This window comes from Hyalella azteca, unplaced genomic scaffold, assembly GCF_000764305.2.
Source record: "Hyalella azteca isolate HAZT.00-mixed unplaced genomic scaffold, Hazt_2.0.2 contig10758, whole genome shotgun sequence".
Classification (NCBI taxonomy): domain Eukaryota; kingdom Metazoa; phylum Arthropoda; class Malacostraca; order Amphipoda; family Hyalellidae; genus Hyalella; species Hyalella azteca.
This window is the reverse complement of record NW_025940781.1, coordinates 1-239,587: the sequence shown is the minus strand read 5'-3', so window position 1 is coordinate 239,587 and position 239,587 is coordinate 1. Positions and strand designations below refer to the sequence as shown.

General features: G+C 38.3%; 1 protein-coding gene and 1 long non-coding RNA gene across 11 annotated transcripts; both read left to right on the top strand.

Moving 5' to 3' along the window:
* The first annotated feature begins 2,481 nt into the window (after positions 1 to 2,481).
* Positions 2,482 to 171,840, top strand: LOC108677908 (zinc finger protein rotund). Of its 10 annotated transcripts, none has more exons than XM_018166215.2 (9): positions 2,482 to 2,812; positions 10,366 to 10,413; positions 48,351 to 48,581; positions 108,635 to 108,692; positions 110,806 to 110,889; positions 138,019 to 138,060; positions 141,250 to 141,294; positions 142,063 to 142,418; positions 169,797 to 171,840. In XM_018166215.2, the coding sequence occupies exons 1-9, from the start codon at positions 2,747 to 2,749 to the stop codon at positions 170,844 to 170,846; spliced, it is 1,980 nt and encodes a 659-aa protein (XP_018021704.2). In that variant the 5' UTR covers positions 2,482 to 2,746; the 3' UTR covers positions 170,847 to 171,840. The 10 variants fall into 10 exon arrangements, with proteins under 10 accessions (XP_018021704.2, XP_018021703.2, XP_018021708.2 ...); XM_018166214.2 differs by having other exon boundaries at positions 142,039 to 142,418; XM_018166219.2 differs by lacking the exon at positions 110,806 to 110,889 and having other exon boundaries at positions 142,039 to 142,418.
* A 54,521-nt stretch (positions 171,841 to 226,361) lies between these two features.
* On the top strand, positions 226,362 to 227,101 carry LOC108677907. The gene is made up of 2 exons (XR_001931288.1): positions 226,362 to 226,603; positions 226,964 to 227,101. It is a non-coding gene; the product is annotated as an uncharacterized LOC108677907 (long non-coding RNA).
* The last annotated feature ends 12,486 nt before the right edge of the window (positions 227,102 to 239,587 follow it).

Here is a 239,587-nt window from a genome sequence, read left to right as displayed (position 1 = left end):
CAGTGGGGCACTGCAGCGTGCAGTGGGGCACTGCAGCGTGCAGTGGGGCACTGCAGCGTGCAGTAGGACACTGCAGCGTGCAGTGGGGCACTGCATGCACTTTACCTACACCGTGCAGTGCGCTTGTGCACAGCTCCGAAGCGCAGAATGCAGATTATGTGCGATGACAAAAAAAACTGCGATGTGAAACAATATTGCGCGCATGCATGAGCTAGAACGTACACGCTTCGATGGCCTAAACATTTGCATAACAAAAAGTTATCATTTATAAAGTTCAGCGCATACTATTTTGTCTAATAATTGCAGGTTTCAGAATATAATGAAATCTTCAACTATTCTTCCATTATCCATCATTTTAGTCACGACGTGCATGTTCTGCTTTATTAAAATTTTGAAGACAGAGATTAAATTGTTTAAACGTTTTTCAGCGCTTAGCCGTTGCACATTCATTGGCTTTAATTCTAGTCTACTGCTAGACCTAGCAGCGTGCAGTACCCTACTTCTAGTTTACTAGCTAGAACATAGGTGTTCTCATTCTATACTCCGCCAGGGGGCGTTCTTTCATTAAAATCATAGGAGATCATTAAATCTCTAATTAAAATCTCCCCAACTTGGGCTGTCTACAAGTATATATGTTGCTTGACGCTCTCGCCTGCGTGAGTTCCCTCAACTATTCTCATAAATATCAAAAATTTAGAAGTAAACTAATGAGACATCTAAAGGCAAATGAAAATTTGTATCGATTGACAAGCATTAAATACGCATGATACCAAAGTTGATTTATATTTTATAGTATTTTTTCATGTTATGCGGGTGCGGAAGCCACTAGACGTTTTATTTTCATTGTGGTACAATAATTATTCTTGATGGAGATTGAAATAAATGAAAATTTTTGTAGAATGTTTTTCATTTGTCAGTTTTAGTACCACTTGCAACATGGACATGATTCTTTGAGTGTTGTTCTGAAATCTAGCGTATGTGTCCATGAGTGCAAGTTCGCATAGCTCATTATATCGTGACTATAATTTAGAATATTTAGCATCATTAAGTGGCCTTATATGGTTTCAGCTGTCACTTGAAAGCTTATTAAAAGATTGGGGTTTCTAGGACTTGTGATTTATGCAATATAAATGAATGTTAACCTTATTAGAGACCTATGCTAATTGCCTAAGAATCTTGACGCTTCAAGCTATTCAATTTCTTCATGTGTGCAAGCAAAAACGTGTAGCTAGTAAAATAATATGCATGGCAAGCTTAATAATTCTGGAAATTTTAAAATCATGAACACTACTGGCGGAAGCTTACAAATGGCAAATCACCCTTTATCGAAATCCGTTTCTTTGTAAATAACTCGTTGTTATATGTTAATAAAATTCAACATGGAAAACATCTTATGTACATAATAATGTACATGTAGGAGAAACTTTCACACCGCGGCGCGCGGCCGAGCAGCTTCCGACAGGATAAGGAGGGAGCGGCGAGCCCGGTCAAATATAAAACAGCTTGCAAGGGTGGAATAAAATTCCTTTTAAATTATTTGTTTCTTCGTAGGCCTAGACATTCGTTTTCTGTGCGGCCTGGCTTAAGGGGGAACTGTGGCGCTGGGATGAGTTTGTAGTGCACTGCATATTGGCATTACTGTCAATACGGTGCAGTGCATACTGCACTGCAGCTTTACCTATATATTACCGCGCGTACGGTGCAGTGCATACTGGCATTAAAATCAGTAAGGCGCAGTGCATATACTGGCATTACCATTTGTACGGTGCACTGCATATAGGCATTGCCGTGCGTACGGTGCACTGCATCTTGACATTACCGTGCGTACGGTGCACTGCATCTTGGCATTACCGTGCGTACGGTGCACTGCATCTTGGCATTGCCATGCGTACGGTGCACTGCATCTAGGCATTACCGTGCGTACAGTGCACTGTATCTTGGCATTACCGTGCGTACGGTGCACTACATCTTGGCATTACCGTGCGTACAGTGCACTGTATCTTGGCATTACCATGCGTACGGTGCACTGCATCTTGGCATTACCATGCGTACGGTGCACTGCATCTTGGCATTACCATGCGTACGGTGCACTGCATCTTGGCATTACCGTTCGTACAGTACACTGTGCATTGACGTTACAGGTTGACGTCAATATGTAGCAACAGCAGCAAAGGTGTGCGCATAATCATTACAGAGGTGTTCAATTTACAGGTGTTCGGATATCGTGTATTATACCGGCACTTCTCCATACCATCTGGAGAAGTATCGTTTTAAAAAACTTACTAGTTGTAATTTTTATCCATTAAGTTACTTTTGATGCGTGGACGGTTCTTCACCGCAGTGATTGCCCAAGTCTTCCATTGCGACAGATTATTGTCATATTGTTATGTTTTCTTTAATTTTCTAACTAATCAAACCTAAATAATGGAAATATATTTTGCATTTTCAACAGGTTCCTTTTACTTAATTTTCAATAAAAAATGACTAACATTATGTGAACCAAACCCGTGTGATTGAACTGCGTTGATAAGCACTCCTTTCATTAAATATGGAAAATGGATGATAAGAAGTGGAAAATATTTTGTGTTTTACTTTTTAGTTCGTGCGAATCAGTGCATCTTTTTTTTATTTTATTTTAATTTGAAGCCTCTCGATATAATGCTACCGGCCAATAATCTACGTTTCTATTAGGCACATAAAAATTTTCAATTAATAAATAGAGTTGAAACATCGCCGGGCACTCGGCATGCCGTCGCAAAACGCATGTCAAGTCCAGCCTCCGCCATACCGACGCCTGCTGGACCGCTCGCATGTAAGTATACATAAGTTATACCATTCAATGTCATCTAAATTTAAATGGAGTCGTATAATCGAACCGAGGGAAATGTCGTGTTACATGTTCGTAACGAATTTCTCATACATCCCATAATATGTTAGCCGTCATGTAAACATGCAAATATAATGTGAGGCATGTAAAATAATGTGAGATGTTGTGTAATGTTTAAAGCGTTGTTCTGAAATGATGTGAACACTAGCCTTGCCTTTATCATCGGTTAGAGACGTTTTATCGCCCTCACTACAAAAAAAAATATTTGCATTTATTTTGGCATTGTTGGCATATAGCAGCGTCTTAATACATTTGTGTACAGATTAGTAAATTAGGTAAGTAAATTAGGTAATTTCGTATGCATGAACAAAATCTACTAAATCTTATGAAGCGTGAATGCGAGTAGTTTAGGGGGTCGTTATCGGGCGCTGCCTTGTGGTGCTCTCCCAATATTATGTCAATTTAGCAAGAATATTAACTCAATATCAAAATAAAATGGTTTAAGGCTGCAATGCAATACATGGCGCCGAGCAGTTTTTTCAGTTGGCGCAGTTTTTTCATTATTGGCTACAAAATCGATTGCAGCGCCGGTAGGATTTTTTCTAGGGAGCGTCCAACATCCTACCCCTTGCGTCCTCCAGCGACTACTGGCTGTCCCGACAAGCTTCCGCGGTCCTTCTGTTCCGGACCAAAAAAAATATATATTTCTAAATTCAATAGCATATATCATATAATTTTTTAAAACATTCTTCGACAACGTAACAACAAGAATGCGTGGTCAGTCGTGTGGGCGCATGTTTAGATTGGACTTTGTTGTTGATATCATGAAGGTAGATAAGTCAAGATAAAATCTATTTAAGTTTAGAGCAACGTTATAATATTAAAGCAGATGACTCCCGCCCAAAGACGCTTCTTATAGCACCCAAGGAAGAGGGAGGGGGGGGCGGCAACCCAAGCAGACCTAAGAAGCCGCGCTAAAAAAATATTTCAGAATCGACGGCAGCCACCGCAGTTTGAAACTCTAGTTGACGCTCCGTTTCTAACTCAGCTTCATTGGTGAAGCATTGAAGCTACTAATAAAGCGTTTCCATGTATATCTTCTTGTGGTAAATCGCAATTTTCTGATATTTTCTCGAGTTTTGTTCGCAATTATCCGAGCACTGAATCCGGTTATGAAAATGTATCAGATCTACACTGAATTTAAATTTAGAAGTTTCCTCTATCTATTTATAACGCAGTCGCAGGTAACTAATAATTGCATGTTTATCAATCTGTTAATTTTGTGTGTAAGCTTTGTGATTTAATTTTTAGATTGTTTGAATGTTACCAATTTGACATCTTGTTAAACATACACGAGACATCACAGCCAGGCTAGCGGGTGTCTCTGAAATGTGGCCGCCGTAGCCCGTAGAGTTGCTCGCTAGTTGCTGAGCCGCTACGTAGAGTTGCTGAGCCGCTACTGAGCGGCTATTGTTCATGCGCGAGCAACAAGGAAAAGTCGATAAGAATAGAAATATTATAATATTTATTTGAAATTGTAAATTATTAATTTGAATAGGTATGTCTTATGAATTTTTTATTATTATTAGCACGATTTGGTGGATGTAGCATTATCTACTTCCTTGCTGCATGCTTCCTAAAAATAAGACGGATGCTAACGGCATTTCATTCTCAGCGGAATTTTTTTTACATCTTTATACCTCATGCTTCTGTTGGTTCGGGAAATGGAAAATAAATCTGCAGTCAAAATTTTGTAATTTCCTGCTAGATTTTTGACCATATGACGACTTAAACTCCTAATATATTTACGAGTATTACTTTTTAAAATTAATTTTATATGAACAGTAATTTGTTTCGCTTTCTCTACCGTGATGACAGAAAATTAGTTGTAATGTTCTACTAGTGCAAGATAAACTCTGAATTTTTGTATTAATTCAATCTTTTCATTCAGTCCCGTCATTGCAAGATTATTGATGAAAATTTGTTAAGCCGGTCCCCAAAACAGGGCAGGTCAGCCTTTTGGAAAGCATTCTTTTTTTTTAAAGCCTCCTAATTTTTCGATGTTAGCACAAAAGGATTTAAGTAACGCACACCATGCTTTATCGGAATTTATTCAGTGCGCTATATCCTGGAGATATGGCATCAATAAAAAGTAAAAAAAAGCTAAGGGACAAAAGTTTCAAATTATTAGGCATGCTTTATTTCGTGTCATAAATTTTATATTGCTTATGCTCGTTCCATATAGCTTATGCTCCTATCATACTTTGCCGTCAAACGTTTCGTTTCTTTGTTAAATTTCAAAATGTAAAATGACTCCAATTAACTTAATTTTAATCAATTTAATTAATCCTATCAAACGTATATGCAATATTTATCTCTATTTGCATCATATTCAAACAGATCAATATTTGGAATATATGTTCAGATTTTTACCGCTGTATATGAGAGCCTCAGAAGCAGCAACCAACGCCATCTGCCACCTACCCCGAGGCTGGTCTTCTTTTATTACTTTTAATTTATAAGCTCGTCATCTTAGGTTGGTTTTAATGGAGGCAACGATATGAGCGACGGGCGAGCGCGTAACAAATGATGAACCTCTGATTATTGCCTGATTGATCACATGGATAATCTCATGCATATTCACCTTGATCGTTGTAATGGTCACATCGATCCTACCACGTCACCGGGTCAGCAGTTATCAGGATACTCGTTCCTGCGAGGCCTTTCCCTTCCACAGTTTTATTGGACTTTTCGGATTAATATCTTTTTTACTCCATTTATATTGATCTAGTCTGGTATTTCTTCATTCTTTTTTTTTTACACCTTTTATATTGATCTAGTCTGATATTTTAAACCATATTCACATTATTACCTAACCATTATCAAACTTTTTAGTTACTTTTTCACAGCTATGTAAAAAGTATCTTCATATTTTTTCTTCGTTATCATCATTTGATAACTTGCATTGAACTCTGGTATTACAATTAAACAAGTGACTGTCGCTGCATCCTTCCTTGCGCGGTAAACAAGCGACTGTCGCTGCACAGTTTACTTCCGCTGTCGTTTTTCATGTTTTATCCGAGAAAATTTTGTACAATAGCCAATAACTCTCGCAGTACGTGTACCCACCCATATACGTACTGCACTGCTCACATGAGTCACGTGGACCCATATACTGCACAGCTCACATGAGTCACGTGGACCCATATACTCCAAAGCTCACATGAGTCACGTGGACCCATATACTGCACAGCTCACATGAGTCACGTGGACCCATATACTGCACAGCTCACATGAGTATGGTTATTATTATGGTAATTATGGCACGGGCTGGAAGAGTTTAGCTCACGAATTACCATATATTTTTTCACGCGCGTCGGACAGGAAGATTGTGTCTATCATCAACTTCTTTTTATGGGCAATGATGATTTTTAACTTCCTATTTTCTGCCTTTCCATTTTTCATCAAACAGAAAAAAGGCATATGTTATCGTTGAGAATGAGTTAGGTCTAAATACTATGCGTTTGAAAACTACCATATAAATTACTTTCCAGTGTTTCCAATGTTGACAGATTAATTCACAAACATGTACAATGAATTTATTATTTTATTTTCAATTATTAAAAAAAAATATTTATCAAAAATTTTTTAATATTTCATAAAAAAAATATTTATCAAAAATTTTTTAATAATTCATACAAATTTTTTTGTATTTTAAAAATTATTTCTTCTGTCAATTGATTCAAGCATTGTCTCCGCATTTACGCAAGTGTGCAAAATTTCAGATCGATTGGACAAGTAGAAGTGTGTTAAATATTGATTATAAAATTTTTAGCAGATAAACAACAAGAAGTTAAGTTAAAGAGAAGTGTTGTAAAAATGTATAGAAGCAGTATCATATTCATGCCACAGCTGGGATAGTAGTTTTATTGGGACATTCAAAATGGCACATAATGTGACCGTTGAATGTTATCATATGTAAACCTCACGGCGTTAAACCTGAGATTAAAATCAGTTGCGAGCGGAATGAACTATTCGTTAATGTCAATTAATAATTTAACCCAAGACGATGACTACTATTAATCATACCACAAGTATAATCATAATAGGTGTGCATTACCAAACGAGGAAAACATACAAATAATTCACCTATTTCACAATTATTTGCCTGGAAATAGGCGACGAAAAATGTCCATCGACCGCCACGCGTCCGCCCCTCCGGCGCCCCAGCTGGACATCGGCCAACGCAGCTAAAATACACGAACTGCTAATAAAAATTAAAATAAAACCCCCAAAAACAAACACAAAACTCGGCCCAGTTCTTGTTCCCGCGGCGTTCCTAAATCTTAGAAGACTTCGAGAGACTTAACGTAGGTGTCCTAGAATAAGTTTATTTTAAATAAGTGTGTGCAGTCGCTGGATAGTTCTTATATGTACCTCCAAGTATGTGTTTTTTGACAGTTTGGTTAAGCACTTACAAATACTCACATGATTGGAAAAGAGAATTTAATGTGTTTCTGAATGTGTATCATCATGAATGCCATTTTGGCGGTTAGATAATAATATTCTTTTGCTTCAATCGATTATTTTGACATGATATCACTCCGGAATAATGGCGTAGTGCGAAAATCAACGACTTGAAGTATATAATAAAGCGCAGCATATGGGAGCCGCATCGCTCTGACCTGCCGAGGCCAGGTTGGACTAATTCGTTCACTTGTCATTATGTTATTCCTACCGAGATTGTGATATCATTCAGTGATGGATGTTTCATGGCATTATGCTATTCCTACCAAAATTGTGACACTAATGTCTGGGTGAAGACAGTGATGTTCTCAGCCTAAATTATATAGCCTCACGCTTATGACTTTCACTGCACAATCTTGAATGCATCCGCTGCCTCCAGTCATTCGGATTTTATCTGTCAAATGACCTATACTTTAGAGGTGCTAAGTACCTCGTAGTACCTCTAAGTACCATGCTAAGTACCTCATTGGTTCACCGCGCTCTTACAAATTAGTCTTTTGTCAGCTGTGAACGGCACCGAAGACCGCCGATTCAACTTTTTTTTAAAGCATCATCTTCTTGGTTTTCCTGCAAAATGTGATGACTATCAGTAGCTCCAGGAAACTTTTGTGATGGAATAGACGCGAGGCTGGGTTTCGGAGCATAAATATTGTCGATAACAATCAATGACGATGTTATCGTGATCAATCGGTCATCGCTGGGCTGTCGGTAATGACAGCTTCGCCTTTGATGTGACCGCACCATCTTCATTTGTAAGCTTTAAACTTCGCACAAAATACAATTCAAATGATTGGTCTTACTCCTGTGTTTGAACACTCCATATGGCTATGGTTACTATTAAGAGTAGTGTTACGGTGTAACGCATTTCTTTAGAAATTATTTGCCCATTTAATAAATTTTGGTAAATTCAAACATCGAGTGATGGGCTCGCGAGACACCCGCTGTGTCTCTCACACATGCGCCACGAGACACCCGCTGTGTCTCTCACACATGCACCACGAGACACCCGCTGTGTCTCGCACACATGCACCACGAGACACCCGCTGTGTCTCGCACACATGCACCACGAGACACCCGCTGTCATGCACCACGAGACCGCGCTGTGTCTCGCAGCGTTCAGTGCAACCCTTCATTATTCGGTTGATAGATCGCGTTCAGTGGTAGGAAGAGGCTCAAAAAAGTCTATTTTCCGAAGCCAGCACAAAGATGACGCTAAATGCTGAGGCAATTAGACCTAAAAAGCTACTCAGGATGCCATGCATCCAAAACCGGAAGGAACAACGTAAGAAATTCAACAGGGGAGCCAAGTGAGCATTCGAAAGCGATGAGTGGCATGAACGAGTGCATGCTCGCTAATCATTCTCATCCCTTCAGAATATATAGAGAATATTTTTCCACTAATTATATATTATGAAAAATCATATACGCATCAAAAATTTCCTAAAAAATGTGCTAAATATGCTAAAGCTGTATTCATAACAACAGGTACGGTACTTAGTTGTAAATACGCGTAGAAAAATGATAGAAATGTATAGCGCACATTACATCATAAATTTTGCTTCGAAATTATCTTGGTGAGTTTACGTGCAATCCAAACGAAGGTGTAGCTATCTAGTACATTTCTAATTTGAGCTCGGACAATCATAATTATTTGGGAACGAATATTTGTCCAACTGTAATAGTATTAATAATCATTTGAAGCGTGACCCGACGTGATATTATAACTTTATGCCTCCTTCCGTACTATTTTTTTTATTTCTGAGTCGAGAAGATGAGAACTAACAATTTTTAAACACTCTGGATATGCCATATGTCAAATACTGATCAGGTCACGCAGCTGAAAATCAATATGTATAATTTCCGGCAAATGATAAAAAAATCTAATAACTTTCATCCTGAGGAAGAACATGTATCATTTGCCTCATTACAATTGAGTGACAGAGATACGGCACTGTATTGCACAACATGGCATGCGTTATACGACAACATGGCATGCGTACCACGGCGTAACTAATCGATAATTATCAATTTACTCTACAGAAATGCGCTCATGGTGATGCCTTAAAATGATGAACGCTGTTTAGGATGCGTCATGATGACCGGGCATCACAATCGAACGATCGCGTGATCTTTGACATGATCGAGTCGATCAACAATCGGAAATTTTCACTGAACAAACACAAAGGCGGTGGCAGGAGCTGGCGAGAATTAAAACCATACACGTGAAAAAATCTTCCGCAGGGAAGCGGGTAAAAAGCGTGGCAGGAAGGATATGTCTTGTAAAAACTCTGCGGCCGTCACTTTGATATGCAATTATGGCGTCAACAACGAGTGTTAGGAACGCTTTCCTTGAACACACTACATCCGCGCGGCAACTTTTCCATTTAAAATCGTAGACATTATATACGGCCTCCGTAACATCCAAAGTCGGCCGTCTGTGGTTTCACGTCAAGGGAAAACTATCAACGTAACCGAGGGTGGGATGAAACTGGATACAATGAAGGGACGCGTGTAATAGCTTTATATGCTTAGACGCGCCGGCCGGGCTAATGACTGCGTGAAGCTGCTCCCGCGCTCTGCAGTTAGATGGGCATGGAAAGATTATTTGTCAAGATCCTTGGCGCTGTTGCGACTTAATAGACGGAATACATTACTTCAATTCATATTAATTTGGCCCTTCACTATTTTTAAGGCATTTTTGCCATTGATTGAAGAAATACTGCGGTAATTAATGAACATTAATTAACTTTTGTCATTCAACTAAGTTTTGCGACGTATCGCATGGCGAGAAATGTCGGATATGGAAGAGATGACACTGATGAATATAGCTGAAACTTCCCTTTTCTTTTTATATTAAAACTTTCACAGTCAAGCAATGATTTTTTAGTAGTTACACTTGAGGGCTGACTGATTCGACGTATGTTAGTAGGCTTCACTTGATTAACTTTTAGGGAATATATGTATAAATATTATGTTCGATGAACGTATGTTAAAGATATTTTTTCTTGCAGGTATGTAGGATGAACGACAGACGTGGCACCTTCCTTGACCTGCTCCAGGTATGTTAATAAGAAAAGTGAGTTGAGCAATGGGCTAAAAACGGAATAGTATTGTACATGTGTAGGTTCACAATTTAAACAATTTCACATCAGTTGTATGATGAAGAACAAAATATTTGAATAAAATGCATTGAAAATATGACGAAATTTTTCAATTAATTTGGCTTCTTTTAATTTGTTTTCGAACAATCCTAAATAAGTCGTATACGTTATTGTTTGATGATTCTGTGCTGCTACCGAATTTATCGCAAATTAGCTCCGACACATGTTAATGCCAAAACAGTTAGTGGTTTTTCAGTTTTACCTCTGCCTCATTAATTACGACTGCCATTGTGTATCATAGACTGGAATTAAATAGCGAAATTTGACCAATTCCTCAAGCCAGCCGTCAAGCGAGACTACGAAATCGTTGCAATCAGTATTGCTATGTTGATCTCCAAACTCGCACCGTGTGCCTCCTCAACTTGTCTCATGTTTTACAAAGATCGTGAGCATCAAGTCCACAGGTAAACAAACTTTTTAACGTAATTTTTGTCTTCCTCGCTCAAGCCAGTACTTACATCATGAATCTGATACCGTCTAATTGTGCCTTCCACGGCACACGAATATGTCCTACCTTGTCCCGGCGCTGGAAAATACATCCACATGACCCCCAACACAAAACTCCCATACACTCACACAACACCCACACGCCCACACAACACCCACACAAAACCCATACAAAATCGACCCATACCATGCAACAACCGAGAAAGACACACAATGCTGATGTGGTTGGTCGCCATACAATGCCCTACTCAATCGGTGTAAACTTTACATTGTCATACAAAATATCACGGCAGCCGCTGTGAAATGCGTCGTTTTCGAGTATAGTTTATCTTTTAGATATGAAAGCTCGATTCTGACGTCTGCTTCTCTCGGTGTCCTCGCCCAATTCTTTCCTGGCTGATGGGCGATCATATTAAATTTTATGCTGTTCCTTGGCGTAGCATTCACGCGTTTTATTAGCCAATGATGTATCACTAGTTTTTCGTGCAAGGTTCGTTTAAATTGTGCTTACGGTGCCTCGGTAATTATGCTTTCAATTTGAGTCAACTTCGAAGCCGAACATGAGACCGGCATTCAGGAACAGACGACATATTAGAATTTCGAAACCTATAGCAAAATAATATAACAGAGAAATGGCGAAAATATAATAATTATTATTTTACTGTCAAGTCATTTCAGACCAGATGCTTGCGTTTCAATACATTGTTTATGTTACGACCACACGGCAAAACGGCAGTTCGCACGGCGCTCTGCATGAGAAGTACGAGAGGAATAATAATTGTTTGCTACCGAATTTCAAGTTATTGCTGGAAACAATAGATGAAAGCTAGAGAAGATCTATATTATCGTGTCACTGGTTTGGCTGTAGTACATATCACATGTATGCTGTACCTGTGTTTGATCACTTCATGAAATAACTCTTTGATCACTTTAAGACCATAAAGACTGTTTAGAAAGAAACTTTATTATTATTTTCTTTAATTGTGGTTCAAAAATGTGATCATTATCGTTGACTTTATTTCATAGTACTTTATTTATTCATTGAATCATTGTATAAAATTTATTTATTTATTCGATATATGTGACCTTGCTGACCGAGAAGCTCTCTCCAGACCGCTGCGAGTAATTATCCCAGTACACCTGCACGCTGCATATTATCTGATATTTCTTGTTCATTGAATGGACTGTTTGGAAATTACAGTTTTGTTCATTGATAGCTCATATGAATAAATCACTGAAATATCAGGCCAGTCATAATAAAACATGTGATCCAGATATGTATCATCCAGCAACTCTTCTTCCTGTTACGCTTCATTTACAAGATTTTTATAACGCTTGTTCATTTGATTTGTAAATGAAACTCGGCACGACAGCGCTTCCCAAACCCGTACCAGCACTTTTTAGACTTAAATAATGTGCATGACCCAAATTATTTTTCATTGGGACTGGATCAGGTCTTTTCATCGGTTTAGTTGTGCAATTTTTGTTAGAAAAATCAATAAATTTTCGTACTGATCGGCTGAAAACGGACAGAGTTTGAGGCCGACGTGCTAACTACGGTGCAACCCCATACAGCATTTATCCGCCTGTAAATTTTACTAAAAGTTCTCCTAATTAAGATAGATTCTGGGATCTCCTGACAGTCTCGTTATTACTCGCTTTAGAGGCAGCTTTTGGGAGTCATTTTAAGCTTTTTACTTGTGTTAAGGCGAGCACAACCTTTGGCTCTGCTCAGAGACGGACTACAGGCCGGGTCTGACTGATGCAATAATGTGCCTCGAGGGAGGCCAAGCCGTGTGATGGAGCGTGGGAAAGCCTGCATTATGCCTACACAAAAGGCTTAAACTCTTCAGGAATTTACACGCAGATCAAATTGAAACTTTCGACTGGGTTGATTATATCACCCAATGCTTCTAACTATGTGTATTAGAAATACGTCACAGCTCGTAAAATATGGTCTCAGTTAAATTGCTTCAGGTGATAAGAAAATCAATTTAATTTATGGAGCTAGTTTCATGTAATGATGTATTTCAATTTCCATGAAGCACGATGACAGCGTGTGATTGGCCCCGAGGAATTTTTTTTACGATCCCCAATGCTTACGAAGGCTAACTACGGAACATTAAATGCACTGTTTCATTTTCGTTTGCGAAGGATTTGAATGCACGATTTTTCGTTCAAATTTTTTGTAAAATCATGTATTCAAGTTTTTCACAGACGAACATACGTAACCGTTTAAGATATTTCCTTCTCTTGAGGGCCAGCGCCAAACTTAAGCTCAATAAGCTTACTAAATCAACTAGAGATAAATCGTACATGACAAGCTTGCTTCGGATACAAAAGGTATTGGAGAATTAAGTGTTCTACATGCACTTTCCGTATAAGTTTTAGCTTTGCAGCGTTGGTGGCAACGATTATAAAAGTTGAACCATTTTTGCACTGCTCTGAGCTCCATACTGGGCTACACTCTACAGGAGAATTGCAGATTGTGGTAGATTCCAATTTTTAATGATGCTGTATCCCGTATTTGAATAACGTATAGCAGTTCCTGGGTACATTTTTTAGCATTATTAAATAAACAGGTGCCGTATTTAAAGCCTAATTTATTGTAGTCTTCTCACCGTTGCCACATAAGATTCGGAGCCATGTTAAGAAATATATGGAAGTAATGGAACCAAAACTTGGATATTTGTTATGGTCCCGGTAATTAAAATGGTTTGCCTTCAAAGTCTGACCTGCAACACAGAAAACGTTTCTTCACTTATGGGGCAAACTATCGTCGTGGCCAGTTGTGATTGGTCGTTGTTGTTTACAAAAATTGCATTGGTGCTTAAACACGTTTAAACATCAACTACGTCAAACAAGCTTGTTAAGAATCAATAATATGTTTAATTATGTAACTCGTGTAAAGCTTTTTTTGGAAATTGTGCTGTTTGATGCCTAGTGGTCTTACTGCAAGTCATTACTGTTTCGCAGCGAATGTCGGTTAGTCTCGAATGTCAGACTGATTATTTCAGAAATAAATTATTTTATTTTTAAAATTCATGTGATAAATAACTATTGGAACTTATTCGTATCTCTAAATCATTGGAAGTTGTTCAATAGAATCAGTGATTTCGCTTAGCATGCCCGTTAATCTTTAAGATGGCGCCTTGCAAATTCTGGCCCGCTGAGCTGCCTCCAAAGCCTTGATCAATGCTAAGAAATTGCCAGTTTGTAGCGCATTGATAATGTCTATGGCTTGAAGTTTCAGTATGTGTGTAGAGAATTTAAAAGACATCAACTATGCTCTCTATTTTTGCTCATTTTAGTACCATTAATTGTATGGCCACACGAGACCAGCTTTCAGATCCCGAAGAGACAAGTCAAGAACATTACAAGCATAAGCGGTAGGCCAAACTCGGCCTATTCTTTGACAAAAATAAAGCTATATTATAATATACGGTTATATACCTTACTTTTTTGGTGGCTTTTAACACATTTAATACCTCACATGAAAGGTTCATTTTATTTTTAGTTTATCACTTGCATTACGTACTTTTTTGTTGTTAGATGTAACGTTTATACTGATATTTAAATCGTTGTTAAATTTATTGTATTTGCAATGATTATTTTTTATTCCTCGCTCGTCGTTCCAGTCGCTTCCTCCATTGACCACTCTTCCTCTCCTCCTTGTCCTCTTCTCTCTCTTTATCTTCCTTTCCTCTCTTCCTCCGTGTCTTTTTCTCTCTCTTCATCTTCCCTTCCTCTCCTCCTCCTTGTCTTTTTCTCTCTCCTCATCTTCCCTTCCTCTCTTCCTCCTTGTCTTTTTCTCTCTCCTCATCTTCCCTTCCTCTCCTCCTCCTTGTCTTTTTCTCTCTCCTCACCTTCCCTTCCTCTCCTCCTCCTTGTCTTTTTCTCTCTCCTCATCTTCCCTTCCTCTCTTCCTCCTTATCCTCCTCTCTCCTCATCTTCCCTTCCTCTCCTCCTCCTTGTAGACGGAACATAGGGTCCGTCCTTGTAACCCTTTTTTTCAAGCTTAAAATCTACATTCAATAAAATGTAATTCTTCCCAATCTTAATGAATAAAATTTAATTACGAATAATATTTTGTGGGTTTTAACTTATTGGGAATTTATCTCCGGTGTGAACTGAGAAGCCACAATATCGCGTATTTTTACGATCCACAGGCGCAGGTGCGTCAAAATTTATTTTTTTTTTGTATTTGCAATATATTTTCTGTACACGCTCGATAGGAGCTCATACATGTTAACTTTCGAAATACATGAAACACAAGCGGTTGAAGGGCAGGGTATTTGTTATATGCTTTATGGGGTTAAAAAATAAGGATTTCTGAGTTAGCAATTTTCAGGACAGTGATTTTCTGAGGAGCGTCTCCTTGTGAGGTGAATTTGACACCACACTTTCTTGGGCTCACAAAGCGCCGCTTGTGAGGGAGCTCAATGAAGTCGCACTAATGGTATCTCACAGATGGACTTCAATGATTCTTTGGTTCATGCCTCAATAATCTGACACTACTTTCACCGTAAAAAAATTAATCTTTGTCGATAAAAGACGCAGTCTTCATTTACAGTCTTTCAAGATTGATATTTTTTCGCTCGATGGCAGGGCAGTGATCGCGCAATTCATCGATTCTGTAAATCGGTTGAGATGAACATCGGAACTTGAAAAAAAATCTTCTCTTAAATGTTGTTGCGATCATTGTTCGGTGGATTAACCGAGTTGAGATCATTTGCGAAAATTTGTTCATCACATCAAACCTTAATTTTCCTGTCTGTCTGAAAAATGCGCGATGCATGTTCTCAAATTGTGTATTGCATCAAAGTCACAACATGAGATAAAAAATTTTCTGTTCCTAAGAATAGATTATTTTGCTTTATTAAGCTCCCTAGTTACGGGCAATAACGAGTATATTAATCTGACACTCCAATCATTTTGCCCAGCCAATTAAGCGACCATTGTGCTATCTATATAAGCACCAAAGAAATATTTGCTAAATGCGAATCATTTTCAGTTTCCTTGAATTCGTATATAGTGTTGCTCTGAATTACTGTAAATTTATTTATGAGTAAAATTATCCACTCAAAAGAAGCGGACGCCGACTCCCTTTAGCCGCTACCTGCCCAATTTGGAGGTCTGTCTTAAGTTAATAATTGGGTGCTTCTATTATGTTAAATAACCAACTTCCATGCCATGATTACACGATACAAAAAAATCTCGTGTGTCATGTAATGTAGGCCGTCAATTTTTTTACCTATGCTCGGTTCATTTAAAAACTTTATTAAAAAGTGCAGAGCCCCGCAGGCCGTATTCTTCACTGGCTTGTGGGTATAGGTTTTATGCCGGAAAAAAATCGCACACTTTTTCCCTCCTACTGAACATCCATTGAATATTCGTTGACTTACAAGGTGTTAGCAAATAATCAACTGAATATAAATTGAATATTGTAACACGTCCAACACTCACGCGTTGACTTGAGGACTTAAAACGAGCAGGCGGTGATAAGAACGGACTACAAAGCTCATGCCACACTTAGGCATTCCATTAGACGAGTTAATTCGCACCCGTCACACGAACGGACGATAGTGTCGCTTCAATTCAAAATTCTAATTGAAGTGTGCGCTTCTATAATTGCCAATAGCGGTGTACATATTCGCTAATCTTATAGAATTGGAAGTCATTTATTATGTAGCTATTTAAGATATTCTCTTTGTTAGACTTAATGATTGATGCACGTCAGAAACAATAAATTTTTTATAATTTTTGGTAGGTTCAAAATGAGGGGAGATGCGTGGAAGTAACTTGATAAATGATTATAAAAATCGATCAGCTAAAATGACAAACCTAATTGAAACATTGATTAAGACTTTTTACTTATTTTGATGCAACATAAGTCTTAAGTGAACATCAAAATTGACAAATTTTTAAAAGATACACGGTAAAAGTGTATTTTTGGCGGCCTGAAACAATAGATTGGCGGAAGAGTTGCAATGAACGTAAATAAATCATAACCGCTTATCATAACCGTGTTTAGTTCTTGGCCCAACTACAAAATAGAATCATGACATTTAGAATTAATAATAATAAGTAATAGAATTATGAAATTTTATTCATTTGATTTAAATACTGTCCTCATTTTCTATTTAGGGAGTTGTCGTTCTACGTAATATATCTTTTATTCTAACAGATTCATTACAGTTTAAGTACGTTTGACATATGTTTTTTTTTATGGGATAATGTAATGCATATCAAGCATTCATTTATCCTTGATCTGAAGAACAAAAATCTAACAATAGTTTGGAATCGCAAGGATCAGAATTAATTTTAATTCAATATATTAATATTGCACGCTTAGACACAAACTATATTTTAGTCGTACTATTGGACCGTAACTAAAATATATTTTTAATAGGGCGTTCTTCATTTCCAATGCAAAATATGTCTTATTTTAACAATAAAGGTGAAGGTTAATTAAACAGGCGCCTAGTGTGACACTCTGACTAACTGAGAAGCATTCGAATCAGCAATTATTCTGTAGCACTTTAGTAGTAATGAATAAAGGGTAACATTTCCAAAACTCGTTCATCGTACCAAATTCATCTTATATACATTACATTGAAATGATCCATGATATTTGCTCGAGTTCCTCTGTTTATTTCTTATGTTTACCAGTTTTTCCTGTGCTTTTCATATGCACCTTCCACATGGTTCCGTTTCTGTATTTTTCCTGTTATTTCCGTACATGGTTCCCTGTTTCAGTATTTTTTTCTCTGCCATTTCCGCATGTTCTTTTAGTATATACGAATGTTTCAATATTATTTCCGTATGCCTCACATCCGTATGTTTAAATCCGCCACTAATGTCTATAACAACTCAGCCCTTCCTCGAGCACCGGCTGCTTCCGCGCTCCGCCGTTCAGGATACCTGCGGAACCAAGAGTTTTTCTGCGACCACCGCCCTAACTCTAGACTTTTTTTACCCGGTAGGCATTTTGTGTGGCGTGCAACGGTAGTGGGAATGGTCTTTTTTTCTATCACTCCTGGGAATGGAAGTTTTTATATTACTCCTGGTTAGGGACTGATAATGGAATCGGCCGAGCGGTCACAATAGCACAAAAAAGGCCATTCAGACTAAAGAGCTTCGTCACTGCGCCAGCATGCCTGCGCCGGCTTACCTCAGCTACAGGGTTAATGTGCGCTCGCTCTCACTGCCTTCATATATACTTTTATCTAATGTATTCGCACAGTGATACTCCTTTGCAAAATAATTGAGTCGGAATATTCGCCGCAGCGAAGCGTATAATTTCGTGCATAATGCATTAACGCGTCATAGTTCCTAAGAATTAACACAATTATGGTTGAAATTCATATTAAGTCTGGAGCATTTTATTTGGATTAGTAAAGTAAGGAAATTTGCTTGGAATATTCAGCGCGTAAAGCGAACGATGAAGATTCAACAAATTTCAAATAATTATTTTACGAATACTCTTAATAAATTTCTGAGCTCGATTAAGATTTTTGAATTTAAATCTCATCAGTATACCAAAGTATCAGGCTGATACTTTCGTAGTGCGAATTTCAANGACCCTGCGCCAGCGCTTAAACTTTACGCCTTCGAGTAAAATTTTTATTGTCAGTTTTATCGATAATTCGAAAGAGCTTAAATTTCCGTTGATCTCTACTTCGAGGTTTGCATGTAAGATTTTATTTCTTGCCTCGCCTTTAACAAGAAGCCTTGCAGCTCTCAAAAATCAGCCCGTGCGTACCAACGGCGTCGCCAATAGTTTTCAGAATAATTTTTTTCGGATTTGTTTGATTCAGAAATAATGAATGAAATTTGTTAGAACACTTTTTAAGACCCTATCCTCAGTTAATATTTGTTATCGGTATTTCTTTTCATATCGGTTACTCTATCCGTAATTCATATTTAAACTCTTTACATTGACATGGGTTGGTAATAGTGCAGCCTGCAAATCGAACTCTTTGAAAGTTATTATGGAATTGACGCAACATCAAACAATTAAAGGTTTATGTCAATAAGAGTTATACGCCACAGGTGTTCTATATCCGAAACTTAACATTCAAAATTTGAATATCATGATTTACACTTTGCGAAAATGAGCTACGCTCTACGTACGTACATACCGCACAATATTTCGTATAACAATAAGAATGTTAATGACAAATTGAACATGGAACACAAAAGGTAGTAAAAAGGAATTTGGACACATCCAGTAATCTTCATCTGTTGCTCGTTTTAATAAACGTCTGCTTCACTTTGTTTATAGAAATTTTGATAGCATTCTCCTGTAATGAGAACAAGTTGTTCCTCAAGGCACGACCAAAATAGCCCGTTAGATTTATCATTAACAAAGACTACTCCTAAAAAATTCTGCCAGTTAGTTGAGCATCGAGAGACGAGTGCTCGTCGCTCCCTCCGAGCACCGAAAAATGTTTGATCGAGGGGCGATTATCAAAATTGACCCATCATCCAAACGCTCCGAGTTTATCGTCATCGTTTAGTGAAGAGAAAAAACCTGGGCTCGGAGCAGAGGCTTGCCGCAACACGGCAATGGATGGTGTTTTTGCGACGCATTTCTGCGGCACGCGTGCATTGCAGTAAATTGGACAACATTGCCCTCTAATTTACACAGCAGCTGTCATCCCATCTCTATTGTAAGTAAATTTATTCTAAGCAGCTCCTAATCCAGTGCTAAGTGCCCCGATACTCCTAATGCCAAAGACGTTCAACTCGATGGCCTTCAGATTCGAGAGCATCTGTACAAATTTTCTCAATATTTTTTCGAGATTAATATCGTCAGTTTTACGATTTCCCCGGCAGACGACTTCTTGACGTCCGCTCCTACATCCTTGTTTGGTTATTAGTTCTGCACAACATCTATTGATTGCTTGTCTATTGCAGTCGAGCAGCCGTGTGAACAGAGTTGAAAAACGACTGTTTTAATCCGGAGATGCAACATTTGCTATTCATTAATAATTCATTAAAACTTGAGGGGATTACATTGATTCAACTGCCATTTAGTTACTTTTTGCTGTCTCGCAACTATCATAAAGCATCTCATTTTATCACCCACGGCAATTAATGCCTGTATTAATTATCACAAACGATTTAATATGTCTATATCTCTTACAACCATTGACACACTCTGAATTAATTACCCATGGTCTGAGGTTGCCGGGCTCGTTTATTATTCATGACATGGTCCAGCTATGGCAGGGCGGCGTCATTGTTATTGTAAAAGTGAGAATATAGACCAGAGATCAGCGTCCACGCGATCTCTTCAATGCACCGCGTAAACAAACCAGAGAAAAAGTTCGAAGCTCCTTTGAATGTGGCCGGCGGTGAAGCAGTGACCGCTGGTCGCGCTCCTCTGCGATCAATGGCGTTTCAATGGTCCTGCTTTTTCTAGATTTGAACTTAAGGTCGACCAGCGCACGCTTCGCTCACACCTTCTGAATTATGTGCATTTTTGTATTTTTTAGGTTCTTTGAAGGGTCATTCATGCGATGACCAACACGAGTGTGCTGAGAGTTTTTGTTCCGAAGTGTGCCGTGCTCATGCGTACAAGATTTGGTGTCTCACCTACGCGTGGTCAACCGTCATGATCTTACGCCTGAGAAATACTTCTACCTGATTTGGCTGAATTTTACTGCGATTATTTCCAATGGAGATCTCGTCAAAAAGTAAACTGTTTAAACTAAACATATCCAATTCATTTTCAAAATCAACGCCCCCGGGTGGGCTCGAACCACCAACCTTTCGGTTAACAGCCGAACGCGCTAACCAATTGCGCATAGATAGAAGTGTTTTACCAGCTCGTCGGGCAACGCGAGTTGAACCTGGCTCAAGTCTTAAGATAGTAATCTTGTTGTAAGATGCAGTCCGATATCGTGAACAAATGAAACAATGTCTTTTTTTATAGAACACTGTACCATCAATTAATGAAGGCACATGTGTCCGCCACACGCCTGCATTATCGAGGCAGAATAATTTGCATGCGGCCGAAGCCTGATTTGAACGAGCGCCATGCATGCTACCCGCGCCTACCCTTTGTGTACCTAATTTGTGGGTATTTACATACGGCACAAAAGTACAGCTCCGTTTTGTACCCCTCATTAGAGCTCAGACTCAGTAACTTACGGTGAATGAAGTAGCAAAACAGGACGTGTTTAGTAGACGTTGCTTTGTAACAACAAAGTAACTCATTGGCATTTATTTGGTTTGAAGATTTCTGCGTATAACGATGAAGAAGAATGAGTGAATGAGTGATGTTTACGAAGAATGAGTGAAAAACGCTCATGTAAATTAAGATTTGTTCAGATTTTTGCCGAATAAAATTTCCTGAATATCTCCATAGAATTAATTTCTACCATGCATGCAAATTAGCGGATCTCACACAAAGCAGGACTGCATAGCTGAGCAGTATCGGAGTGAGTGATCAGATTTGCATGTGCGACAAGGGCGGTGTGTACGGAAGCGTGTGCATTGTTCTCTTTATTTACCTGCATTTGGCCCTATGGAAATTTGGGGAAAATTAACACCTCGGCGAGTGCTATCTTTTGGACGACGCGTGCCGAGTTCATGTGAATTGAAAACAAATTTGTGACTTTGACTTAATATTGACTATTTTGCTGCCTGGACTACGGGAAAGAAAAAGTTCATCTACTGTAATTTTTTATTTAAGTATCAGAATTGGTTAAGCAGGACAATTACTATATGTTAAACATATATATTACTATATATATTACATATATATTAATTTATATATGTTGTAAATAGTCAAAGGGTGTAACATTATGAGAATACAGATTTTTGAGTGCAAATAGTCTAAGAAAGAGAAGTAGTTTTGACGTACGGGAGATTGAGAACGAATTTAAATTTTTAGCTGTCCTAAACTTAGTATTGACTAAATTTTATTATTAATTATAATTTTTTTACTCTTAATAAATTAATAATTAAGTAATTATTAGTATTGACTAACTCTCAATATTGACGTCAAATTTATTGAAATTGACACCGATTCGAAACTTGCATGAGGATTGATGTACCAGTACTGCAATACCGGACTGCTTGGAAAAGCACGCGTTTGATCCCGCCATGTACTGATGATTACTCTTTATTTTTCTAGAGTGTGAATATTAACGATTTAGGCAAACTAGGCGTGAGCTGGCAATAACCGTTGAGGTTATCCTACCAAACTACCAGGTGCAGGCAGCTCTAGTGCTGTCCTACAGGAATGTTGGCGCTGCGATCAATCACGCGGCCGGAATGTTAATAATCAACATGAGATCCTGCAGATCACAGCCTCTGAAACAAAGCTGGGAACTCCTGGCCTTTGGGCGTGGACTCCATTAGAGTATCGGTGCTCTCTGGATCAACGTTAGGGAGGCACACCCGAATAAAGCCATGATGGATAGACACTTTCATTTGTTTGTTATAGATAGGGTGAAAATGAATGCCGTTGGAGTGAGGTTTTTAGTTCTATTATTTTTATTAGTTTATAGAGGAAAACTTCACTTGGGCTTCAGTATAAAATTGGCTTTGAGCTGCAAAATGGGATTCATTGTTATAAATTAACACGAGACTCAGCCGATTCATTTGCAGCCTACTTAGCACACAAAATAGAGCGTTTTTCACGTTTTGCATAGCGTAATTGGTTGTAAATTGTAAACATGACGGAAAAACCATGTCGAGCTGCAACTAAATATTCTTACTTAATTCGACCGAATCTGTATGAATGTGGTCGCTTAACGGTACATCATCCTTCACTGCAAACGTCGCTGGAGACTGGACCCGTCTACCCGTCCACGCGGGTCGTAACCTCAGTTCGTCGCTGGAGACGTCCCGTCTACCCGTCCACGGGTCGTAAGCTCAGTTCGTGGCTGGAGACTGGACCCGTCTACCCGTCCATGGGTCTTGAGCTTAGTACTTCGTTGGAGACTGGACCCGTCTACCCGTCCACAGGTCGTTCTGGCCTGGACAGTGACATGGGAAAAGCTCGCGTGGAATGGTCGGACGCACGGTTCCCGGTGCAGCGATTCCAAACAAACGTGGGAATTTGGCGGCTCCAGGTAAACAAGCCAAAGTTTGAGCCTCCGTTGGGATTTTTTATGAGCGTTATGGCCTGCTTTGAGCAAGAGAGAATTACTACAATACTTTCGGCTGACCGAACGCCTTTTTTTAGGTGATATCAACGACTCTTTTTCCTAAAGAATACTGAGTTATGCTGTCGGTTGCTCAGGTATCCAAGTGTAACTCGCTTCTGTTGTTCCTGCATGGCCATGTCTATAGTTCCGAATAAAGCTTTAAAGGGGCTTGGCGACGAACGTTCGTAAAAATTTTAAAGTTCCGTTTACGATTTTCAATTCAAATGTATTTTTTAAGATTAAAATTTAATTTTACGTTAATTTTACGTTGAATAAATTGAGATCAAGGTGTTTGGCGCTTATTGATTTTTAGAACGAGTGTTCTATTTTACTTCTGAATGGGTTCAGTTTAAAACCCATTGAATTACTGCACGCAAAAACTGTCAACGAAGAACAAATTAGAAACCTGGAGTTTTATCACGTATGTTATGAAACTTCTCTCTTCTGTATTGTTTTGCAATTCATGAATTTCAAATGATAGTCTTACAACTTCCAACTTTTCAAATAATTTCTATTGATTTTACACTTAGCATTCACTTCAACAGACACGTCATAAAAGTAAGTGCGAAGTCACTCGGCACAGTTATGCTTTGACTTGGAGGGATATAAAATGACTTCTTCTCAGCAAAGTTATTTTAGCTCAGCGGGTGCATACGGTATGCATACCGGTCTCATACGGTATGCATGTCTCATGACTTCCTCAGTGGTACCATGTAGCATGACTATTTCAGCGGTACCGTGTCTCATGACTACCTCAGCGGTACTCGAGTTTTTTAATATATCGAATTTTGTGGTCGTAAAACAGCCTGAATGCTGCGAGACAACGTGACCACATCTCGATCCCCACAAGTTGCATGCAGGGCTTCATTTCTACCTCGAACGCAAAGAAGATGACTTGGTCTAAAAATAAATTGAATATTTTAACTCTACCCTACATTGTTCGTTTTCTAAATAATATTTTTCTCTTCACTAGGCTAGGTAGCTAGTGTACATTCTGATGGTCCCTCTGACATGACTAATAACTGTTGTCTGAGCGCTTGTTCTTGAATGCACCTCATGCTAGACTTTTACTCATACCAAATATAATAGATTGCTCACGTCAGGATTTGAGATATTGCACGGTGAAAGCATCAGCAGCAAAGATTCATCAATTAAGCCTCTTCTTTAGAGAGGTTTTGTGCTCGTCCATGACCGTTTTGTGTCGCTCATGTGTCAAGTTCCTGGCGGGAGACTTCGACGATTTTTGCAATCCTTAAAAACTTCGGGGTTGTTGACCAGTGCGTTGGTTATCAGTTTTTTGCCTCTCAAGTAAATCGTTATTTTCTTTCTTTATTCAATGACAAATGAAGATTGAAGTGAAGTTTCTGTTCATTGTGGATGGTTTTTCAATGAGTAATTTATCCCATGCCTGGAAGAACAATGAATAGCTTCTAATCTTCTCTGATTATCTGCAAGATTAAAAATAAATCTTATCACTTTCACAATTTTAATGTTGAATTTTCATTCAATTTTTGCGTCACAAAAAAAAAATCTGAATAAAGCTTTCTACAAAACTGCAAAATTCTCTTACTAAAAAAATGAATAAATCCAAATTTTTAAGAACTTGTATTTCCTGATCTGTTTAGATCAGAATTTTTTTATCTTATTCTGATCTGCTCTCCAATATCCGATGCCGGACCCACATGAAGTAACGTCCTCGGCCCGACTTCCTTACTTCCTCACTCGTAACAAGTTTCTCCTTTTCGATGCTATTGTCCTGGTCCAGAGCCAATATACTTAATCCATCAGCGCAGCTTTAAAAAAAATACTAAGGCTTCTTTTGGGCAGTGTGTGCTGGGGCCGACAAAGCTGTACAATCCGAGCCTCTAAAACTCGCGGGCTTCTCACGTCTTGTGTTCTTTTTTAAGCTCAACGGACACCGGCGAGGTGATCAGACAGAGAATCAATCGCGCGCAATGTCCCTCTCCCTTGCCCGGTCTACGAGTACAGATGCTGCTGCTGCTGCCGCTGTTCTGCGACGGTACAGGAACAGGCTTTAAAAAAGGTGCCCGATTGAACTGGCCACGCTCATTGTCCCCGAGTTCACGGGACACCAGCACGACAGGTTGATTGTTCCTGAATGTCCCTGATTGTCCTATAGCATTCTGCGTTCAGAGCTCGGTTGAGGGTCAGATTGAATTGGATTAACCTCGCCAATCTGCATGCATATTTTCTTTAGCATCGATTCCGCAGGAAACTGGAATATGATGTAGCAAGTCCAGCAACTTTTACGGAATCCGAGGATAAAAATCCGGTATCTCAAGTGGACAGACAAAAAAGCCCGAAACATTTTTCTCACGAACTTTATTGTTGAAACTGGAACTTCCGCGAGCCCGTTGGTGGATCGAAAGAGATAAGCTACTGAAAGAATTGAGTATGGCAGTTGGATGAGTTCTTTTATGGATCTGCAACTGTAAAAATACCATCATATTGAACACATTTGTTCCTTACTCCTGCGTACCTAGAGCATCTATTCATCATCGGACTAGTTTTTAAAAAGAACTAGTGGAGATCGCTTACAGTTACACGAAATATTCGACAATGCTGTACAGCTGAATGGCTGAAATTTTCGTAAGTCAAATTGATCCAATATTGAGAAATTAATAATTAAAATGGTCTTGACCCGTTCAACTGCTTATTGTGATGATTCTTGTGCTTCTCTTCACTAATAAGAATGTATAAAAAAGTAATTGCTTAAATAAATTTCTCTCTATAATAAACATTCCTTGCGTTCAACATTACAGTAACAATGAAATTAGCTTCCGTTGAAGTAGCAACAGTCACATGACAATAAATATTAAACTTTTACATGCACATGACAATAGCACATGACAATAAATATCAAACTTTTTTACGATTGATGACATTTCAAGTTTAATGAAATATTTTTCAAAATTAAATTAAGAATGGTATTCTAAATAACTATTCAAGCTGTATTTCCAATTTCAATCACAAACGCAAATCGTATAATGCCTAGTCTTATGTTTAGCCTATACAATAAAATCTTTTAATTTGGAAGAAAATTAATTGCCGGGTTTTTCGTTTCTCTTATTTACAGACTTGACAAAACCAATTGATATTAACGAAAGAAAGTAATTAAAATTTTAAGTAATCATTGTGATGTCTGAAGATATAATATTGAAGAAATGACATAACATTTTCTGAATGCAGCATAAAAATCTGATTTAAATGAATGAAAGATCTGGAAACGTTTTATTGCTTCTCCCAGTTGAAAACGGAATATACTTTTGCGCTCTGAAAAAATAGTGCTTGATTTTTTTTTCTAAATTTTGAAGTATGAGAAGGTTTTCAATTGAATCCAATGAATCACCAATAATGACTCCAATGAATCTCTGTAGATGTATTATTTTATATCATCACGTATACAGGTACTTGCATCGATCCCTGTATTTATAAAATACCAGAAAATTCGTCCATATCGCCTTATACTCAGGCTCAAAAGATTCAAAGATGCGCCAATCCTTCTTTTTTTATTGTTTGTGAACTACAGTATTTTCGTCGATATAAAAATTAGATTTTAGATCATATTGCGTAATATTCATGGACTCATATACTGCTTTATTGCATGGTTGAAATTCATAATTACTATTTTTAGACATCATCGTTTCCGCTATTAATTTCGCATCATAAATCTGCTTGGCCTCTCAGCACGATTTGAAATTAAGATGAAGGCTTCGGTAAGGAAAAATTCTTTCTCCACAATTAGTAGTCCATGAATCTGGAGGCAGCGAGCAAGACGCTAAAATAGCCACGTAATGCAATACCTTTTCAAGGGAACCGAGTTAGGCTTTCTTGATTCTTTCATTGGCCGCAAATGTCCTTCTGTGTCGGCGGCATAAGGACGCTGAGATGCACAGCGTCGTCCTATGTGCCCACGGTTGGTCGGTCGGAAGGATGTGGTGTGTACAAGAGGCACTGGAAGGAAGGGTGAATCAAAACCAAGCCAAGAACAAAGACAAGCCTCAGTTGGTTCTGTATTGCGTTGCGTCATCCAATTCCACTCACCCCTCGGTTCCCTAGCTCTTGCCTTTAGCCTTTTGAGTTCCTTTTTTAGGCCTTTTATATTTTGGACTCGTTGAGAACGCCACCCTTTGGATTTGACGCTGTCGTTCTTATAATAAATAGAGGAGGAAGTGAAAGAAAGATTGGAGGAAATTGTCCCGTGGTACAGACAGCATAGAGTTGAAGTGTTGCTCAGGCGAGTAAGCGTCGTTACATTTAGCCTAGTTTGTGGTCCGCGCCGCAACAATACTGGAACTTGAGTGGAATTCCAGACTTCAGGTTAGACCTTTACTGATCATTGGAGTAGCGAAATCCACACGAGCTTATTTTTCTGCCACCTTTAAAGAGCATTCGGTTTGAGCGTTAATCCTGGAAACAACGCATTATCGAATATCGAATCTTCTTAATATGCTCCATATATTTTTAATTTAAACAATAAAAACTATATTAAGTAATGTAGTCAGTCATCTTACCTTAACGGAACTTGAGTTGCATTTTGAAATAAGTACACCCGTAGAATAAGTCTGAATAATGTTTTTCAATGCAGCATTAGCTTGCATATTTTTTACCCCCAGTCAAATTCTGAAGAGTCTTTGCAAATTTAGGCACGGCAAGTTTTTTATCATTTCTGTACAGCAACAGCAATATTTATTTAGCTTTTGGACCAAAATTACCAAGACTGAGTAAAGAATACGAGGTATAAAGGCAGGTTCGGACACCACGTTTTGATCTGCGCAGACTCAAGACAGAATGAATAGGTTGCAATTTTTAAAGCGTCCACACGGTGTAGAGATATATGTATATTTCACTCAGTTTTTGTGTGATATTGTCACGTAAGGGGTACTACTTTGGTTAATTTTGTCATTGTGTTTTGTTTCCGATATTTATGTAATAATATTATGCTATAATCTATGTCATGCAGTGCTGTTTATTATGAACCTAAAATACGGCACCACTGTCTGCTAGGATGTGGCGTCAAAAACCGCCCAGTGTGAAAGATTACATTGAATACCATAGCAAGCTAAAGTGTCGCGGCAAATCTACCGCCGCTGTTTTAGCGCGACACACGCTGGCGTCAGGCGTCAAGTTCTACGCCGCAGTAAAAACAGTCGTGTGTGAACAGCAGTGCACATTTCGTATGTCCGCTAAGGTTCGGCGGTAAATACTGTCGGACGCTGGCAGTATTTACTGCCCTGTGTGAAAGGGGCCTTAGGCACGGCAAGTTTCTTATCATTTCTGTGCAGCAACAGTGGTATTTATTTAGCTTATTGACCAAAATTACCAAGACTGAGTAAAGAATACGAGGTATAGCGGCAGGTTCAGACACCACGTTTTGATCTGCGCAGTCTCAAGACGGAGTGATTAGGTTGCAATTATTAAAGCGTCCACACGGTGTATATATATATGTATATTTCACTCCGTTTTTGTGTGATATTATCACGTAAGGGGTACTACTTTGGTTAATTTTGTCATTGTGTTTTGTTGAAAAGAAAGACTGGAACTTCTCATGCAGAAGTCCCCGGCGTTCAAGATGGTCGCAGAAGGGGCTTCAAAAAAGGCAGCTCTTTTTCTCATATTCAATTACTGCGGGAATTAGGTGATGAACCTAATGATTGGCGAAATTACTTTAGGATGGACTTTACATGTACACTTATCGATTGGAATTGGTGACACCGCATATCATCAAAGAAAGTACTTGTATGACAACCGCAATATCGCCACTTTAAGATTTCTGGCAACTGTTCGGAGTAACACAGACCTGGAATACACAACAATTATATCGACACAATTCTTAAGTGAAATCATTCCCAAAACATTTAAAGTTATCTTCAAGGTGCTGAAGAATGAATACTTGAAGGTAAGTCGGAAAACGGTGCTACCATCTTGTCCTCACAGTTCAAGGAAATTTATTCTCTCAAACTCAGTAATCGCTGCAACTGTGAAGACTTTCCGTCAAGCGTGACTCAAAACTACGCAGTTCTCTAGCTAGTGTATACGCAACGTTTTATCTGCGACGTGTTGTACTGTGCAGACAAAAAGCTGTGCAAAACGTAGCGTCAGGACCGGCCTTAAGTATAGCCAAGCCAAACGACAAATTACTCGAATTTCACAAATTGGAATATTAATGGAATTTTAATAACAATCATGCCACATCATACATAGAGTAAATAATGAGCTTTTAGCTGAGGCGTTAATAATTGAATAAATCACTGAACTTCCAATCTTCTGTCGTACCGAGGCATTTTTTAACAAGTTAGCCGCCACCATTATGTGAAAAAGTTCGAAAACCGAGTCTAAATTAACAATTAGCTCGCTGGTTATAATGGTATTCCTACCTTTCATGCACATAGTCTTGATGATGAAGGATTTAATCAATCATGGTCGTGAGATTTCCGCCGCACATCCAGTCCTCAAAAGCGGAAATTAATTTTGTTATTGTTTTCTGTGAGCTGAAAATGTGATGCTGAACAAAGTAACAAGTCACATGCAGAGCAGCCGCTGATGACACGTCGGAAACTCGTCCCATAATTTACTGCCTCCGTCACGACAGGTTTGGACTCGCGGTTACACTGCCGTCGCTACTCACATCGCATGATACCATAACAAAAAGCTGTCATATCCTAATTAGGCAATAAGCCTGCTTCCGCCGTTCTATTCTCTTGGTTCTATTAAGTTCATTTTAGTGAGGCGTGGATTTATGCTCACGGTGTTGATCATGACCGACTGACTGACGCTAAACACTAGGCGCTCAGTGGTGTCGTCAACACCTCATGCATCACTGTGCATAAAGAACGCCCATCATGACTTTAATTGAAAGATGTTGTTAGCTTAATTTTATTTTGACAAATTACAAGAGACGTTCAATGAGATAACTGGAAAACTTCACGAAATTATTTGCATTGTTATCTCACACAAACGCATACCTCAGAACTTCCTCTTATTTATCTGTCCAACGTCGGCATCTCTCAGACTCTCACTCGCCTGAACCTCGCACGATCTTGACGATGCTTATGAACCAATGCTAGTTGTGAATAAGTTAAAATGGTCCTAGCTCGTATCATGAAACTCTTTTTTAATTCTCTTCTAAAATGCACCTCCTCTGCCGTGTCGCGTGTAGAGCATAGGCCTCAGTCGACACTTGCATAACAATGCGTTTCACGCACCGACTTCGCCGCCAACAATCCACTTGAAACTCGCGTGCATCATTTGTGTCCCTAAAGTCAGCTCGCGTGCTTGCGCCTGTGTCATTGTGCCTGTGCATTGTTTCCGTGGAGATATGTGCATGCATGCGATCACGGCAAGCAGGGAGGCATTGTCACTTCATAGGATAGGTGTGCTGCGGTGCAGTGGCTCTTATATAGCCACTACGCATGGCCCACCTAATCAAGCTGCAGCCATTGTTGACGTGTAGACTGAAGCATACGCTGTGTCATCGTGCGCCTGCATTTGTGTACTTGGCCAATCAATATGGCTTCTGTGCGTCGAGATGATGTAAAGAATAGACTCTTTATTTGGAAAGGAAGCTGTAACAACGAGCACATGCCCGATCCTTATATGCAGTGTTGAGGAACTGCTGGTGTTTAGCATAGACTGGCTGAACATACCTCACATGCTTGTTTCTTATGCTAGCTGAACCAAGCAGTTATTAAAACTTGCTCGGTTTGCTTGAACTGTGATTGTCGTAGTTTTCCGAGCTTTACCATGCTGGATTTTGGCGAACTATTTGCTCTTGAATGTGCAATATAAAGGCAAATAGAATTGCATTAGCTAATCAGGGCTTGCAGATAAATTAAGAACGAGCAGCATGTCCTCTTTAAATGTTTGATAAATCAATTGATCAATAATAAAAAAATATTTTGACTAAGTTATAGATATTTCCTAATTTTTATATGCCAGCCGTTTAGAGAAATACGTTCCAAACTTTATCGAATAATACAAGAAATACAGTATAACAACAAGTATAACAACAAGTAACAACCGAGTTCAACAAGAAATACAGTATAAACGATTGGAAGAACTCGGAAAGATTGAAGACGAGTTTTCGTTTTAAATGGCCAGAAATGAATGCATTTAAATCCGTTAAATCTTTTGAAGGAAAACTGGTATACGATCCTCGCCTCATTTATGATCGATCAGGAACCTTAACTTAGATGAGGAGTTTCATTTTTTAAAAGGACTTGGAGGCAGTTTCGCTGATTTATTATATGTTCTAGAATGTGATCATGCAGGTTTGTGATTAGATTGACAATGCGACGATCCTGTTGATTTTTATGTTGAAGAATGCGATCCTACAGGTTCTGTGTCGGTTGCACAATACCTGCTACCATTTAAAGGAAGTTGTACATGCTTGACAGATCGAAGACAGGTTCTGCCTTGTCGTCCCTATATGTTCCTCGCCTTCCCTCACAAACCTTGCAACAAATGCACACAATTTGAGGTCCCTTGAACCCTTTATGAGCCGTAGTACTGTCCACCCAAAGCCTGTTGTTCGATAACGACCACGCATGTGTCCGGCAAGTCCCAAATACTAACCGGAGTACCGCTAGCTCACATCCAAACCTGTACCGGTTGCGGTTTAAATTTTAACAAGCCGCATTTTCCAGTTTATGTACCGTGCGCGATAGTCATGGTGGAACCGTGCATCCGTGCCCTAGAGATCTTCGTAACTCAGGCGTGCAAGCTTTCAATTGCAAAGCCGGCGGCCTCGATACCCAATGTGCATGGAAGCCAGTATGGCCATCCTCCTGGTCTGCTTTAGAGTTACCGTTTCACTTTAATAATTAAGGTTCATTCTAGTTAATCCAATACCGTTGTAGCCGACTTACCATCTTATGACGGCTACTAAACCGGTTATCAAGCACACATAACTCGATTATCCTGATTGATCTAGAGCCGTTTAAAGGTCCACTTGGAAGATAGATTTCCATCATTTATTTCTCTGCAATGTTGTCGTGCTGCCGAATGCTGTTGAGCAAAAAATTTTAAAGTCGTATGAGCTATTAAATTATTTCAGCAGAAGTAGTCCAGAATGAACGCTTATCACGAATTTGCTTGCTTGTCAATGGGGCTTGTTACATTGGTATGCGGCTATAGTAATTTAATTAGGGAAAGTTTATGCAGCAGTTTAAATATGTAATGTTGTACAACATAACAGTTCAGTAGTTGTCTGAAAAAGTTTATTGCAGCAGTTCTCTAATTGCGGCCCGACAGCCTTAAGAATGGATGGGATACTTTATAATATTTCTGTTTACGTTTTTTTGTCCGCTTCATGTAAGTGCTCTAATTTGCAGTCCAGAATAAAACATCAAGTAGGATTGCATTTACAACAATGATGTTAGATAATTGAGCTTTTTATTTATACCACGCGAGGAGAATCTTGCCTCTGAAATTTTACCGCCAAGCATTTCAATACTTTTTACTAAGTCAAGTTGAACCTATGCTAACGTCGATCGCTTCTTGTCAGTTTCAGGCCCTTGTGGGTGATAAATGTTTTGAGAAATTTCAATAATTGAGCCTTACATGGAGATTGCAGCTTAATTTTAGACAGTTTTTTTTTGTGGCAGTAGGCATCATAAACGCTTAAATTTTTGTACGAGTTTTTTTATGCCTGCCAAAATTAAACACTCAAGAAAAAAATACGTTACAAGGTCATTTAACTGGTCTTCGTACAGCGATGCTAATGTATGCATGCCAATACTTCAGCTGCTTGCTCTATGTATGCCTGAATTTGATACAATTGAACATTGCTTGCTAACATTCCGCTTGTAGAATACCTCTGCACATTATGCCGGCAAGCATTCAACTTCCTATTCTAAGCAATAATAAAGGCAGAGACCATCTAAAATATCAAACACATCCTACCGGTCTATCCTTGCAGAAAGAATCGTTCCTCTCTTTAGGCGTGGCTCGAGAACCTGCTTTATCTTGTTTTGTTCCTAGTAGGCCGTACTGAAATGCTCCATTCCCATTCCAGCATTCCTGTAGTGTGGAGCACGGCATCGCAAGACCATCAAAGCATGTCTATAGGCTTACAGGTTTAGCAACTGGAATGCTTAATGCAAATGAGTCGGGTTTTGATAGCTGGGCGAACTGCCGTGAAAGCATTCAAAAGGAAAGGGTCGGCAGTATTCATCGTTACGGCACAGAATCGAGTGGAAAAGCAACAGTGATCAACAAAGAGCTCAACAGCGCTCAACAAAGAGTAGCAACACAATGAGTAGGCCGTGGGTCGAGAAAATTTTTTTTTTGTAATGCCCACAACACCTTACCTCTTCATTGAAGCGACCTCCTGCCGCGGCGCCTCCGGGCTAATTCTAAACATCTCGGCTCTCTGAATAATTTGCCATCGCCTTAGGTTAAGAGCCTTTAATTTAGGTCATAAAACTCAACGTTAAAGTATTCTGGCTTCAATAAAATGTGCCACCATAAATTTACCAGGTTTCGGGAATAATGCTTACCTTGATATCCCGTTCCGCGGCACAGAGTTCACTGGCATCTCTGGTCCCATACTTATTTCAATTCCTTGCAAAAATTTGGTTATTTTAAGCCTAATTATTTTGCAAGCTCTATCTTATCCATATTCTGTCAATATTTCACCCAAACACATTTATCCTGACTATGCAGCAACACATTCTTATGCGCTAATCCGCTTTAATAAATCTCAAAACGCTCATTTTGATGCCTAAAACCAAATTTCAGTTGTTTTGCTTATCTTCCTTCACAAAGAACAGCTGCAATTTACGAATGAATTTCCCCACAGTTGCGTCATTCAAAGCCAAGTGATGGGATTCCCATTATACCACCGCGCTTGCAGCGGCCGTGGTTAGTCCTTCATTGTTGACTGCTCGCTGCACTCGCCTTCCTCGTCACCGCAATCACAAATTTGTCCTTAAATAACGCAAGTTTTCCACTAATTTAGTTGGAAGATTGCGTGTGCAAGATTGTAGAGTGCGGCAGCGCCCGCTTGATGACCTAAGATGAAGCCTCACGTTACGGACTGGCATTGTCCAGAGACCAAGCCATGGTGTGGAGTACCGTTGTGGGAGGAGAGCCTTCCATAAAACCGGCTAGAATGTCTTGAAATTATTTTAATTCATTACTTTTACATGTTATTAAAATTCTTCTCGTCCACAGTTGTTTCACTATTCATCTATTAATTTTTCAGTTTTTATTTAGCATGTTTTTCGATTTTACTAATATCATGATACCTTGCTCAAAATTGCAAACGATTTATTCGAGCACCTTTCCAGTCACCATTTTTGCTGACCAAAAGAGTTATCATGTCCTTATTGGATGGTGATTTGTTTTTCGAGCAAAATATTCTAAATAATGTTTCATTATGTTTCGAAAAGAAAACAATAATTTACACGTTTTATCCTCAATGTTCTCCAGCACGTCAGAACTCTCAGAACTACTTACGGCAAGTCGCTTATTTGCAATGCAGGCACGAATTAACGGGTGACACATTTGACGTGCGGAAAGAATTGGTTTGTGATTAATGAGAGCAGTAAGTGCATGCTAATAAGATACTGTGTGAATGGTATCATAGATAAGCTATTAGTGCCAATAGCTCGCTAAATTTTCATACTACTCTCCAATCGATAAAGATTTGCCAATATTTTAATGAACGTATAGCATGCAATGTCTTGGATAGAAATGCATATACTTCTATATCTGTGATGCGATCATTTCTAAAGCAACTAGCTATTGAATGATGGTTTGAAAGCTAAGGCCTCATATGCATGCTCGTTTGAGCAGTGTTGGCGTGCGATTAATGCTTTGTCATGGTCAGTTTATTGTTCAGTGGCAAGCTTCAGTATCTTGCGCGCAAAAACTTAATGATGTTCTTTGAAAGTGTGCATCAGTGTTTTGTGATATCAACAAGAGGCTTACTAAGGCCAATTTCAAGCTGGTTATCTCCATGAAAGGAGCTCCGGTGGCCTCCGCCATTCAATAAGAAATTTCTAAAGCAAATTTTGTCTTCATTTAAGCACAAGCGAAGCAAGTCTTTCTTGAATCTTGCGAACATTTTTTTGTTAATTGAAGTATTAATTAATTGAGTGCTTGTTCAGAAAGGGCGTTGAAGCATGTTTAGATGGAAAAAATTAGATCACTACTCACTGCAGTGAATGACAGAGAGCGCATTTTCTCGTCGACGATAACATGAAGTCACTGATGGACAGACAGACAGACGGATGGACATGGCGAGCACGCAATAGCGCCTTTTTTCATAAATGAGAAAATGCGCTAAAAATATCCCTTTTTATAAAATATTCCTGGCTCCAAATTTTAAAAATGTGCATAAGCACGAATCGCGCTCAACGTTTTGCACTTTTCATCATCGTTTCCTCAATATTATTTTGCTTGGAATATTTGCAAGTTATACTGCATTTAAATTGATATGTTCAATAAAAATGTCTTCCACTTCCACCTCTGCAGTAGCGGGATCGAGAGGCTGAATTTAATTAGCTCGTGTATTTAGACTTTCTTTTTTTATTTTGTTTAGAATATTTGCACGTTATACTGCATTTAAAGTGACAGTTTCTACAAAAATGTCTTCCTATTTCACCTCTGCAGTAGCGGGATCGAGAGGCTGAATTTAATTAGCTAGCGTATTTAGACTTTCTTCCAGCGGCACAGATTCATCAATTAGCCTTCAAGGGTCGCCCCAAGTAGTGGATCATGATCTACGGATCGATCATCACTAAATACTGCTGGTCGTGTTCTCCCTGCCACACATGCAGCTAATTGCTCAACTCTAGTAATTTACTCGTCATTTCTGCTGCAGAACCGCAGCTCGTGAGCAAGTATATCGCTCTAGTTTGTGCCCACTCTGTCGCATAGTCTCGGGATTTAGTTTACAAATTCTCTTCTATAGTAAAAGTAATGCAACACTGCAACACTTTGTTAGGATAATTCTGTTAGCATCAATAACGCCAGAAAGTATTTTTTTTGTTTTTTTTTCGGACTTATGACGTTTTAAATCATTTTAAGCTGACAGTCAAAATAATTGTTGTTGAATTAATCTCGCACTGAGTCAATAATTTGATCCAATATCTCTGTCGAAACTGACATCATTTTAAACGTTCTCTCATTGCAAGTGCAATGAAAGAAACGATTCCCTTAAAATACTAGGGGAATTAAAATGACGATCATATCATGCAGGAAGCATAAAGTAAGCTCATATGTACATTGTAAACGTACAACACATGAGTAATAATATCTAATTACTACGGCGATGCTACCATACAGGAAGTACAATGTACATCACATATGTAGAGCATTAACGAAGACAATAAATGTCCCGACGAATTTGAAGAACAGCTTTGATGTTAGCTTTTTATAAGGCTTCTTTTGCTTGGTTGTGTAGAAATTGCAAAATTTCTAATGCAATTGCAATTTCTCATAAAGAAATTGCAATTTCCAATGAATTCCAAACATATAACAAACTCTTAAAAGTCGGCTATATTGTGTCAATACAAAAAAATTGGCATGTACTGCTAGTCGACCATCATTTGACAGTCTGGTCTCACATGCAGCGTTGATCGTACAGTCAATATTAACGAAAATCTTGCGTCAGTTGCAAAGGCAGTAACGACGAGAGCCTCAATAAATTAGCTCAATAACTGAGCTGATTTGAGTACACGCGTTTAATTGCTGACAATTCTTTTAATCAAATGAGGTTTTGCTGCTGCAGATAATTGGATGTGCGTCATTTGGCTGTCGATCTAAAATTAAGCCGTCCCTTAGTCTAGAGGACCGGTTTGTTTAAATAAATTTCTTCATATCTCTTGTTGAGAAGTTTTCACTGTCCAAACCAGGTTTAGACGCTTTGATTATTATTGGCTTTTAAATATCGTTAATTTGCACGTTTAATTTATCTTCTTCTAATCATTCGGCAGCGAAAAATTAAGACTAGTTGTACCTGAGCGGGTGTGCTCTACCATTTGAGTCTGAAGCTCGGGCAATGCGAGCTCTCAATTAAATAGCCATGTGACTATTAAACAGCTGTGACTCATTAACTTTCTAAATTCAAATGAACTAATTTTTGAACTTGTTGAAGACGCGATATCACTTGAATCATTCAAACTGCATACCGAAGAAATGCATTCACAAAATCCTGGTACAAATACCCGATAATATATAGTTTTTATGTCCCATAGAGTATGATTCAGTTCAGCACCTATAATTCAATTCAATTATTTGTGATCAAATTTATAACACTTTCTGGGATGATTTTTAGATGGCAGAATTATTTTTGCTTCTAATTGGGACGCCTTTATCTGTTCAATTGCCTTGCTATAACTTTTGGTCCTGTGATTGCAATAATTTCGCCTTGCAATAATTTTTGGTCCTGTGATTGCAATAATTTCGCCTTGCAAAAAAATTTTGCTTGTAATTGGGACACATTTATCTGTTCAATCGCCTTGCAATAAAAAAAAATTCAACAGTCATCCTCGCTGTTAGGCGAATTCCTGAAAGCAGGTTATTCTCTCAATGAGTAACATACAGTTGGTCGTAGCGTTGCGCAGGGGCATGTTGTATATTTGTTAATAATCATATGGGTACTTCAACATACAAATTAATCTTGTGATCAAAGCCACGCTGCCTAACTTGCTCTAAAGTGTCGCAATGAGAGATGTGCCTCGTATCTGTATTGTTATCAGAGTGGTTATGATAAATTCAAAGAAGGGATATTAAACAGACGAGAATCGGCCGTTCGTCTACCGATTATCATACCATGAAATAAATAAAGCACCTTTGCTTATACATTTTCTTGCAATGTGCTTTCTATAATTTCAAACTTACATTCCGCTTTATTTGTTGTCATAATTTTCCTTGAAAGGAGATCATATAAGGCGGCTGTCGTAGGCATAGTTTAGAACTCATTCAGTAGAACGCCGCTAGAACTAATCCACCAGACCTGCATGTTTTTTGCTGAATTAGCTGCAGGTAAACCATATATCAGCAAATGGATATATTTTAGAAGAAATGGATATTCAATTAGTCAAAGCTTATTTCAAGGGAATGATGCCATAATTTTGTAGCTGAGTAGGCGTTACATCTATTAAATTGTCTCAGAATTTGCATGAGCGTGGGTTACCGCGTTCAAGATAATAGCCTTCGTGTTGCGGCCTTGAGGTACACGAAAATATATATCTTGCATGAGAGGTAATTCATACCTTGTCTTAATTTTTTTATTGACATCATTTAAGCATCACCTTAAACGTATACTATCGCTTTTGAGAGAATAAATCACGTTTGTCAAATTGATAAAGTTTAGATAGGATCGTGGCTTGTGAGAAATGCAAGTCAGCTTCGTTAATTTGTAGCGTGGATGTAGTGGAGTACATCGCGGCGCGAGCTCTGTAACGTTTATGTGGTCTGGAGCTTAATGTCAGCATCATTAGATGTGCATTCAAAGGGCAAGCAAGAGCTTCAGCTCTTATGAAAAGAAACATTTGGGTACTTAGATAAAGATATGACTAGTTTAAGTCCCATTGCCTTTGTAAAAGTCGAGTGCCAGGGTTAGAGTACTAGCCACGAGACTTGGTACACTCGAGGAACGATAATTTAAGCCGTGTTCGGCAAAGCTGATCCTGTGCAGTAAGCCCTAATGGAACTTGTCATGTTGTTCCTTTGCTGAAATGCGCTGCTGGCTCTTTTTGTATTTAGGAGCCTTTAAATGTTCTAAGTTCTTTGATGAAGTACTAGCTCGCTGTCTCAATTACGACTAACAAAGCGTGCTCGATTGGTCATGTCGGAGCAGCAATGCAACTCGCAACGCAATTTGTGGTCTCCGCGTTCTCATTCGCATGCTTTCCTTTGTTTCGCGATCGTATGCCAAATTACTAAAACGCTTTCGAAGCGGAAACTTTCTAGGAGTCCGTTCCATCCATAGACGCATGGGTACGTTGTCCTTCTTGGCATCTGAAAATAACTCTGGCCTCAAGACCTCCTTGCTAATTACAGCATGCAGCAGCATATGCATGGATGAAATATTTTTTAATGACATATATTCTTCTCATTTTTCGGGTTGAGACGATTCATCAGCTGGAGAAAAACGACTACGATTTCCCAGCGTCAGCGGGCAACAATGGTTGTGAAATATACAGACCCACGGCGACGGCTTATCGCCCATACCATCGCAGGGTCAGAGGCACTGGGCTCTTTAATGAACCCATTGCATTTTGAATTAATTTCACGCTTTGTAGGTATCTGCACCACCATGTTGGGACGCGCGCATATACTACCGCAGGGTCACGCTAATCAACAGGGAAATCCATTGAATTTTGTCGATGCTATCACATAATCAATAATAATGATCGTGGACACTATAGACACAGGTTCACCACGCTGCATGGATGAGAATTTCAAAGACAAGTATTTGAGCGCTCTAAACTTTGGATCTTCTTAGATGAATCATTTCCGTCATTGCCTTCAGTCCATCATAATATAAAATTGATTAAATTAGCATAATTTCTCATGTTGCTTATTGTACTCATTGAGCGATTTAAACTGTACGTGGACAAATATTCAGGACTGTTTTGTGATTAAAAGCGCGAACAAATGTTCTAATTTCCACTCATAATTTCTTATCTAGAATGGAAGGCTAGTTCTACGAGAGGACTTGAAAATTGAAACTTTCGATCGATCAATTTAACGGACTGAACGCTTTCCTCCGTTCATTGAAGTTAACTGTTGTTGCACATTTCCTACGATAATCCGAGACACTTTTGTATAAAACTTCTTAGCTATTCGAACAGTTTAGATGCACAATTAATCAAAATATGTGAATTTTTATAACTTTTTGCGTCACTTATATTTGGCACCGACAAGTACTTACCTGAGTAATGCTGATGTTCAGTCCTTGAGTAGTACTCAATCTCTGTCAATGGTCACGGTCTAAGTAATGCTGATTGTCACGCTTCCTGACCAAAAGCGCCTTGCGCGATTCATTAATATAAATTGCTTTAAGAACATCCCAACGAATATAAGATAACAATTAAAAAGCTTTCATTACGGAGGGCATTCTTCAACGGCTCATTATAGCCTGTATTCTGCAGTAATTACAGTATGTCAAGCGGTCGAAGTCGTGGAGAATCAACTGATCCGTTGAAGTCGGGAATCGTTGAGCTACCATGCACTTGTGTATCAACTTGGTTGTAAATAAATGTACATTTGATTCAAATGAATGTGTATCCATACCCACACATGAATTTGCATGCCCAAGAAAGCTACTCATTGGTCCAATTGGACCAAAGTCGTCAATATTGACAAGGATGCTCGTGTACGTGCGTCCATGTCGCCCACGCCATTGTATGCAAATACTGCGGCTTGCGGGCAGTTACTGCGACTATGAGGGAGGCAGTGAGAGTGCATGCAGTTGGTTTCTACTTGGTCATGAGCGGTCGTTGGTCATGAGTGTTGGTCATGAGCGGTCGTTGGTCATGAGCGGTCGTTGGTCATGAGCGGTCGTTGGTCATGAGCGGTCGTTGGTCATGAGCGGTCGTTGGTCATAAGCGGTCGTTGGTCATGAGCGGTCGTTGGTCATGAGCGATCGTTGGTCATGAGCGATCGTTGGTCATGAGCGGTCGTTAGTCATGAGCGGTCGTTGGTCATGAGCGGTCATTGGTAATGAGCGGTCGTTGGTCATGAACGGTCGTTGGTCTTGAGCGTTATTTAGTCATGAGCATTGTTGGTCATGAGCGGTCGTTGGTCATGAGTTTACAATGTTGCGTACGGGATGGGATGTGTGTTCCATCAAAAGACTCACACGATCTTATCTTCGGCTAATATCAAGACAGAAGAACAGCTGCTTCATTAGTTGCACAGGCCATATTTGCTGTCACAGGCTTATGCTGAGAGCTGAAACTTTCTTGATTGCATGAGCAGTAAACCTTCGGTTTATTAGAGATTTTATTTCTGTAATTTTCCTAGTTATATGTCTATCACTAATTTTTTTTCCTCGTTTTCACCAGTTTTACACGTTCTGTAAATTTTGTACTGAGAGCCCCATTATTCAAGAATAGAACTAAAGCATGAATTTTGAGCTCAAATGAAACAGAAAGCTTATTCACTATTTATTTTTTCTACCCGTCAGAAAGATTTTCAATTATAGGAATTTGTCAAGTCTCTGTCAATTATTATTTAAACAAAGTCTTTGCTTGATTTAAATAAGCTATGAACTAATTTGGCTGATGTTCTTCGTTGACGCCTTGTAAAAAAAAACTTTTTTCTACGGCAGCCACCAATCCAGCCCTTAATCTGAAAGGAATAAGAGAATTTGTGTTCCCTCTTGACTATTTAACTCATTTGCAACAGTCTAATGCCATACCTCATATCATGAGAGACTGTATTTAGTTGCAGTTTGCGCATAATTTAGGTTTCAGATTTTCCCTATAACCAATCATGAAGCGTTAATGGCCAGACAATGCTTAACATCCATGAGAACCTAGCAGTTTTCTATTTTATTAGTTATTGTCGTTGAAGTTAATATCTAAACATGTCCCTGAATAGCGTTAGACGTGAAAGTTTTGGGAATACTGATTCCTGGGATATCAATCCGTTTAATTAACATTGTCCGCCAATAAACAAATAAATTGTCTATATTATAAGCAGCCGTACATTTGTTCCAATTTTCCCTCCTATAATCCCGGTATATTTTGTGTGGGCGAACAGCGTTGTGTAGGGCCAGCTTCATCATGTCCTGTTTCCTGTCTGCGACTGCACGGCTTCCTCTAAATAATAAGCCATCGCGGTATCAATTACTTAATAATTGTCGAAAACAAATTAAACGTCCAATTTAAAAGGCATATTGGCAATTAGAAAATACATTGCCAACATTATGACAGTGCGCGAGATTGTAAGGTGAATGCAATAAAAATCCCTACTTGAATGATGGTTTCAGCATCTACCAGCTGTGGGATGTACATATGTAAATATTGGCTTGAATATATTCATTTTGAATTTTTTGGGAGAAACTTTTTGCGCATCAGTAAATATCATCTTTTCAGTTATTGAGTTCAGAAACAAAATCGATTAAAATGACTCTTAATGGAGCATCCACTAGACATGGTTAATCTTAATCAATACTCAGACAAGATTCATGTTAATCAATACTTAGCCATGATTGATCTTAATCAATACTCAGACATGATTAATGTTAATCAATACTTAGCCATGATTAATATTAATCAATACTTAGCCATGATTAATCTTAATGAATACTTAGACATAGTTAATCGTCATAACAAATTCTCAGCTGAGTGCTGATAAACGGTTCATTGCAAATATCTCATCCGATTTTCTGCCTGGCTAAGCGTAGTGGAATTGCAGCTACGTCTTGATCTGTAAGTGTCGCAAAGCACCAATAGGACAAAAATGTATGTGGAAGAACTGGTTATACTTTATCGAAAAATAAATATACTTTTAGCTTCTCGACGAGAAGTTTGAGTGGTCAAAGGCTGGTCGCTCCCGATCATCGGTTGACTGTGTTCGATTCCACCTCAATTTGTGAGAGAATAAAACAGAGTCCGGCTGTGCGGACTCAGTGCTTCCAATATTGCGGGGTAACCGCGGGCTGTTGTTTTTTACACCTGTGTTTACACTAACACCGTCTCCGGTATCCTGTTCTTAATAACAGAATGGAGCTCAGCGTAATTGGATTGTAAATGGAAAAGACAGTAATGAGGCACATTTCCCCTTATTCATCCTCATCAGAGACTCTCGTATATCCGCACAAGCTAATTAATATAGATAACTGCGTCCACTAACGGCCTCTGTATCATGCGGTGGCCGAGCTCACGCACCATCTATACTGGAAGCCTGTACTGTGTGGCTGAGCATTCAATATATGGAATCTCAATTTATTACGAATCAAAAAAGCTTTTGCCAATTAAATCTAATTTATATATAAATGAATTTAAATATTTTTCAACGAATCGCTTTGACTAGACATAAATGAGTTATTACAGCTTTTAATTACTGCATTATTGGTCAGTAATACTTCAATTTAGAGAATTACTTTACCAACATCATTTTGTAATAATATATTTTTGCCTCCTCACAAATGTTCTAGCCTCATCTAACGGCTCGACTCAAACAATGGCTATCTCCCAATCCCTAATTTCCCATAGCCATAGGATGGAAGGATATATAGCGATGACGACTCATCAGCTTTAGTTGGCTCAGCGGGGCAAATGAGGCTATTACTTTCTGCACGAGATAACTAACACAAAATGTCAACTAAATGCTAATGTTAGATTATATACCAAAGTGGACTCCCTCCGTTCCGACCCGCAGCTTCATCCCAACGTTCAACTCCGTCGTTCGTTTCTGCCGTTCAACTGCACCGTTTGACTCTGCATTCCGTTTGACTCTGCCGTTCGACTTCGCTGTTTCACACGGCCGTTTCACCCTGTTGTTTCACCCCGCAGTTTCTCTCCAACGTTATAGCTCACTGTTTTACCCCACCGTTCTACTCTGCCGTTTTACGCCGCTGTTTCACTCCGGCCGTTTGACTCCGCCGAGTATGGCTCTCGTTTCATCACTCGCTTAGAGTTTACGTTTCATCACTCGCTTAGAGTTTACGTTTCATCACTCGCTTAGAGTTTACGTTTCATCACTCGCTTAGAGTTCACGTTTCATCACTCGCTTTCATCCTCCTGCCTCGTCCCGCGCGTGCAAAAGCGTTCCTCACATCACGTTTGTCAGTATCCAGGACATCAATCATCCTCAATGATTCCACTCCTGCCATTACGGACAATATTGAGACAACATTGTTCATCCAATTAATATAAACTACTGCAATATTGGATTCCCTAGCGGTCGCGGTGGCCAGAAAGCTCCTATTGGCTGGTCGAATCGTAAAAAGTTTTTAGCCATTTCCGAAATGTAGTAGAAGTTTCTTCTTATGCGTTCGGCTTTCATATTTTTCAGAGGATATTCTTCCCAGATTGAATGATCATATTTTGGTTACGTAATAAAACTTGTTATCAAACATGGCACAGTCATTGCAATGCTGCCAGTCCATGATTTCTTTTATTTCTTTAATGCCAACAAAGCAATTAGTTAATGGAGCAGTGAAACAGGCCTACTTGGACAATGGGGAAACGTCTAATATTTTACAGAAAGGAAAATATAAAGCGGTGACTTTGAATGTTCATTTGCACACATATCATTCTTGACTTATGTCTCAGAAAGAACAGCATCGAGCATTTTTATCCTGTTGCAATCGTTTGAAGGATATCGGAATTTATTTAGATAAAATCTCCTCGACGCTGAATATCTAGCAAGTCATCAATCCAAGTCAATGAAACAAATAGATTTTTGTCGTTCACCATCCGCTCAGTTTACCTGAGACTGCCTGGGGCGTCTGAGACGCATTCACTTCATTAATGAAAGTGCAAGAGCCTCTGGCAAAATATTCGTCAATTCATTTGATGCGTTGCTGAAGATCTGTAGCTTCGCCGCGGCAAGAACTACTTCCATTGTTATGGTGTTGAAATAATATAACTATATATCCTGTTATATGACCCAAGGTACGCTAAATGAAGCCCTTCATTATAGTTATAAAGTCTCATATTTTTCGATGGTCTCCACATATTTCGATTACAGAGCTTCTATTAACAAATATAAATAAGCAAATGAATGGAGGCTCCATACCGCGCCAGGTTCAGATGAACCCGGCTTATGTTATACAATTAAGTATAACTCCCTTTGTAGAACCAGTGATTTCCATAGAATTATTATATACAAGAGTACCGCCCTTGCCGTGGGGGCAGTGCAAAATAGTCTGAAAAGCTTGCATGGTTGTAATAATACCAGCGCAGGAAGCTCTATTGCGAGGCATGCATACAGCCTGCTCTGCCGAGTAAATTACACGTTTTTTGCGCGATTCTCGAAATCTTGTTCAATGTAATCGTTATCCCTCCCGGAGGCTTTGAAATTTTCGAAATTTTATTATATTCGTTTTAATGTGAGCCAATTAGACGTTTTTTCTGGCCCATTTACCGGTACTGTTTTAGCTGTGTTTCGTACACAAAAGTAATGGAGGTTTGAAAAATGAAAAATTAAAATTTTCAAAATGGTGCATAGTGTAAATTGCTCTTTTACCTTTGCACCGCATGTCCATGTTCCTGCGAGAGTATCTGCTTGTTACTGAACACCACGTTATTTTCACCCAAATTATACAAAGCAATTAGGAATGCATCATGTTCAATGTAATGAGCATCGGAATGATAAGAAATGCTTTGTCCTTTTTGTTCATTTCAAGATCCATTATTCAGGTTGGTTTCTGAAGTACTTGAAAAATACAATGAAATATTTTTCATCTCTATTAAATAATTTTCTGCTTCAATAACTCAATTTTAGAAACAAGTTCAGCACACGGAATGTTTTAAGCCCCCTACATTGATTTCGCCACAACACTTACACGCAAAAAAATCCGGTCTTTGTGTACGAAGTTTTGTCATTATTTCCAGCATTGGAAATTTTCCTCACCAACTTCGCTTTGTTAACATTGTTGAGCATTGATTAGAAACTTACATTGTACGGAGTGGCAGGCAAAAACTATTGTTACTCTCTGACCCTTTCAATAATAACAATATAGGAGAGAAAAGTGATGTAGGTGCGAGTTGAAGCACTCACTTTTATGTCATTCAATTACCCTTTCACATTCACACTTGTTCCGCGCATGACACATGACGAACAAGTTCACATCATATAAATCCAACTATTACTGCTTCTGAAGATAGAAATTTCGTTGCACTTGATTCAAGTTATTAAACTCTGAAATATACTCCCATCAGCCAGTAAAATAAAAGTTATATTCTCGCATAAAAGGTTCAGATGTATTTCTACCATACAAGGAAAATTTTTTCCTATGTTTAATTTTTATTATGAAATTCAAAAAGTATCGACAAATTTTCAAAGAAAAGCTTTTAACTTTATTTCCTCAGCTCTTACATTTTTTTTAGATCTTCCGCAAATTTCGACAATAATGAATGCCATTTCTAGTGTACAGAAACCTAACTTAAATTCGGCACCACCAAGAAACCGTATTCAATTGTTTTTGTACTCACAGACCATAAGTTTCCACGGCCCTTGCGACAGAGCTTCATGGGAGCATACGCTATGAAAACAACAGAGCCATAACTCAACTCTAATTACCCGTGAAGTCCTCGATAACGTGTCATTAGAATCGTAGAAATCCTTCACCATATGCTTTTCCAGTGAGGTGTCTGGGAGTTATAGCGTAAAATTAAACTGTGCCGACCTACGATGCTCGAAGAAGAAGGGAAAATAAAGTTTTTCATCGCTTTGTAAAGTATGTATCAGAGTCGAGCAGCGTGCGCAAGAAATGGCTTAAGTTGCTGCAAGCTCATAGGAAGCCAGCGTGAACACCGACATGGCTAGCGCGCTACCATCTTGTCATTCTACTGAAATATTAACTTTATTAGGAATACGTAGAATATAGAACGTTTCCTTTACCATAATAAAAAAAATCGTTACTAACTCTTTCATTAATGCTCTGTGTGAACGAACTCGTTGATTTGGTTAATTGTTTCCGTACTGCACTTGTTAATCGTTCCGGTGAGAATTTTTCAATAACCCATAATACTTTAATCCTTTAATTGCGCTGCGAGTTAGGCAAGGGGGTTTAGAAATATGAATAGCCTTAATTTAGCATGCAAATGGTCTTCATTTTTCCAATAGATTTTTTTACGCTTAATCAATAACTTTAACTACTCACTTCGATCTAGAGCGCGAGAGTATATACGGCTCCAATAGAAACAAATATCCTCCATGTAACATGGACTCCTCCATGTAACATGGACTCCTCCATGTAACATGGACTTCCTCAAAGCGTTTCCCTGGTGGAAGAAATTTATTCTACGAAATCAAAGCAAAAATAATTAATCTAACCATCAAATGAGTCCTCATCTCAGCTATAAAGATGGTAGTTGTGCGGGCGCTGTCGCACAAGCCTATAAAGGCCTATACCACTCGAAACCCAACACCAGCCAAGGCGCCCCCAAAGGCTGGACCGAACAATCTTTCACAGACTCGTTGATATGAAGTAAAAAGTTTTGAGCCAATCATGTTTTTCCACCAAAATACCTTCGGAAGCGACAATTATGATAAGACTTCTTCAGTTTTCGTTGTTGTCTATATAGGTGACTGACGCGTTAACATTCCAATTGCGACTAAGCCGTCATTCTTAACTGCGTATAAGCAGTATTATATTATATAAGCAGTATTTTGCGATCTAACAACGCCAGGCAAAAACACTGCTTCACTACTAATAAAACGAACCAGAAAATCGTTAATAAATAAATACTTCCAGAGTATTTCTTACTGTTGCCGCGAGCGCTGCCGTCGTGGCGAAGTGGCGCATCAAACGTACTCGCTTCTGACTCGCTGAGCTCGCAATTCATTAATGGGGAAGTTTCCTTATGAACTTCTGCTCTTACACTGCAAGTTAAAGACGTCAATCCTGCACTAAAATCAAAACTGCTGCGGGATAACGCTTGGGTTTTAGCTTCATGGAATCAAACTTTGAAACAATACAACTTTTTTCTAACCAATTGTATAGCTTGCCTCCGAACAATAAATAAATTTTACTCCTGCCTCCGAAATTTATTTTGCTTTTATATTTTAATATTTTTGTTGGATCATGCTGGCAGCCTTCGCGCTAAGTTTTTCAAATGCACTACATTGATTCTCAAACTATCGTCTCACTTCGTTCGCAAATCTGAAAATAGAAAAAATTGACTATCCATCTGTACATCACAAAATTTCGTTCAAATTTTTATATGCATTTGGAACACTAAAAAACACTTTCTTTTCTCCTGCGTATTCATTGCATTTGTACTTTGGAGATCGCAAGCAAATTTCAAACGAACTTTTTCCTCGTAGCTTTTGCTTTGTAAGATCTGATTAGTAATCTGCAAGCCAACAGATTTTAGTTCCAATTATTCTCCTCCACGGTTTCATAAAATCTATGCAGTTCTTTTTTTTTGGGCGAAGTTATATAATAATAACAATAATATCTATAAATTTCTTGTTTTTTTGTAAATAAACAAGCTAACACTACACAAAAACAAATTTCTGTAAGAAAGCTCGGTTTGTAATATACATTATTTATTGTGACAGGCGGCGCTTGTATGGCCACCCTCGGACGGGGTACAGCACAAGGGTGGGGGAGTTGTGGGAGGCTGTGGGGGAGGACCTGGTATCATCGATGGGGGAGTTGTCAACGGAGGAGGCAATTCCTCGCAACATCAAACCCCTCAGAACCTCATGCACTGGATGAGCTTCATGGCTGAACAGATGAACAACCCTCACCACGAGGCGTCCCCTCACTACATGTGGAACGGCGTCGAGGTGAGTGCCTTGTCTGCGTCTCGTTTACTTGACATATTTTTCAATTATTTTGAAACATTTCCTATATTGTTTAGTCGTTTTATGTGCTTAGGGATGAGATATACCATATTATTTATTATAAATGACTTTTCCTAATCCCGGTCTGTTTCAAAATTGTACTCGACTATCAACTATATAATTGTACTCGTATCTTGGCCCCTAGCTACAGGCCAAGATTCGATATTTACATTTGATAGTCCAAAAAATGACCGTGATACCGCAAAGAATAATAGTATATACTAAATGCACACAGTTTGGGACTAACAATCTTAAACCAGTCATCTCATGTGTGGTAACATCAAAGTAAATTCCGGCGATATAGATGAAATTCGAAAAATCTTACGAAATGCACCACTTGTATTTATATTATTGATAATTCTTTGACGTTACTCGGCGGTTGCGTTATAGCAGAGCTTCAGTCAATTCTTTTATGACCAATAACAGAAATTTGACCTCAACCATATGAGTCTAACTTTTATTTTCTTGCGAAATGATGCACTTTTGTTCAAGATTATCATAACAATTTGTTTCACATAGTAAATCCAAATTCGTACCCAGGAGTGTCATTACGAAACGCAGTAATATCAGCTCTCGAGCTTCTGTGTATGATCGTAAAGTGAGCGCGGGTTGGTTAATGAAGCCACATACGCAACAGCACATCTGAAATGTCGCCCCCTAAACTGAACCATGGACGTAATATCGACGGCCTCCCCGTGGCCGAGAACAGCAGGCGATAATTTACGAATGATTGATACTAAGGCAGGAGGCGTGTTGGTCAGGCTACGACAAGAGCCAGGCACTCATGGATTAGCTTGAGGGCAGAGGCAGCCTTGCGTGGTGTGGTATTACTTCCATGCCTACCAGTCTGCTCCAGCCTGCCCCAGCCTGCCCCAGCCCGCCCTAACCTGCTCCGACCTGCTCCAGCCTGCTCCAACCTGCTCCAACCTGCTCCAGCCTGCCCCAGCCTGCCTCCAGCCAAATAGTCTAGCCCCAGCCTGCACCAGCCTGCCTCCAGCCAAACAGTCTGACCCCAGCCTGCCCCAACCTGCCCCTAGCCTACCCCCAGCATGTCTCCATCCTGCCCATAGCCTGCCGCCAGCCTGCCTCCTATCTGCCCATAGCCTGCCTCCAGCCTGCCCTCAGCCTGCCTACCCCCGGCCTGCTCACTTCTGCGTCTAATGATGAAACACGCGATGCCAACATGACCGAACTTGTGACATTCTTCAGCCAGCCTTTTTGTGAACCCATTATTGCTGCCTTTAACAACATCATTCATTAAATTATAATTTGAAGATTCAACAGATCACAGCAGCTGTACAGTTCTGGCCTTAAAACTTTTATGATAGTGCCAGAAACTTGGAAAATATATTTTTTTTTCTTAATTGTTAGTAAAAGTCACTGCGTGGACTCCGCCACGACATTTCACACCAAACCAAAACTATTCACACCTCTTCACCTGCTTGTGTCACTTTCTTGTGTCACCTGTTTGTATCACTTGCCTGTGTAATTTGTTCGCTGAATTTATCTTCTATACAGGAAATACCTGACTTAATTTCTCTCCTACGTTGCGAGCGTACACGACGAGTTCTTAACTTGCTCATCATCAATTAATCTTTACTCCGCGTGAACGAAGTGTGCAAGTGATGCATTCTTGTGTAGTTTATGTAAGCATCGGGCAACTGTATTTCTATCTGACCTAATATCCTGGAAACGAAGCATGCAATTGTGGGTGAACTTGTAAAATGCTTGAGAATAGCAGACCATCACGGCGGCTGCTTGAGATTTGTAGTCCTTACATATATCCCTATATATCTATATAGGGATATATACCCCTATATCAATATATCCCTATAAATCCCTATTTATCACTAGTTATTATATCCCCTGTTGTGCTTATATCCTCCTATTTCATCGTCCTCACAAATATCAAATAATTATTAAGCTTAAAAATATTGTTCATTGAGAGACCCATCAAAACCATCAATTATCAAGGAACGGTCTTTAATCCTCAGCTTAAAATTTTCAAGGAAACTGTTTTGTTTTTATTTAAATTTCAACAGTTAAATGCAAGAATTTTTTCGCAGTGCCTCAACATCCTACAGCTTAACCTACTGTGTCACGTCCAGGTAGCTTCTCAACTCAACAGATGCTTTTTAATTGTGCTATAATCATCATTTTATATCTATGGCGTTATGTATCAAATGAACACTTTAATACGCAGTTATAATATGTAATAATATTCATATGTATAATATGAATTGCTTAAATTGGCACGCAAAGATTTTTTCATACATTTTGTGTACGTAATTTCACACATGAGAATCCATCATATCACAAATTCGTCGTTCAACTTTGAATCGCTTATACATCCCGTTAATGGATCACAACTTCTTGAGACGCATTTTGTATTAGTTGAAAATCCCACTTAGAGATCGACAGGCATTATTGTGTCGTCTCACACTGAAACAAAGCGTTACGGATGTCATTAAATACGAGACGATTTTAATCTTAATTGAGCCAATGCTACCAAAATTTTTACATACCGGTGCTGCATATTTTACCGCAAATGAATCAAATCAGACATAAAAATCGAATTTCCATAGTATCACGAATTAAATATTAGATTGAGTATTAAAATTTACGTTCAGTAATAAAGTTTGATCATCACTTCACAAAGGAATGTACTATATTTACATCCTAACATTTTATATAGCAGCTTGCGCCCTATAAGGAAGAGCTACTATATAAGCTGAGAGCCACCGCTGCCGTGCCGATAAAACAGCAGTTGCAGCACACGGACAGAACCTCTGGCTACCTCATTTTACGTGTCTCAAACTACCCATAATTCCGATACTTGGATTCAGCTTAACAACTCCCTTGGCGCACGCGGCCTGTTTCTGTTTTATCTATAAATTCTATCGCCAGGCGAGGCTGCGGTACTGAAGAAAACTTGAAAGAAGCAGAATGTATGTGAATGTATGTGTTTAGTGAATGTATTGCTCAATGTTTAGAATATGCCAACATGACCGAACTTGTGACATTCTTCAGCCAGCCTTTTTGTGAACCCATTATTGCTGCCTTTAACAACATCATTCATTAAATTATAATTTGAAGATTCAACAGATCACAGCAGCTGTACAGTTCTGGCCTTAAAACTTTTATGATAGTGCCAGAAACTTGGAAAATATATTTTTTTTTCTTAATTGTTAGTAAAAGTCACTGCGTGGACTCCGCCACGACATTTCACACCAAACCAAAACTATTCACACCTCTTCGCCTGCTTGTGTCACTTTCTTGTGTCACCTGTTTGTATCACTTGCCTGTGTCAATTGTTCGCTGAATTTATCTTCTATACAGGAAATACCTGACTTAATTTCTCTCCTACGTTGCGAGCGTACACGACGAGTTCTTAACTTGCTCATCATCAATTAATCTTTACTCCGCGTGAACGAAGTGTGCAAGTGATGCATTCTTGTGTAGTTTATGTAAGCATCGGGCAACTGTATTTCTATCTGACCTAATATCATGGAAACGAAGCATGCAATTGTGGGTGAACTTGTAAAATGCTTGAGAATAGCAGACCATCACGGGGTCTGCTTAAGATTTGTAGTCTTTATATCCCTATATATCCCTATATATTATACCCCTGTAGTCCTTATATCCTCCTATTTCATCGTCCTCACAAATATCAAATAATTATTAAGCTTAAAAATATTGTTCATTGAGAGACCCATCAAAACCATCAATTATCAAGGAACGGTCTTTAATCCTCAGCTTAAAATTTTCAAGGAAACTGTTTTGTTTTTATTTAAATTTCAACAGTTAAATGTAAGAATTTTCATGTCATCCTACAACTAAAACTACTGTGTCAGGTCCATGTAGCATCTCGACTCGACAGATGCTTTTAATTGTGCTATAATCATCATTTTATATCTATGGCGTTATGTATCAAATGAACACTTTAATACGCAGTTATAATATGTAATGAATTGTTGAAATTGGCACGCCAAGATTTTTTCATACGTTTTGCGTACGTAATTTCACACATGAGAATCCATCATATCACAAATTCGTCGTTCAACTTTGAATCGCTTATACATCCCGTTAATGGATCACAACTTCTTGAGACGCATTTTGTATTAGTTGAAAATCCCACTTAGAGATCGACAGGCATTATTGTGTCGTCTCACACTGAAACAAAGCGTTACGGATGTCATTAAATACGAGACGATTTTAATCTTAATTGAGCCAATGCTACCAAAATTTTTACATACCGGTGCTGCATATTTTACCGCAAATGAATCAAATCAGACATAAAAATCGAATTTCCATAGTATCACGAATTAAATATTAGATTGAGTATTAAAATTTACGTTCAGTAATAAAGTTTTATCATCACTTCAGAAAAGGAATGTACTATATTCACATCCTAACATTTTATAGACCTCGCGCCATAAGAAATGCGCCCTTAGGAAGAGCTACTATATAAGCTGAGAGCCACCGCTGCCGTGCCGATAAAACAGCAGTTGCGGCACACGGACAGAACCTCTGGCTACCTCATTTTACGTGTCTCAAACTACCCATAATTCCGATACTTGGATTCAGCTTAACAACTCCCTTGGCGCACGCGGCCTGTTTCTGTTTTATCTATAAATTCTATCGCCAGGCGAGGCTGCGGTACTGAAGAAAACTTGAAAGAAGCAGAATGTATGTGAATGTATGTGTTTAGTGAATGTATTGCTCAATGTTTAGAATGAAAATATCTTTACTTAAAAATATGCATATTTATTAATGTGTAATACCCTGTCATATTGTGTGAATGAATTTAAGATATTGCAACTAGAATTATCTAGCAACAGTTATTTTTTGCCAGACAATACCAAGGCTCTGCGAGGGAAACTTCATAATCTGAACAGCAGTTTTGCATCCGTCCAAATCCATTTTTTAAATGAACTTTCGTTGCGATTTTCCTTTTCTTGGCTCTTGGTTCATTTTCTCGGCGCCTGCATTTCTATCGAGACCTAAATTTTTGAGCAATAAATCAAAGCTAGTGCAGGGTCCGAGGAAAGCCGAGTTTCTCGAGCGTACCAAGCGAAAGACTTCCCACTAAACCGAGAAATAAAATCCTGTTATTGCAGGTGACTTGCACAATCCAGCGAATATCCTCAGAGCAGAGCGTGGCTGTGATGGATTTAATTGCCGTAACACCAAAACAAAAGAAATCAAACTCGGTCCTTGCTACAGACTTCGAGGCGCTCGTTATGACAGAGGCTCACGGTGACTATTTTCCTTTTTTCCCACCTCACTGATTCTTGGACGTCAATTTGGAGGAGAAAATTGTGTCGCAAAGACGTTGAATTTTCTTGAAACATTTCGAGCTGTTTCAGTCGAATTTCCATTTCGTACCTCGAATGTGCGAATGAAGATTTCTGGTCCGAAAATTAACTTGACCTGTGAAATGCAAGTGGACGATAACTGACGTACGACCGCTGCTTATCGCGCGGCGCTATCGCATCCAAAACATCGCACACCGATCGTAATCTAGCTACAACGCGCAGGCTGTCACCATTTTCCTTCATTTCGCGCAATCCTTCAGCGAACATGACTGTGGAGGAGCGTTCTCATGGTCCAGCTCTCCTTGTTATTATCAGAGAAATTGTTTCATTTTTCAAGCATTTTTCTTTAATTTCTTGCGAAACAAAGTTCGAGTTGGGATTTCTTCATAAATTACCACCGGGTTTCGATTATTAATTAATGCAGATTTATTTTCAAACTCAATAAGTGAAATCAATGCAAAGTTCTACCGTGCAAAGTGCAACATTATTTCGCTTCTTCAAACAAATTTTGAACCATGATATTTCAATATTCGTGATGAATACCCAGACTTTCTTTTAAATTTAGTTCGTTATCTTCATTCTCAGGTCTTCTGAGCTTTCTTTGTCTATTTTACAGATTCGTTACTCTGAAAAGATTCTCTCTTATTATGTAGTAATAGCATGCATGGTTCATGATTCTATTTATATCTATCCTTGCAAATAATTTCATCGTCAACACACTAATTTCATCGTCAACACTTCACCATTAATATATATCCCTGCACATAATTTCATCGTCAACACAATTTTCTTTCCGTAGTTTTATTTTAAGCCAACGACCCATTTAGATAGCGTTGGAGTAAATAGAGACATGTACTCTCTATTTACATGTGCAGTGTTCTATGGATGACAAGAACAATTCAAAGCTCTTGGTGCCAATACATTTCTCCGACTCATGCTAGTTGTGGGGCGCTAGAGCCTCTTGCTCGACTATGCTGCTCACGCATCGCTCCGAGCACGAGCGTTGCTCGTAGCCGCGAGCGCCCAGGCTGTCTGGGTACACAACTTAGTTTATTTAAGCTTTTAGTGCAGGCTAGGAAAAGCAGTGCTGACTTATTTCAGCCTACGACCTCCTGTTATGTTTTCTCCATTATGCTCCGCCATCCAAGATTTGTTTGCAGAACTCCCTTCTTCCATGCAGTTTGTATACTCTACGTAGTCCTCTGGAATAAGTTTAGAGACTAGCCGCTCATAACCCGAGGCTTAACCATTGTTTGAAGTACTGAACGAGCAGTTTTTTATAGCTCTAATTTAATCTTTTTGTACCACTTTGTGACTCTAGTTTAGTTCAGGAAAAGATTCCGTATTCCGTTCATGAAAAAGATTCCGTATGCAAGTATTCGTGTATAGCAGGAGACATTTAAACTCGTTTAAAAGTGACTACAGAGCACATCTCGCTGGCGGTGTGCAGAGTAAATCAGCTATATTCAGTGGGGAGGTGCTGAAAGGCAGAGAAATTTGCGAGGTTTATTTTATATATTCACTCTTCAAGATGACACTCCATGCTTGTCGAATTTTTAACCGAACAGTTAAGTGAGAACTTACATTCAGCCACAACCTTGAGGACAAACAGTCTATCATCGGTCTGAAGTGCTACGTCTGTGAATTTCTCTATACGGTTTTGAAGAAACGATTGAATAAAGTTTTGTCTTGTCTAATTCTTGACAAAAATTAACGAAAAATATAAAGTGCTGAACAGAGTCGGATTGCTGTTCGCTTTATATATCGGATTTAAAGTAAGAAAATTTTGCACGGGCAAGTGAATCAGGATAAAAAACTATTATTAAATAAGTGTTTCAAACATGTTCTCATATGTTTTCTTCTTGGATCAGCTTTTACCCTCGTCTAAAATGGCCTTGAGATTAAAAAAGGCAATTGTTTCCTCCATAATTGCCTCGAGCATTGAACGGATGTTTTCTCTGGTGTACAACATAAAAAATAAGAAACTGTCCGTCATCTTCATGCGTTGTAGGTTTTTATTAACATAAGACCAGCACGCGGTGGCCTTAGGATATTCTAATAGATGTATCATTTCCGTACGAAGAGTTGCATGCCTTTGCCGTCTGCAAGGACTCTGCAAAATAAGTTGCTTCAGTTTAAAAAGTGCTCTCATTTACGCAGATTTTTTTTATTTACAATTTTTCAATTATTTTTACGAGGCCTTCATGCATTAGCTTAAAATATTTCCTGTTCGGTAATTCCCGTTGTCAACAGAAACGTTGATGCGTTCGCTACCCACTCCACCAATCGGATACTGACATCCCGTTGCTTCTTCAGTTTTGCATGCCCACGCTTATCAACATCCCGACTGTCGGCCAGAGTTCGATTGATGGAATCACAAGAGCACGCTTCTTCCGTCCCTGTAGAAACTACATGTCTTATAAAGCTATGGAACTTGCTTCAAACGGAGCCTTCTCATAACGGCATGCCGACCTAGCAGAGGATCTGGCTCTAAGAACAGCAGAGCTTTGTGTTATGTTGATGTGGATTGATAGAACGATCATTCCATTGATTGCAAGCGAGTTTTTATCTTTATGGACTATGAAAAAAGCCGCGGCTTCCACCATGTGCCCTGTTCATCGACAAGCTTGGAAATTTATGTCTACCATCAGTATCTCATGATACCAATCTGCCTGCCTAATGAAACGCATGATTGAGCCCAATGTGACTGATTTTAGTATTACTTATGTGATCAACTTTTCATCGCTAAGTACACGTCAAGATTCAGATCAGTTCATTCAACAGCTTCTCTATTTCATCAAGCCCGCGTGCCTGAGCCAACTCTTGAGCATCGGTCAGGCGGGGCTTCCTTCGAGCTAACTTCCCAATTTTTTGCGACGCCCGCTCGAGTTGAGACATAATATTAGTTAGGACCGGAAAGTAGCGCCTTGCAATGTGGGTCGGTTGGTCGAGCAGGAATAATTCCCGGCCGCCAGCAGACTTAAGCTAACTGAAGCAAAAAATGTGCACCATGAGGGGTGCCTGCGTGGCACCTCTCATTGTGCCGCGCAGAGCGCGCAGTCAAGTAAGTCGCCGGTCACTCTAACCTCGTTGGACGGAAAGCTAGCTGTCCTCATACCCTAGCAGGATAATAAAAAAAACAGGAATTGAGATTTTGTATTCATCGTATTTGACTTGAGATGAAACATCATAACACATCTGAGAGACACACGAGACATCTCACAGTCGGGTCCATACTCCAGGGTCCATTAAACCCAAAGGAAAGAACAATGCGAGCAAGCAACCCTTAAAACCCTTAGAATAACCATTAACTCTGAAAGATATTGTTCGTGGTTTAGTAGTAAGCAAACCTCTCTTTGATAGATTATTACCTACAAATATAACTCTTTTGACAGATACAAAATCCATTGTTCAATCTCTTCGAGCATTCTGCCATGTTACATGTACAAATAACGGAGTGTGTATTATGTCACTGAGAGGAGGAGTGTAGGTCACAACTTAAGACTATCGACTCGCTGCTCGTCATCAAATTCTTGACACTGAAGGCTGCATGGTTTCTTGCATTGTGTGTCCCGTTTGAGGTGGAATCTCGTTGACCTCGCATAACATTGTTAGCTTTATGATCCGGACTACGGCTGGTGATCTGTGCGACTTCTGAGAATAGTGTCTATGATATTGCTTAGCCTCCACAGAAAGTCATGCCTTTCCAATTGATCATGAAGTGGAAATATGCAAATGATTAATTATTTGCGTGTCTATGACCGAGATAAGTCACGTGGATTATGATATCTCTGCGAATAGTAAAGTGACCAAGTCATTATCAGCCTATCTAAGGAAAAACTTTTACCTTCACTTTGCTAGATTCAGATTGTGTAAATAGGTGAAAAAGTAAAAAAAATTGGTCGCTAAAAATTGACTTATATTTCATCATTATTTATAAAAAATATTACATGTTATGTGTATCTTGCAATTTCAAATCTAATTTCTTTTCTTAACGACCATCGCAGAATAAGTTATGAAATTTATTATTTTATTAAAAGACAATTTACTGATGTGAGCACATCGTATCCCATAGGTCGATATGTGTGGTAAAGAGTGCGCGGCGGTTGACGAGCGCCCTGCCCCGCCTGGTCGTAACTGGCTCGTGCCCTGAAGGAGCGACAGGACGGGTTTAGATATGGAGGGAACTCTCTTATGCATCGTAGAAACTCACTCCGTCGCCGTCTCTCTCTTTCTCTCTTTATACTCTCTTTCTACATGAGAGAAGTACGAACGAGAACCGGGTCAGTGCTGGCCCCTGATACTTACCGTGCAGCTGGAGGACTTTAACTCAGGTCCGACCCTAGCATTATAACGACGCCCTCGAGAGTGCCTGCTGACGAACGAGTCCGCTACATAAAATGGTTCTATTTTCTCGACCAAGCCTCTGGTAATTCGAAAGTTTTGTTAGGATCCGCTGCTGCTTTTGAAGTGTCGCGCGTTCCATCTGCAATAATTCTTCGTGAGTGCCTTCTTTACAAGCTTAAAGAACTGGTGATGTAAACAATTTACGTTTATAGACGAACGTACTGTTAGAATCGTGTAAAAATATTAGCTGCATGCAATTGAATTATTGCATGTAATGTAATTATTAACTGCATGTATATAAAAATTTCATCTGAAATTATTTAACACATCCATTTCTAAAGAATCATAGATTTCGTTCACTAATATTTATGAGGAACTTTCCACGAAAAGAATGACCGACAATTTTGTGTGTCCCAAATTTACGCATGAGCGGTCACTGCGTGAACTTTTACAACCCCTCGATATGTGCTGCGTTGGCTCGCTAGCTAAACGTGAACTTCGATCTTATGGTGATTATAAATGCAATCTTAACTTTTTTGCGCGTCAAACGCATTTATTATTCAGCGTCTATAGGGAGAGGAACGTCGCATTTCGTAATTTAAATTTAAGAATATTAACTAAGTCTACGGCTACGCGCCGTACTTACAATGATGAAAGTACACATGACACATGAAAATAGCATGACACAAGGTCATGAAAAATTACTCAACGATCATGTAAAGTTACTCAATCTTGAGCCTAAAAATATGGCAAAACTTCGGCGGTCAACATTTAACCCAAATACTTATGTAGTGAATTAGAAGTTATTAAATGTATTTTATAATTTCGATATATTAGATACCACCCTTGCATTATCTCGATGGTTCTTAAAGGTAATTCCCTAGCACTATGTCTTCTGATGAATAATTTAGATTGCGAATTGTGAAGCCCCTCACAACTGAGTTTCATTCTAAGCATTCTCTCGTATTGCGATAATTCTGGCCAAAATGCTCGCAAATAACCATCATTTGACAGGTAATGTCCCGAGGTAAGGCCATGCATCCAATAATCTGCCTCCAGTGCTGCAGAAACTTGACAACATTCGTGCTCGCCATGCTCGCCTCCAGGTAGACCAGCGCCCACGCTAATAATCACGACGCGTGCCGAGACCGCGAACTCTCGGGCCTTTATTTTCCATTTCAAGTTCCATGCTGCTGGACTCGTGCTGTTGATGCTAATGTTATGCTTTCATGACCTTTGTTGGGCGCGGCTGCCAGTCTGAAGTAGCGGTAATAAAGGTAGTTATTGTTGGAGTATCTGTGTGGGTGTATTGGAATTATTGGTGGTGTATGAGATGGAATTTGATTTCCCTAATTTGCGAGAAATGTTCACGTCTAACGTAATGTTTATGTGAAGTGATACAAGACAGCACAGTGCGTAATACCGATGCCAGTTTGACTTTTTGTAATTACTTCTAGTTTACCGAACTTTATTTAGCATGTTTCAAGATTTCTGCTCAGCTCCTAAAAGGTGTTACATTTATCTATATACTGCCTAAAAATTTTCTCGGCTTTCACATTCTTATTCTGTTATGTCTTAAAATAAAATTACTGTATTCAACTGCTGCAACTCTAACGTCAATACATGTGATCCAGGTACAATTTCATCACATTTCTGACCAGTACAACTGTACGTCTTGCGTCCAGTTCAGACTGCAGGACGCAACACTCGACTCTCTCGTCCTTGCAAAAGTCTATTGTGAGAGGTGATAAAATGCAAGCAGCATTTCCCGACGGCGTTTAGTGGAGAAATGTTGGCTCAGGGGCTAAGTGGTTGGATGTTTTGCATTTTCAATACTCCTGTCGGTACCATGAAAGGAACGTTCATGATCGTTAAATAATAGACCCTGCCCACTGGCTCTAACGGTATTGAGTATATACGTTCGAAGGTGAGAGGCACTAAGTGCCCGAGATCTTGCAGCAATTTGTTGTGTAAAGCAGTAATATCGAAGTATAGAGCTAATTATTCCACACTAGTTTTAGAATAAATTGATAGAAACGATGTTTTATAACGCATATTTTGGATTTTATATTGATTTCTATAGTAGTTGCGTGGCTTATATTATATCCGGCATAAGTAAAGCTGTTATTCTTAGTCTATTTACCAAAAGAAAAAATCGATATGTTTGTTATGTTTAACATGCGTGTGAGATCGTTGTTTAAGTTGCCCTATTCACCTCAATATTGAGCACAAAAGTGCTGTGGCTTGCACTTAACTTACGAAACATTGAGGCTGCGAGTGCAGGCTCGCCAGATCGCAAGATAACGTCGAGTCTCCGTTCGATTTATTTGCTACCATCGACGCTTGGGTTCTGAACTCGCCCAGCGGTCGTGGCGAGAGAAAAGCTCTTGTTTATTAACACATTCACTGCAGCGTTCGTAATTGTTGACCTATAGTTTACGACGTTCCTTGTATGTACGGCCTCATATGGCAGACTGGGCACGACTCAAGCCGCTGCCGTTCGGTTACCGTTTTCCTCCATGCGTACTGCAGGTCTATTGCATCCTGAATTGTAGCTTAATTGCCTAAATGTTTTGCCGCTTGTTTTTGGAATCTCCGCCTTGAAAAAAGATCGAGTGTGATTATTAAGTGGTTTCAAAGAGTAATACATTGCACTGCCTGCACTGACTATAGATTCTACATCAACCTAGGGATTGAATGCGAAAAAAATTAATTTCGTTGACCGAATAGTAGCACTTTTATTTATAGACTCTACATCAACCTAGATTTTAGGATTAAATGCGAAAAAATATTATTTCATTGACCGTATATTAACACTTTTATTTTGAACGATCTAATTAGAGGAAGTTGGAAAAATAAACTAGGCCGTTGAGAAAAATTACCACCGATCAGTTCTTGTCCCCGGTTTGCGCACTCGAACGTTTCGTCGTTATCCGTGATTTGTTGCGCCTGTTGCGTCACACAGCCTGACACACGCGACATTTCCTCGCCTGTTCGTCCCTTGTCATGTTAATATGCCACGTAATTGAAGATTAAGAGCAATACCGATGGCCTTGATTCAAGAATTCATGAAACTTGTTATCATGTGTTGAATATTTCTTAAATTTTAATTCATTACAAGAGTGAAGAATGGAGATTGGTAAGAAAATAAGGTTATGGAAACGGGTCTCGAGTAGGGGGAAAGCGTGCAGCGCGAGAAAACTTTTTGATGGGATGCTTAACGATTGTCTTCATTAGCAGGTCTGTGATACTTGTATGAAAAATTAAAGTGTCTAAGATAAATTAATGTATTTTGCGAAATCGTTGTATTAAATAATGGAAAAACTAATAACCCTGGTACGAGTATGGTCATGTTACTTCACACATTTTTATCGAATTTAATACTATGCGTAATGGTATTTTAAATATTTTGTGGTGCAATAAAAGTTCTCGGCGATTGATACTTTTGAAGTGATAAGAATCTTTACAATCGGACGCAAAATGTTGCTAAGAATTAATTTCTCCCAATTTGTGTCTAGTTTGCGCGGGCCTGATGTTGCGGCACTCAAACAAGGACCTCTAAGAGATCTCCTTATAATTTTCTTATGATCTGCCCCTCTGCTGGACTTTATTACCGAACATTTATCTCAGTAGTGGCCTGCAAACTGGATACTTCAGCGCCTTAATGACTCCTACACTGAAAAAAACAGCCCCCATGGCATACACTCTAGTTTCTGCACGATATCTGGATAAGTCGCGCTAAATTGAATGGATAAATATCATGGAAGTTCTTTGTGATGATGGGGCTAAAGTTATTTTTAAAAATTATTGACAGTTGTCTTGATAATCAAATATTTAAGAAGAAGGGGATATAAATAAACGGCTGTTTGGGATAGGAAGAGTTCAATCAGTCGAGCTATGGAGTGTAAAAATCATGAGAAATAAATCCTTGGAAGGTGCAAGGAGGAAACAGGCACCGAATTGTTTTTTCCTACCGAAAAATAACTCACAGTCTGGTCTATAATTTCAGTGCAGAAATGTAAACTTGCATGACAACATAAACAATTTCGAGCTCAAACTCAATAGCCTCTTGTAATCTTCAAACTTTCATCCTGAATTCTGCGGACTCGATCGTTGCCTGCTTTTAAGTTCGTCAACATGAGCAATTGACACGTATATAAATATTTATTTCAAATATACTATAATGATAAACGCTGATTTTTAAATGAAGATTAAAACAAAAATTAAATAAATATTATGAACTTAAAAGTTGTTTTTAAGATTTGGTTCCAGTTCGATTTATGCTGCCCTGAAGAGACCAATGGGACTAATAAAACTCTCGTGTTTATGAAAAACCGGAGCACTCGCACCTAAGTTATTTAGGGTCAAACAAAGATGGATCGGTAGTTTAGTGATCAGTGAAATCACTTGCAACCTATATAGCGACCATGAACGCTCAAAACTAAACTATAGTTTGCACAGTAGTATCGAGATATAAAGCACTGGTGGTATGTTGTCCAGTTGTTCTCAAAATATCATTCACGGAGAACAATGGATGGGCTAACTTGATGCTAACTTCTTCTTTAATTACGGTACCTGTATTTATATATACTGTATAGACATGACACTTTAGGCAAACTTTCATCAATTGTTTTGTCTAACAACTCACAGGAATTATTAGAGTGGGAGCAACAAGAAGTTTCTATTCATGCACATCCATTGCAGTTTTGCTTCAAATTGGAGTCGTAAGATATGCCATATCATCTCGACGAATCTCAAGTCCAGAGCTTGGCTTCAGCTTGATGATGTCCCATGCGGTAATTTGTTAGGTCGCTCCTACTCATTTTCCATCATAGGCAGCCATAAGGAAAACCGTGATACAATTCATGCAGGGGCCAGTTATTGTTCTCGAAAAGACCACTTGTCCCTGATTAACGACCCTAAAAAATAGCTGCTGTCCTAAAAGATCGGCCTGCTCTTTGAATATCTGCGCCAATGTTCAACCTCGAATTCGACATCGTGGCCATTTGATTTTCCGGAATGGCGCCGACAACATAGCTTGTGTTGAACGTTGCTCCATTTCATCGCTGCTGAATCATTCCGCTCTGAACTCAACCAGATCGCTTTTATGGGGAAAAGACGCTATTCCAATAATGCTTTTGCCAAAAAACGACCGCGGAGTGAGTCTGATTCCATTGATCGTGGCTGTCGATTGAAAAAACTAGTTAATGGTGAACAATGGTGATTCAACAAATTGCGTGAATTGATGAAGAAGTGTGCCACTAATTAATTGCATGAATTTTCCCGTTTAATCCATACTCGAGCTCTATTTATTGATCAACTTGCTTCGGTGTTTAAACTGATAAGCTTTTGCTGGTCCTCCTCTGTGGTTTGTGTTTTAGGACGGTGAACGAAATTTATACATCAATTGCACAGGACATGATGACGGAAAGCAAGTCGTGGGAGATGAAGATCTCCACGCAACTCAATTCTTGTTTCCTCATGTGTCCAGACAAGAAAATCAAAATTGGCGACATTGGAAGCCGTTTCCGACTCAGTCCTGGAGTTAAAAAAATTCTGCAGGTATTTTCTTTACTTATATACACGCAAATGATATTTAGAGATCGAATTATTATTGGATACCTTGAGTGGCGATATGTTGCAGAGCTCGATATGTTGCAGCCTACAGTTTCTTCGTCACGATAGTGTCTGGCTTAAGAGTATCTATGATGATCAGAAAACATGCCCTTGTTAAGATTTCAGTTGTTCTCTTCAATTTTCTTAATGCCTACTAACTCAGCAAAAAGTTTTTTTATTGTGGTTTAATGAACTGAATATTGACTGCAGCCCTTCGGCATTCGTTACATATAAATAAGTTACAATGCTTTCAATGTAATTAATACGCTTGAGCAAGGATTATATAGAGCGTACTTAATTACAGTCTAAGCCGTTAATTGTGGCTCTACTTCAAATGTGCATCTATACATTAGAGAACAATGTAAAAAATAGTATTAAAAGAGGCGAACATGAAGGCAGCAAAATTTCCAGTACATTTTTCCCTGCCGATTTAAAAAATTAGCCTCATTTGCTAACGCCAAACGGAAATGATGAATTAAAGGAAAAATGAATTGAAAACAAGATTTCCTTGTGCAAAAAAAAAACTGAACAAAATGCACGTCCCTAGGGGCAAAGTCACCAGGCTTCCCTCGTTCGGTCTTTACTGATTGAAATTTGTATTTTAGCGCATTTTCTCAATTATGGAAAAAATGCACTCATGTGCTCCATGTCCGTCCGTCTATGTCCGTCCGTTGTGTGCCATGTCCGTCCGTCCGTCCGTCTGTCCGTCCGTGACTTCACGTTTTCATCGACAAGAAAATGCGCGCTGAGTTATATTTTTTACTTAACACTAACCTTGCTATACAGTGTATAATACGGAGGAAGGCAATAATACTTCAATGATCAATGCAGTATCTTTACATTAATTAGACCTCGATGTCTGCCCTCTGGAGGCTCAGCTCATGCAAGTTTATTCACCGCATCCCCGTTCCCTTTCACTGCCTCACCAGCCTATTGTTCTTATTGATTCAAATTGCATTAAAAGTTTAAATTATTAAATTTAAGTTTATTTTAAATTGAACATTTATGAGCAACAATTTCTATCATCATCATTTATGAAATCTTTTACAAGAAATTGCACTCTGCGGTAAAATTTGTCTAATTAACCATGCCATTAATGTATTTATTTTTCAGTGTTAGCACTTATTATACGTGCTTTACATCATCAGACTGGCAGGTCCCAACCGCTAAAATACTTTCCTAGCGAACACAATTAAACAATGCTTATTTTATCTATAAATAATCTATTTGTGGCGCCTATAAAATGAAAAAGCCGCCGATATAAAATTGCTCAGATTTTGACCGCTTGTTATGCCGCGATTGTCACCACGTAAGACTGATCAGATGCGTCGCACGCTCCAATTATCAATAATTTATCTTGATAAAAGTCATCTAAGTGAACTTGAGTTGGGACAGCGCGAATCTTCTACCTATTATAAGAACATGCGTCGTCATGGCAGTCCGATATACGAGCGTGCATTATTCTCGGCGCTAATCACACTCTGTCAAAATAGAGCCGCTGGGCTCGAATGCCTAGACCAGAAGTCCATATTTCCATTAATGCTATTTGAACAGTCGGGAACGATCTTAACTATTTTCGTAGAGTGTTACTGTCATTAAATTCTAAGGATTTCTGTTATTGTTTTAAATTTGGGTTCATCACAATAAAATTACTCAAGCGTTTATTGATATGCGAATTTCGAGCGGTATATTATATAGTCGTATACATGGTAGAAAGCGTTGCAAATGTTCCATGTATGCAGTGAGCCAAGCATCATGAACGGTTCAGAACAAATTAAGAACGCAATATAAAATGCAATATACAGAAACTTGGGTAAAAGTAAACGATAATTTGTGATTGCGAAATACGTAATTTGATGTAGAAGCTGAAGATATCGTTCAGCCTCAGGCAACCCAATTTTATTTCTTACAGAAACAAAGAGAAACGAGCAAGTTTCTTCCAATGCTGAGAGTAACTGTAATGTCATCATTTTTGTAGTGTTGCTTGAGGCGCATTATTACTTGTTGCTGAGGTTGCAAGTCATCTGATACTTACAATTATGTTACGCTGCCCCAAACTCTACGTTCTACTCCAGTGCCTTCATCCGTGCCTGTCGGCGCACTCTGACAGACTCGCTTCAGCGACTAAAGCTTTACAGTACGAGTGAACTTAGCAACAAATATTGTTCAATAGAAGCACATTAAGTGGCAAATTAAAAACAGCAATTGAATTTTACTATAATGTTAACTTTAATTAGTTAACTCAGAGCGCGCCCATTGAAATACTGTAGTTAATATTCTTATGAAAGAACTTATTCCTGGTCTTATATCGCAATACCATACTTCGAAAGTTCAATTTACACGAGCTTGTTTGGCGAGAATGGCAATATAAGTAAATATACAGATTTTGCTTACGTACCCTTGATATTATAAGACGCACAATGCGGCATTTAGCTGAGGCATCGCATAGCGCAGGTGTGATGTCATCAGTTTGATGCAATTATCTTGAGACGCCTCGTTGAACGAATTTTATTTGTTCAATGGACTTTTTTTGAACAAAACTGAGGATCGCCAGGCCAGCCAAGTCGGAAACGAAGCGTCAAGCCGCTTGACAGAATCCCTCCATCATGTCTGCAGCCCTGCTCGTGTTAACTGAACGTTTACGTGTACGTTAAAAATGTTGCCTCTTATGCAATACGCTTTAATCGATTAGCTTGTTTGTTTCTAAGCTCGTGAAGTTTAAACCATAAAATCATTCAATTTCTAACTATTCTTTTACCAGTCGGCGTTTAGCTGTAGATTTCATCAAGAATAATATATCCCTGGAAATCAATGCATCTTGTCACTATTACTTAATTTGACGGTACAGAGAAATTCAAAATGTTTGGCTTCTGAAGAAACTCCGAGTTTGATATTATCACGAAGTTGAAAATAAACTGCTGAATCTGCTCTTATATTTCGTGTAAGCTTTGCACGGAATGAACTTTCATTCCGTGCAAAGCTTACACGAAATATAAGAGCAGATTCAGCAGTTTATTTTCAACTTAGCTCCTTTCAAATATTTTTCTTTTTTTCTGCGGAAAAAAGTGCGAAAATTTGAAAGGTAGACAACAAATAATATACTCTTTTATACCTATATTATAGCTACAAATGTATATTTTAATAGCAGGTCCATCATGATATTTTGAAAAAATTTCAGCCCTACAAAAATATAGAATTCTAAAGTACATTTCACTACCAATAAACCTATCGTCGTAGTATGTCCGTCACCGATTTTTAATAAAGATATTCTAGTTTAACAGCAAAATTGAATAAGAATTTATTGTAATACTGTTAAAGCTTGCTATCATTTCGCTTCAATCAGCAAAATGTATCGCTGACCACTGTTATAGCGCCTATAATATAGTTATATATTGAAGGGTGGCGAGTTGCGTGCAGTGACGAGTGCCTGGCGACTCCTGTGTTGGTGAAGGATATTGAGTTCTGAGCGTCCTAATACAACACAAAGCGCTTCATCTCAGCGCCGGCCTGCGCTGCCAATTGAACTCAAGTAATTGAAACTCCGGCGCTGTAATTAACAAAATTAACTACATTCTTCCTTCCGACGAAGAGTACATCCGCGAGGCCTCCAGTCGTGCACCGCAAACGCTTCTAATTTGACCAACTATCATTTGCCTTTTTTCTTATACGCTGTTGTTGGAAGATTCGTAATTATAACTTCGCAACAAGTATTGTAGTTAACCAATAGTTATTTAGTTTGCACTGTTTCTTTTAGATTGCATGTGGAAGAAATATTGCTGCTGTCCATGCTTTGCAAAGTATGTAGCAATTAAGTTGCTTCCATTAATTTCAAATCGAGGTTTAATACAAACTCTTTTGTCGAACTACACTTACTTTTTTCTTCTATCGGCGTTAGGAAACAAATGGTTGATGTCAACAATTTAATTCGCAATGCTTTCAGCATTCCGTGCAAAAACTTTTGACTTCATACAAGATGAATATCGCGGCACTGACGCGCAATAACGAAGGTTTAATAACCACTATACGATAACCTCGTATGTCGTTACCAGCGACCGGAACTCGTAAACAGGAAGTATCATGGCCACCTTAAAAAAGCCATCATGCCAACCCTGTGATCTGTTTCAATCAAGAGAAATTAAGTCATTGTCCGCAACTCCATTTATCTTCCGTGCTTTGTTGGCTTCTAGATGGGTCATAAGTTACGGAGTAATTTCCTTGGATAAACAACGCGGAAAATGTAGAGAAATAATTCGACTGCAGCCACTAATTACCGTATTAGTTTGTGCAAATGAATGATTTGTTGAATTTATTCGCATCTTAGGAATAAATTTTTTTTAATGCAGAGCACGATTCTATCAAGTCACGCTCGTCCGACCTTCAGGTAATGGCGGCGAGCTACAACGCCTCTCAATTGCAGCTGGGAGTTCAACGACGAGAGTTTCCTGCGTTTAATAATGGGGAATTATCTGCACAAACCCTCAAAGTTATCACAATATAAGCCTTGGAATGAATGCTCATTGATTCTAGCTCATTCACGATTATATTATCCATCTTCTTTTGTTCATATGATTTAACGCAACCCTTCTGTTATACATAATTATACAACCCTTCTGTTATACAACCCTTCTGGTATATCATAATTCACTTCTATTCATGTAAAAACTTTGCGTAATTTTACTTCGAATCTTCTTGATAGTTTCTTCAGATCACGAACATTTTAAATCTTCAACATTCACCCCATGTAACTATGTAGATCTAAAATCCAAATACTGATCTCGTAATAATTTCAAAATAATTCTCATAAATTCCACTGCTTTTCGAAAAACCGGAAAAATTTTTATCTCTATAGACCAACGAGCGCTGAAGGATCGCATCCTTCAAATGTTTCACTCCATTTCATAACACTTAGTTAACGTGCTGCATCACCCAAGGGTGTAGAAAAACTACCGTCTTTTATGCTGAGTGGTTGAAACAATTCATGTAATTGCATTGCGCTTGAAGAAATCCGTGAAGACGGATCATCATTTGTTCTTTGAGCGACATCCGTTCACGCTCGCACCCTTCTACTAGACTACTTCACGCCAGCCACAGACGCCTTCGATGTGGACAACATTTATTCCCAATGTTTTTATTTACTCTTCAGTTCTTTGGAATGAACAAATCAACGAATTCCGGTAAGGATCGAAGTTTCGTTGGTCTACCCTCTGCACATTTCATATCCAACAGATTAGGACGACGCTTGGCACGGAGATGTTGATAGATTAGATGGATATTTACTATATGATAATAAAATATTCATCTCTCGAAGGATTATGTTCTATTAATATATGTAAAAATAATATTGAATAATTCTGTTCAGTGGTTGAGTATTCGGATGAAGCCTCAAGTCCAAGCTGTGTTTGATCATGAGCATATATACCAACTAACATTCAAATGGACTATAATTACGTACGAAATTATTTACCAAGTGCACTTCAGGTCAAACTCATTTTCAGCCTCTTAAATTACATGCTTTGGCAATGGCAATAACTTGGCTTAGTAGAAACGTCTTACAATTACTTTAGCTTAACCTGTTCAATTTGCTTCTATTATATGTAGCACCATTGATCGTCTTGCTTATATCTACGAGTACCTTCACTTGCTATTATTAGGATCAATTTCTGTCGAAATTTCTTTGATTAGCTTAGCGAATTTCGTAATAAATTCGATGTGCCGAGACAAATTTTGATCATCGGCCTGTTGCTTAGATTTATTGCAAATTATTGTAAGTTGTACGACATTTCATGCGCCTCTGTAATGCAAATCACTTGCCCCTTTTGTATGTCACACGCACCTTGTGCTGAGTTTGCTTCCGTCGTTTGTTTGTGCATAACTGTATATGGAATAAGCCCAGAGTTCCTAACCAGCAAAATTCCAGTCTAAACAAGACTTATTGATAAATAAAACTATTGGAGGAGTGAGAAAAGCTGGAATTGAACGTATCTCCCCACAGAAAATTTCCTCATCTCAACGCTCCCGTGGTCGCAGTACCCATTTTTGGCACGAGTTTTTGCGAAAAGTTGACGCGCTTCGTCGGGCAAGACAAAACAAAGTCCTACAGTTCCAATGTGAACGGCAAAGAAAATTACTCGAGTGTGAATCATAACTGTATCCATTTAAGGTGCGTGTCTTAAGAAATAGGCATTGTTTATGTTTGCCAGAAATATCCCTAAGAAAAATAAGCGCCATATCATAAATAACCCCTGCGTACGAATTGATTCTTCAAACTTCTTCAGTGCTTTTCAGTTTAGAATCAATTCACAGCCGAGTCTGTGGCATGGCTACATTAGATAGTTTGATCAACAGGATCAAAATATCGCGTTATGACGAAGTATGAGAGGCGCTAGTCGTTCTGCTGACGTCTCATTTACGAATATTTTAAAACTAGTGTTAAAACTTTTAATTTCACAGCTCATCGTGTCTATTTCGTCTTCCCATTATAAGAATTTTTTTCATACAATCTTCAAATTTTGTCTTCAATGATACTCAAATTTTTGACAAAGTTTCCCCCACTTAAATTACTATATCACTTTTCCACAATAGCTTTTCTTCGAAATTATTCAACTTTGTAGTACAAAAATGAGCCATCACCGCGGCTAGCAATCACAACGGTAAGTGCGTAGACAACAAACACTGCGTTTATTGTTACCGGGACCATGCACAATCATGGGTTGTTCTCACTTGCGGCTACATCTACAGCTAAGAAGAATATATATCACCTCCTACACGCTAGCTTTTTTTATGAAAATAATTCGTTATCCTTTTGAACTTGAATGGCGCTGGACATTGACTGAACCTCCATCAACAGTATTTTTTTCAAGTGTGAATGATTTGAATTGCAGATACGCAGCACTTCAACGTTCACTTAAGTAACGTTCAACACTTATTCCCAGTTTCAGCACGTAATTCGTTGCAATGATGAAAGTAGTCCGACCATGAAAATAAATCTGTCTTTATTTTTACAAGTCAATCAACCAGCAGTTCGGTGAAGAGACGCAACTTTTACGCAAACTTCTTTCTTCTGATGGGAAAATTCCTTTCTTCGTCTGTTGCTTGGGAGATGAAAGACGATCGCCTTCCTAGCGAAAAGCGCGTGAAGCCACCGAATGTTTCTTAATTGTCTATTAAGAAATTAAATTAAGAAATTGTTTACATTTCTTACACCTTTTAACAAATTCATTATTAAACAAAGTGTTAAGGTTGTTGATCCCTTCGTATGAATACATACTGTTGAGTAGATAATAAATTAGTGATTTTTTAGATAATTCATCTATTCATTGATTGCAGCCACTTAGTGCTGGAGGCGAGATTTACTGCTGCAAGCTCTCTGAGTACACAAAGTAAGAATGAGATTCACCTGCGCTTCTCCGTGTCCAAGTTTGCACTACAGTGGCCAAAACAATTCCTTATAAAGCTCACGGCCGCATTCCTTAGGAAGAAAAAATCGTCTTTCCTGAGTCGTTCACCTCGGAAGAATCTGTAGAAAAAGTGGCCGGGAAGACTACTCCAGAGATAAGTTTTTGCATCGATGTAAGCTTCTTCTTTTTGCTCCACTTGGCTGAGAATGGGTGGTGCTGCTTGACCTTGAGTATGAGAAAAACTTGAAATTCCGTTCAGTTGCATTCATGCTTTGTCCTTTCGCCATTGACGATTCTTGCCAACGTATGTATCGAATTAACTTTTTAAATAAATTGGTACAAATTGAATGACAAATAATTTAAATAATTTTTTAAATGTCTTCAAATTGAATGACAATTTTAAAAAAATAATTATGTTATAGTAAATTTATTATTGATTTTTGTATGCATACATGCAGTATGTATTAGATGTTTTAATGAGAGCTTTAAACCCATTCTCATTCATACTACATCAGTTAAATACATTTTTTGATTAATATGAAAAAACTCGTGAAAATTGTTAGTTTTACTCATGCTAATGGGACTGGATGTATAGCATTATTAGCAATAAAATACAACTCAAAATCTTAATTCGATTCACCGAATATTGAGTCAAGTGTCGCATTTCTTACTGGAAGAAAGTATAGACCAAACCAAAAGTACTATGCAGTAATTCTATTGAACATTTACTTCTGTGCAACTTCAAGCCAATTTAAGACTATAAATCAGTTCCATTCAATCGTTTTCATAGATTTAAAAATTAATATTACGCTAGATTTCGCACGCTAGGGCGTGAAAGTGAGAGTGCTAATGGTGGGCAGTGTATCAGTTCCTGCTACTGAATCAACTTTAAGAACCAACACGTAATCAGATCCTGAAGAAACCATTTTGTTTATTGGAACTAGATGGCTCCGCAACGAAGAAGCGTGAGAATCAACAAGCGTAAGTGTGGCTACATGACAGTCCCCTATTGTTCCTATTGCCTGCATGAGTTTCATTGAGTAATGTTCGTTAACTTGGCATATTAAGAAAATTGAAGTTTCGCGCTCCTTTTTCGGGTGATTACTCTGGATCGAAGTTATCCGTATACGCGGCTTAACTGGATCCGCTGCACTGGTTTTAATTATTTTCTTCAATTCGGACGAAAAACTGGATAAATTAAGGAATAATCATCATCGATGCATCCCATATTCATTCAGTTTCACGAAGTGAAGAAATTGAAACGAAAATATTGTCTAGAAGCCAGACTCAAAGTTTTAATCGAATAAGATCACTATAATCTTGGTTTTTGAGTAAAATTTGCACAATTGCAATATTACAGTAATTTTGTCTGATTAAGTTAATAATAATAAAACTTTTTCTACAGTTAGGCTGCGTTAGGTAGGGGATGATTTTCTTCTTAGTGGTCCTGCGATACATAATTTACTATTATGAATTACCTTATGAAGTCGATGAATTTGTATCTTGGATTGTTGGAGTAAGATTTGAGAGCGACAATTGACTGAAGCTTGTACTACAGTAGATGGAATATTTAAAACGACCATCAGTGAAACAGGCGTTGTCATGTAGACTTTTTAAATTCAATTCAACTCCGACTTATTTGTTCGATTACAAAATTTGTTGTTCCTCCAATTAGAGCAAGTGGCGGCTGAGGTCAAAAGTCTCATTTTACAAGAAAAAAAAACGCGGTCATTAGGACAATGACCGACACTCAGCTCGAGGCCCTGAGAATACCAAAGAAAAACCCGCGAGCGTAAAAACCAAAAACAAAGCAAGCACGCGGAGGCGACGCCAGTTGCCCTTGTTTTTCAAGGGGAAGCTCATCTGGATGCGACGTAACTTGTTTTTACGAAAGCCCCTTTACAAATACTTCTTTTTAGAGAGCACAGTTCCTTGGGTTTGTCTACCGTATTTTTTTACTAAGCCGCGTGGTCTTCTTCACGAGGTTAGGCCGTTTTTACACCTGTTGTGAGGTGCCAGATACAACTGTCCCTTTTTTACTCTCAGGAGCGCGAGTTTTTGTCTTTAAAATGAAGCGCAGCCAAAAGGCTTATCGCGTTGAGAAGTCTCACTGAGGTCAGAAAGATGGCATAGGTCAGGGCCGAGTGCAGAGATTCGGTATTCTCATATAAGATTCATTTATTATAGTCACTTCACAAAATTTAAACAAAGTTTAATATCAATTTAATTGACCAGCAAGCGCCAATGTGTATCGGATTAAAATTTTATGAATTAAAATTTGCACCAACGTAAAATTTAAAAAAATATTTGTGATTGTAATTACATAATTCAAATATTTCAGTGCAATTAATAGCTGTTTGGCGCCTAAATCGTGACATAACGATATTAGTCAACCATTATTTCACTGAACTGCGTGCCGAAGCCTTCCAATTATTATTTTTATCACTAAAATTACAATAAAGCCGTCAAAACGCTGTCATATTTCCATGCTCTTGTCCTCAACAAGTCCTGCGAACCTTGAAGACGCAAACGTGTAAGCCTTCTTTTGAAGAGCACTAAAACGTTTTAAAGAATATATTTTATACAAAAAAAACTGAATATTATAAAGAGTGTGAAATTATGCTAATAACCCAAAGGATAGAAAGAGCTACGAATTATTTAAAGAGAATCAAATGTAATAAAGAGCCCCAAATGTTGTAAAGGGCTCCAAATGTAATAAAGATCACCTAATGTTCTAAAGAGCACCTAATGTATGTAATAAAGAGCACCTAATGCAATAAATAACAACTAATGTAATGAAGAGCAACAAATGTAATAAAGAGCACCAAATAATATAAAGAGCACCTAATGCAATAAAGAACAACTAATGTAATGAAGAGCACCAAATGCAATAAAGAACACCTAATGTAATGAAGAGCACCTAATGCAATAAAGAGCACCTAATGCAATAAAGATCACCAAATGTTCTAAAGAGCACCAAGACAGCTCTCGCCCTGATCATGCAGCGACCAGGGCTGTGTAGGTCGCAATGGAGCTGCTCCAGTTGGGCCTGGCATGTCTGCTGCGTGCAGTGAAAATTTACAGACGCGGCAGCTTCTGATTTGGATTACCAGAAGCTGGGGCGACTCTAAATTTTGTTAGAGGAGTTCTTAACCCAGTGAAAATTTACAGACGCGGCAGCTTCTGATTTGGATTACCAGAAGCTGGGGCGACTCTAAATTTTGTTAAGGTACGTAGAGGAGGCCTTGTGGTCATGCCAAGAGTGCGTGTGACTGCATAGCCTATTGCTTACAGTAAAGTTTTTTAAGTGCGATAACATAGTAGCATAAATAATTATATTAAACAACTATTAAAAGTACGAGGAAATTGATGTTGAATAATGATAGAAATTATTTTACATCTCCTTCTTGTCTGTAGAAGCGAGAAGACATGAATTTCATTTGCAATCAATCAGTGAACTGACAGAAACGGTAATTACTGGGCGCGGCCTTGATGCTGACTAAGGGGTATGTAGGACTTGCACAATAATCGACGGACTCTAGTACAAGGCATCTCAAGTGCCTTCATAAGCGAACACGTCACCAAATATTAGGCCAATCTCAGACGGCCGACCCTGCCTAACCAACCCTGCCGATAATTCAGCTATAGTTTTCAATAGAGCGACAGCCATCGAGGATGATTAAGTGAGCACTCGGGGGCCGGGGCGGCCTGCATTAGCGTGCCAGTAAAACAATGGCGCTGCGCTCGATAATTGATATGGGCTTGTGAGGCGAGCAATAGACCTCTGTACAGACCTCGGCTATTGCTCGAATTATTCATGGACTATCATGAACGATATCAAGCAGCCATATTAGTAGTGACCGTTGCTCGCTTGGACTACAAACCTGACTTGCGTAGTCACTACTGACTTCTTCGGAACACGATTCAGCTCCGTCCTCATTCTGGACTGGAGGATTTCATATTTCCTGCCTTCAAGTTGCAATAAGAGAGACAAATTCGTTTGCTGAAGATGATTTATTCTGAGCGCCAGAATTCAGGGAAATAATAATTCGTACCTAATAAAACTATATCATACATTCTTTAATACGTTTCATTTTGTGTCTAAATCATTCGGCAAAGATTAAGATCTAGAAGAATTAAAAGGGATTTATTTGCATTTCAGCCTGTAGAAATGTTTTTTTTTCTCAATAAATCTAGGGTTTCTCTGAAGGAATATTTTTCTGACACACCTCGCGCAGCCTGCAGGAGTTGAGTCCTCTCTCCCATAGTCACCACGAGGACCTCGTGCTCGGAAATGGCAATAAAAGCAGATGACATAAAAAAATTAATACAGATAATACAGAAAAATAATACAGAATTTTAAAGCAAAGAAAATCGTCAAAAAGTTCACTATTTCTTATAAGAGAAAACGTTTCGGAGTCCAGCCCCATCTTCGTTTAGTCTTATAAGAAATGGTGAACTTCTTGACGATTTTCTTTGCTTATAAATTCCTGATAAATTTGCGGTTTAAGCAACCAAATAATCTTAATAATTAATATAGATGTTTATCCCGAAGTATAAGATGTTAGAAACGATTTTCGTGGCCGCGTGAGCTCCTTGACCGCAATTATCGTCGAAGGAATTTCTCGATTACCAACATAGCGGTCGCGCTTAGCACCGCGAAAGCAGCGTTTCATGATCTGTAGTGGTATTTGCTCCTAGAAATTGTACACGTTATATTCATTATCTCAATGTACAACACGCGCAGCGTCCGAGTTATGTGGGTATTGTCTGGCATCTCTTCTTCGTAATGCTTCGCTGGGGATTGAGATGATATGTGGTGCGGGAGGTGGGCTCTTTTCAGGGTGGGGAAGCGATTGCTTTGGAGGGGGATTCAATGTTTGGGTGAGGGGAGTTGCTTGTATGGGTGAGGAGAAGGTACGGACGGGCGCAATATTAGTGAGGGAGCAGTTGCTTGACTGGAGTGGGGGCGATTACTTGGGTGGGGCAGCAATTTTTTTGGCTTGGGGATCTGCTTGCATGAGTGGGGAGAGAGCTGTTGCTTGGGGGGAGGAGTAAGGGATTGTTCAGGAGCTGCTGGTTTGTTGGGGGTATGGGCGCTTGCATTGTGGTGGGGCGATCGGTTGGGTGGGAGGTTACTTTGCAGCAGCGGAATATTGACTACGTCGACTCTACTTCCCGCTCACTTTATTGTGCCAGCAATTAGGCAGTTGTAGGACCATGCAAGACTATGAAGAAAGTCCCCACATTAATCGTATCAAAATGCGCCTCTGTTTGTCAGTTGAATATGAGTCCTGCTTTCAATATGTGGAGCAGTCGAGGTGCCGCCGTAGGGTTGCGGGCTGAAGTGCATTGACCCTGTTCACTTTCATCTTAAGTCCTTACTAAGTCCAGTAGTATCCCAAGACCTGAAGCCATGCCAATTATATGGCCCAGAGAATGCAGCGGCAGGCGCTTCGAAAGCATGCAATATTCTGAGAGTCGTAGCCTGCCGGACCTAGGAATTGTTAGAGCTTTTGAACGCTGTTCGAGAGTTGGGTGAAGGCGTATTCAAAGTTTCGTTTACTTTTGAATTATATTGAATCATAATCTCCTTGAGCCAATAATGTAACAATTTTTGTTAAATCTTCAAAAGATTAAGTCTTGTCGCAACAGTGAACATGCGAAGAATTGCCTCGGTTGAATGCCTGTAGACTGGAATGGTCTAACCCGTCACATGTCGGCATATTTCTCCTCTCTCTTACTCAATATAATTAACTACCTGAAATATTTTTCAACGAATTTCTGCTCTACTTTTAGAATACTATTCTGGCTATTGTTTTCCGGTATTTTTGTTTACAAAATCCATGCGCCACAAAATCTTTTGATGGCATCCGGTGACGGCATCCTTCAGAATATATTTCTATATAATCATAGCAACGTGAAGCACACTCTCCGTGAATGTAATTGTAAGATTTTGTTTAGTTTATTCGGCCCATGTTAACATAATTCATGAGACCCTATTAGTTCTATTCATTAAATCATTTTTCCGTTCCTAGAAAGTAGACAATTTTAGTCTAAAACAATTCACATTCGGACATTTCCTGTTCACTCGCATCGCTTTCGAAGACAGAATGTTGCCGAGATGCCGAGATGGTCGTAGTTTATGGCGTGTTTAACATTTGGCGACTGACATTGTCTTGCGAGGAGGTTCAATAAAAAAGAGCGAGCAGGTCTCGAATACTCGTCGGAGTTGATGTTGTCTTCATTAAGAGTTGAACCGTTCGTTAACGAGCCTTTTAGCCGTATCTTCCAGCAGTGGTTTTCACTGCACCAAGTCCGTTTTAATATCAACTTGTTTTTTTTTTTTTATTGAGCACACATCTCTGCACGCGATCTTTTCTATATCTTGGCCCACTCACCCTTAACATTTTGGAGCCGAGCTTCTAATTTTATACGCCTTTCAAGGCAACGTTGTATTATTTTCTTGGTTGATGTATAAAGGTATTTACATTTTTTTCCAAGTATACATTCAAGCTAAGTAGTACCGATCGGTTTTCATGGCAGAGGGCAACATGTATACTAATTAAATTGATGCAGGTTTTAAAAAGACGAAGGTCAGTAGTAGCAGTCTCCGGTAAGGCGCTGTATGAATGTTACTGGCATTAAAGGTCAAATAGAACGGCCAGTAATACAGCAGCGCGTGCTCGGGTGGCTGCGAAAATCGAGAAAAATTGATTATCTTCGTCTGAGCTGCACGTGGCTTTTGAAAATATTTTCAATATTTCCAAAGTCAATATTTTCAAATTCCAATATATCAATCAATATTTCCGAACTTTAGTATTCAAGGAAAATTCAGCGGAATATTTGATTGAATTATTCGTGCAGCTTTGCTTTAAGATGGATCTACGTCTTCTTAAACCAATGCGAAGTCCGTGAATAACATGTATTAACACGTTGACTACGATTGCCTCATCTTTCACTATTATTCCATTTATGTAGGCCTACTATTATGAAACAGGGTTGCCAGACGTTCTTTTTTTCCGGAGAAATTCCGCGATTTTGTTTTTCCAATTGAGTTGGCAGGCTAAAATTTATGATAGGAGTACTTCCTACAATTAAATTTAAAAAACTGCAGAAAATAGAGTTTTTACACCGGAACTTACATATATACTAGTATATCTTGAGTAATAGGCCTTATATGGCCTTTTTTTGTTTGCGGTCTTGGCTTTTTTTCAGCCATGTGGCAACCCTGAATTATGTACCACTACGTCCTGGACAAATACATTTCATGGTACGCATATGTACTACATTCATACATACATACAAGTGATACAACACATTAATTATTATTATTATTATTAATGTGGTACATATGTGTTGAATGTGTGTTGAATGTAGATGCATGTGATGGTCAACGCTCCACTGGCATAGCTAGAACACATCAACATTAATGTCTCGCAGAATGATCGTATGGGTCATTGAACACGCGAGCCAATTTGAAAATTCCCGAGGAAAAGCTCATTCTTCTTGGCAAGTTTGCTGAAATGCCGAAGACGTCGCGGCAGTTCATCCGTGCACAGAGCCCCGCATTTCTGAGTTCCAGAAGTCAGAGAGACGAATTCTCCACGTGACATAACATGTCTTGCTGGGTGACTTTCAACTATGCCATCTAATTAGATTACCTCGTTCTTGAACCAACTTTTTTAGCATCATAGATAAGAATTATTGCAGTTATTTCATTGACCTTAATCTAAACATATTTTCGCGGAGCAATTCCTAGAAAGTATAATTATAACAGTTATTGTTATTGCTCTATTTGGTTCATCGCTGTGATGAAAATAATTGTGTCTTGCCTTTGTGATTTAATTGTACGGTATGCGTCAGTGTTATCAATATCTGCCAGTTGAACAGCCAATTTATGACTTTATTTTGAAAGACGAGATTACCTATACTTATTATCTCAACAAAAATGTATGGAAGGCTTCAGTGCCACCGTTAGAAATTATATAATTAGGTAACTGTCATTCCCTACTGTACGTAGACCATTCCTGCCATGTTCTTTATTTTCTGTTGTCTGCAATGCGTCTCCAAAAAATTTATGTCGATCGCTTATGTCAAAGATAAGATTTCCATGTCATCAAATTACTCTCACGTACTTGCTCTACGAGAAAAATCTATTTGGTGTAAATCTTATTAAATAAATATAGTTATAATATAATTATCTAATAATTAAATTCTAATTATTTTAAATCTATTATCACAGAAATTAAGAGAATAAGAGATTTGATCGGACACATTTACAATAAATTTGGCTATTATCTGCAAAATACCACATTAATAATCAGATGGAATTTTGAACTCAATAACTTGATAGATCATCAAGTGATAAGGCAATTTATTTTATAATTTCAGCGAAAATTTTGATGAAACATTTACAAAAAATAGGACAGTATAGAAGAGGAGGGACACGTTGAAGGAAAGGCAGCAAAGGGTAGAAGGCGTTCGAGAGAGGGCACCATAATGTAGAAGGCGTTCGAAAGAGGGTACCAGAGGGTAGGAGGCGTTCGAAAGAGGGTACCAGAGGGTAGGAGGCGTTCGAAAGAGGGCATCAGAGGGTAGTAGGCATTCAAGAGAGGGTACCAGAGAGTGAGAGGCTTTCGAGAAAGGACACCAGAGGGTAGGAGGTGTTCGAAAGGTTGCACCAGAGGGTAGGAGGGGCTCAAGAGAGGGCACCAGAGGCTATAGTTTTCTAAGACAATACTAGCAGATCAGCTACTCCTTTGTTATAATTCAGGGAGGGGGATTACTTCAGGCTCATAATTTTCCACTCATTATGTATTCGAAGCGAACAGGTTCTCTTATCCTTGCGCAACGCTTGGCTGCGCTCCTGTTCATCGTGGCTCAATAATCTATTCTTGGAATCCAAGGGTGGCGTATAGCAGTTTCATGGATGGACAGCCGTCGATAATGCGGACGGCCGGTGGCGTATAGCAGGTTCATAGATGGACGACCGTCGATAATGCGGCTCTAATTTCTGCTATGGTTCCCCTGACCCAATATGTGCCCGAACTCGTCTAGCTTAGCTGGGGGCCGTGGACGATTTTGTTGCTGTTTTCTGTCAATCTTTTCCCCCATTTCTACTGTCATTCAATTCCTCCTCATTTTTTGTTTCTTTATTCCTATATTCATTTTTTGTTCCGTCTAATTGTTTCCCTTAATCGCTTCCTCTAAATATTTCATCTGTTATTTCCATTTTTTATGTTCTTATCCTCATTTTTGCTATTAGTATTTTCGTTCAAAAATTCATCCTCACCCGCAATAATGTCTCAAGTATACCATCATAAACTTTTTTTATCAATTCTTTCCTTCTCATACTTACTTACATTACTTCTTTTTTACATAGTATATTATTATTTCTTGATTAGTTTTTCATAAGAAATCTCTACTTTTTCTACAAATTTCCACAACAAATGTTTTGCAATTGCGATTAATTATTTTCTCTACTTATTGGTTAATGCACTTATCCATCACGCCCTGTATTATATGTATTGTTTCATATCGATCTTATTATTTCATAACGCCCTGCAGATAACCACTTGTTCGGTGACTTTGCAAAATTCTCGTGCTTGCAACATTCAGCCTCGAAGAGGCTATCACCCAAAAAAAGTCATTTTCTCTCCGTAAATCTTGAAGTGTTTTCTTTTTCTCGCACGTACGCCAACATGGCTGCCTGCAGGTTCGGAAAAATTTTTATGCAAGACATCAACGGCCGATGAAACGCCTTCCAATCGCCTCCGATAATTCGATGATAGTTCAGGACAGAGACGACGATTTAGTTCTTGCATTGCAAGCATGCAGTGCGCCTACATCACATAGGCCTGCAAGCCTATATTAACAGAAATCTATCCTGCTTGAGAATTTTTCTTAGTTTTAATCTGCTCTGTGGCGCCTATTATTTGTAGTCCTCCATCCTTCGTAAAATTAAATCTCTGTTCTTACCTGCTCAAGGGCTCCTCTTGTTTCTATCCCGAATTATTTTGAGTCAAAGTTTATCAATTTCAATTGAAGAAGAGCATCCACTATTGAAATATCTCAATGTTGATTTCTGCGATTTCATCTCTTTTATTTCTCGAGAAACTGAATTCTGCGAAACTTTAAGACTCGCCGTTTTCAGTACTGCAAGCTGCCTACACGAAAGTCGCCAAGTTCATCGGCTACGAAATCGTTCCAATTGGACTTCACTTGAAAATTCGCATGGGATTATACTAAATAGAGTGTATGTAGGTCGAAATAATTTCAGAGAGGATATGCAATTGCTTTTGGGCGCTCAGCTCTTGTTCAGCTTCTGGCGCATTGTTCATGTAGCCTTTAATTCTGCATCCTTATGAATGCCAATGCATAAATGATTTACGTGGCTGGAGAATAGCGGGATGTATATAACAGTTTCACATTAAGGCATGAATGTTGATGCTGCACTCGGCTCTCACCCAAGGAGCACATGATTGATCGCCTCATAGTTGACCGTGTTCAGGTGAACCCACTGAAATAAATCAAGCACTTATATATAGCACTGGTAAATACCTTCGTTGAACCTGCATAGGCTGCTCCAGGTTATTTCAGCTTTTACCTTGAATGCCAAGCAAGGCTTTAGCGCCCAAATATTGATGACTATTATATTTGTAAACGTTTTGTAAGTCTTCATAAACTGAGTGGTATATGAAAACTATTACTATATTACACTGCTTTATTTTTTAGATCACCTTCGAATATGATGACTGCACAATTACTTGCGACTATGAGTAGTTTATGAAGATCGTTATGAAATTAAGACGCTATAGCGCCATTCTAGCCATATTTGGTGCTTTTTTCCACCTTAATTGCCAACAATTTTGGAAATAACTCAGGCATTGACAGTACAGAGCATATGTTCGACTCGCTAGACAGCTTAAAGTGGGAACTCTAACGCGGGGCAATAAATTGATCAATGCATTCAATACTCTCTTCGCCTGCAGCTTCATACTCTTCATGCAGCTTCTCTGCCATAGAAGACACGAAGTGTTGACCCAATGTAATCCAATGCATCAGGATTAGTCCCGCCAACCCATTATATGGAGCTGCTTCCAATTACCTCCTTATGTTCTTTGGCAGATTCCTGTCTTGAATCACTAGTGGAAGCATTAAATTTTATTTTTCTCAAATATTTTCGATTATCATCATAAAATTTCATTTATTTACAAATATTTCCTATGGGCATGCACCAAACAACTTATTTAGTAATTAATTGAAAATACTCCCGATTCCCGAATAAAAATTATGCGACTAAAGGAAAATTTGTTAATTTTTCTCGGTTGTGCTTCTTGTTGTTAATTTTCATCAAGCTTGTTGATTGCAAGTCATTTCACATGACGTTTAACTCTGGCTTCACGTGTTTTGTCCATTCATGTAACTTTAAACGCAGCACTTATCAAATATGCTTTGAAATAACAAATGCAAACGTAATGAATCACCTCTGGGCAATCGATCGATCTGAATAATGATCATTAGCTCACAAGGTTTCGATCACGATACAGAACATGATGAACTCTTCGCTTCAGCCTAAGACTGTCGTTAATGCAAGTTAAGTGAAATGATGCTCGTTCTCAGCACAAGTAACGAATATAGTATGTCTTGCTTGCCTTAACTTGTCGCACGTTCCAGCACAAAATCTTGACACGACAGCTCGCTCCCCTATCCAGGAAAACTTGCCGGGTTCCAATTCGCGATCGTCAGCCCACATTGGAAAGTTTTCACTGAGCCCCAATAATATTGGTGAGGTGGTTGCGAGCTGCGACTTCTTTATATAGACTTATAAGCAAGTCCCAACATGTGGACCGCACCGTAAAATAGCGAGCTGATGCCAGATAGGCAGGAGCAAGCTAGCTAACTTGAAGTCCGTCTCGACCGCCTGCTTGTTTCTCTCGCTATCATTGCCTCTAAATCATGACTCGGCCTTATAAGGAGGCATATCCGTTTATTGGGCGTCGCTATAGCGCCCTCATACGTCATCAATTGGTATGATGGCCGGCCAATTGAACCGACGTCGAGTGTCCGCTACGCTGCTGCGTTCACGCCTGATGCGTACGTTGTTAGCATTAAAGGGCAAGGCACTTGTAGTCTCTGATGGACGCAGGATATTGAAAGATTTTTGTTATTTGTCTGTTTCTAAAAATTATAATGTTAAGATGATCTGCAGACTATGAAATACAGTATATTCTGCAAATGGTATAAACACGGACTATGAAGAATAATATGAAGGCTAATAGTCTAATAGTCTACATTATAGTCTGCGACCATTCAAGAATGGAGGATAATTTAAACTTCGGAGAGACAAGGCGTCAAATCTTTTAATTGTCTAATTTTTTTAATCTTAATTGCATCGATAAAAGTGTAATGCATGAAAAGCTCGTAACTAATGTTTTCTGTCACCATTACGATGGGACAACAAGTTGTCGTTTTAATTGAATCTATATACTAAAGGCGTCTAACAGACTCTCCTTGCGCAAATTTCAACACAATCTGAAACTCAATAAGTTTTGTCAAAATTACCGGTAGGCCTAAATCAGGCAGAAAAAAACAAAAATTAAGTTAATAAAAATCCTGCTTCTCGAATTTCAAATGTCAAACTCATACTTTATAAAAACAAGGGCAGTTCCGAGAATTATTTTGATCGCGTTACCATTGAAGTACACTGTACTGCCATATGATAACCGTTCATTCGTAACAATTTAATTATTTTCTGTAATTGAAAGGTTATCTTTTCGACGTTTGAACCAAGTTAAAGTTTAACGCCAGCGTCCTACAGTATCACTCAAAGTAAGGTTTATCTCGAAGTTAACCCGAAACTCGCAGCCTCATGACCCGATAACAGTAAAGTCCCTTCGGTTATCTGAGAGCGAGCCACGCAGCGAAGCATGACAGAGGTCCAGTAATCTCATATTTCTTCGGAAACACGTGTCGTCGCTGCCAAAGAAAGTCATACGTACTTATACCTTCACGCTGTATAAGGATAGGCCAGCAGTGCATAACATGTTGGCGCGCAATGGCAATTTGTATCAAGCGCCGTCGCAGGGCCACAAGGTGAAAAGTTATCGCCGTAACTGTTCATTATTGGCGCTTTAAAAGGATATGATTTTGAATGCATCAAATTCAAACTTTAAAATCGATGGTCAAAAAGTTCAATATTGTTACAACGCGTTGAATTTTTACCGTTGTGCTTTCAAAATATAGAGCAAGATGAAAGCTGACATGATATTTTTTTTCTCAGATATTAAATTTTCACTCGACAATATAGATTAGCCTACACTCTTCGATTAAGGCGCTGAGAAACATATTTTATCCGTGTACATTTATGGTGATGTATTCATTTGCAATACATCTTTTAATTATACCTCCCGCAAATACTCTAGATACACTTTTTCTTTCGTGTGCGTTTTTATGATTTTTTTAATAATATATATTCATACGTATAACAAATACTTTAATCGCGTCGTTGGTAGACGTTTAATGCTAATATTACGGGATGTGAGTGGAGCGTGTGGGCAGCGTTTGGTCGTATATGATCAATCATTTTTTATGTCCTGGATCTAATACTTAACCGTTTGAGCATTAAATTTGTCTTTCCTTAAATAAAGTAATAAACGCTCACCATTTTTGACGGATGCAAACGGCAAAAATGAGCCTAGGTAAACAATGACGAGGTTCGATTTTTTGTGTGTATATATTAGAATGATGTGCGAATAATTGATTTATTGTATTCAAAATGCGATTGTTAGCGGCATCATGCTGGTATTCTATATATTTTTGCAAATTTTTCATCGACAGGTCAATATTATTATATCCTGGCTTATCGATAAAAAAAAAGAAAAAAAAACTTTCGTTTCACCTACGATTATTTTCCTCTCTTATTAGAATCAGCACCGAAAAAGGACATTACGATACGTGAGAGATCAACACGGTGAACTGTGATCCCATCGGATCTTCAGGTCCGGATCTGTTGATGATCGATGGTCCGTAAAACCTCCACCTGGCAATGTATTGTTACTCCAATGACCTTTACTCCATTGCAGTCAACACGAACTTTTTTATCCTCCCCGGATGCGAGGGCAAATCTTAATTTCATGCAAATTGCTGTATGACTTCTATCACAAGAAAAAAAATGAGAGATGCCGTCTAGTATGAACGATGCTGCGATAAGGCGAGACGTAACGCTCTGCTGCTTCCAGATCAGTTTTCCTCTGGAAAGCAGCAAGCGGTCAACACGAAGGAGGCATACAGATCCTGGTGGTTCGCTCAGCGGTCAGGGAGCGGCGGACACTGGTTTCCAATGTCGAGAATATGAGAAGGTTCTATCCCTTCTAAAAAAATATTCATTAAATGAAAAAAATGTAACTCAGTACTCACTGCAGTGAGTGACAGAGAGCGCATTTTCTAGTCGACGAAAACGCGAAGTCACGTACAGACGGACGGACAGACAGATAGACAAACGGACAGACAGACGGACAGACAGACGGACATGACGAGCACAATAGCGCTTTTTTTCCATAAATGAGAAAATGCGCTAAAAATGCGCGCTTTATGGAAACATAGTTGTTTATTCGATTGGATTGTTAATGAAGTACAAGTTCGATGAATCTGTGCGTTAAAAGTACAGTTAGTGCGTTATCCTATGAAAACATTTGCCATTCACTGTATTTTCATTTTGCTCATAAAATTGTGGATATTTTCTGCATCTGATATATACTGTAAGTCAAATATGCAAGTAAAAATTTGTTGTAAAAATTTGTTTAGGTTAGTCTGAAACTGCGTCAATTTATGTCGAAGTTAGGTTTATTGGAATTTCCATGTGTACACTATAACCTTATTGAAAAAATAACGGACTTCAGGAAACAAGAAAGAGCAATGCACAATGATTGCAACTTTTCCTTATTTATCATCTTAATCTGTGCTCTAAAATCCTTCCCGATATAACTCCCTGGACTAAAACAAAAATAGAATTTCATTAAATCCTACAATATCCATCAGTTACCATACGGTTTCCTAGTGCTTAGTTACCTAACTGAGAATCTTACTAACCTAGGCCACAACTCGTCCTATTTCTCTCAGCTAGTTAAGGCAGTACTACGAGAACATTATTACCGCAAGTGCACTTCTTTGACACCAGTTTGAAGGCGTCGGTGCTGCTCTAAAGATACTCTGTCGACGCCACTTTGCATATCAAATCACTAAGCTGGTCGTGGCAGGGCGCTCTTTTAAACCTTATCATCACTTTTATCGCTCCAGAAAACTGACTCGAAACTCGCACATTGAATTCCCGGCAAAATGAACCGTCCAGTTCCAGTGGGGCCATACCTTCAAAAAAAGTTAAGAGATCGTAAGTTCATCTGCCAATCATCGACGGTATTTGAAGCAAAATCCACCAATCATAGACAAGAAAATAGAGCGTAAGTAGTTACGTTCACTTAGCGAGTCTTGAAGGTATAATGGCCCAGCAGGTCTGGCGTGGCGCACGTGGAGGGATCAACTCAACCCGGTCACTTAATTACTGTCGACCAAGTCGCTATAAATTTTGGGCCACTGCATGGTGTTCTACATGAACTAGATATTATATAGTCACTTACATGATCGGATTATTATGTTTAGTGTTGCTCTTCAGTGTGCGCATGGATAAATAAATTCGGGGAACGAACTCGTATTGACTAAAATAATATTATGTTGTATATTTTAAAACAATAACGAACTAGCGCGTGTATTTTTGCATTTATGTCCAAAATTAAAATACAAATATATTTTATTTCACGTATTTTTCAGCCAAACTAAGAATAGACTCGACATATCGCTAGCTTTGCTCTAAATATCTACGGGTTAAATCATACGTGTATATTTTCATGTCCGTCATACCGATTTTATGAGTCGACGCGACGCGACCTCTTGACTTCTTGCAAAAGCGAGCCCTACTTTAAGCACCACTTATTTTGGACGCTCACTTGAATAGGGAACTCATGCCCATTGTTGAATTAATATTAATTTTAGTATTAATTCATCCATGATCGTGCCAGAGTCGCTTTGTGAACAGCTCCTTCGTCGTACGATCACACCACCATGTGATGCTCAGCGTCAGTGCGAGATATGGTGAGATTTCGTGGTTAAACTCAACTTTTGGATATGGTGACGCCGTAGGGTGATGCTCTACACTCACCCAATGTGCGTATGGTGATGTCATAGGGCGATGCTCTACACTCACCCAATGTGCGTGTGGTGACGCCATAGGGTGATGTTCTACACTCACCCAATGTGCGTGTGTATATATTTTATTTCACGTATTTTTCAACCAAACTAAGAATAGACTCGACATATCGCTAGCTTTGCTCTAAATATCTACGGGTTAAATCATACGTGAATATTTTCATGTCCGTCATACTGATTTTATGAGTCGACGCGACTCTCTTGGCTTGTTGCAAAATCGAGCTTTGCTTTAAGCACCGCTTATTTTGGACGCTCACTTGAACAGGGAACTCGTGCCCATGGTTGAATTAATATTAATTTCAGTATTAATTCAACCATGCTCGTGCCAGAGTCGCTCTAGTGAACAGCTCCTTCGCCGTGCGATCTCACTACCGTGTGATGCTCAGTAACAGTGCGAGATATGGTGAGATGTCGTGATTAAACTCAACTTTTAGATGTGGTGACGCCATAGGGTGATGCTCTACACTCACCAAATGTGCGTGTGATGATAGCATAGGGTGATGCTCGACACTCACCCAATGTGCGTGTGGTGACGCCATATGGCGATGCTTTACACTCACCCAATGTGCGTGTGATGACGCCATATAGGGTGATGCTCTACACTCACACAGTCTGTGTGTTGACGCCATATAGGGTGATGCTCTACACTCACACAGTCTGTGTGTGTGATGATGCCATTGGAGGAAGCTTTACACACGACTTGAGCGAGGAAATATCTTCTGGTGACCTTCAGCTACTAATATGATAAGAAAGGTTATTGGTGATAAGAAAGCTATCAATTAGAATGGATATATCATTGGGCTAGCTTCAAGAATGCAAAAAATTTTTAGATTTTACGTCGTATATTTTTGTATACCAATGCACGGAGTTTGTAATCAACGATATTTAGTTAGTAAACAGGGGCTAGGGAAGCAAATGCGAGCCGCGAAAAAAAAAAACAGTCAAATTGAATAGACGTCAAATCATGACTTCTCTACGTATGATTCCACATGATGTTTATTTTAAAATAATATATTTATTATTGCTAGAAATTTAATATTTATTTGTAGAACTATTGATTAGTGCACATAAAATAAACAATTTTTTTTTTATTATTACTGTAATTAGCCTTAAAATTATTTCGTGTTCCGCATTGACCGCCTCTAACGTGTTTATTTGAAGCTTTCTCATTTGCTCCGTTCAATTCATATTTCAATCTCGAGACATTCAATGGCATGCCTTCCTCCTTCAATGGTTTCGTTCAGAAGACTTATCGCAACTTTTATCTTCATTATCTTGGGGCACTTTTGAAAATTCGAGCTTGTAAGTTCCACTTGTTCGACAATTGACTAATGCAAGCACATTTTTACAACACTTCTCTTTAATTTTACTTCTTCTTTGTTTGTTTGTTTGCTACAAATCTTATGATCGCTATTTAACACATTTCTACCTGTCCAATAAATCTTAAATTTTGAACACTCGCGTAAAGTCGGAGACAATGCTTGAATCAATTGCGATAATAAATAATTTTAAACATTTTTAAAGATTTTATAATAAAAAAATGAAAAAAACAATTTTTTTAAACATTTAAAAATAAAACTAGAAATTCATTGTAAATGGGTATCATCAGAGACACTGGCTTCTTTAGAAATGTTGTCTTTAAAAAATAATTTTTGAACTCATATTATTGCTTAACACATTCAATACAAATGATATATATGGTCGTTCCAAGTCATCCAATATTTAAATATCTCAACGGACTATATAATTAAATTCACTAAAAACTTAGGTACTACCTACAAGAATGGCTTAATTTTTTCCTCGTGAATCACTAAGCATCGCATTCTCGGTACCCACAACCGTCGAGAATGTTTCAACTTATGCATAACTTGACTGTGCCTTAAAGATGAACAGGGCTCGTCAAGATCCTATCTTAGATGTGCTGCTTTCAGAGGAATAGCATTAGCCAGCAAACCGCTTCATCAGCAACTGAAATTGCGTGAGGTTCTGAGTGTGTAAGCCACGAAGCGCAGAAAAGATTCGTTTGTAGGGCAGACATGAATTATTGAATAGTATTATGGCTCCTAAACTATTCTGGGCCAAATCACCATTGCATGAAACATTTATCAGTAATTGCGCCGCTTGGTACAGCGCGTTACAGGGTCTGCTGCTCGAACAAATTCTTCACTTCTGCAGCAGCATGCGAGTTAAATAATAATTGTTAACGTGGATCGAATAAATACGGAATAAATGTTTGTTTCATAAAGACTTCCATAGAGCCTGGTTGAAAAGTCACAGAGAAACCATTTTGTTTTACTTTTCTTTCAATTTTGAGAAAAGTAAGCATAACTTTTATTTGGGACAAAGAGACATAAGAATAATTTTAACGAACAACTCTTTCAAGCTTTTCGATGGATGGGTGAACTCACACTACTGAATTTTCTTCAGATGTTTTCAGTTTATTTGAAATATTTACGCGAAATAAATGACACCGAAAAGACATCAGTCCTAAATAAGCATTTTGAATACTGTTGTCATTTGGACTTGAAAATGAGGTCCATGAAGTCAGCTTTAAATATAACTTCCAAGACATGAAATGAGCAACCTTGCGCACTCTAATTTCAGGGGTCCGTACGCTGAGCAAGGCAGCTACATGAAAATCGCTCTCTTAGTTCTTTACTTCTAAAATTTACGTTATAATTCTCTCAAGGGCTGCGGAGGTCGTGTTTGTTGCAACTCTGATGCCGTCTCTCATGACAAAACTCGTAGCAAATAAAATATCAATGCGACATTTTCACTGAAAAATATTTTTGAGATTCAAACATTGTATGTCAAGAAATAATAATGGCTGCATTCGTTGCAACTGTCCATTTAATGCATTATGGCCCTGGACTTTTTTTGGCGAACCATCAACGTAGTGAAATGAAAGATTTGCATCACCAAGTACAGAACGTTCGGTGTATTTATGACATTGCAAAATGTTGCTAACGCCATACCACGCCAGAACTCAGTCGTTTTCATCCGATAGATGAATGGACTCCTACTATGTAATTCATAAGCTTCAAGCCATAATGTTTTGTTACAGCTGATAATTTCAGCATCCAAGTCTGGAGCTCAAGAATGAACGGTCTGAAATAAGATTGGCCGCTTCATCGATGATGTATTTTCTATTTACGATCGACACTTGGACTTGCACGGGCTAGCAAGTGTTTGGCTGGAGCCTCAGTATATCATTATCACGTAAACTTTGTAGGTTACACTTCGCAGTACCGTAACAGAATTTTATAAGCATTCACAAGCCAAGTTTACGATTCATCTTCTCAGCAACGGCTTGTAAGTTGACCAATAACTGAACCTGCTGACCAATATTCTCTCTCTTTCTTTCGCCTTTGAAATCTCCGACAAATTCAGCATGGAATTATCAACAAATGAGAGGGCGTGAAGAACTTATGTTCGATGGTAACCAGAGCGAATATCCACGGGTCGTCAGAGCTCATCCATCACTTCACGCACCATTCCTAATTAATTGCAATCAATTTCAAAGAAATCGAAGTTTCTGTTGCTTGAATTTTCAAAGGCCTCTTACATTCTTCAAGACAATAAGTGAATAAAATTATTTATAATGGCTTCTCAGCTATACCATCAAGTTCTAATAATGACATCCTTCGGCAAGCGAAATCTAGCAACTTTCTCATTTGCTTGATGCATGATTTTCATATTATGCCAACCTTTTAAGTTTCTTATTGCAGAAAGGCTCTTGTCTAAAGTCTAAAGCATTAACTAGTAACGGCGCAAGACCTCTAGATCAATAGTTTTATTCTCTCCAGACTTGAACGTGATCGTTTCGCATTCCTTATATAGGTAACGAGTACCTCTTTCCTAGCACATGGAAAGAGTAGCTCTTTCCTAGCACAAGTAGTGAATAGCTCTTTTCTAGCACAAATAACGAATAGCTCTCCTAGCACAAGTAACGAATAGCTCTTTCCTAGCAGAAGTAACGATCGAATAGCTCTTTCCTAGCACAAGTAACGATCGAATAGCTCTTTCCTAGCACAAGTAACGATCGAATAGGTTTTTCCTAGCACAAGTAGCGAGTAGTTCTTTCCTAGCACAATTATGACGACTCAGTGTCACCCACAAGAAACGATGGAACCAATTCCCTATTCGCAAAATAAATGATGTATTTTATTTCTATGCCAATATGTTGGCCATAACATGAACAAACTAGAAGGTCAATAAATCTAGATGTTTTGCGTTTCTTTTAATTCTAACATAGTGTGCGTTGTGTAAATATATAATGTCTGCCTCTTTGAAATCAACGACTAGGGACACCGACCATCGCAGCACTTGCATGAGCCTCAATATCTCAGCTCATTTCTTTGCTACGCGTTGAGGTCGCTCATTTTATAAGAATTTTGATACTTTGGCTGACGACTTTTGTCCTTGGATTCATAAGTGTGATAAAGTGGTTTTAATTAGAAACCAGCATGAAATTATTTCGTTTATTATTTGCTACAGAACAAGAATTCTTTAGAATAAATTATATTTTTTGCACTAGTTTGTAATGACCAATAATATTATTTCACTTCATTTTCTTCATTATTTTGATTATGATCGAATTTTATGTTAAGTTACTACTCTACTCTCTGTCAATTTTTACTACTTTCTATCAATTTAAATTTGATCACAATTCGCCCATAAAGATGACAAGCGACAATAACAGTCTACATAGCTATAATAGTCACATAGTAATTTGAGAAGCTTGGATATTCGCCTGATTTATTATTGGTTGTTATTGCTAGTTTACTTCCATGAAAATATTCGGAGTTGAATAAAAATGTATAAAATTTTTAGAACAAACATTAGTTGTTTTGAGTTTAATATCAATATATCACTCATCAGTAGGTGATTTTCCTATGCCACTTTATACATTCCTATCCGGCAGTAATTTTCTTATGGTTACATTTTTTACTTTATCATCATCGGTTATCTCGGCTTATTCTTCCTCTTTTATACTCATACAATTATTCCTATTCTCGTCGTATCCTTCCTCTTACTCCTCTTTCTACAGACTTTCCCTCCCCTCCGCGTTACACACTTTTTACACGTCTGGTGCGAGCGCTCAGGGCAAACTCTTATAGCTATCTTTGAGCGCCGACTCCATCATTTGTACCCGCCACCTTCTTCCCCTAATTAATTCTCTTCATAAGCCAGGAGAACTTGGTGATAATTGTTTACAAAGCGGAGCGGAACCTGCAATGTCGTTAGCGCGGTCACAGCTCCAAAGAGACGCCATTTGTCTTCGGCAAGTACGGTGGCCGCAACTCTTGGCCCGACTCTCATTTTAGAGGCCAATGTGTGTAACGGTGACCAGCCTTTCTTAAATTTAAATAGCTTCGCATCAACAATGGTAATTTTCTAAGCATCGTAAGATCAACTAAAATATCTCGACTTTTCGAAATAGACCTCAATCTAAGAACGTTTACTACAGAAAATCACGTACACTATTTGGCTTTTCCTACTTCCATCCGCCACCTTACTTAACGAGACGAGCATATACTAGTATTTATCATTTGTTCATACACTTTCACATGCAAATATCCAGTGCAGTTGAAATTTTATTATTTGAATTGAGAATTCCATGTCTATAATCGTGCATAATCAACAGCATCATAAAGCAAAATTTTAAGGAACTTGAAATTTTTTTAATTAATGATAGCTATCAATCAGGTTTTTACTAAGTCATGGGCTGTTTTCTCTCCTCTTGATTGCTAATGCGCAAAGTTAGCATACTAGTTTGATCATAAATCAACTTAATCGACTGTTTTTGCTGCTTTTGCTCAAAGCTTAACAAAGCTTAACTTTGTGCTAATGCGAGTTGTAAAATATCTTAAATCTCGAACGTTATTGTAATAAAAAAGTCGTTAGCTTGGTTTAATTGTACGAGCCTGCTGAAGACGCAATTCCTTGATAAAACAGCGAGTCTGTCAATCTTAGCTTCAAATATTCCAGGAATCAGCTCGTTATGCTAGAAAATTGAGCTCTGAGCTCAGAACAAGGGCCTATTTTCAGGGCTGACTGGTATTTGGCAGACGGCGAGCTCTTCAGTTATTATAAAATGCCTTATGAAGCGAAGCGCTTTTAACGCTCAAGTTTTTTCAACATTAGCTAAACTTTGTACAAAACCGGCCGAATAAAATCAGACGCGTGTGCGAAGAGAAGTGAATTGAAAACATCGCACCGATTTATTTGTTCGTAGTCCTTCGGACGCTGCAATTTTTTCTCCTTCGGACGCTACAATATAATTCTTCAGCTCAATGCTTTACTCAAAAACACAGAAATTCTCAAAATTGAACAAGCTCGGAACAACCTCTACTTGACAGAGAGGCTTAAGAAATTTACAATTTCAATGGTCCGGATTTTCATGTCTTTTCACATGACATATTGATGTTATTGTTGAGCATCTCATAGAAGCGGTTTGCGTGGAATTTGTAATTAATTTTCCATCGGGAATACCGAATTCAGACCTGATTCCTGGAATGCCTCACATTTTACTTTGTAGGTATAAAGATTTTAATGTAAAATGTGGTAGCCTGTGGCCCGGTGACCCACTTCTGGAAGCTGCTATGGCTCGCCTCAACTATGTCATGGCTTCTTCAATAATTGGCGACAGGTTGAGGCTTGATGGATACCATGATATTCTTACCAGAAACGATAGTGCACTTGTGACTGATTCCTCCTAAGTCTTGCGTTAGCCGCAACTACCGTGAAGACCGTGGAAATAATCAAATTAAGCTTCGGAGGTCTAAAATAAAATAATTGTGAACCGTTTTCAAGCGAACCTTAACCTAGAGCGTACAAATGAAAAAGAGAGATCGAGACTCTATGGAGGATTGTAATCGATGCTCCAAGAAGCCACAAGCAATGTGTGTCAGTGTTTTTGTTTGGTGTGGTCTGACTTTTTACTGACCGAGGCAAAGTCATGCTGGTGATGACGACATCACTTTGAGGTTCCCTCTCAATTGTTTTTTGAACCAATCCTGCAAAAAGCTTTCTAAAAACTTGATATTTTTCCGAGTATTTTATTGTTGTCGTGGGAACAAATGCTGAGGACTGCTTGTGAACGATCTCACGTACTTATTAACGATTTTTTCGATCTTTTAAAGAAATTCGTTTGATTAGCAGTCATAATTTGAGGTCGAGCCTTGGTTTTCCATACTTTCCTCCCAGCAGTTATGTAAGATTATTCTCATTCTGACTGATATTCAGTGACATTATATTACATTTTTATATTATTTTACCGTACAAAAATTTTCAAGGATTATCACAAGATGGCTTGGTTGTTATAGTCTATTCTGGCAAAGTTTTCAATCGATGTTTCTGTACAAACAATGTCGTCAAAATCAATTCGATATGATCGCACGTATAGGTTTGTCTTCATCACCAAAACAATTTTTGTAAATCTTTAATGTTTAATGTGAATAGAAGAATACTTTTTCAGTTCAATATTCGTTAAGTTATGTAGTAAGGAATGGTTCCGTATGATATTTTCACTCTATATGTAGTGGGAAAATTTTGTATATCTACGTATAACTCACAAGCATCATAGATCTATCGCAAGCAAAACAAAAAATTAAATGGTAAAAAATTAATTTAATGATAGCATTTCATAGCAATGTTAGATAATTTATACCGGGAGTCTAATAAGAGCCCCTGAACGCTAAAGTAACTATTCATAGAGCGCCGTATGAAGGGCCAAAACATGGCGTTATATTATCTCCCTTGCGGTGATAGCGGCCCATCTTTTCTTGAGTTGAGTGGAGCTTTCTGGGGCCCAGGGTGAGTGAGATGACCTTCTGATAAGAGATCAAGAGTCCCTTGAAACTCTCAAACCGTGCAGCTCTCAAACTCTCATTAAGTCCGTGCCATGAAGCTTTTAATTCAAGGATCAAGGTTAAGTGCAGATAAGTTTCTTCAAAGGTATCGCTCATTAAATTATTTCGTCGTATCTCAGGTAAAATCTTACATGGCAGCTGCAGCGATGAGATAAGGCAGCGTGTTGCCTTCAGACTCTCTCGTCAAGTATACGCTCCTCTAATGATGAACATTTAAATGCTTCAGCGTCAGGGACTGACGCTCTACGGTGATAACTTGCCGCAACGTTCGTCAATTATTTTTAAGAGAATCATTCATAGCATTGAACTGTCAATTGATTTCATGCATGCTCAATAAAAAAAACTGTTAAAAGTCGCATCATCATGATATGATTCATTAACATGTATTAATATTCGTAAAATATTTATCAACATGATGCCACAACCTGAAATTTCAAGTGAATTTGAGAATGGTCACATATTGGCACCCATTGATGGTTCAATTAGAAACCTTTTTTTTTTCAAAAATATTCATGATCATTTGGATTTCATTAGTTACCGTATATGTGCCGGAGGCTGAATGCAACTGTGTGCCGGAGGCTGAATGCAACTGTGTTGTTATAACGAAATTAAGAATCCGTTCGATAATAATATGGACGTTCTAGTACTATGACTCGCTTCTGTTAGGCAGAATACGTTGTATGAAAGTTGTAGGCCGGAAAAGCCTAATTTTCTGTCAACAATTTTCGTGGTGGATATACCTGTATACCTGCGATCACTGTATACCTGATGCCGTTAACATGGGGATATTCTCCCGCGAATTCATCAAACAAAACATAATTTACAGCTTATGCATGTCCAAACTAAGTACGTTAACGAAAATTATATACGAGTGCAACAAGGATATTTGGAGAGCGCGTGGGAGACTGAGAGAGAAGGAATCGAAACGATTGGTGAAATAAATGTTAATAAATAACTACGTAAATTTTGCTCATATGAAGTGCCTACGATTCAGTTTCTATTTCCTGTTCTTTATAGCGCCTTTTCTCAATTTTGAAAAAAAATGCTCTAATGTGCTCTCCATGTCCNTCGTGTATTTTAGGGCACTTGAGGTCTCCATAATCTCCGATTTCAATCCAGTAAAAGTGAATGCTAGGAAAGTCTAACTTTATGAGATTGTATGCTTTCTCTGCGTACTTGCAGTGTGTGTAAAAATAACAGGCAATTTGATTGATGCACTATTTCTTCTATAATTTCTGTTGTCATGGCAACCATGTATTATCTAAATAATTTGTAGCACCTTTAATACCTCTTAAAAAATGAGTTTTGGTAAAAATGAAAAAAAAATTATTCGTCTCTTCAGAGTGAATGTTACTTCATTCAATCCTCTTTTTAACATCTTCAATACGTTTGAACCAATAAAATTATTTGAAGCACTCATTATTTTGCCCATTTAAAGAAATTCAAGTCTTCATGTATGCTGACTTTGAACTTATCTCAGATTTTTTAACGAGTTTGTCGTTGATTGTAGATTTTTCGTCGAAGGCTAATAATAATGAAATGATTGTGTGGGAAGATCCAATGCACTCTCAGAACGTACTTAAGCATACGAAGCCTTAATGAGCCATGTTCTTTATTGAGCAATTTCAATTTGTACACAAACCGGTGCTTTCTTTATTTCAAATTGCAAGGTTAAATTCAGCCGCATCGCTACTAGTGAGTGAGACTTGCAGAAGGATCTCTAAATTTTGACTCTATCCTTGATTACAACTCTCTTGTGCATCTCGTTTATCAACTTATCCTTCATCCAGAGCCAGAATTTAACAGCAAATTTGCTTTAACGTTAGATATTTGTAATATTTATGAAGAAAAAAGGCAATTCATTGATCCTCGTTGGATTTTTAAGAACTACCTGGATAAACACTTGAGCAACAAATCGTAGCCAGAGCCCACAGCCCGCGTAGGATAAACACTTGAGCAACAAATCGTAGCCAGAGCCCACAGCCCGCGTAGTAATTTCCCTAACAAAATTTAGAGTCGCCCTAGCTTCTGGTAATCCAAATCAGAAGCTGCCGCTTCTGCAAATTTTCACTGGATGGCGTCGGTCGCGGAAGAATCGCATGTCCGGTGCTGGTGTCATCCACGACTGACGACAGACGAGCATCACGCGACTCACTCATCCAACTTTATCAGTTATCATGCATATTTATTAAGGAACATTCCTGCCAGTCAAGTCGGAACAAACTATCACAGTTGTACATAATAAGGAGATCAAGAATTACTTCGTCATCGTCAGTATTATGATATATTATTAACAGCCAACTTTCGACTATGACTGACTACCCTAAACCTGACCTTAATTGAGATGACACGTCTAAGATACATAGATCCAAATATTAATATTCTATTACATTGATCAATTCGATTATTTTTCAGTTGTATATGTTACATTATACAATTATGAGTTAATTTTATCGTCATTAATCATGCTACATGCGTTATTAATCATGTTCTTTCTACACAGTTTGTCTGGTCATTTTTCTCGCTGCTTGCGAGATAATTTTTGCTTTGTTTTTAGCGCATTTTCTCATTTATGGAAAAAATGCACTATTGTGCTCGCCCTGTCCGTCTGTCCGTCCGTGACTCCACATTTTCGTCGACGAGCAAATGCGCTGTCTGTCACTCACTGCAGTGAGTACTGAGATATTTTTTCTACATGCGATAAGGAAAGGGGCTCATATCGCAGCATCTAACATTGATTTACTTCAATTCATTTATAAGGGAAAAAATATCACACATCAAACTCGTAATGACACGCTATGAGTTCTTTTCAGGGCAGCATTTAACTCAAAGTGAATCTAGCTAGATTCTCCTACCGTTTTCTTGGTTGTACTACAATCACCATTTCTCGGCCTCAAACGCTGATTTTTGGGCCTGGAAGTCTTGAGTTTGACTTTTTATTGTTGTCTTGTAGAGTGCATGACGTATGCCATGCTTGTAAAGGTTAGGAGCATTTTAGTGTGACTCTGAACTTAACCTTACGACTTGAATGACCTCTGCTTGAGCTGCATTGTATTCCGTCTGACCTTTGGCCACTTTAAAGCTTTTTGTCTGTTCCGTCCGTGTCTACTACGTTATTTCTTTCTAAGATACTATTTGGCGGTTTTATATCGGAAGTTATCGAGACATGCTGCAGAGAGACGCTCTTATCTTCCATATGACTTGGGTAAAAACTCAGCAAATTGGTCTTTCATAAGTTTTTTCTTAAATGTTATTTTTTAATTGGTCAAAGAAAGAGCAATGCTTATATTATTTGCGCTAAAATTTTCGCCGTAGCCGTCGCCTTTTGGACGAGTCACTTTCGTAAAACACAATATGTTTGTAGGCATCGTGTGTGAAAATATCACAGAATTTTTCTTTGAAATAAATTGTCTTTCAATATTTAGTAGATAATCAGCAGGATATTGTCCTCGGGTATCTATTCAGCAGAGCTCTTTTTTTGTATCAAGAATAGAATTTCCAATATAGTTTTCGATCTGAGAATTTTGTTTAAGTATAATTCCACCGAAGAATTAAGGCATCGAGTTCATTAGATACCAAGCATGTGATTTCGGATTGAAAATCATTTGTAATATCACATCAATTAAAGACTCAAGATCTAAGTTCAAACTTTTATCTATACTGGGGGATTATTGTACTAGAATATAGTTTAACCGAACAATTCTAGGAGATGCCCTAGACTAGACACTAGAGCATCTGAAACGTCACGATAATATTTTGCTCTGAAGTTCGTTCAAGGTTTAAGCCAAAAACAAATTTACTCACCATATTATTCATTCCAGAGTAAAGAAAGCTAAAAGTTGGATCGCTTCAAGCTCCTAAATCTTATGCCAATTCAAATTATTTCCCATCAAACTCCCCCTGTGTAGATCCATGTAATCAAGTCTTCATCTTCGCGTATCGAATTGATTACAAAGGCAGAAGCATTTGGCTAAATCAATGACGAATTGAACACAACACGCGTCTTCATTGCTTCATTCATTCATTGAACTTCGCGCCTACACAAACTGCGTCTCTTTATAGCCCAGCAAATTAATCTCAGCTAAACAGTTCATGGGACCGACTATCGCAAACAGTGTGTGAGTTATGACTACGCGTAGCAATCCATTTGGGTTTTAGCTCACGGCTGACTCCAGCTTACGTTGGTGCAAAAGTCGATTCTTAAGAGTTAACAGTTAGCAGGTGAATTTCAAGATGTTAGCCAGGTTGTGATTAACGAGCAATAATATTTATTGTCAATGGCTTTCGGAACCGCTAGTTTTCGTATGGAAAATAACTTACAATGGTTAATATAGAACAAAGCGGTTTCTATTAGACTCAGAAATTAGAAGAATTTGTTAAAAACCATATAAAGCAAATATTTATAATTTAAAACATAAATGACACACCGATTTATTGAGAAAATTTGGGAAGTTGTTACCAGTTCACATGGTATCGAAGAAGTGACTATTTACCATTGAGACAAACCACACAACTACACTCCGTAGCTCAACGTACGGATGCGCATAGAATTGCATGTCGCGATTTCTGGAAAAACGATCATATTTATTACCATTTACAGAATTGTGAAAGAAATGACGACGGAATGCATTTCATTTGGCAGCAAGTTTCACTTTATATCTATTTAAACATAGTTCAACGGAAGCCGGAACAAACATTTACTCCAAACCTTATCTCCTACCGCGTCCAATAAAAGATGACTGCGAAGCGTTTTGTTGCAGGCTATTGCCTAGCACACGTTCCTTCATTGCAAGAAAGCCTGACTTCTAACCCTACATCATCTCCAGCGCACGGTTGCTCCGATTGTCGTTCACAGGCACAAGTTCGTCTGAGTTTGAAGCAAGGAAAGTGCCAACAGAAGCAGCGGCGATCAAGACAATGACGTAGTGCCTGCGTCCTGAACTTGACCTTAACCAACGGATCGTAAACCTTTTCTTTACGCGCCTTGGCCCGCGATTTAGCTTGCTTCCTGATGCATGCAGTTGCATTATTCTAAATTATGCTCCCTGTATTTATTCGCAGAAGCTTGCAGAGTGGAGGTGAAACCTGTAAATAAAATTGTTTCTCATATGTCATATAAGTCATCCTATTATTTGATTTAATGAACACGTGATTTTTACTTAACTATTTCGGGATCTAAACCCACACTAATCCAGTAATCCGTTACTTTACCACCTATTCGCATTGTCAGGAAAAGCACATGTGCCGTCGTTCATTACAGGTGCCATTCGTTTATCCACATCCAAAACAAACCGCCGTCTTTCTCCCAACACCGACATAGCCACCGATCGCACATGACACTCTCTATCATCAACGTGCAATAAGTCAACAAGAGGCGGCACCAGACTCCTCAAATGTGAAGGCCTCGTAAGCTGACCAGAGGGCCTAGCAACCGACGAATGGTGTCGGTCGTTTGGTCGTCGCTGAGCTCAGGGCATTGCAGTTGTCGGCAGGAATCTTGGTGCAATTAGGGGCTTCTTATCTGCCATGGGCTCTCAGAGTGTACAATAACCCAATACGGAATCTTCAAGGGCTAATGCATAGCCACTAAATGGCAGATGAGTGGCAGCCAAAAATGTAGCGATGTTCTTTAGGGAGAAAATCCGACGCGTTGCAGCAAGAACTCTGGCAAGTGCGTGTAGGTGGACCCACAATAATTTATTGATTTTAAACAACAATAAACTGATATCAAATTTTTCAGTAAAGCAATGGATACTTCCCCACATATTGCATCAAAAATTTAAATAAATATCAGAAACTCATCGTAAAATTGTAAGCGAATAAGCTCACCACAATACATTATTGTTAACAATCATTATCACATTATTCCCTGCGCGTATCTCATATCTCATTTTTATAGTTAAAAATCTACATTTGTGTATTTTTTCAACTCATTCTTATTCGTATTCTTTATACTGGTCTCTATATTTAATGAACCGATTAAGTATTGTGGAACTTGGCCATTAGTTATTGTTAAAATTTTCGTATCCATCTGCTTGATATTGTAAATCAATTTGCTTCCTTTCTAAAAATAAACAATTTTCCAAGTCTTGTACTCACTTTTGATTTGTGTAATTTTTCCTGCAATGTTGTGCATTACGTATTTAAAAAATAACGGAGAAAGTCGTGTTATTTGCAATAAAGCAAGATGGAAACTAGCCGCAAGTAATCTCGGGTGACACGGCATCACGTGTACAGCTGGCATCAGATGTACAGCTGGCATCAGGTGCCGAGTTCCAGCTCTCATTCACCACCTGTTGTTCAGCCTCATTTGCCGTCGCAATTTCGTCCGCTGTGAGACCCGATCGGCCGCCGCCCAGCTACCTCACTTCATGCACGGCTGTACTCAGCATCCCTGGTCGGTCGTTACCCTTCACATCCATGCAGACAAGATCGTCCTGCAGCAGAGAAAGTCGTCTATGTGTGGAGAAAGGAATTTCATAATGTTAGTCGTACGTTTGACTGCAACTGTGTTCTGGTTTGCCACCGCCGGGCGTCGCTCGCTCATAATAATACAAGAATTGATCTTCTATTCCAGGATATGCCCAAGAGGTCGGTGGATGACTGCTTACTTTCTACTGACGCTTGACTAAGTTCTTGCACTCTTGTGTAACTTTAGATATAATTCCTCGAATTGGACCCTCAGTGAGCTACGGTTGGCCGTCTACGATTTACTAATAATTTAATCTTCCACCTACATATCGCATGTGATCAATAGGTTAGGACCGGTCGTAGCCACCGATCTTATCCTATCATAGAGTAGGTACTTTCAATGTTTGATTTACGATTTGATGTTTTTTTGAAAATTTTAATCGAAATTAACTGAAGAAATTGTGATTTTTTCTATATTGTGGTCGATTCTTCTGTTAAGTGTCCATTTTGGATGTAGTAACAAAAAGCAGGTTTCTTCGAAAGTGGGCGAACGCCCAAGTATCGTCGGGACACAAACAACTTACTGCACGTGCCGGAACCCGGCGATGATGACTTGCTGTACCGCACTTTCTCAATGCAGCTCTCGCTACTGTGAATTTATTGATATGATTTGTTGGGTTTCTTTAATCAAAGGCGAAATCTCCACAATAAAACACATTATATTATGAGATTTTGTATGTAACATTATAGCAAGGTTTCCCTGATAAGAATTCCACTAGTACAGTATATGCGAAGAAAAATTTTCCTTGTTATGTCTGCCTTTAGGCAATTCTCTTAAGTATCACTTTCCGTTTCATACTCTAACGTTCATATACTGCAAAACACTTTTTTGCGATTTTAATGAGATTCTCAAAGGCAGCCATTGAATACAAGCTGTAGCGTCTAGGTGTCACAAGCGAATGGATAGGAGTTGAACAAAGTGTAGTTCTAATTAGCCAAGCCTGCGGCCCCACCAGTTCCTGGTGAGAATTATGGTCAGCTGCATAATGGCCCCTGATCATCCTGTGTTTGGCCATTAATAACACTGGTTTGATTTTAAATAGTAATTGTTCTCACCAGCAATGCAGCTATAAGCGCCTAGGAAACTTCATGAGCTCCTATGCTATGCTCAGATTCGCTCGCCTTCACGAGAAGCCCGATGCGAGCGCGCGTGAGACCAGGGACCATATTGAGCATTGGCCTAAAAACTTAAAAGCAAAGAAAACTCCACAAAAATTCATAGTATCTTTAAAAAAAACGTTTCTGAGTCCAGCTCCGTCGTCAGTTCAAGATACTATGAATTTTTGTGGAGTTTTCTTTGCTTTTAAATTTTTAGTGAATTTGTGATGCAAGCAAACGAGTGACATTATTACTTATATATTGAGCATGAGCCTCTAACGCTGTAGGGGTAGACCTGGAGCAAGACAGATGCAAGAACAAGCATTAATAATGTCCATACAGGAAATAATATTTCTTGCTGTAAAATGGCATTTGCTAATTACCACACTTCGTGATTTAAAATGCAACTTTTTAAAGAGTAATATTTGTTGTTAAAACAGACACTTATTATTAATGAGAATTGAGATGAGATTATGCATGAAGAATAAGTTGCAGAAGTACATTTTAAGTATGATACATGGGATTAAAAGGATATGCTATAAGTTAAAAATGATTTGTAGCCCGCAATTGGCAGTAGATTCGATCGACTGAGAGTCTGATAGGCTACTGTATTTTAGATGTCGGAATTATCCCCTAGTAGTGTACCCTGATTTGCATGTAGATGACCTGCACGTGTAGCACTCACAGTGAGAACATCGCTGGGGCCCAGCAGCCATGTTCGTTAGAGGCTCTTACTGGTTATGTACTGCAGTTCTGTTGGCTGCAGATTTCAATTATGCCTACGGGGAAAGCTGAAAGTTAGTTGAAGATTGAGGTCGGAATTCACGGACGATGGTTATGTTTTCCTTGCTTTGATTCTGACTGAGAATGGCTGCCGAGGGCATCTATAATTTTGACTGTTATGTTTGCCTATAAATTGTTGCACTATTCAAATTGCAGGCGATTTCGAAATGAGGAAAATTCATAATTTCCCTCGGATATATCGCATGCTGATATTCTTAAGGAAATAATTTCAATTCGGAACTTCTTTTATCCTAAGTTAAATAATACCATCATAAACTTCATGTATCAAACATATAGTCAACGTTTATTTGGGGTCAGATATATATAGGCATCGTTTGTTGGGTCACCCACTTTCCTAAAATTGATCACAGAACCACACAGCGGCACGGCCAAGCGTTGAAACTAATGGCCCGACACAAGCAGTCGCCTAATGTATGTCGAGTCTAAATTTGTCCTCGTCCAGCCATTCAAGTCACAATCTGGACAATTAACTTAATGCGCTCGACGAATTGCGTCGTTAATAACTGTTGCGTTGTATTGCACCTCATGAGTGCAGCTTCGCGCGCGACTATATTCATACTAAAAGAATTAATTCTTCTCGGCTTATTAGTAACATGCCTGACTGATGACTTTTCAGTTGCAGCCGTTCACAACGTAGGCTTCCTTGGGTGCCGTTTCGGCAGCCTGGGCAGGAAGTGTTTTATTAATGTTCTGAAAAACGCTGGCAATGACATTTATTACTCCCTGCACGCTAGATTTGATTGCAGCTATAGATTATATGGTCACAAGGTGTTGTATTTGCGTCGTGTACGCATAAATATTTCACTGCTATCGCTCATCTCGCAGCGGTCAGAGTGGACGGACTGCAAGAAGTTGAGGCGTCATTTGTGCGAAAATTGCGACGATGATTGTAATTTTTCAGTTGAAGTTTTTTATTTGCATGATGACTTTGAAACAAGAATCTCGAATTTTCATTACGAGTTAACGAAGTCAAGTTGAAATATTTATTTATTAAGTGGCACTTACTTCTTGGCATCAATATGAACAATTTTTAATACGAACAGCGAATGGTACGTAAGCCTTGTCTGTCGTGTCTGGGTCAATTCGCAACGTTCACCGTATTTAACGATGATGAAATTCGATGAAAATATTCATCAACTGAACCCTGGTTATGTATTTATATCGGTTTCATTTTTAGTTTTACATTTACAATTACCCTCTTCATAATCTATAATGAAGCAAAATTTAAAATAGAACACTGTCTTTCCATTCAAATTTGTTAAATTATGTCGTAAAAACGTTTTGAGTTTCTTCTATAGAATTGAATCACTTTTTAATATTCCAAGTTTGGTTTGGTCAGTCTTAATATTCCAAGACACGTTTTGCATCTCTCGCCAACCAACTCTTCGCTGATTTCAGTGATATGTACTGTAAATAGCCATTGGCATTTGCCATCCGCACAGAAAACCGTTAGAAGAACATCGGCGGCCATTCGGTGTCCGCGCATTGGCCATCCATGTTCCGCTTTTAAATTTAAAAAAATAACATTTAAAATTAAAATATCATGTTCTCCTATTAAAAACGAAAAAAACTTTACAGACGCAGAAAGTACAACCATGTCCTTAACATCATTAAGGAGGTTTTTATTTGAAGATGAACAATTGTTGTGTATCAACGAATGTATCCAATTTCCGTTCCGGTTGAATTTAAGAGATGTTATTCCTGCTTCAGTAGTTATAGCTTCTGGTGGTAGCAATTGCAGTGACTGTGGTTGCTCTTGTTGCTCCAGATGCTGCTACTATTTAGTGACGCTGGATGCAGCAGCTGTAGCTTGTAGCTGCCTTGAACTCCATATTGCCTTGGTATTTACTTGTACACCATCACTGCGCTGTCAAACCTCCCCGAACTTGCCCTATACGTACTCTGTAATAATGGCTCTCTGTACGCGCTTTTCATTCATTATTTTCCTCTTAATTCTTCTTATTTCCGTTAACTTTACCGAGTTCTCTGTCCCTGAATCTTTGTCTTATTTTTCCTAAAATTTCAAGCCAGTCATCGCCATCATCCTCTTTGCCAAACATCTTTTCTTTTATCCTGATGCTAACATCTTTTAACATATAGCCCGTTTTATCTCACAGGCCGTATTTTCCCTTTACTCGTCGCTTCAATTCTCGACTACATTTATAACTTTTACTCCTTTTACCCTCGTTTTCAATCATGTGTCGCGCTTTTTCATGTTTTCAACATGGTGAGTACCACTGCTATCAATTGAACAATTTTTATCCAATTATGTTTACTAAATGTTCTTCCTGTCTAATTTTCTCAAACTAATTCCACATTGCCTTCTTTTCCGAATATATCATCTTCAACAATAGTTACTACCTATTCCTTTTTGACCATGAACATATTAACAGTATGGATTCTGTTCAACACTTCCCGGAGTTTAAAAGATAGTAATTATTCTACTGTCTTTTAGTGGATCGTTAACAACCTCTTAGCTACTATGAATTACGTTATGGATTTGAATAGTGAAAGCGCAACTTATTCTTTCTTGCCTGTGTTTATGACAGGCAATTTTCCCTTCTGCATAAAGATGTGGTACAATGACCATATTTTCCGGCCATTGGATTAATAGTTAATCATAACAAAATTCTGGAATTATAACGATGGAACTCAAATACAATGATTCAAATCACACATGATCTTATTTTACCGTGAATTGGTGAATAATAAGAACAAATGTGACCTCCAATTCTGATGGAAATTACTGAATAAGTTTATTAGGTTGGTATAATGTAAACTTTGCAGCAGGATTATCTGTAACCCAACCATTGCTCACTCATATTATTGGCAAACGGCAAGAGCACAATAGTCCTATAGCCTGTTCCGTGTTCGTTTGCAGCTAACGTCTTGAAAGCTCTTCCAATCTCTTGCCTTTCGGCAAAATCCAAATGACTCCTGCCGGGCAGACATAAATTTTTAGAGAACAGTAAATACTGATCTCGAGGGTGCACGGCTCGCGGTGTCTGATGCCCGATCATGAACCGGTTGTCCAATAGATGCTTGAGAATGGCGCTTATTTGAACGTGATGAGACCAGTACTGATCATTAACTAACTCACATCAACCACATGTTGATCCAGCTTCAGTTGGAATTATTTCTTAAATCCAATCAAATCGATGATTATATGGAGCTATTCTTGAATCTTGCATTCATTTCCTAGCATAGATCCTATACCTAAACATTCCTTTAATATACACGTATATAACAAGAATTCCAAATTATGTATGTCACTAAATGCCCTGAAACTTGAATTTAATATGAATTGTGGACCTGAATGAATAACAACATTAATCTCATTTAGTTTAATTTTCACTAAAATTATGCACATATAACATCAATTAGAGTAATTAATGTTGAGTCTTTAATTGGCTTGCTCAATCATGGCCGCCTAGAAGCAGTCTCAACTTTCTTATTTAAAAAGTTATTAACACAGCGAACGCTTGGGAGTTTTGCAACGGGCGTACTGTTATAATCAAATGCTATAACATACGGGTAACAACAAAAAAATTAACTTTGAACATAACCTTCTACTGTGATAGAATGTGGTAGAATATAGGGGCTGATGCTTTCTCTATTCTTAGTTCACATATTTTCCAGCAAGTTGTAGTCGCGTTTAGAATGTCTAGATCACTTCCAGCATTTGAGATCAAAAAGTCAATGCAGATGGAGCGAACGCCATCGCTGTTGCCTGTTTCCAACGTAATTAAGCTCCGGACTACTGTTTAGCAGAGATAGAATTTTGATGTAGCAGTTATCTCGGTCATCAGACACCATTTATCATCGAGATCATCTCTTCTATCATAGGAGTTTTTTGATCCACCAGGCGTATGATCGCCCAGTCATTCGATATCGCACAATACCGGTTTGCTAATCATCTTGAGTGTGCGCCTGAGTCTGCGAAGAGGTTTCTCGTTCTGACATCAACGCAGATTTCGTACCAGGATGATCAGTATGCGCATTAAATCTGTTTATGTATAGCGCCCAAAAAATGCGCAGTCTTCCTTATAAAAAAGAACTTTTTATAAATGTAAAATACAGCAATTAAATCAATGCTTTTTTTGTTGGAATGGTGAGTGTGGGAGGCCTTTTTCTAAAAAAAAAGTTTTTATTTTCAACTATAAGTTGAAACGATGGTAAATTGCAATCCTCTGAACACAATGCATCATTTTGATAATAACGCCTATGGGATTGAAAGCCAATTTCGCGAAAGAGCACGTCAATAAGGTTGAAGAAGATATCAATTCCTATCGGATTGAAAATTTCGGCCCTGGAAAATGATCCAGTTAAAAATGCAATAAATCTTCTTAAATTCTAGCATGTAAAAGAATTTAGTGTAAATTATCTATAAAATTTGCGTATCATGACAATATACTATTCGCAAATGCGCTCGACACCCTATATCCCTGCATCACGATATCTTGCACAGCATTTACGGCGACATTATATAATTTCTTAATGAATGATTTGCATTTTCTGAAACTGATATAGGCTTTCTTTTCGGTTAATCTTAATTGGTCATAAACTTTGAAGGAGGAAATCCTATTATATTCGAATTCGTAGTTTAATCAAAATAAATCATATTTTTTGACACTTTAAATGTGAAAACTTAGCATTTTTATGTGTGAAATTGACTCACCATTTTTATACTTTCCCTTGATTAAAGACAAGATTTGAGTCTGTGGCAATCAAAATTTGTATCAATAATTTATTAATAATTGTTATCATTGTAACTTTGATTTAATAATATTATTCGTTGCGCCCCACAGAGCAAAATGGGAGGCATCCACGATCATCACCAGGGCTCCCCTTCTCCCATGCACAAAGGTAATCAACCTTCGAGTTGCGCAGCTCAGCGCTAATGCAGTACTGAGAACTCCCTCGAGGCTGTAGCCCCTAACAAAATTTAGAGTCGCCCCAGCTTCTGGTAATCCAAATCAGAAGCTGCCGCGTCTGTAAATTTTCACTGGGAAGAACTCCTACCCTAACAAAATTTAGAGTCGCCCCAGCTTCTGGTAATCCAAATCAGAAGCTCCCGCACTTTAAATTATGTGTGCTACGTGTGTGCTGGTGTGCATGGCAGTGATCTACTCTAACTACTTCTTTTAAGCAGGTTTCGTTGAAGACCAGGGAAAATATCGTTCGATCTATTGAAAAAAAAAACAAATAAGAAAATTGCCAATAAAATGAATTCTCTGGTCTTCAACGAAACCTGCTTAAAGGAATAACTTGTGCCAACCTATACTAATATCTAACTACTACGTGCACTATTTTCTCTCCTTCTATTCTGAATAATTAATAGCGGTACTTTAATGCATGAGAGAACTCAATCACAAAAAAAATTCAATAGGTCATTGACGTTGGATATGAAGTTAAATTCATCATAGAATTCAATACCGGTTATAGAATGAAATTAAAATCTACTCGTGAGCTGGAACGTCCGCTGCTCTTCATCTGAATCATCTCGAGAGATAAATTATCTCAGAGAAACGCAAATATTTGCAAATATCATCAAAAGGCTGTTTTAAAGCGTTCACTCGTCCCGAGCTATAAGTATACAAAAATTTCAAAATCGTCTTAAAAGTGTGACGATTTTTCTCATCACTCATTAATTGCTTCTTCTTCTTCTCTCAGCCCAGTTCAAAGTCGATATCTTTTTTCAGCTAAATTTATGTATTACTTTCTCCTACGTTTTCACCCTCCAGTACAACATCGCACTGCCACTTACTTCACAAATGTTACGCAATATTTGTCTTATTTTTATGTAGCTGCTATAGAACATAGTCTAGTATGTCTCTGGTGCGTGTAATGGTTCTCTTCGTTCCAATGACTGCGATGAGAAATAAGAAAATTATAACTTTGGTCGGGGAACTCGCTGCTAATTGAATTATTATTCCTGATTAAACTGTGGAATCAAATCTTGCATTGTGTCCCAGTAGACCATATGCAACAAATGATGATGATATATAAGAAAAAATCGATTATTTTGTAGCGAATTGAATTATGTTCCAAGGCAGTTAATGGTAATTCAAACATTTATCTCATTTGAGGACTAAATCATTTTAATTGAAACGCTGCATAAATCATATAAAACATTTTGGAGTAAAAATTTTAATGACGTATTTTGCGTTTGGTTTCAACCGATTTCAAAAAAATTGTTTTCCCAACTTACTGAGTTCGAAAAATCCGAATTTTCCTAATCCTTTTTCTATACGACGATAGTTTCAATGTTATTCTTCGAATGAGTTGTGCATGCTTGTGTGTGAAGTCATTTTTTTCCGAAATGAACCGATAAAAATATTTACGATATTCACTCTTCTTTTTTTAATCTTCGGACTTGCATGACCTGAACACGATAGAATTATTCATGGCCCTTTAACAGAGACAGATGAGTATCAACGTTGATCAAAACCAAATAAACTTATCAAATTAGCCGATTTTGTGCTTAGAGCTTCTCCAGAAATAATGTATAAATGTTTAAAAGTTCTTACAAGTGCGCCGCATATTCATACGCGTATTTAATAGTAAGAAGTTCGTGTTGCGGTCTGAACAGGTAAGTTGCATGATGTGCCCGACTGAGGGTATAGTGACCATATAAGAGGGCACATGTTGAGGGTAGTCTTTCCTTCAAAGGTCACGGTCTGTGACTGTGCGCACGAGAATGTAATCTAATGTATGAAGTAGCACTTTTAATATTGATTGTTATTTGTATTTTATTGAACCTGTTTATGATAATCGCTTATGATGTTTGTAATCAGTAGCTTTCTTTCATTTTCTTTAATCCTTCCCTTTTTAGATTGAGCATGAAAAAATGGCATCGGTTGCATGGCTTTCACTATAAACTGGGATCGCATGCGAACACTAAATGCGATGCTTCACTAAGCGAACATTGAATGACTAGCAGTAGTAATTTTACCAGTTATTTTAATGCATGTTTCAGAACTAACGGCTACGGAAGAGTTCTTAGCTAGAATGTATTGGCCTACAAGTTTCTATTGCATTGACTGGAGCTGTGTGCACTGCGGTGAGTATAATATCCTTTAACTTTACTGTATCATCTGAAACTATTATAAAACTAAGTATGCAAATGAGTTTTCATATTATGTGCAATGAAAACACCATAACTAAGAATGAGTAATGTAGCTATTTTCAAATTTGATTACAAATTAATTATATAATATAATCTAAATTTCGGAATTGTTCGTACATGGCAGACGTGGAACCGTGCCCCGAAGTTTCAAAACATTAACCTTCATAAGAAAGTCCGATCAAAATGTGTTTATTATTTCCGTTTGCTCAATTAAATATTTCCGTTTTGCTCAAATTAGTTATATGTATGCGCAGTAATCAAAATTGATTTGCTTGAGTTTGACATTATTTTTTATTTGGTACTATGTTTTTCTAATTTCTCATCTACTTTCGTTCACTACTTTCCTCTCAGCTATGCTTACCACTGAAAATTTCTACAACACATTTAAATGAACTTGAATAGTTAGAGTAGGTTAGAGAAAGACAAAAGTTTAAGACGGCATTTGGCCCACACAGAACACAATGTATAGGCCAGCAGCTGGCTCGTTTACTACCTGCACGTTTATGACCTGCCTCAAGTTGAGAAAAATTGCGCACGTGGCAATGTAGTAAGAAGTTGGCCAGATAATGATATTCACATCACAAGAACTTGTCACCAGGAAAACGATTCTGCCGAGAAAAAATATCAATGCAGCAAATTTATGGGCAGCAGAGTCACCTGTAGTCCCAGTTAGGCAGAAATTTATGGTGCAAATGAGAAATTTTCATAAAAAAAATAAATAAAAACATTACAAACAATTTTTGAATGAGGTATGGAACAAAAAGTGACTAGAGTGCCCTGCAGTGAATGAAGAGACGCCGTGTACATAAAAACTGGTCTATCACAGGAAACGTTCTCCTTCATAGCAGCCGCTGCACTAACTTCACCAGGGCAAAAAGCCTTACCATACAAAGCGCAAAAAGCCTCATATAGTCATTGTACGCTCAGCAGATTTTGGCAGATTCAATTGAATTTAGAGTCTTTCGGACTAAAATCTTGATGACTTTTCGAGGGCACTGACAATTCATGAACATTCCTGGAGCGTTGCATTCGTAATTGCCAGATAATTTAATGCACAATGGAAAATTGTACACAAGGCAGGACTCAAATTCAATAAACTTCTTCATCCTAGACGCCGTCATCCTATTAGGACCTTCCATCTCATGATGCTAGATCAATTACTGCATCGCATGCACGACTGTTGTTGACCTGTACTGCTATCAGATGTTCTCCTCAATGCATAATTCCAGCCTTACATAGTCGACGGTGTTCTGTAAAGAAAAGACAGTGTTCTGTTGCTTCAAAACCGTGCAATTAGTATGTAGTTCAATGCAGTTCATGTTCTTATAATAGGTGTTTGCATATTGAAAGACATTTTGTCATGCTGTGAACGCACTTTGAACTCTCACGTTTCAATTTGTCTGTAAAAATATTCTACTTTTTTGCCTATTAAATTAAATAATTAAGCTTGTATGACTTCTTTAAATTACTAGTATTACTCAGCGATGAATCCATTTATCAAACACTTAACTTTTCATGTCCATTTTGTTTCATTAAGAATTTTTCACCGTCTGAAGATATTTTTTAAGGAGGCCGTCGTGATCACGGCCAACGATGGAGGAAATTACCAGGCATAATTACCATGCATAAGGCTCAGGTTTTCTCCAGCCACAACTTTCACTAACAAGATTTATTTCATCATGGCAGTAATTAATATAATTCGTTCTTATGGCATTTCCCTCAACACATTAGACATGCGCAATAAAATTGATTCACTCACTTTGCCCTGTAGACTGAGAACATCAAATGACTTTCTTCTGGAGTTTCTTTAGGCACTTTCATTTTTTCTCCCATCGAGACTGAACGAAAGAAAAAATTTCTTGCACCTTCTTGATTTCCGTTAGCGGTAAAGAAACTCCATCAACATACCGAGACATGTAGGAGCGAGTTGCTCCTTTATTAGAGGAATAACTCCATGAGGAATATGTATTCCTTTATTCGAGGAATAATTCAACGAAATAAGTAAATTAATAAGATATTTTGTTCATGCGGTGGTCATTAGTTCATTATAATTTTTTTAGTCTAATCCGCACATGAGAGAAAAATTTTCTCATAATCTGTTTCTTTTGGTGATAAAAAGCTTTCACTTTTTGCTGTGGGCAGGGAAACCCTGTGACGAACAAGTGTAATATAAGATAAAAAAGCGTTCAGTAAAAAACTGAAGGCTGGAACCTTTCACTCAAGGTCGCACGACACATATGTTCTTTTGTATGCCTGACCATAACTATGATAAGAAATGTTTTTATGCAGAGCACCATGATTAATATATTGATTTATAATGGTATTTGGTGAACTCAATGACTTAATCAAATCGCAGCAGTTCTAATAGCACAATTAGACTCGTGCATATTTCATTTGAAGATTTCCTTGCTGTTCAGCCGATCAAATAAAAAATTTAAGCCGTTTTGAATTCAGATCATGATTCATTCAGTTAATTATTGGACAAATTTAACAGTTCCTAATATGATTTAAATGATTAAGCACAATTAACGTTGCTAGAGCACAAAGTATGCTCACTATTTTTGACTTGCAGCTTTGTTTCATTTGCGATCGATCGAAATACATCAAATTATAACACAAACTTCCAACAATCTTCTCCAGAATTCCCATTATAATTATTTTTTGTTCATAATTTAAATAAAACATGAATTTAATAAATGAATCAAAATTTGAATGAACGTTCTGAATCTTTTTGCCACCAGTTCGCAAGAACAAAATTAAATAAAATTGCCAGAAATTAGTTATTTAGCATGAATTTCTTTTGGATAGCATACTCATTGTATAGTTTTGTTACAATATTATTTTACCTAACTTATTATAGTATATATAATTTTTCTCATAGTGCAGTCTCAGCGTTCGATTTTGTTACAGTGTTCAATTGTACATTTCGGGCTACCAATTAAGTAGCTAGTATATTATTATTGATGAATTTGAAATAACTTTCATATATGAATATATTATATTATTTGATGAAGCCTAGAATTAGTTTTTCAACTTCCCCTTATACGGATGATATGTTAACAGGAATACCTTGCTCTATCCCTGTTGTCTTGGAAACCACGTAAAAGTACTATACTTTTTTTTTTGTGTGGAGTTTTTATGAATATTTTTCCGTTTACTATATTAAGCTCATTAAATTAAGTTCGGTGCAGCAAATGACGTCCAGAGTTCATGTTCTATGACCCGATGTATGTAGCGACGCAGACTTGACCTTGCTTACCGCCCACATCTACAGCTCAGCTGGGCCTATGCTTTCAAACAAAGTTAAGAGATCATAAGTTCATCAGCCAATCATTGACGGCCTGTCAAGCAAAATCCACCAATCATAGACAAGAAAATAGTGCGTAAGTACAGTACTTACGTTCACTTAGCGAGTTTTGAAAGTTTAGGCCAGGCAGAACAGAATTAACGTCATTTTGCGACAAGCTCGCAATGTTTGATATGTCTCTGGGTCTTATAACAGCGCCTCGTCCAGCAGCGGCGACTGAGTATAACGATGCGCATTCCTTCTTTGCTTCGGCGCGTCTTAGACAGTCAAGCCCGACGTGCATAGAATATCTATGGAATATCGGTGCCGTTAATAAACTGGTTTACGTACATAATCTACTATACATGATAAGGCTGGCATCGACCATACCTAATATGAGTATTGCGCAGCAATTTATTTGTTCTTAAAATATTCGAAGCTTTTGAGTTTGCCATTCCGCTTCTGTGCAGGGTGCCACGTATTTGTCGCTTTCTCTTTAAATCCATTCGTTATCAGAAAATTACGGCATTATTTCCTTATTGACTGCATCTACGACAGTAGTTATATTTGCCGCTAGAAGCTGACTCATTTTCATCTTATATTTATTAAGTTGAGCAATAACAAGTTTATGCGTGAGTGATAGACACGCTCGTGCTGCACAGTTGTGAAAATTAAAGCGCGTCATGAATTTCGTTATTTTTTATCCTTCGATGTTTTAATTTGCAGTTTTTGGAGAAGTCTGTTGATAAACGTTCTCATTAAGCACATGCCATTATTTCATTTTCGTTCATATTCAACTATGTTTTTGTTGTATTATTTCCAAATAAAGTAAGGCCTTTAAAATATATATTCTGCTTATGTGGATATTTTCAATTTCATTCCGCAAATGAGAGATTGTCTTTTTAGGCTTATTTTGTAATTTGAGCGTGAGTGATGCGACAGTCATGCCTAAAAGAATACACACATTAATTTCTGTGCCTTTTCTCTATACCGTTGCTGAAATTGCGCAGTTTTTATTACTTGTTGAAGAGGATTCATTGTGACACATTCTTTGTATATCCTAACTGTGGAAGATTCCAATTGTAAAGAATTCTGACAGCTGGAATAATGGAAAAAACGTTTGTTGCAGCGACTGTTGACACATCACTGAGGAGATAAGTTTTTCTGTATCGCATACAATGCGTCCTCCACATAAATTTTACCAAATAAAGTGAGAGAAAAATCCCGATCATTCATCTCGGGTCTGCTACTTCTGGGATTTTTTGCACTCCTTTCTACCGCAAGCAAGTCAAGCAGCATTTTTGCTTTTCATCTATGACAACAATCGTCGTCGATGCATGGGGACTAGGACACTCCGTATGCATCCAAATACCAGGACAATCCAGGCTTTGCATGCAACCGATCTTCCGATGTTGCTGAAAGTCTGAAAAAGTTGAGGCAGATTCATGAGGAATTTGTATACGCTTGGTACAGTGTCAGGTAGAAGCTGCGACGGCTGGTTGTGCTTCTCAGAAAAATAAGGAAAAACCTGTTCGTCCCAGCCTGTTGAGCTCTCAAGGGAGAGCGAGAAGCTCTTATTAAGAGCCCCTCATTTCCTCGATATAAGAGAGTCGAGGAAATTCATCACATAATCTACCCTTTCGAAAATTAATCTTGCCGTTAATTCCATTTTCCCGTTAGTTTCCATGTGGAAATTATACAATTTGCATTATTATTTTTTACTAATATTCTATTGCTCGGCTAACTAAAAATAACGACCATTATCAATACCTTCGTTTACCTTTCTGGATTCCGCAGCCAACGGATTGAACAAAATAGGAAGTGACGCCAAGTCTACGAGCAGAAAAAAATCTGCTCGTGTTACAGTTATGCCGAGACCCAAAACCGAAAGCTTGCTTCTCTCGACGCACCCACCAAAAAACTTGCAGCTACCTCGCCTGTGTTGCATGCTCGCTTTGATTACACCTTTAGAGATGCCGTCTCTTAGGGTTTCTTCCCATCATGTAGGACCGGATCCTCATGAGCCTTGCTTCGTTCTCGGCCACAAGCATAGTTGGTCCTGTTCCATTTCAGCACCACAAATTATTGCCGGCCAAGTTGCCAACTCTTGCTCCATGCAACAGTTCAGGAGCTGTGAAATATGGCGTGGCCTTCTAGCAAGCGGGTGCCGACTAATATTTATTTTCTAGCAAGCGGGTGCCGACTAATATTGATTTTATACCTCTTCCAAACGCAACAGCCTAGAGTGAAGTGCTTAATTTATGTCGGTCATTAGCTTGGGTATTTACAATCGACAGACGAATGTTTCGACCTCTGTGTTATGACGGCCAGAATTGCTGGACGCTTGTCATAGACTAAAGCTTGGCCGAGTGATAAAATCACTGCTCTAGATGAGCTGCATTAGCGCCGTGGGTTCCTAAGCAAGTAAGCTATTAATAATTCTGTTAGTAGCTGCACCTGAAGAATGTCATTCTCATATTTCAATTTCTTTTTTTCAGTTAAGGAAGAAACGTTCATCATCAATTGCTGTCGTCTGGTTTAAATTTTGCGGTTCAATGAATTATGAAATTTCGCTTGCTTATCTGTTTGACGCTTGCTTATCTTCCCATTTTAGCACAAAGCTTTGCGGTAAAAGAGCAGAAAGTTTAATCAGATTGATATTTTGACCTATCAATTTCGGGTATTAATTGGAAAATACGTTCGAAATTTGGTCTGCACACGAAGTTGCATGGAAAGACTTGCGACTGAGGATATGTTCAAAAGGTTATTCAAGTTTGATTGAAATTTATTTCAGTGAATTTGTGAAACCAAATTTCTCGTCTGATATATTGATCGGCTCTGAAATAATTTTGCATCGAAAAACAGTTGATCATCAGAATGGAAAGAAAACCTCTATTGCTGATGCAATTCAAATTTCATCATTGAAAATTATATCCAATAAAATTGCATCATTGACAATTGCATTATTAAAAATTAAATCCGGAATTCATTAAGTTATTAAATATATTAACTAAATTATCAACATTCATTAAATTTCAATTACATCATTGAAAATTGATTACATCCATGACACATTCTTGACAATTACACCCATGACAAGTACATCCAAGACAATTACATCTTTGAGAATTAAATATTTGACAAGTACTTCCAAGACTATAACATCCTCGACAATTACATTCTTGATAATTACGTACATCATTTATGCTTGTCATTATCGACTTTTTCCTTGCTTCAAATGTATCATAACAATTTAGAAGAAAGGTTCATACTTCAATTTATTTCATTTAATTCTATCCTACATTTCACATTGTAATGGAAGAGGCAAGAAATGGGGAGTTTTCAAAGTGATACATGTAACTTCAAGGCAATTAACTTGATCGGAAACCCCTGAATGACCATAATTTTTCGCTAGGTAATTACAGGCCGAATTTTATAAATAATTAGTATCGCTTATAAACTGGTCTTTAAATTAGTATAAATTAAGTAAGGAACTGACTAAACAATTTTTTGACCGGCCTGGGAGACGCAGGGCCAATTTAATAGTTTGTCCTTGACGCGCCTGCCTGCGTTAAGTAGTCATCAGACGATCATCAATTAGTTGCTCGAAATAGTTTATTCATAATCAGGATCTTCATAGATAATGATCAACAGTTTTATTATTGGCTGATTTTTGTTAACATGATTTTACCTTTATATTGCATGCGCTTTGAAATCATTGCATAACCCAACGACTTTAATTTGTGTAATCTAGTTCCTATGTTCAATTAATTTATTTCTTGCGACAATCTATAAATTTCCCGATAAATAAAAAATATAACTTAGTACTAACTGCAGTGAGTGACAGAGCGCGCATTTTCTCGTCGACGAAAACGTGGTCAAGGACGGACGGACAGACGGACAGACAGACGGGCGGACATGACGATCACAATAGCTCCTTTTTTCCATAAATGAGACAATGCGCCAAAAACTATTCAATAAGAATGAAGTTCAGTATAATTATGTGGATGTTGTCAGTACCTTAATATATAAGGCGCTGTTGGTGCTATTCAAAAGATTAACCTGTGACGGCGTGTTATATCATTTGATGTTATATCATCAAATTATTCGTGTTATAATATTTACCGCGTCTGTTCCTTATAAAATGTATAGATAAAATTTCTGACGTCTAGTCACAATGAGTCAATTTTGCTTCTATTTCGTCACTTTCAATTAAATACGCTTATATTCAGCATCGTTCGTTTGCATTGGTTGTTTAATTATGCCAGTTTTCGCTTCTCTGCATTTGAAAAGCATTATTCATATACAAAACTTCATCTGTTTTAATTGACCGAGATGATGCAGTGTCTGTTATTGTTTGCCATAGTGTTTGTGTCAACAACCTGGATTGCGATGTTTTAGGATCGCTAATATCCATATACATTTTGTGGTGGAAGCTGTGTCGCATGCGAGCTATCGCATTTCTCAGGCTTTGGCAGGTTTTGTTATCTTATTTTGGATACGTGTTTTCATGCTAATATTTTTAACATAGGTTTGGCTTGTTAAGAACACTAAACTTGAATATTTTTTATATTTTTTTATTATCACTTGAATATTTTAAAGGGTATAACATCACGCATTAGGTTTTGGAGATATTCCGCGGAGTGAATGTTTTGGATTATTTTGTTAAACGCGTTGCATATATGTTTCCGGCACCAGGTTTAGCGCGAACTATTGCAAGTACTTATTCAAGTTCTACGTTACTTGCGAGCCTATATTCCTTGAACTATCCCTGTTTCATGCCCAAAAAATGGGCGGGCGAGCCTAGGCCTCCTGAAGGCGTGGACTGGAGCAGCGAAAGCAGGTAGGCTCAGTCAGGGCAGAGGACAACAAGCAAGGCTCGTATGCCTGTGTCGTGACTCCGCCCGCACCAGCGCCGGCAACCGCAACTCCTGCGGCGCTATTGGCTGCTGCTGGTGGTACGTGCTGGTACTGCTTGTCAGTGGTACTTGCTGGTACTGCTTGTCAGTGGTACGTGCTGCAGTGGTACGTGCTGGTACTGCTTGCCAGTGGTACGTGCTAGTACTGCTTGCCAGTGGTACGTGCTGGTACTGCTTGTCAGTGGTACTTGCTGGTACTGCTTGTCAGTGGTGCGTGCTGGTACTGCTTGTCAGTGGTACTTGCTGGTACTGCTCACCACTACGCATGCCATAACTCTGAAATCTTTGCTTCATATAAAAGCCTTTTTGTAAAGGAATCACTCCATTTAAATTTTCGAAGCAATTTGAAATTATTTCGTACTGATTAGCATAAATATATCCATGAAGCATGTGATTGTAATTTTTAAAATTTACCGTAATAAAATGTCAGCAAATTTTAATGGAAAGAAAGTAAGTATCTGTACGAAAGCTGCACACAGTTTCTTGTGGCAGTTGAGAGTCTTTTATTGTTTGTGCTTCGACTACGCTGCAAGTGTGAGCATGCTTGTATTAGTGCTCGTGAAATCACCAAATTGGTTGGATTTTGCTGCTTAAATTATTGCGGTGCTCTCATATTTTTGTAGTTTTCAAAATTAAAAAATTCAATTCTCCTTAAACACTCTGATAATTATCATTATAAATGCGAAATCCAGAACACGCTGCAAATAAACGTCATTTGGTTTGTGTATATCCCGTTCAACAATTTACGTAGACTGAAAAAATCCCTATAAAGGAAATAAATTTCGATGTTATGTTCACTTATCATGTAAAAAACTTTATAAGACATGAAATGAAGCGCTATCGCCTATTCATTGGTTTCATCAACATTCGTGGTTGTGGCAAAATGATACACACTGACAATTGAATTTAAAGTCATGCTTATCTTCATCAAATATATTTTATATAGCTATGGGTGGATCATAGGGAGTTGGTGACGAGCTAAGTTGTGGCAGTCGTCAGTGAATGAGATATTCCAGGGTGCTTGGTGTAGGGCAAATTTGAGTGGACGACTGGAAGTGCGGAGGAGGCAACCGTTGGTAGCGCTGAGGGAACCACGGCGTGCAGACGGCCACCGCCTTACTAGCCGTCCAGGCGTCATAGAGTGAGCATTGCGGTCCTTCGCTCCACTAGCTCCAGTCGCCTGATTGACTGCTTGTGGCAGTTGTGCAGTGTAGTGGCAACATGTGAACAAAATAATTTAGCGTAATGGTTGTGTGATAACTACGTTCCCATCAGCGTGTAAATGGAGTTTGAGTTCTGTGATTTCATTTATTTGTCCCATACTACGAAGACCTTGAAATTTTCATTCTTCTGCTTACATTTACACGAACTTGAATTTCATTCACTTATTTTACATGATAGCTAAGTTCCCGTCGTCAGTACTGACTCATTCTCATCAGTGGTTAACTCAAATTTTATTTCCTCTTTCAGTGGTTTCTTTGTGACTGATATTTTGAGATTCACATAATAATTTTGAGTCCTTCACCATTTTCAGTTAGGTTGTGCTGGTGAATTCTGTCATCAGCTAGATTCTGCTGTTTACGGTTTTGAAATAATACGACACAGTGGCTCTCAGTAGCGTCGAAATGGTAACCTCCTGCGACCTGGATCTGGCTTCACACCATCCACACCAGCAGATTCAGCTCGCCAGGCACCTGGAATACACTAGTCCCAGTGACTTGGTGAATTCGAAAGATCACGGCAGTGCCATAGGCATGATGCATGGCATCCCAGACTGTAAGTTTATCCATCTAAATTTAGTTGAAAAACTTCCCGATTACATCACCACATCTCGCCTCACTTTCAACCATACATAAACAACCCCTTTCACAAATATTGTTATTCAATTTTTAGTGGATTCATTTTTGTTCGTGTCCATAATCGAGTTGTTCAACAGCCGTTAGAACTAACGTGATTAACCGGAAACCTGTAATTGCTTGGGTACATGTTAGTAACTAAAACAAAAATCAAAGTAATAATTGGGAGAAATACTTTGTCAATATCTCGTCGGTTTATAAAATTTAACGCGTTTTTTAAGGAAGGAAGATATTTTGTAAATTCCTTGCTGTCAATTAAGTGCGCCTAGATTTCCGCATGAAAAAATCAAGTAGGGCCTACCATTTCAATCCACTTTAGACCGATGGGTGAATTCTATAAATTGGTAGGGAATTAATTGGTCAATTAATTATTATCTTTAAAAATCATCTTTTTGCCTAATTTATTTCTTGGGAGATTTCCTATAAACCTCCGCGTGCCCCAATCTTCATTTCGGTTGATACTTGCATTATCTAACCTACCCAAAGCAGCTTCCTAACTCATCTTATCAATGCCCAGCGAAGAAAGCACGTGGCGACTAGCGCATTTCCCCCGCGATCTACGTTACCTTGAGATGTTCACTTAGATTAGTTAGATACAACAATCATCGTGCAATCATTTGGTCGTGAAAGGAAAGTCGTGCGTTAGGTGTTAGGTTGTTGAGCTTCCAAGTGTTTTCTCCGTGTCTAAATCGCAACCCGTAGCTCATGACCAGCACACTTCGTAGCCAGTTTTGCGAGTGGTTTTTTGTTGGCTTTTGTTTTGGTAGTTCTAATAACTCCCGTACACAAGGCTACTCGGTCACGACTCCGGGCATAGACGAGTAGGGACTTCCAACAGCAATTTGGCCAAACACCGTTTTGTAGGAACTAGTATGCAATTTGCTGATTTACAAGCAATCAAGTTTTCGGCTGTTGTATATTCTATATTACCTAACATTAACTAATGAGATTTTCTGGAATATTTCCTATGATGCAAAGAACCGATTTGCTGTAAACTTTAAAGCGAAGCGGCTTTAAAGATACTGCAGCGAACAATTGCTGGTTCTGAAAAGTTTAACACCCAAATAAAGGTTTTGCTCAATTTTCAACGACCGAATATCACTGAGGTCAACCTAACACTCAAGGGGTATTTCGAAGAATCGGATTTTCAGCTGGAGTTTGTTTAACTTTGACGTCCATAAAATTTCTTTATTACACAGTAAGAACGAACGACACTGGCCTTGCACTGCTTCGTAAAGGAATTTCAACGCTTCTCCAGTAGTGAGCCTGCCGAAAGCGCCCACTTGCTGATGCATAATAATATACATGCTAAACTATAAGATATTTGTGCACTCCTGTGTATTTCGTTGAAATGTCACTTGACTTGATTCGTTGGCCAGTTTGATTTTGCAAGCTATTTTAATTAAGCTTGAAATGGATCCAATTCGTGTAATTCTAATAAATTTCTCTTCATAAAAAGTAGGTAATATTTTTTAAATTTTTGAATCACAATTTGTTTGGGGAGCAGAAATACTTCGTTAAACAATCACTGAAATGTCGCCAAATGAAATTTTAATTTAGTTACATATTTTTATAATTATTCAAAACACTACGGAACATGAATCAATATTCATCACCCAGAACACAAATTCATGGAATTCTTCAGAGATTATGCGGGCGAAATCATAGAGCTGAGTCGAAACTGAGTTGAATACGTCAAGTTAACCTTTTTACTTTACATATCATGTACGTCAAAGTCAACCCTCTCATTTCACCACGACTTTCCAATGACAGGGCCCACCATAAAGTTGTCTCTTCGTGTCCTGTTTATTTGCGTAATTTAAATAATGGATGACATCGGGTGTGACTCGCACCATTAGAAATGATTGGGGCAAAAACATCACACTTTTGGAGAGTGGCCAACACAGGCGTTCCATGTTCAACTCAAGCTGCTATTAGATATTCAATTTTCTTGATGTTATTGAACGGAATCGTGACAGGTTTCCGTCGATTCGGGAATATCGCCAAGGTATAGTGCGATTTGTTATTATTGAAAACATTCGTGAATAAATTGCAATTTCAGTAATATATCAGATTTCATTAAAGGACAAATGTAGGGTTGAAAATTTATGCTGATTCCAGCAACGTATCAGAGACAACTGTCTCTTGCTGGCATATTTTTATTTTTATTTTTTGCATTTCCTCTTTCTCCGCTCCATATTAAGTAACGAAACATAATTGTAATTGATGTTTTAAAATTAGCTCGAGATGCAAATATATATATCAGTGAAAAGTTCCGAGCATATAATTATCAGTAAAAATTTACTAAAAGCCTAAAGTTCTTTTTAGGGCTCAACTAAATCTCAGTATGACTATTCCGTAGTCAAATCTTTTGCTTAGTGTAAAAGTTGCCGACCTTTTACGCACTGTTACGCAACAAGCTTCATATGTGTTGCGTTTGTGTGTACACAATTTTAGTCATGGCAGAGGAGCGTGAAAGGAATTTTGCTACCGTATCAGATCGGTTACTAGCCTACAAAATCCTTTATTGGGCCGCAGCGCTCATGCTTTCGCAAAATGTCTGTATTGATGCCGCCAGTAAACGCGCGCATTCAGTCACTTTCCCTTAAAACCTAAAATCATAGCGTAAAAAACACCGTGGCTAAACCGAGTACACTTATTGATATAAATGGCCTTTAAAAATGGCATCAAAAGAAATATTCCCAGGAGAACCATCGCTCTTGACAATATACCGCCGAATTCCTGTGCGGGATGTCCGCCAAATTGTTGATGGATGTCATTCATCTTGGCCTCTTTACCATCGCCGTCACTTGACTGCAGATGAACATTAAAAATCTCACGCTATTCATGGCGACTCTTTGAAGCTGAAAAATTGTGTAAGAATTTCACTGCCTAGTATTTTGAGCATTGATGTTCATTAAAGTTTGTAATTTTTTATGTCAACATGATTATAGGACTTCTGGAAGAATGAATACTTTTCACAAACATCTCAATTTGTTTGTTAAATAATTATATTATATACCGGTATTTATATTCAAGTTTCTACCCACACTCAATTCAGCGTAACAGAGCTCGTCGTTAATCATTGCCGGAATGAGTGAGCGGAAATCGTCTCCGTAAAAGACAGGTTTCTTTCAGCAAAGGCAAACACCGCTTTTGTACAGACACAAAGCCGGTACTATTAACATGCCACACATACGTAAACACCCTCAACAGTCAGGGCAGGATTTTTCACAGAATGCTTACAAATTATTCAGCACCCTTCACTTTGGTCGTTTTAAATAACCGCGGTGGCGGACTCCCTAACTGCCTCCCACTATTTTTATTAGCATCGCTTCTTTTCATAAACGCAATTGCATGTCAACCGCAGGATGGCTTCTTTTAGATTCGCCGCAACTTATGGGTTCTGTTGGAAGGCCAGGCCGCGTTTTGCGATGTTGCTCTTAAATATTTGGTCTACTCCTGACGTTTACTATTGAAATTGAGGTTTATATTAAGCGCTAATGTAACTTGTCAGTAGGAAATGTAGGTAACCGACAGAGCTGGGTAATTTTGGTTACGTTTTTTGAATAACGGGCCCTTGTTAGGGTAAAGGATTTAGAGCGTCATGAACTGTTTGAGTTTAATGAAGTATTATTTTTACTACTAATTGAATTTAGTGGTTTATTATTGACAGAATTCGTTCGTCATTGAGCATTTTTTATGGTCTTGCAGTATACGTTTGCCATTCTCTCTTTAACAGAATAACTTTGCAATTTTCATCTTAGTGCAAATTGCGAACTTTCTTCTTAATTATGACTGTAAACGTATCTGTATTATCACACAATCTGATATATATTGTGAGACTTTGAGCTGTTGTGTGCTTGCTTCTTCCTTTCCCTATAGCTTGCCCTGAATGGCTCAGCCGTTTCCCATGATATTGATCTGGTGGCTACCTCATAATTTTTTATATCAAAGGTAGAAAGTTTATCCCGCGGTTTTGGTGCCGCGAATGATCATCACGAAAAAGCCGAGGGATCGCATGCACTCCCAAAATGTTGGCAAAATGAGTAATCAGCTTAGCGGAAGGATGCGCCTTTGTCCAGTCAACCCTTGACCGTCGTGGTCCGTCAAGAAATAATTGAATTTGTTCCTAAACCGTCATCTTCGCATGCCTCTTTTGGCTAGATGGACATCGCTGCCGGGGACATCTTGACCGATAGGAATTAGCTAACGTGACAGATTCAATCTTGTAACGCTTTCAGACTGACACATTCATGTTCCTTGATAATCCAACCATTTCAAAATAGACAGGTTTTAAATTTTAATTAAAAAAACCTAAACTTGCTCACGTTCAATCATGACATCGGTTTTTCCTGTATCCATTAAGCCATTCTTGTAATTTAGACAAGAAAATGTTCGCTATATGCTTTGAAGAACAGTTTATTGATTATTAGTACTCTTCATTCGCATTCAACAAGTATCAAGCCGATATATTATAGATTCCCCAACATATAAAATCCTCATAATTTACGAAAGATTGGGGCAGAACAAGATTACAGCCACAATGAAGGCTGTACGCTGTACCGCCTCTAAAAATAAACGTTTAGTTTTTCATCGTTGGCATATTTAAACGTGATTTCAGAGTTTAAACGTGAATCTCGAATATCATTGTTATCCCTATGAAATCTTTTGTCCCTAAAAGTAAAGTTTGATTACAGTTCAGTGGTTGATACTTTTCAGCTGTTGGTTTTTAGTTAGGTTTTTCCCTTTGGTTCCATGCAATTGAGCTTTGCTTTGGGTTCTGTAAACCTTAGCTCTGACGCAGCCATGGTTTACAGTTGCGTCATCGTCAGTATTCACTTTTATAAAGGAAAGATTGCGCCACCAAATTTGAAACATACTTCATTTGATTTATAAGCAAAATGGAAACGCGGCACACGTCGTCAGTCTCCAATATTCTGAAATTAGGCCGCTTCTTTACTCCTGTGGGTAGCGGTGAAGAGTGGTTCTCTTGAGATTCTTGTGCGTGCTTGAAAATTGACTCTTCAATTATTTCCGATTGGTTGGTTTTACTGTGATGAAATAATCGGAGCAGCCTCTTGCGACTCCTTCTTAATTATAGCTTTATAGGCTTTGGTGATAAGGGTTCAAATGATCATTTCCATACAAGTGCTGAAATTTTGTTCACTACAAATTGGTTGCGTTGTCTCTGTTATCTATTGGCTTTCATCTAAATTTTGTGTCTTGATTTTCTAATGTTATCTCGAAATATTCGAGTCTATGGTTATACGTCTTTTTTTTATTAGTGTAAACTCTATAACTATGATGCATAATAATTCAAGATGACTCATTTTTATCCCAGAAATAAACTATTTTCCCGCCTGCCAACAAATTTTGGCTACAATTCTCATTTTCCGGTTTCTGTATTTGTCTGCGTTAGATTGAGGAACAGACTCCTGAGATCGAATTATTTTCAAAAAATATGATGCGCATGAGTGCAGCAGCTGCTTGCTGTTGTGTATGAAATAATGCTCAACGAAGTGTAACTTTCTCTGAAGCAGAGATAGAACTGCATGCAGAGCGCAGTTTGCTGGGTATACACACACGTCCGACCTTCTTTTGTACTCTTTCTAACCCTTACAGCCTCTGTGCCTTACGGCACTCGCACGTCATGCTTCTTAAAACCTCCAACAATAAACATAATAGACGAACATTATACCATAGAGATGGTCATGCAGGAAACATTCGCGCTCACTTTATCGTTGGTTGCGATATAATGGAGCTTCAGCCCTGAGCCAGCTGCTAAAATATACCTTTGAAAAGCACCAGATCACGGTCAGCCTTAGCCTTGCCTACGAACTGAAAAGGCCTACACAACTTGGCATCGCCAGCCTAAGTAAAATTACAGTATTTAATATATTCTTTGTATGTGTAAAATTAACGGGGTTTATCGATTCTTTCACGATAGTGGTTATTGAACTCTTGTAAGTAAATGTTATTACGTTATTACGTATTCAACTAAAAATTTTATATAGTACATAATTCTCCGCCTATTTTTGTATTATTCAACGATTTACCGGGCGAGTTCGGTTCGCTCATATCGCACGAAAAAAATTTGGTCATTGGTTGGAAATTATCTAGTCTTTCTAAATAATACGGAGCGATATTTGTTTCGTTTTTTTAACTTCTTAGAAATCAGAACTCTCACCGTCAAAAGACACTTAGATTTTCGGTACGTGATCACGGTACGGGTCCACTGGCGAAAAATCTCTCTTAGTTGCTTTGGCGCCAAAGCTTTTTAGGAAATTTCTCCCTAATGATTTTTGGATGCCACATATTATGGATTTTGTGCTATTTAGCGTCTATCCTTAGCTGCCCCCTCACCCCCCAATGGTACCTAATTTTCCACTACCAAGATTTTGTACGAGATTCACTAGAGGCAGTACGATTTTTGCGAGTTGTCCTATAAGAACGAAATTGACCTCTATTGTAGTAGAGACCCAATGTGTTTGTTCAACGATATTGTTCGGCGTCTCGATCTTCATGAGTCCGAGGAGTCGGTAACAGATCGCTGTTAATGTTCACAAGAAGCTCTTTAAAGAGGCCCACGTGAAGTGAAGGAGTGTGCCGAGCTTCTGTTTGTGGGACCATTGCCAGAACCATCACGACTATTATTATCAAGCCTACAAGTGACCCATCTCGGCAAGCGGCTGGTTTGTAAAGAGGCTGTAGAACTGGTTCTCTTGATCTGCTTTTATCGACGGCGTTCACATGAGCTTCATCGCCCCTTCCTATTGCCTCTCACGCCTCAGAACTCACCCACGAAAAGCTCACAAATCATACCTTCTTGGAGATATTTTCAAATTAATTCGAAGTCTTGAGTTCTCTCCTAGTGTACGAGTAGAACCGGAATAAACCACTAAATTTAATTTTTTATGTAAAATCATACGAATATAGCATATAAATGCGTTTCATATCTATCATAGCACGCTCTAATTTCAGAGTACGTGGCAACATTTTGTGGCTTGTTATCATCGCTAAATGAATTTTTAGTTCGATATCCTATGGCAGAAATTCTTCCCTGACGAGGATGCAGACTTGCAGTGCCCGACCCAGCACGGCGAGCATTGAGCAACGTTTCCTTCGTCTCCTTGCGGTCCCTTTATCCTTGTAATTGAAGCTGCGTTTGAATTACAACGATGCTCTTCGAAATCGGACCAAATATACGAAGCCTTATAAGTTACGGCAACGTTGGTCTCGAATTCGGTAGTCTCGGGCTGGACTGGGCCATAGGCCTATCTAGTAGAAATTGAAAGGGCAGTGAGCATAAGCCATGTTGCGCGTTTCTTGAACCTTTATTTTGGCCGCAATTGTAGCGCAGATCATGCAAAAACCGTGCATCGGAACTCGCGTGCAGTTTATGGCAATACATTTTCATTTACTTTTCGAATATTTCACGAAAAAATTCGCTGGGTCTCCTGGACGTGCGATGAAAAAAGAGGTGCCCTATTTCAGCGGTGTGAATGCAATGAATAAGGTGCCATCGAGTGTAAGGTTCATCAAGTGCTTTTGTTTTGCATTAAACGAGCAAAAAAGAATGCTCTTGCTTCGAGTCTGCTTTTTCTTTTCAATGACCGTCGCGTTTATTGACAACAAAGGCGACAATGGTCATCTTATTTGAAGGGTGGGAAAACGCATAGGGTTGGTCGGTCTCTGTGAGATCTCCGTAGGCCTATTTGAGAACTATTAATCTTTTTAGCCTTACTCTGATGCTGGCAAGCTTCATTTCAACGCTATATTGGCTCCATCAAGAGTATTTGATTAATAATTTTCGTTTATTGGGGCATCCTTTAATATCATAAATGAAAGCGGTGGTGATCATTTGAATTATTGTATAATTTCATTTATATGTGTTGAGCCTATTTTTTAATTTACTTACTGTTTACTGTATTCTGTTAGTTTGTGTAAAATGGTTTCAACTTTTATCACTACGGTACTAGACATGATTTGATACTTGGACAGCTTGTATTTCCAGATTAATTTAATCTGTTTGATTATTCATTGCGATAAATTCCATGCTTCTCCCTGAGCTATAGGAACATCACAGCTATCATGGCTGCATGTGATGACACTGGAAAGAAAACATTTCTTGCTATCCTCGGAACGTTTTTTTTTTTTTGGATCGATCTCAGCAATGGTACTCTAGATTACATGTCTGTGCCCCTTGATTACCGTACAATGAGAGACATCACCTATGCCTGAACACAGCCTTTGGCTCGTCTCCTTAGTTTGGTGCAGGATATAAGAGCAGTGCAAGCTTGTATGGTTCTCCGTGCTTGTGTTTCAGTAAGTTTCCAAGTAGAAGCTTTGAGATGCTCGTTCTCACCTTAAAAGGATTACGCAAGCTTAATGTAGAGGTTCTAATGCCCTTACTACTTTTCACTCGATTTTACATACATTTAAAATTGATGTAGGGAGAGAAAGGATGACAATTTTTTAAAACAGACTGGCGTTGTTGTTACTGCCCTGACTTTGCCCAATCAGAGCATCATTGCTCGGTTAAAAGGTTTACCTCACTGAATAAAGTCGCATTACTCATTATTCATTTGGATCCTCTAGAGTCTTCTTCGATTGCTGAAGCGTTTGTCATTATGTGCATACATTGCATCACGTCAGAACCCTCACCAGTCTATGCAAGTGATCAAAAGAATCAGTGTCTTTTTGTCGTAAAGGATCTTTAATTCCGTAAATTCTAGTCGCAAAATAATGTAAAACAAGATTTTCGTTCCTTTGACTACAGTTTTTTACCGATAGGAATTGTTGAACTGTAAATGTAAAAATTATATTTCAGTGTTTAAGAAATTGAAAACTAATTTTGATGTTAATAATGTTTTTTCTTCCGCGTGAATGGGAAAAAAAACTTAGTGCATATCGACCATCGTTGTACGTTTCCTGCTCATTCCATAGGAACAATGTATGCGCTACCTTTAGGGTTAGATTAAGTTTATAAAAATTATCACAAATTTTATCGGTTAAATCATCCTGGAAGAAGAAGGTTTCTACTGCATTGCGTTCCAACAGATCAACCTCATTAATTTAAGACTATCGTGCGGATACAACGATGGTGTTGCTAATTCGATCAGTATTCTCATCAGATCCCAACTTGGATCTGTTCATCGTCTGACCTTTGGTGGCGCTCGGTACGAACTGCGTTTGTTGCCACCTCGCTGACGAGCGATTCGCCTCAATTTGCTAGCTTCTGTCTCTTCAAATGCTATCAATTATTAACTGCTTTTCTAGTCATATTTGGCCTAAATATGCAAAAAAAACTTGATTGAAGCCCTAATATGGCGTGGTTTCCGCAAAAATTCGATCAAGTTAAGAGACGAAATCAATGACCTGACTTTTCTCCAGTTGCATTTGACCCATTTAGCATTCATCAGAAGTGGTTGGTTTCGAACTTCATCACCGAATTTTTTTCTTCAGTATAAAAAACATTCTCAGAAAAATTTTGCAATTCGTTTTTGAATTCTCTTTTGTTAATTAAAATCATTTAAAAATCAATCAATTAAATTAAAATCATTTGTTAATTGTCATGTACGAATCTGAGGCATTTCTGAATTTCTACATGTCAATAATGTAAGTGATTAGTATATAGCATTTTTTCACTGGGCCGATTTCATGACGAGTCATTGGTGGATATGTGAAACAAATTTTTGTATGCGTCTCTTTTTAACGTTTTGGCTGCAGCTTCTAAAAATATTCAACATATAATTTTTTAGCCCACGGCACTTTGTAAAGTGATCCGCAAACTGAGATATAGCGGTGAGCTGGAATTTCAGTTGCTTCAGTCACTCTCGATTTGTCACGGTGAAAAGTAGGCGATTTATTGTTTTATGGTCCGTACGGCTTAGAGTAGAGCACAGCATCAGATTCTTAAAATACTCAGGTGGCTCGGTTGTTTGTTGGAGATCCATGAGCGTTTACATATGTCCACTGCTGTTTGAAGTAAGATGCATGAATGCATTTACCAAAACTTAGTTTTTTTTCTGTCTTGTTGATAGTTTTGAATTTCGTGAATAGTCGATTGGATACAACTATACCCTAGCAACGTATCACCTAACTTCCTGCTCTCAGCCTGGATATTTTGTTTCCGATCACCGCAAGCGTAGACGGGACTTGATATTTAAAGTAATTTAATTTTTGCTAGATGTGCTTAACTGTTGATTTTTGAGCATGCATGCAAGTTTTGTCTAATTTTCTTTCATCCATAAGTGTTGTCGAACTCTTGCACTGCAAAATCATAGCGCCGCGCAGCTCAGAATCACCAACATTTTTTTGACTGGCTTGTAAACATGTTGACCAGGTACACGAGTTGAACTGGATGTTGAAATAATAGGAAACCGCTTGTGCATGCAAACTTTGCTGCAGATTCTTAAAAATTAGCAATTAAATTGATACTTGTTCCGTCGTTATTAATTTACTCCAGTAATCTGTTGGGATTAGTTTTCTCCCTCTCATAATTGAGAGTCGATTTGCAATTTGGGATTTTTTAGGTTATGGGATGGATTTTCTGCCATTATGATTTCAACTTTTTTTTGGTGCAGTCAGGACTTAGGCTACTTTCTGAAGTTTTGAAATTTATAGACAATAAATTTCTTGGTGCAGATGTCGAAAAAATTTATCGTGATATTCCTTGATTTGTAGACAGCATCATGTGGTGCCTTCCCTCAAAGGCCGTCCAAAGATTTCCAGCAGTTGTGGACCCTCTTGACTGTCAATTAGCTTGTTGTCCATCAATGTCAAATCATGCCGGCAATTGACCCTCACCGGTGTGACTAATTTCCATGTTAGAAAATTATTTGACCCTAAATCTAGAGTGTTAGCTTGCAAACTGGTTCCACTTACAGCACAAAGCAATTCAGTTCAACAAAATCTTTGCCTAAAAAATTTTTTGCCAGTTGGCCCTTTTTGGAGTTACCTTTTCAATCGTCACAGAATTCAATAAATTCTAGCGATTTGTTCACTAAAGAAGTGCACTATGATAGATGGGTTGTTTTTCTAGAACACCAGTCATCCTTATTTCTATTCATCCATTAGCCAACCACAAGCTTTCAGGTGTGCTGAGAGATGAAGCTTTGTTGCGCAATACCGAACCAAGGTTTGTTTGTGAAATTCATCTGGGTATTAGGTCATATTTTTGGTCTCGTTGTCCGTCAGGTGCAGTACCTTTAGCTCCGTCAAAGTATGGACGGATGCCCAAACTGACCCAGTCTAACCACAAGCTCACTCCCCAGGTAGCCGGCGATCTGTGGTGCTAGTCTCTCTGGGATTAAACCATAACCGCAAGAAATTGGAACACGTCTGCTGTTTTTGAATAGCAAATCAATTCTTGGCTCTGATTTTATTTTTACTTTTGACATTCAAAGACTAAGATGGCATCTCTCTCTCATAAGGCTTCAGCGCCTAATTAAATTATTGTTTTGCAGAGGCTGCTTACTCGAAATTCTAATGGAATGTTCCAAATGCAAATGAATAATCTGGCCAAATTTCTTTAAATTATCATATTTCATGAAAAACTAATTTTTTCTGATTGATTCATAATATTGCAATTGTTACTTGCAATCTTGCCCTCGGTTAGTCTGTCTTTGAAAATTTGAGCTTGTCGGAACATAATAGTTCATTTCACGGCATCCATTCCTGAACTTAATTTTTAAACAATTATTGTGATGGTGTTTGCGCCCTGCAGTCTCGATAAATTAAACCTACTCCTCATTTACAATGACCGTTAATCCTAATTAAGGTCTAAATGATGCATCATCTCGCTGCGTATTTCTTCACGCACCTGTCATTTGCATGAGCCACGCACTCGGTCATTGAAGCAGAGCTTCCTCTCTTCTCATGCTAATGTCGAGCAGTCATTGCCGACCGTGAATCGCGTGCTTCTTTCAGCGTTGAAATAGATCAATCCAAGTGATGTGTGTCGCTACCTTATTGGAATTTAAATAGGCCTCTATTGAAAATCAATGCTAATTTGAGGATGGAATATCTCCACGCTTCGCTTTTTGGCCATTCCTGGTGAAGAATTGCAGTCTGTTGAATAATTTGCCACTGTTTTGTTACTCTTCGATTTACAAGTGGCTTTTATTTTTCTTTTTGGTTATTGACGTCTGTAACGTGCTGAATGCCAGTCGACTTCAGCCGGAGATCTGCAAAGTTTTTTTTTTTTAATTTAAGGATTATTAAGACATTTTATCCCACCGCACTCGTTGTTTTCTGTTAAATCTTTTATCACTCATGCAATGCATAGAGGCGAAACAAGAATTTCTCAAAGATGCCTCTCTCAGTGTCCATTGTTGCTAAATTTTGGTCTTTTTTAATTAGACTTGGTAGTATCGCATCTTGAATTTGATTATTTGACCTGTTCATCCATTTCCAATGTGATCTCGCGTAAATATCATTAGTGAGTATCATAACTTGGTTTTAGACATTAAATTCTTGGCTTGGCGCTACCGAAAGAGTTAGAAAGTTGATGCTGGGGCTAATTAGGAACTGCTTAGACTACTTTAAGGAGATGTCTTATCTCTGGCGATGACTGGGCCGCAGCGGGGAGGCTTGCTGCATGGCTTGTCCCGCCGAGATGTTGGATAATCGCAATCCATCGGACGATCGAGGTTTGGGTCGGCTGAAATAAGCGGAACCTTCCCTACCATTCTAATTGGAACTCGGCAGTAGAGGCCTAACAAACTTAACAAACTTTTCCAGCTAGCACTGACTTTTCCACTCTTTAGTATTGTAGAGATGGATATAGGCGAATGATTGAGTTGTCATAAAAAATTATTCATAAGATCACCTTTAGCTCTACTATTTGTGCTCTCAACTCGAAGCTGTGTGTGTAATTGCCTCACTTTCACTTTCAATATTTGACTCGTTATTTATTTATTCTTGCTGCTGTGCTTCAGATCGATTTTAAGGGCTGCTTACTTCACCTCGCTTGCATTCAGTGTAGAAACTTATACCAGGCTGTCAAATTGTCACAAGGTCCCTTGCTTCCTATTCCCTATAATTTCGCTCTCGCAAGTGATGGAATATCTTTTCGTCTCTGTAGGTTCCATTACCTGAAATAATCCCTAGACTTGCGTGCGTTTGAAAATATGTATGGCTATGGAGCGCCTGGAGTGCTGAACTGCCTCACCGCGCACGCATCCAACGTACGCACATGGATGCTGGAGCAGATCCAGACAATTATGGTTCAGAGCGTCCAAGGTGGTGCCTATTATCCTTTAGTGCATTCCTCGACTCCGAAAACCGGGATATCCTTAGGGGACTTCTTGGCAGTTGCGTCCAGACGAAAAAATATTTGGCCACATTGAAAAGGGATGTCTTTCTATTCCATAAAATTACCTAACAATCAAGAGTATTATTGAAGTAGGCTTTCACTCTGAACATTCGCTGACTGATAGCTCTGATGAGCACCCAATTGTCTCGAAAGAACCTGATAGAGACGGAGCAGCAGTAATCTTTGATGAATGCTCAGCATTTGCTACCTAACCCACACGTGTAGGAATGGACTCGTAAGACGACCTCTCTCTAGCCTGACCGCGCCTACCGCTGCAACCTGGTTTCGTTGAAATGGATTGTATTCGTCGCTTACATATTCATTACTCCATCCATTTTTGTACGACGCATTTCTTGCACGAGGTGGTTCAAAGATGACTCATTTTCTGCGCCGTGAGTTGGATTGTTCACATTCATGTTTGAGGCTTAATTACAAAGTTTTATTCTTAATGAACCGAATACTCATTACTTGAAATTTTTACTAACCGTTGTGATCGTAGAATTCAGTGAATGGGTAGATTAGTGCGTTGAAACATAGGTAATTTTTTATATAATCTAAGATGGCGTTGTGTATATCTCAAATGAAAGTATTGTCGCTGCTTTATAATATAGATATAATGTGCTTTAGGTGTGTAGCACCGCAAGCTGCCCATAAACTCGAAGCTTTAGGCACTCGTATAATTTGGCATGTTACCTACCCCAAATATTGGCCCTGACTAGAAACTCTTGTTGCACTGACACTAATGAGTCCGCAACTGATACTAATGAACAATTAACCTTAATGTTCTGATTTGCTGTCCGATGTGCCTTGTAAGGCACGCGTTACTGGCCTCGGCGCTCATGCTTCAATTTCAGAACATATTTCTTCGCTTCTAGCATGATACTATATTTATTAAATTACGGAACTTTCTCTGAGTATGTTTTTGTTGCACATCTCAATTGGTGTTGAATATTGATGCGTACATCATCAGTCTCGCAAATTGAAGATATTTATGTTATCAAAATGTCAAAATTTAATATCAAACTCTTAATATCTTGTGTTAGAACTGGCGTATGTAAATTTGCGATACGATCAGAATATCAAAGAAAAATTGTTTAGCTACAACTCATCGCTATTCACACTAGTAAAACTGACAAACAAGTCGCAATACATCATCGAAAATTTGACAGTTCCGATGGAACAGAGCGCAGATCTCAGCAAGGCGATTTCATCACGTTTGAGAAGGCAAAAAGTCCAAAATGATTGTGTTATGGGATGACAGCTCCGCGTCGCGTACGGTGCTTGAGTGCAACTTTTTAGGCCTGTCCCTGTGATCTTCTTCGTTGGTTTTTATTTCACTGTGCAAGTTTTTAGTCTTTCTCTTGAGCAAGAGCTTGTTTTTCTTGGCACTTGATAAAACGCTTGCTCTTGTAGTGCATTTGGCCTTCCAGTTCATTATTTACCGCAGATGCTACGCATTCACTTTATTGCCTCTGGTTCATACGCGTCTACAAGTTTGTTAAGATTTCCTTGAATAAATAACTCAATACAACTCAAGTTAACTGGCAAATCGTGCGATATTCTGGACTCACTTGACTACCCTTGTATCGTTGAGCTCCATATGTTCGTAAGCGTTAATATGTAATTGAATGAATCGTTATCAGTTGTCGGCTAACTTGCTTAATTCCTGCTTCTGACGTGACACAACTAGCTTTCAAAGAATAATTAAAATGAATTTAACTGACTTTGTATATTCTTCTGTATTGAATACCATTATTTTATACTCCACTCGTCATGATTCAATACAATAGAGACACGGATTCTGTACACGGATGTATTTATTATCGTCAATGAGGAATTGCATAAATAACTCAGTGATATCCGATAACGCTAATTAGATGCTGAGAATGTTGCTCGAATATCCAGTTCTCATTTTTTTTGTCCGTGGCTCCTACTAAAGGTATTTTACAAGTGAGTCGAGGTCTTGAGCAACGTTCGCAAAAAAACCTGATGGTCTTTTACAGTAGCTGATTACTGATAACTCGCCTGTTGCCGCGAAGCTCATGTTCACCCGAGTGTAGAAAGACGACGATGCCATCGTTCGGTCCGACCGAGACAACAGAGCAGTTCGGTTTCAACGGACTTTGCACGTGGAACATTTACACTTATGTTGTTGTCATTGATGAACAAAGCAACATGAATTTCAGGATTTTTAATACACTTGACAGACATTCATCAGTGAAACCATCGATAGTAGATAGCCAGAACGCGCTTTACTGTCTTTTCAAACTGTTGACTTCAATATTTTATGACTAGAATCTGACTTCGTGTTGTTTATTTTCAATTATATTCCAGTCGAGCGTTGAATACATTTATTTTGTACTTTAATTTTCATCAGAATTTTTTTAGAAGCATCGCTTGAAGACGGTTAACAATAAAACAATGTGAAACGGATCTACTATCTCATTTTCAATTTAAATTCTCGGACTTGAAGTGTATGCGGGTTGTTCAAGCTCCTTTCTAGTAGAGGCTTTTATAAGCGAAATAAAAGTTGTGCCCAAGCGACGTCTTCATCATGATCGAAGGGATGCGTAATTGCATACCGTCAGGCTGTCGACTCTCTTGGGCGCCGTGTTAGTCATTTCGCCTCAAGCGAACGTTCAAAATTCCGTAATTAAATACGACTAGGGCTGCGTTTTACGGCTCTTCTTAAGCTTTTCTGTCGAAAATATTTATTTTCCGAGGCTTTTTGTTAAACTAACTGGGCTTTCGTTGACACGCTTCATCGAACACAGGGCTCGGTGGGGCGATCGCAGCTTCGGACACAACACTCGAGGCGGCGAGTGAAGTAGCTCGCCTCTCACCCACACACCACAACGCTGCCTCTATTCCTCAACTCTCGTACCGCGATCTCGTACTTTGAACATTAGTAACTTCTCCAGTGATAACATTTTTTTATCCACTTACATTTCCTAATGATATTCCCGCATTTATGTATTGTTGTTATTTGCTTGCTAATTTTTTTACTGAAAAATTTCCACCATAAAACGATTTTCCAAATTTTGTGATTAATCAATTCGAGTAATCTTGTCAAAATGAGCGTGGATGGAAAAGTAAATTATTTAGCCAGTGAAGCTACGAGCGTTTAAATTAAGATCGATGGCAACAAAAAAGTATTGGAGTTGAAGAATATTTTCACGCATCAGAACAACACATTTAAAAAATTAAAACTGACCATTGTCTGATTAAATTAATCCACAATCTCTATTCTTATTCCGGAATTGAAACCAATTCGTCATGTTTAGTAGAGCTACGTACTATTCTACTATTCTTTTCGACATGCTGATATTTATAAACCTTCTAGGTGAACAATCGCCAATCATTTAGTCACTCGCCTTAACAATTTATTCCCGGTGTTTAATTTAAAATAAGAATTTTCAACGTAACTCGGTGAGAATATAATCCTTGATACGCATTCCTTCTGTACCTGCCCATATTGTCTCATGAAAGCTTCGGTGTTTCTGTTATGTAACTGTGACGTGTACATACCTGTAATATGGTGTTTTCATATTTACCCTCTCATAAATTCAAAAATGTATTTTAAATAACATAACGCACGCATGTGGAATTTCCTGTGCCTTAAATGCAACTAACATGTAAGAAATGCTAACCTACAGCTCTCTTCGTCTCATTTCCTTTCAGTTCGGAACTTCCAAATTAGCTATTCGCGGCCACCTAACTCATGTAAGTAAAGCAGCAACGCTGGGACCGCAAGTCTCGAGCAATGCTTCCGCACTCACCGCACTTGCAACTACGAGTTTGGACAAATTCGGGCACATTTTGAACTTTATACGCGAAGCTTTGTGTATTATCTTTGCTCTTGTGATGCTTTTCAACAGTTATGACTTATAATTTCAGACTTCAATTCAAGAGGTTTCAAGTGAGTTCCAAAATGTGATCCAAGTTTTTCCAAACCCTTCAACAAATGCTTTTTTCTAAACAGAAATTAGAAGAAAATTAATAAAAATACACTATGAATGTGTCGCACTTTTATCATATGTACATTTACTCACAATTTTATGTGTAAATATTGATTTCTGTTTCTTCGTAGTAATTTTTCTATTATTACGTGAACGCTTTTCAAAAATTTAGCCATGCCTCTGATACCTCGTGCATGATTAATTTAGTTGCACTTTTTTGGGTTTGGTGTGAAACAGGTTCTTCTGTTTGTTTATTACTAGCGGTCCTTTCTTCATTTTTATAATAAATACAATTTCTAAATGTATATCGACTAATTTTTTGCTTCCGTCTGCATTCTTTCTTCTAAATGCCTAAATATTATCAACAGTTGTATTCTTGTACCGGCTGTAGGCCTCGACCATGATTCAACAGAGTTAGCTTTTATTTTCCATAGAAAAATGGCAGCTCGTGCCTTCTTTTTAACCTCCGAACTAAAGTATCGACTTAAAGCTCTCACGCGCCATATAACTCAATAACAAAAATCTTTCCAGCATTCAGCCAACCACGCTGACCAGCCTTGCCTCTATCTGTACTATTCCTTGTACGCTAACACTTAATTCGATTTGAAAGGATCCCGCTGGGATGTATGCATTTAATATTACATCGAGAGGTTGGTAAGAATAGAGAAAGAAGCAGATGTGGTCTAGACTTTCGTGCTCGTTCGCCAGATTTTGCGAAGATTCTTGAATGGAACAAATGCCTGCTACTGTGCACGGAGCTAATCTCGTTTGGTGTGGTTTAGGTTTTAGGATAAAGTTTCTTCTTCGGTAGACGTCGTGGTTTTTTAGACCTATGCATACTCTGTAGCCTTGTCCTCTTTTAACTTGACATTTTTTATTAAAATTGTACCCGACACCGTTAGATGGCCTACTCGCACTTTCCCATCAGACAGCGAGGTTTTTGGGCTCTCACGAAAAGTATTTCATAAAATAATTCGATTATACCGTAATTAACAAATTGTTTGCTTTTTTTGTTCTTTACGGGTTAGGAAGGAAACTTATCACTATATGAACCGTTACAGGAGAAGTGAAAATGCTTTGTACAATTTTTATCCTGCAATACTAGCCAATAATCGAATAATCCTGTTAGTGGGATAAAGGATATCCGCTTAAACATTAAAAATTCCTTCTAATCCGAGAATAATGGAATAAGTTGGACGCCTAAAAGTCTTGGCCACGCATAAATTGCTTTAGGATTGTGCCGCGCCTCCCACGTGCATGATCAGCAACCTTCTTATTGATGGTAGGAGGCTCACTTCTTTGACATCCACCCTCGCATTGTCATCGATATTTTAGCTCCATTTAACTGCAGTTTCCAGGCATTTTCAGTCTATTATCTCCATTGTTGCTGGGTCTATAGAGTCGCGCGACAGGAAAGCCGAAACAGCGCCTGACACGCGCCTCGCCTGTAAAAGAAAACGTCCTCCTCTTCTACCAAATTCTCCAACGCTAATTTGATGCCCGAAGATATATTACTTAAAAAATTAAATTAAAGTCATATAATTCAAATCCACAGTGGCGGTGTAATCTAATTCACTTTTTGTTTTCACAATTCAAAACTACCGTTGCGGTGCCATCTAATTCACTTGTTGTTTTCCTAATTCATATGCACTCCAGCGAGGGAAAATCGTTCTTACTTGAAGTTCAGTAAACTTTGTTTTTATTAGAAAACATTCGAGTGAAGATATCAAGATAAACATTTTCTACCAGTCGTATGCTCGGTAAAAATCTCGTTTTAATTTATTTTAAGGAAGTAAGACGAAGTGAGTAGGCACCACGTAGATTGAAGTACTCACTCACAAGTGCCCTTGCGATTCAAGTTAAGTTGCGCTTGAATTAACATCTTGATTAAATGACATTAACTCTGGGTTTGGTTCACTGCCTCGTAGCTCAAGGGCCTGTGACAGAGCAGCATCATTTGTCTGTGGTTATAGAAGAGCCCAATTAATGTCGTCTTGCTAAGTAACGGTGGTTGATTAGAGCAGCTGCTAAGCTCGTGGCCAGTCCTCATCATTGGCAGGATATTTACGGGCTACTCGAGATACGTGCAATTCAATCGGGCTTCTGATTCCTTGACAACATGTAAAACATTCGAAAAAGAGCATCACTGTGCATAGCTAAGTGGAGATCGTGATGAATGTATGTTTTTCATTATGCTCAAGGCTTTCTTTTTACGTAAAAATTTGTCCCGCATGAAGATTGCTGTCGTTTGAGTTTGCATGCTGCAATATAAATGTAATGATTAACAAGTTGCTATTGATCTCGGCACATAAATGTTCGTGCTGCATGGAAGCAATTTGGAGACTTCCATTATTATTATGCTGAATGTTTCTCGACTTTTTCTCATTGTAAGTCAAAAAATTTAGTTGGTATTGGTAGACGAGCACTCTCAGTTTTGCATGACCAGACATTGCCATGATATTTTCTCGCAATTTTTTATATGATTTGCATTAAGCTCGCCATTTTGATACTCATTTGAGAATTATTTTATTTGCATGATGGCCTGGAAGACATTCCTATCACCCAGCTGATTATTTTATAAAATAATTTTTTTTAGTTCTTTAGAGGTTTTTCATTTCAGTAAAGCGGTAAGTACAGTATTGTGGAGTGACGTAGGCGTTATTTATGCAAGTGTTCCTTCAGTTCCGTAGTTTTTTTGTAAACAATAATCTTTCTATTTTATTTCTTACAATGAATGCCTTATATTTGTCGTTTGTTGCGACTAAGCACATTACTTTTTATTGCTTATAACCTCGATTGAGTTACTGAGCAGCATGCATCAGTATCTTAGAGTTACATATACATTGAAGTTATTTTACAAACAATGGCCACGTTACTAAAATTTTTGTTGTTCTGTTAGTTGCTGTTTTTATTATTTTGGCTTATGAATTTTTCGTTGTTCTCCGTTTCTTAGGGCCCCCGGCTTTGCTTCAAGCAACCACTTCTCATTTGAACCAGAGTGAGTTTTTATATTAATGCTTTACTAACTTTAACAAGACGCATCCATTCTTATAATTGGCTGGGCTATATCCTAATTATAACTGATTTTCTCCACTAATTCCACGCAAACCAACAAATCATATTTTCTCATGAACTTTATCTCAACGAGTTGAGTTCTCATTCAACTAAATCAGCACAAGACTAATCGCCATTAACGATTTTCAACATCGCCCTTTACACTCTTATTTTACCATCATCGATCTCCACAGTCTCTTTTTGCTCTAATTTTACAGGAATACCTAGCATTTAAATTGGATAAAATTTAAAATTCGGTGGTTGAGGTGATTTTTTTGGGAAATTCTCGTCTAAATTGATTTTATCATAATTTGCCAGTTTATTTATACATTTATATCTGTTTATTTTTTCTTGCTTAATAAACCCTAATTATTTATTTAGTTGCATGCCTTTTGCAATTAAACTTTTTTATGAAAGTATAAATAAGCAATTTTTGTACCGTGAAATCCAATATTGTGATAATTATTTACGTTTTTGAATATGCATGCTATTTATTATTTAGCTATGAGCTACTCCCTGAAATTCATATCTGTCAAAACTTTCCTCTTCTTAACTCATACTAAAGGATAATTAACAAATGTCTAACGGATAATTCTGAAAAATGTCCTACTGTCTTTATATTAAGAATAGACATTTAATAGGAAGTTAGCATTTACTCGAATTCTGGAGCATTTAACACAAATTGCAGGCATGCCTTGGATTAATTTCTCAGGTCCGCCTAATGCGCTGGACGATCGGTTGGACCATCGCAACGGCAACCCGCCATCGAACAACCAAAACCACAACAACGGTGCCATGAACGCTGCCAACGGCAACAACGGCGGCAACGGTGGAGTGTTGGGCGACTTGTCGCTGAGTCAGCACATGGCGCCCTCGAGTGCTCTCTACCCTCGCAGCAACGGCTCCGCGGCCTCTACGTCGCCCCCAACCGTGTCTACGCCGTCTATGCTAATCGTACCGCAACCCATCAACGCTGTCAAGATGCCTACGTCGCCTACAGGACATTTGCACAACCAGGCCAACGGCGGCAACGGCGTCAGGAAATATCAGTGCAAGATGTGTCCTCAGGTAAGAGTCTGATTACGTTTTGTTTTAATGATATTCTGAACTGAAACGTTATGCTTAGTCTCAAAAAATTTTCAATATTCGCCAGACATATTTCAGTAAAAATTATTTTTTACAATTATTTTTCGGATTCTTATTAATTTTACTTCACTGAAAATAATGTTGTGTTCCTACTGAGTAATCGGGATTAATCTGAAATATATTTAACAAAGGTCAGTTTACTAATGAAAAAAAAATAATTGTTTTAGGGCATATTAGCCCCTTTTATTACATGTTTTTCCATATGGAAAGTTTCATGGATTGTTGAATAATGCTATGATATTGAATTAAAGTGATTTTAAAATTAATATACCATTGTGATTTAAATGAAATAACATGTCAAGAGACATGCGCTGACATCAGCAGGTGAGGAATGTTTACGTTTACTCCATTCTTATTGTCCTAATTACCTTGAATGAACTAATATTTTTGCTCGCAATAATAGACCAGGGGTTTCTGATTATCGTTCTCAGGTCAATCGTGAGGTTATTTACGAAAAGATATTGTTCAACGTGACTTGTTTATTCTTATTGTCCTAATTACCTTGAATGAACTAATATTTTTGCTCGCAATAATAGACCAGGGGTTTCTGCTTATCGTTCTCAGGTCAATCGTGAGGTTATTTACAAAAAGATATTGTTGAACGTGATTTGTTTATTGAATAATTTAAGAACCATGAAAACTTAGCTCTGAACTTGGACTGCATGGATTCATCCACTTTTTGCGAAATATCTCATCTAATTTTCGGTTGAGTTGATGATACTCCGTTGATCATTTTGGTTTCGCGCCTATTTTCCTACCTCGGCCCCAACGTCTTGGTTTTCTTAAAAAAAAACAATGTTGTCGACGAGCAATCGAGTTTCGCCCTTCATGTTTCGTATCACTCATCGTCGACTCCAATCCCATCACAGAGAACCTGTTTGTGCGAACCCATCCAGATAAATATAGAGGATATCACTCATCTCGCATTTCGAATTGGTTCATTTTAGATGTGTTGCGACTCGTTAGCATTTATCCGCGTTATCGACTTGAAACTTCCTAACTCACTCCAGAGATTGAAGTCGGTTTATAAATGCCGGTTATAAGGGATCACGTCGAAATCTTTGCATTGACGTTATCTGAGAATGAAAGTTCATCTCTCTGCAGAGAGAACCGAGTCACTTAACCTGATGGGAATATCGTAATTGTCCCGACTGCTCCCTAGACTACGATGCTTTCGGGCGTGTTTGTTGACGATAAAAATATATGATAAAACTGAGGAGTTTCCGTGCTCGAGGCAGCGCAACCAGTTTGCTTCTCAAGCAGCGCGAATTGTTGCATTCATTTTCTCTGGATCAGTTGAGTCCGTATCTGCAGGTACCTATGAGCTTTACTAGCAAACTTATTTCCTTTTATTATACGCCCCTGCAGCATTTTTACCTTACCACCTATAACACACCTCGTCCCAACCTACCAACAGTCGAGTGTTTCACAGATACGCAGCTACTAAACCTCTCGAACCGATCACCGCTCCACTCTATAGACATGGGCATTAACTTTGTGATGCGAGAGAACATTTGGTCGAGATAGCTGGTCGCATTTACGACTGTCTTTTTATGCTTTCCGCGGTATCCTCCTTACCAGGTAATATTGAAGGCGAAAATCTCGTTCGTTGTCATATTGAGTATGTACGAGAAGGAATTTCTGATTTAATGCTAATTTTGAGTATCCTAGAGCATTAAAGATCCTTAGAAAATACGAAGGTAAATCCCTCTTGATCGCTTCTTATGAGTGAAAACTTATTTCTCGAGATGTGTTCATACCAAAAATTCTAATCGTATCACTGAAAAAAGATAACCTGTGTTTAGCTTGCAATATATATTATCATTATTATTTGCGTCGTTCAGTTGCTTCTTTGAAAAATATTTATTTGACCTCGAAAATAATTCAACTAATTTATTTTGAAATTTCAAATGTGAGGCACCAATCGCTAGCGTGAAAAATGAGTTTACCCTAATCCTAACGCTTTGTACTACTGTTGATTTGCTTCAAAAATCTCAATTTCGTCACCGAAACTCAGCTGTCAGTGATGAGTCTCACGGGACAGGCTCAGACATGCCTCCTGTCGAACAATTCCAGTTGATAGATGATGAGGTGAGCCTAAGGACTCGCATGGACTCCCTGAGGGACACATCTGCAGTCCCACTAGGGAACTGGTAGTCATTAATTGTCAGCCCAAGTGGCGACGTTTTGCCCCGTCACCTCCACTGATTTAACTTCCGTTTTGCCCCCACATGCTGGGCTGTGCGATGAACTCGTCTGTTTAAATTAGGTGACCGTCCGTGAAAATGTCGGCCGCTTATTTTTGTGCGATACCTGAGCTGTTTACACGTCCCATAATTATCGTGAAAATGTCTAGAATACCTTAATCGTGAAGTTATTCTTAGAGTAACTACTATTTAGCTCTAGTCACGCCTGTCTGAAGACGATAACTAAGCTTTGTTACTTTAATTATCAATCGCTGACTTTTAGACGCATTTTTCCTCTGGTATCCTAGAATATTTTGTTATGTGGCGAAAATACGGCCATATTTTGGTGCTCCTAAGTTTATTGCGTAGTTAATTTCATATGCATGCCTAAATGCCGCATAATGAGATTCTCTTCTATCATAATAATGACGAACGCATTCAGTCGCTCATGCTCCTTTTAATCAAAATAACAATACTACAATATACAAACACCATTCCCGCCATGACTCACGATCTATGAGGCTGCTACGATACCACACAAGCACCACCTTAGAATCTGTTTTTGTAGATCATACAAAGCCACAATTATTTTCTTCTCCCCAAATTTTGTTTATTTATTCTTTTCCGAGCTAGAGCTCTAGCTCTGAGTTTCTTGTCTGAAGAACCAAATTCAACTCGACCAGTGGCTTGCTGTTCTGATGTTTAACAATCGCTTCTACAAAATACCCATCGTTGTCTGCATAAGTAATGAGACGTATGCAAATTTCAAGGCGGGAGTTGCCTTGATCTGAAACAAGTGATCCCTTTCTTTTTCATTGAACTTGCGGTGACATATATGATATATCTTGTAGCATTAGATCTTGTATCAGTCTAATAACGCAATTTAAATTTCAGAATAAGAACGATTATTTTGTTTTTTTTTAACTCGCACAATTTTTACATTGTCATGCGTAAAATTTACCAGTCGAAATTCACCAGCTCCCAAAAGTTACGTAGACAAGATGATTACCATTATGATAGTTTTAACGAGTAATATCTAAAGAAATTATTTAGTTTATTTCAATTTAGGAGCATATTTTCGATACTAGCGCATATAATTGCTGGTAAATTTAATATATGCCGCTTACGTTCATGTATTTTAAATTTCAAAGTGCGAACGGCAGGTTGCCCAAGTGCACATCAAAACATAACTTTGAGCAGGTTGCTGACGAGGGTGAATGGTTTATCTTGGTTCGATGGCGCCTTTCGTTTCACAACCTGTTTTGATAAGAATATTTGACTTACAGTTATAGTGCCCCCATATGAAAGGAATGTCGCATGTGCTGTTTGGTGTCAATTTATGAGAAAGTGATGGTGAGTGCAAAACTTTCGCGTTCCGATGTATACTTGAGTAGAGCTACGGGATGAGTGCAGTGAACAAAGGAGCTGATGTCGGACAATTGACCCCTTGCAGGCTTGGACAAAACTTGGTCAGATAAGATCGATACTTCTTTAGCTGGCCGCTGCTCCCGATCAAATGATAGGCTTCCACCATAGCCGGCACTTTCTGAAAACAAAGCCAGTCTGGTTGTGCTCAACTCGAGCCCTTCCCCATGGCTGAACTTCGCCTCCAGTTTATGCGTTGCCTGTCAATCTCGCCAAATCTAGGAAATTATAGGCCGACGTCTGTGTAAATTGTTATGCAGCATTGGTCAACACGAAGCACTCTCTTGGCTCCAAAATGGATTTTAGTCTCTACTGCTTGTTCGCTTATTTGATTACGAGCTTCAGAAATTGCAGAATTGATAACAAGTATTGGAAAAGGTTTTATGGTCCCAGATATCGGTTATTATCTAGCAGCACAAGTATTTAAGTTAACGAAATACGAAGCCTCGAAAAAACGGTATGAAATCCGGTACAAGCCCTGTCGGAGTTGAAAATTATCCGCCTGTATTCATTTGCGTTCAATTTGCATCTGTTCAAGTGTCCATCAATGTGAATTTCATCAATAGTTTAGGATAGTTACAAGCGATTATGACAGTTGATATCGAAGCAATTTACTTCCATAAGCAAAAAATTAAGTATTGTTGAATTTTTAAGATCTTGAATTTTTTCGCAGACAAAAAAAAATAATGAAAATGAACTATCCAAGTAGATTAATAATTCTTTAAATAATTGCAATGGCGGAGGTAATTTTCTGAGAGGAATTTTTAAAACTATCGATGTTGGTATTTACACGTTCGCGACGCTGTTTAATGTGAAATTCGCAATCATAAAAAGCAAGATTTTAGCCTGCTAGGAGTCCTTAGCTGTCATCTTTTTGACGAGTTTTGCGTACTTATTTATTTTGAGTGACATTATTTTTTAAAACTCTAAAATGACAATAATACTTCAATTAATTCATTCAGCAAGGCAAGACGATGGAGGTGAAACAATGGGGCTTTAATAGCGGTATTAAATTATATACTAGAACCAGTTATAGCTAAATTGATATCCTCCTTCGCAATAAAATTATACCTCATTTACGATAATGTCGCGACACGAAAAATCTAAAAGCGCCAGTGTTTATTTGCGTGACAAAATCTCGTCTGGAGTGATTTTGTGAGCCGTGCTTCATGTGTAACTAGCGACTCCTATAATTGCACACTTCAGCGACTGTAACGCATGGCGAGTAATGATCTACTTCGTAATGGTATTCCTACGGGACTGTACTGCTGAATTTATTTTATACTTGGTTCACTTGTCAAGTTCTACTGAGCTAGTAATATAAATACTCATTTTGCTGTCACCGCGCTGGAGCAAGGATGTATAAATACCGACTTGGGGAGCTCTTTTATTCACGGACTGCGACCTGCTCTCGTGCGAACGAACAGTAAAATACCAGATCCAGGAATTTGAAATTTGCGTTCGGACATGAAGCGTTTCGCACGTCGCTTGTAATAAACATTGACGATCTGAGCCTATATATATGATCCATCGAAGCAAGTTTGTTGTTGCGCGTCAGCATCGTTCATGGAAAAACGTTGTCCAGCTACTAGCTTATTCAATGTCAACAATAAAATAGGTAGAAATTATCTTTGCAATAAATGTACAACGTAGCAAGAAGTTACTTCATGTACTTAAGAAATTTTTCCTATATCATCAAGAAATTAAGTCAATTAGCTTATAAATGGTTCTTTATTTCATTTTGCTAAGCTTTCCTTTGGGAACAGTAAAAATATTCACGTAATTTCTTTCCTATGTTAGCGAACCGAACTGTCGATACCTTGGCACCACCCAACGCCTACGCCTAATCTGTTTCGATCGTTGCCTCCTTTCACTCGTTGCCTTATGACCTTTAAGTTGCTGCGCGCTAAGCCTATGCACTTGACGGCGTTCAGGCAGCTCCACTCAAACATCGCGCTCGTGCCTCCCTCCTACGGCGCTGCTATATTCTACTCCTGCTTTAAATCTCGACCTCGTTGCCTTCTTTTAATTAAAACCTGGTCATCATGCATGGTGGCTCTAAATTCCTTTTCTTTGTAGTATTATTATTATTCGCATAGAACAGGGACATCGTCCTTACATCGAAGAAATTATTACTTTGCATGGACTTTTTGCACCATTTAACATGTTTTTGTAATGAATATGCAGCTTTCTAATTTCGAAAAAGTTTGGCAGGTTTTACCCATTTTAATATTTCAAATCATTTGTCTGTGTGCTTTACGCATTTATTTAATTTAATTTCTGCATAAAAGAAGTCGGCATTAGAAACACCTCTGATGAAAAAGTTGAGTTGCCTTTCAGTCAAAATAACGAGTCTGTTCGAGTGACCCACCAGCTTCCCAAAAGATCCAACATCGCTGGATCTTTTTAGCGCATTTTCTCATTTATGTAAAAAGGCGCTATTGTGCTCGTCATGTCCGTCCGTCCGTCTGTCAGTCTGTCCGTGACTTCACGGACGGACGAGAAAATGCGCTGTCTGTCACTCACTGCAGTGAGTACTGATCAAAATTTTTAGCTACAATTTTGACACACCTCTTACCGCGGTGTGATGAGCCCTACGGATCCGGGGAGTTGCATGGGAGTCATTAGTTGTTGCGATAAATAAATACCCCAGCTTTAATCAACAATGAGAGAGTGGGGGCTGAATCAGCGACATGCAAATGACAAGTAAAAGGTTTACTACGCTTCATTTTTAATGGCAAACTGGCAGGTCTTCAAGATAAGGTCGGAAAATGAAGATACCGTCTCTGCCTGATTTTCCGAACCTCAGTTCTGCTTTCGTGCTTTAGAAAAGCTGTTGGAGAAATCTAGGAGTCCTATTACTTCCAAACGTAACTTGGGTTACAATTTATCTATCCTGCCTGGAACCAATCTTCAGAAGGTGACACTTGAAGTGTCGAAATGCGATTGCTGTGATGGCCCGTTAGACATTCTTGTTTAGGAGTAACCTTGAGATGTCGGCTCCTGCATCACCACTTTCAGGCCTTATCGCGTCTCAAATCTCGCGCTACGGACGCTTTCTCCGTGTTCTCTTTGCACACTTCACTGCGCCTGGTCAAGTACCATCACGGATACCTTACAGCTGCCTCCAAACGCCCCTGCTGCGGGGAATTTAAAAAAAGAAACCTGTTCCGCCAAAGCGTGCTGTTTGTGGTATTTTTGACTTGTTTTCCTTATCAAACTATAGACTTGTAGCTAATTTGTACACTTTAATATTTAGTTAATTTATACTTTTTTATTTGGTGGGTTGATTTCCAAATAAATGTTTCCTTTACACTAAAGTATTTTCCACCGCATGACTTACTTCCTGTGAAAATAAGGAGACATTTATATAAATGAAAGGGCCGACGCTACTTCAGAAATGAATCTGAGATACGACTAAGGAACAAATTCCTACAAATCCTACACATTTGAGATTACTGATGCAGCCGCTACATGTTTATCTAGTTTTGTTTACCCTCACTCACCACCTTATGACCTATAACTCTAAAGCTGCCTCCCAACATAGCGACCAAAAAGTTACAATTCAATACAAAGCTACAAAGTGCTTCACTAATGCGGTTACTTGTTTGCTGGTCGAATTGACCCAGTAGAACATCCAGGTCGTGGTCCCTCGCCGATTTAAATAAAACATGTTCCACGTGAATTGAAAAGAGGCGCTGCCAGTGTCTTCTTACACGTAGCTCCGGCGAAGTATTCTATAGAATTTGTTCTGTCGCTCTCGATCAGAAAAACGGCCTATGTGACACTATCGTCTAAATTTTAGGGCCTTACTACCATCAACTTGGATAGGGCAGTTTAACGACATCATTATAACGCAAAAAAACAATAATAAACCCTACCATTTATTACCAAGCTCATTACTTCTGAAATCCCACGCTAAATGCACCTCGCGATCATGGGATTGTGCTTAATTGGCAGTCCAATTAAAAGCATAGTTCATATACGTCAGAATACCGATGATGCAACTATTCCTCTTACTCTCAGGTCGAAGAAACTTAGCTGATTTGCAGTTTCGAATCCATATGGTCCATTTGTCTAGTCGAGCCTCAACCGAGTTTGCCTTGATGGCGCAAAAAGAGAACAGTTTTTTATCAAGTATGTGAAGACCTAATTTGTTTATTTTGTTCAGGTAGCACGTCACCATCATTAACGTTTCTCTCGAATAATTTATAGTTCCAATTAAGGATTCGTGATATTGTTCAGGATTTTGCTTGTTTCACTAATTATATTTAACTGTATTCAAATTAAGGGAAAGTGCAAATTTAGTTAAAATTTATGGAGAATGTGAAAAATTGCTTCAGGCGCTTGTGGGAGCGCAGCCGTTGGCCACAAATTCAACCATTAAACTTTTCTTTAACATTTGCCCTAGATCGAACGCTCAGCATAAATGTGCATAGCTACCCTAAGCTTCATGCATAGCTAGTAGCTGCACTCAGCCTCCACGTAAGCTACGAAGTTTCAGACCCGCAGAAACACCGCATGTCAGTCCAGTTCCGAAATGGCAGCCATATAGCGCCGTATGTCCATGGCTACAGCTCACGTCTGTATAGTCTGGACGTACGGCGCTAGGGGCTTAAACACTTTAATTCATAGACTACTCCGCCCTGTAGAGTACCTGCGCATGTGGGAATGAATATTATAGTGAAGTTGGCATTGGGCAATGTTGACTGCTAAAATTAATCCCGCACTTGCCAGATGGTTGAGATAATCGCGCATCATTCTTTTTTGATTTTCTGTGTTGATCACGATAAACTGTCCTACAGTCGAAGACAAAACCATGCAGCATCCATTTTTTTTTCGTTGCTGATATTGCCAGCGGTGCTATTGTTGCTGCTCTTGCCGTGAGTGTGAACTACCAACGCCATTTAATTTTGAATAATCATTCGCTCTCATCAATCTAGGAATACATTATATTTCGTAATTATCAAATTTGGTTAAAAATCTGTAAAATAACTTCGTAACCCTAATCTAGTGCAAACGTGTTCTATTAATCGTGATCACTACGCACGCAAGATTTCTGTTACTGGTAAGCGGCCCATCATCAACGATATCAGGCGATTGTTTGATTCATGGGCCGTCGGTAACGCCACGAGCGCAATAGGCCAGAAATTTTGGACTAACTGCCTATAGCCGCTCTGCTCGCGTTATCGCCTTCCTAGCCCTCTAATCGCGGGCATCGCAGCCTGAACTTATTAACTTGCAGTTGAACGCGACAAGCTTCAAGCTGCCGCCTGTGTTTTGGTTCGGTGTTCGTCGAAAGCTCAGAGTCCCACCCGAACTTTCGGGGCTAGTCGTGCGCCGTATTCTGCTCTCTCGAACTTTTTTTTAGGTTTCGCACGCATAGCTAAAGCTGCCTGCCAAGATCCCGAATTCTCTATAGCCTATTTGCATTTTAAAGAATAGCCTGCAAGTTCTTCGGATTGTGGGGATTGTGCGAACGGCTTTCTATGCTTGCATTAGCTCGGTCCGAGTGTGGTCTTTTTGATGCGAACAAAACCGTGAACACGCGACTCGTGAATTATTCATGTGTATTCCCATAAAAAACTTGAATTGGGTGAAATATGTTAATGCAGAAGCTAGTATCATGTGTAGTTTATTGTATTATAGAAATCCATGTTATTGACCTCATCGCTTCTGCTAAATTACTAAAAGATTAAAAAAAATTTAATGTTTTAAGAGATAGTGAAATTAAATTATCACTTTTTTAACTTCTTAAAATGCAAATGCTCAGAGTTGTTTTCTCTTTTTTCAATCGACTGTTGAGAATTTAACTATAGCTAATATTTCTTCTTCCATCCACACAGGTGGATTTTCAGAGTTATTTCCACTCTTGAATATAAAATCAAATTAACCTTTTTACACAGACGTATGAAATTTTGCTGCACCAAGCTTTAGTGAGATTTAAATGTTGTGCCCAACCCCCCTCTGGGGGAGACGTCTGACGCGTGTCTGTTTTCATCAGAAGTCCTTTGGGACTTCGCGTTCCATAGGGGGATTGTTCCTAGGTGCCTCACAACAGAGCACGCGGTGCCTGACTTTGGGTCTCAGTTGTGGGGTTAGGTTTGTCATATATGTAAGATCGCTTGCATTTATCTTCAGTCTCCCTCGTGCGAACGCCCGACGTCTCGTGTAAGTGACCTCTTGTTCGAGTGTCTTCGTTTCTGTTGCTTCTCACCTGTCCCTCCTTGTCTCCTCGTTTCAGTGCAATGCTAACGCTGCTTCTTTCGAGCCAGCTTCGGCGAGCTGGATATCTGAGACCTTTCACCCCTTGTGGGCGATGATTAATTTGAGATTTTGAATGATTGAGACCTTCCGCCTCGCTGGCGATGTTATCTTTTGACCTCCGCTGCGAAATAGCTTGATAGCTAAAGCGCTAGCAAACCATTCTACTACTTGCTTGTGCACAATATATTTGAATGCGTTTAAGCTGTATTGCTATCACGCGTCTGAGTTTCGTTGACAGTGCGTTTAAATTTGCGTTATAATTTTTTTTATTGTACTTATATCGCGCGTTTCACCGATCTTTCTATCATGTAAACATTACACTTTCCGACCTTTATTTCCTTATCGGAAGTGGCCGCAGCTGACTGCAGCCACTCACGCCGCCCTGCAAATGCCACCGAAAATTCCCCAGCCAAGAGGTCCTTGAGACCGCGCGGCTCGGCCGCCGCTGCTTGCGTGTGCTGAACATCAGCTGGAACAATCGCGGCATTTCTGGGGCCTGCAGTTTTCCTTTCAGGGACGCGACCGTTCTTTTATTTCTAGTAAATTTTATGCCTGAATGTCGAGATATGTTGCGGAAAAGCATCCGTACTGCGGTACGTATTGATTTAGTCTCGCTTTCCAATTTTAGTTTTTATGCTGAATTCATGCTTATAAATGATGATATTTTTCAGTTTTTCCAATTACTTATCGAATCTCCAGTTTATATGCTGACCGTACCGTAGCTGCTTAATTCTAATTTTACACACGTGTGATTGATGACCAGAGAATGCTTCTCTGGTCATCAATCGCACGTGTATAAACAAGTAAATCCTGCCAACTAATAATAATTCTGATTTTCTAGCTAAAATGCGCGCAGTTTCTGTCTGACATGCTAATATCAGGCTTGGAGACCCAATATTCCTGTATTTACTCTTTGATTGTGTTCTAAAGCTTTTGTTACGCTGTCATGCATCACTTTCAGTTACCTTTGTCGATATCATCGGCAAGCTACTCATAACGATCTCCAATAATTACATCAACATGTCTCAATTAAGATTTTAATAATATCCGTTTATTCCGTTAATTATTTAAGTGCCGCCTTAATTTATGCTGAACACGTCACATGCTTTATAGATAAAAAATAAGACAAAAAAATATGAACAGCTTTAGTCCTACAGATAACAAATCTGTTAAAGGCAATACAGGAGAACCCATACGCTTGGCAACTAAAGTCGTGCATCAAGCAGCTGTTGTCGCGTTGCAATGTATCATGAAGGCCGTTTGCCACTTTTACACTAATAGCTGTATTGCAGCCTAGTCATTACAATATTAGAAATCTGCCGACTCATATTTTGCCACGTTTCCAGTTCTGCTACAGAAGAAAACTAGTCCCAAGGTAACGTTTGCCATTTTAATGGCAGAAATTGCTACGAGGCGCAGAATCGAAATTTGTTCACTGTGATCTCGACTGTCGTATACCCACAGACACAACGGAAGCAGCTGTACAAATGATAGTATTAAGTAACAACAACGGTTAAACATTAGCTGAATAAAAGATCTGAGTAACTAGAACAAAAAAATCAGCGCAAGTAAAAGCAGCTGCTGCAGTAATGATAATAACAGCGAAACGTGTAGCGAACGCAGCAGCAACAGCAGCTCTAGGTCACTGCTGTACCCATACCAGCTAAGGTCAGCAGCCTGCCGAGCTCCAGCCCGCAATGGGTGTGGCTCGACTGGACGTTTCGAATCTCCGTTTCTTAACCGTAATTAACGGGGCCGTTAAAAATGTGTTCATCCGAGAGAAAGTGCAGGAGAACTTTTGATTCCTTGAACAGATCGAGCGATGCCTCTGATGCATTGTTTTCCCTTCTCTGATATCGGAGATAGAATGTCTGTTGACAAGTATAGAAGTCGAGCCTGATTGCTGCGTGATATATTTAGCTTTCGGTGAAATTCGGTCTTGGCACAGTTGTTGCTATCAAATTTTATTCACTTTAGTTGTTTGTTTGTATTCGACATTTGCGTTGATACGTGTTTCTTCCGCTGCGTATTTTCTACGTATTAGTTTTTTAAGAAGTTCTGTTGTGCTGATATTTCGCTTTCAATTCTATCAGGCTCATGTTATTTCAAATGAGAGCTATAAATGCCTACTTAGAAACGCTGATATTCATGTTCATGCACATAGCGGACAAAAGAATTCATTAATGCATCATAGACACAAGCATCAATGCCGTCCACTTCAATGTATTAAACAATTCAATCGCTTCATCGTATATCGATCGCAAATCACATCGGTCAAGCTAAATAAGTGAAGCTAAATAAGTAAAGATGGCTTATATTTTAAGGCACTGACTTCAAACGCAAGCAACCAATACCAATAGACGAGGTCACCGGATTCCCTCATGCACACACGGTTTTCCGCGTGCTTGGAACCGGTAACGGGAATGTTTCCTCTTCCTCGGAAAACCAGTGCGAGCCTGCGAGGTCTGCTTTTTGCGGCAGCAGTCAGCGAGCGACCAAGAACATGCGCGGATGTTCTTGCTACGAGTGTGTGCCGCTAAGCTGACGTACTCGTGATCGGGAAAACCGACCTTGCGAGAGCGTCAACTCCCGAAAAAGTTATTGGCTCCTGAGGGGATGAGGCATTTTTGTTTTTTCATAAGACTTGTTCAACGTTACCTAAGCTTAGATGGTTTCAATTCGTTTCTGTGCTAATTTGGCGCGCCAATTCATTAATTTGAAGCATCAAAGATGGATTTAAATTCAGAACATTTAACAGGTTTGTAAAGTTATTGCATATTTTAATATTCGAAATTTGATTTTTGTACGTGTACAAATGATTAGCTTATGCGTTATACTATAGTACATTATTAACTTCCAAATTTCAATTGATCATGGCCTTTCGTCGTTTCCTCGTTTGCTATTTGTGATCATTTCACTATTACGATATCCGCTCGTGCTGAATCCCTATAAACCGTACCAATAAACCAATTATTATACTGTTAATTATACAAACCAAATATTTAATACTCTTTTAAAGCGTGTCCGTGATCATGACATATGTGGCACTATGGCAGCTCTGGCTGTGCGTGTACACAACCACGGCCCCGCAGCACAGCAACGCCGTAACCTTGGGGCAACTATAGGGCTGGACCTTAACATTTGCAGCAGCAGCCACTGCCGCAAGCCTCCTGCTTCACTTCCAAGTGCTGACCATACCTGCCTTGTACCAAGTAACTGCCGCTCGTAATACTGTCGTCAAGATTCAACAATTACGATCATTGACAAATTGAACTCCTTTCTTACCAAGAGTCTCATTGTTGATTCGCTATAAATTCTTTGCTTCCTTCACCAGCTTAGGGTAACTATAATCGCAATCACATCTGAGACACTGAAAACTCTAACCAAATTCATGTTACAAATGAGCATTTTTTCGCTCTCTTTTGGCTAAAAAAGTAAATTTTTTCAAGTATTCTCGAGGTGATAAATGAAAACTGCTACGGTCGAAGATAGTAAACACTTTTTTTTCAAATTTTCACGATTTCGTTCACTTTTGCCAAGTTGTGGCAAATTCAATCATTGTGCTGAAAGTTCTCGTGCCCTTGAAAAATAACTACTTTAAGCGTCATCTCTCCCGGCATCTTGACCCTTTCCCTGAATTGTTTATGGCTTGACTGCTGGTCAGGCGAGCAGAAAGTCTTGCAAAGAGGTATCGATTGCTAGAGTGCAGTATTTTCTGGAGTACGAGTAACGTTGTCGTTTTATGCCCTCACTAAAATGCATTTCAATCCCAAGCGTCTACTAACCCTGGATGCCCCCTGTGAAGTCCAGGGCATCATTCCTAAAGCTTGTTCAAAGCCGCGGCTGCGCGACTGCTATACCTGGAACTGTCTCTTACTCTAGTGAATTTGCGGGCAGGTTTTAACATTGTTGCTTCAGTCCCTCCTTGAAACCTGTTGCTTCTCATCAGGTTTTCATTGATAAGCCTTTGTGCCTTTCCTTTCGTCGCTTCTAGTCCATAACTGCTCACGACTTACACCTTATGGCTGCCAAATTCTTCACCGATGAATGTGTTTGAAGATCTAATTTATCCTTCGGATTTAACCAAGTCAACATACTATTAGAGGATTGTTGAATAACCCATATCCTGTTATGTCTCAATGTTGCCGTCACTTACGTGCGTTGAGTCAGTTAGGAGTCCAGTATCAATAGTATTTTCCATTCAATGCAAGTTATTCACACAAATAACCATGCATAAATCCCACACTCACTAAGTGATGCTCCACACTCGTACTTTTATGTTAATATACTCCCGGGCTGCAAAATATATTTTTCTATGCATACATTTATACAGCCCGTGGTCATTCAAACTTCTGATCCCGTCTGTAGCCGCCAGGAATACAATGATGCAGGCAGTTGCACTTGAAGTCTGTGGCAAGTGAACTGTGACCTTTAGAATAATCCATGTAATATTTCTCCTAATTTTGAATCCCAAACTTCAAATACATTTAGGCCGCTCGATCAGCCGTCTTTTGTGCCGCTTCTTACCTACTTTTACAACACTTCTCTTTAACTTCACTTCTTGTTGTTTACAAAACTTCTTGTTCTCTCTTTACCTTCTTGTAAAGAAGGTAAAGAGAGTCTTCTTCTTCTTGTTCTCTTCTCTTCTCTTTAACTTCACTTCTTGTTGTTTGTTTGTTTGTCTGCTACAAATCTTATAATCGATATTTCACACTTCTACATGTCCAATCGATCTGAAATTTTGCAACCTTGCACTAAATTGGAGACAATGCTTAAATCAATTGACAGAACAAATAATTTTAAAAATTTTATATTTTTTAAATGTTAGAAATATTTAAAAATAAAATAATAATTCATTGTTTGTGCAAGTGTAACATCGGAGACACTGGCCTCTTTAGAATGGTTGTCTTTAAAAAGTAATTTTTAAACACATATCATTTAATTAATTAAATTACATTTATAATTGACAATTTCGGAGGAACTATATTAATTTTTGTTAGTTTTCTTGAATCGCGATAGGGAAATTTCGTCATGTACGACACGGTTCAATTTCTTTTAAGGGATTATTGATTTCTCGTCTCCGCTGGTGTACTTCGTTCCTTTTAACCCCGATGATTACAAACGTTCGGGCAGCGAATAATACGATCTACTGGACCAGGAGACCTTCCTTCTCTTTCTGCTGCCGCTGCTCTCAGCAACCGTGACGTGCAATCAGATCCTTCCTGTCATTGCGCCGGAGCCAAAGCCTCAATCTATCCCAATAAAGCTCGAAGCGCGGTGCGCGTAATTGTCTATTGAGAAAAACATCAACTAAATTAATTCCCCATTCCAGCGCATTTATGTGCTCGTGATGGGTGGGTAAATAACCCCAGGATTGATGGGTCTGTGACCGTGCACCATCACTCAGCCGTAAGTTTCAAAGCAGTCTACGGACTTGAATGGACTCCTGGTGTCTTAAAGAAACCTTCACACTCACTATAAATGGCATTTGCTTGCAGTTACTTCCATCTTGATGGTCGACACAAAATTAATATTCTTTAATATACATTTCCAGATTCCGCGAGAAGTATGTCGTCTTCAGAGTTTCATAATGAAGTTGTCATTTGGTTTACCAGCTTGTGACAAGTGTCATTGCTATTTATGGGCAATACATAAATTCTTCTTTTTCACCATAATTTGAATGGGTTACTTGTTAGCTTATCCGATTATAATTTCATTAAATATACTCTTAATATTATACTATAACGGACAACCGTATGTTTTAGTGTTTTTTTAATTCGTTCAGTTGATTGCTTCAACGAAGACTTGGATAGTTACATTATCACAAAAATGCACAAGTTTAGTTTGGCTGTCTCGTGAATCACAAACTGTTGCGTGTTATGTGCGAGTTCTTAACTCAGCAAGAAAATTTTCGAGGTCAAGGCATGACAGAGGCAATAAAAATTATTTCGAGGTGCATAACGAGTATCACCCAACAGAACAAGTCTCTTGGGTAAGAAGTTTAAAATGACGCGTTAAAGTACGCTTGACCTGTTGTGAACTTTGCCCGTGGCACATTGTAAGGCAAGAGCTTAGTATCCGTACTACATGTGCGCTCCTCATGCAAGCAACCATCCTTGATTTGTGACGGATGTCTTCGTTTCAATGTCTTTCTTTCGTTTCACCCCAATTATAAAGAGTATTTATTTATCGGAAATTAGTAAAGTAAAAATTTTTTCTTGCATAATTATTTAGATTCTTTATTCAAGCAAATTGTTTGATTCATATTTATTAGGTGCATATTTTGAAAAATATGAACTCAGTAGATTCTATTTTGCTCTACACCTATATAGCGTTGGAGCTTGCGACATTATAGTTTTGAAAAAGCAGAGCATCGAAAGGGACAACAGAAAGCACCGGAAAAGAGACGAAGGAGGCAACTAAAATCTACGTCAATTCCCACCAATTCCTCCGTCACGTTCTCTTGAATCTCTGTCTCATTTTTGAAGGCTTGAGGAACGATTATAAAGATATGCGGTGAAATGACAAATCGTGAGATTCGTCGTGCCATGAAACCTAAATGAAGACTCGTGTAAAGGCCCAAATTGAGACCTGCTTGTATATTAAGAGGGACTGTGGGACGCACTTCCGTCCCCATCACCCGTAATGGTTCCGGTTCATCGTCAAGAGCGGGATATTTACTTATAAATTTGTACGACTTGATAAATTGCACCAGGTCCTTCAGCCGTGCTAGATATTCGGATTTTCTCGCCACTGCAATGCATATACAGTAGTCTTTATATTGTGGCCAGTACGTGTTAGTGGTGCCGCACAGCATCGGTCTCATCGGTTCTTAATCTTCTTCTTCTGTTCTTCTTTAATTTTTATCGAAGTTTAATTGATGGATTAGCATTTACTTCGCATACAATGGTTTCTGAAAATCACATTAAAAATTGTTATTATTGCTAGATTATTTGGAAATGGACCTCTTACATCATTTTAAAATTTTTCTGCTATATATTTAATCAGTTATGTTGATATATTCTTAATGTTTATCAGAATTGAATCAAGGTAAGAAAAAATTGCAACTATTCATTAAATTGGTTGCAGTTGCAGTGGGCAGATTCTCAGGTTGGCCCTATTAAGCTAAACCGGTGATCTACATATGGCTCCTCCACTTTCAGTCAGCGAGGTGGTTGATAAAGCCCCTCATCTCGAGGACTTTTTTTTCCTTCTCCTTCAAAGGTGCTTTCTTAGTAACCATGTTCTCTTAACCATCACTATACATGGTTGATGCGCATGTTTGAAAATCTACATAAAGATCACTATTCTCAGTACATTGATGTATCGAGCTTCTCCCTCTTTCTTGCCGATGGCCAAACGTAGTTCTGCAGAGGACTCAGGTCAAACTTTATGCGGTGTTCTAACTAACTCAAATATCATAAGAGCATCTCGGCTGAAGAAGCGCCCTTTTACGAGGCCTTAGGCTGGGTGAAACGTGCGTTCCCTAACGAGGTTAGATAGCAAGTTAAGTGCCAGCGACGCTTTCGGAGAACTCGGCCTAACGTGTGGAGGCGTTCGCATGCATGGCGGCTAGAAGTATTGGTTGTTTATGGCTTTGTTGCCTTGGGGCGTTTTTCGTATTAGTTACGTAAGTGCCTTTTCATTTTTTAACACAAGTTCCTGTTGAGAGTTCTTGGATATGTCAAATTCAATATGTGATCAAATTTAGAAGCAAGTATCTTCAAAATCGGAATGTTAATTTCGTAATGAAATTAAATTAATTACAATTATTTTGGAAAATCTGCCTGTGAAGAAAAATTATCGTTCAACTGTCCTTAATCGGACGTATTGCTATCTGTTCTTCATTTTAAATAATGAAAACTAGCGATTTCTTGTAAAAGTAATGGCATATCTTTAAGACATGTCGGAACTGCGGGTGGTGTGATCATTAAGATGGATGTCGTCTTGTTGCCTCAAAACTCTTGCCACAAACTTGTGCCTGTTGGTAATTTTCAAGGAAATCAAGTCTCGGAACCTCGTATACAGAAAATTACAATATTTCTGAGCTATGCTAGAACCTAGAAGTAGCGTGTATAATGGAACGCTGCAGCCGTGTGTAAAATATACAGCTAAGTAAATTAAAACTTTGACTGGTCATTGCTTTGGCTTTGGTCGTTCACCCGTAATTCGTTCAAATGAATGTAAAAGTGAATCTGCATTATTGATGGGCATTATTGCTAAAACTATTCTGAAACTCGCCAAGAAACTTCCTTTTACCGAAGAATTGTTCATCTGACATTCAAAGCATTATGTAATGCGTCAGGCAATTCATTTTGAGATGCACTGTAGTTATGCAAAGATATTTCACTTCTCTTGAAGTTTATACGTGCGCATTCTGCTCAACATGTTGCTGCTCTCTCCGCTCGACAGCTTCCAAGGTAATCCTATTAGATATCTTGTGTCGCTCTCAACTCTACCCATGCAAGCCACATGCAAATAACGTTCTCGTTGCAAATTATAAATCTGTTGCTAGGTCACCCGCCTATATATTTATTTCAGTTAGAAATCTTGCTCGGTTAAATTCTCGATGGCCTAAGGTCAACCTTTTTCGTCAGACGAAGGATCTTGAAGCTCGCATACGGTTTTGGTTGTGCAACCAAACCAAGTGCAGTATATCTTTTATTGCGTTCATTCTAACGGCAACTGATGTGACAATAGTTCAGAGAATCTAACGGAGAAGCTTTTCCTAACGAATGTTAGTCTTTTGGGGAACATTATGACGACCTCGGGTAATAAAATTTTAAATTTGATTGTTTTCTGAGCAATTGCTTGCTCTTTGAAGTAAATTATTCTAGAAGCCTGTCTCCTGATAAATACAGATTTTTATCTGCTACAGTTCATTAAATTTCAGTTCTTTAGTAAGGAACAAAAAAGGCTTCAATATTCGAAACTTGTGAAGAACGGTTATGAGGATCGATTTAAATCCTAGTACTTCATTTCAACGGCAGTCTTAAATCACTTGGTGAAGATTTTATTAAGGCTAATATCTGGACTATGTGATAATTTTTCTAACCCTGAATAATTTATAACTGCGGTTTTCCAGACAAATAATAATTAAGCTCATGTTAGATCCTCCGAACAATTTCACCGGCTGCATTTGTCAGCGAGAATGACACACACAGAATTGGTATTTATCTATCTATACATGACTCACACAGAGTAGATATGAATCTATTTATACATAGCAAAAATTTACGGCTGGATCAGGCTGTAATCCGTTGTCTATCGCCTAAGAAGCGGAGCTACCCTTATATTACTAAATTTGTACCATCATAATTCGAGTTCATGAAACGTAACAATCATGTGCCTTAGTAATTATGCGAGAGCACAGAGTATAGTTTTAATATAATACTATACTAATATAATAAGTTTACTTCATATTAAAAGTATATGCACTTACAAGTAGCTTGTGAAGCTGTGATATGTGACATAATATGAGCGGTGGGGAGTAGCAGGCTGAATTTCTTCTCCTGCATTATGCTTATCATTCAGTTGGCCTCTATACGAGATCCGTACCAGCTGCGTCGGCCGTCACTTGAGATGTGCTACGACAGATATAAGGCGCCGTGTGTGTTCACTTACAAGTAGCTTGTGAAGCTGTGATATGTGACATAATATGAGCGGTGGGCAGTAGCAGGCTGTATTTCTTCTCCTGCATTATGCTTATCGTTCAGTTGGCCTCTATACGAGATCCATACCAGCTGCGTCGGCCGTCACTTGAGATGTGCTACGACAGATATAAGGCGCCGTGTGTGTAAGGCATCCGCTTATCTCGTCGAGCTTCTTAAGGACTTTCACCAGGTGCTGCTGACGCCGAGGCGTGTCTGGGCTTTACGACCGAGGGCCTCCTCCTACGACCCTTATGTGGGAGGCTTTCTGACCCTTTATTGCCCACAGGCCTTCATCGGTCTTCTTGCAGCTTCATGTGAAGAAAATCTACTAACAAGATTTGCATCTAAATTTTCCCGTTTATACTCTCCTGCGCATTATTAATGCAACTTATTGAGCTAAAAAGATGTATTGTTTTGCAGCTTTATTTCTCATTTATTTCAATTCATAACACATCTGCCGGTAATTACCAGATCATCTCTATTGTAAATTAACCGTTCGGGGATTGATGACATTCCCATGACCAAACCTTCGTAACAGACTGCACCAGAAATTAACTCGACTTTTCCATGGATTATTTGCGTTGCCACATCACAAGGCTCATGATTGGCTTGTTCATCTCGAGCCGACGTTTTCCTGCAGCAATATCAGGACCAGCTCTACATTTCGTGCAGGTTGCCACTACCCTTTCATTATATTCTAATGAAGGACCAAGTCTTTTTTGCTGCCCGATTTCAGCAACGGTAAAATTAATGGTCCGTTGCTGGTCTCGCTATAATTACTAGAATCTGTCTCATTACCAGACAGAGGTTCTCTTCGTCGCAGAAACAATCATCTCAATTATGAATTCAATTCTCTTGAATCCTTCACTGCAATCTCTTAGTTGATTTTTGGCTTTGCAAATTTCTGACATAAATTTGAAGCAGTTTTTAGTCAGTCAAGACATCTATCTGTTCTGCATATGATAACTCGTTCATTTTGGTCTCGCTATAGAAATTTTGATTCTACAAGATGTTTTATTTTGGATCTCGTTTAATTTCAACTTCTACGTCCTCAACGGGCCAAAAAATTCATGTGGATCGTATAATTTTCACGGGCCTAATTTTGTCATTGGAAGTAATGATGTATTCACGATTTCATCTGAAGCTTACATTATGCAGCTGGGTTCGCTTGTTATTATGAAAGGTAAACATCGGATAAAACAACACTGCACATTTATTTTCTGAGACCAGCACGTTTTTGCATTTCACAAACAACGCTCTAGAGGTCGGTTATTGCGACGCAGGAGCTCTCATTCGAGACCAGTTTAGAGCTCTAAAAGCTCGCCTCCTAATAAGGAACTGACAAGTGCTCCTGATAACGTTCCTAACATGTACCTCGATCATTGAAATGCCGTTGGATTTTGAAACCCTGCATGGTCACACCCTCCTCCTCATAGCGCTATACTGAACTTTCTTCGAACCTAATCCGAGAAATTTCACTAGCCAAGAGAAGTTGAGCCACTCTTCGAGCGTAAAAATTCTTATAAACTGATCGCAGTGCTCTGAAGCTATTTTTCGAGCTGCAAGCTTTATCAGAACTCGTCTCTTAATTAACCCGCTCGCAGCGTACTCTTATCACATGAACTGTCTGTTATTATGCGTTTGAATAAGCTTTAACGGAGACGAAACTGTGATGAATGCATTTAATTCTGGTGCACTGTTGTTCCGAGCTTCATACCAGCCCGGATGCGTGTGAATGGGGCCATGTTTGGTGAGCGAGATACCCTCCCATGTGACAGCAGCGTGCACCATTAGCTAGCTCCTTATGAGATACTCGCTACTGTAAACGTACAAGTTGAAGCCCCGTTTAATACGGTCACGTATGCGAGTAAGACTGAAAGCCTTCAGCAGCGATGTACCGTACGTCTAACTGGTATGGAAATTAAGCGCTCTAGAGGGCAAGTCTGTGGCACTGATATAACCCTATGTTCAAGCCTTATGAGATGTGCTACTGCATGCCAGTTAGGGCTCGGTTCTCACTCGGCCTCAAGCCAATTGTGACAATTGGTCCACCAGTGAAGACCTCGATTTAAACTTGTATTTTTAATCCTTAGAATTTTTATTATCGCTTTTTTTATTTTTTTTCCATTGCATCGTCTATCAAGAACAAAGAAGTCTAATTGAGACAACGAATGTAGGAATAATTATTTTTCTATGCTAGATAAATGCTTCTCACGAACAAATGGAGTTAAGTCATCTTTCATGCCCTGCGAAAATTCAGTTGACGTGTGTATTTAAAATTAAGGTCTATCTGCTAATCGCCGCAACTAAATTTTATAGAATCGAAATGTTTGTATATATTTGATTTTATATTTATCAGTTGAACGATTTTTAGTTTTTCTTTCATAAACAAAAGATGTTGCTCTATTTAAATATAATTGAAGCACTTTAATCAGCTTTAGATATGTTGCTTTGTAAGCAACACTCCTCCAGGACAGTTGCCGCTGCAGCAGAAACACTCACCAGTTATTGACAGGAGCGCGCGTGATGATGGCCCCCGGGACGCCGTTAGCCTTGAGACATTTACTGTCTTCCTAGTGCTGTCTCGCCGCTGCCTCGGCCGTCCTATCGCGTCGCGCAGGTTTAGCTTACTGGCTATTGTGCATACGCTGATCTAATCGCTCTAAATTTGCATATATTTGGCAGAATAATCTATGATTGAGATCGATTCACAATATCTGTTCTCGTGTCGGACTAAACGTATGCTATTCGGTCGAAAAGTCGTGTGCATGTGTCACGTGCATGGTCTTAAAAATATTTCTCATTGTCAAAGAATCATTTACTCTTTGATCCTTCAAATCACAGAAAATTACTGACTGAACAATTTCAGATGCTGAAATGAGCTCAAATTTATCCCAAGTCGAATGTCCTCCTTGCGAACTCGCTCTAGTGGCCGTACGTGGCGGAGTGACTTAGCAAAATTTTAGTGCGGCCAATTTTTGGCTTTTCTTTCTTCGGTTTTCATAAACATTAACGTCAGCCAACTCTCTGCTTCTAAGAACCATTAGAGCAACGAGGAAATACTACCTTCAGAAACATCGATACGAATTGGGCATAGTGGGTTTAATGATTGTAGAGCTCTTCATTTTTTCAGGATGGTATTTCGTTAATTATGTACTTGTCGCTTAGTAACAAAATCGAACTTTAAGGATATAATGAAACATTTTTGTGTCGTATGTACTTTTCTTACTATCCATTATACAAAAGATCTGACGTGAGATTCGCAACACAGCTGCATTCTTGTCAGCCAAATAATATTGCTGTTATTTGTAATGTTAATGATGAAAATGATGGGTTTGAACACCATCGTATTTTGATCAATAAAGTCACTGTTTAACTTTTCTCTTACTCTAATGTCTTCAATGTTTTGGTATGATTAGCTGCATGGTTGCAGCGTGCAATTCAAGCTAGTTTTTACGCCTGTTCCATCTGTGATCTTTCTTCTCTCCGCAATGTGTTGCCAATTTTTTATCAAATCGTTTCGATCCATTTGCGCGCACCCCATCACAGACATTCCAAGTGACGCCTGGTCATTGGTGCCTTTGCTCTTTTCACCTCCGGTATGAAGTGTGGGAACCTTCTTCGGCCTCGACAAAAGCCCTCTGGATCCCTATGTCAATACCGTAAAAATGTCCAATGGCCTAAAAAACCTTGCACGTCCTAAAAGAAGATTTCAATACCACCGATCAACGTTGCCGTTGAACGACGTGCAAGCAGCAGTGGGTCACCTGTAACATGGGCAAAAAATTTGATACAGGAACTAGTACCGAGCTTTTCATTGTCCGCAGTAGCGCTCTCAAAAGCAAAATAAAAAAATGTTCCGGAGACGACATACCTGCCTCGTATTATGTTGCTGGTCGCAAAAGGATTGCCGTTGCTCACGAAAGCACTTCATGGAGACGGGATCTTGTCAGATTTACTTTTATTATTTATCTGATCAATGATAATTTATAATGAGTACCTGGTTGTATTGAACTGTTGATGTTGATGCTGTTGTATTGAACAAAAAATTATTCTATTTCTTGTGTGTGGGTGTCGTGATTATTTGCAAGAGTAATTCCATAAACCCTTTTAATAATTCCCGTTTTTTGTGCCAATGGCTGCCCATGAATTCAAGTTTCATGTCGAATTTATTGTATAAAATTGCGTGCAATAAATCATTTACTTTATTAAAATTTAAAAAACATTCCCTTTGACTTAGCCATGCGTTCTACTCCTCAGTAGGTTTTGTCCTTCAGTTTATTTGTTCCGTCTGTTGACGGTTGTTTCCTGTGTCGGCCTTCTTCATTTTACGATATCTGGCGATCGAGTCTCATCGTTGGCGGAAGGAATCAACATTAAGGAACGTTTATTGCGGAAACACTTGAAGAACTCCTTTCCATTGCTTGCCCTCCATGACTCCCAAAAAAAGTCGGAAGGAATATTTATGCCATCACCTCTCCCTTTCTCAGCCTCTGCATTATAGGCGGCATTGAACAATTCGCGACATTGGACAAGCGAGGGACGGCGCGACACCGGCGCTATCTGCCCCCGTATTCCATACAGTGCCTTCATCTCCCCAGGCTGGCGTTGAATCCTGGATACGTCCTTTAGACTCCCACGTTACGCCGCGTGATCTGCTAAAGGCGATCCTATTTTTTCCGCGAGAGAATAGTTCAACAATAACAATCTAAATGTGTTACAGGAATTGCATTTAGATTTTCGACATGCCGTAAAAATATGTTTGTTATGCTTGTGAATGCGATTCTATTAAATGCTAAAAGCGCAAGAAAACCAGACAAATCAAAGCTAAGAGCGACAGAATGAATAAGGTCATGTCATAGTTGGGAATGAATCGTGTCTTGAATGTTACATTGTTAATCATAAATTTATTCACACGGCCAAGGTGTGCGTCATGTACAGATGCATGTGCTGCGGCGCCTTCAATAGAGCCTCATTAAATCAACAACGTAAATAATCCCTCCTAAACACTGTCATTGGCGGAAATGATCAGCAATCTTGAAACTGCATCCCGCAATCTTCATCACGAAATGTTCACCGCGCACGAATCCTCTGCTTAGTTACCTCCAGCATCGTGATGAAAGCGACAGGCAAGGAGTGAAAGATGACGCAATAGCTATCATCAACTACTTAAGTGAAGAGCGTGTTTGCATTTGTCTTAGATTATAATGTTTATAAAACTTGCGGCATGATAGGCATTGAAACTAATTAAACGGTGCCACTCATGAATGCAAAGTTGTTATTCATGATTGTCGTTTCACGTATGTTGTCATGATTACTTAATTTAATTGAAGTAGACCAAAACCACTAGTCATCTAAACTTAATAAGATGTTTAGGGCCGTGTTGTCTTACATAGGTTTCGTTCCGCTGTTATCACTTTCATGTTTCAACGCTTGCATGGCACGTGAAGGATTCACTTCACATTTGAACATTGTCATTAAATCACGTTATTTTTTTTTTAAATTACCCGAACTCGTTAAATTTAATTTTGAACTATTTAAAGGAGTTTATAAAACTATCTTGAAATCTATTGAAAACAGCCTACTCGAATTTTCATGACATCCTCGAAACGACCAACATTTTTTCTACTCATCAACATTTGTTCAATACAGAAGCGCCGTTGATCGTGAGAGCAATTCTCTAGCACATTGTGGATTATTACGCTTTTTGCCTGATAGGTTTACTGATGGACCGTTTAATGGCCCCGGAGACGGCGGCCACCCTTTGCCCATTGTTCATTAAAAGCCTAATATCGCAGACGTGAGAAAACTGACACTCCATTAGAGAAGAAATTCGAGCGTGAAGATGTGGCCTGCAAAGGCAACAAGGAATCCTGGCGCACTGCGCCTATAATAATGAGGAGCCCACGCATAATTGTCCTTCAGTTTCAACGGCCCGCTAGTACGCCAATAAATCGACTGTAAATAATTATTTCTCGTCTATATTCTGCTCGGTATTTTAATTTTCGATTTGAGCTTCTAACTGAATTAGGTTAAGCTTCCGTCTCTCGGCCCACAAGTTCTGTATTTTCGTTCTCCGGAGGTGTATATTTTTATTTTTTTTTATTGTGAATAAAAACAACCTCAGCATCTATCCTAATCTACCAGGAAGGGTGACTTTCATTTACTCTTTAATTGAGAATTTAAATAAGAGGAAGGATGGAGCAGTTTTTATGATAGATGACCACCCTTTAGTCGGTGGGAAGTGCTTGCGACGTCGCTTCTGCCTGGCGTCTTTTGTTGGTAGACTTCACGGCGTAACGCGGAACCTGACCGGCCTCCAGCCGCCGCCTCTAAAGGCCTACCCTACCTACTCTTGATCGTGTGATTGTCGACTTATCTTTACGGCGTGATCGTCGTCGTCTGTATCTGGTGATTGCGGTTGTTGTTATCTGGTGATTACGATCGTCTGTAACTAGTAACTGGACGTCGGTATCTTGTGATCGTCGTCGTCTGTATCTGGTGATTACGATCGTCGGTAACTAGTAACTGGACGTCGGTATCTGGTGATTGCCGTTTGTCTGTAACTAGTAACTGTGGACGTCGGTATCTGGTGATTGCCGTTTGTCTGTATCTTGTGACTGCGGTCGTCGGTATCTGGTGGTTGCAGTCGTCACTCGTCAGTGAACGATGATTACCGTTTTTCAGTATCAGTGATTGCCCTTGTTGGTATCTCGTGCATGAGGTCGTCGGTATCTGGTGATGGTGCTCACACCGGTTAGTTGCTGGTAGTTATTAGCGTTTTTACAGTAGTGGCTTCGATGCTCGTATTCCCGAGTCCGAAGAACTCATGGAATATGAACACAATCTTCGTAATATTAAAATCTTAATATTTTTCTGCTCTCGCCCGTTTGTCCAACTGGCAGCATATAATTTTTTCCCTGATGGATTTGTTTGGCTTGCGATAAACAAATCTTCACATGACTGCGATGCAAATATTCTGATTTATCATGCTTAGATACCTACCGCTTATGTAAGATTGCGTCTGGAGACCGTGTGTTAAGATTGATTGTTGGCTCTTCAGATACGGCACTATTTCCCGGCAAACGCTATCTGGCCTCGGTACACCTCTTGATTTTCAAATGATTTATTCTCGTTGAATTGAGGCAAATATGTGGCATCAGCGATGATTAGGTAAAGGTAGGCTGAGAGCAGGCCACTGCTGATCACTGTCGAGGGTGCGACTGATTACTAGCATGCCATTCACACGGCATCGAGTAATTGCGTAATGGAAGGGACATTTGATCACGCTGGTCAGTTCTCCGAGTCTTCGGTGGGTACCCTAAACGCGACGAAGAGGCTTGCGGCTAAAAGAGTGCTCCGTTTTATACGTACCAACGAGAGCGAAGTTGCCTGAACGAACGCTCTAGTGACGGGTATAAATGAAGGTATAAATGCCAGTTGATTGCCTCAATCCCTGATGCGGTTACGGTGCTCATTTTTATGAGAAAATTTAAGCTTACTGAAATACCCTAAACAAGTGGCAGGAGTTATTAGTGAATAATTTTGTAATGGATTTTAATACTTACTACAACATGAAAACTTTTATGGTAATAATTATGATTGAATTACTTATTAGGAGATCATGCTCTTCAAACATGATCTTCTAAAAATTTGAAACCTTACTGGATTCTCATTGATGAGTCTCATTGCACTTATATTTTATATTTTTCATGCAATTATGTTCAGAATGTCGCCGTACTCTAACCAGCGTTTCTCTTCTTTCTCAGATATTCGGAAGCAAGGCTGATCTGCAGCTGCACACTCAAATCCACATGAGAGAAGCAAAGCCTTACAAGTGCTCCCAATGCCCCAAGGCGTTTGCCAACAGTTCATACCTCTCGCAGCACACGCGTATCCATCTTGGCATCAAACCTTACCGCTGTGATATTTGTCAACGTAAGTTTACCCAACTGTCCCACCTACAGCAGCACATACGCACTCATACAGGAGACAAGCCCTACAAATGCCGTCATCCAGGCTGCAATAAAGCCTTCAGTCAACTATCGAACCTACAGAGCCACTCGCGGTGCCATCAAACCGACAAGCCGTACAAGTGTAACTCGTGCTACAAGTGCTTCATTGACGAGGCGTCTCTTTTGGAGCACATCCCCAAGCACAAGGAGAGCAAACACCTCAAAACGCACATTTGCCAATACTGCGGCAAAAGTTACACTCAAGAAACTTATTTGCAGAAGCACATGCAAAAGCATGCTGAGCGTACCGACAAACGGCCCCCTCTTACAAACCCTGGCGGGGCGCCCATCCGACAGGAACATTCGTACTGGCCCAAGCACGAAAACACAGCCCTCGACCACATGGACGGCCGCATGACGGCTGAACAATGTCAACAGAACAATATTGATCCCAACCGCCAAATGACTGCATCTGTGCACCGTGAACAAATGGAACAGCAGCAACATCGGATGGAAGATCTTCGAGCTCAGACCCACACTCCTGCTCACATGGGCGTTGTGAATATGCCCTATGATGCTATAGGTACCAAGACTTCGTCTGCTTTTACACCAATCCAGTCCACTATGATTCCCATAGGAGGTTCCACTCAGCTGTCCATGGCCGCTTCTTCCTCACAAAGGTATTTTCCTTACGACACCCTCCCGTTCCCCAAGCCTCATACCCAGATGCCCCCAATGGACGTCAAGCCCAACCATTTCCCCAACCATCTAATATCGCTGGACCAAATCCGCAATTATTCTGCCCATCAGCCGGCAATGAGCTCCTCCAATATTTTGCTCAAGGATAAGGGCTTAGCGCAGTAATGTGTAGCGATTCGCTTTTGTGTATTGTACCTCCTATGCATGTTATATTTTAGGTGATCCTTCTTATCTGAAGGAGCTACGAAATGTTCTCACCATCTTTATTTTGTAGATAGTTTCTAATGATAAGCCTCAGTTTACATGAACGATGTACTTATTTTTGATGAACTATGGTGGTGTACGTACTTGATTTGTTTGAATATCGAGTGCATAGGATTTATTTCATACAGGGTAAACATGTCTTAATTTAGGGATCTGAAAGATTTGTTGATAAATATTTTTTGAGTAATTGCTTTCTCGCATAATAATTTCCCAGTTGTGGAAGCTCATTCATTTTCTTTTGGTGTTATAAAGAACTAGCACTGCCAAACCGTTGATATGGTTTGGTGTTCAGCTAACTTATTTGATTTTAAAAGAACCAATGAAAAGCCTCTGCGTTTACTGAGTTAGCCTCGCAATTGTATTTCAGCGAATTAAGTGGACTTGGTTGTTATGCTTACTACCATTGAAGGAATTTCTCTTTATGCCATCAGCTTCTGAAGTGAGGTCGTATGCATGTTATCTCAGGTCACGAGTACCTATATGCCCCAACGTCCAAGCTTGGGATATCTCGGTCAAGTTTTTCATAAATGCATTCGAAGCGATTTTTTTTATTTTACAGATGGTTGTAATGGATCATCTGTTTGCAAATCAAAATATTAGGAATACGATTTAAAATCCCTTTTCTCTGTAATTATTAGAGATACGAGCATATTACATCAGGTCCTTAAACGGTTTTGTCGTTTTTCTCTCTGGAAAACGACAAGAACTTGCACTTGGAAAATGTTGGCTTCAACGTTTCCTTTATTACCGTTTATGTTTTGTTTTGTAACGTAATGTATGGAACAAAATTCAGGTAGTTGGCTCGAAATTTATCTTCTTCTTCTAGAAAGAAAATTCTAGCTTATAGCTTCGTGTGAGAGTTCAGTTTTTCTTGCATTCTTTCAGCGGAATGGTTTTCACTACTTAACCATGATTTTAATATAAATGTGATCCAATAGCCGGACAAAGTTCCATCCGATACTGTATACGATGAGTAAGTAATTTATTACCAACTCTAAAGTAAAATGTAAGTCTCACATCTCTGACTGTTAACATGTGAGTGTAGTTCATTTTTTTTATTGCTCAGATCAGTGTAAGAAAGGCATGATAATCTAGCAGCACGATGAATTCATATTTTGATGACAAGAGTGAATTCGTTCAAAAATAGAATTAATTAGCTATGGATTTTCACTTCATCGATTAATTGGAAGCACGCTAGTACGATTTTTACAATGATGCATTGCTTCTAAAGAAATTTATCCTAACGTAAAACGTTTTTTTTTTCTTTAAAGGAACTATTCTGTGACGTGATAATTTAGTACTTAGATCACACTCTCGAGCTGTACAGGACTCGCCGTTCTATGCTATAGTATGTAGTGTGTACAGTGGGTGAACTCGCTTATGAACTATCACTCTCGTTTATAGAGTATTGGTGTAAGGCTCTGTTGGTAATGTTGTTTATTCACTCGTATAAATGAATTGAGATTCAATCTCGGATCGGTTCAAAGCTTCATTGCTATTTGAAAAAGGACCTTTGTGCTGGTTATGCTTTGCAGGCCAATTTGGTGTGTTTATTTATGTCTTTTTTTCGTTTCTGAAGTGAATGTTCTGTTGTGGCAACGGTTGTGAAAATCGGCGGACGTATCGACTACTAATTTTAAATTGTGAACAAGGCTGGAACACACCTAAAGTCAAAAAATATTAATTCTGAATTTTTGATGAATAACTGGCTGTGGCAGTTAACGCGTAACAGAGTTGGAAAATACCCCAAATTCTATTCAATTCATATTTCGTCAGTTAGTCCCGAATTAACATTTTTTACCTTTTTCGCGACCCACTCCCAGTGAAAAATTTTTAAGTTCAAAATCTGGTGGTCAATTAATCAATTCCTATATAAAGTTCATACTGTATTAGAAGATGAACCGTTTAATAAGAACGGATCATATTATTTGATCCATTTATATAAAACGAAGTCGTGTTACATTGTTGTCATAACTTCATTTCAAACTGAAAAGCATTTTCTAGAATATGCATCGTCCGACATTCGAAGTGTGAGGTTGACATGCGTTCATGATTGTATTGTTTGATCTGAATGTTCGTATACAAAGAATGTAAAAAGAAAGCACTGTAATATATACATAAGTTACTTGTAGGTATAGTAGAACGTTTGGGTTTCGCGTCAGCATTACGTATACGAATCTTTACAATTCGTCGAGGCCGTGTCAATTTATCTATCGAGTGATAGTAGTTTTGTACCTTTGACATGGCTCCTGGGTGTCTCATGATTATGGTTTGTTATGGTCCAATGATGTCACGCATCTAGAAGCATATGGTCTCTAATGTATAGTCTGAGATCTCAATTCCGACAGTCAGCAAATGCCGAATTAATTACATTGAAGAGGTTACGCAATTCATTTTGCCGGTGAAGGTGATGTCAGCTATTGAAAGTTTTTTTTTTTTTTTTTGCTTGCAGCTATTTTAGTCCCATTCTTGACTACCGCGATCACGAGTTGATCTGAATCTCACCCTCACGTTCATGTTATATGGGATGAATTTGTTTGTTTTAAAGGTTGAATGGTATAGTGGTTTTGAAATATTTTGTGCTTCATTAAGATAAAATTTGCATTTCCCAAAGGTTGAAATTATAAAAATACTCATAGCTCACTCATTCGGCATCACTCATGTCACCGGCAAGTCTTCTTGCAGCTTCAGTCTAATGCTCTCTTGGATCGATTTTAGCCCTTACTCTTGTCATTAATTTCCTTCTTAATATTTTCTTTGTCTGTGTTATTTACTTAAATAGATGAAGCTGGATTAAAATAAATCCTGAAATTTTAAAAAAGCACTATGAGTGTTAAGTTCAATTGTCTCTTCATTAAGGTTGTAAATGTGACCTTGTCGAGCTTCGCTTCCTCTACCCATGCTGGAAAATGTGTACAGGTCCGTGGGTTGTGCTGTGAATTACAGTAGCAGTAAAATGTCTGACGTCTTGTGCATAGACAGAACGAAGACGTTGTGTAAATTGTATGCGTCTACTGGAGAGACAGGTGACTTGAAAATGCTAATATGCTAGTGTTCGGGGTTTTTTTTTCTTGAGTATAAGCAGTTAGTTTTTTACATCGTCGACTCATTGTTATTAATTAAGCTTAGTAAAAAGTGTTTTGACATGTCTTGTTTCTGTGAAAACAATGTTATGACGAAGCTCGTTTGCACAGTAAGAATATTAATATATATATACATATATATATATATATTGACCTTAGGTTATAGCACGTGGCTCTAAAAAGACGTTCGTTTTTCATCTGTGTACTTGTATAATAAAGCTGAGGCTTATTGTTTTCAGCCTCTGTAGGCATCATCGCACGTACTTAATCATCTGTTATCATATTTTCAGTTGGAATTTCCTAATAAAATGTTGGAATAAACGTATTTTTAACTCACTTTCCTTATATTTTCCAGGAATATGGTAATGAATTAATAATTCATTAATTGAGTAACGGTTTAATTTTAGCAATTAGGCTAAAAAAATTTAGTTTCCATCAATATAAAGGAACATTTAGTGAAAATTTTGAATTATTTCATAAAAGTCAATAAATCATTGTAATTCCATGATGTGTAAATGACTGTCTATGATTCCTGCTGTGATTTAAAAAATGTAGGCCGGTTGTGACAAATTGTGTCTTCTTAGTCTACGGGACTGGTGCAGAACATTTGAATTACTATTGCCTGAAGGCATAGCATCATTACTGTGAAACACAGCGACCAAACACGGAACATTGCGACCAAACTTCTGATGATGAACTCCCATTGAATTAATCTCTATAAATACACGTTGATATGTTTCGTGGCCGAAGTATTGAAGCCAATGAAAAATCCACTATGAACTCGCAAGTTTAACTCGTATCGGTGCAAATTACATTACAACTGAAAATATAAACTAGTGAGTATTGCTTATCGATGCAATTTTAAATGTTTGCTTCAAACAAATTGGTACTTAACCTTTGCCTCGTAAATCTTCGTGGCGTTTTTGCCGTCCGAACTAGTAAATTATAATAAATAAATAGTATCCGATGTCTCATTAAACTTTTCAATGATACTCAATGCCACTATGCGTCTTTACTTCTATTTTTGAGCTGCAAATTTTGTTCATTATTTCACTTTGTAAATAACCAAAAAAGTTCAAATTAATTCATATCATTTCCTGATTGAAATTCAGAATTCGGTGGATTGACAATCAAGAGCTGGACGAACTCTTGCAAATAAGAATCTTTTTAGCAAGAATTTGCGTTTGCTGGAACGATTTTGATCTTCACATCACAACCTCACCAGGCGTCGGGTGATGCTGTCTCGAGCTGGCAGGATCTCATCTCTTTTTGCTAAAGTCTTTATGATCCAATCAAACTTATGCCCGACGGTCAGAAATGTTCGAGATTCAGAGAATAATGTCCGTATTAAATGAAGAAGTCAGATTTCATTTTTATAATAAATTATTCGGGTGCTAGTCGTATTCGATTAATATTTAATATTGGTTTGGTAGCTAATTCTCTTTCCGTCCTAGTTATATGCATTTGATTGATTCTTTCTCCTTCAACTGTCGTTTTCATGCTATTTTTCATTGGTGGCTTGCCCGTTTCATTTACATGGATGGCAAATTAATAAATAAAATACGTCTTCTTTGCAACACTTCTTCTGTCATCTTGGAAGTCCCTTCAAAATTAAATTGAATGTAAATTTTGGTAATTTTTCAATTTCTATAAAATTTGGCTCTTTTCTTGGAACCTTCACTTGGAACTGGTAATTAACTTTATCGAGAGAATCGTTTATGATTAAAACTTTTCAAATTAGGAGGATTTATACAGAGAAGTAAACGATCAAGATCACATTTCGCTTGTCAAATTTACGCTTCTCATCCTATTATCAGACTGCGTGATGTAATTCGAAATTTCCATTAAAGCAGCGAGGGACAACTGCTGAGTAAATAAAGTACAGAAAATTTCTCATTGCCTATAATAGTGATCGTTATTGTATGTAATTACGATTTTTCCGGTATTTTAATAAATGCCATGAAAGACGCCCGTTAGTCCGACAAACCCATGTGCAACTTAACGGAGACTTTCACAAAAAGCAATCTTTGGTAATCCATTTTATCTAAAGTCGCGCAGCTTCCTTCGAAATAAAAGTACGGATAAATATTGTCATGACCATGACACATAACAACGTGGACCCTCCAACACGATATACGTTCACACTGAGAGCTGGACTTCGACAGGTTGCGAACACATTGTCTCGCGGAGTTAATCTTCTCATGTATTTATTTCAGTTGTGCATAAATGCTTTGGCCTATCATATTAATTATTTTTTCGTCCATCATTTTATTTAATAAAGATTTTTTTGTCCCGGCGATAGCGAAGAAAACTAAAACGCGAGTGAAAATCTCACCATTTTCAGTTGCACGCGCGTCTACGACCGTGCATGATGAGCAATATAATCGTATTTGAGATTAAAAGGAGAATATATTTCAAGCATTCATTATATCATAAGAAAGTAATCAACTTTTTTTCAATTCAAACTGTTCAAACTATTATGAGAATATAGCACGAATTGTTAAAGTTCCACTTTTCCATGCATTCCATGTATGCTATTTTCGGTTTTGAAATAGTTTCCTACGCTAAAATTATGAAAATAGTCCTTTAAAGAAAGTACTACGTTAGTAAAAATATCTAAATTACTTTCGGTTATCCTCCAAACCTCATGTGGGTAATTAATCAACGAATGTATCAGGGTACATTTTACCCTTTGATCTCGGATTCATTCACCGTCGTCAATGCTATTTGTACCTGATGGCTTGGGGCCGAGAATTCCCGTCAGTTCCACAAGGGTTACGTGCTTGGAGTGATCAGATCGATGAGTCATCATCGCGTCACTTACTGGCATTGCCCGGCATTTTTGGCTTGCTTAGCAACTAGTCTAGCGGGAAAATTCTAGTCCTATTAGAATTCCTGAAATTATTTCGTATATGTTATTAGGGCGGTGTTAGGAATTTTCTTTTACTGTTCCCTATACCACGTTTTACTGATTTCAAGACTTTACGATCGGTAACTGTTGGGCACCAACAACCCCTGTTTAGGCAAGGGGCTGGCTACAGGGACTAGTTTCCAGTGCTCCTTTAAAAAATTAAGAAAGAAAAGGACGGTGTTAGTGAATTAAACAAGTGCGATTGGTGATTAAGTGTAGAAAATTGGATTAAATGTCTCCAATAATTCGTATAGAAGTAATCTCTACCTAAACTAAGGTAAGAATTTACTCTAACGTTCATTTTATTGGAGCCAGTAACGTGATTTCATTCAAGAAGTCTTCAAGAATTTCTGGTTGGTAAATATTCCATTCCCTGTAGCCTGTGTGCTCTGCTACAATTCCTCCCTGACCTGGGCCTATACTTTCAAAAAGTTAAGAGATCGTAAGTTCATCAGCCAATCATTGACGGCTTTTCAAGCAAAATCCACCAATTACAGACAAGAAAATGGAGCGTAAGTACTTACGATCACTTGGCGAGTTTTGAAAGTATGGCCCCTGGCGTTCTTCTCATAAAGCAACATTAAACCAATAACTCTACCATTTCCTCATCTCTACCAACACTATGGCAGGATGGCCTGGCACAGTGGAAGACTTTAGTTCCACTCCAGAATAGTTGTGTGCAGTTTTCATCATTGCTTTGCTGCAAAAAGTTTCTGTTTTACACTGCCTGCTGTGAAATTCCTTAGGTTAAGCAGTGTGGAATTACAGGACTTGATGTTCACCTTTCCAATAGTGATTCAACTGAGATACTACTGAGCCTAATTGTAAATGAATGCTGCAGTTTTTACCTCTCATTTATTCTATATTCTATGCATATATATCAGATTCTGCCCTTTTGCAGTGGCAAAAATAAAAAACATAGAGGGTTTAATAATTATTTTTTTTTTCAATATACTAACTAATACATGTAATTTGAGAATTGAGACGGGCAATATGTGAGCTGACAGAACTCGTATAACTTACATATTGGATTGAAAAAGCTAAGTCTGTAATTCAGGGTTGGAAAATATCTACAGTCAATGACGCATTTGTCGCCATCAGCAGAAATTGCACTTCTCTAGCCGCTCGTCACTAAAAATCGTATAATAATATTGTTCAGAACTCAAAACTGCAATTTATAAAGTTCGATAACTACAAGATGACTTCTTGGCTGTTTTGATCGCCTTCGAAATATGTGGTTCAGTTTTGTTCATAATATAAATCGTTTCTATTGAAGACTGGCGACTTAAGAAATGTGGCGACTTTTTCGACATTGACGCACTTTCCAGATGCGGCAGTAGCTTTCTTGTCACGTTTTGAAGCTGCAAGATTCCTGCTATATGTGTGACTTTTTTTCAATATATGACTTTTTATCTGCAAAATATTAGCGGGACTATAAAGTAGGATTTTTCTATCTTGTTCAGGACCAGCCATTCCAACTAAACTGATATTTTTGTTTCAAATAAAATGCATGTCATGTGGCACATTAACACATGTGGCCAATATTTTTCCGCCACGTTGAACCAACAGAAGCCCTCTAGGAAAAATTGTTACTAGGGTAGCATGTGAGTCTACTCATGTGCCTGATGAGCAATAGCATTCTAATTTCAGTAGCTTGTGAATCTATTGAAATGCATGAGGAATATGCGTGCATAATGTGAAATATCATTTCAGTTCCAGGATGCATGCGTACGCGAATGTATATCAAATTGACACAAATGTCGTAGCATTGTCCTCAGGAAAAGTTCTTTCTTTGCTCCTACTCGGTTCAGGTCTACGACGAACAATTTTCCTGCATTTAATTTGAGACCTTGAACAACGCGATCTGTTCGATCTGAGCTTGTTCGACGCATTAGACCTCTTCTACTCATTGGGCATGTTCTACGCATTAAGAATGTTCTACTCTTTGGGTATGTTAGACGCATTAAACGTGTTCTACTCATTGGGCACGTCCCTCACTTCAAGCGTGTTCTACTCATTGGGCATGTTCTATGCATTAAACGTGGGCCCGTATTGAGGGGGACTGCAGCATTTCTCAGTTATAGAGGTTGTAGGACGGCTCTCGTCAGTTTTTATACGTTTTTTAGATACAACAACGACGAGGTGGATCACTGCTGTCAATCAGACATATAGGTTTTTATCGTCAACCAATTTAGCAATAGCAATTTTGGGCTTGATCTTCGTTGTCTTCTCCGTAAGTCAGACAGGATAATGTTTTCAACACTAGTATCTCTATCCACACGAGCTGTCAAGCCACGAGAAGTTTGATGTCAGCTACTCGATACGTAACTGCTGATCTCCTTAGAAATTCCATAGAATTTAAGCTCGTACAACTTGTCGAGAACGTCATCTTCTGAATTTTGTGTGCATAGGAGGCTGTTTAGTAATGCAAACAAGAGATTATCTTCGCCGCATGCCGAAGATAATCTCTTGTTTGAGGTGTAGCATGTAAGCGGCGAGTTGAATGCGGGCACGCCTCTCCGATTTCATGGGAAGTTTGAGTAAAATGCTGAACAGCTTATTTATTAACAGCAACAACCGAATAATTATAGATGGAGCCATTCAAATGGACACCCGGATGTCGTAAGACTCAGATGTGCTTTTTATCAAGACTAATACTACATTAAATAGTTGTGCATTTTGCCTTGACCTCTTTACTTGATTGATGCTATTGATCAACATGTCTAATCTTTTTGTTTATTTCAAAAGCTTAAACCAAGGTGCTCTGAAATGCTGTAATGAGTTATTTATACGAAATGATCAATTTTCCTTTCTGAAGTGTTCACAAAGGACCTTCTGGCTCGTGCACCTAATAAAGGCTTGGCAAAGAATCCATTTGTTATTATTTAAGATTTACTTCAAAAGAAGTCTTGCTTATTCGAAGATCAACATATCTCTGTATGTGCATTGAACACATGACTACAAAACGTGGCAGAAAGTATGTTTTAAACGCTCGTTTAAATTTAAAAATAATTGCTTGACAGTTTTTTGCTGAGTTCTGTTCCAGATTTATCTATTTATCGGCTTATTGTGATTGGTCAACGTATCTCAACGCGAAAACTGGACATCGAGCAGGACTGTGACAAGGCATGCATTCTTTGCTCTAGACGAATAAGTGGACTCTTCCGTCTCCAGTAATAAGTTGTTTATCAAAAATAAAATTTAATTCGTTCCTCATAGTGATAGTGTATTCGAATACAACAAATATCATCGAAAATATATGTTTAAAAAGTCTATTGTAATACTTTCTCGTTATTGTCAGCATAATAACTACTCTAAACACTATGACTGCTCTGAACACTATGACTGCTCTGAACACTATGACATGTGTAATTGCTTGTCAACTTACCTCACGTGCGAACTTTTATGATAACTTCCCTTACTTGTAAGCTTCCCCTTAAATATGAACTTAACACTTGCATGTTAGCTTCCCTTTACATGAGACCTTACATGTTTACATGCGTGTGAACATATTAACTGAATTCTATGTATGTGAATTCACTGAGGTGAGTGAATTCTCACATACGAGCTAGCATTTGTACTTCCCATCGCATATGTACTTGTTAAACTGCCATTACTCGTGGCGAATTCGTGAAAATTGAATTAAGTTTTAAACAGAGGCACCATTCATTCAAAATAAATGCTCGCAATGAACTGATTACGGAAAATTAACAGAACTAATAATGCCATCTGAGCGGTGAATGACGGAGGCGCTGAAGCTGTTTTTTTTTACTTCCATGGTTGCAAGTCTTTTGGTTCGCATTAAATGACCAAATTACTGGGTCATGTATTCATTAAAATGTGATTTAAATTGAACGTGACTAGTAAATACTATCATCTTAAGGCAAATATTATCTTGTAATAGACACGGTGATAGAATTATACGCTAAGAAACTATTATATTTTGTGAACGTTTCAATTCAAAAGTTTCTACAGTTTGTCATCAACAATTTATTGCAAATTTCTCCAGTGAAGTTAAAAAAATGGGCAAAAGGTAAATGTTGGGGTAAAACGCTATCACCACACAGTCAGCTGTACAACACAGTTCATGCCGTAGTCAGCCACCACACAGTCAGCTGTACAGCACAGTTCATGCTCCAGTCAGCCACCACACAGTCAGCTGTACAGCACAGTTCATGCTGTAGTCAGCCACCACACAGTCAGCTGTACAGTATAGTTCATGCTGTAGTCAGTCACCGCACAGTCAGCTGTACAGCACAGTTCATGCTGTAGTCAGTCACCACACAGTCAGCTGTACAGCACAGTTCTTGCTGTAGTCAGCCACCACACAGTCAGCTGTACAGCACAGTTTATGCTTTAGTCAGCCACCACACAGTCAGCTTTACAGCACAGTTTATGCTGTAGTCAGCACCCACATTATGTTAATGCCGACATGATGGATCGAACGGTTCCAGGGCGAGAACTCCACCGCACGCTGTACTTGATAAGCGGGAGCGAGGCTCTCTCCAGATGCATCGGTCTGAGGTTTTCTGTGACAGCATCCCTTTATGGGTTAAAAGTGTATACAAAAATGTGGTATGCGTTTCAAAAATATAAAAAGTTAATCAACTGAATTAAGGCAGCTTACTTATCTATATGAATAAAGTTTTGTGCAGTTTGCATGTATGGAGCTTTATCTTGTGTGTGAAATGAGTAATAAGTGATCATTTTTTCCCTTATCTCTCAGAAAAAGTTGAGCTGTAAAATTTATAATTTTTTATTCACTTGGTGTCTTTTAAAAATCGGAGCAAAATGTTCCATAGTATAATGCTTGCAACGAGAGTCCTCACCCACTGAATGTTTACACAAAAGTAAATGGTAGCTCATTTAAATAAAAATGCCTTTGTTTTCGTACTAATTTTGAGTATAAATATCTTTTGCCTGGTTTGGATTTCGCATTAGTAGTGCATTAGCCTGATCAAGAATCACCGGACAGCTTGTGCGCTGCCTAAACTTTTCCAGGACGTCCGTAGATATTTTGTTTGCTGTTAGCGTCTGGATGACAGTTTTTCTAAATTCTAACGACCTATCTTTGTGTTAATACTANTTATACACATCTAGAAGTGTATAAGAGACAGACCTAAGATTCTGATGACTAAATTCTGTGCTAATACTATCATGAAACACCTAAGATTCTGATGACTCAATTCTGCGCCAATACTATCATGCAACACCTAAGATTCTGATGACTCAGCTTTTCTATAATTCAAGCATGCAGCAATTCGACTGCCGGCAAGATATCAAAGCAAAACTTGATTGCAATCACACGTTGATTGATCGGCACTAGTTTGGTGTGGAGCTCACAGTTTGTAACCCGACGCGTTTACTTGAGATGAACAAATTGCTCGCGTTGGAGAAGGAAGCCTGGAGCAGAAGAATTAGGTAGGATCAATTCGAAATTCTCTGGTAGTTATTTGTCGTAAGACGTTGATTACAAACTGATTAAAGACGTTGATGCTGATTAAAGACGTTGATTCCAAAGCAACGTGCCATAAAGCCTTCCCACAAAGTAGCAATGTCTCAAACTTTGATGTGGTTTCTAAAATTATTTGAAGTTATCCTTTGTCTCTACCATGCAATGCCATTCAAGTTCAAAGAGAAAGAAAAATTGAAATTCAGCACAATTTCCTGTTCTCTACGTTGTGCTCCTCGCACGCACTTTATTTGGGCATTTCTGGTCCTCATTAACTTCAGTTGAAAACTCAGAATATTTGAGTGCAAGTCCGTCTGAAATATTTTGTGCATTTATGCCAGAGTCGCAAAAAACAACGAGCCTTCAAATGACTGCTTGCTGAAAAATTTACCCGCTCTCGATCTGCGTTCGTGGACACGCAATTACTGACGTCTCCTCTCCTGACTGCGTGGATTTGATAATTTTCAACTATTTAATGCTGATAGAATTGTATTGTCCGATAGGCAGGTTTTTTTTACCGCTTAAACGGAGGGAAGAAAAGGAATATTTTCATTGTCAGACCCGACTTAACGATCCTACATCTAAGTTTTTCATTGCGGTTAGAAGTCAGACGACATCGATTAATGTTTCATTTATTAGTGAAGTAAACCAAATGTAGTTTAGAACCTTTGTCAGGAGATATAAAATTTAAACGTGAATTTCGCAGTTTATTCAATAAAGTTTCATTATTTTATTGCTTGAACAAAAGTTTCGTTATAATCTTCAGTTTTTATCTTGGACATTTGGACTAAGTAATGATAAAACAAGCTTTGAAGTTCCTGCTCATTTAAATTTTTAAAGCCGTGACAGCCTGACTTATTTGTGCAGATATAAACATTTTATCAACGCGTGCTCAGAAATTTTAACTCGTAGATAAGTCAAGCTAAATCATTATGTTCAGTCACCATTCCTCTTATTTTAACCTTCTCACTACATTCAGTTTGTTTAAGTCTAAATATTCCGATCTATCGGCAAAATCATTGTATCTTCACACAGAGAGAAAATAAAATATTTATAGTATTCCCCGTATGAGTTCATTATGAATTTATGGGCACCCGTTTGACTGGAGTGCGCGCACTCTTGAAGTGAAGTAGCCAGAGATATTCTACGATCATGGCAATTGAAGTAATAACAATATATCTTGTCTCAATTTTACGTTCCTTAAAACCTAAGGAGCGCATTCATACCTCTCCGACAACGATTAATTATGATGTCTCTTCTCATTAAGCCTTCATTAATGAATTTGGGCCGGGTTTTGCGATGCTCTAAATCCTAGACTGAAATCGATTCTCAAATTCCAGGATTATTTCTATTCATGTATCAATGGTCGAGAGGGTTTTAATTTTATTAAAGCAGAATTGTAGAAATTTAGACGGGTTTTATTTACAGACACGAATTGCGCATACCGACAACGACATGAAAGTAAACAGGTCTTGCGAATCATTGAGTCTATCTTCTGAGAACATAAACGTAAGTCAGTTTCTGCAGGAGTTGTCCAATGATGGTACTTATCTCCTGGATGATCTCTAAATGATGTCGCTGCACAACTGGATACTCCAAATTAAGCGCAAAAATTTATTGACATTCATTACCAGTCACAGAGGAAAATTATTCATTTATATAAAGTTTTTATAGCTAAATTGCAACGGAAATTGAGAGAATTTACATTATTCTCTTGTCGATCATGACCTACCGAGGGCACTCATTTCATAGATGTCTATTGAGTTAGACTTGTACAGAAGCTCTGTGGAATAGAGCTGTGCTCCCGATTAGAAACTATCGAGCATAGTTGAGGGAGAATAATGCTCTTCAAGTTTAGGAGCGAAGATATCAAATATAGCTGCCAAAGCCGTCCGTCGAGGCGATAAGACCTTGTAGACATGCGGGCTACTGAAGAACAACGCCTCTTCTAATGCACTCGACTGGGGCGTGTTAGAGATATTGAACAGTCTTGAGCGCGGCTTCTGCTGCCATTTGTCTTGCAGATGCAAGAGGGAACTGATAATCCTTAACTTCTCTTAAGTAGTTGCGCTAGAAAACTTAAAGTTCAGGGTATTTATTTTGAGGTAATTTAAAGCACAAAAGCGTCGATAGCTTTATGATCTTGTTGGCCTATAAAGCAATCTTCCTTAGTCTCGCTCAGCTCGTACGGCCCACAAATAAAATTCGCGCATTTTTTAGATTTACTTAGCTCGGAACAATGCTTTAATTAATACTCAGTTTCGTGCACCAGAAATAAGAGGTCGAAAAGTATAATGCTGGCTGACAACTGGAACTACAAAAGTTATGCATAACCTTAATTTTGTGGCCTACACTTATGGCTTTAACAAAACTCCAATGATTTCTCAAGAATTTGGAGTATATTTAGTAATTCATGTTTAGGACCAATAGTCCGACATAAATGTTGGTAAAATAAGAGGTAATGAAATAAGAAGAACGCATGTCAACCACACCGTCAACAACAGCAAAGCCTGTCAAACACAAGCCAGATTTAGCTGGCTCAGCTGGTTTTATGAAGAAAATGACTACTTGCATAAAAAATCCCTACCAAGCGACTAAGAAACAAAAATTCCCTGAATTTGCCGCGCAAAATCTGAGTTAATCCGATCCTTCAGGCACTTGACTCGAATGAAAATACGGGCTGAAACCGTGGCAGTGATAGGTCTTGGATTTCAGAGTCTATCATTATATCTACATATCTTCCTATTTGTGGTGGGTGGTTGCAACGAGTAAACTATCATTGTAATATTATTATCTTGGAAACTACTCCTTATTCCTCAGTCAGTCACTGATATTGTTGAAGATTCTTTATAGTTGATCTAATTTTTTGCAACATGAACAAAAATTGTATAGATATTTTTCGCTTTCTATTTATTATTTTGTAGGCAGAGATTGTTCAGGTAGGAGATTATTAATATGTGATTAAAAACTCTTCGTAGCGACTTTTGAGTCATACTTTGGTACAATATTTTCCCCGAATACGCTCGATTCTCACTCTTCGAAGACTGAAGATATAGTTCATCTATATTCTGTCTTACTTCTATTTGACATCCAGTTTTATAAAAGGGGAATTTTTCAGACGAAGCTCCACCAGTCAAACGTGTTGAGCTTAGATGAAGCTCACGCCTTCTCCCAATCTCTTAATTGCACTTTGCTGTATGTATCCGTATCTTCTCAGTGTATCTGAGAGAAAATTCATAAATTCTCCTTCATTAATCTAACTTCTAATAAAAAAATTTGATACATACCTAAATTCGAATAACTTGGTATAAGCTTCAGAACATTAACGGCAAATGTGTATTCAGATTCCCGGTCACGACTTCTCGGGTTTCTTTGACAAATTCTTCTCAAGTTTCACCCAGTTATTCTACAGAGTTCGCTTCTCATAAATTCGTACAAAATACAATACTTGAGTATCAAGTGAAAGATTTTCCATTGCATTGTTCTCACTATCCCGCAATTATTAATTTCTAGGGCCAGTAACGCGCAGTAATTATGAACTAGGGCGTGTAAGGACGTTGTTATGAGATTGGAGGTAGCTACATGCAGGTAACCTGCATGTTGCAAAGCTCGGTGGGCCGTGCCGTAAATTCTCTCGATTGCGACGTTAACTAGGCCTCTATTGCCTGAAATGTCATAAATCAGCGTTGTGAGATCAGTTCGCTGTAGGAACATGGGTTTCATCCTATAATTGGTTACCTTTATTGATTTTTTACTCCAGTAAAGGCTACCGCGATTTAAATTTTGAAAGACAGCTTTTCTTGACTTTCAAGTCTCATAAAAGATCGTGCGAGTCAAAAACTCATCCGAACTTGCCTCCATGTAGGCGATCGTTGTTCTTGGTGTCGTCCATTAAGTTTTAATTTGCCGCAAGCATCAAGTTTTATGGGCAATTTTGGTCGTTTTATTAGCCATCAAAAGTGAGCGTTCAATATTAATATTAAGCATCAGACAATGATCCATTGTCAGCTTTATGGCTCAATGTAAACTCTTGACTAGCATTTATCCCAAGTGTATTGTTTCACAAACTGGAGACGGGGCTTCTATGGTGCCAAACTGAAAAACTTCCAGCATTCGCTCATGAAAATCTCCTCTAGAGAAAATATTATCATGATGGCCAGGTTGTAGGTAATCTTACTTGATATTACAAATTCCTTTTCGTTGGCGAGGGATAGCCAATAATTGTTTTGAATTATTTTCTGGAGACTTTCTTATTACTAACTGTCGTACCATGTATGCGTTGTTTTGCATTAAATAATGGGTCATTGGACAGGAAATAGCGCCCTTTTCATAGATAAATCTTCTTCATTTCTTACCATATTTTTATGTGCTGGGCTGGTAATTTTTAATTTTTGGATGTTGGATGTTACTTATTATTATTTCTTAGAGACTTGTTTTTGATACCTCAATTCAATCCTGGCTCATAGCATATCCTCTCTCCTAGTTTGCTGTAGGCCAGCAGAATGCTATTATTATATTATTCGGTAACTTACATTTAATTGAAGCTATACAAATCTTGTGCACCAGTTTTTAACTGGAAATATATGATTTAATTTCGATCAAAAATAGTCGCAATTTTTCCATCTTGAGTTGAAGAATTGAGTAAAAATGAGATTCAGAGTGAAGAACTGAAATCTTGATGCCGGTGGAAATACATCGAAGCATTCATATTTGGAATTGTTTATTTTCAAATAACTTTACATGGAAAAACATACGTAAACATATATAGTCTCTTCTGAAAAGTGTGATATATCGTGCGACTGCCTACCTCTTTACAAACTCTCTGTAAAAAAACACATAACCTCCTATGCGCTTCAGTCACAAGACAAGTCAGCTGCTGAGGGCAGTGAGTTGTCATTTGAGGAACTCAGATATTGTCACTGTTATAATTGGTATGTAATTCCTTGTTACAATACCTGGAAAATTTGTGTTTGATAATCATGAGGTTCACAAGATTGAAATGAATAAAGTTCGTAATGCATCATTAGATTCATACCATGCAGCTATTTATGCATATCGAGTGTTAGATCACTCTTCGCTTTGCGTTGCAGTCTCCTTATTCCGTCCAGCCACATGACCACACCCCACCCGGTACTCTGCACGGTGTAGTGAGTAATTTGGCCGAACAGTAATCATGGCCAAATTGTATCAAATTTCAGTGAGGTGACGGCAATAAAATCGTCCATACCATAACTTCATCATTAATTGTTATCAAAATCATCCAGTAACTATCCATCATGTGTCAAAATCAGCATTGATCATGATCGTCACTCTATTGCAAATTCATCATTACATCCAGTGCTGCATTCGTTACAAGTCACGTGCGATGTGCACTTCAGCCCATTCTCAATAATAGATTTTACTTGCTGACATTATTGAGACATTATTATTATTACTTGCAACATGGCAGCTCTCATGTTAAGAGTTCCCGCTAAGTTCTCACCACCATTTTATTAATCTATACACTGGAGGATAGGTACACTAATGTTGTTTACCTTTTATCACACAAGTTTTTCTTAATAGTAATTACTAATTTGCGTAGTCCATTGCTATGCAAAATCAATTATTTATTCTTCAGTTACATCGCGGATATTTCGGAACGCTTCCTACCTAATGAATTTGAATCAAATTAGAACATGAAACTGCTCATGTAGTTTGGTAGGTATTGCGAGTTTTTTTTTCTGAACTAAACGGAAATGGTTCATTTACTTACACTCTATTACAGCTACGAGAAATTTTCACATCTTCAATTCAGTAGGATTTCTTTTTGCAAGGTTTTCCATATCAGTTCCCCAACTCGTTCAACTAGTCAGCATCTCTACGCTTCACGTACTCATATTTATACAAAAATGAAAATGATTAATCATTGCAATTCCTTTTAATCAAAAACTTATACGTATCGGTTCTCGCTGAGCGTTGCTGACAGTTTATTCTTTAAGTATCATATTTAGGTCTTAATTGTGCGGCTAGCAGGAAGTTTTGACAGTAGTTTTATCTCGCGCAACAAGTTTGACTTTAATTATCTTCTTACTGAGATGATCTGGCATTTGTGATAGCAACATTCTCGAGCACTTCCATCTTCGGACAATTCCACGATAAGAATTTCTCATTCATCGGATTCCTGTTTGAAGCAATCCCGCTAATTACACTAACGTCCACTCAGGAATGGTTTGGCAATCTTATACTCATACCTCAAAACGCAGGCCAATTTCTGGCACGCATTCATGTTGCTTTCGCTCCATTTGGTTATTAGGCATTTGATCGCTCAGATAAAAGTTTGCATGCTAATTAACTACCTCGGACACTTTGCTGAGATTAATAATGAGTGTGACCTTTTAAGCATTGATGAGAAATAATTATTTTCCAATATTAATTTTGTTTGACCTTAAATAGTTTAGGGTTGAATATCTCGCATGCAGCCTTTGGCATGATTTACGCATCTCGAATAAGCGCATGAATTTATGCTTCGAAGTTACGCAGTTATTGTTAACCATCATCAATGTTATCTCTTTATATTTTGCTCAATTTAAGGATAGATCATTATCAGAATTTTATGACTCTAAAAAAACCTTATTGACTGAAACAAATGAGTCGTTTCCCACAGCTCTCGCTTTGGAGGCCTTCATTACATTTATAGCCACCATTTTCCTCTATTCTAGAACAATTCTGTCTCCCTCGGCAGCAGTTCGTTTTTTGACATTAACGTCGGGGGCCATTTCCAAGACTTGCTTAGTAAGTGGTATTTACCATCAATTACCATCATCTCACAGAAGTTTTTCACCAGAAAATTAACTCTCATGCAGAACTTACAAATCCGGAAATCGGCTTCTGAAATCATGCTAGATTTGTAGTGTGAGAGACATTCTCTGGATGAATTTTTTGTTGAAAACGATGGCAACTTTTACGTCGTAATAATTTTCGCATTATGAGCGGCTACTGAACCTGTCGCTTTGCTGTTGCTAAAAAATTCCGACCATTTTTTCTTGCTTTTCCTTATTTTTCGAAGTATATCTTTAATATTGGTGGAGATTCTGTTGAAAAAAATTCGCAAGTAAAACTATAGGCATTTCACTCATATTGAATGGAGGTCAACGGAATACTTTCGTCCTGGATAAGAACAAAACCAACTACTCAATTTCATGTGGACGATTGCAAGCACTTGACAGCACCTGCCTGCGGCCGCTATCTCTCGAGCGAGCTAACATCAGTCAACGCCCGTAGCTCTAAACGAGAGGCTCGCGCCGCACGAAGTTCGTGTACGAGCTCAGTTCTTCATGCACGTAATTCGCTACTGACTGACACGACAAATTTTATTCCAAGGTTCTTGCGCACGCACGCTAACTTTAGGCAGGCACCTCTTAAGCTCATTCTTTTCTAATGTTTGCCTGAAAATCGATTAGGGAGATGAATCTACGCTCCTTCACTTTATACATAAATAATAATCAGCTCTCTTCGATTTTGCTGATAAGCCGGTTTAAAGAAAAACTTAAATTTCATGAATATGTCTAGACTCAGCCTATTTTCGAACTATCAGAAGCTGCCAAAGGGCTCCTATAAGGCTCAAGGACTATATTATTAAATTTGGTCCCTAAATATACGGCTAAGGATCTTATTATCAACATGAAATCTAAATCTTATAATACATTCGGGTGACCACATTAAATTTTGTTGTTTCCAGCATTCTCGTTAAATTGCGTTTTGCTTCAATACTATTAATATTACTGACGTTCTGTGCTAGAACAAACAGTTATGTTAAACTCGAGCTTTTGAGTTGCATTCTAGCTGCTCAAGGCCGCGCGTGCGCAGACGCCTATTTTCATGCAGCGCCGTAATTGAAACTAGCTATTAATTTATCTAAGACTACAGCAATTTAGTATCATTAATAAAGTCTCGTGGCATCCATCAAAGCTGACCAGCTGAATAGCCATCCTCGTCAGGCCATTCTTTTTACTTGGGTATTGGGGCGTACAGGGAGAGAGTTAAAAGGCGGGTGCCTGGAACCAGCATGACTATACCCGATCAACTCGAACGGCCCTCGCGCTCCGAAAAAACTTGTTTCTTCTGATGACTTCGGAAACCAACACGACGATAAATGACAGACCTAAGACCTGTGCTAGCGGTCTACATTTTCTTTCATTTCTGCAGTTTCTCGATCCCTTATTTGTTTATGCTCTTATATATTAATCATCTTCTTATTTCGTCCGTACTCATAATTGCGTTTGTAATTCTGCTTTGTGCGAAGCATCAAAATTTTTCAATTAAGGCACTGATAGACAATGTACTCGAATAATAAAAAATAGTGTCATTACGGAATTCTGTCATTGTTTTACAATAATGATAAATGTTCTCCCACACGATCAATTTTTGTTTGATGTGGCGTATTTTTTGTGAAACGTAATAAGTACGGATAATTCACTATGATTCAGACTGTTATTTGTCGTCAAAGTTGTATCATTATCGGTCTATCATGAGTCGTGATTATTCATCATAAGGCTAATATCTTCCTTCCTCAGACATGCTGATTCATCAAAATGCTAATTTTTTAATTCATCCGAAGTGTTAATTTATCATAAGGCTAATTAATTCATTGATCAGACGTGCTTCAACTCGTATACAGTTCAGTAGATAAAAGTCTATAAGTTGAGCTGATGGAAACTGATCAGGGCCCATACTTTCAAAACTCGCTAAGTGAACGTAAGTACTTACGCTCTATTTTCTTGTCCATGATTTGTGGATTTTGCTTGAATAGCCGTCAATGATTGGCTGATGAACTTACGATCTTTTAACTTTTTTTAAAGTATATATGGGCCCTGGACTGGTAAGACTTCATGTATGCAAAGTATGCACGAGAAGTGCCATCATTTCAGTTCTATAGTAAAATAGTTGGGCATAAATCCAGCATGATGGCAAAAAGATCCTCTTTACTATTGAAATATTGATCAGAAGTAAATGATTAGAGTCCTAACCGAAGTGGAATAACGACACTAAAGGTTTGCCTGGCGCTCGAATTGTTACCAAAGTAGAACGAGGATGGAAACCTTCTTAAAAAATTGGATGCAACCCAATCAATCCATACCGGGGGCTGGCTCAGCAATTACCAGTCGATGGATCAAAATTTCAGTGTTATATTATTTGATTTATGAAAATTTCTTGTGGTCTATGATTCGTGTCTTAGAAAAACTAGCTTTTCGTTATTCTTAAAAAAAAAGTTTCAGAGGAAAATCTCATTTTATTTCGCACAGAAAAATTCCAATACCGCGACCACATCGCGAGATTCTCGATATCAGCGATGAAAAAATGACACATCATTCCTAATTAAGTGAAGAGTTTGTTCATTTATTTTTATTTCGAAAATCCTGCAGCATTAGATAATTCAGTCTTTGTTAAGTTTTGCAATGTTTACTAATCGACTTTAACACGCTGATCTCGAATGTGGCTTGTTTCTTCCATTCAGAACCTGAAGCTCTCATTTATCATTATTTTTGCGGTTTGGAACGCTAGCATTTTGTCTATTTTGTACCTAAAGTGTTTAATATTATTATATAATAGCACTTCATGTGCAAAAATGGTATTTTTACCTTTTTTACTTTGCGGTGAACTAAAAAACTTACTTTGTTAACTCACAAATATCCCGGTGCATGCATATTCAGTGATCATATTCACTGTAAATTTATATGTAATATTTCATTTAGTGTACATAAATAAAAATGTGAGATATTGCTGGAAACAATTTGTTGATTTCCAATAAAACTATCCCTGATGGAACAAAAGCTAGGCGTTTTTTCCATATCAGGAGGTAAAATTAGGTAAGAAAATTTGCTCAAAATTAGCTTATTTTACAAAATTGCTAGCAAGTTGATGGTTCTTTATTACTATTATATAAACTTGAAAAGTTCTGCAGAAGAATAAAGCGTTCATAATTGTTGTAGCATTCGCAGTAATTCTCAAAAAAAGTTTCATGAAAGCCTTGAATTTTATGAACATCCTGGCTTAAGGCTGGATTACAGAGCACCAAGGTGGTCACTAAATAGACCAGGAGTTCACCTTAGGGTAGTTACGCGTCCATGCGTGGCTCGCTGGCTTTCGAGATCGACTTTTGGGTGGCGATTGCCTTGAGCTTTAACTCTTCACTTGCCCACAAAGACCAGTAAAATTATTTTATCATATAAAATTGTATCCTCACTTGAACTTGGACGATTAAACCGACATTAAAAGGTAAATTCGACTTGGCGAATTTATAACGACATATCAAGAGACGTCGGGTAAGAATTGCCGCTGAACGACCCTCTCAGGCATGTAAAACTGTACTTTTTTGTAAGCCATATATTTGACTTATATAAAATGATTGCAGCATAAGTGCATGCTTGCAATGAAGCAAGGTTTGTCCGTAGAAAGCAACTCTTGTTTTTTACTCATAAGTATGCAATTATATCTCTCGCCCTCACTTTGAGAAGACAACTCAATTCGCTGTCAAAACTTTTATTTAAATAATAAATCGATTGACCGATTTTAATAATAAATCGAATCGGCTTCAAAGCATTCAATACGAGTGCTATGGCTATCAGGGATACTCAAACACTCTTAGCCTCTGTGTACAAAATGATGGCAAGCTACCATCAAAAGTTACGTAAGAGTCTATGTTGATGATCTTGAAAAAAAAAAAATCGTAAAATCTTCGATATTTGTCTTTGTGACATTTTTTTAACGTCTATCAATCTTGCTCGTAGTGAAATAAATAGAGTTTTATATAATTAATGATGATTTAAATTGTACACTAATTTCAATGATATCCAACCGATTTTTAAAACATAGCTTTTGTAACTGGATACTGGTTATAATTATCATTTCGATCCTTATTTTCCTCATGAGAGAGGTCACCCACTGTCAGTTTTCTAAATTAGGTTTTCTAGCTGTATTATTAACAGATAAACTAACCCCAATCGTAAAATTCCTAGGGCACAAGTTTCTAAGCAGACAGGCCAATCAGTCGCACAGTTCGACTGATTCGTTGGTCAATTCGCCAGCTTCGCAATCGGTACGATCATCTGTCGGCTGGTCGTGGCACGCTACCAAATACGCGTAAAGAAAGTTTGAAGAGAACCGACGTAGGACCTAACCATCAAATTTTAGTCCAGACCTCAACGTTAGATCCAACACAGGAGACCTGTCAAGCTGTATTGCAATCTATCATTATTATCAGAGAACTCGGAAGACAGGTTTAGTACGCAGATTGTCCGTTATCTACTCTTGTTCTTGAAGCCTCGCTACGTCAAGTCAAAAAAATTTCGAAGATGTTTGTATTAGTTACTACATTCTTAAATTCTTCATTATTTTCATTAGATAAATCACCCCTGTGGATACGTTGACCGTTTCAATATTATCATTTCATAGGGAAGCTTTGGTACATAGAGTGGACGAAATTTAAATTCCGATTGTGCATTTAGTACCTTGCTGAATTGTGTACCAGACTTGTAACTGACTTTTGAATGAGTGTGTACAAGATTCTTTATGACACTGTCTACTGTGTGGATAGTTCAATTGACTTGAACTTTGATTATTGAACTATTTACTTTTGACATCGACTGCACTCTATTAGACGCTTTCATTGGCAGTGTAATTTACATGTATAAAAAAAAGCATGTTGTTTAGATTTAAATGCCCATTCTCTTTTTCATGCGATGTTTTGCTTGTATGTATACAAGCAGCATATACAGCTTTGAGAAAATTAACCTTATTTCCTATTGCAAACACGAATACTGACTGAAATTCCGGGAGATTCAGTGCTGCGATTGCTGACAATGACAACCATTTTTATGAAATGAAAGTGATCAACTCTTTTTGGGAATGATTAAAAAATTTAAAGTCACCACATAAACACGTAAAATTTACACTCAATAAGCTGATCTCTGCAATTCACGGTTGAGCAGTTTTGTGGCAGGTGACCCTGCTTCTCTCTCGGTTGCTGTAAATTGTGTAGCACGAGTTCTGTGGAGCTGAGTAGGCACTAATTTGCCTTTAGCCGCGGCTCCCTCGCCGCTGCAATATAAATTGCCGCCATTGGTCTGGCTTGATCACTGCACCATCCATTACGGCCGAGCTTGCCGCCTTTCCAAGCTAGCTGGCTGCGTGCGTGCGCTATCATTTGGTGGTGGGTCAGTTCTGGCAGCTGATGCAAGTAGTCGTTTGGCGGATCCTTCTTGCCAATCATTAGTCTATTGATTAATAGTCCTCCATTAGACTATACAGCCACACACAGAGTCAGCTGTTGTGTGATGTATTCGAAACATGGCTGGGATGTTGTCTGGGTGCAGGCTGCTAAGGTCACCATCTTTAACAAACTCGTGTCGAATTGCACCTGTCCGGGCGTTAGGAACTCGTACTTTTACAACCGTCATTACAATTACTGCTAATTCCAGGCTAGAAATGTACACCATAAAACACAAATCACAGGTCAAAAATGACAGCAGTTATCTTCAAAATGCCAAGGTCCAACTAACTTAAAAAAACTTGACCTTACCTTTTTCTTAAATTAATCATGAATACAACAAAAAATCCAGTTGTTTGTAAAATATTTCTAGCTTTTCATTTTTTGTCTCTCAGGTCGAATTTAAAAACTGCACCAGTACTTTCCTCGAGAAAATCGATAAATTGTAAGCGAAAACCAAGCAAGGTCTCCATGTTCATATTAAAATTATTAGCTGGTTTGCAACGATGCAGTATTATCATTTCATCGGCGTTCAATCATGGTATCAAGCCTGAGAAAATAACGAAAAAAACTCGAATATTTTACTTTTATTTGATTATGTACACCCTCATTTTTTATAATTATTTTTTTTATTGTTCCACCATGTTTTTCCACTAGGAGATAGGAATCAATGCAACCCTGGCCGTTCAAGTTGATGAAGAAAACAAACAAGTCCATCNTACATATACATGGCCGGACTACTATAGTGTACATATATATGGTCGGGCTTCTGTAGTGTATATATAATATGGTCGGGCTTCTATAGTGTACATATATATGGTCGGGCTTCAATAGTGTACATATATATTGTCGAGCGTCTTGTCCTCCATGACAGGCATTAGCTTCACCTCAACCTTTAACCTCGAATTACTATAATTAATGAACCATTTCAAAAAAATACTTATAAAATCCTAACGTAAAGGTTACAATAACAAATGTGTAATTGCATGTCTATGCATTTTTATTGAATTTCTGAAAGCATTTCAGTCAGTGAGCAAATACTTCAAAAGTTAATGACGTTCAAGTATTTTTTATTGCATAATAGAATAAACAACTGAGTGAATTCCTGGATTCAATGAATTACAATAATACAAGTTTTTACTTGTGAATTTCCGATTAGGTTTAACAAAAAATTTATGAATTTCATGCGCTTTTTATTTCAGATGAAAATTATTAGTGAGCAAATTTTCGTTATTCGTCATCTTAATTGTGTTGAGTAAGAAGGATCCTCTGAAATTCTTTGAGAAGCGATCAACTTATGATGTTTTGTACTGAGACTAACTTTTTAATATAAAGTCCAGTTTCATTTATCAGAAGTCTGGCTAAATGGAAGTCGCAGTTGTTTCAGCTATTGAGCAATATTCCCCAATGATGAAAAATGCTGTGATTAGTAATGAAAGCCCAGCCATGCCATGTTTCGTATTTGCTCAAATAATGAATGGTCTGGTGATGACACTCGCAAGTGTAGCAACACGAAAGGTTCATCGCGACTCGTCATATTATTACACTCATAATTTGCTTCTGCTCTTGAAACTTCAATAAGGTTTAGTGTCCATGGAAACGATAAATTTAATTCAGTGCTACAGTGTACAGCAGCGATGCCTTACTGCACACTCTGATGCATCACACATAGTTGCTCCATCACACATAGTCGCTCCATCACACATAGTTGCTCCATCACACAAAGTTGATCTGTGCTCCACCTCGAGCTCGCAGCCTGTCGCGGGTTGTACGAGCAGTCAGGCAACAAACTGGTTTTCAAGTAAACTTCTCGTTTCGCTTCTCCTGAATTTCTTTGTCAGAAACGAGTAGAATAATAAGTACTGAGCGTGTCACCTCCCTCGTTCCCCGGCCAAATCAAACTTTTCCCTCCCTCCACCTCACTGCTTCATAGTCAGGAACAAAGATGGAAGTTTTTATCGCACTTAATTCTGTGAAGGAAAAAGTCATAGCTGGTTATCTGGGAATAACGGAACTTGCAGGTATGGGAGCGTTTTTACTACCAGGCCAATTTAATGCGAAACCGCGAAAAGAATCCTTGTATTCCAAATAGGATTTACATCATTAATCGGGGATTTTTTGAGCCCAGCTTAAGTTTGAATAAATGTGAATGTTCATAACAGTTCCGCTTTTTTCGTCGATATATAGTTACGAAAAATTTTACTTTATGAGAATTAAGTATCATTTTTCCTCAACGAAAAACCTGTGAAGCTTTTTATCGAAAATGGTTGCATTTAATTAAGCCTAAAATGTGTCGTAGCATTAGGAAGCATGTTAATAATGCATTAACATTAAGAAATCGTACGAAAGTTTCATAAACGGTAATGTTTCGATTACATTCTTGGTTCTGTCTTCAAAGCCATGGTTAACAGGTCAAGAATTTACGTCTAGCTGGATATTCAAGAAAATGCTCACACAAAATGAATTTTTCTTTACGAATTTAACGTTCACATATGCGGAAAAGGTACAATTTTCCATGGGTTCACTGACGAACGTGTGATTGGATAGGAAACCATACATACGACACCATGTCACATATTTGTGACATTTTTGCTTTAAGGCCTCACGAGGCGCATAATTTTTTGGGGTTGTCGTCTTTTTAGCCGAAGGTGCAGTAGTGGTGAGAGGAGTGTTCTTTCAGAACTTTTTACATTTGCGGGATTGATTTTACTCAGTAGCAACCAACAAAAATAAGACCAAACTCTATTTTAGATAGAGATCTTAGTTCGTCACGGAACTTATTAGTTTCTCTAAAATATACTTCGATCATGATTTCTTGGTTGTTTCTAAGTAAAATCGAATTTAAAAACTGATAACTATCACATCTGGTTCTAAACGATGAGAATAATGAGTGATACACATGTCTCTAGCATTATTCGCGATACATTCCATATCCGTAAGTCTCAAACTGCCGTACAATTTACTACTTTCCTATACTCAACGATTACTTTGTAATATTTGTTTGTGATATTGGCTTCTTAAAAGAAATTGTCAAATACTGGAGATCGTATCTTATGATAAATATCGTAAACGTACACTTCCAATACTTAATTTCATTATTAATCCTCATCGTGAACTGACAACGACCGTTATGTTCTCCTGATATTCGTAGCCACACGCAAGGTTCAGCGCTCATCAAATGACCAAGAGTTATTGGTGCACGCAAGTACGTAGCTCAGCGTCAGGTGACATGCGTCTAAGATTTCTGATTTTTTTTATCAAGCGAGTCTCTTCTTATGTTTTCTATTGAGTTGCCTTGAAATTTTCTCAACTTGAATTCTGATATTACTGATATTGATTATATTATTGTTTTGGTAAGAAATGAGTGACACGTTGAGGCTCCAACAACATGTGGTTACAAGTTACGCGCTTGATATACCAAAAATCATTGTGCCTATACCGGTGAAATTTTAAGTTCAAGTTTGCCTGCTTTAAAATCATTTTCTCATTAAAGTCATTTAATCGCTGTGTATGGGCGGACTTGAGGAACTCAATAAAGAAAATTTCTCGATCAACCATTGCGATACGATATCTAAGAATTTTTCCTCATGCATTATATAAAGCTCGGTGCAAACCCACGCCGACGGGTAGTCTTTGTACACCGAAATCGGCGGTCTGTATCAGTGGAGTCATCAATCTCGCCTGTCACCCCCTCATGTATTCAACATAAAGTCAAGCTCGATATCCGTCTCATTACTTGGATCTTATTCCTATAATTGGGGCTGACGCGTCGGCGTGGCATGCAAAAGTGTCGTCACCATTGGCTGCTGCAATGCTATTCCTACCGCGTTCAAATGAATCGTGCGTCAATTTCTCTTGATTCAGAATCCAGTAGCCTCTTTGGTGTTACTTTGCGGAAATCAGACAAAATTCATTTAATTGCAATTTATTGATTAGCAATGAGATCAATTTAGAGTGAGAGACACTAATTAGGAAATAAATCAGATTGGTGAATTCACTTAGAAAATATTGAAAATCTTCCTGCTTCGCTGGGGTATGCAGTGTAGACAGCCGATTGCAGTTGACATTTTCAGGCCGCCTTTAAGCCACGACGCTCCGCGGAGTTCATCAAGAGTCTTGCGTGTGCAACGCAATCAGCTTCTCCCACCAGCCAAGTATTCTGATAAGTGACTCATCTTAACTCAACATCCTGACAATCGTATGTGTTCTGATTCCTGACTCGTCTTGTCACTAGCTTACACTATTACGCTGTCACTTTTACTAGACCATTGATGTTATTATTCTCGGATAATTCAGCGATCATTATCAAGTTTACCATGTGATGGACATCCAATAACCAGGGTTGTGTGCATATACGAGTATATTATATGCTTTCGGTTAAATAATTTGTAATTATTGCCACATTTCTCATTATTTTCTCCTCATTGTACAATCGAATAGTTTAGTTTTCTGACTATTATTTTAATGAGCAACATAGTTGAACAGAGGATGCGACCTCTGCGCGTATTGATAGAAAGGGGCTAACATCTGCACCATTGTTCACATTCTTTAAAAATGTTTATTTTAGTTGTTTAATTTTCTTACGTCACTTTGGCATCGCAAGTTTTATACTAACATTAAGTTCAGGTTCGAGGCTGCATGAAAATATTAAATCGGACATTCCAACATGAATACTGTAGTCCCTTGCTAAAAAGTATGAATGCGGATAATGAATCGCTGCCTCGCCTCCACGTGCCATATTTCATTAGTTTATGCAATGAGGGCATCGCTAGGCCTTTATGTTAAAACATTTTTATCGCTTGTAAATCATTCCTCCTGATAAGTAATTCCTGCAAAATGTTCTACAATTATATGGGTTAAGTTTCAAGTACATTTTAAGAGTTGATCTTATTTTCATATAATTTTTTATTGGGATGAAAGAGACCCTCCACGGTCGAAGCCATTGATCGACGGCTCTTAACTGCCTTCCATAAATTACTAACGGGCCGAGAAATTACCAGATGGACGGTTCTTTACGGCACATACATCGTCTTAATTTACACCTTACAACGCAAGAAGCTTTGGCTCAAGGAGCTAATTGATAATAACAGAAGAATCTTTAAGCGAACGGTAGAACGCAACGGGAATAAAGCTTAACCCTCCAAGAATTAAACTGTCCGCAGCAACATGTTAACGAGCGGGCCTCCAGGCCTTCTTCCTATGCCTTTTCATTTCACAAGAACTTAACGTCTTGCGACGGGCATGTGAATCTTGAATATTTCTGGAGAACTTCTTTTTGTGAAGTGGAATCTAATGTAATATGTTTAAACGTTTCAACGATCTGCAGCTCAATGTGGACAACGGCACAAATTTAATGGACATTTTGTACCTCACAATATTATTGTCTCGGTAACTTCATATCCTTTCAAACTTTTACTGAAATGAACCTTCAGTGCGGAACCCGTATAATTGAATCCAAAAGTCTATTCATTGCTAACGTGACCTTCCCACTTAAAATGGCCAAATGATTCGTCTTGTAGTTGAAGTGCTCATCGTTAATTGTTAATCCGTGTTCCATTTTATCGAACAATATTGAATGCAATAGCTCCGTGAGCATCGATAGAGCCTTTGATTAAGATGAGTATTGGAATGGGCAACATACCCACATAAATGCACATGCACACTTCGTAAGTAACGTTACCTAGCTAGCACAACTAGCATTTTCTTGTATACTTTCGTGCGTGCATATTTAACGCGCCTTCGGTTTGATGCATTTTTGACGAACATTATTTAACGCGCCTTCAGTTGGATACTTAGACTGTGTTTTAATTTGAGGTAATTGACGAAAATTTAAAGTTTTCATTTAAATCCAAGTTATTGGTTTCATATACGAATCGTTCATGTCAGAGTGATAAAACAATTAAACCCGTTTATTTTTTGCATATGTTATGAAGTTAGCATCTATCTTAAGGTATCGATTAGATTGCGTGTTGTTTGGATTTGCAGGTGAGTGATCCATTCTCTGCTTCTGCGTAAATATTTTACAGAGAATTATTAAATGTAAAGTATTTTGGGAAAATATCAAACGATATTTTAAAGTATTTAAATGATTGCACTTAATTCGAAGAATAGTTTTAATAACTTTTTCGATGAAAATATGAGGCCCTGGTCTGCGATATATGGCTGGTTATCTATTAACGCAATTTTGGTTTTGTACGCATGGTGTGGCCATCCCTCGCTCGCATTATTGTAAAACTTCGGCTGTGAGCTGACGAAATTGAAAGGCAGGGCCTATAATTTCAAAAAAACTTGAGAGATCGTAAGTTCATCAGCCAATCATTGACGGCCTTTCAGCAAATCCACCAATCATAGACAAGAAAATAGAGCGTAAGTACTTACGTTCACTTAGCGAGTTTTGAAAGTATGACCCCAGGCCCTTATTATTCGCCCTCAGGGCAACAAGCGAGTAAAAGAATTTATGCAGAACCGCATTAGATTTGTACCACATTGAAAATAAGTTTCACTATTTATTAATCAGCAGTTATTAAAATGTATTGCAACTGGCAGTAGTGTAGAGTAACTTACACTCTGAAGTCTTACTGATTAATCCTTATAGAATAGTTAAGTGCCACAAAGAAGGATAATTTCTTCAAATAAAAAAAAGTAATTTCTTCAAATAAAAATTAAATTACACGTTATAATTCGGATGATCAACAGTCAGCATTCGAAAAATCGTTAATTAAAAGTTCATCATCATCATTCCCGAATTACTTTTATTCCGTACTTACTGATATTGCACTCGTTGAAAAAAGACAAGGTTTATAGATACCGATTCTTGCAGTGATTTCATTAAGCTTGGCTACATTTAATTTATCTACATCCATGAAAACTCGTCCATTCCTTGCAGTTCAGAGCCACTTACAGTGAGGCATTAGATTACGACTTCTAGTAGCGAAATTCTTGCAAAAAAATATGATAGACTATTAGCTGGCCTAAAATAAACGCTTATTTCGAGGCTTTCATTCGCTCCTGATTTTAAATAGGGAGGGAGTATTAAACAAGCCTGACACTTCGACGCTGCAGCGATCAAGCCTGATCCGTTCGAACAGGTTTACCAGAATATTCGTATATCGGCGGAGAACCTGTCTGTCAGTTAGAGGATTATTGCTCTCAAGAACCGCAAAACTTTCAACAAACACGTAAAACTTTTTAGCTTAAGAAGCTAAGACGAATCATCTATATACAGGCAGCTTAAATCAGCCCTTTTTACACGCTATATATATGGAGCAAACGCAAGCAGAGCGAGTCAGGTCTTCTAGTCTCCTCAAGCCAGTCTTCATTCAATTCTTTTTATTGTTTCCAAATTGCAAGCACCGGTCTAGTATCGAATTAAAGATTATATCGTACATTTAGCATGCACTTACGAGGCAGTAAGAGGGGGCTGAACTCGTGGATGGAGATTTCTGATAAGAATAAAAATACATGAAAAGTGGTGAAAATCAAAAACATGTCAGTTTTGATTGCGTTCTCAATTTGTACCCGTGATTCAACTCTCCGCTTCTACCCCTTAATTTTTAAAGTAAAGTTTTCAGCACTAAACAGTACTTCACAATTGTGCCAGGTGATCTTCCTGATACTGTCACTGGCAAACCTACGCCAATTCCTAAAACTTTCTTCACTGAGACGACACGAACGTCTTTAATTAAAAGTATTCGTGGAGATAATTTCACCGCTGTCTATTAGAATCCATTAGTATAATTCACATAGTTTGTATCTGCAATATCTAAGGAAGAATGTAAATTGCCTCGCGTTGAATTCGTGTGCCCTCGTCGGACGCCTTGAAGTTTAAGACATTTTTCTTCAGTCAAAAGTAGAGTTTTGATTGAGTCGTAACTGAAATAGTAGCTTAGTTATGTCGTGCCGTGAAGAGCTCACTTGAAAAATTTCTCATGTATATAGATAATATTTTTATATCGCTGTGAGCCTCGAAGGTCAACTTATGTTAAAGAAACATTGACTTTTCAAATAATAAATTTACTTTTTTCAAATAATTGTTTAATAATTGAAAAAATCAGTAACTTCATTAATAATATTTCTCAATAAAAAAGCAAACTTAAAATCATTCATTTATTACAAATTATGAGCTAAAAAAGTTCCCGCATGCTCGTGATTTTTTGTTTAAATAATCAGCAATGCTCTACATTAGTAGGAATTCACTTCCAATTCATCTTTACTATAGAAGTTCTTGTGCAGAGTTTCAACTCAGGGCATTTACGTCAAGTCAGTAATCTTTATATTTATGAGCTCACATCTGCTGCTAGCAAGCAGCTGTACTTTTACCAGCACATCGTCACATCTGCAGCTAGCAACAAGCAGCTGTACTTCCAACAGCACATCGTTGCCCATCGTCGTCCGGCCATCGCAGCCACAGGTGCTCGGTGTGGAGCGCAGCGTCGCGGACGGCTCGTGGTCGGATGCTTCATAGGCTTCTTATTATTGAGGAACCTGCTCTTTGTTTAGGAGCAGCGCAAAGAAAAAACTTTAGTAGCATAGCAAAGAAAAATATGTTCGTCTGGCGACACCAAACCTCTGCAGCCAAGATATTACCTGGACATAATTTTTTCGCAGCAGAATAATGATATATTGTGAAACGAGGAGAGTGGTTTTGTTTTCAACTTTCAACTGTGATCCCGCTTTGGTAAATGTAAATTCCATTAAAAATATCTTCAAATATGTGCATTTTAAAACGGAAGTAAAATGGTAGTCCAACGTTAAATTGGACCGCGAAATTTTCTTTCATGCACATGCGTTTCTTTTCAAACTATTATATAACTGTATTCGGGGAGACAGGATTTAGCATGTCGGTATTCAGGATCCTGGGATTTTAGATTTTAGGAAAATAAAATTTGGAATAAAGTGATTCTAAAATTGCTGGAAATACTAATGTAGAGTAACGCTGGCTATATAACCAGCTTCTCTAATACATATATACTTGTGAAAGTTTGCGTGTTTGGAGACTGGTACCGTAAACATGTGAAAGCTGCGGGTATCCAGGATACCTGCTCTGTCGAGATATTTACTCGACCTGAAATTTTGTTTTTATTGCAAGAAAATTATGGTGCCTGGCAACGGGGTCGAGAGGTGGGTTAAATTGAAAATTTATATTTATATTATTGAATTATTGTAGTGTAAGTTATCTTCAGTATTATTCATCACCAGGTCGTTTCAACGCTGCCTAAGAAAGGTAATCTCGACAATTTGAAAATCCCGTTGCCACTGCATTTTAATATCTTGAAAATCCCGTTGCCCCAAATAATGTCGTTCCGAATACCATCAAATCGAATAATGAATCCGTTTAATAATTTCGAAATGAAAAAAACTTTATCGAAGATTGACAGTTTAGCTCCAAGTTTTATGTTCAAAGCCAATTTATATTCTTTTATTATTGACTAAAATGTTACGTAGCAGATTGAAAATTTCATTACCATTTCATAATTCATTCTTCCCCTATCCTGCCTTTTTATTCAACCAATAAGAATAAATTTCATAAACAGACAATATATGACACTATAATTATCGTGGCACCCGATCAGCCCTTATATATTTTCGGCAAAAGGCTTTGAACAAAGAAAACTATCTAAAAAATTTGGAAAATATCCAGAAGTTGAACGGGATTCGGATTTATATGCATGGTTCTGTGCGATATATTCCTGAATTACCTGAAATACAGGGATCATCTTTATCAGGCAGTGCTGGGTGAACCTTAGATCTTTATTATTTTGTATGTTGCAGTCAATATCAAAATTTTTAAATGCCAGACAAGATTTAAATATAATTGTGCAAGCTCTGGAAATTGGTGTCCGAAATATTTTCATTTTTATTTATAATTACCGGAATTTCATGGTAAAATTATCCATCGATACCATGTAAATTTCACACAAATATTCTTCAGCGTGGAATGGACTCCTTCACCCAATCATCAGATGACCAGCACTTATTTTCTAGCTTCCAACATTATTATCGTGGGTAAAATTGTGCCACGGTCCTGCTGAACTTGTACGATAAACAACACATTCTCTGTTTGCCACTATGACGTTAACACTCGTAGAAGCCCCTCGTTAAGAGCCTGGCAAAAACTTGTCAAACCCTGGACTTTGGTCAAAAACGCTGACTTGAGGCATTTGATAATGGTTTGTTGCCTTTGTTGGTACACTGTGACCTCACACATTAGCCTCCAATAAACTGTTAACTGGGAAGTGCGGCTGGAAGTTCGGGCCGTCTATTGGTAAGACGATTTTATTTTTCATACACCTGCGTGATACATCCCAACCCAAAACTTTCGGTCGGTTGCGAGATCAATTTTACCAATTTATTTTTTTCCGTGAAATATTCTATGAATTTTATAGAAAGGAATATCGTCCAAGCCCCGAAAAAAAATGGTTTAGCTCTAGGCGGTGCTGTTGCTAACCGTAAATCCCTTTCTTGTCAGTAAGTACATCTCCAACATTTCCTTAAGCACAGCTTTGCCTTCGTAAGCACAGCTTTGCCTTCGTTTTTACATGAGGAAAATGTCTTGAAACTAAAGTTAAGATTTAGTGATCAGGATTTTCCGGGCCCAAAAATGATTTCTTTCTTTGTTTGATTGGTCTGCGTGATGCGAGTCCGACTATTGTGGCTCCTATGCATTTAACTAAAAATCCCCCCAAATCTGCTGAGCTGGATTTTACATCGCGCCAATATCATACTTAAAATTTAATCAAAAATAATGATCCAACTCGCCCCTGGCACTATCTAGCCACTGGGAATTACTAGGCCAACGTCGCAAAAAATACATAAAAAGTCAAGGTTATTTTTTAGCTATATATCTGAACACGAACGGTAGCATTACACTGATCTTTTGCAGAGAATGCAGAGAACTGGTTGGCATTCTGCACAAAGGCGGAGTTTGAGGCTCCGCCTTCTGGTTGGTGTCGCATTATGTTCCAGAAAACATGGAAATTCTTCTTTTGAATATTCTTTATTCAAACTGAAAATTAAATACATTAGTTTCCCTCTGAAGTGACTAAATGTCGCCAGTGCTCAACATCAAAGCATGTCGTGCTTGCAATATGATTCAACATAATATTCGTGCAAGGACAATATCTGCACCAGCGACCTTGGCTCATCAGCATCCATGATGTTTGGTATTATTGCGTCAAACATTCATATTTTTCATAAAACTTGTTCAACTATTGTCGCAAAGATTGAGACTGGCAACGTACCGTCAGGCAATGATGATATTAATTCATCGCTAAAAAACTTAAGTTTCAATTTTGTAAAGAAATTTGCGATCATGGGAGCATTAATCAATAAGTGGAGTTTGATATATTTGGAGTTTATTGGACCGAGTTTTCGTTCCGTATATACGTGCATCCTCATCCGCCGTTCTGTTGCATGCTGTTTTGCGAACCCTTGTAATTACTCGACAACTCGTCCATCGTTCTCCTGCTTTAAGCGTCATTTAATTTTATCCAGTCGCGTGCTAAAATGTTTCATATGTCAGATTAATCTTCTCTTTTCCAGGTTCCTAACCAATTAGAGAGTGGGGAAATAATAATTGAGGCACTTAATGATAAAAGTGGTCGCCTTATTCCATCTAAACAAACCTGTTCCCGTGTCGACATCCATGCAATGAATGATGGTTTACCAAATCTTACTGATTTGTAAGCGACTTGAAAACGATTCCGAAATTGTCTCGAAACATAAACAAAGGCTTAAATGCAAAATAGCAGCACATTATTGTGAAAACCTTGGCTGTATTAATTGCATAATGAGAGTCGTGTACCGTGTTGATATCCTGACATTCTGTTACCTCAACCTGCAGAGCTCGAGACTTGCATGATGAGAACTTCTTAATTTTTCTGGCAGCATTTCGCTTCTTCACATTCTGCATGGCTATGTCAATTCAGGTCCCAAAAATATTTTCACCCTCAGATTTTCTAGCGTTTAATTTAATGATTTCTGATCGTATGATTGACTAGATATGCGTTGTAAATATTATAGTACAGTACCTACTCGAATTCTGGTTTTATTTTTTCATTTTTCTACTGTTTTAAACGTTGTTAAAAATGTTCATTGAAGTTAATAGTGGGAGTTTTGCCATCTTTCTTGTGTTACGATTTTCTAAGTGAAGGTTCACCGTCTCTTTTTGAGATAAATAAAAAGCAATATGGATTTGATAACGTTATATACTCAAGGACGAATTTCAGTGCATTCGATTAAATGTTAGACTTCTTAATGGAATTCCCAATATTTTAATAAATGAAGTTTTGAATAGTTTTATGGAGGAAGTGAAATTGTATTTACTGATTAAACTTTTGAATCCAAAAGTTGTTAGTTGAGACGAATGCAGTTTTGTAAAAATCACGATTTGGTATAGTTATAACCCAGCGCTTCACATGTTGAACTGCATGGATGCAAGTTATTCAAAATTTGAAGCCAACATCTTTCCAAAAAAAATTGTTTACGAAAAGATTTCAGCAAAATGACGGAGGATTCATTTGAAAATTAGAGCTATTCTTACGCAGTTCCTGAATATTTACTGCATTTGCTACCCCCAAAACACGGGAAGCCCTGGGACCTGTCCAGCACTAGTCCAGCTCTTTTTACGGTTTACCTTTTCATATTACAGTACATGATGTATAATTAATAATATATAATATATATAATTTCATATTATATGATGCTCGTTTCGCCCCCCTTTTTGCAAAATAATATCCCAACTATAACGAACTTGGAAAAAAGCTCCACATCAGTTGTAGATCTTTTCTTTGCGAATCGAACGGTATATCTCTCATTGTTGTAGCTTCAAAACTCTAGGAGGAGATAGGTTTGCAGTGACAATAAGTTAACTTTTCAGTAGGGCCCGACAAAGTCTCGCACGCCTCGAAAAAGACATTCACGAGTGCAAGGTTGCAAAACTAGACGATATTTGAGCTCAATTTCTTTCAAGGATGGTGTGAACGACGGCACGAGAACCATCCCATACGACTGCAGACGGATAACTCAAGCACAGCGTGTTCAGACTAGCCATTTAAGTGTGCTACCGGTAATTTCGGCCTATACTTAATGTTGAAGAACTCCACCACCCCTAACCCTTTCTCGCTCTGTCGTAAAAGCATAAATCAACGTACAGAGATGGTTTTGGTACCGTTAGATGCGTCAGAATGTAAGCTTTAAGATGAGTGTGAAAACCGAAAAAGTCAAAATTTTCGATTTTGGGGCAGACGCTCCCCTTAAGCAGTTCCTAAACATTTACTGCATTTGCTACCCCCAAAACACGGGAAGCCCTAGCTGGGACCTGTCCAGCACTAGTCCAGCTCTTTTTACGGTTTACCTATTCATATTACATGATGTTTAATTAATAATATATATAATTTCATATTATATGATGCTCGTTGAGGTGCATTAATAACATTTTTTTAATTAAAAATTCCCATAGATACATTTACAATGTTCTGATTAGTGAGCCAAACTTTATCAACATATAAAAAGAGGATATATTTGTGTGGAACAAATTTTTCGGAAACAAGTTTTTTACAGAGAAGTTTGTTACTGAGAAGTTTGTTGCAGAGAAGTTTGTTGCAGAGAAGTTTGCTACAGAGGAGTTTATTACAGAGAAGTTTCTTACAGAGAAGTTTCTTACAGAGAAGTTTCTTTCAGAGAAGTTTCTTACAGAGAAGTTTCTTTCAGAGAAGTTTGTTACAGAGAAGTTAGTTCCAGAGAAGTTTGTTCCAGAGAGGTTTGTTACATATAAGTTTGTTACAGAGAACTTTGTTAAAACTAATTTTGTTACAGAGAAATTTGTTATGTAGATGCCAGAGCTATTTTAACACGTTTTTCTTTACTCAGCTTCGCGTTTGTTTTTATAGGGTGTTTTCAATCTCAATTTATTCCCCTCATATAGGAGTGTGTCATGATAAGTGATCAGGCATCGAGTGATTTTTTCATTTTTTTAAATAGATTGCAGCTTAATTTTACTTCCTGTAAGCAACTAGGTGGCCTGAGACTGAATATGCTTTCCCGTGATTATGTTGTATCTATACACATATTCTAGCCGAATGTCACAATTTGAAAAATTATAACATCGGCATTCGTTTTGCTTCGTGCAAAAGTCTTATAAACGCTTATTAGTTTCGCTGTAACCGGCCTTGACACAGTTTTTAACGAGCATCGCGGGTTAAATTTTAAATTTTGTGTACAAGTAATCTTGGCCTGAGCAAGACTGGCCCGAACAGGATTTAAGGTCTGTTGCGCTGAGTTGGTCTAGCCCGAACAGGATTTAAGGCCTGTTGCGCTGAGTGGGTCTAGCCCGAACAGGATTTAAGGTCGGTTGCGCTGAGTGGGTCTAGCCCGAACAGGATTTAAGGTCTGTTGCGCTGGGCGGGTCTAGCCCGAACATGATTTAGGGCATGTTGCGCTGGGCGGGTCTAGCCCGAGCATGTTTTAGGGCATGTTGCGCTGGACGGGTCTAGCCCGAACATGTTTTAGGGCATGTTGCGATGGGCGGGTCCAGCCCAAACATGTTTTAGGGCATGTTGCGATGGGCGGGTCTAGCCCGAACATGTTTTAGGGCATGTTGCGATGGGCAGGTCTAGCCCGAGCATGTTTTAGGGAATGTTGCGATGGGCGGGTCTAGCCCGAACATGATTTAGGGCATGTTGCGCTGGGCTGGTCTAGCCCGAACATGATTTAGGGCATGTTGCGCTGGGCGGGTCTAGCCCGAGCATGTTTTAGGGCATGTTGCGCTGGGCGGGTCTAGCCCGAACATGTTTTAGGGCATGTTGCGCTGAGCGTGTCTAGCCCGAACAGGATTTGACAGGCAAATGGAGAATAGGTATTTTCGTTGATTGGGGATTTCCAAAAATAATTCAATTTGACGGCGATGTTCGGCTTGATTCTCCAGAATCCGCAACTGTGTCTCAACCACACGAGCCTCTAATCTTGCTGACGAGTTGTGTTTGTGTTCGGTGGTATAATCGTTGTTAATCTCTTGCAAGTAATGGTTCCTGCTGCGACTTTGATAGCATCAATCGTATGTGTAATTAGAGTACGCGACGGCCATCAGTCACCACTTGCACGTGTGGCTGCCGACAATAATACGTTCAGACAAATCATTTCGAAATATTTGAAGGTTTACTAACAACAAAAATTTACCATGCTAATAGAAGTTATATCATGACTCTTGCTAAATTTCTTCGGCATACATCAGGTGCTCTGCAAATTTAAACAATTTCTGTCCGTATCGATCGAATTTGTTCCTAATGATAATCTGCAGCAGTTTGGGAATTCACGAAGAAATTGTTGCTTAGCACCGTGCAAACGCTTGAGTAAGTACCGATCACAGAATGTTCTAAGTGCTTGATTGAGAAATAATTGCTCAAAATTAAATTAAGGACTCCGCTGATACCATAGTTTTCATTGCAATGGACTAAATAACAAAAACGACCTACATCTTCTGGCTCGGCCGGATTTGTCTGCATCAACTTCATTTCTCAATTATTTACGGGAATTATGTTAAACGGCTGCATTTACGTGGTTGCAAAAACTTGAATGACATGTTGCGGCATGACGAACAGCAATCATATATGTTTAATAACATGATTGGTTCGGCTGCAGGAAACTCCTCGACAAAATTTCAAAAGAGAGAGAAATTTTGTTTATGATGCTTCTAATATGCCAAAACTTTGTGTTCGGAGAGGGCTTTACCACCTTCCCTTGGGGATTCTGCTTGACAACCTTACCAAACTGTTGCTACTAATCTAATACCGATGCAAGTTCAAATCTCGAGTGAGCTCAGAAAAAGTCTTATGCCATGTCGCGATAAAACATACAGCACTAACAAGCCACGATTAAAACTGAGCAGCGGCCAGAGAGCAGACAAATGGAAAGAAGCGATTGAAGTTATGTTTTGAATACCGCTTCCGAGGTCATATCAAACTGACTAGCTGTCCGTTTCCTCTCAAATCATTTAGTGTTCACAATTGATATCTGAATATTGTTGTAGAAGGTGCATCAGAAACGCGAATTTTGAAGCACTGTTCTGCGTTATACCACATTTGGTGATCACCGTTATTTCGAATAATGTAATCCTGTAATCCGTTCTCAAAAACTCTCATGTCGACACGGACCTATCCACGAGGCGAAGACTTCTGGTAAACATGGCTACAAACATGCTGTGTTAGAAGCGACTGTTACTATAGAGATAGCAATGTGCATGTACGAGAAATACAACGGCATGTGACATAGAGTACTGTATAATGTGGGGGCTATCACTCTACTTCCCCTAAGTTTTCGTTACGGCCCATTTTCAGGATCATTTCACTCTATGACCTGGAATTTAATCAGACTAATTCGCCTTTATGTACTCGGTCATAAATATTGGGAGCAATCAGCAGCCGCCGTGTTGTTTGGTTTGTGTTTGAAATTCCATAAAATACCGCCCATAGGCAAACACAGCGGACCGAGGGCCTTGAATCTCTACTATTAGCGAACACAAATTTGCCAAATTATTGCTCAGTGCAACACGTGCACCTCTTGGATCAGCGGCTTTACGGCTAAATTGAATACGAGCGTTTCGGACCCTGCAAATGCAAGGATGTCACTTGCACGCTTGAATGAGCCGACTTACCGATTCTCTTTCTCGGCGATGTATGGAAGCAAAACTTTTAGTTATTTCAATTTATGCGTTACAAAGTTAGGAAAGTTGATAAATTGAAGAGTTGGAAAGTTAGTAGAAACTTAGGCATGAATTTGAAGGTTCACAATGTGGATAATGGACAAAAATATGCTTGTAAATTCTGCATGCAAAAAATTATAAATATCATCAGAAAAGAATACTTTTGGCACAATTTTGAAAACGTCCGCCTTTTATTATATGAGATACCTCAATGAAGTGTAACTTAATAGAACTTACAGTTTACCGTTAAAATAGCTTTTTAGCGCATTTTCTCATTTATGGAAAAAATGCACTATTGTGCTCGCCATGTCCGTCTGTCTGTCTGTCCGTCTGTCCGTCCGTAGGTCCGTCCGTCTGTCCGTGACCTCAACTTTTCGTCGACGAGAAAATGCGTTCTCTGTCACTCACTGCAGTGAGTACTGAGTTATATTTTTTTAATTGTACGTTAGTTTCATAAATCGGTACACAGGTTTCATAAATCGTAGGAGTGGAACACTCGTAAGGAATTGAAATGCACTAAACTTATTTTCTTCCAAAACCTTAGTAATCATGCATCGATAATGACATGGAACGAGTTATATTCATAAGTCATTATTTCCGGAATCCATATGCGCTGCCTCGAGGCCGGTGCTGCGCCATTAACCTTAGGAACGGAAGTCGTTAGAAATATCTTTATTACTGGCAGTGACAACCTCCTATTTACCGAGCTCTACACCAGCCTTATGGCGCCCGTTTGTTTGCATATGCACGCTCTGCTGCCGCCATCGTTGTGTTGTTCAGACACCTGGGATACCAGCAGCTCCAAACTTATGGTAGATAGGGCTAGTTTGTGGTAGATCAGGGTAGATTATGGTAGATTAGGGTAGATTATGGTAGATCAGGCTAGATTCACGATCACGCCCCCCACACCCACCGTAACACTCGAGGTCTAGCAGCTCCAGACTTATTAATTATTTACATGACTTCGATTCGTCTGCTTATAAAAAGCTCTCTGAAAGCTGATCGTGAGAATCGCAGATAGTAAATTTCAAGCTATATGACCCCTGTGAACTTCCGATCATTAAAATTTATAAAGGGATGTGAATATCCTACATGATAATTTCCTAGGCGACTGTCTTTGACTTTGATAATAATTTTTTCTCCTAATGATCGATGGACAAATGAAGTTGGTTATTATCTACAGTTACTTTTCGTAACTATTAGTCTATTACCTTAAAAACGGAGGTGTCGGAATTTACAATAATGAATACAGATAGTTTCACTTTGCGGTGATTATGAGATTTCGGTAGTAGATACGAACAAAACTCATATTTGTCCATCTCAATCAACCTTCCAAGATAACCATTTCTAACAGCCAAATTGTTTTCTCGTGCCTATATAAACTTTTTTCTATCCATGACACTCGAAAAACTAACGTGGTGAAAAAATTCGGGAAAAATGCATTTTTTTTGCGTGAAATGAGCTATTTTTTCTCCCCTGTAACTAGTTGCCAAAGGTCTCCGATCTTCATAGTTTTTAGAGCTCAGACAAATTTGTCAAATCGTGTAAGCTTACCAGCATTATATCCTCCCGCCCCTGCAGCTCGATTCATTCAAACTTCACAAAATTATTCAGCAATACATGTACAATGTTCCATTATTAGCGCAGACCTTTGCGTTACTCTGCTATAGTTGTCCATATTCGTGCACACTTCGCTGCCTTATTCGTGCATACCTCGCTGCGTTATTCGCGCAAACCTCGCTGCGTTATTCGTGCATACCTCGCTGCGTTATTCGTGCATAACTCGCTGCGTTATTCGTGCATACCTCACTGCGTTATTCGTGCATACTTCGCTGCGTTATTCGTGCATAACTCGCTGCGTTATTCGNGTCTCGCTACTTCCCATATTTCTCTTAGAATTGTCTCGCTACTTCCCATATTTCTCTTAGAATTGTCTCGCTACTTCCCATATTTCTCTTAGAATTGTCTCGCTACTTCCCATATTTCTCTTAGAATTGTCTCGCTACTTCCCATATTTCTCTTAGAATTGTCTCGCTACTTCCCATATTTCTTTTAGAATTGTCTCGCTACTTCTCGTATCGTACTTTCTAAATAAGCAAAATTATTTTCGGAGAGTAACAAGTTAACTTAATTAGTGGTCCACATTTTTTTAATTTGAATGAAGCCATGAAAACGGTCGATGTTTCGCTGCATGAGACCCGTCAACACAAGGTCTCGCAGTGCCTGCAACACAAGGTCTCGCAGTGCCTGCAACACAACGTCTCGCAGTGCCTGCAACACAAGGTCTCGCAGTGCCTGCACTGTCTCTTATACACATCTAGATGTGTATAAGAGACAGCTATATATAACGTGGCACCGGTGATTGCGCACGCAAATTAGCCTGCCTTTATGAACCTTCATTACCGAATTAGCGCATCCGGCGCTAGGATGAAATATGGGCTGGAGCCGCCCTCTCCCTACGCACCCTTCGCCCATTACTTCCCATTCAAGTCCACTGTTTGCTACCTCATATATAAAATTTAATTAATAATAAAATAACGTTCAATAAATAGCATTTAATTGGCGGTTTCTGAACTAAATTTTTCACAAAAGTTCAAGTAGATACAAACCACTGATGAAAAAGAATATTTCGAATGGGGTGAGAAAACATATATGTGGGCTAAAAAAATTAGTTCTGTTCAAATGATTGTCTTTAAATTATCTTTACTTGGATGTCAGCTAGTTATTATCTTATCTTGTGCCACAATATTCACGCGTATTGCAGTGAGCCGCTCTAAGAAGACTCAAATTGTTACGCAAATTGTTTAAATTGTTCTTATTTTTGAACCATCATTGCAGCTTCGTCTCTACTGAGGAATCGTGCTCACCGAAACTGTCAAGTCTGAGCAAAAACGGTCAAATCGTGCCAATCCAAGATACCCTAAAGCCAAACTTCACAAAATAAATCTTCATATGAGAATCCAATCACCCATGATGAACGCGAACACGCTCATCTCCCCAGCTCGGTATAATAATTTTATTCTTATTGATGAGAACAAACAAAATCCTCATCTTTGTTGCCTTCATTATTATTTATATATTTAATTCTAGCCAAAATGTCAAATATTATTTAACATCTCTTTTTTTACGATCATGTTCAGAGTTTGAGATGTTAAGCTTTCTTTTTCACCTCCATATGAATAGGCTTCATTCACAATACTTTTTAGTTACGTTACGGACTCAACATAATTTGTTGAAATAATTCATAATATTTAGCGATGCAATCATTGCAAAATATTAGCGATGATTAAACTACTCTTTTATCATTGCAACGACTTATCTCAGAACTTCCCGTATATGAGATTACTCGTTAACATTTTATATATATATATCAACACGTGTACAATTTTCTTCTACTTGAGCTTTGTTAGGAAATTCCCATCCGTTTTGTCATTATATTTAATCTATTAACAATGATACATTATAGAAGTGACATAAAATGCTCAGAGATCGTTTACATCATTTCGCTTCTAGTATACGTTGCAGCCCTCTAATAAAATGTTAAAGTGTGCACATACAGATTTGTTTTTTCTGTCTCCATTTCTGCTTTAAAGGTTTTGTAGCAGATATAATAATAACTGTCAAAAATTATTGTCTGTTATTAAGTTCTAGTTAAATTTTTGCAATTATTATAAAGATTCTTTCAATTTATACATTAATTTTGTTTCCATCACTACTCTGCCACAGTTGCCACCGTTGAAAATGCCTACCGAATGTGATATATGAAAATTCACTCCTTGTCTCAAGATATTGAGATTAGTTTCTTAATTAAACCCTGACGTAAAATATGTAGATATTGAATATTAACATTATTTCTCATAGATATACATATATGAAACTGAAACGATCTAATTTGAAGCAATTTAGAGCTAGAAAGCGCGGATATAGCGCAGGTATCAAAAAGATTGCCTAACATTGAGTCCGGAAAATATTTCCCAGCATCTCCATACTAAAGAGTTAACGCCTGTCGGGAATTGCAGCGTTCTCTTAAACTCACTTAAATGACGAAGAAAAGGAACAAGAAATTTAATTATGGCATATTTCCTTCTTTAAAATGAACAGTGAATTTTTAAATATTTCGAAAATTGAATTTCAAAAAATGCATCCATATTGTTTGCCAATTTTTTTGATTGGTTATCACATTGCGGGGGAAGTTCTCAGCATTTACCTCCTGTGTTAGAAAACCAAAATATACAGTATGATATTGCTTGCCCATCAAATCGATATTAGTTCCCTTAAATCGACCTTTTTTAATATCAAATTGCATGAATAACCGAAATATTTCCGAAACTATTGCTATAAGCTTGAAATGGAAGGGCTTCCTTAACGTTACTCAACAGAAAGTCCGTCACAATTCAGTCAGCTTCTGCCAGCTGTCCGCCTAGGACTCGGCAACCAAATAATTCAGCTTCGCATATGTCCGCTTCAACTTTCTCTATGGACTGGACAAGCGTGACAGCAGCTGTTTACTTGATAGCAAATAAATGTTAAAAAAACAACTAGTCGATATGTTTATTATTCTAAATTATAATTGACATTTTAGTTTAGAGTTGAGAGTTTCCGGAGAATTGCGGAAGCTACGTTTAGAACATAGATGATTATTGTGCCAGGGAAAGCCTAATTGCGGAGGGATGGACTACGTAAGGATATGGTGTAAATATTTAAATGAAGATTGTGAATTGATGTGCGAATATTAATAGTAAATTTTTATGTATATGCACATATTTTTAATTTTTTATTTCCTAAAAAAAGTTGTAGATTCCTCGTGACTTGTTGTTGTAGATTCCTCGTGTGTGCTCAAATCAAAGTCCAAACCTCAAATCCCAAGCCGTACACTAACACTCAAGACTTTAGTTGAAACTTCGCAGCAATTCAAGAAGCCAAAGCATACGGCGTGACGAATTTCATGAGTGTTTATTTGTTAAAAGAATAGTTAGAGCAAGTTGATTATTTAATTTGTTAGTTAGAAGACATGGTGCCATGAAGTGTTTTTATCACTATACATCCTTGATCCAAAACCTAGACGGTCATGTCGGCAAATTGGAGTGTTCCTTAGAGCCTAAAAGATGTAAACAGGATTTTAACGCATTTCCAGTTATTTTTAGCGAATCGCCCATTTAAGCTGTGCAAATTTAAGCCGATCAGTTTGAAACCAGCGAAGTATATTAGTTCAATATGCATGACTAACTCCTGTGTCATTTACAAATTTTGTTTCTTTTCCATCATTCAACTTTTTATATTCCAATTTCTTGATTGATTGTAGTAATGTAGAAAAATTAGCTTGACTTCAATTCGATTCAAGTCAGAATATATGAAGGGAGGCAGCACACAGGTATGTTGAAAATTTCTTTCACCGAAGATGAACTTACTGACCTCCTAGCGACTGGAATGGCTTGCTTTGGGTATAAATAGCCTCATTTTCGCTATAAATGAGCAATACGCTGGAAAGAAAACGCTTTACCAATTTAATAAGCACTGCATAGAAGAGAGCCTGGTTCTGATCTATCGTTCGCATGCGTTCCAGTGCAACTTTTGTGCATGGCATACCTCAGAGGAACATAATCTTCCAGGATTTTAGTCGCTAATAGGCATTCATTAGAAGTCGTTTGGCACCCAGCTAGCAACATAATCTGGTCCACCGAACGTTTCCTGGGGCCAAATGGATGGCGAATTGGCCATTTTCTGAGCCCTGCGAGAGGTCGAAGCTAGAGCCTTGATATAGATGCCACAATTTTGATATTTCAGAGGAACTAGTATCTGGAGCTCCACAAAATTAAATAAGATTGCAATTTTGTTTTTGAATGTTGCACCGGTCGAAACCTCGATATCTAAATAGCCTCACGCTCAGCGCTAACAGCCACATCGTGGTTGCATTTAGAAATAAAAGAACAATTAAGTTGGCTCTTGGAATTCATCATCGCACATACAGAAGCTTCTCTTGGCTGCGCGCTTGGTGATATTCGAATAAATAATTTGCTAACTTGCAATGGAGATTTCCAAATGAATTCCTAATCAGAGAAAAATTATAACTATTTTCATCTTAAATTTTCTTTTGATCTCACTCCACGTTTGGAGAGAAGGGTATGCGTTACCAATCAGAAGACATTTTTGATAACCGTACTAACTCAGATGAATATTACCAATTAGACGTAAATTAAGTAAAAGGTAAATACAATGCAAGTTAACTAATAACTCCAAAGGTAATTAATAACTCATCGCAATGAAAACTTGAGCTAAATAACCCAGGGAAAATGTGAGCTAAAAATTCAGGTTGCTGGATTATTTCAGCAAAATAGAAACAAAATTAATTCGTCCATCGACAGAGGAGATAATCGCCTTTTATACGAGTACATGCAGTTTGAAATTAATGTGTGATTATATCTGCACTTGAACGATCAGGACAGTTTTGGTCGTCTTGATGCTATAAGTTATGCCGGTATAGATAAAATTTTGCTTTGTAATTCACCTTATTTTGCGGGTCGGCTATCAATGTCTCGACTAACTCTGCATGATTTTTTTTATTTTGAAATTGTGCGATGCACATGCGCGAGACTTGCTTCATGCCGGCTTAGACGGTGGCAGCGAACGTTTTGTTGCTTCCCTTTGCTACTGCAGGTTCATAAATATTCAGATGCTGGTGTCGTCCCTTCTTTTCTAGAATCACAGCAGTAATATGCAATCTACTTGACATAAAACACAAATAGCATGCTTTAGTCGTCGTTAATGAAAAACGAGCGCCGAATGATCGATAATTCGTACTTGGGATGCATTTCGGCGGTAGATACCATCATCCGCAAATTGTCGATCAGTGCCTGGAATTTTCGACTGGCATGAATAGTGAGTCGCTATTTATGAGCTAGCTAAGAAACACTGGTTTGACGAAATAAGCGAAACGCCTGAGAAATACACAAAATATATTTTAGTGTGGTGTTGGTCCACTTTTTGCAGCAGTTATAAAGCCTCAATTATCCGAGGTATTGATTCATACAAATTGTGAATTGTTTCCAAACAAATTTTAACCCGTTCTCCAGTTACAACTTCCTTCAGCTCTTTTAAAGACGATGGCGGCGGGAATCGACTTCTGACTTTCATATCTAAAATCGACCATAAATGCTTGATAATATTAAGGTTTGGTTATTGTACCGGCCAAATAAGATGCTTTAACTTCAGTAGAATGTTCCTCGTGCCATTTTTTAGCAATTCCAGCTGTGTGGATTGAAGCATTATCATATTGAAAGATGGCGTTCCCTTCCGGAAAGAGTGCTTGAACCATTGGATGAACTTTCTTCTCCGAAATTAAAAAATAGTCACTGCTGTAGATTCTTCGTTGAATAGAAATCATTGGCCCGCCACCTTTCTGAGAAATAGCACGCCTGATCCTCAAAGACCCCTCGCCATGTTTCACAATTGGGAGGAGGCAGTCGGGATTAATTAACTCTTTTGGCTGTCTCCAAACGTAAACTCGGCCAGATGTTGTAAATAAGGTAATCAATGATTCGTCAGACAAAATCACGTTTTTTCACTGCTGCGAAGGAACAATTCTGGACGTTTTTACGCTACTCTATACGCTTTGAAGCATTTGCATTTGAAACCAGAGGTTATCTAATTGCAGCTCTTCCATAGAATCCATATCTGTGCAGCTCTAGGCGAACAGTCTTTATGGAAAAATGGTTCTGTAGGTGTCCATCAAGGTCTGCAATAATTTTAACAGCCGTGGTCTTTCGATTATCCCTCACAATTCGATTTCGGTACCGACGGTTTCTCTCGGACAACTTCGACTTTCGGTCAGACCTGTGCTTTCCTGAGTATGTTTTTCCTTCTCTTTCAAAAGCAGTCATTACCTTTGAGACAGTACCTCTAGAAACGTCATACATTCGGGAAGTTTCTGTCACACAAACACCTGCCATACAGACACCATCAATTTGGTCCCTGAAAGTCAGAGAAATTTGCCATCTATAGGTTAAAGGTTAGGTTATAACATAACATGACATATTGATGTCGGCGCAGAAGATTGGGCCTGATGTAGCGCCGATTCTAGGCCACAATCGCCGATGTCGCCGATTATAAACACACAACCTTACTATACTAATGTAACAAACAATAAAACATAAAAATGTCACGTTTTCATTGTTTATAACATGTTCAAAAATAAAGATAGCGAAATGTCAGGTTTTTCCCATATTTTGCCCAACCCCTGCGATATCTCCATCGCTTTCTTTCCTCATTTACAAATGATTCACTGAATAATACCTTCACCTTTTGGCTCAACCGTTATGGCAAGACTTTTTTGTCTTTTAAAATGGCTTCAATTTTACAAAAGCTTTATAGTTAAGTGTTCGGTTCACTTTTTGACACGGCAAAGGCATTTATTTACGAGTATTTGCCCATAGGCCAAAATCTCTCGATAAAAAATGGTCGTGTTTTTCGGCTAACAGCCAGTCCATAATTAAATACCGACTGGACGATTTTTATTGTAACAATTTTTACATTCGTATATTAATGGCATTCCATGTCCTTCATAGGGTTTCATTTCTAAAAAAACGCTACATAAGTTGAATAGTATATGTAACATATGCTGTGTTCGATCGAAAAGATTTACTCTACCATACAAGGTAAATTTTGTTTTTTTTTTGTTTTGAGATTTGGTTAAATCTATCAACAAAAAATAACTCATTGTTTCACTATTTGTAATGTCAGCCATGACGTAAGTATCTTTAACGGGGAAAAATCCGGCAGCGCACTGCGCATGGCCTGTTTTTTCGCACTGCAAGTTAAAATTAAATGTCAAGAAACATAGAATATTACGCTTCCATATACTTTTTGACTTAAACATCGGATTTAATATTGAAGAAATGTCGAGCGTGTGCATGTCAGTGTCCTCCTGTCAGCTTGGGTAAACTTTTGTACCTTTTATTCAGATTTGGAGAGCAGTTCCTGATCCAAGACTAAAATCCCACCACGTATTTATGGTTCAACATTAATAAGAAAAAATTGAATCCAATTAATGGCGTTCCATTCCGTTTAATTCCTTTATCGGCTCCCCGTCATCAAGCCGAACTGAAGGGTGGGGGCATTTTGGTCCCGGTAGCCACTCCATACGTCGCCTGCAGCCTTCGTTTGGTCGCCGACGCTTGGTCCCTTAAATCTCGTCGCTGCGACGCTACTTGGAATTTCTGTGAAATCTTGCTTTTCTTGAGTATCTTCCTCCGGGCACGAGCGTTCTGGGTTAACGCGTTTATTATTGAGCCTAAATACAGTTCTGGTCGAGGACCCTCTAGCGGTCTATATAATAAAAGTTAGACAGCGTAGATGCGTGCTACTTGTATAATTTTTTGCAATATAAAATCTAGCCTATACTTAATTCCTTGTTGGCGATGAGTTGGGTAGAATGTGATTACAGTTTAACGGCATGTGAAATAAGCGTAAATATGGGCTTACAAAAAAAAGGCTCATATTTCCGCGTCGTCGATGTTGTCAGTAATGTAGTTCAAATTTTGCTTCATTTTAGAGTAAATTTTAGTGTTCATTTATCGGTAAAATATCAGATGAAATAGCAAAATACCTAAAAATAGAGCAAGAGTCATTCATTGTTTGACATTGACTGAAAAAGTTTTTACTTTGTCGCTGAATAAATTAATTCATGAAAGAATTTGAGATGGACACACATATTTTGAATATTATGAAGGACAAGGTACAAAATCCTCGGGAATAAAATCACTATGGAAGCATCAGAGTTTAATGAATAATTCGGTAAGCAAAAAACTTTGCAAAATCTACAGTTCCAAAACTGTATTTATAACCAAAAGTTAAACTTTTGATTATCATTTTGAGTCGCCAATTTACTAGACAAGTGACCGCAGAAGAATTCAGCAGGTGTGATTACTTGCTGTCAATGATGAATTTCCATCTTCCTAGTGGTTTTTCAATTCATCAAATGCAAGTATGTCTTTGTATTACATGTATTACACTATGTTTTCCATTCATGTTGTGTTTCACTCTCATTATGCGAGAACTTTCAACACAATCTATTTCTCTCTACTTCATTGCCACGGAAACTTGTTTCAGCTTACTTTTGAACTTCCCGACAAACAAATTGTGAACAGTATTGTCCAATGAACATAATCTATTCATTTCAGAATGTTCACGCTAAGGGCCTGGATTGTAAATTCAATCGAAATGGCTACAAGTTAATCTCTTATATACTAATAGTTTTTGCTATTCATGAGCCTAAGCAAGGTCAGGTGTCTTAGCTTCTTAGGAATGAACGATGTCGTAATCGGCTCTTAGTTCCGTAATTGAATGTCAACTTTTTTCAATATTGTCTTTGCCTGCTTAAATTTTAATTGAAAATAAATTATTATCATTAAATTTTTAATTGAATTTTAATTACAAATTTTAATTTTTATGCCCAAAATCATATGTTATTGACTATTTATTTAAGCAAATTTCAGTGAGTTGAATGTTGAAATCTGTGCGACAACCATGCGTTCAGCTTAAAAGAATGTAGGTAGCTCTTGGAAACTCTCAACCTGTAAATACCACCCGTCGGGAAAACTAATCCCAAAGCCACAAATCTGTGCTAGTTTTTAGGCTCAGTGTAGAGTTTCTAATTATCGGCAGGGCCTTGTTAAAAACTTGACATTAGCGTCTCTATATCGTAAGCTATTCCATCAGAACCTCGAGGATTGCAAGGCCAGCTGCAGTTCCCCAGAATTGCTGCTTTTTGTAAGTTAGCGAGCTCGCTGTTGAGGCTATACCTTCTGGTTAAATTATCACATTCGATGAGCTATTTTGAGTCTTAATATAAGGAAAATCTTCAAATTTCGGTCGCTTGCGCCTGTATCTCGTTGAATGTAAGTAAAAACACAACAACATTCCAAGTCACTTCAATGACGCGGCTTTAAAATCATTAAAAGCATATTTCGTAATTTTGAATGAACTCAAATAATTTCTTCTAGCTCGAGTTCTTGTAAATACTCGTGAGTGTGCTTGTTTGTTGTAGCTGTACACGAGTCACTTCAAATCAAGACCCTTTATACCTGCACTACGTATCACTTGTATTTTTCTGAACATTTCTTTACATTAATTACATCCAGAGTTGGGCAGCGCTACTTTGAAATATAGCGGCCGCTACCGCTATATGCTCTAAATGTAGCGGGCGCCACCGCTACATTGCTTTAAATGTTGCGCTGCTACCGCTACCGCTACATGTAGCGCGCTACTGCTCACCTCTGGTAACAATTAACATGTTGACACTAGTAACAGGCTGAGGTTGAGAACATTACACCGAAATCTTTCGTAAAGTTTTATTCTGTAATTTATATTATGTACTTATCATGCTGGTTTTTAAATAATATTTAATATTATTAAGTAAAATCTAAAGGCTTTATCTATAAATTTTGCGGTAGCGCTGTAGCGGCAAAACCTCGTATCGCTACTTAAATATGTAGCGGGCGCTACCGCTACCGCTACATTGTTTTAAATGTAGCGCCGCTACCGCTATTGAAAATGTAGCGGCCGCTACATGTAGCGCGCTACTGCCCACCTCTGAATTTACATCCTTTAATGTTATCAACTAATATTTACCCAGAGAAAATATCATAGGAATTTCAAGTTTTCTTCTCCATATTAATTTTAGAGATATCTGCACACTATGATTTTGTAACTCGGAATAGTTGTGGAAAAATACACATTACAAAACGGTTATTACCATGTAAAAATATTCCATTCATGCTTTAGATAAAGCTGAATAGAAAACGAATAAGTAATCTCCTTTGATTTTACTGATACCTGAAACGATGACTGTTTGAATGTTTAAGCAATCTCAATGATTGATTTTTGTGCAAGTTTATTACCGAATTAAGGAAGCAAGGAGGTCCCTGCCGTCTCCTTTTTCCCGAATGAGTGTGAAAACTGAAGCAATTTCATTCTTGATGGCGTCAAATTTTTTTGTATCCGTGTTGAAATATTTTACTGGGTTGGCTAGAGTGCATCAGAAACGGTACTTTCCTGAGTGAGATTCATTAAGTATCTATGTTTTTGGAGGGCTGTGATACCTATAACTGCTTGTCCCTTAAACCAATCTCAAAAGAATGGGAGGATAGCGATGGAGTCACAGCATTCATATCTTGCTCACTGACAGGTCGGATTTTTATTGGGGTACTGTTTTATTCTCTTCATCATTAGGCCAGGAGCCGGCCTCACATAGAGCAGCTCGATCATTATATGTGAGATTATTTGGCAACTTGCAATGCCATGCAATCGGTCTGATAGCCTAACAGCTTAAAGTCAGGCCAACTTATGGTTTGGAACTTAAGGGTTTAGTGGAAAACTATCAACATTTACAAATGTGTTCTGCGGCTGTTTTCAGTTATTCGAAGGACGGTACGAGGGATATCCGTAGAAGTGTAGATTTTTGATACTATTTTATCCTATTGAGGGGTTCTGTAGAGCATTAAGCTGAAGTCTATTCTTGAAAATACACGAATATCAAGCGCATTATTCAGGATCTGAATTAATTATTGCAAACAATAATTATTGTGAATGACAATTCATGCTGCTCATGCAGAAATGAGAGCGGGAAAATCGGCCCACAGGGCCGATTTCAATTCACCTGCATCTCCACTGTATCAGAATACATATTTGTGACACACAAGCGGGGTACGCAATTTCTGAAACCTCAATTGTGAATTCGAATCTCATTCATTCTACACTGCTGGGCAAAATATCTATGAGCTTCTGCTGCTTCTAAAATTATTGTGAATATATATTTAGTAGGATAATTTTCTTCTGCTCTATACGACGCTATATTATATATATAGCATGAAGCAGCTGTGGCTATTCATACTGTGCTCCTGCTTCTTCTGAAAATTTTTGTTTGTGGTTCTTCAAGTGTTCTCTTTGACTATTTTCGTTTTTCTATTTGAATATTCCGCTAATTGTTAATGCCTTTTGTGTTCGTGCTGAATTTTGGGGGTCCGCGCTTATTCATGTAATTACTGATTTTTCGAGTAAATATGCTCGTGGATGTAGGTGCTACTTTTTGTTGTTCAATTTACTCGCGGCTGTTCAAAGTTCACGCTGTTCAACCAGTTAGTAAAAATAAGTGAAGCAATTTCTCCTTGCCCTGGACCAGGTCCTAGTTGAGATGAAGCCATTATGATTCTATTCCTATCGTTCGATGTCGATCGTTTACCACAAGAGCCTCGCATTATCGACTATCAAGCCTCGTACACCGGACATTATATAAGGCTCTACATGAAGCATCAACGATCGCAAACGAACGTCAAATCACCTCCAGAATTGCCAGCCAAGCCCTGATCGATGCATGTTATCATGTATATATGTATACTCATATATACTTACATGAAGCACATCACGCATGATGCAGTGATACATCACGCATGATAAAGTGTCATATTTACTTAATTTAAATTATGCATTGTTAATTATACTCCCATTTCAAATACGCTTAATTCAATTGGTTCAATTATCGTTCATGTACTAACTAGCCTCCACCTCGTTGAATCGCCTTTGATTAATGTAAATAATAAGAATAAAAAAAATTTCTAGGAGATGCCCTTAGCTGCAAGACTTGCATTGATATGTAGAGCTGCAAGGCAGGCACGCTTGTTCATTATATTGGCATGCGTTGTACTCATAATCATGAAATGCTACTCATGAAGTCATTCCTCTCGACCGTTTATTCTTGGTAAACCAAGTACGGAGTATAAAAAAGTTGTATTTTTACCACCTTTGTTTCAGCTGGAAAAAGGCTTCATAAATGAAGTAGTAGCACAGTTACTTCACGAAATTTATTTTCAATTTACTTTAGTCACTTAATTATGCCTCTTAATAAATTTTTTACTCCCGAATTCATTTGTTAGTATTTTAGCCATTTAATGTTAGTCATTTGTTTATAGTGTTGTGGTGTCCAAGAACTGCAGCTAGGCGCCTTGTTGTTAACCACATGCACTGCAATCCTCGTCATTGGTGTAGCGAATATCGCTGCAATGTAGGGCGGAGACTTGCAAATCCCGAGGTTGCTCGACCGCCAATCACAGGCTATTGCTTACATGCTGCACTCGGTCCAGTGCCATTCTTTTCAGCTCAAACTTTGTAATTTGGGACTAGCGATGCCTGGCTCATCCGTGTTTTCTGCTCATTAGTCGCAAGTCACTTCTAAAATTAGTTTCTTCAATTGCTTTCCAATTTGAAAATAACTTGTTACAGCGCCGAAGCAAAAAGTATGTAACACGTAATTCATCTCTGTAAATCAAATGCTCCTCATTAAACACGGAAAGCTAAAATTAAAAAAAAATCGCTACCCAATATTTTTATATTGTACAGCTTAGTTTAAAAAATTTCTTACTTAAAAATTAGTTAGTTAGCTTAGTTTAAAAATGTGGTAAAATACTTATCAAACACTAGCTGTAGCAATCAGGCGAAGATGTTCTGAATTTCTTATAAATATTTTATAGTTCTCTCGAAAAAGATGCATGATACAAGCGTCTTCCACTCGCACAAGGGTGCAATTGTGCTACTGTTTGGCTGGCGAAAATCTCTCGTCTAGTATTTTTCACATGAACCTTCGTTAATGGTAATATGATGCATTCATTTCCTTGTAACAAACGTTTTCTGTTGACAACTTTGGTTGTTGAAAATGTGCCTTTATTTTTAAGAACTAAATATTCAGGTAGTCCGATTGATTACAATTTAACATCCTATTTTCCTTAACTTGAAAGTTGAAGTTAACACCGTATAGTTAAAAATCAAATTCATTGATTAATATACAGTTGGGAATTTGGAGCCGGATTCATAAATTTCAATTAATGTTGTTGTGTGAAATGTATTAATCGCGGCAACCCTGCTACCACTTTAACTGTTCATTTCTAAATTGCTGCAATTAAAGAACCATCTACCCGGCCACAACGTCACGAAAATACGTCTGCGTCTAAACAATCAGTCTCTATCAACAGATGGTGATGAGGTCAACAAGTGCCTCCATGCAGTCACCTTCAATTTTCAAGCTCGACTCGTTTGCCACCAAACATCTTGGCCAGTCCCTATGAAGAGATAGGGAGTTCGGGAGTGACTGGCGGCGGGATGACGGGGGCCTTCTACGTTGCTACCTTCGGCACGAGTTTTGGACGTCCACCGCTCGGACTATAACGGCGATGGAAGTTTGGCTCGGCGACGTTCACCACACGGCAAAGATCCTATGGACGTCTTAGGTGGGTGGCAGGTGATTGTCGCGCATTACCTTGTTGCCCTTAGAGTCCCATCAGGCATCAACTCTTTCACTCGCTCTTATCTTACCTTCATTTACCGGAGGAATTGAATTGCGCAGTTCTTATCTTCCCTTAAAGCCTTACCAAGCCTTAATTTACCAGCGAACACTGAGCTTCTTTCCCAGTACCATTACCTCGAGTAAAATTTTTCTCACCTAAGATTTTAAACGGTTACCATTATCCCATGTACCTGTGTCATTACCTAGGAATATTTTCTGATACCAACTATGTTTAATATCCGGTTTTAAAATTCTTACCAATTCAAGTTGTTTTGCGTCTCTCATAATTTTGTTATTTTGACAGTTGCACTTCATCCTCCTTTTCGGAACCGCGGGTGGCGGATGGTCGGGGGGAGCGCCACCGACGGGCTTAACCCGTTGTCTTCTCCGACCGCCAGTTTCGCAACAGTTTCATTCATCCGTTTAACAAAAATTCTTCGAATTTAAACTTAATTTATCCCCACTCGCCATAGTTTTCGAAAATAGTAACCTCAAACTTTTAGTCATTCTATGACGTCACAGCAAATTGAACACTCGCTCAGACTCTATAGGTCCGTCATAATGATGCTATACTGAAATCCTCGTGTGTAGGTTTAAATGGGTTACGTGTGAAATTAAAAACTGCAAAAACAATTTTTAAAAATTGAATTATTTAATTTAATTGGTAAAATCATCACGTAACCCGAAATTATCCCAGTTCTCCGTAAGTTCCAAGTAAACCCATGCAGGCGCTTCGGCACTCTGGAGCTTGACTGGAAAGAGGGGCTGCATATAGGCGTATGGTAACCGTAGACTTGTGGCTCTTTTTATCTGCAAGCTTGCGACTTAAACATTTGAGGCTTCAAAACTCACGGCTCTAAGCTCGCATTCGAGTACTTTAAATTAGGGTGCGATGTTCAGTTGTTTTTTATTGCGCACTCTGCCTTTAAAATTCTCGGCTCCGAAGTTCTTAATTCCGATGGTTTTCTTTGTCCTTACTCAATTCTAGTTCATTGATGTAATCAGGTAGCTTATGTATAGAAAACTCAATATTGCTGTATATGCATTGGAGAGAAATATTTGAATTTGAAATTTCTCATTTGAATCGTCACAAACTTACCCAATTGTATCGATTACTTTGCAGGAAACACGATATTGTATGCTTCATGAATGACTATTTAGGATATTAATGCTTATCAGCATCCTACTATATTATATATTCTCTCTTACTGGATGTTGGATCACATTCGGTGGAAATATTTTTATGGATTCAACCTTCAGTCGTCCGTCACTGTTGCAGTTTTGATCATCTAATCAGTAAGACTCTGACAATCTTCGAAAGTTGATAATTAAAAGTACTTAAATTTTTTTAACATTTAACGGAATTTCTAGGGCATAGTATAACATCTTCGGCGTTGAAGAATAGGCCTGGTTAAGCCTGTCGCCGACTGTGTTCTTTTCGTGACTTGTTCACAGATCTAAAAACTGGTCTTTTGACCAGGGTCTTTTCAACAGACGTTGGTTTTATATCTATAATATATTAATATATATTAACTTAGCAAAGCAGGCGTACATATTCGAATTGTTAGGCCTGCAAAACATGGGATTTCCTATCAGTACCTGACGCTAGGTAAACGAACACCAGCTTGGATGACGGCCGAAATAAACTCTGCACCTCAAAAAAAAAGTTTTGGAAGCTCTCAGGCTTCAGTATGCATACTATACTTCGTTGATCCTATGCCACCCGTTGAAACGCCTCGAATGCGTTACTAATAACCGTAATCAAAACACCTTGATTGAAATTCGATTGATGTTGATTATTTTCAATGTTGTATGGGGAAATTCGCAAAACTTTCCTTGCAATAAATATCCGAAAGATAATAATAATAATTAGAAAAACTTGAATTAGCAAGCAACTGTCTGATCCCGTTGCTACTTCTGAACTAAAAAATTATTTGACCACCACTGCTAATGGCATATTGCTAAAGATTTAGGTGCTGTGAAAAATTCGTGGAATGGTAGTATTCTGCTGGCATGCGAGACAACTTGGTTGTGCACCCAAACAACAAAACTTTTTATGTTTTGACTATGATAAAAATATAAAATTTATAAAGTATAAGTTCTTGAGGGAAACACTAAAAAAATGGTTTTGTGGCTTCAATCGTAGCACGAGTTCTAGCTTACTATAGTCTCCGACATTAGCAGGATCACTAAAACGTGATAGCGTAATCCCTGCCTTTTAATCTGGCGACTCGAACGAAATACGGCACTACCGCCCAATTTAAGCTTTCCATCTCTTTTCTTGCTTTAAGTCCATTTCTGAAAAAATTCTATATTGCAGACTCGCAAAATTTCTTTCACGATCCTTGTAAGTATCTAAAAAAACAATTTGGCTTAATTTCTTGAGGAACTTTTGCTTCCAACGAAACCTTTTATAAGACATACCATTCTGAGGATGTGTTTTTTATACGATTAGCAGACGAATTTCCAAATGAGTAAGCCAGTAATTGTTAAGTAAGCTTCACTGTTAATGTGACCTTTTTATAACATGATTGAGCTTATCTCGGCGAACTATATCCCTCACCACTAGAGTTCATGTCTACAACCCGAGCCTGTAAAATTGATGTCTATGCACGGTGCTCTTTTCTTTACCTTCTTTCTTTGATACCTGCTTAAACGATACTTGATTGCGCGCCTCTTAAAAGGGAGCTCCGGGTCGAAAAATGTGCTTTTAATGCAGCCAATAGCTTAATCATATACATATGCGTCCCTCAGTTTGTATGTAGTTTAATTATATATGCGTCCCTCAGTTTGTATGTAGTTTAATTATATATGCGTGCCTCAGTTTGTATGTAAGTCAGCTTAAAAATTGTTGAGAATGTACAATTCCTGACTGTATATGTGCTTCATTCTGTGTAATTATATTCCACTGTGGATAGCACTGTGTAATATGATGCGATACGCACGCTTTGCTGCACGGCCTCATTGACCTCAAGTGCTTTGCCGAGCTGTTCCCTGGGCGCTTGTATGGTTGTTAGGACCACACCAGGAAAAATCGTTATTTATTCTATTTTGTTCAATGAACAATGAATATTACTATTGTTGCAGGATTCCCTTGAAACGAGCACGTTAGAACCAAAACTATACCGTTATGTTGTCCTAGGGATGATTAAATTGTTTTAATAGCATTATTAAGACATACAACATACATGCCTGCTCACGTACGCCCTATATATGATGCATAACGTTCAGATGATAATTTTCCAGGAGAAACCTAAAAACGGTGACTAAATTCTAGATGGTGATTACTAATAAACCAAAAATTCAGATTATCCAATGCGATGAGAATTTATTAAAATATAAAAACAGTATTCAATATCAAAACTAAAAAGGTCATAGTAGGTCTTTGTCAAATTTCTGAAAAGCTCTTGGTATCACCAAACAACAAATTTGATTTTAACAGCAAAGAATACTCTGTCACGTGATGTTGTCCATGCTGACTCAGGTCTAGTACTTTTCTATCAATCGCTACCACGTCTAGTTAATATTACGTCTAAATTACAGATGATCTAATTTTAGAGTATAATTATAATGAATAAATTGAGACGCCTGATCGACACCGGACAGTGGGGCAACGAGCCCAGCGTGTCACGAGGCAAGGCGCCTATGGTGGGTTCATTACCTCTGTTGTGAACGCAACATTTGTTTTAGGATACTAGCTTAATTCTGTGGTCTTGCAAAACCTTTTCGTTCATTCGTCATCTGTCAGCTGCGGAGTAAAGACCGAACTAAGATCAGGAACGAATTTTGGTGAGCCTTAATAGTTCTCATGTTTGAACATTTCTTTGTTGTTTAGAAAGCCTTTGTAAGTACTTGAATATTTTCGAATATTGTTTATAAATTCAATAACCATTTTTTTAATAAATTTTGTATTTGTACCGGTTTATTTCCAAAAACCGTGTCTTCTGGGAATATAAAGCACAAATGAACCCATGGATGCACGCGTATTGAATTAATCCTGCCATAGATAACAGTTGCGCTGTAAGCACTGAATAGTCCGCAACAACCTCTCTGTGACGACTTGTGTCATGCATCATTGCATTTGTCTCAATTAGCTCTTCAAAACTATTATTAGCTTTTCTGAGTTTCTTGAAAATTATTATCAATTATAATTTAAAATTAGTTAGCAACTCATATTTTATATTGAACGATTTGTTTCATTTGCCGCCTCAAGGCAGCAGTTTCTAATTTTTAAATATTTATGACTTGTCTTTCTTTTACAGTAACAACGTGGTGCGCAACTATAGAATGAAGACTAATAAAATCAAATATTCTCACAACAAACTCCACACTAATTTGAAGGAAATTGAGAGTGGCAAATCACCTAAGGCCTCAGAAATACAAAATAAATATCAACTAAAGGAACAAGGACTCGGAAATGAGAAAAGGTAACACACTTTAATAGTTTTATTCAACGCCTGTCAAAAACTGTCTTAGAAAATAGAGTGCGGTCGAAAAAAATTAGCATATGCATTCTGCAGTCGCCGAATCCTGTTAGATAAAAGTGAGAGCTCAGAACATGATGAATGGTCATACTTGGTATTGGGTGAGCCGTTAGTAAATAGCCGATTCGGGAGAAATAGTATAGTATAGTATCTTCGGCATTGACGAATAGGCCTGGATAGGCCTGTTGCCGATTCTGATACTTTTCTTGACTAGACTGGCCTTTTGATCAAATCTTTTCAACGGACGGTAGGTTTAAAATCACTTTTAGATTTTAGTTGTTCTGTAGGATACGAGTCGTTTCGACTTAACATATGCTCCTGCATGGCCATGTCTAGTCTGTTCATGAACGCGTTCACACTCGGAGCGTCAACGATATCTTCAGGGAGGCTGTTCCACATGTCGGTGACTCGAAGCGAGAAGTGTTGTCGCATGGATGAGTTGCAACGCATTTTTTATAGCTGTGGCCCCTGGTGTTGGATCTTGTTTCAAATTCTAGTGATCCTTCTGGGGCTTTGTACAAACCGATGGATAGCGATTGATCCGATGGAAACAAATGGATCCGATGAATGGCGTGCTCAAAATGTGCTCATCAAGATGGGCAGATCACCAAGGCAGGAGATATAGTTCTCAGAACTGTAATAGCGAATAGGATGACCGATATAAATAAGATTTTTTAACAAGCAACACTATGAACTATATGCTTTTTGCAGAATTAGTTGTTTTCTACACTCGAAGTTTCTGCTCATGATTGAACTAGTATAAGGTTGACCCATGAGAAGCTCATTTTCGCGGATGTAGCTCGTTGTTCGCCTGTGACGTCACTGATCTCAATGACATCACGTTCATTAACCAATCACCGAAATGCGTTCAAACCAGTCAACCAATCCGTCATGGAATGACGGGTTTGTTTACGTTTCTCGATCTACGTGACGTAACAAGAAAGCTGAACTGAAAGGCGGAACTTCTCGTGGGTCAACCTTATATAGTTCAACCATGGTTTCTGCTGGTCACTTGTACATATTTTTTAAGTCAAGGATATATTTTTTCAAGTCAAGGATGCATATTTTTATATTAAGGGAATATTTTTTGCGTCGGTGATCGATTTTTTAAGCCAAGAATATATTTTTGTCAAGTTACAGATACATTTTTCAATATGTTAATAAATGAATGAATGAATGGAATGTTTTCATTACATTTTTGTTATGTTGAACTATTAAATGTTGTTTTATTATTTTTAAATAAAAAATAGAAGTAACCGGTGTAAAAGGACCAGGTGGTGAGCGCCCATGATTGAACTAATATAAGGTTGACCCACGCGGAGCTGCGCCTTACGGATGTCATTTGCTAATCCACCGGAGATTGGTCGTTGAGACGTCACAGTGTGATTCAAACTGATTTGTAACACCTGTTTTGCTTAAAATAAGAATAGTTGCAGTAAATACATTTTGGGCCATTTTAATGAGGTAAATTTTTTTCATGGTTGAACTATACAAGGTTTTCCCTAGTGCAGCTGAGCCCTGTGGATGTCATTTGTTATTCCAACTATGACGTCATTTTGGCTCTTATGACGTCACCTCGCGACGTCAAACGCCAATTTTTGCTTAGAATAAGACTAGTTGCATGCAGTAAATAAATTTTCTTGTGCCATTTTGACGAGGTCAAATTTCTTTACATACTGTCAAAAATGACGTACAAACAATGTGTTGATCTACACTATTTACATTTTGTGCCCACAGTGACGTCATTCTAGAGATGAGCAGAGTGGCGAAAAATCGTCATCGCCGTGGGTCAACCTTATATTAGTTCAACCATGGTTAGCGCCTTACCCCAAGCCCATGGGCCCATTGCCATTTTTTTATCAAAAATAAGTAAGAAAAAGAGGGGCCCGCTGCCCTTGTTACCTTACTGATTTACTGTCAGCTCAAATTACTTTGAATACAATATCCTTCAACAGTTCAACTTAATCTCTATATTATTGCCCCCCTAAACCCAAGAGACGTAGTTGTAAGATTGTTTAGCAATTAATTTTCAAATTACTGATGAAAAAAATTAGATCTAATGAATTAGCATAATTTTTCTGTTTACTTATGTTTACTCCTGTTTTGATAAAAATAGGAAAATTTTTTCCCATGCCAGCCAATTCTGTCATTTAATTCGTGCGTTTCGAATAATTGCGGATGAATAGGCGGGTCTGTTTCCAGTCGTAGTAGGAGTAATGTTGGGCTTTACCGCATTGAACCAGTCTTCAGAGGCTCCCATAAATTCCAAAATGTTGGGCTTTGTTGGAAGATATAACTATGTAAGATGTAATGTTCTAACTAAACAAACGGCGTTGTAACTATTTCTTGAAACTCTGGTCTTAGACTGTGGTCACCATTTATTTGTTTGCTAATTTTGTACAAATTTCTCTGTTATTTGCATTTTGCTGTTTGACTGAGTTTCTTTATTGGGAAGTCACTTTATTAAAGTTATTGAATGAAATGTGTAGGTAATTAGATCATTAAATTTGGAAATGTACCTACTGCTTTCTAGAATATATCTTGCTTCAGTTGCTTGTCAAGATGACAGTGGTCACTAACTACTCACTTAGCCAGGCGCAGGCGGGCCGCCTGGCTTAGGCTGCTTACTAATCTACTATGCCTATGGTAATGGTACCTAGTAATAACCTAGTGAGTAGTGACTAGCAGACTAGGTAGGTAGTGGGTAGTGGGTACTGTGATAGCATCAGCATCTGAATCTGAATTATCTGATGAGTGGTGAGCTGGTGACTAATGGTAATGGACTACCTCATAGTGGCAAAGCAGAGAGTTTTTTAGACTCTGTCTCAATTTCATATCTGAGTCCTATAAGTAGACCAGTAAAGTATCTTGGATACCAGCATTATCAATTTATCATACTTAAGAAATTGGTTAAAATCTTGAGTAAATGAGGAAATTAAAAATGAACTGATTCTAAAAAATCTCTGGTTTGTCACTATGGACTACCTACTGCTGTAATGGCCAGTTTTTGTTTCAGAATTCAGATTTTACACTAGAGATGATCTGTCATGGCATGGTGGCAGGGAATTATTGTGAGTACTTATGCGTTTGCAAGAGCATCGACCGGTCCGGCTCAGTCAACAGAACTTACGTAACGCATACGTTTTTTTTTTATAGTTTTTCATTTCTCGATGCGTCCTTAATGTGTCGGAATATACCGCGTTTACCCTAACACACTAACACAGTAATGACACTTATGACAGTAACATCACTAACATGAGTATTAAACACACACACTTTTTACTGCCGGTACAATTTAGCAATGAGCAAATAGCAATTGCCAATTGTTATTACAAAAAAGCTATGCAGCCAGCAGAGCAGCCTCATGCCTGTCTGTCTCTGACTCTGTGGTCTGTGTCTCTGTGACAGACTGACAGTCTGTCACTGTCTGTCATTATTCAGAGTGACAAAGCAGAGAGTATTTTAGACACTCCCTCAAGTTCATTTTTGAGTCCTATTAGTAGAAATAAGTATTAAGTATATCATTAAAGTATCATGGCAATTGGCATGGATAACAGCATTACCGTAAAATGGGGTAACTTTGACCACTTTTTTTCAAAATGATGCCATTTTTGTAGGTACTAGATAAGTTGAACTTAAATTGAAACATGCAAAATACAGGTCTATACTCTAGCTTTACTCACCATAAATTGCTGGCTCCTGCCTCTCATAGTTTAAATAGGCTGTCAAACATAAAATATGTTATATATGGTAATTTTATATTAACTTCCAAGCCGGTCTATGTTACCCCATCAGGGCTGACATTAGGTGGTCTAAGTTACCCCATTTGGGGGCGGCACCCCCCCCATTTGCAAACTATGACACTTTCCTAAAATTTGTCATTTGCATATGTAACTAGAAGAGTTCTACTACAATGCATCAAAACCTGGAGTTATTTAACCAAAAAATAACAAAATTGGAGGGGGTACTCTGACAGGCTTAAAATAATGGCTTTTTTTGTGGGTCACATTTTTAATTTTTTAACCTATTAGATATGCAAACTTTTTAAATCTTTCTATTGTGTTATGTAGCCTCAGTACTAGGCCGTTATTGCCCATTGACAAAATTTTTCTATATCAAATAGTTTTTGAGTTGTGGGGGTTTTTGTCAAAAAAAACGAAAAGTGGTCTAAGTTACCCCGCTGGTCTAAGTTACCCCATTTTACGGTATAGATCTGAAAAATACTGAGATCTGAAAAAGCAAGTAATATTTAACAGAAAAAAAAACAGAAGAGTGCCATTGGCAACCATACTTTTGATACAATCTAGTTGCGGTTGGCAGCGTACAAACTAGCTGCAGCTGGCTGCGAGCACTCCGGTCCCAAAGCACAATGCTTGGTAGAAGCATAAATATAATTCTTTTTACATTATTGAATTGATATAAAATTCTTTACAACTAAAAATTATACTATGAAGAGGTAATACCCAATCTGTGTGGTATACTATTTATCAATGCCAATTTTTATTAAATTCATACAAATTTCTAGGCAATTCAAGGGTAGCGTCTACATGAAAAAAATCAATAAATTTGGATTTTCCTATTTCTTTTTTTTATTTATAGCTGCTGGAAAGTCTCATTTATCACAGCAAACTGCATTTATGTGCATGCTCTAATTTTTGCATAAATGAATTTCATAAATATGCAGAATGATCCATGCTTAAACGTAAACTTTTAATAGGTTTTAGGCTAAAATTTACGCTCTTAGTCCAAAAGACTTGAAACCAAGCTTTTGATTTCAAGTAAAAAAAAAATGACCAAGGAATTGTGCTTCTGGAAGCTTCTGTTGACACAGCTGATTTCAGCACATTTTTAATAAGGGAGGGCTCAGGTTGCCAATACATATATAATGTAGTATTCGGTTGGTACAAAACTAACAAAATTACCTTGAATTATTGATTGATAATTTCTTGCATTAGGTAAATGTTTATGATTAAAATTCATCATAGAAGTTGCATCTCCATAATTCTATGTTGAAATAAAATTACCCCCATAAGGTTCACATACAGATGCCAGCGCCAGCAGCGGCAATCAAATGAACTACTTTATTGTTTAATAATATGACTAATAATATAGTATTCTGCTTAAGCTCGGTCTTTCAAAGTGTTCCAGCAACATATTTTCCATTACTAATTATTTAGATTCAGTTATTTGTGGTGCAGCAAGATAGTGCATTACGTATTTGACATCACAGGCGACCATATTCATATTTGTTGTTGTGTGATGTGAGCGCAGGCTCTGGCCAGCCAGCCATATGTAAACAAAGCCTTCTACACAGCATGGAAGTAGTTTTACATTGCAATCAATGTTTATTTGTGAATAACATTTTCTAATGTGATATTGTAACATTTTCAATTGTGAATAATTTTGATTGTGATATTGACAATAATAAAGTAACAAGGAATTTCCCAGTTAAAATCTTTAATGATTTATTTATATCAATTTTGAAACTCCACATATTTCTAGAGGGAGTTTCAATTTGTGCATATTTTTGACTGATATTATCAACATTCTTTTCCAACAATGGCATGAATCATAAAGCTGGAAAGAGAAATCAAGGACGGAAGTCAGGGAAGCCAAGGCCAAGAAAGATAACTCAGCAACCGATGAAAGTAAGTCATTGTCATTTTTTTCAATCATTGATGGCATTTGCAACTGCAATCAAGGCCCAAGGGAAGTCATTAAGCAATTTTACAGTTCAATTCTTTTTTTATCAAAATCATTTTTGAAACTCCGCTGGGGTCTGGGAGAAACAAAGCTGGTGTGGACCTCCGCAAGTTGCCAATTGCCGGAGTCGGCGGAGTGCTCGACCAAAGGCGGAGTGCCATAAGTAGGTACCTCCCTTCCTAGAATTTCACTATGCCTGCCTATGCCTAACTGCAATGACAAGCAATATGACTAATCAGAAATATTATTATATTAACTAATCAGAAACTGCTGCAGTTTGCTGGTTTCAATAGCACACAATTTACTGACCACATGGATCTCTGGAAGAATGATTTCTTTCACAAATAGATTCACTAGTTGCTTATCTGTAACTGACCAAGTTTTCTAATGAATATCTTCCCAAATAAAATAAAAAATATGCAACTATTGCAGAAAATTTTCACAACTTTATCAATACCACCAAAGTTTTCCATAGTACCACTACAGGTACTATGAAATATATCTACTTGGCCAGCTGCGACTAGATTTTTCAAGCTGTGGCTTCATGGGTTTGTCAGCCGTGTTTCCATTTATTTGATAATTTGAGCCGTGGCTTCATGGATTTGCTAGCTGTGATTCCATTTCTTTGAGCCGTGAATTTTATATCTAGGCTGTGAAAAGCCATTTATGACCTGCAAACTTATTTATAAAGTTCCATCCCTCCCATGCATACAAAAAGTCATGTTATTTACAAAGTCCCATATGAGAAAAAACAGTCACTAGCATTTGTCTTCACTTATGTGGCAACTGTACAAGTGATAATGCAGTATGAACATTCTGACGTAACTGCAACTACGCAATCTTCATGGAGGAAATGTTTTGAGTTGACTTGTTATTTATTACCTTCTGCATGTTACTTTGGCAAGAGGTGGAAGCTGAAAATTTTATGAAATGACATGTTTGCAAAGTGCAAACTGTGATTTTTTCATTCAAGCAAAATTTATGACATTAGAGCCCTGAGATTTCATACCTACTGAAATTATATGATATTAGAGCCACAATACTTCAAAAAAAATAAGACTTTTCCAGCCCTTGTACCACACAAAATGATGATATAAACTTCAATTCTTTTATGGCATATGGCACATCATAATGGCAGTGAACATACAATGAGAAGATGTCCCCTGTTCCACTTCCTGTTTGGGTAATGTCAAATTTGATTTCATAATTAATTTATTTGTTCCACAGTCCACACTGAGATTTATATGATGGAAAATTGCTTCATTTAAATGCCTCTTTGTATGCATCTAGATATGATTTCTTTCATGTTTTTGCTCAATTTTATAGATATTGTCTAACAAACTTCTTCAGATTCTGAATGATTTTGTCTCCCATGGTGAATTTTTGAAGGTTTCATGTCTTTTAGAAAATGTTGTTTTTTTAGAAGCAGCAATTATTTTATTTTAATTGATCAGAGCACCTAGTCATGGGACATGTTGGTGTATTAAAATTTAATAGCAGTGACGCTTTTAGAATTCCTAATTAGATACCCTAACAAATTAGATAGATAAATTGTTTTAGAGATAGATAGAGATTAACACAATGCAATTTTAGAGAGTAACACAATGCAAAAATTGATGATCAGTATTAATATCAGAAACATGATTTAAAACAGTTTAATTTATAGAACCAGCACCTAAACAAGTAAGCAAGAGGTATTTGTGATTTTAATGTACAATGTTTTCCAAGGTTATATGACTAATCAGTGACAGAACAATGCAAGGCTTTTGCAGCTAATCAATGCTCGGGTCAGTTGGCACGTGTTTCTACAGCTGCAACCGGTTAAAAGCATTGTGGGAATGAAGGTAAAATTGTTGTCCACATATACCAAATTAAATGACAATGAATGGATTGGGGAAGTATTTTATGAATCCAGTTTATATGTGGGAATGGAAATGATCCTACCATTTCAGAATCTGTTCTTGAATACACATATGAAAACTAAACTTCTATGGTCAATGGAGTCTGTGAAACAACAAAATACTTAGATGTAAAATATTTAGGAAGGTGCAAACCTTGAAAGAGTTGTTAGAAAAAATTTGCTGCTTGGCATAAAGATCCAAATATATTCTAAACCTTCATTAGAAATTATGCAAATGTTAATTTACTTGAACTGAATATGCAGTACATTAACAGCTTTGACACTACAATGTTCATTTCAGTTCATTACTACGTCAATCAAAGATCATCAGTGATGCCTAAAAATTTACCAGTAATATTTCTAATATGATATAGTTGGCAAGTGTATATTGAAATGCACTGCCACATTGCCAATCATAATCCAGAAAAAACTCAGTTGTGCTGGTGCTTTCATTGTATGAACATGCATGTGATTTTGCTCCCTCAAATAGCTTTTGCAGTGTGCATCATGATTCACACAAAGAAGGCCATTTGAGGGAGCTAAATCACATACATGCATATGCAATAAAAACATGTATGCAATTAACTTGTATCCAGACTGCAGTTGCTGGTGTGGCAGTGTATTTCAATATGCAGTTGCATGGTGCAATTCTATAGTTAATATAAAAGAATGTGGTATATTGAGATTTTGAATTGATCATCAATGTAGCACACTAGCACCACCTCTCATCAGACATAACTGCATACAGTACTAAATAAACATGATACAGCATTTGTCAATAACAACAACAAAAGTTCAAATGATCAACAGACAAGAAATTTGAAATGATGATATATTTGCA

What these genes read in the sequence shown, in the direction of transcription:
- LOC108677908 (XM_018166214.2), top strand. Translation starts at nt 2,747, where the DNA reads ATGCCGTCGCAAAACGCATGTCAAGTCCAGCCTCCGCCATACCGACGC. An exon ending in ACATGTGGAACGGCGTCGAG is followed by an intron (nt 48,582 to 108,634) that starts GTGAGTGCCTTG and finishes TGCGCCCCACAG; the next exon opens with AGCAAAATGGGAGGCATCCA. An exon ending in CACTTCTCATTTGAACCAGA is followed by an intron (nt 141,295 to 142,038) that starts GTGAGTTTTTAT and finishes CACAAATTGCAG; the next exon opens with GCATGCCTTGGATTAATTTC.